The sequence below is a fragment of the Xenopus tropicalis genome, chromosome 2 (genome assembly GCF_000004195.4).
Source record: "Xenopus tropicalis strain Nigerian chromosome 2, UCB_Xtro_10.0, whole genome shotgun sequence".
NCBI lineage: Eukaryota > Metazoa > Chordata > Amphibia > Anura > Pipidae > Xenopus > Xenopus tropicalis.
The window spans coordinates 109702632-109990989 of NC_030678.2; the positions used below are offsets into that span (position 1 = coordinate 109702632).

General features: G+C 37.3%; 2 protein-coding genes across 6 annotated transcripts; one reads left to right on the forward strand and one right to left on the reverse strand.

Moving 5' to 3' along the window:
• The first annotated feature begins 92143 nt into the window (after positions 1–92143).
• On the forward strand, positions 92144–166986 carry st6gal2 (ST6 beta-galactosamide alpha-2,6-sialyltranferase 2). Of its 4 annotated transcripts, XM_012956684.3 has the most exons (8): positions 92380–92614; positions 94733–94877; positions 123101–123158; positions 135199–136177; positions 148448–148545; positions 153656–153757; positions 153844–154018; positions 162134–166986. In XM_012956684.3, exons 4-8 carry the CDS (start codon positions 135259–135261, stop codon positions 162394–162396), a joined length of 1557 nt encoding a protein of 518 aa, XP_012812138.2. In that variant the 5' UTR covers positions 92380–92614; positions 94733–94877; positions 123101–123158; positions 135199–135258; the 3' UTR covers positions 162397–166986.
• Positions 159682–241082, reverse strand: tmtops2. 2 transcript variants are annotated; one of them, XM_018091129.2, is made up of 5 exons: positions 240786–241082; positions 221748–222239; positions 184279–184604; positions 172057–172290; positions 159682–161047 (listed from the first exon to the last, which is right to left on the reverse strand). In XM_018091129.2, exons 2-5 carry the CDS (start codon positions 222109–222111, stop codon positions 160799–160801), a joined length of 1173 nt encoding a protein of 390 aa, XP_017946618.1. In that variant the 5' UTR covers positions 222112–222239; positions 240786–241082; the 3' UTR covers positions 159682–160798.
• Positions 241083–288358: the final 47276 nt, after the last annotated feature.

The following is a 288358-nucleotide window of genomic DNA, read 5'->3' on the forward strand; positions in this document are numbered from 1 at the left end:
TCATCCTTTATATGAAAAGCTTCTATTATGAAGGTGGTATAAAAAGCAATGGAGATATGTGATTTCCAGTGCAACTTTTACACTGCAGTTTAATGTCTAAAACACACAAGAATTGTATGCAGTTTACACAATTTTACTAACTACGCTAGTTTTCATGCAAGTTCTATGCTTAGCTTTGGGTTCCCATTAATTTCAATGGAGTTAACCAAATCTGTTGTAGGTTACAGTTTTGGCATACATTTTCACATTATGCACCTACAGCGTGTTCCAACTATTCCGGGATCACCACATTTCTGCTCATGTGGGAGGGGTTTCCCCCTTTCCATCTTGGCTCTGTCACCAGAGTTTGCTGCAAATATCCATTGGCAATCTGGGGGAGCTTAAAAATAACAAAAACAATATTTATTCTATATAGGTTCCTGCAGGCCTCCGCACTAAAGCCACACCATAAGCACTGGTCATCAATAAGCTACTGTATATAGATAATACAGAGCCAGGCATATGCACTTTTGTAAATTGGTGCACCCAGGCCTTTTATATACCAGATTTATGCAAAACACTGTAACACTGGTGATTTTTAAATATGCAGTTAAATTAAAGGCACATTTTTCTGCTCTCTAAAAAATACCTATTACATAGATAAAAATATCTCTTTAAATGTACATTAGCCAACTTCACCACTGATATGCAATACTCCCTTTTCTAGGGCAAAACAATTTAAACTTTTATTTAGTCCATTTAAAAACAAATGACCTCCAGGACAACATCTTAGTAGGTACAATATAGTGATATTACATGTATGTAGTGAGAATTCTTTAAAATGCTATAGAAACTTAACTGGTTTATTAGTGAAGCTGTAAATAGATGACATTGTAAAGCTGAGTAGAGCATCAGTAAGAAGAATTTTTCCTCTATGCAAAATGTTGTTGTAATGGTTGTTTAGGTAACAATATATACGTAGGGGAGGTAATGGGATATCAGTGATCTGAAATATAATAAATCATGTTTGTACTTGATGTTATCGGTGACATTATTGACCATGAAGTTTGTCTTGTGTTTTAATGTGTATGGGTCACATACTTTACAGTCACAACCAATATTTTTGGATTCACACAACACTTAAAAGGTTTAGGGGGGATGTAATAAAAGTTGTTAATGGAAAAATAGCTTGCATTTTAATATGGATCAGATGCAATTGCACTAACATTTTCTGATGCTGCTATTTCAGCAATTGTCGGGCTGTTTGTCTTTTGTGTCAAAAGAATATGCCACTTTTAAGCAGATCTTTAACATGCCGTAGCCACATTTAACATTTGAAAAGCAATAAGTGTCTAATGAAGATTATTACATTGCAAAATGTGAATATTTTTCTATCAGATTGATGTGAAAAAGAATATCTCATGGGTTATCTTTTGTTGAGATATAAGTAATGGAAAGAAGTTTTCTTTTTCAATGAAATTTAATCTAGCTCAAAGTCTGTTAAATGCACCTCTGTTTCATGGTTTCAAATATACCATAATTATGACTTCAGGGACTTTTCAAGTGAATTAACAGTGTTTTTCTCAAAGTCTACTTTAACCTATGAGGAAAGAATTAAAAGGTTGTTGGAAAATGTAAAAATAAAGAAAGCATCGATTCCCCTTTCCTAAAAATATTTGCTCTTGTTCTTAGGTTGAAGTTGTATGTAGTGATGAATGAATCTGGCCTGCTTTGCTTTGCTGAAAAATTCGCAAAATGCTAGGATAATTTGCAAAGCGGTGAAAAATCTGCCAATGGCGAAATGAGGAATTTCTATACGAATCCTGGTGAAAAAATCACTCATCACTAGTTGTATAGTACCCACAAACCCCACTCAGTTTGCCAACTCATGCCTTTGCAACCAAGTACATATGAAAACCTAGTGAAGCATGTGTGATTAAAAACCAGATGCATTCTGCTGTGCATAACTGCTGATTAGTTAGGTAGCATGGGAATTTTATGTCTGCGGAGCTGGCAACCTAGTCACAATATACACACACTATATATTAGCAGGCATTTAATTCTAGAATAAGCTTCCTTTCTGTTACAAAGGATAGAAAGGTCTATCATTAATAAACATAGAAAATAAATTTCTTATATTCCTGCATATTCTTCATTTTTATCCAGAGCGAATTGTAAAGAATAAAAACACTTATGTCTTTGACCAGACTTTGCAAATCCTAGCAGCTGCTTTTTTTAAGTCAATGGTTCTGGGTTGTTTATAGACCTAAATTTACTGAATGGGAAAAAGGGGTTTCTAAAATGACTTGGAGATCACGGAACATTAGGTTCATTCAGAGTGAATTTCATTAGATGCGATTCACACAGCTGCTTCATTGGCATCGACTAGTGTGAATCCCATTCCTCACATCACTAATCAAAGGAAATGCAGAACTGCAGATATGTTCAAAGCAATTTAGGTTTGAAACTTACTTGCAATGTACAAAGCTTCCACAGGAACCCAGATGTCCTCGGATAAATTATTTAGATATTGTATAGTTAAAGATCTATCAGAAAATAGGTGATTATAAGCCTGGACTTTTGATAACAGCAATGTTATATCCATGAAAGGATACTGAAATGAAACTGAGTTTTTAGAGATGTTATATATTATAAATTTGTCACTGAAAGCATGATTCACATTCACTGCAGTATTATCAATGTACTTAATTCTTCTGATCTAATCTATATAATAAATCATTTTGATAACAATGAGTGTGGGCCATTGTATATGGATACTGCACCCTGGTTAGTTTCAGGATGTATTGTAAGTGCCTGACTCAATACTAATATAATATATAATATAGATTTATTTTTAAAAAACCTATTAAGCATCCGGTGAAAATAAATACAGGTATGATTATCCGGAAACCCGTTATCCAGAAAGCCCTGAATTAAGGAAAGCCTGTCTCCCATGGGCTACATTTTAATCAAATAATTCAGATATAAAAACATTGATTTCCTTTTTCTCTGTAATAATAAAACAGTACCTTGTACTTGATCCCAACTAAGAAATAATTAATCCATATTGGAAGCAAAACAATCCTATTGAGTTTAATTAACGTTTTATTGATTTTTAGTACACTTAAGGTATGGAGATCCAAATTACGGAAAGACACCTTATACAGACTAACCTTGGCATTTTGAATAACAGGTCCTATACCTGTACTATGAGCAATGCTATACTGTATCTGTGAAAAAGTAAGGTTGTAGGGCTTATGTATTACTGCAACTGGAGTGGCGGTCACACAAAAATAGACACAGTCATTGCACAAATTGACCACATTTATTAAATGTACTAACATCCAAAAAGGCATCTTGGACTTCCTTATAGTTGAGCTTAGTGCCAGTGCCAGGGCATCTGTCCAACCTCTACTAAAGCCAGCTTCAAGCTGGAGGTAATCTGAGCAAATGACAAGAGCTCTAGTAGATTGCAAAATGTATATAAATTAAAACATGGCAAATCTCATGTGATGCCATGGGTACAAGTTCCTTATGGTGAAACCCCATACTACTGTATGTCAGAAAAAAATATGTAAACCCAGCTCGCAATATAACATATTTATATAGCATACACACAGTACTGTAAATATCATTTAGCAGTTATAAAAGTGAGGCACAACATTGAATAGTAAAGGGCAACTAATCTTACAACTGAAATGCACCCAAGGTTACATCAAAATAGCATATTTAAACAATATAATGATTTAACAAGGTAAATATTACTAAAAGTATGCTGTGTGCATAATATTTTAGCATTTATCTTAGAACAGAACAGTTATTTGTTTTTTGAAGTTCCACCACTTCTTGGGTTATGTTCCTGGATTTAAGGGTTTTCAGAATTTTAAAATAGATGCTGTTCAATGAACCGTAGAGGTACATGCTTTTCACATTGTTCAAGTGTGTTTTTCTGTTTTTATTGGACCCTGCTAATGTTTAAATCCAAAAATAAATATGCTCAGGCAACATCTGAGCCCCCAGGCTGTAACTAACAATTCAGAAAAAAAATGATTAAAAACAAAAAATAGTTTATATAATAATGTGTAATATGAACATAAGAAACTGAATCTGTCAGATTAAACAGGACTACTAAGAAAAAACACACAACTTAAATCCCTGCTTGATGTTGTTATAAATGTATTGAGAGCTTTTACATTTCGTGTGGTAAACATTATTTTATCAGAGACAACATCAGGGTGACCAAGAAATCAGAAATATCTTCCATGTAAATATGGCTAGCGGAGTAGCAAGCCTACACCAGCCACAATAGGGCAACCAGGAGCTCAGAGAGGGCCCTATCATAATGTTATAATGTTATCCTGTTTACAACACCAATTTTTCTGTTTCAGGTAAACAGAATATTGAGAATAATAGAACTCCCTATATTTAAAGAAAACAGAAGGCATAATTCCTGTTTCGTGTGCTTACATAGGTGCATATTGCCTTTTTAACTGGCAGCTTATGTTATGTGGTTTATTTTATACAATGTAATTACTTATTAACTAAGGAAAAACACTGAATGATTAAAGGACCATATGTGTATCTGTAAAAGTAAAATGAAGTGCTGGAATGTAAAAAATCTGTTTTTAATGTGGCAAACACTTTTTACAGGCCAAACTTAAGGATACAGATACATTCCCATTAACTACAATTCTAAACCCCCATTAGGTCAGAGCTTTGAATAACTGATATCTATAAACATAATGTTTATGGGCACCAATTTGCAGGAAATTGAAACCTGTAAACAATTGCACTGAAAAAAAACGAAGATATTTAGATTTTATAAATTCCAGGGAAGCACCTTCCCTTTGGAACACTGTTCGGTGGAGTCCCCCTCCTTCAATAGAAATCTCTATAAATGCCTCCAAAGCAGACTCAAAAATGATGGCTTCCTTGTTTAATAGCTTATTTTGAATTTAAATGAATAAAAGGGTCATAGTTATAGTGGCAAATGTTCTGCAATGAGAATTAATAGGACTTGACTACCTCAAACAAAGACGCAAGAGGATCTAAATTAGGGTTACCAAATTATGTGAAAAATCGGGTTACGGATCAAGAAAATCCATATGTACGAGTTACACTAATTGCATTTCATTTACTGCATTGACAACTTAACTGATAACTTTTAATAAACAGTTTAAACTTAATTCTAATTTATAAATTTGCCTTTAAAGGAGAAGGAAAGGCAAAGTCACTTGGGGGTGCCAAAATGTTAGGCACCCCCAAGTGACTTCAATAGCCTACCTTTTACCCCGGCTGGTGCCCCTGTTCAGACAGAGCAGCACCAGCCTGGGGTACCTGTAGCGCTTCCTCCTTCCTGTAGCGCTCGCACGCATGTGCAGTAGAGTGAAAAGCCGAACTTTAACAGAGAAGTCGGCTTTTCACTCTACTGCGCATGCGCCTATGTGTAAGTCTTAGCGAAACGCAGACGGAAGGAGGAAGCGCTCGCTATAGCTACCCCGGGCTGGTGCTGTTTTCTCCTAACAGGGGCACCAGCCCAGGGTACGATGTAAACGATTAAAGTCACTTGGGGGTGCTTAACATTTTAGCACCCCCAAGTGACTTAGCCTTTCCTTCTCCTTTAAGGTATATATGAAAATAAGGGACACTAAAACTTAGGATCCCAGAAGCAATTCTGCCACCTATAGGGCCTGTATGAGAATGCTAGGATTGATTATGCAGTTCCTTTGCTATCTCTAGTCAGCCTGCATGTATATTTTCATGTATCCATTTTTGCAACAGTTGGTTAAGACAAACAGATAAATCTTTTTTTGTTGGATACTTAGATCTACTTATTTTCATTCCTATTCTGTATATGTATATACTATGAATGCTTATGGGCACTGGTTTACTTATGCAATCTACTCGTTAATTTTTCTTATGGATGCACCCACAGTGTAAAGCAGTGATCCCCAACCAGTAGCTTGTGAGCAACATGTTGCTCACCAACCCCTTGGATGTTGCTCCCAGTACCCCCAAACCAGGTTCTTATTTTTTAATTCCTGGCTTGGAGGCAAGTTTTGATTGCATAAAAACCAGATGTACTGCCAATCAGAACCTTCTATAGGCTATTAGTCTACATAGGAACTACCAGTAGCCAATTGCAGCCCATATTTTGCACCCCCATAAACTTTTGCATGCTTGTGTTGCTCACCAACTCTTTTTTATATTTGAATGTGGCTCATGAGTAAAAAAGGTTGGGGATCCCTGGTGTAAAGTGTCTGGATAAATACGCACATTTCACCTACAAATGCTATGCCATACTTGTTATACACCCCAAAACAAGGTACTGCACCTATGCACAGCCATTTATAAATAGGATAAACCCTTGCTGATTTCTAGTTAGAAGAAAATTACGACACTTTCAGCTTCATACATTAAGGACCCAATTATTACCACTTGTTATATATTAGCCAGTGTTTGGGAGAGTCCAAAAGTCTGCAAATATGTAGTTGTATAGAGTGTAAGTTTTTAAAAAAAAGACATAGACATTCCCCTCTTGCCCCTACCCATTCCTTAATTTGCACCAATGTTGCACTCTGCCCCTCGTGGAGGATTAGAAATCCACCATGCTCCATCCATGGTCTGCCAATCTTCCTGATGTACCGAGATACAACAACCTCAATATTAGCTGAATTCTTTGCCAATATACTTGTTGTCTATTTGCATGGAGTTTGTATCATATAATATGATAAGATAATTGTATTATTTATTATTATATTACTCTCTTACACATTCACTGAGGTTGAATGGTACGACTGTCCACGGTGTCCAGGTCTCGACTGGAATTCAGAACAGGCCCTGACATTTTACCTGGGCCCAAACAGCCCCCTACCAACCCAATAAATCGTGACTGTCTATGACATCTTACAGCAGCCCCTCTGGCATTTTCAGAATCTACAGATTGCCTGTGTGGGCCTGATGGTGTCCAGGAAAGTCTGCCATATTTTATTTTTTATCATTTTTGCAGCAGCAAGATTTGAAAAAAAGAATTATAGGCGATTCAGTAAAAAAAAAAGCAAATTACATTCTCATTAGCAGTAAAGTTGAATGCTTTCTGATGCAGCCAACAATGGCAATCTTCTTTTGCTCTTTGTTGTAGCTACTTACAGAAAATGACAGCTCATTAAAGTAAAGGAAAATTGGAAGCCATAATTGCACACGGGATCATAATAATTCACAGCAGCTGTGGTCACCACAAAAGGGATTAAGCTCTGAAGCTATAGGAGAACTTAATAACTAAAAATCACTCAATTTGCCAGCAGGATAGAATAAAAAATATTTATTCAAATTTAAATCTTTTCTTGATCTTAACTTCCTGATAAATGCTCCTTTCTGAGGCTCTGAAGCCATGAACATATTTCATTAAGAATATAAAAGCAGCTTGAGTTTTCATAAAGCGGATTTAATTAGAATCCAACATTTGTTAATGGACTTCCTAATCATAACTGTATGAAGTCTGTAATGTGGTGAACGATTATAAATGTACAATGTTCTCATTTTAGTACATTTTCCTTTCCGCAAACCAGCTGCTTTACATTTAATATATTGAACCCTCTCGGATCAAGAATCTAAATTCCCTGCATCTTTTGAGAGCCGCAATAGAGTTTGAATTAACCTGCCCTTGACTTTGTATTTTCACTTATATTCAAAATAGTAGCGATGAGGATTTTCTTTCAGTGCTGCAGTGTTCTTTAAAACCGAAATATGCAGGGCTAATGTAAGTTAGGAGTATAAATGGAAACAAATGCAACCAATTTACAGTTCATCAACACATTGCGCCATAAGAGCAATTCTTTCCTTGGAACTATGGGCCAATTGTTTTGTACCATGAAGGCCGTCCCAGAAGTCTCTGGAATGCATTATGTTGGGCCTGTAGCAAAGCAGTTACAAGTATTTATCTAATCTTTCATCTAATTGCAGGAATCAGTATAATGTATTATGATTTGTTTTTTATACAAAGCAAGCATGTTTCCACATCACACATCTTGAAGACATAACATTGGGAAGTTTGAAAAAAAATATATGGACCCCCTGGAGGTCTGGTGAATTAGCAAGGAAAGCTGACTATTAAATGTTTTATCTTGATTAATAAGATAAGGAAACTATACTAAGCTTCACATTGTCATTATTCAGAACTGCTGTGTACATCTCCCCCCTATACCTGCAAACTATGGAAATGCCTTATGCTGATCAATTTTTCAACGTAAGGCTTATGCCACACGTAGTGTATGGAGCCGAAAAACGATTGCAGAGAATAAGCTCCATATGCTCAAAAATGCCCCTACCTGTTCCTGCACCCGAATGAATGAAATATGCTCTGGTGCAGGCACATGTAGCCGATACCCGCTGAAAATATGAAGTCTCGCGTTTTTTGGCGGATATCAGCTACATGTGCCTGCGCCCGAGCGTATTCCATTCATTCGGGTGCAGGCACAAGGTAAGCTGAATTTACAGTAGTGGGGCGTATTCTCGGCAAGCATTTTTCGGCTTGCCGAAAATACGCCCATGTGGCATTAGCCTAAAACACAAATGTAAAGAAATTCAGGACCTTCAAAATCACAGTCCTAAACTGCAATACAGTATAAGACTTTAGTCATACTTAAAGGGGTTGTTAACCTTTAAATTAACTGATGCAGGCATAATTTGCAAATGGTCTTCATTTTGCTATTGTTATTCAGCTTTTTGTTCTGCAGCTCTTCAGTTTGGTATTTCAGCAGCTCTATGGTTACTAGGGTGTTATATGCCCAGGCAACCAGGCAGTTGTTTAAACGAGAGATGGGAATACGAATAGGAAAGGAAAATAATAAAAAGTACCAATAGAATTGTAGACTCACTGAGCAATAGTGTTTTGGCTGCTGGGGTCAGTGACCCCCATTTGAAAGCTGGAAAGAGCCAGAAGCAGAAGGGAAATAATTTAAAAGCAATAAAAATAAATAAAAATTTAAGACCAGCTGCAAAGTTGCTAGGGATAGGCCATTCTATTATATACTAAAGTGTAAGGTGAACCACCCCTCTAAAGGCACAGGGCACCATAACATGAATAGAATAAATTTTATTTATTAGTTTAAAGGGGTTGTTGCAATAACTTTTTGTATGAAGTAGAGCATTTTGTTCATTAGTTCTCCAGTTTGGAATTTCAGTAGCTATCTGGTTGCTATGGTCCAATTTAACCTAACAACCAGGCAGTGATTCGAAAGAGAGACAGGAATATGTATAGAGGAGGGCGTAAATAAGCAGACAAGTAATGAAAAGGAACAATAACAATAAAATTGTATCCTTACAGAGCAATCGGTTTTTTTTGGCTTCTGGGGTCAGTAACGCCCCTTTGGAAAGCTGGAAAGAGTCAGAAGAAGAAGGCAAATAATTAAAAAAACTATACCAAATAAAAAATGAAGACCAATTAAAAAGTTGCTTAGAATAGGTAATTCTTTAGCATAATAAAAGTTAATCTGAAGGTGAACCACCCCTTTAACTGCAGGGTGTCTGCAATAATTTTTTTTGCTCTTTAGTCAGATTTCATTGGTTGTCTAACCCCATCCCACTGTATTCCTTTATGCCTTATACAAGATAAATGACCTGGCTCCAAAAGGCCTTTAAACACAACATTAAGGTGTTTTAGAAGTTAACATAATGTGCCAATGAATTTAAAGCATTTTTATTTCTGGGCATTTCTGGCCCTGTCATCATAACAGCTTTAGCTGCATTTAATTACCCATGTAACACATCTCTTTTCAGCCCCTGTTGGTCATTGCAATATCATTTTTAAAATGTTTTTATGGTCACTTTATGCAGAATCAATGATTTAAAAAGTAATTGGCAATCATCAATGCAGAGCATCTTGCTTAATGTACATTTGAGCTAGGTGCTGCTGTGTGATAATAATGGACATAACATTCTGAAGCTGATATATTTCTGTGGGTACTTCAGTACGAAAATGGAGCCTCATGTATGGAAGTTTAAGACGGGTTTGCATACCAAGGCGCTGTAAATGCTGGCTCTCATGCTTAATCGGATGAAATTATCACATAATAAACGAGTTTTGAGAGCTGCTGCACATTAAATCATTTTTAAAATGCCATATTTTATGATGAAATCATCATTTGCCTGCTATTTAGTTCACTCTGGGTTGGCCTGTTAAGAGGCAGAGGCAATCGAAGTAACACACTGCTAATAACTGATAAGAGAAGTACAGAAGAAAAGTAACAGGTTTAGAATTAATAAGAAAGCACTGCAAAGGCTCTGCTGGGAGAGAACATTTATTAAAGAAGAAGCTGGTTTTACTTTAATGTTTGTTCGTAATAGGATTCCTTCAGGTCATTTACAGCAGTTACACAGGAAATCCAAATATGTATACTGGAAATCTGCAATGTATTTATCAAATATCTTCATTTTTGTAGCTATTTATATATACTTAGACTAAAGGCCTACTTTGGCTTTATCCTTTTCCTTACATTTCACGTAAATTTAACATAATACAATACAATGAATTATACAGGTTAATACAAATGAATATATTGTGAAATTATATTACCTTATACACTATGTGGTGATATAAGCACAATTTGGAGTTATTAGGGTGAGATGTAAAATAATGACTTTACATAACAAATTTGTGTAGTGTAAACATTTTTATAACATTATATTCTTTATAATGTTGTAAAAAGGATTAAATGACACTAATATGTTGTGTATTAACATATTGTCATTATTTTAAATCTCATCCTAATAATTGAGTAGAAGGGGCAATTTTTTAATCCTTGTCCTTGTGTGTACATCACCACAAATAGGAAGGCCTATTTCAAACACTGAATTACAGGAAGGCCATCTCCCACAGAGTCCACTTTAATAAAATAATCTTAATTTTTACACGTTTTTCTGTTTTTCTGTAATAATAAACCTTACGTTCCTTCATGATAATTAAGTTGCTTGAATCAATATTGGTGGATTAAAAAAATAAACAATCCTATTGGACTTATATGTGATTTTTTTAGAAGACTCAAGGTATGGTGATCCAAATTACAGAAAAATCCCTTATCCAAAACTCCCCAGGTTTCATAGCGTATAATAACTCCCATATCTATAATTTACTAGGTAAAGAAACATATGGGATGCACAGTCACTCAAAGGACTGCTACCAGCAAATCTAAACCCATTACTAATTCTAGACATAGATATATATAAATTAAATTAATAGCACAAGTACATTCTCCTTAACACTGTAAAATAAGCCTGGTTTAAAAGAAGTCCTAGCTATTAAATATTCCAAAGTGTATTTATCCAGATGAGTGTGTGACATGTAATTGCATACATTTTTGGATTTAAGCATATAAAGGTAATCAGACAATAAAAAAAATAGGCAGTCATTTTGAAATCATGAATAAATGGTGGTGAACAATGGCAAGAGATATTTAATTTTAGTCTTATGTTCTATCAAAGACTGGCCAATAGGCTAACATCCAGATTTAAACAGATGGAGACACTGATGGCCATTGGAATAAAGAGAAGGTAGTTACACAGATAATGGTGGGTAAAATAGCATCATGTGCATTCATACGGTTACTTTTCACCTGAAGAGGAAGGAGATGTCAGAACTTAATTCAGTGAAAGCAGCAAATGGAAAAACAAAACAGCTGGTTTATGCACACACTAAAAATAATGTCTGGCATCCCAAAAGATCCTACCTGGTCGTCACTTCTACCAGTCAGTGATTGCAAATACTGGGGTCCACCACTGAATAGAATTGTTATTTTCTTCTAATTTATTTTTGAAGGAGAAGTATATGCAATATAAGTCATACATACAGTTAGGGTATAATTTCATTTTAAACAACCACCATAAAGCTTTATCTGCAGACATGCAGTCACTATATATTGTACATAAACCCCTGAGCAGCATTGTGCTTGCTGTGATTACATTTGCTATTTGTGCATGAAAGATTACTTCTCATAAACCTTGTTTTTATTCCTTTTATTTTCATTGTACCGTGTTTCTTTGTAATTTCTGTTATCTGAAGTTGATCTTACACTGTGATGCTTTTCTGCAGTACACTGTATAATAAAATAATACAAGATTGGCATAATCTAGATCTCATTGCCTACACATTATTGTTAGCTGGATGCTGTGGTAGAGGTACCAAAGAAATGTGTCAAAAAGTGAGTTTTTCCTTTAGGTTCTCCACAGTGTGAGATGTAAGCTTTAAGGGAGATGTTACTAAGTATGTATAACTTTATTTATAAAGTGCCACAAGGGTACGCAGCGCTGTACAATCTTACAAGATACAAAATTACACACAGGAAGGACAAGTGTGTCACGATCATGCCACTCTCAGACGCACATGACACAGGGACGGGGGAAACAAGAGGTTACACTCAGTCACCTTACACACAGGTTAGACTAGTGATCCCCACCAGTGGCTTGTGAGCAACATGTTGCTCGCCAACCCTTTGGTTGTTGCTCCCAGTGGCCTCAAAGTAGGGACTTGTTTTTGACTTCAGACTTGGAGGCAAGTGTTGATTGCATAAAACCCAATGCAAAGCCAAACAGAGCCTTCTGTAGGCTGCCAGTCCACATAGGGGCTACCAAACAGCCAATTATTGCTCTTATTTGCACCCCCAGGAGCCACTTCCATGCTTGTGTTGCTCCCCAACACTTTTCCCATTTGAATGTGGCTCACGGGTATAAAAGGTTGGGGGTCCCTGGATTAGACTAACGTCAGACACCCCCCAAACACACCACCGCCTCAAATAACTATTCGCTGCCACCATCTATCATTAACAGGCGATAGAAACCTAATCTGAATATCTCCCTGCTCTCTACAACAGGTACTATTTCCTAATACACAAATGTATCACACACTCTTTCTTACTGTAGTTAGGGTTGCAGCAATTTAACAAGCACTCTAGCAGCCGAAGGGTTAAATTAGTCAAAATACTCTCCTGCTAGCAGTCAACTAGTTAATTAGCATTTACACAGACAACTTTCCCTCTACACACACAGACAAGCAGTTAATACATTTTAGACCCAAGAGTTCATACAAGCATGTGAGTTTTTGTTAGAGCAACCGGACAAAACTTATTAAATTTTATATTTAATATTACAAAAGTAAACAGTGCATATACAAAGATATTACAAAAAGAGACGTACACATACAAAACAGTAAATAAAAGGGAATAAGACCCAGAGAAACCCTATGTACGTCACCAAGTTAGGAATTTCCTTTGTGTCCTCCTGAGGCTAGAGTTTGAAAACTTGAGCACACACCCCAACAGAATTGGAACCTCAAGTATGATCTGTAGTAAGAGGGTCTTTTGCCCTTTTATCTCCTGCTGGGACCCTTCCACATTACCGTATGCATGAGGAGGGAGTGTCCAGGAACTTGTCCCTTGTGACCCCCTGTAGAGGGCTGCAATTCTCAGGCCAGTTGCTGTCATATAATATTGGCACTTGCCAGCATCCAATATTATAATAAAAATATGGGCTTGCTGTAATCTATATGTGGGCGATCAGAATGATACCAAACATGAGGGGTGTCTCATTTTCCAATCCCCCTGAAACTATCCCTCTTAACTGGTGGGTACAGGCTGTCCGTTTGGTATAATTAGGAAGCATGTGACCTCCTCATAACCAATATGTGATTTATGAGGATGTGAACCCTAAAGCAAAGGAAATATGGATCCATTTTTATAATCCATATTTTCTCATAGCTGTTCCCTCCTGCTGTTCTTAGGTCCACAATTGCCTTTCCTTGATCAATAGATCAAAGAAAGCAATTGCACCAGCTTCCCCCACCCAGTTGGCCTGGCTCCGAATTGTCTTCTAACCCAGATAAATTTGTCACCTTGCCAGAGTCCCTTGTTGCATATTTAATTAATTAAGGGTCTCTTGTGGACACAAAGCCACATTTAACTCTGGACATGCCAGGGGAATACTGTCCTGGCATGACAAAGTGTTATAATAAATACAATAGATAAGTATAAATACACAGGGAGTAAGTGCAATGTGGTAAGAAGGAGGTCCCTGCCCCGTAGAGCTTACAGACTAAGTGGCTGGGTATATACAGGCACAATTTGGAAGGCAAGAGTGCATCAGGTATGGGCATTTGCCCTTAAGCGCAGGACTAGGCAAAATAATGTTTTAGTGCTTCAGAAGGTACAGTCTGAGTTTTATCTTAAAGTGAGTGGGTGAGTGTTCCCTACGGAGGGATTCAGGGATTGAGTTCCAGAGGATACTTTCTCTGTTTAAAGGGTTTTGTCTGTTTGTTTCTGTCTGGTCTGGAAAATTCTAGTGTTCTGGAAGGAACAGGCGGACCAGGTGATCCATTCCAGTGATCCATCTAACATCTTGGTGTTTACTTTCCACGGGAAAGCTGTACTGTGAATTAATTGTATGGAAAATATGTGGAAGGTCTATAAGAGCAGGAAGCATACCTGTCTCTGTCTGGAGAGACTTAGGGTCTGAGAAACTGAGAGGAAAGCTAGAAGACTAGGAAATTCCCCCATAGAAGTACTGTAAATACAGAGGTGACCCCAACCATTTGTATTTTCTTACGGGTAGTCCACAAGGGGCCCAGTTTAGTGAGCGAACTCATCAAATGTGTGACGGTAGCGCCCAGTGAGCATGAGTTATTTTTATGATTTATGTTTTATGTGCTGAAATGGTCACCCTTGTGTTAAATAAAGTGTTGTGAATCCTGCAAGTTTAAAGTGCACATAATATATTTGTATAATACCAGTTTCCATCTATTTAAATCTATATAACATATTAGTCATTAACTCAAGGGGCACAGTATCTGCTAGTATGAAATGTAAACTGAATTCTTTATTCCATACAATATTTTCTTAAGGTCTCTTGGAGCACAGCAAGGGCTTCACTTTTAAAGTATTTTGAAAATATCTTTAAACCTCGGTATGCGTGCAATCTGACATTCTAGAACTAATATTAGATTATAATGACGAGATCATGTAATAGTCACCAACTGCGGGCTATTATATACTATTTGTTTTCAGAAGGTTTAATATTACAGGCATGCAAAAACAGAATTGGATACAGATTTTACTGCAATGTCTGTAGGAAATAGATTCAAAATAAAATATTTCTTTAATCTCATTCAGATTTTAATCGTTGGTCTATAGACATCAAGATTTGAAATCCTGCATTAATGTATATGACTGGGTCATATTAACTCTCTGCTACAAAATAAAACATAGCCCAGCACATTTCAAGGGAATGATGAGGTGGTCATATAATAGTATTTTTCCAAGTATATAAAACCTATGCTATAGGTTGGTTCTAGATACAGTACAAGAACATGCCCTATTTTAGTACCATGGGCCTACTACTACTACTACTAATGGCCTACTACTATCATGAAAATGTTTTTATGTCGTCCTCTACATAACAAGTTAGGGGATTCACCCAACAAGGGCCCAGCTGGTTTAGGAGAGCCAGTCGAGCAGATTCAGTCTGGCATCCACACAACTTTTTTGCAGGCAGGTTCAGGCCAAGCATTACCTTCCACCCCAGCTGAGGCCTTACTATGCCCTGCTTCCACCTCTAAACGTCAATATTTAAAGACTCATGCCTGTGTGCCCTATCCCTTAAGTGATGCCAGAGATGGATGGGTCGGATATGGGTCTATAAGTATTGAGGCTTGGTGGGTTGGAGTTGGTGCGGATCAGAAGCAAGCGGGTAAGGGTCGGGTGCAGGTCAACTGTTTGCTGACCCTTACATCACTAATGGAAAACTCCAAGTCAGTAAACTATGGGGGAATGCACAAAAATGTTGGTAAAGGAAAATGTCATAAAAATGTTGAATTTGTGCCAAATCATTCAGAAACCAATTTTTTGTCATTTTTTAAAAAATTGGCGTTAAAAAGCTAATTTTAAGGATTAGTTGTAACCACTCCATTCATACAGACAATTTTTATGCCAAAATTTCTCTGCTATAACAAAACTGTCAAGGAAAAATGTCATTAGGTAAATTTGTCTTAAGTTCATATAGAGAAAAAATTTTGTTGCATACACAACATTTTCACAGCGCAATAACGACAATTGTGTACAGTGTATATGACAATTTTTCAAATTTGTCAGCATTATGACATAGAAATTCATAAAGCTATAAGATCTTCTTTGAAGTCCTCAATACTTTATGCGGCCCCTTCACCTCTTTTTTTTGGTGTCAGAATACAAGAGTAGCTGGTATACATTTATCACACTGAGGTATCTCACCAGGCAGGTGAAACTGCAGACTGGTTTTACATTCAATGTGAATAATTTTAGTTTGAGTATTGCCTATAGCAAGGAATATTCCTATTTTTGCCTTACTTTGTCTAATCATACTTTCTGTTTCATTGTTTTACCATATTTCAGTCTGTGTGCTCTTTCTGCAACTTTCCATATTAAACCAATTTTAGTTTGAGTATTGCCTATAGCAAGGAATATTCCTATTTTTGCCTTACTTTGTCTAATCATACTTTCTGATTCATTGTTTTACCATATTTCAGTCTGTGTGCTCTTTCTGCAACTTTCCATATTACACCAATTTTAAAAGCAACAGGTATATAAAAAAATTGAATATCATTCATAGTTTTCAGTAAAGCCCTTCTTGATGTCATTCAGTAAAAGAGATGAATCTTGTCAACCACCTACATACCTGTATTTAAAGAAAACTTATAAATACATCTTTCACACATGACCTGAAAAAGCAACCACATTTTAGTCAGACCATTTTATTAACCATGAAAATGGTGTCTAAATGGTGGTTTAAGCCCATTAATGGACCACCAAGCAGAAAAGGCTACAGCAGCCCTGAAGTGACTTTAATATAGGGTAAGGCGCAGTGTACAAAGAAAAGAAAGCTGCCAGTAAAAATGAGACTTTGTTTTTGTTGCTTCAATAAAATTAATTTCACAATCATTTAGATGGTTTCATAAAAAGCACCGTCTGCCAATACAAACATGGCAACGCACTTCTTTGGTGAGGTGAACATCAAAAGTAGTAGTTCTGGCATTAAATGACATATGTTAATGTTTAAGATGTGTATACTCTACCATATCCAATTTCCTGAGTACTCAATGAGTATTCATTTTTCTCAGCTAGCTAAGGTTTCGCTTTAGTCTGGTTTCATTCTCTTTAAATTATATTCTTAATTTTTATGTGCAGGATTAATTTTTACGTATAATGATTACTGCAGCTTTCCTTGCCTTTTTTTCCATATATTTTTTTCTTTTCTCCTTTTGTCAATATTTTGCTTTAATTCCTGTTAATAAAGTCCTAAATAGTCTAAACTTGTGTGGATATCTTGTTACTTGGCACCCACTCAATTGTTGCATCACCAAGAGCCAAGGACAGTTAAATAAAATGGAATTTTGCCTTTATTATGCATTCCACTGCATGCATTTATTTATTCTGTCTGATATTCTATGATATTAGAATTCTGTACAATTAACCCAGCACTTCCAAACACATTGCAGATTATTAAAAGTAGAACTATAGCTACCCATACACTGAAACATCACATTGACAGCATGAACGCCATTGGGGTAAGAACAGTATCAATGAACTGATGTGCTCCTCACCCTGATAGGTTTTTTCAAACTTGCAGATCAACATCTGGCCTATTTTCGATCAGATATCAGTCAGGTAAGCCCATCGGAGTGTCCCATACAGGGGCCTATAAGCTGCCAATGCAGTCTGTCTGCAGCTTTAATTGGTCCACCTTATAAATCCTGCTTTGTACTTACAGCTGCACACATAAGGGTGCGGAGAGCAGTTATATAAACGTGTGCAGAGTGAGTTTGGACTCAAGTGGTTTAAGATGCAAATTGCTTACTGAGTCTATGGATGTAAATGAGCCCTTTAGTCTTGTACTTATGATGTTCCAGCATGAGTCGTAACAGTATTATGGTTTTTTAACATGATATTAAATCTTGCTTGTCTGCATACTTGTACATTGCCAATTCGCTATTGCACTTTGGAATTAAAAAGTGAGTGTAATGATAAGTGTCATTTTCTCAGAGGCCAGTTTGAATAAAACTAGTAGAGGAGGTAGTATTTGCATGACATGAACCATTCTGTCATTGGCTGTATGTTTTCCAATGGAGAACACAGAGCCATAGCTTAATAAGTAGAGTATGTTTATTATTTTAGCAAGTAGAAGTTTATACTGCTTATTCTTTTATTAGGCTCTATAATATTTTGAAGGATTACTATACATTTTATAGGGAGTTGGAAACTTGGGGCCAACAGTTGGAAGGGCTGACCACAGCCACAGTTGGGAAATACAAGCAATGCAACCATAGACATCAGGTTGTACTGCATCAAGATGAATGAATAAAGGTAATTTTTTTTTTTGTGTTTTAGGGATGGGAGGTCCAGACAACCTAGCACAGTAGGGTTCATTCTATATTTCTATGTGGCTATTCATATATACATACAGATATGTCTTAGAATTGACCTGACCTGAATTGTACAACACAATTTCATCAATAGGCCCCATTGAGTCTACAGCACCATGTTTTGGGGCTAAGAAACAGCATAACTCAGACTTTGCATTAAAAAAAACTCTCTCTTGGCAATATATTAGTTTTGGCATACATTCTAGAAAAGTATTTCATCTGAATTTATGAGGTGCTACATTTACATTTCTCAGTAAATATTAAATGTTTAAAAATGATTTTGAGCTATACAGCCTTCTAATACAGTGTGGGTCTTAAAATGCACTTTAGCCACAATTACAGAGAACTGCAGAAAAGGCAAGCATGTGGGAATTATATATGTCAGCATTCAAAAATCATATTCATCATTTATATTAAAAGCACCCACATGTTACACAGTGCTTCACAATATTTTACAAACTTGGTCTACAAAGATGTAGAAACTGATGGTTGCAGAATAAAAATTGGATCAAAGGGCCCTAGTCACAAGTGTTTACAGTCAGTAAGAGCACATGTCATAGTGCAGAGACTGGTGCTAGGAAACCATGAGCAGTATTACTGGAATACAAGGGGAAATAAACAATCTGGCTCTAAACACTCTTTCTCTACTACATTGTTAATAATCTAAAAAGTCCAGCATAGTTTAACATATTATAAGAGATTAAACTAGATTAAACAGGCTTGTACCCATAAAGAAATATCACTTAATACTTTTCTCTCAACATTCTACGGCCAACAACAACATTAAAAAGCCAAAGAATCCTGTGATGATAATCCTGCCTTATCTGACTCTGTTTTCTTTGTTTGAGCAAATGGAAAAACAGCTTAATATTATACAGCCAAAATAACACAATAATCTCAGTATGGTAAAAGCTAGCAAGACTCTCGATTGCCTGATACTCTTGCATCTGTAATTCTGTTTTTAGTCAGCAGCATACTAATTGGTGAATTCTCTTGCATCATTAATTTATGGAAGTTTTTCAGCTTCTTATGAGAACTAGGAAAGTTTTCTAAAAAGTTCAGCTTGCCTTTATCTCCATGATAAAGTTTTCATAAAAGGAACAACATACTATTAGATGCTCTGTTGTCCATGCTTAAAAGGAATCTGTCATCTATTTATGGATAAATACTATAAATCCATAACTTTTGGATGTTTCACTGAATATTAACTTTACATATGCTTCGTACAGTGATATTCTAGAACTTTTCCATCTTGCTGGGATTGTTAGGGTGCCAGGAAATCCAAAGGCTCCTTCTATGGCATCATGTTTTTTGTACTCTGGCAAACATGTTGCATTGAATAAGTTCTAAGTAATAATGCACTGAAATAACGATTCAGTTAAGGATTCGTCTTTTTGTTGGATTCAGATTTACCTTGATCATATTTTAAAACAAAATGTTCTCTGGACTTTTGAGTTTAGCTTAAGGCAATGCCAAGTCATCTGTCTGGGCAGACAGACAGTAATATAATAAGATTGTCTAAACTGCTTACTGTAGTGCCTGTAAATGCACTAGTGGTCTATCAGTACGGGTGCGATAGGCCAAACTACCCAACCATATTAATGAATATAGGATTTTCAGGCAGGCTGCTTAATCATTGTGACTGAATGTTCTTCTGTAGGGATAGCCAGAATTCAAGCTGTAAACCATGGCAAAATTGCTGCTGTTGACTTAAAGCAAGGAGGTCAGCTACAGGAATAGTAGGATATACACTACTCATATCAAGGACAACTGTCACAAAACCCTTTTGCTGGTAAATCAATTTTTCCAATTCTACTTGATCAGCCTGGAATGGCTCTGCCTACAATGTGACCTTTCTACAAAACAAATTTCCCACTGTGAATTTACCACTGTTCCGTACCTTACACTCTGTACACCTTCTGCTCTCAGTCTTTTCATTACAGCTAAAAATAATTAATAACCATATTTTAAAATATGCATTATTTCAGTAAAAATATTAATTGCAAACTGAATTACAAACATTAACAATTATAATTTGCTTATTGCAGGGATAAAATAAACAATAAATATTTGTGCTAAAGCTGGTTACACATAGAAGTACAAGAGGGTAAATCATTTTAAGTCTGTAATTTATCTTTTTGCTTCACTGGGATATTTCTTGCAGTAAGGTATTTACATGCTATTGAATTTCACCCAGACACATTAATAACATTAGCCCAAACCCAATGTACAAATTCAGCAGCCTTTCTGCTCAGAATGTACTAACAATGTTCTTTGGAAAGCAGGTCTAGTGATTTACAAGCACATCTTTGTTTAAACTCTTGTACCATTCTTATTCCCTAAGCAATTACAATACACACTAAGCAGTATTTATACTTATTGTAGTTTGACCAATATAAATGTGTAGTACTCTGCAAGTGCAAAAATGCATCCCACTCTCTTCCCACACGTACATAAAAGCAACACTTACAAAGAAAAAACTTTTTTTGTAAATGTCTCTGTCACCTTTCAGATAAGGTATAAAGTGTTTCTCTGTTACAATAAAACCTGTTTAAGCTTTTATACCTCAAGCAAGATTCAGCACTCAGCTTTTTACCCTCTGAGATTTAGAACTATGCTAAAATGAGATAAAATGGTAGAATTCACATTTATATTATTTATAGCAAGGGTTTACTTTGCCAAAGGTGACTAATTTACTTTTATGCTTTTTTTGCTTCAAATCTTCCATGCCATACAGTTAAGAGATTATTTGTGGTGAATAATATTGTTTATATAATGCATAAAGGAGACTATAACAGTTATGCCGTGCCTGTTAGCTTTCATTTTCTTTTTTATTTATTTTATAATAATTTTTACTATGACTAGAGATGCTATCAGGGCCCATTTGTGATAGGATAACCCTCAAGCATGTGAAAGTCAATATTGTATAGCAAGCAGTGAAATACAGTCTGTGCTCACAGAAGTGACTGGGCTCACTGACATGTTTCCCAGGTGTGCCATCCTGGACCAACAGCAATGGAAGCAGAAAAATTACAAATGTTGATGCCATAAGGAAAAGCAATTATAATAACCCAACTGTAGAGTTCTTCTAGTTGATTAAAATTAGATGTCTGCTGTCTCTGCAGGATTTTTCAGCCAAATGTTATCCTAGATGTAAAGTGTGCTAGTGGGCCGCCTATCCTGGTGGTCCCTGGACAAATGCCCTTTTTGCCCTTTTATAAAAGGGCCCTGGCTGCTATACCATGTTGTTTGTCACATATTTTTAATCTAAAACTAGAGAGCAGCACAGTAAATATATTAGGAGTGATGCTGAATATTGCAATAAGAAATAAGACAGCTGCCTCTCATATATATATATATAGCAGCAAACATATATAAGCCTATAGTTAAATGGAGGTTGCACCATGTTCCAGAAGACTCTCTGCTCACCATACAAATCAATACACATGCAACTTTTGCTCTCTTGGAATAGGCTCTGAGTTAAAGTGAAGAGCCAGTAGTAGTAACTACTTGCTACATCTACAAAAATAGACAATGCTGATCATTTACTGATAATTGTCTCTAGATGTGTTTTAACGGAGTCAATTCTCACTACTGTCTAAGGCAGGGTACTTTCTGGTGTTTAGTAGCTGTGACAAGTAGCTGCTACTAAGTAGCTCCATCTGTCTTCCTGTTAGTGTAGGAATGGTGTTGCTGTACTACAACCCTTAGGTTGATCTAATCAATTAGGTGCTAGTGGTTCTTAAAACAAATGATAACTTTATTCACAGGAATGTTACACAATCATTTGGATGAATCCACAGAAGCATTACCTATCAGGGGGTCAATAATTGAACAGTGGATTTAGTGAACTCGGAATGTGGAACATAGGCAAGCTGCAGGGGTCCCTAAGTCTGTATACTTGTGTCGCTATCCTGAGGTTGCTACACCCAGGACTCCAATCCCTCTTTTACCTTGTGTAATATTGAAGTGATGGATTCTGGGCATAAAGACAAAGATATCAGCATGGGAAATGCTGTAGTTACTAGTATTATAAAAAAAAACAATACCATGGAAAAATGGTGAAAATACAGTATATGGTAATATGGTAATATATATGGTAATGGGGCCCAATGACCCGGAACCTAGTGTAGGGAAGCAGGGCATGACAGGGTTAAGGAGGGCAGCCCACCCCCCTTCCCCCCTCCTCTTTTGGGTTCCTGGTGGCTGGCCATTGAAGGCCCTGGATATTTTCCGGGCTTAGCAAGGGGAGGGGCACCCAAGGCAGTCCTACCTTTCAGCCAGTTCCAGGCAGCGGGAGGATCAGCAGCTCGCGACGTCCCACCCTCCCCCCCTATAAAAAGGGAGTTGTTTTCGTCTCAGTTGGCGGAGGGTACTTTACTCCGTGCCCTCAGGGGGAAGTTTATGTTGTCAAGGAGAGTGTAGCCCGGTAGGCCTGGGGTCCTGATCGGCAGTTAGCCTCGGTTTAGGTCGGGGGGAAAGGAGGCAGGAACCAGGCATTACGTTTGGGCTCAGGGACAGCCCCTTGGAGGCGAGTAAGGATTGTTGTTACTGTAAATGTTGGGTATTGTAAATGTTTGTTATACAAACGGTTTTGTATAAGTTAACAATGTTAAAATGTTAACTGATGTAAGTTTTATTGTTAATAAATAAATAACTGCGGCCTTCTCTTCCCAGCTACAGTGCCCATGTGTGTTGTTTGGGAGAAAGTTTAGGGGCAGGGGGTTAAAACAGGGAAGGGGTAAGGGTTGCAAGCTCGACACTGCACCTGTCATGGTAAATATATTATTTACATACAGAAAGTCTGCATTAATTTGCTACAGTATCTAAAATACTACATAGTATATGTAGATATGGCATTTCTATGGATTCTATATTTTATTTAGTACAAAGTAATCACTGTCGTATTTTACAAAGAACATCATGCATAATATGTATTACAGTGACAATTATACGACTTGCCTAAAAAAGTACATTCCATATATTTAACCTACATAAAGATAGACAAATAACCATGTGCATAAAGCAATACAGTTTTAATAACTGCAGAATCAAGAGGAATAGAAAACTGGTAGATGTAATGTTTCTTTAACAGTATATATTTATAGAAGCAATTTATTCCATGTTTCTGTTGCAATAACTATATTTTGAATCAGCAGTTTGCCCATGTTTGCATGACACAATGATTAATCTACCTCATTATTTATAAATAAGCAATTGCAAGCTCATCTCATTTTAAAGACTTTTAAAATCTCAAAATATTATCTCTTTTTTGCAGCTCTCATGACATTTCTTTCAGGCTTTAGTTACTGGGGACTGGGGAGTTGAAAATAAGGAAGACATTTCTTAAACATTAAAGATTCCCCCCCCCCCCAAGTTTAAATCTTTGATAAGCTTGAGCCATTAGTTATAATGACATGATTCACGACCACTATTATATAGTTTAAAGGGCAGTGTATGCCTATATACCTTTGTTCAGCATGAGTACAATGAATAGAAGCATAAGGTTTAAGCTTATTGTTTTCTTTCAATTAAAAAAAAACATTTTCCTTATTTCAGTAATAAGGAACTAATGAAACACTGTTTTATTTCTACTTCTACTATCCCCCCCCCAACTGTAATCACAATAACTTGTCTAATAAAGATAATAAACACATACACAAACCTCTCCTTGTTCCACTGCAGGGCTTTGAGATGAAGAGGAGTTCATTATTAGGGAGTATTGATTAACTAACTTTTTCCCTAGATGTTTATCGGAACCACAGGAAGTGAAACTACTTTCAGTTTCAGCCTTGTCCTGTTTAGTGCAAGAAATAACAGCAACACCATAAAAAGATATTTCCTTATTAAAACAATAGGCAACACGTATGTTCCACACATGCCCTATTTATTATACTCTTGTAAAACCAAGATGTGTACTGCCCCTTTAATCTGGGTAGAAAAAAGACAAACTAGTCATCAACTTTAGCCCTTTCACATGATCCCCTTAGCATCGCTGACCCACAATAGAAAGGAAAAAGGTTGCCAACATTGTGTCCCTATGTTAAATCTTACACATATATACATAGTAACAAATAACTTATACATACATATAACAGAGTCATTTTTTTCTGCAAATTTCTTTTGAATCTCACATTGATAAATTTGGGGAAGCGTGGCAGTTTAGTATTTAGTGTAAGTAGTAAATGTGACCTAGTTAAATAAGCCATAGCAACTAATAATAATAATTATTATTATTATTTTTAGTAGTAGTATTATTAGTTTTATTATTAACACATATTTATACAGAGCCAACATGTTCTGAAGCACTGTACAATTAATGGGTGTATATATTGAGTGAACATTCAAGATAACATACAAAAATAACCAATAATTGGTACAAGGGTTATGTATCCTATGCACAGTAGACTGATTACAACTAATTGCAGATTGGTTGGTTGCTATGGGTTACTACAGAGCTGCCCAGTATTATTAATGACTCCTATACACTCTTTGAGCAGAGACAATGGGTGCATACACTCCTTGTGAAATATTTTATACTTGAAATAAAATACCAACTGTAATTTAATCTTATTTTCTAGGTGGTCCATGCTGGAAACACAACATTGTTGGCTGGCTAAATTATTTTGCAAATAAACAGAGCATACAAACCAGTCCAATACGTTCTTCCTAACAACTTACAGTTCAAGTCACAGGTCAGTTTTAGAAAAGCTGCTTAGGTTCTTCCAGACTGATATTTTTTTAGCCAAACCTGTAGAACATTGTAAAATAAACAGTAATCTGATTAACTATTTCTTTGGAGAACTGTGTGTTTTCCTGCCAAGTAGAACAGTGGCACTCACTAATTCCCATACACCCTAACTGTTCAAATGTATGCAGGACTGTCTTGAATCTCAGAACCCATAAGGGTTGGGGCTAATATAGAAGTAAGCAGCGTTCTTCTTCATCAGAAAATGTATATGTTAAAACAAAACGAAAACATGAAATCCCCAAATTTATATTATAGTAGAAATGACACAGCAAACACCCAAAGAAGTCACTGAACCTATTACATCCCTTCTAACCACAACAGCACCCTTGGATAGCTGCACACCACCTGTAACTGAAAATGTCTTAAGTTGGCCATACACTGGGTGAGGTTCACAAACAAGTAGATCTTTCCCCAATTTGGCATCTGAAAATCAGGCTTCTTATATTCCCTCCTAAAGCCTCCATTCATCATCACATGTCAACAATATCCCTTTTCCCAAGGCAGGTGTCACATTAGATCCACTGCCCATCTACTGTCAAAACTCTGACCCAGGTCCTAATCTACTCTAGTATACACCACCATAATTTACTACTAATTAATCTTACCCACTTCAATCCAACCATATTGCCGCTGCCTGTGTTATATAAGGAATCTGGCTCCTGGTCATAAAATATAAAATGTTGATTTTTCTCTTCAAAATCTAGATAATTCTCGCCTTCTCTCTGCTCTCAGTTCAGAGTATAATGCCTCCATGTCATTATATTCTGAGGACAGTTTATTGTCCATGTATTGAGTCATGTATAAAACTATTTTTTCCAATTGCCCCACACTGTAAGGCTCTTCCATCTTGTTTCTTCCTGTCTTCTCTTCCTGATAGACTGAAAAAAAGCATTTTTCCACTTTTATTTACTATTTGGTTCTGACATAACTATATGATGATCAGGTGGATGATGAGGTTTTACAGTTTGAATTACAGCATGCACTATTGGGTCTTCCACTCATATAACTGCTGTTGTAGTTTTTGGAAAAACAAAGTTAATGCAAATCTTTGTTATACATCAGCAATATCTTCTCTTTTACTGCAAAAGTAGGTAGAAAAAGATGTTAGTGCCTGTGTGGTTAAAGGACATGTGTGGATTTCTTTTCCTGAGTACATGGAATAACATCAACTTTTATCAACTCATTCAGGTTTCGCTTCCATTAAAACTTGGCAACTGATGCTTATTATTGTCAAATCCATTTTGCCACACACCTTCCAATTTCTGTGGAACATCATTTATCTGCCTTGATGTCCAGTATAAAAAAAAAAACCTCCAAGGCCAAATGCTTATTTTATGCTATGTGATAGTAACATCTATGAGGTGATTATCTGTTTTACAAATAATACACAATTCCTTATAAAGTACATATATGCCTGACCAGTGACCATAACGTAATACATGTCTGACTTTAACTAAACATGACATGGATTATTTCTTTGAATCGTTTTCTAGAATGGAAAGCGTCCAAAACTTCCATCTCCAGCACCCGGCTGCTTGTTTCAAGTTTCACAAAGAGCAATGTTCCATTCGCTAATCTTACATTAGGATACAGTGGTCTTTGTATGCTTTAAATTGCAGAATGAAATTAACCTTTTCCAGCAGTTTTCAATGCAGACATTATTTTTTAAAGTAATTCTTGCTGTCAAATTTGTTTTATTTTTATCCTGGTTGGCTTGCAGATATGAAATCTGATTAGCAGCAAAACATTTTGCTACATTTTCCTGGCAGCTATATGGTTATTTGTATGGAATATTACATTCCAGTCATCTTACACTAAACCTAGATAATTCAGTGCTGAAGCCTCAACAGGCCAATTACAGTTGCTCACCAAGTACAGCTTGTGAACTAGGAGATAAATCAACCACCAGCTGAACAAGAGTTCTTTTGTAGGACTCATCAGATTCGGTCTTCAAGCATGTTCACATTTGTGGTTACAGATTTCACATGAAACTATAGCTAATATCACATCTTCCTAACAATAATAAAATTTAAAAAATAAATAAATATATATATATATATATTCAAGAGGAGTTATACAACATGTGACAAATATTCAGTACACTGGAAAATTATCATTATGGTCAGGTTTTAGTCTTATAGGGATCGTTCACCTTTATGCAACATTCACAATTGTAACAGCTCACATTAATAGAACAATCTTTGCCATATAAATAGTTAACAAACATGTGCAGCTGAAGAGATATTCAGAAGCATCCCTCTACTGATCCTTCTTGTTCTAACCAGTTGCACACAAGCAACCAATGAATTGGTTCAATAGGAAAAAAGTAAGGGCAAAGCCTGGACGAGATAATGTAAGCATATAGGAAGTTCTCAGTGTGTCAGGTTCAAAATAGGCCACTCCCATCCCTTCAGAAAACTGATCAGAGAGACAGAAGAAGGACTGATTTAACAGGTATTAAAAGTAGCTTTTACTGTGACCTTTTTACTTTTTTTATGGGATTTTCTAACACGCTGAGAGCACTGTTGGTGGTTTAATAACATTTGGACATTGAAGGTGAACAACCCCTTTAACACTTCAGTACTTCAGAAACTTTCCTGTTCCCTGATCCTTGTTAAAATTGACACTCCTTTTAAAGAACTATTGTTCATGCATGATTGGAATTGAATATAAATTGAAGTATTTTTGTATTGTAAAAATAGATTAGTGTATAAAATCAAGAAAGCTTAATTATCCTACTGCAGTAGCTAATGGGAACAATGGATACCCCTTAGAAAGCACCTGGGGCAGGGGGCACCAGAGGAGCTAAACGGTTATCAACTAATGATGAGCGAACTTTTTTTGCCAAGCATAGACTTGCGGTGAATTTCCGCGTTTCGCCGTTGGTGGATTTTTTTGAGAAACAGCCACAAAAATTTGCTGCAGAAAAAATTTGGCATGCTTCATTTTCATAAATTGTTTGCCGTTTCGCAATTTTTTTCAGTTTCACTCATCACTATTATCAACCTGTTTTTACATGATACTGTTCGTCATACGTTACCTTACAAATTATTACTGTATAACCTAAAGTCTGTTAATTTGGGGATATGCTCAATAGAACCTTCTAATTTGACTAATTACTGTGCCACAAGGTTTAAGCAGTTGAACAAATGTATTTTCTATGGGATATGACACCTTAGAATGAGCTATTTGCATTGGCGTTAGGCTAATGCCACACGAGGCGTAGGGTGGATATTTTCGGCAAGCGCAAAAGCGCGTGCTGAAAATTCCGCCCTACGCCTCCTACATGTGCCTGCACTCGAATGAATGAGATACACTCAGGTGCAGGCACATTTAGCCGATGTACACATGAAAACGCGAGATAATGCAAAGTCTCGTGTTTTTATGCATATTTTGGCTACATGTGCCTGCAACCGAGCGTATCTCATTCATTTGGGTTTAGGCACAAGTAGCAGGTGTAGGGCTGTATTTTCCCCAAGCGTTTTTCCGCTGGGCGAAAATATCAGCCCTACGCCACGTCTGGCATCAGCCTTAATGATTCAGGCAACTATTTTCAGTGCCAAAACAGTACTAAATGGTACTGCTCATAAAAAAGATAATAGTTGATAAGGCTCTTTTTTTAGGCATCACAATGGAAAATGAGATATAGAGACAGATTTACTAATGTTCTCTAACTTACTCTTGTACGAAAGGTAAGTTAAATCTCTCAGTTTATATTCCCCAGTGAAACAATTCTCCTTAAAGGGATACTGTCATAATTTTTATGGTATACTTTTTATTTCTAAATGACACTGTTTAAATAACAAATAGTTCACTCTAAAATTTTTTAATTTTATTCTTGAACCAACAAATGTATGTATGTATGTATGTATGTATATCTTTATTTATAAAGCGCTACTTATGTACGCAGCGCTGTACAATAGAATTCATTAATACAGACAGGGGGTTAAAGATAATGGATAAATACAAAGTACAACAATAAATACAAATAAATACAAGGTACAGTTGCAATAAGAGTCAGAAACACAAGATGAAGGAGGTCCCTGCCCCGTAGAGCTTACAATCTATATGGGAGGGGTAACTAACAGACACAAATGGGCAAATGTAAGTGCTGTAGGTCACAGTGGGTGACATTACAGTATAAGTTTCCAGATCAGGTGCTGGGTGAGTGCTCCAAAAGGTAGTCTTTAAGTTTAGTTTTAAAAAGACTGAGGGAGGATTCTCTCCGGAGAAAATCAGGGAGGGCATTCCAAATGTAAGGGGCAGCAAGGCAGAAAGGTTTAAGGCGGGAAACAGCAGTAGTAGTTGGAGGCGCAACCAAATGGTTGCTCTGCGAGGAACGAAGGAGTCGGCCACGAACGTACGGAGACACAAGGGAAGAGATGTAGTGAGGAGCAGAGGAATGGAGGGCTTTGAAGGTTAAGAGAAGGAGTTTGTAAACTATTCTTTGTTTAATAGGAAGCCACGATAAGGACTTTAGCAGGGGAAGGGCCTGAAATCTCTTGGATGAGAGGAGGAGAATTCTGGCAGCAGTGTTTAATATAGACTGTAGGGGGGAAAGATGGGAGTTAGGGAGGCCGGTTAGCAGCAGGTTACAGTAGTCAAGTCGGGATAGGATGAGCGCGTGCATGAGCAGCCTAGCTGTTACAGGAGAAAGAAAGGGATGGATTTTGGCAATATTGCGTAAGAAATGTATTGCGTAAGAAATGTATTTGTTTTTAGTTGTAATATTGGTGTGTAGGCAGCCAAGTGCATTGTGCCTGAGTCTAAGGTTTCAGAAAGAGTCAGCGCTACACATTAGAACTGCTTTCAGGTAACCTATTGTTTCTCCTACTCCCATGTAACTGAAGGAGTCCCAAGCCGGACTTGTATTTCTTACTATTAAGTGCTATTCTGAATTCTACTGGCAGCTGCTATCTTGCTACCTTCCCATTGTTCTGCTGATTGGCTGCTGGGAGAGGCTTGACCATTGTATCGGACAGTACTAAGCAAAAGCAAGTAAAGAGAGGTAAAGGACTGATCAAATTATCAAAGGTTAGTAATTAGCGTTGTCCATTATTGATCAAACTGATGCATGAGTACACTCTTTTAGTTGATCTATCATAATTAAAATAATTAAAATGTACTTGTTCTGAACTAAACTAATTCTTAATCGATCAACTGATAATTTAAGGTCTTCTTCTGAGCGTATTGTGTATATTCATGCAGTTACTCATATCTACCAATCAGCAATTTGCTAGTCCAAAGTAAGGTATCCAGTGAAACTGAATTATTGTGTAAAAGCCGTGAGTTACTGCACTGAAGCAATTTACAGTACAGTTATTAAATGAATTCCAGTAGATCTACATACAGATTATGCATCATAGCAAGAAACATATACTTATAGTAAACACTGTTACTTTTTTTAAAAATGCTTTGTTTCTCTATGGGGGACATTTATCAACATTTGGATTTTTGTAGTTTTATAGTTTTTGGAAACCACAACTGATGACACGAATGTCAGTCATTTATCAAAAAATCTAAATTAAAAATGCATGAATAAAAAACATGGAAAAAAAAACCTCAAAACGGAAACCGCTAAAACCATGAATCAAAGAAAGATCTCCCAGTTGTAAAAGGAACATCTGCCATTGACTTCTACATGATCTTGACAGGTTTTAGACTGAGTATTTTTGCTTTCAGATTTGTTGCAGTTTTTTTGCATATGTAATTGCAAAAAAAATGTTTTTTTTTTATGACAAAATTGTATTTTGGCGTCATAGAACTCAAAATGAAAAAAATGGAGTGTTAGTAAATGTCCCTCAAGTGTGTTTAAAGCTAATGGCATCTCTCCACTGGAGAATAAAAGTGAGTAGAGAGAATGCCAGTGCCACCATTATGTAGTGAGAGGAACTGAATAGATCTACCTGTCACTGCACACACAAGGAGAATTGCAGCTGGAAATCCATTGTGTTTGCATTTTTTTGACTAAAATGCACCCCTTGTATGCAGTGACAGGCAGATCTCATTTATTCCTGGCACTAAACACATAGAGGATCTATTGGTGGGATCACCCTTTTCTCCACTGGCATTTTTGCATTGGAGCAGAAAATGCCTTGTCTACTATTAGTCTAATTCTAGAAGTCTAGGAAATAAATTGCAGTATCAAGTAGTCTAGATGGTTGGAAGTGTGACCATTTTATTTTTTAAAATCATGTCTATCTAAAGTCTTCTAGGTGTCCCATCAGTCTGGGCAAAAGTGTCCCCATACAGAGTCCCTATCTGTAGCTGTTGGTTCAAGAATGTCCCAATTTTTTTGTTCACTTGCTTCACAATTCTGCTGTAAAGGAGCTGCTTTTGTGTTGACAGTAACAGCAGTATCACACCAGAAGCAAAGTGGCAGCCACAGATACATACTAACATATTCATTGTCACGCATGGAATCCCAAACCCAGAACAAAAGCCAAGACCCCAGTCTGAGATCACTCTTCTGCATATCAGAGGGGCCTTCAGTGGGTGTTGTTAGGTTTGGGGAAATGGTAAAAAAGTAGGTGTGGCTGGAACAAAAATGTGTGCAACTTTTATAGGTGTCCCTAGAATCCATGTTAAAAATCCAGTTACCTTACTTTAAGTGGAAGATCGGGAGACATCACGGATGTATTGCCATTAGGGTAAAGGCTGCACATAATGTAAATGGGAAAAGGAAAAACTGATCTGATTTATTTTAATAGCATTTAAGAGCTGCTACTGGTCCTGGAACATTTTAATTTTTGCAGCTGAAATGTGTACAGCTAACAAAACACATTAAGAAAATGAAATAAAATGTAGGAAACCAGAAACACACAGTATAGAAACCTCCAAATGTGATAATTCCTTCCATACTGAAGTTTCATTTTTACTTACATGCTCAGGGAATGAAACTTAAATGCAATAAATCTATCTTTATAAGACTAAATATGTAATCTGGTGTTTGTTAAAATCCCTGCAATGAATATGTGTGAATGTTAAAGCTGTTCTTTATCATGCAGTGTGAAAATAAACCCTTACAGTATATTGCTATTTGTCATATGTTGCCATATAAAAATAATCCTTAATACACATCAGAAAGAAATCCAGCTACTAGAACATTCATTCTAAAATACCCTTTCAACTCTGTAAGCCAAAAGCAGTGCCCTTGCACAGCAGAGATGTCATGCCGAGGCAAGCCATTCCAACATGAGTTGAAAGAGCCACTTAGAACTGAGTCATTACAGTCAGACTTCAGATGGTTTCCAGAGGAAGTAATACTATGCCTTCTGGTGATGAGAGGGAGGCTGTAACTGTGTTGCAATGAAAACCCAATAATTGATATTTCAATATACATGTAAAGCTGGGAAGTTGTAATAATGATATCCTTTTATCATTTACAGAGAAAGACAGCTTTAAGGGGTAAGTCAACGTAAAATAAACTTTTAGTATAATATAGACAGTGATATTTCAAAACCATTTGTAACTGGTCTTTGTTTTTTTTTTTATATCCATTGTGTTTGTTTTATTTTTTTTTTCCTTCAGCAGATCTCTGGAATAGCAGCCAATCAATTTAACACAGCATCCAACTTACTGCAGCAGTCAGCCAATGGTTTCCAATGGATATAAAGGTAAGTATTAAAAAAAGTAACAGTATCAATAAAATGTTAGCCTCAGAAACGTGCTGTGTTTTAGTTGTTCTCAGGAATTTTTTTTTAACACTCACGAATGGTCGAGATTTATAAAACTTCATGTGACTTTTTTAGACTAACAAAAGCAGGTTTAAGCTGCTGAGAACCATTTAGTCCTATGGAGGCTTGGAATTGTAGAGAAATAGAATAGTCAGTGACAGACTGTCCTTGATATATTTTCAAGGGGAAATTAAATGCATTATTGTTTTCTATTTCATACACTTTCAAGGGGAAGTGAATCTCATCATTGTTTTCTATTTCAGTTTCATTGTTTTCCAAGAATAAGTGCCAAACCTTCAAAAATGGTCCCTGAAGCACATCCTGCGTAAGAATTCATGGAAATGAATATCCATTTAAATATATTCTTAAAAACTTAGTAAAACTTTCACCAAAATTCTCAAATTTTTTGAGAAACCTTTTCACGAATATTTTGGATAAAAATAAAACAAAACTCGAAACTTTCATACAATCAACTTATTATAAGAAATAATCATGACTATCATGACATCATTGATCAAATATTTTTAATCATAAAACTCTCAGGAGTTTATGTGAGTTTCTAAAAAAAAAATTTGGAGTTAGAGCTAGAGTTCTAGAACAAAAAGGTTTGAGAATCAAAAGATGGTATAATAAATAATGTAAATAATGTACACCATATTGTTTAAGTTTAAATGAAATATTTATATTTGTGTATATTACTATATCATGTGACAGAAATTACATCATTAAACACTGTTTATAAAGATCTGATTTACAGGATATTCATGGCCCTTGTGTATCTTATATTGTTTATTGACATAAAGTTAAATGGATCAACTAGGTCACAACTGGTGTAACTTCTAATTTGGCGTGACATGTTACCACTGTATATATTTTATTGGGGGATTTGTCTTTAAATATCACTTTCACCTGTGATTAGCCTATGATTAAATTGTGAAAGGTAAGGCTTCATTTTTTGGAAAAAACTTCACTTAGTTTACTTTAGGTCTGTGTGAGAGTTTTTTGGCTTGCCTGTCCTTCTCTTCATAGCCCCCCATGACATCAGTCCCCTGCTCGGCTTTTTTAGCCGGCAGAGGTGGCAACCCTACTTGCAGCCATACTGGAACTTAAAATCACATAACCTATACTAGAGCTCCTGAAGCATGCATTTTCAGGGACTGCTGTATACACAGTGCAATACTTTTATTGTGATGAAACACATAAGACTGCAAAGTATAGCACAGGCCTGGACTGGCATTATGGAGGGCTGTTTGGGCCTCAGTGTCCTTGCAATACCAGTACCTCTTCTAAATCTTATTCCAGGCAAAATACAGTGCATGATGCATTTTGTATTTGTATGAACTTCAAAAGTACTCTGATTGTCTGATTGTAATTTGTACGGGATGGACTACATTATTAAGTTTTGGATATATTTACCAGCATCAACTAACTTATTTCCTTGATTTTTTATGTGCCTTAGGGCATGGGCACCCAGAGCAGTTTGTCTATTTCTCTCCAATGCACATGTTGGTCTCGAAAATGCCTGGTTTTGAGTTTTTGGGCTGACTTGTGCTCCACTCCGCTGATTGTACCTGCACTGAGGCAGAGTTTTTAAACTACCCATTTGAGATCAGATTTATTTTTTCATGATGAAACACAATTGCTGATTAAAGTACTAAATGCAGTAAACGCCCACTGGCAACATCCACTGAGTTGAACACTAACTTACTAATTTGTGAAAGGTTAATCAGCTGAAAATTTTGAGTTAAAATCAAACCATACAAAAATCTAACCCATAAGCAAGATGCATTTTAATTATTACCTGAAGGCATGGAAATGTTTAGAATTAGTAGATTTTTTAAAATGGATCTCTGAAATATTACTTTACAGCAGAATATATTTATATAATAAACACTGGGAGGCACATGTATTATATTTCAAATTTGCAATTAAATAGCAATTAATCTCAGTCAAGTTTAGTTTTGGTGGTTACAATTATTTTCTTGATCATACTGAAACTCTAAAAAAAAAAAAACAGTAGTAAATTGCAGAATAGCTTAATTGTTGAAAATACTATTCTATCTATATACAAGCTCACCAGTTGGTATCTGTAGAATTTATTCATTCAAATTTTTTAGATAATTTTTCAATTGATGATTAATGATCTCAAAAATTTTAGTTAAGAAATGTTGAATTTTAAAAAAAAACTGTGAAAAAAAATCAAACTTTAATAAATGGGTCCCAACTGGTCACTTTTTTGAGAAGGCCTGCAGGTCATAATTGCTTTCTATTTCTTATAATTTACTGGCTTTATGTATAAAAATTATATTATATTTAAATTATATACCGTATATACTCGAGTATAAGCCGATCCGAATATAAGCCGAGGTACCTAATTTTACCTGAGAAAACTGGAAAAACTTATTGACTCAAGTATAAGCCTAGGGTGGGAAATGCAACCGCTACTGCTAAGTTTCAATAATTAAATAAATAACAGATAAATAAATAATAGATAACTTTAGGGAAAGAAAAATGCTACAGCAGCAGACAAAAGCAAGTTTGGGAAGGTTAAGCTGCCATACTAATTATCAAGTACCAGTATCAGTTCACATGAGGGGGTGTCCTCAGTGGACCCCAGTGTACCACCACAGTCCCACCACAGTACTACAATAGTAATTACTAGGGCAAAATAATTCTTGATGCTGGACTTAGTATAAATTTAATTTGGATTGGATCAGTGGGGTGAGTGTCCATGAAAAACTGATTTACGTGATAATTTAATGAAGAAATAGTCGTGAAATTTTTTTTTCCCTGGGTGAAGGGAAACGTTGTTGTATTTAACTGTGGTATAAGTCAATTTGTTATACTGACTCCAGTACTGGCTGGTATATTGGCTGTAATACCCTTAAACTTAGCCCCTGGATCACCAATTTAAGCTCTCAATTAGTCCCAGTTTTACCTTTTCTCACCTCTCTCTGCCCAGGACCTGTCTGTTGTGTCTAGGATTGAAACCTACCCGGCCTTATGAAAACTGAGCTGCTGGGGCGAAAACTGCCTATAAGGATTTACACATTTAGAAATCAGGACAGGACTTTGTCTTTCCCCCAACCTTACCCTCACCTAGCATTCCTTCATTATACATTGTATGCCACTGCCACATCTCCACTAGGGTTGCCCCCTGGCTGGTAAAAATGAAGCCTGATGCCAAAGTTATTAATAGGGAAGAAAGATATAACAAATATATAAATCCTGTGTTTTTCCCAGAATAGGTGGCCACCCTACCCTCAGCTCAGTCGGGCTACCAAGCTAGCTGAGAATGCATCTCTGAGTTGACCTTTACCTCCCCCATTGATTTGTTTGCTGCTGAGTCAGCACTACCAGGCTGCTTATAGAAGCAGAATCTCCATGTTATCTGGGATGGCAGTGTAACTGCACTGTACATATTTGTATACACCTACCCGGTGCTCAGTTCTCATGACGTGCGGTCCAGCACTTCCCACAGCTGAATGCCTTTGGAAATAACGCTGACGTCTGCTTGGTCTCCGCCCCTCGTTACCCCGACAACAGTCACCCCCCCGGTGGACGGATACATGTCCGTCCATGGGGGGGGGGTGCGCCAGATAGGAGCCAGAAGGTAACACGTGTAGCTGCCATGCCATATACTCGAGTCCATATACTTGAGTATAAGCCAAGGTTAACTTTTTCAGCATATTTTTAGTGCTTTAAAAACTCGGCTTATAATAGAGTATATACGGTATTAAGAATTTTGTTTGTCATCATGTCAATGACACATTAATAACTCAAGGAATGGATATTTTATGAGTCAGATTTTATGACAATTTTTAAATAGTGTTTTTGAAGAATTAATGACCAGTGAAAAATGTGTATAAAATCAAATCAAATACGTTTTTAAAGATTTGTCATTATCATTTTAGCTTTATGCAAACTGCAAAATTGGTCATTTTTTTAAAGGCCTGCAGGTGATAATGCGTTTTCATGTCATAAAACAACCCATGTGGTCAACTCAGATTCCATAATTAGTGATGGGCAAAAAAATCTGCCAGGCATGGATTTGCGGCGAATTTCCGCATTTCGCCATTGGCAGATTTTTTCGCAAAATTTGCTGTGGAAAAATTTGCAGCACATCCAAAAATTGTTGCCCATGTCAAAAGAATAATTGCATGTGTCAAAAAAGAATTGTCTCGCTCATCAACGTATTGTCACGTATCAAAAGAATTGTCTCTCGCATCGAAAACAATTGTCTCTAACATCAAAAAGAATTGTCTCTAACATCAAAAAGAACTGTCTCGCGCCAAAAAGAATTGTCTCATCAAAAGAATTGTCACACTCAACAATTTTTTTTTGACGCGCAACATTTTCTCTGTTTCTCAATTTTTCTCCATTTCGCAAATCTTTCAAAATTTTTCGGTGAAACGATTCGCACGTCACCATAACCATAGCCTTTACTTAGGTAAGCAGTTCATATTGGTTTTAAAGTCAGAAGAGGTAAGTATCCCTGCTATAGTCTCTTCTAAGTTATGAAATTGTTCCAATCATGTTCAACGAGCCTGAATATCTCAAATGTTTTATTAAACTAGGAAAAAAGTAGCTTGAGACAATTCACATTGACTTCAGTAGAAACCAGGCTGCTTTTACTTGCTTTTTTTTTCTGGAGTTTTCTTTTTCTTCAGCATATTAGTTAGTGTGTGCATTTTTCACAAACAAATTTGAATTTTAATAAATCTGTGCCAGTGAACAGTTAATGACAATTAAAAAGCAAATCAGTAGCTCAAGTAATTGAAATATCATGATTTACATTTTACATTTAAATGCTTAGGAAGTTATCTGTAAATGCATTAAAATACTGAATCATTTAATAAAGTCCATAGTTAGCAACAGAAAACTGTGAAAATGCTTTATTAAGGAAAGATGATAGAATTCCTGGCAACTTTTACACAAGCCGTACAAGATCTGGAAGGGGGTTATCGGCAAATGCAGACCCAAATCCAGCTCCTGTTCCAACCTATGGAACCTCGTCCGGGGACTGCCTCCACTTCTGCTGCCTCTCAAGATTGGGCAACACTGGCACCTAATGTTCAACTGGCCCCTGAGCCTAAGATTGTGTTGCCAGAAAAGTTCTCCGGTGACAGGGAGCTTGTCGTCTCATTTTTACTCTGAATCCACGCACTTATGCTTCAGAATCCGTAAAAGTGGGGTTTGAGATTTCCCTTTTGTCTGGCGAACCCCAGATTTGGGCTCACCGACTGCTTGAACAACGAAGCCCATTACTGAGTGACTTTAATGCTTTTCTTCAAGCCATGGCCGTACATTATGACGACCCCAGAAGAACTGCTACTGGAAGAACTGGAGGCTGCACTCAGGGGACTCCAACAAGGACGGAAGCCCATGGAAGATTACATATCCGAGTTTCGTAATTATGCTGCTGATACTCAATGGAACAAACCCGCCTTTAAGCATCAATTTTGTATCGGTCTCTCAATCATACTTAAGGATGAGCTAGCACATGTAGGGGTGCCAAAATCCCTTAATGAACTAGTCGATCTCGTTATCCAGATTGACCGACATCTCAGTGAACGTTGTCTTGACAGATTGAGACTGCTCCTCTACCTGGGTTCTTCCTAAAGCTCGAATATTTCCAAGGTCTTCTCCAGTTCCACCCACTTCTGTAACTAAACCTGAACCAATGCAAATTGGACTCATGCGTTCCCCCTTGTCTCCTGAAAAATGGGCTAGACGCAAACATCTTAATCTCTGCTTGTATTGTGGCCAGTCTGGACATTTTCTCTGTTTCTGTCCTAACAGACCTTTAAGTAAGTTTTTGATGTCTAAGTTTCCTGGTACCCATGACACTTCCTATGCATTACATTACATTACATTAACATTTATTTATAAAGCGCCAACATATTCCGCAGCGCTGTACAATAAGTGGGTTACATACATTGGACATACAGAGTAACATATAAAGCAATCAGTAACCGATACAAGAGGTGAAGAGGGACCTGCTTTAAATGTGAGGGTCATTAGTTTGAATTTTATCCTGGATGGTAGGGGAACCCAGTGCAGGGATTGGCAGAGTGGCATGGCAGAGGAGGAGCGGTTGGAGAGGTGTATGAGCCTGGCAGCAGTATTCATTATGGACTGGAGAGGAGACAGTCTTTGGAGGGGAAGGCCAATTAATAAGGAGTTACAGTAGTCCAGGCGAGATATTATAAGAGAGTGAATAAGAATTTTGGCAGCATCTTGGGTGATAAATGATCGGATTTTGGAGATATTTCTTAGGTGAAAGTGACATGATTTGATAAGTGATTGGATATGAGGGGTGAAGGACAGGGCAGAATCAAGGAGAACCCCAAGGCACCGGGCCTGGGAAGATGGGGTGATGGTAGAATTGTTAACCGTTATAGATACCTCGGGAACAATGTGGGCGTTGGATGGGGGAAAGAGAACCAGTTCAGTTTTAGAGAGGTTTAATTTAAGGTAACGTTGGGACATCCAAGTGGAGATAGCGGACAGGCAGGAAGAGATGCGAGTTAGAAGCTCTGGGTTGAGATCAGGAGAGGAAAGATAGATCTGAGTATCGTCAGCATAGAGGTGGTACTGAAAGCCAAAAGAACTGATTAGTTTGCCAAGTGAGGAGGTATAGAGAGAAAATAGTAAGGGGCCCAGGACAGAGCCTTGAGGAACCCCGACAGAAAGAGGCAAGGGAGAAGATGATTCCCCATTGTAAGAGACACTGAAGGATCGATCTGAGAGATAAGATGAAAACCTCTGGACCTGTCAAGTTTGAGACTCTGCCTCTGTCAATAAAATTATTTGAGCATACAGAATTTCTCTCCTTTGATGTTGTCTCTTCTCCAATTTCCCAGTTATTTTATGAGTTCCCTGGTTAAAGACTATGAGTCCTGCAATTGATTGGTGGTCAGGCAAGCTCACCTTTCCTAAGGGATGTTTGCAACACCTTTCTTGTCATCTGGTTCCTCACTCTGTCATGGCTAAAGACTTTTCTAAGCTGCCTGAATATTTTTGGGACTTTCGTGATGTTTTTGATGAAAAAGGTGCTAAAGTTTTACCCCCCACCGAATTTATGACTGTCCAATAGATTTACTACCAGGATCTAATATATTGTTTGGTAAAATGTATCCGCTTTCAGAGCCTGTACTTAAAGTACTCAAGAGTTATATTGATGAAAATCTTGAGAAAGGTTTTATTAGATTTTCTACGTCTCTGGCAGGAGCGGGGATCTTTTTTATCAAAAAGAAAGATGGTTCGTTCCATCCATGTATTGATTATAGGGAATTAAATAAAATTACAGTAAAGAGCCGATACCCTCTTCCGTTTGTTCCTGAACTATTTCAGAGACTTTGTTCTGCAAAGGTTTTTTATAAACTAGACCTACAGGGGGTGTACAATTTAAAACGTATTTGCGAAGGTGATGAGTGGAAGACCACTTTCTGTACTCGTTATGGTCATTTTGAGTACTTGGTCATGCCATTTGGACTGTGTAATGCTCGAGCTATCTTCCAACACTTCATAAATTACATTTTCAGGGATTTCCTGGACCTTTTTGTTGTGGTCTACTTAAATGACATCTTGGTATTTTCTTCCTCATTGATGGAACATCGTACTCATCTTAGAAAAGTGTTTGGCTCGACTGGCCAAAAGGGGCGTTGATCTTTTCCAGGTTCAATTTTCATGTAACCTATAGACCTGGTAGTAAGAATGGGAAATACGGTGCTCTTTCCCGTGTGTTTGATTAACTTGAGGAATACTCAGATTGGGATGAGACGATTCTTAAGACTTCAAATTTTTTGTTGTTGCATTCCAGACTTTCGGCGAAAGAACTATAATTCACTGACTCTATGTCTCACCATGAGGGTCTTTTTCTTTAGCAGGATAAGATCGTGGTTCCCCTATCAGTTCTCACGGAGGTACTGAGGTTTGTACACTATCATCCCTTGGCCAGACACTCTGGTATTCACAAGACCATTGACCTTGCTAGACGTTTCTTTTTCTGGCCCGGTATGGTTAATGACTGCACTTCATATGTCAAGTCATGTGAGACTTGTGCCAGGTACAAGGATAGTCACTCTCAGCCAATTGGTCTACTAAGACCACTTCCAATTCCTGATCAGCCCTGGGAATGTAATTCTTTGGATTTTATTGTGGACTTGCCATTCTCGTCAAGGTACGAAACGCGTAAGGCTTCTTAGCATATGTGTGTACATAAAACCACTATGAATTTACTTTATACTTGAGCGGTAATTCAACTTGGAACTTTATTGGAGTGCCTGCCTATCTCTATAGAATTCCTTCTGGGTCTCACCAACACACTGGCGGCTGATGGCGCGCCACGAAAAATACAATAAATTATGTTTTCATTTTATTTCTGTAGTCTTTATCATATTTATTGGATGCTATTCTATGATAAACTATAAGGATCATACAAGCTATTTTATACATCTTATAATAATTCACAAAAATGTTGATTAGGAAAAATTAGGAAACGTATTTGCACCACTTTATGCAAAGGCCAATTTACGGTCATTTTTCCAGCTCTATCGACAATTTCAAATAATTGGACGTAACCATGACATTTTAACAGACATTTTGTAAGTCAAAATTTCTCCAACACTTAATGAATATGTCAGGGGAAAATGGTGACAGGTTAATTTGGCTTAAGTCAGTATAGAGAACATTTTTGGAGCATCACAAAAACAGTTGATTACCATGTATACAACACTTTTTAAAATTTGGCGGCATTACAACAAATCCATGAAACTATAAGATACATTTTGTGAATTTGTCAACATTTTTAAAATTTGGCGACCAACACTTTAAGAACTGCATACTTACCGACATTTTTTGCATTCATAAATAGAGTTATATATGTATAAAACTCATTATTCCTTAGCCTAATGTACTTGATTGAGGCTAAACAACTTGTATGCTGCAATGAATTACTTCAACAGCCACCCATTCTCACTGTAGATACATATACTCATGTAACATACATTAATTCACAAAATAAGCCTGCAGCACTGAACCAGCCTTTATATTGTAGCATGTAGTGTCCCTAGCTATTCTAACGGTCAGGTAACAAATCTATAATTAAACAAGGTCATATTATGACAAAGCCTGCACTCTGCAGGGCAGCACTTTCACAACTGCAGGGGTTATAGGATATAGAAATAGTATATACTGAGATACCAGCCCATAGGGACATTATCTGGGCGAATCATAAAATACAGGCCCTCTGAGAGGCATCATAGTGTTATAACAAACATTACTTTTGTTAAAAAAATCTTTGTAGGAGCCCAGTGCGCTCAGCAGCTTACAAGTAACTGTTGCCCCCACCATCACCACTGCTCATCCACAGTGGAGAAACTATCTATACAGCATACACTGCAGTTGTGGGGGGGGGGCCGGACTGTGGGGTCTGCTGTAGTCTCCCTTCCATGGCCCTCTCCTACCTAGAACATTGCCTGCCCTACCCTGCCTATGTGTGCCATACTCTGCCTGCCCTACTCTGCCTGTGTGTACCTTATTCTGCCTGCCCTACCCTGCCTCTGTGTGCCATACTCTGCCTGCCCTACCCTGCTTCTGTGTGCCATACTCTGCCTGCCCTACCCTGCTTCTGTGTGCCATACTCTGCCTGCCCTACCCTGCCTCTGTGTGCCATACTCTGCCTGCCCTACCCTGCCTCTGTGTGCCATACTCTGCCTGCCCTACCCTGCTTCTGTGTGCCATACTCTGCCTGCCCTACCCTGCCTCTGTGTGCCATACTCTGCCTGCCCTACCCTGCTTCTGTGTGCCATATTCTGCCTGCCCTACCCTGCCTCTGTGTGCCATACTCTGCCTGCCCTACCCTGCCTCTGTGTGCCATACTCTGCCTGCCCTACCCTGCTTCTGTGTGCCATACTCTGCCTGCCCTTCCTGTGTGTGTCATTCTCTGCCTGCCCTACCCTGTCTGTGTGTGCCATACTCTGCCAGCCCTACCCTGCCTGTGTGTGCCATGCTCTGCCCATACACTGCCCACCCCATGCTGTCTGTGGAAGTGAACCCGGTGGGGGTTTCTTAGGAAATAGATGTTAAGAGGTCTCTGAGGTGTGTCATTTTGTGCTGGGGATTGCTGTGCTATCCACAAAGAAGAAGGTGCCTAATGGATTTAAGGGTATGGCTTAATATGACATAATAAACTTATGAAAGAAGGGTGATATTCCTGCAGTGAGCACCAGCCATTTGGGTTTTTGGTGTTTATAAAAAAGTTTGTGTTAATATGGGTGTGGTTTAAAAAAAGTAGTGGCCCTCCACCACGTAGGCCAGGAAAATTCGGACCCTCGGTACCACAGAATTTGGACAGCACTGCTTTTAAGGAACATGATGGAATGGTAAGATATTGATTCAACAGGGTTCCGTATTACAATAATTTGAACACAATACATAATAGAGAAGCCCAAAACAGAGGATTATCTATTACATTGTCTATTACATTTGTATCATAAATGAAGATTCATATATTATATAACTCATCATTGTTGATTAGAAAGCTCTATATATTCATTCGTAGAGTGATAGAATTTGCCTGGACAGTAGTCATTATTTCAGTAAACAGATTATTCTCCTGCTGTCTATGAATGGTATCTGCTTCAATCTATTTTAGTTTATCTTAACAGAGGTTTCTTTATATAATACGTTGAACCTATTGCCAGAATGGTTAAATCAAATCGACTATAAAAAAAACAAAAACACATTTTTTTCCCCTTTTAAGGCAAATAAACTTAGAATATAGAAGACATTTGTCTATGTCTAAGTAGAAAAAAAACTGATATAAATATTTCTGACTAAATGAGCTGCTAGATCAGGGTCTTAGGGATCATAAAGGGCACATAAACACAGGCTGACAATACACCTGTACACTTTACATATGTTAGTCTATATGTTAAAAGTCTGTTCCAAGTTTTCCAAAAGTAATAATGTCCTTAAATAATGATTTACAATACACACATTTTTAATATTTATTAAACGAAGATACAGCAAAAAACTTAAATGGTAGTCAATGGGAGCTGTCCTATGCAACATTTAAACTATTTTGTTTAATAAGTAAGGGTACATTTAAAAATGTCAGGGTTATATAAAGTAGAAAAAAATTTGAAAATTACTCAAATTTTGATAAAGCTATTGGTAAAGCCTTCATGGTTTGTCAAAAAAAAAAAATTCTAAGCAATACATTGTTATGTAGTCTCTACATTCTGAAAACATTGGCATTGCATATTGGGCATCAAACTGTTCAAAACAGGGAGACCCTCGTTGTTCATAATGATTAAGTGTTATCTTTTTAGCTAAATACATGTAGGAGATAAAATGCTGTTCGATGGAAGTTCCGAGTCAATTTTCATGCATTTCTAAATTTTGCAGTTTGGTAGGTTTGACTGGGTCCTGCTTGTACCAGCAAAGATTATTTTCTTACAGTGTGGCATACAAAGATATATTTATAATTTTAAATGTGTAAGAATCTGTATTTAAAAAAGATATTATGCTTTGAAGTCAGTTTACCATTTAGGACCTTTTAAGGTAAAAGTGTACTTATTTTTGTTGCAGTACTTTTCAAATTTAATATTGTAATGTTGTGGGGGTTTGATGTATAAGATATAAGAAATATCTAATTTTTAAAATGTTTTGGATAGTTACCCAAGTAGAATAAAACCCAGGATTGGTTTTGGCCCAGTGCCCTTCCCCCATGAGCGTGCATGCACAGAATATTTAAAACAAATACAGAGTGGCCACACCACAAATCCGGGGGCCTGTTCAAGTGCAGGAAAATGCAGCATGTGGCATATAAAAACACAATAAAATGTGAATGCAATAAATGCACTTCTGAACACTAATGAGTATAACCAGAGAAAATATAAAGGGATCAAGTAGCTGATGCATTTAGCAGTGCTCAAACCTGCATCAAATGCATAAAAACCACCCTTGAGTAAGACCCTTGGAAAAGATTCAGAGGAATAGTTTATTCTGGTTTAAATGAAACACCAGCACATTGCACTCTAAAGAGCCAAACATCCCCTCCAGAAAATGAATGACTTTACACAGAGGAGCTCATTAACTCATTTGTACACTACTTTAATATGTACAGTGTTCAGCAGACTACAGGATCAAGACTGGCAGAACAGCAAGTGTTGGAAAGGATGCTTCTAGGCCTGCTACTCTCTGAGGCAACAGTTCCTAACTCCTAACCCACCCCCAGCCTTGGATTTAATTGCAACCTATGAAAAATAATGATATGTTTGTTTTTAAACAGGTGACTTGTAAATGGTACCTGCACCCAGGCAAATTTAAGGAACACTGCAAGAGGTTGCCAAACAAGCTTTCTACTGGATTGCCAGATTTGGACACTCTTTCACAGACACAATCTATACCAAGGAAACAGACCTTATGGCTGTATGGGGGCCCAGAGGTACAGGAGGGTCTGCTTTCTCAGTAGTCACCCATGATTTTGTGCACAGGGGGGATGGTAGGTTTCTCTCCCATCATGGGCCACCTGCAAATTTGTTTAGAGGGGGTCTGGAAAATTTTCACTGCGGTGGGGACATGGGCCCCAAAAGTTACACTCCTTTTTGTAAATTTTGTAATATTTTGGGTAAACATAACTTTGAACAACTTTGTAACATACATCAATTAAAAATATGCAGCCTTTTAATGATTTTAAATAATAATAATATGGTTTGGAACAGTTCTGTGTTGTATGGGGCTTGGTTTTAAGTCGGAGTTCCCTTTAATAATTTTAACAATGTTTCAGTAAAGCTACGTTACAAAACTCCAGGTAAAACAAACATTCCTGACCAGCAAGAAGCATTTCAGTTTCGCACATTTTGTCATGAAAAGCATGGATTTGCAAATTAAGGGGTTGATGTAAAGATCACTGCACAATTGCACTGCATGGGAGATCAGGAGAGGGGAAATAAGAACAGCAGTATGGAGCTGTCAGCATTCCCAGAACCACACTGTGAAATTAAAACAGCCAAAGCATCTAGAGAAAACTACCACTTGGCACAACAATCTGTGTTTCTTCCAGTGTACTGAAAACCTCTAGATTTGTTCTGATTACAGTACATGCATCTCTTCATGTCTCAGAAATTGTATCCATATTAACCCATAGTTTTATTCCTGACAGTGCTTCATCCTTTCAAACATTTTCATTAAAAAACAATGAATATTTAAAAGACAGTTTTAGCCTTATGTTAAACAGTTATATCCTTGGTCTCTTTATCAGAGGATCAGAGGCAGAGTTCCATATAAAACTGTCAGAAAAAAATGGGCATATATATATATATGCCAATTTTATAATATTTTGGGTTTTGGCCCTGTGTGTATATATATAAATATATATTTAGGCCCCCCCTGCCAAAAAATGTTTGGAAGGGCCCAGCACACCTCTCCATACAGACTGCCCCCGCCTGCCCACTACCCGTCCCCTGCTGGAATCTACCACCCGCTGCATCCCTCTCCCTGGCTGCAAGTAGGAAAGTTGCTGTAGAGGGGTGGTATTATTTCAAGAGTAGATGAACACTCTTAAAAATAGAAAGGAAAAAAAATAAGCATGGGTTGCTCCCATGGGAAAAAATAAAGCCTTATTGTAGTCATATATAAATATGCATGTGGCATGAGCTTTAGTGCACAACACACATCTGTGGGTATTTGGTATTATACTTTATATGTATATACAATGATTCTTACCTGTCGCTTAGATTCTAAATAATCAATCTAATTCCATATAAATAACTTTTATTATTATAACTTTGGCTAAAAGTAGTTTTCATTGTGACAAACAATATAGACTTCAAATCTTCCTCATATATACAAACACCATCTATAAATGCATGTGGCATAGCATTTAAAATAAAAAGACCACCAAAAGATATTTAGCAACTTGATGGCAAATTCTATAAGAAAACATCAGTCCAGAGGTGTAGCTTATATTCAATATGTATGCAAGTGGTGCTCTATTTGGCACCTCCGCTACTTCTAGAAGCAATATGAATATCTATCACAATATGAAATCAAATAAAAATTCACAATAATTGCACATTGCTGCATCGTGTGGGATCTAGGGTTTTAAGTATAAAGGGTTTTATTTGTAAAACCCAATCAAATTGTTTTGCCAGCAATATGAATTCATGCAGCTTAGCTGCAATCAAATACAAGGTACTTTACATTACATAGACTAGGGGATCATTTAAAAAAATGAATTATTTGAATAAAATGGACTCTATGGGAAATTTAGGGATAATGGGATTGTGAATAAGAGATACCATACCCATGTATTATGCCAAATCCAGCAGCAGTACTCAATGCTTTATGGTCTTAAATCAAGATGAGTTCTTCTAGCATACAAGTACAGCATAAAATGGCACAGTGAAATTATGAATTACACTGTATCTGGATTCTTATAGTTTTAAAGAGATACTGACACCAGAAAGTAAATCTTTTTTACATCTATCATAACATTGTCTTTGCAAGAACTTTATAATTTTGCCATAAAAATATTTGCCTGATGCTTTTACATTACCTGTCGGATCCCCTGTGTTCCTCTATGAGGGGGCGGCCATATTTGTCTGTTAGCATTAGAAGCTGTAACTGACAGACTGAGAAGGGACAGTCAGGTTGGCAAAACAGTCAGGTTTAGGAACTTCAAGTAACAATTACTTACAGAAGCAAACCTGTCAGCGAAAAACCGTCAACACGACCTATAGGTAACTTTTTATGTATATTCATATTTTGAAAAGTAGTTTTTTCGTGTCAGTATCACTTTAAGTAAGTATGAATTTTCATATGTTGATTTCAATGATACTAGTGAGTGACTAGGGGAGTAGCTAGGACATTTTCCAAAGGTGAAGCACAGTGGAAAGTGAGGGCGGGAGCAAAGGACAGAGAAAAGGCTGGATTTTAGAAAGGCACGCTGCCATTTTTCTAGTCTTCTGCTGAAAAAATAGAAAAAGGTGTTTTTTTACCACCTTGTGGTTGATCATCGAAAGTATGGTTGTTTGTATAAATGATTGAAAACAATATTTTCTACTGTAATTAGTGCTTTATTCATTTAATATCATATAGGAAAGGATTTAATATACATTTTCTATATACACTTATCCCAAGGTATTCACTCACCAAACCAAAGTAAAAGAAGTTCAAAGCAGCCAGATAAATAGGGTAAGATATTAGGCTAAAAAGCTAATTTTCTGAATAGAGATGTGGGGATGAAAGGATACTTGAGAAAAATGCAGGGAACAAATAATTTACTGTGAGAGAAAGACTTGAGAACATAATGAGAGCTATGTATGAAAAGATCTGATGGCATAGGGAGACACAAGGTATACAGTAACTGCACTATGGTTATGGATGAGAGAAAATTGTTTAGGGGATCTATATAAATTTGTTTTTCCACTGCAACAAATAAAGACCCTACAGCTATCAGTCCATACAGACCTATCTTATTTTGAGGTGGATTAAAACCAGAAATGTTAAAATAAACAATATTAGTGCTGAAAAGCAAACAATATTGACAATTTGTAACTTCTACTGCCAGGAACACTAGCAACTGCCTGTGGTGTCGTGGACCCCATACAGGGGGGATGCATATGTTATGTATAATAATATGTTGTCTTTCTCGTCTTCACTCGCTGCAAGCAGTGCTGTAAGTAAAGATATGCCTCACTTCCATATTCATGTCCCTGCCTCTGGTTCTTCTCATATTGCAGATTATACTAAGTCACCTTTCCTTACAAAAGTAAAACAACAGTGCTTTAGTATAGGGCAGATATATAGTTATAAACCTCATAAAATGAAGGTAAGAATTTGAATATCATCACTAATATCTTCTTAATGTTGTAATACATATAATTAATATATGCATTTGCATACTTTTGTAAGTAAAAATGCTGAAAACAATAATAATATGACCAATAATCAAAATTAGTTTTCTAGAGTTAATAAATATTGTTGTGCTTAAATCAGCACCAGACCAGAATAAACCCATGTTAATAACTGCTTCTTTGTTTTCAAGTATACTGACTAACTTAAAAACATAGTATCTCCTTGTAAAAACCTGCCTAACTGCTAGCTGATCCAGAGGAAGGCAAAAAAAAATGTAAGGCTTCTCTAATTTGCCTTAGGGGGGAAAATCCCTTACTGATTTCAAAATGGCAATAAGACCAGTCCCTGGACCAACTTATTCTATGAGATCTCCCATAACCCTGTATTTCCTCAATTGCTAAAAACCATCCAACCCCTTCTTTAAAATTATCATATACCCCTCTTAAGCATCTTTAAAATCCCAACTTGGCCAGCCTTTCTTCATAACTGAGACTTTTCCTACAATTAACCAGCTAAGCTGCCCTTCTTTGGACTAATTCAGTAATATCCCTTTTAAACACTGTAGACCAAAACTGAACAGCATATTCTAGATGGGGCCTTACCAACACTCTGTAAAGTAGAAGAATAACCTCCTCCTCCTGTGAATCTATACCCCTTTTAATACAGCTCAAAACCTTGTTTGCCCTTGTAGCTGCTACCTGGCATTGCTTGCTACAGGCAAGTTTATTATCCCCAAGGTCCTTCTCCATTATGGGTATAGGTGGCTTGCATATTTTTACAGCTAAACGCATAACCTTACATTTACCAACATTAATTAACATCTACCACTTAAGCTGGCCATACACGCACCAATAATATCATCCAAAACCTCGTTTCGTACAATATTCGGTGTGTGTATGGCAAGTCGGTGATGCGACCGATATCGCAGGATGCTGCTGATATCGGTCGACTCGCCGATCTGGTGGGTTAAAAGATTTTGATCGAGCGCCATAGAAGGTGCCTGAGCAAAACTTCCTTCAGAGCTGAATCGGCAGAAGGAGGTAGAAATCCTATTGTTTCTACCTCCATATCTGCCGTTTCAGCCCTGAACGTTAGTGGCCGATTGGAACGATCTTTCGAAAGATCAAAAATCGCCAAGTGTGCGGCCACCTTTACCCACCCAGAGCTATTTGGTCAAGATCCTGCTGCAAAGATGCCACAAACTGGATGGAATTGATTTGGCTGCAGAGTTTTGTGGCATATGCAAATACTGATACATTACTTACAATACTCTCCCCTAAGTCGTTAATGAACAAGGTAAATAAAATGGTTGCAATACACAACTCCTTGGGACCCCACTAAGAACCCTACTCTAATAAGAAATATACCCTCTGTACATAATCCTTTAGTCAGTTTCCTTTTTATCTACAAACATTACTAAGACCAACAACCCTTCTGGCTAAGATTTAATTTTGCCTGGTCATGCAGTCTGCATAACATTTGCTAAAGTGGATTTTCATGTATTTCCTTTAGAGATTCACTATCCTTGGCTTAAATTTAGTGTCTCGACAGGCCTCAAACTCAAACAGCTAGGTCTTTTTGTTGCGGTAAGAATTGCCTCTATTATCATAAACTATAGAAGCTACAGAATCTGCAGTACTTAGCAATTAGATTCAGCTCAGCTTAAGGTAGGTGGGATTTGCTTAATTGTGCCTGAATGAATAAATATGTGGTAGAACACCAGGAAGAGTTTGAGAGAAGACATTAAATGACATAAAAAGTTTATTATATTTTAATATTCAGATAGATAGATAGGTAGGTAGGTAGATAGATTGAAGTATTGAAGTCAATGGGCATTTTTTCTTATATTCTTTTAAAAAACACTTATTTTCCCAGCAATCGTTGAAAAGGTCTTACCTTGAAAATGAAGTTTCATTTTTGACCCCAGTCCTTAAGTAGGATGTTAATGGAAAGAGTGCAGAGATGTGTAACTAAACTTGTAAACTGAATGGAAGACTGTCAAGGGGTTACCTTTGTTTTTGGAGAAATACCCAAGTACCCAATTTCCAGCTCTTCAACATTAAGACGGCAGTTGGTAATGTTCACACGTGCTCCTGGGCTGCTAGCAAATACTTTTCAATATTCTCTATTCATAAGCAGTAGCCCCTTTATAACCTGACAATGCTTCTGCACAGTGATGATCCAGAATGTACTGAACATTATTGCTCTCTGCTGTCGGACAGCAAAATCCAGAGTGAATAGGTTAATTATCACAGCAAGAGGGAAGATATGTAATGCCATGTAAGCTGTTATTAAAATAAGAATTTCATTTTAAACCTCCTGCACACTACTTAGGTAAAAAAAAATCACAGTCAGACTGTTGCTTTCTGGAATGACATGATTTAGTGAACGGAGTTATTTATATATATTAAGAGAACATCACTGTAAATGTGCCAGATTAAATGCCTACTATTTAACATCTTTCTACACCATAGTGATGATTTCCTGTCCAGCTATGAGACTGTTCCCAAGCACTCTGCTTAGAACTATTAGATGTCTCCCTCCCATCACACGCTGCAGTTAGAATTCCTATAGCTGAAGTAGCCTGCTTTTGAAATCTATTCACTTGAATTCCTTCCAGAGACATGTAGGCTGCATAAATATTCAACAAAGACAAAAGAAGAAACAATATGCAACTTCAGAAGTGCCTATCATTTATTTGAAGTGAAAGAGAGGGTGCTTAGCTAAGTGGTTATTGTCCCATGGGCATTGCTGGATGGATTGGAGTGCACTCATGAATAAAAGATACAGATTGCGTCTGCTCAGTGACTGATTTCCAAGGGGCACACTGCTGTACTGTGGCTGGTACAGTCACCGTTATATAATTTGTTCACTTGAGAAGAGAACTGCAACTTTTTAATAATTGCTTTTCTTGAACATCCTTGTAATTCGTTCATAAATAACACTCCTCGAAGTAAAGCATCTGTTACTCTCAGTTCATTAAATTATATAAGTACATTTGTAATGTTACTGGCCTCGTCTGCTAGGGCACAAAGGATCAATTAAAGTTTAAAAAAAGTTAATTATGCAGAAAAAGTACTCCATAAAACACTAGTGGCATCCTTTTTTGCCATAAACCTTCTACAGGAAGGCAAGAACCTAAGCCATGAATGTAAATTAGAAAAGTTGCTGTTCTTCAGCCAGCTCAGATATTTAAAGTGGTTTTAATATGAACTGAATGTTTGTATGTGTATTAATATTAACTACAAAATTATACTTACTACAATCAATTTTTCTCCTGGTTATTATTCTGATATTTACATATAAATATAAACATAAATTATTACGGGCTTCATTTACTTACAATGGACAAAATGCAGTATGCCAAATGGTCCAATTATGATGTTGTTTTTACCCACAATGCATTGCCTCCCAGCATAACGGCAAAAATCGCAAAATTAAATACCTGCCAGTAAACACAAGCTATGGATCATGCTACTGTTAATCATAAACAAAAAATGAATGGGTGTCAGGCGATAAGCATCCTTTTACATGTCTTATATTTGCAATATGAAACCTTAAATATAATGGGAATTTGAAGGCAAGTATAGAGCCTCCAATGGAAAAAATAGTTATACCAGCACACCCTTACCTCCTCCAACAAGTTACTTGGTGCACGGCCCAGAGAGTCGGCCACATAGAGCCTCCTCAGTCCTCACAACTATGTGGCACTTTGCACCTCATTTGCCAAAGTTGTCACGTAGAAAAGATTTTGATTTGCATATAAAATCAAGTGAAATCTGAGAAATAGCCAGGGATACTCACTTGCCCACTTAAGAATCTACACATCTTGAGAGCATTGATAGGAAGGTAGGTAATATGCCCCTATGCATCAATCAGTAAGAAAAGGTGATAGCTATCCAGTAGAGCAGAAATTCAAACATTAAAATCCTGTAATTCAAAATGGAGCTTAACAGCTTATTTATTACACCAAACTGGGTACATGTCCATTATACGATGCCATAAAAAACAGCCTAACTTACCAAGGTGTGAGATGTAATATGTTCTCTACCCAGAATTAAACTATAGTGACTTCAACAGAATGTACATGTGACTGTGGGCTTACTCACAGGGGAACTCACTGAAAACACAAATATAAACCAATGTCTGAGCTGTTAAACTCTACAACCCTAATGAAAATTTGGAGACTAAAATATTCAGATAAAATATGTTACTTTTTTCACTCTCAAGCTCATGGAATGGAGTCTAGCCCTATTACAAACCAGTGTTCCCCAATCTTATATGAAGAGTTCCAGATGATTTAGCTAAAGGCCCTTTCAGTAATAAAAAATAGATAGGGTTGGGGAAGAAATATCCTGTTACAAGTATAAGCATGCAAAGGGATGCAAAATTGGCAACTTTTCCGCCGCTTTACAAATTTTTCTGTAGTTACGCAAATTTTCCAGCGAAACCGGTCACATTCGATCATCACTTTTTATTACCTCAACCTGTAAACTCATAAAATGTCTATGATGGTAGGTCTACAGTCTCTCTTGGCTTCACTCTGAATGGAAAGAAGTTCCACTAATCTTCGAAAGAAATAAACTCAGCACAGTCAGGGGCAGATTTTTCAAACTACAATTAAAAGCAGGATTGGAAAAAATTCGGACTAACCATGATCATTTCTGAAAATGATCATTTTTGCGCAAATTTGCGTCATGGTCATAAGAAAATATTGTGGTGCAATCCGAAAGTTACAAAATTTTCGTATCCGTATGATTGTAAACGGTGCGAAAACCTTTCTGACTTTGAACCTTCAATGCATGATTTTGGAAGCCTCCCATAGGACTCAATGTCACTCTGCAGCTCCAACCTGGCCAAAAGAAAGTCACGATACCGAAGCTTAAATCAATTCCGAAACTTTCGTAGTCGTTGCAACAAAAAGGATTTTGTCGCACAAATTGACCCAAAGCACAAAAAAGTTGCGTAATTTCATGGAAATATTGTGGATAATACGCTCAGTTCTAAAAGTTAGAAAAAAATACTAACTTTTCCCATTCGAACTCATTCTGACTTTAATAAATGGGCCCCTCAGTGTATAAACTATGGCAAGCACAAAGTTGCTCACCAACCCCTTGTATGTTCCCAGTGGCTTCAAAGCAGGTGCTTATTTTTGAAATCATAACTTGCAGGCAAGTTTTGGCTGATGGAAAACCATGTGCACTACCAAACAGTCCACATAGGGACTACCCAATAGCAAAAAGGAATCACATCCCTTTTTTGGCACCCCCATTAACTTTTTTTACGCTTGTGTTTCTCCCCAATTCTTTTTACATTTTAATGTGGCTCATGGGTAAAAAAAGGTTGGGAGCCCCTGCTCTAGACAGTAAGCCTTTAATCATAACAGTCTAAAAGGAAAATGGTATTAGAATAATTAAAAATAGCTTGCACCCATTTCTAAACAACTTCTATTAAATGGGCAAACAAAGATCACCCCCTTATCCCATTTGGTCATTACACCAAAAGTATTGTATACTACACCATTCCAAGCAGCCATATAGTGTGCACCTTCTAAAGAACAATATCTGAACAATAAGAAAAGAGGTTTTACAGAGGTAATAAAAAGAATCCAATCAAACTAAAGAAGGTTTAATACATTGATCTTATGCAGCTTTTACACTAGGGTTATAGGGTTATAGAGAATAAGAGACACATTGGACAACAAAATCCATATAAAGAAGACATATTATATATATAAAAAATTACTACTAAAGATGACAATAACTAAAGACATGCCTCTAAAGACCTTGCTTAAGGCAAGGTAACACTATGCACTGGTGCCTGGGACTGAATTACAATTACATAGGTGTTCAACGGCAAAAGTACAGTAGCCAATAGCAACAAATCAGCAGTCTGCTACTACATGGTAGAAAATGCAAACAAAGGCCTAATTGGTTTTTACTGCCAACTGCACTTGTTCCGGTTAGCACCCATGTCCAAAATCAGTTCTCTATCGTATTGTCCAATATAGAATACAAGCTATTTTGTGATTACTGGATATTGACACATTGTTCCAAATTATTCGATAACCAACTCCTCCATAATTGGGAAAGAAGTAATACAACTTTAATGAAGTACTTTTTGGGGGTTTATATTAGCAATAAAACATGTGATTTAGCTTTGTCTGCTTGCAGCCAATTTACATTCATGTTTAAATGGAGCTTTTATTTGCTCAAACTAAATATTGTACTAAAAATATATCTCTGCAACAGATGCAACAACAGATAGTCTCATTTGTTCCAACTGTAACAATCAAGATGATCTGGCTGACTGTCAGGAATGCATGATTATGCATTCTGGTAGCCAATAATGGAAACATTTGTATAGGAGGGAACCACTAATAATGTGTAAAAGGGATACATTGATCTGAATCCACATCAGCCACTGTAAAAGCTTTATTAAGGCAAATAGAACACAGGTTTGACTGGATTTAAAGGTCATACCAAGAAAATACACATTGCATTTTATCTCTCATAGGATTCTTCTTCATCTGCAGCTCCAGGGAATGTAATGAAATACTTTTTTCAAAAATCCATAACATAATAACATTATTTGCACAGCCTTATCTCTTTACACTGGGGGCCTAACCTTTAATATATGTACACTAGGCATAGTCAACCTACTATTTAATAACAGGAAAGAGAAGTCTATTAAGCAAAATGTTTTCACATAATACAGGGTAGTGACTATAAGGGGTGCAGAGTTTATGATCACTGCTGGGCTCTGGAATTGGAAGGGGCCCAAATGGGCACACATATTTTTACAAACACATAATTGTCCATTTGTGAGTTACATATGTAGGGGATCAGAGAACTCTTTCCCCTGTTTTTCTGTCTGTGACATCATCCAGCCCGGCTACAGACTGGGGAGAAATCCGATTGGCTGGATGCCCCAGTGCACTGTTAGGAGAGAGAAGGCATGCCTAGGTTTGGAGCCAAAAATCAGGGGCAGGCCCAGCAGTTTAAAAAGGGAGCCCCTGTTGCTTTGCCAGCTTTTAGAAGAGAGATCCAGAGTGAGTAGCCAGTAGCAATTACTGTGTGGTCAGACTACAAAGAGAGTCTGCTGGGCTGCTGGTGATTGGAAATTCCTCTGTGTGAATCTCTGTGTATGTCCCCTGGTGAGAACAGGTATTGCTTGTTTGCCTGCTACGTGGGAGCAGCCACCTTTCCAAAAGGAAAGCTACTCTGGAGTAGGTAGCGCTACCTGGGGGGACTTAAGAGCTCTTGGGGAAGGGACTGAACTAGAAAAAGGGTTTTTGTCTATCCGGATCAAAGTTGGGACTGGGCACAGTCCTGTGCCAGGAGTGGATAGACTGCAAGGGTTCCTTAGGGCAGGATAATCAGGTATCCATAAAGTTGTTTTTATTCTATTTAAACTGTTATATAAAGTTATCCTTGCTGCAAAGAGAGCTAAATCTCCTGCCTAAGCAAGTATACAGCCCAAAGAAGTGAGTGTGCCACATGTAAGCTTACACATATAAACTAAGCTATATATAATTGGAGAGAGTAAGAAGATAACATCAAAGAACATGGTGGAGATGTGGGGACGTGTGAGTTTGGGAAGAAAAATTGCAGGCATGGGCTCACATTTTATATTGCATGACTGACAGACACCCTCACCTTCCTTAGTATCTTTAAATGCTCCTCCTAAAATGTCACAGGTGCTTCTAGGTTTTAAGCATTCAAGTTGACTCAGGAAGGGAATGAGACCCATAATATTTTGTAACACCTCCTTCAAATAAACAAAAACTCTATACCTTCCGCAGAAGCGGTACCTGCCTAGCGACCCCCTCACCGTTGTACCCTAGGCTCGAGCCTCTTCTGCCTACTCCTAGTTCAGGTTTGCTTACCCTCAGAGTTCCAGTACAACTGCAATTCCAGCAACCTCAAAAAACATGGCAAGTTTGCTTGCAGAAGAAGAAGGTATAGAGTTTATATTTATTTGGAGGAGGTGTTACAAAATGTTTTGCATGTAAGCAAGGGAACGCAGGATTTACTGGCAGCCCTGAACTGCTGGTAATTCCAGGTTTCCCTTAGCCTCTTGCATCTATAAACAGAACTGTTTTGTGCCAAGTTAGTCAGATGCTAATGCCATTATTGACACTGCATACTGGAAGTGACACATCCAAAAAATGACTATTGGGGGAATATGTTTAAATTTGTAAATAGAAAAAATTGCACACAAATAAGAATAAAAATGTGTATTTCGCAATGTAATATTTTTCTTTAGACTGTTATTGCATTACAAATTTTAATTCTGCATTGCAAATGTTTAAGATGTGCTTGATAGCGCAAATATAACGACTTTTTCATAAAAAAAGTTTAATTACATATACTCTGCACTAAAAAAATTTACAAACGCTATCCTACTGTTGCATGAGAGGCAAAGGGTTCGCAAAAGTTATATTACATTTGCTCTAAGTCAAGATTGTTCACAAAGTGAATATTTATTTGCATTGCAAACATTGCATTCTGCCATTAGCAACCTTTATTACATTCTCCCTTATGTTAGTAAATAAGGGCAAGGATTTGTCCCAATGCTTATAATTACAAAGAACAAAACATGCTTCCCAAGGGCCATTTGCAACAGCCCACAGAATCTGCATTTCAAAGAATTAGTCATAAACAAAATATGAGTCTTCACAAAGGCAATAATCAATAAAAATCCTTTGCTTTTATTGCTTTTTTCAAATGATTCAGTGTCTGCTCAAAGGTCTCAGTTTACTGTAATCTCTAAGAAGCTTATTGTAAAATCTCTAAAAAGCTTATTGTAATATTAAATCACATCTCACTTACATGTGTATGGATGGTGCAGAATATTAACAGACATTGGTCAGACAAAATTGCTCTAGTCAGTGAAAGAGCATAGGCTATGGCACACGAGCTTGCTTGCCTCAAGAATCAAAACTGTAATAAACTGTTTGGATAGTGGTAGGTTCATGTAAAATAATATGGCAGGTAAGACTAGCCTGCTCCATACTTGCTCCCAACAGGAACAGGAACAGGAACAGGAACAGGATAGGAAATCAGAAGACTAATGGCAAAACAGTAGGAATGCCCTTTAAACCAAAATGTCCACACAAAGTTTACTATAGCAGACACAGCATTTGTTCCCATAGCAAACAAATGTACAGTCAAAAATAAAAATTACATAGGAAATACAAATTGCGAGCATGAAGTAAGCATGTATTTTCTCCTATGGCCCCTTCTATGGCCCTGTGTATGGCCAATTCTTTTATTTAAAAAAATAGCATCACCTTAACCTGAAATGATGTTGTTTGTTATAAAGGTATATTTATTTCAGCACCAAAATTCTAAATTATTTTTTTAAAATGTGACACAGGTTTACTGTATATTACACAAACACACACATTTTTGCAGGGGGTGCAGAAAATATAAGGTGATAATCCATTACTTACATACAGGGTCGGACTGGGCCAGATCCAATCCCTGTTGCGGCTTCCCCGGGCCACCAATGTCCTCCCCTGATGCGTTTCACTTAGGCGACTCAGGGGAGGACATAGGGTGGGGGCCCCTGCAGGGGGTTAGGGGGCACGGTGGGGCCCCTGCAGGAGGTGCGGGTGACGTGGCCAGCCGGGGAAGCTCAGGGGTATAGGCCCCCTGGGGTGGCAGCCCTGCACCCCCCAGTCTGACCGTGCTTATATAGTCAAGTTACATAGAAAAACTGTCTATGGCCATTCGTACACACCAATAAGTATCAAAATCTTGTTTAGCATGAAAGGTTTTTAGAATGCAGAGAACTGCAGAGAATGCTGAATGCAGAAAATTACAATACTGCAACCTCTTGCTACTCTTGCTTCACATACAGAACACAGGCACCTAACATTTACAAACAGAGCATCTATTTTTTATCAGCATGTTTAGAAAGTGGTATCCTAATTTCCCTTTAATGTATAATATTGAGATCTATATGCCTACTTCCATTTCCACAAAGCATCAGTACATCTTGCTAATCAAAGTCATGCAAGGAAGCAGTTCTGAATTCCCTGTGGTCTCCTGTGACCTTACTCAAGCTTCTTTATCTCTATCCGTGCCTCTGGCACAAAAATTAGATTGTAACAGATAAAAAAGCATTCATCAAAAGATAAGCTAGAGAAAAATATCCTTTACATTTCTCTCTTGTGGGAATAGTCACAGTTATGACATTTGTAGCCATTATGATACTCAAAAAATAACTTCTGTAATATCTATGAAACGTAATTTGTAGGTTACATTAGACCTGCAGACTGATTAATTGTAACTTCATTGACACAGTTATACATTACAAATCTATTTCTAATATCCTTTTGTGGTATAGTGGTATTTTTTAAAGAAGGTACATTGCTGTTTAAAAAAAAAACAAATATCCATTTGAAGCAGCATTAAGTTTGGCCTTTTTATCTTATATAATTTTGGATTCACTCCAATAAGCAAGAATATGTTTAGCTTAGATAAATTGCTGCTTTAAGCACATCTAATTTATATATTATTAAAAAGGATTGTTTCTAAGGACCCAAGAGGCACATTTAGTTTTCATTATTAATGCCCATGTACAAGTACTCATTTGTAGGCACAGAGCTGTTTGTAGATTCTGGGACCAAACCAGCTTGTCATGAATATTCACCCATTTTAGTTCATCAGCTCTTTTGCAGCAATTCTTTATCTTATCTAAATTGAAAGCAATTACTTTCTTTTGTGTTAGCACTTCCTTTGTATTAATTATTGCAACTATTCTAATGCTGATAAAGCAATACAAGCCATTTAGGCTTCAACAATTTAGAAAAATACTTAGGCTCCTTGTTTTTGACATCGATTTTGATATGTTTTTCTTAATATCTTCTTTTGAAATATTGCTTTTCATTTTGTTGTAAATAGCCTTGTAGAATTCTACTGTGGATCAGCAGTTTTTGTATACCATATCTAATTTAGTATCTTTTTCAAAGCCAAAAACCTATTGCAATAATCATCCACAATATGACCATACAACAAATAAGATCAAAACATACGTTTAAATACCATTTTGCCTGGTAGGGAATTTTAGAAATATAAATAAAGCAATGTGAGAATGTTTGTTTATTACTATTGTTGCATTTCTCCCAAGTACAACCAGCCATTTGTACCTTTTTCTTTAAAAAAATGTACACTGTTGTCTATATTTTCTGAAGCACCTTTCTAGCACAATAATGATTTCAAAATGTCCACTGCAGATGTGAGCTGTTATTAAATAGGAAAGTCATTGTACACTTACAGGTAGCAGGTAAATGTGGGAGATGCAGTCTTGTTGACTTGTTCTATGGATTCCACTATGGAAATATTGTGAAATAATAATAATAATTATGTGTATACCTGTAACCTTTTTATTTAATAGAGTGGCATGTTGACAAAATGCCAGAAGGCAATAAGTCAATGTAACAATGCATCTATTCACAGAAAAATAATAGTAAATGAGTGGGTTGATAAAGAGGTTATATAAACTGTATGCCACAACAATTCTAGCCATTAAGGGGTATATTTATAAGGGTACAAACTATTCAGCTGTTGTTTTCATTTCATTTCAGCACATTTTTCACCCTTGATATCACATTTATTTTCAAGCTTTTAAGATTTCATGAAAAGTCCAGTGAAATGTTCATTATCCACCACTATGTCTCACTATAACATGTATAAAACATGTATAAAAAATTCCAAAGTAGTAATAGCAACAGACACAATATCTGGGTTGCAACTATCTGGATCAATCAACAGATATATAGGTATGGGATCCGTTACCCAGAAACTCGCTATCCAAAAAGCTTCAAATTATGAGAAGGCCTTCCTCTCTGTAATAATAAAACAGTACCTTGTTCTTCATCCCAACCAAGTTATAATTAAGCCTTGTTGGAGGCAAAACAATCCTATTGGGTTTATTTAACGTTTACATTTTTTTAGTAGACTTAAGGTATGGAGATCTTATGAAAAGACCCTTTATCCAGAAAATCCCAGCTCCAAGCATTCTGGATAACAGGTCCCATACCTGTACCACCTTCTTCAGTGTCTTCTTCTTCAACACTGTATCACCCTGTTACCTACAGCCCTCTAGAAAACAACATACATGTGCTAGTTACATCTAAACTAAAGTATGTACATTACATTTATATTGTACATTTACTATTTTTTTAATGCATCATTTTAGACACAAATAGCATCTCTAGGATACATTGAAAGTTCTTTATATCCATCATCCAAAAGATTTGGGTCATTAAAAATGTATGCTTCTGCCTTTCTTGCACGTTTGTCTGGCAAGAGCCTTGAACTGTAAGAGGTTTGTTAGAGTGGCAAAGAAATGAAAAAGGTTAATTATTCTCCTTGCTTCTAAACTTATAGCTTTTTGCTTAACTACATAGAAATACATTTACCCAAAACAAGTCTTAAGTATACTGTTAAGAATATTTATTCTTTATAGGCTATATCTGTTTTTTTTTCAGCTGATGGTATCACAAAGAATTCAAGACATACTCTTGGATGCTTTTATCAACACATATCTGTGCTAGTAGCAAATTGATACAACTTTCATAAGGTGCTATAATTACTTTATAAGGTCTTTTGGTGTTAGGAACACTGTACAGAACCATCAGAAAGAGCAGGGCTCTTAGTGGTGTAAACAGTGTAATATTTGTTATTTAATCTATTTAATAATTACTTAGTTAATTACAGTTATATATCTGTGGTTTACAAATATGACGGGTACTTGAACCTAGCTGTATCAAGCAATGTCAGGCTGCCAGACTACATGGCCTCAGAGTCTTGGAAATCATAATGTAACTACTTCACAAACTATTTTTTTTTAAAAATAAAGGATTAGGTCAAAACTTAAATTAAATCTTAAATTAAAACTTAAATCATGATAATAAACTTGCAAAGCCACCATATAATTTTATTGTAAACCCATATGGTGGCCATAGCTATTTACCATCCATCATCCAAAAGATTTGGGTCATTTTTGGTTACATTTCTTGGAAAAAGTGTGTTGTGACAAATGGATTCACTTGCTGACCCCCCCCCCCCCCGCCAACACCACCACCACCGCCACCACTACCACTATAGCTTTTATAGGGAATCAATCTCCAAGACCATCTACTAGGTATTAACCATGCAAGCATGCCAATCAAAAAACTATACTATAATTGTCATTTCTTTGCATCTTTTTTTGCAACTTTTCATTTGCTAAAATGAATCATAATCTAGCCAATCTCCCATATCCTTTTTTAAAAACATACTTCATATTTGTGTAATTTTCATTTTTTCTTATTTTGACTAAGCTCTACTTGTAAAAAATGTGAGTTACCCTATTTATTAAAAAAATCTTTATAAAAACATAATGAAAACCGTAAAAAATACTTTGAATTTGTAATTTGTGCGTCATTTGGGTTGCAATGCTGAAAACAATTTTAAAAATGTATTGAGTAAATAGTTCAAATTTTGCCTAGAGCAGCTCCCACTGACTTCTTAATCACCTTACAAGCTTTTAGATGCCAAAGTTTTACATTCAGGTTTTTCATGTTTTTAGGTGTAATGCAGGATGCAACTCACTGTATCAACTACATGACCAGCTTTAATAAATGAACACCAGAAAACCACTAAGGTTAAGTAGTGAATCATTTTTATGTACTAAGTCCACACTCAGTTTAGTTTTCAACATAGTTTATGATTTTACCATCTCTTTCATATAGTTGGCTACAGTGATACTGGGAGGCAATGTATAGGCTGCGCCTTTTTAGCTTTGGCTTTCTTTTTTTGAAGAACCTTAAAAACCCTTTGAAACAAGTTTTGTCCTATTACTCATTAAATCAATATGCCTCACTGTCTGGCAACTGCTATTTTGCTCATTTTGATGCCAGTGACAGCTGATGTCATTATAATTAAGTGTTCCCTTTCAGAGGATATGAATGAGAAATATTATTTTATTGATTGGTGGTTTATTTCTAGCTAGCACAAAATTTTAACAGCTGCAAACAGTAGGAAAAGTTCATATGAGCCACTCCGAATATCTACTGACCTCCCCTGATTTATATATACCATATAGCACTTTCAACAAAACCAGTTGTCAGATTTAGACTCACTTAACCAGGAAAAAAAGATTTTAAGTCCAGGTATTTGTAAAGAAAAGCACCTTTACCCAGTGTTGCATTGTGCTACAGTGAACTTTGCTCCTTTGATATACTATATGACCCATGGCAGGTCGGGTCTACTCACTGGTCAGCACCCCACCAACAAAAAGGGATTTTACACAGGTTAGGCTCTGCACACTTGAGCAGGTATTTGTAAAGAACACAAACCACTTTGACTAGGTTGAAATTCCAGCTTGTTTAAACTGATAAAATTGTACTTATGTGCAAACTTTGATCAAACTGTTTAGTTCCAAAGGACCCTTGCATAACTGCTGAAGGATAAGCATGGGCAGTTTCAATTTTACATTACAGCAGGGTCAAACTGGCCCAATAGAGTACTGGGAAAAATCCTGGTAGGGCTGTCTGTCCAGGGCTCTCCATCTGCATTAGTGCCAATATATGTGTGTGTATTTTAGAAATATGAAAATATATTTCTACGACTTTCTAATACCATGAAAAACTGTTTACATATGAGTCTGCTAGTTTATGTTCCTCTGTTACCCAGTGTTTCTCATTCAGTGATCACAGTGAATACATTTTATGACGAAATATAATGGGATTGAGGGGAATTTGCAACCTACAGTGTATACTGTATATGGAAATGAATGAGTTATGTGACTAACCCACATTCTATAGCGAATTAGCCTAATACAATGTAAACAATGAGCAATGAACAAAGAATTCTAAAGATACGGAATTGATTGGAAAAGGGAAGCGAGGAAGCAAACAATTAAAGACAGTAGATAGAAGGAGTCAGTACATAAATGAATGATGCAATATTGCTTTCTAAAATTTTCTGCATAACAGCCAATATGAACAGTTAAAAATCTTTTTTAATTGACTGAACATTAATGATTGCAGTCGCTATAACTTTAAATGGTAAGATACAGATTTACCAATTTAATTGATGCCATCTAGCCATAGTAGCCTCTGTGGAAGGATTTATATCTCTAATTAGACCATCAGTTGTATGTGTATTATTATAGATACAGGATCTGTTATCTGGAATGAATGATCTGGGGGTAAAACATGTTTTATTCAAAACACATCTGTTAATAAAGCACAAACAGAATTGTTATATTTAATTTTGAAATCTCACATAGCCATAGCCATATTCTTCATTTCCCAGGGTGCCATAGCCATGTCACTTGTGCTCTGATAAACTTCAGTCACACTTTACTGCTGAGCTCCAAGTTGGAGTGATATCACCCCACTCCCAGCAGCCAATCAGCAGAACAATGGGAAGGCAGCAAGCTGCCAGTAGATATCAGAATAGCACTCAATAGTAAGGAATCCAAGTCTTGCTTGGGACTCCTTCAGTTAAATAGGAGTAGGAGAAATAGTTGGTTACCTGAAAGCAGTTCTAATGTGTAGCGCTGCCTCATTCTTAAAGCTCAGACTCAGGCACAATGCAATGAGATGGCTGCCTACACACCAGTATTACAACTCAATAAAAATACATTTGTTGGTTCAAGAATACAATTTTAAACAGTAAAGTGAATTATTTGTTATGTAATTTAGAAATAAATCTACACAGTAAAAATCATGACAGAATCCCTTTAAGTATGCTCAAAATAATTTAAACATTAAATAAACCCAAAAGGATTATCTTGCCACCAATATAAATGTATGCAGCATAGTTACCATCAAGTACAAGGTGCGGTTTTATTATTACAAAAAAGAAGGAAATAACTTTTAAAAATTAGAATTATTTGCTTAAAACAGACTCTATGGGTGATGGCCTTCCTGTAATTCAGTGCTTTCAGCAAAAAGTGTCCCATATTTGTATTGACTTATGTTCTTAAGCCTTGTCAAAGGCTAGAAGATGTTTAGCAACAGCTTTTGTTTCCTTCCCTACATTGATATACATTTTGCAGTATTGCGATGCAGGAACAGCAAAGTATAGGATTGACTATGTAATGGTAATGTACCAATTTGCTTGATGAGACCAAAAAGGTTGCCTTTCAAGATCAGTATCTAATTCCAGAGAAGGGATTTTAGATATAAAAGTAGTGATTGATTTGAGTAAGTTATGTCAAAGTAAATAGCTTTTTCTAATCAAATGAATTTGAAAAATAAACAAATATTAAACATATATATTGTATGGCTCAAAGCCACATTTAAAACAAAAGAAATACTTTTATCTGCCTGTCTATAAGATTAAAATGAAGTTATTTCACCAGCTTAAGTTGTAGTGTTCCTGCAAATTATACACAGAGTGATCAATCTTGCTGCAGCACTATTGTGTTTCTTTCCTGGCATCTCAGGAAAAACGCTTCTTATTCAAACTGACAAAACATTTTCAGAACTCTGAAAGTTAAAAGAAATGATTTTTTTTACAATGCTATCCTTCAATCCTCAAGCCTTTTACTTTGATAATACATTGACTTGTGCCATTAACTTTGAAGGAACGTCACTAGGATCGATGAAGTATTTTGTAAGTAAGAGAACTTGCAGATGGTTTTTCTTACACAGTGAAACATGATTACCTCTATGACTGATAGGTGGTTGTGCAAATGTTACTGAGGGTAAAGACAGGCAAGCATAAGCATTCTGTTTTTCATTGTATTCGGACCACTTAGTACCTTGTTTCTTTGGTGTCTTTTAATTATATTTCATTTTACCTCAGTCACTACCATTAGTATAAATATATAAATATGCAAATAAATGATGATTCAGTGCAGAATATGCTATGCCATATTATATTTCATTTTACCTCAATCACCTTAATTTAGTATAAATATGTAAATAAAGGATGATTCAGTGCAGAATATGCTATCACATTATGTCAATAAAGGTTTATGTGGAAATAAAACCAAAATAATCACAGATTGACTAAAGCTGCCATAATAAAATCTGTAGGTCTTTTGCTGAATTTCTGCTTACTACTGCTAGGCATTTAGTAGTAAGTAAGGAGTAATTGCCCCCTGTGGGATGAAAATTTACTGTACAACATGTTCTGGGTTTCCAGAAACCCATTATTCAGAAAGCTCCAAATTATAGGAAGGTCTCCCATAGAGCTCATTATAGGCAAATAACTCATTTTAAAACACTATTTCCACTTTCTCTGTAATAATAAAACAGTACCTCGTACTTGATCCCAACTAAGATATAACTAAGATATAATCCTATTTAGTGATTTTTATGTGGAAAACCCCAGATCCAGAATTCAAGATAATAGATCCTATACCTCTACAAAGAACTTAGGAGAAACCTTGCACAGGCTGGGGGTCCTAACAATCATTTGGAGATGCATGTATTGTATATCCCAGGCCAATTATTTAGCTTTGCTTGAAAGTCTCTTTAGGGAAGCTGTGAATATTTCATTGCTTTGTTTTACAATCATGATAAATGTAACAAAAAACACAATGTAGCATATCCTGCCCATTTTATTACATTAAATATATTAACATTTTAAATTAACATAGTTTTATTACTATGTTATTATCCTATGCAGTAAGTTTTGTCATTTTTCTTTATTTCTTCCATTTACAAAAAAAACTCCTGGCAGTGCATGAAATGTAAATGATCCGTATGAAGAAGGGAAAAACAGATTATGAGGTTATGCAGTATTATGAGACTTGAGCATAAAGTTGCTGTGTTGCCAATATTAGGAGAGCAGATCCTTGGAAGAACAAAGGTTTCTGTAGCTCATTAAAGCTTCATTTACATTTTACATAGAATAATAGGATAAGAAGTCACTGCAAGTAGTTGAAAATGATTTCTTTTGGGATGCTCGCAAGCTTTGAAATTGGGAAAAAGTTTAATGCGCCCAGTAATGTTAGATGATGAGATTCACTTACTTCTCATAAATTAGCTGCACAGGGTCTCAGCATTAATGACTGTAATTTTTCTTTGCTTTTGGAAAATGTGCCATAAAAATGTGTTGTTTTTATCTTAAAAACAAAGTTTTCTAATACCACTATTATTTTCAGTGTGCTTCTTTATCCACAGATTTTAATATTTATTAATTGTTTTACATTGTGTCAGTAAGTGTAGCATCTAAGGGAGCGTTCTGGGAAAGCTTATGGAGCCTGTCAGTAGTATAGTTCCAGAACAACTGCCCTATGGTTTTTTAATTCTCTAAGAGTAAATTATCCTGCAACTTATAGTATAGTATAGTATCACTGACCTGGTTTGGTTCACAATGCTATGGAGCCTGTAATTGTGGCTGGAGCCAGTGAATGTGCACAAGTTATGTGCTAATGGAGAGGTTACTTTTTTTTAAAGTGAAGAAATAAAGGCATAAACAGAACTCATGGTAGTGCAATGAAGAAAGCTCAATCCAGTGCAGAACAGTGATAACAGACTACTTGTCAGTAGGTGTCTTTCAGAAGCAAGGGGATTTTATAGTTCAACTGTGACTGGGTGGAGATCTATTAAAAAGTCCTGTTGTTTAACAATATCTTTCATGGTTTAGAGCCTTAGGGGTATATTTATAAAAGAGTGAAACTAGTGCTTGTCACAGTATATCACTCTCTATTAATTTCTATTACATATTTAGAGGTGTATTTAGTGAACTCTGACTTTCACCCTTTGATAAATATGTGCCTACAATTATCATGAAAATAAACAGAGAGCTGTGGAATTTTTACTCTGGTGAACTGTTGTGAGCTCTAGTTTCACTCTTTAATAAATATGCCACTTAAGCTACAGGAATGGGTTTGGGAAGGGGTAAACAAAATATGGTGGAAAAAAATAATTACACATACATGCAAGATAGAAACTGCAAGCAATGTCAAAAGCATTGGTACTGGAACAAGGAAAAACTCATCAGAAGAAAAACAACTATATATCTTTCTATCTATGTAAATAAACAAAGAAAACTGCATTTTTAAATAGCATCTGATATAACTTTTTCCCCATAACTTGTAAGAATACCTCACATCTCTGTATATTTGCTGTATATTGGGCAATATAGTTATAAATCACAGTATCATCCTTTATGGCAGTTTCTTTACATTCAAAAATCAATAATCAAAGAACAGTGAATCGGGATTCCTACTGGACTGCAAAAACAGCACTAAAGCAAAACTATCATAACGTCCTTGAAATATGCCTAATGGTGTCTTTTTGTCCAGCAGATATTACTTTGTTATTCAATGAGCGTAATAATGGGAGACAGGAATTTCTGGCCAGGGTGTTTCAGGTACAGAGAACCAGTTTCTTTGCACTGAAACTAGGTTGTTTCCATAGAAACACACAAATGATAGACAGATTTTGAATGTTCTGAGGTGGACTGTTGTAAAAGTGCTTCCAGGATTTCTAATAGCTTTTGTGAAATTTACAGGAATTCACAAACCACACAAATGATTCTATGGAACACTTCCCAGAATCATTATTTTCCCTTTGTAAAATAACATAATTATGGTCCAACCAATTGTTTCAATGCAACCCATGTTTTTATATATTAATGACACTAGGATAAAGCTTACTATTTATTTTCATAAGGTAGCTTTAGAAAAGATAGACTAAATGCATACAATTTCTTCAAAGTTCTTAGAAACTTTTCCGTTAGTCTTCATTATTTGTATGTTTTTTAATGTCTTTGCCTTCCTATTCTGATTTTATCAGCTTTCAAATAGGTGTCACTGACTCTTAAGGCAAAAAACTATTCCTTTGTGAGACAACAATTTATATGTTATTGTTACTTTTTTATTAATGCTCTTTCTATTCAGGCCCTGACATAACATTAATGTACACTAAAATAATATTGATAAGGATGTTCCATTTTAGATGTAAGCAGAGCAAGCAGGGTCCTTATTGGAGGCTACATTTATTCCAAAAAATCAAGGATATGCTGGTTTCTTAAAAGGGACCACTGGACAACTGCACAAAGGGTTTATAAAAGAATGTCACTTTAAAGGGTTTAGTATACAACCTTGTTCAATATGAGCTCAATGAATAGGGCATGAAGATACATTTTGCCTATTGCTTTAATCAGTAAAAATCTATGGCTTTTGTTATTTCCTGAATTAAATAGGGCAAAGGGGGAATCTGAAGCTACTTCATGTTTAGACCTTGTGAGGTAATAAATTACAGATGCAAAAATAACCCTCCCTACATAATGGACTCCTGCTAACAAAATGGTCACAACAAAGGGGGGAAGGGAGGGAAATCTATACTTGAGATCTAATTATCTACCACGTAAGGACCAAACATGGAGTAACTTCAGTTTCCTTGTTTGCCCTGTTTATCTCAAGAAATAACGAAAGCATAGATTTTTGTGTGATGAAAACATTAAAAAAGTATGTTCAGCACAATCCCAGTTCATTACACTAATGTTAAACATGAGGTTATACTACCCCTTTAATTAACCATCCCTCATGTTGCCGCACTATAGCTCTCAGCATGCGTGACACTCTTGCCTAGAGTGTATGCTTGGAGCAACCTGTGGGATAACCTATATTTAAACAGCACTGTTATGGAAGGTTTAAGCCATTTAAACTTAAAACTTTTATTGATAACATTTCATCAAGAAGTATCATGTGTTTTATGAGCTGTCCAGGTCTTTCCTCAAGACAAAAACCAACCTGACTGATCCAACCATATTGTAAGATTTATCGCACATATCCTATTGTTACCTGTAGTAACCTGTGACCAGTGGTGACAGGTGCATACAAGCAATTACTGTTGGTATGTCACATTTTTTGTTGTTGAGCCCAAATTCCAGAAAACAGAATGGTAAACACTTACTGTATCTGCTTTAATAAATGTGTCAATATGTCAGGCCCTTTTTTACAGTCAAGAAAGTTGGACTACTAAAATTACTTTAGAATCGCCTAATTTAAATTCACAAGGTGCATTCTCTCATTTTACTTTCATTAATAAGATACTGACACCGTAAATTACATCTTTTTTACATCTATCAAAAAACGACCAAGTTGACCAAGATGCCAATTGTAATTGTTCTTGATGAAATATTGCTTATATAGGTTGATTTTTTTTTCTCTTTATCAATTTTGTTGCATTTACTTTCTGACATTTTTTTTTGGACTAAAAATTTGTGGAGTTCAAAATTGCCAGGATCCACTAAAAGCAAAGGGCACATCAAAATGCAGAATGTAAACTGCATCTCATCTCAACAAAAGATTTGAAATTATTGTGCAAAGTCAATCATTATAGTTCAGTGATATATTTCACACATACAGTTGTGATGATGTTGCAGTTGCCTAGCTTCTGTAACTGACCCCTAGACTCATTGTGAGATACTTCATGACAAGAAAGTTTAGCAGAAGTGAACCCCAGGTTAACAGTTTTTACAGAAGAGCCTTGAAGTCATTTTGTCCTGGACTGGGATTCAAACTAGGCCCTAGCACTTCAAGTGCGCAGAGATCCAAACAGCCCCCCCAATAGCCCAATAAATAGTGATCTTACAGCAGCCCCTCCAGCATTTGTTGAATCCATAGATTGCCAGTCGGGGCTGATCCCTAATGTATTTAGATTCATGTTTGCGGCTCCGACTGCCAACAACTGGGTATTGTGACAGAATATCCCCATCGGTTGTAAAAAGTGCTTCAGTAAATAGGGTTAAAGCTGACCATGAAACTGATAGAGCGAAAGAGAGTTACACAGCCATTTCTGCCAAGTCTCCAGGTTCCATCATTGTCCTTCTTTCATAACTTCAGCCAAGCACTCTGTTAAAAGTCCCTTCAGGATCAAATATTTGCTTCGCTGATGATCATTGGTCATTGGCCAAAGAAAGTGCACATGGGCCCCAGGGATCAGTTTGTTATGCCAAATGCTAAAAGACTGTGCCTTGATTGCACAATTTAGCTTACTGCACTTGTGGCCAGTTTGGCCTCAGGTCCATTCATTTGGCCATTTTATTAAATTGCTGGATCTGCCCCTCTATGGTCAGCAGTACATTAGTAATTTAATCAATCCTAATGCAGACATTGCTGATTGATGCTGTCTCACTTAATGAAGAGGTTAATGATTCTTGCACATTATAAATTTTGCTAAGCATTTTATTGCTATTCCCAGGATTGATAGAGCTCCATAATGCTAATCTTCCCGCAATCTCATTACTACGCTTATTCTTCTAACAAGGAAAACTCTGCATTAAGGCAGAACTGCCTGAGGCCAAACAAATAAAAGACAAGTTACATAATGCTGCTGTACTCTTCTATAGATTCCATAAAAATGCAAAAATGGAAGAGGCTTATACTTTTCAGAATGTTTTCATTCTGCTCTTAAGATATGTGTCATAAACGATTCGCTAAAAATAAATATCATTCTTAACCTGAACTCTGTGAAATGTATAAAAAAAAGAACACATTTTGTTTTCTTATACGCACACAGATATATTGCAAAGTGCATCTGTTTGTGACTTTAAAGGACAACAAAGAATTTGCTGTTTGACAGTTGAAAATCTACTTGTGTCTTGTGTGTTGTGTATTATACAACAAGCCTAACACTTCTCAAATAACAAGAAGGGTCCTTCACTTTCACCCCTTTTCTCCTTTGTTTTGTTTTATGAACCACTGAAGCAGCAACCTGAACTTGATCAGGATGGAGGAGGCTGTCTTTATATATACTAGGAAAATTTAAACAGAGTTCTGTGCTTGCAAGTTAAGTAGGGAGCTCATAAGTGGTGCTTTAACTAACATTGGCTAATTATTGGTTTAAACACTTTCCAATCAAAAAAAAGGTTTATCCTGATTTTTCTTATTATTAGACAAAATTACATGGAATCTGACTTAATGCAATACTCTTTCATTTATATATAACCATTGTATTTTTTCAGCATAATGCTGTGTCTACATGGTTTAACAAATGCATTTTAAGCTATATTACAATGTCTTCCTAATTAGGAGTATATGTGAAATGAACATTACAATTACATTCTATTCTATTATCTATTATATCATTAGTTTTTAGCATATACACTGCACTATCTGCACCATACACATTCTGTTAAAACAGACTGCAGATCCCATGCCTTAAGTCAGAAGACAGGTAGTAGTAGGTATTTTAAGGAAAGATGTAGATAGTAATATCAAGTAATTCAAGTAAAGCTGATAATAACTTGTAAATTATTGTGATTCATTTCAAATGCAATTCATCGTGTTATTTACTCAGAAAGAATGTTTTTTTTTTCCTACAATTCCAGAATAATTGCAGACAAGAGATGGCGTGACAACTAACTCTGCCCAATACATCAAAATGTGATCACAATTGCTCCTGCCTGCAATTACAATAGAAGTGTGGGGAAAATGCTGCATTCTGAGCTAAAAACATGAAGAGTTACATTTCAACTGCACTGAAGATCACAATGGGATGGTGATCGTAGTCAAAATGATATCTGCTTGTAATCACTACACAACCCTTTGAAAGCGCTTGGACTTTGGTCTTGTACTTAAATATTGAATAAATATTACAATAGAAGGTACATTATTTTGTATATATATTTATTTCTACCATCCAATCTGATACACAGTTCCGCATACACGGTCCCCATACATGGGCCGATAGTAGCTGCCAATATAGGTCCTTTGGATCGGCCCGTGTATGGGCACTTCCAACAGGCCTGCCCGACTGATATCTGGCCTGAAATTGGGCAGATCTCGATCGGGCAGGTTAGAAAATCTAGTCGGATCAGGGACGGCATCTGCTCGTTGATGCGGTCCCCGGACCGACTTTACCTATGCCCATCATTATAATTCAAATTACCCTGGATTCTCCCGATATCGCCCAGCAAGCGGATCTGCCAGTGTATGGGGACCTTTAAAGGGGAAAGGAAAGCTCAGCTCCACACAGAACACTACACTAACTATTTAAGAGGGAAACTCTGCTACTACAACAGAACTAGCACTCCCATAGACATCAAAATAGTTGTAGTAGTAGTTGTAATAGTTGTAATATAGTCAAATATTCTGTTATCCAACAGTAAAACTCACCAACTTCCCAGGTGTAAATACCCCAGGTCCATTACTTCAATAATAGCTAATTCAATAAGCAACTTGGAATGCTCATATTTATTAGAAATATTTAAAGTTGAAAAAGAAACTCACTGGTTCCTTTAGGTGGTTCTGGTGTGTAAGCCCTGAAGCCATAGCTCAAAGTTGTCAGCTCAAAGACAATATTTGTCAAAGCAAATGGGCCCCCCTCAAGGGCCCATTCACTAGAGTCCAAATTTTTGGGGTTTAAAATAATGATATGGAAAAAATTCGGAGTAACCACGATAATTTCTGATGTTCTAAAATGTCACAAAAATGCTTTTATTGGTTGTAAGAAAATATCATAATTGCCTTCCGAAAGTCACAAAATTTTTGGATCCGAATGTTCGTAAATGACACGAAAGCCTTTCTGGCTTTGAAACCTTCAATGTATGATTTTGGAAGCCTTCCTTAGGACTCAATGGCACTCGACAGATCCAACCTGGCGAAAAGATAGTCACGATACCAAAACCTGAATGAATTCCAAAATGTTCATGGTCTTTGCGAAAAGTATGACTTTTTCAACGAAAAAGTTGTGGAATTTTAACGAAATTATTGTGGACATTCCAAAATGTTTGATGAATTAGAAAAAAATACAATTTTATCTCATAAATACTTAATCGAGGTTTTGTAAATGGGCCCCTTAGACTTAGGGGCTGATTTACTTACCCACGAACGGGTCGAAATGAGTCCGATTGCGTTTTTTTCGTAATGATCGGTATTTTGCGATTTTTTCGTATGTTTTGCGATTTTTTCGGATTCTTTACGAATTTTTCGTTACCAATACGATTTTTGCGTAAAAACGCGAGTTTTTCGTATCCATTACGAAAGTTGCGTATTTTTCGTAGCGTTAAAACTTACGCGAAAAGTTGCGCATTTTTCGTAGCGTTAAAACTTACGCGAAACTTTGCACCTTTTAAGTTTTAACGCTACGAAAAAATGCGCAACATTAAAAGATATATCACATTGCCAGATGAAGGACCATAGGCTGATCAGTTCTACTTGATATAATAAATATTAGGATAATGGATCACTTTTAATCCAGAACAAAGTACATAGCACAGTAATGAACCTGCCATAAGTTCAAAGTGAATGAGTATCAAGGGGTGCAAGTATGTTTGCTTCGGCACATGTGGCAGGGGCAAAAGCATATGACCCCTAGTGTGTATCGAAACCTCCACCTAACTTAGAGTAAGGCTATGCATGCCAGTGAGGCAAGTCTATACATAGATCATAAACACCTCTGGATGGGATTATGTGAATGATAAATAATCTCACTGTTGACTTATAAATGAGCTGGCACAATATAAATACAGGTATAGGACCTTTATCCAGAATGCTCGAGACCAAGGGTATTTCGGATAAGGGGTCTTTCTGTAATTTGGATCTTCATACCTTAAGTCTTTTAAAAAATCAATAAAACATTAATTAAACTCAATAGGATTATTTTGCATCAAGTAAGGATTACTTATATCTTAGTTGGGATCAAATACAAAGCACTGTTTTATTTTTACAGAGAAAAAGGAAATCAATTTTAAAAATCTGAATTATTTGATTTAAATGGGGCCTAAGGGAGACAGGCTTTCCGTAATTCGGAGCTTTCTGGATATCAGGTTTCCAGATAATGGATCCCATACCTGTAATGGAAAATAGGTGGCTGGTACAGATCTTGAGGCCAGAAAAGACCTGCATACTAAGACAGGAGGTGCCACGAGTGTCCAAGAGATTGTAACTCCATTAATCTATGAATAAAGTCTCAATGTGATTGATACAAAGTTCATAAACAATAAACTAATAGTTCAGCTGCATTTACCATAATCACCATTAGACCAAATTTTTTTTATTTTTTATTCTCTTTTCAGGACCGGATACGTGAAACTCAGTTGAGGGTATTGGTGCCATGGTTTATGAACTTTGTCTCCTACCTTGCAACTAGAAGAATTGTACACAAGTATGTCACTCAGTGCTTGTTCACTTGCATTTATGATCACTGTATATAACCACCAGTATCTCAAAGTATAAAAATGTTTTGCTTTTTTGTCACCTGTTTTTCTTGCTCTTAAGGTTTATAGTACCTGATGGTATGTTTATTTAATCTTAATCCGACATGTCTAGAGTTCGACAGGGGGTCATTACAATAATAGATCAATAAATACAATGTACAATAATGAATACAGGTAAATAAATTAAAAGCACAGTTGCATTAAAGAGATCCACACAGCTAAGAGACAAGAGTCCTTGTCCCATAGAGTTTGCAATCTAAATGAGAGAACAACTTCCCAGTTCCCAGGCCAGGTGCTATATGAGTGCCCTAACAGGTAGTCTTTGAGTTTAGTTCTGAGGAGACTGTGGGAGGATTCTCTCCTGAGGTAGATGAAAAACAGCAGTAGTAGTGGGGGATACAAGAAAGAGGTTGCTCTGAGAGGAGAGGAGTTGTTGGCCAGGAACATACAGAGACACAAGAGAAGATATGTAGTGAGGTCTCTAATCAACAGAAAATTGGGTAGGCCTGTGGGTCCATACACAGGAAGATAAGCTGCCGAACCTGTGTATGGCCTTCCCAGTTGGTACATTGCAGAGATACCCTTATACTGTCAAAGTCTGCACAGTCACAGTCACAGTCTAAAATGTAGTGTTCTAATTACTCCCTTATAGAGCTGTCTCTGCAACATTATCTCAAAGGAGACCATGTTATGATCACTGTTCCCTAAATGCTCACCCACACTAGATGTGTTAGAGATGAGTTCAGTATTATTAGATATCACCAGGTCCAAAAGAGAATCATGCCTAGTAGGTTCTTGTACTGCCTGAAATAAAAGGTTTTTACTTAGCATATTAACAAACCTACTAGCTTTTTCTGACTTATCCTCTCCATTACCCTAGTCAATGTCATATTGTTAAAGTCCCCCATAATGACAACTAGTTCTGAAGCCTCCTCCATTTGTAATAGTAGCTTTGCTTCATTCTCCTTACTTATACGGGGCAGTTTATGGCATACATCAATAATAATGTTCTTTATAACCTTTAGCCCTGCTACTGCAACAAGTAGCTGCTACAACTAGCCCTGCTACTGCAATAAGTAGCTCAATTTAGTCTTAGCCCTAAGGGTGAAGACATATGGAGCTACTAGTAGTAGATATTATTCATGGCTACTAAAATAGACAATGCTGATAATTTACTGATTAATGTCTCTACATCTGTTTTAGCAGAGGTAATTCACAGTATTGTCTATAGCAGGGGCTATTCTGGCATTTAGTAGCTGTGAAAAAGTAGCTGCTACTAGTGGCTTCACCTTAAATGAGATGAACTCTATCTGTTCTTTCGAGAGGGAGTATCAGCTTTACATACACAAGAATTAGATTTTAGTGATCCATAAACAAGCTGATAATTACTGGAACTCTGGTGGTACCATAACTATGCCACACACTATAGTTATAGACTGAAGAAGTAGTACTATTCCTGGGATACCAGTTAATATTGTAACCAAATATTTGTTATTTATCATTTAGATTGTTATAATAAAAGCCAAATATGCTTATATATGGCTGTACAGTAAACCCATTTACTGACAAATGACAATTGATTCTAATGGTGACCGAGATTTGGTACTTGGTACCCATTAGACGTATCGATATCTCATTCTTGTTAAAAGGGTTTGAAAATTACATTGGAGTAATAATAACATTTAAACTGGTTATATTGTATAAAAGCAGAAACACATCATACAGTATAGGTAGCTTGTCTACAATTTTTCCATAACAAAGATTAGCAATTAAATTCCATTTACAGTTGTTGATGGGATAGATAGTAAATGCTGTCTGGTTTGACAAGATTCACTCACTCAGCTTGGGACACACTGTGGCAGAATATCAGACTATGCTCAGCTTTTTCTGAGATAGGTAATCAGGAACTCTTCCTGAAGCTTAATCCCTTTTTTTTCTCTCATGAAAAGCAGGTATTATATGGAAGTAGATGTGAACATTAAAACATTTGGATTTGTTTTTATATGGCTGTATGGCATAAATCAACACTGCATTTAACAACTTAAAAAGGCAAAATTTAGCAATAGATGACAGAATTCATAGAAACAAAAATAAATGTAACAATGTTTATTTAAGAAAAGAGGGAAAAGAGTTTTTTTTATGATAACCCTGACCCCAGCCCATGGGCACATTGTAGGATGAATCACTTGTCTTGTTACCTGCAGTCCTTTAGGGCAAGAGTGGACTAAAAGACACAATCGTTCCCTAGGTTACCAGGAAGTCCAAGGGAATATTATAGAGATGTACACTCAAGTTAGAAGTCGTTCACCTCTAAAATTATTAAAAATAATTCTAACTAATCTTTAAATCATGAATTTATGAAAATATTAAGTTAAGTTAAGTGGTCAGGAAGATTCAATCTGACTGATCTGTCTTGACTATAGAAAACTGGTTTGATTGATGACCCCCTGGCTTGAAGATACAGATGCCAATATTGATTAACTTGTTTTGAGATAGCCAGTGCAAACTGCACTAAGATCCAGTTGATCTTTTGGTGATTGATTGTGTATCACGTGGGTGGCCAGCATCACTAAGAGAGATATGAATAATGAGGTGAGTACTATTAGCAGAAAAGGGAAAGTCAAATCTTCATTTGCAAATGGTTGTTTTTTGGTACACCAGGCTAGTGTACTTTGTAGTTGTAGGAAGGTTTAACTGGAAGGTCTATATTATTATTAAACATAAATAACTAGATAACTTTGTTAATTAACCAGGCTGTATTTTTACATCTTTTCTAGGAAAATAATGCTGATAAAGATCTTTATAGCGTCAGAACTGGCGCCAGAAAAAGCTATATTATATGTAAATCAGTTTCCAACCACTACAGTTTCCAAACAGTTATTTCTAACCACTGTTTAATGAATAACTTATAATACCTTTGCCCACTGATTAATTCAAAACAGTTTGCTGGTTACTAAAAACAGGAAACAAAGGTACTTTCCTATGACCTGGGGCATGTATATAAACACACAGTTACTCTTAATTAATAGAGAAAACTGTTTCCAGAATTTTGGCAATGTTTTTGGAGCATATTTTGCAACATTTTTTAAGGTCTATTCCCTGTGAAAATTAGCAGCATGCAGGATGCCATAGAAGTGCTGATGATTATGCACCATTTTGAAACAGTTAATGTGCTATAACCATGATTTTATAAATGGAATAGATTATTTTTTAGTTACACCAGGTAGCAACGTGTAAAAATAATTTACATTAACAATTATAGATTTTAGATTCATATAGATATTGTTGTGCAGGATGCAGGCCAAAGATGAATAGTCAAAATGGAACCGAACTTTGCTGTCAGTCTACCACATCTAATTATTGGCTGAACTATGCTCCACACTGTGTCATCCATGAAACAATCAGTGCAATTGGGCCTTCCATGAGTATGGCATTTTACAAGACACTCAGCCAATAGAAGGCTGTGAGCTTTTTAGCTGCATGTTAATTTTCTCCCATCATCCCCAAAAACAAATCATATGTAAAAGGTAAGTGAAAAAGAGATTTCTTAACTGCATCCACTTGTACATATATTAGGATCATTTATAAAGCAAGTGTAAGATTTACATACAATCCACCATGATTTGTATCCATAACGCCATGTTATTCTCCAGAAATCCAGTGTAATTGTGGGCACCCACAACTACATTGGTAAATTGTGCGCAAGTTGCACTCATGTTTTGACATCAGTTGCTGGGACAGTGACATCATGTGGGTGGGACTGTGCCATCACGGGTAGAGGGGCTATGACATTGCGATTGGCTGATTGCCACATCAACCTCAGAGAGTCCTGTTTGTTTTTCAAAATTGGCAGGCAGTGACTGCAAAAGGTGGCGACCCTAGGAGTGAGTTATTGGGAACTTAGAGAGCTGTAGACAGCTCAGGAGAAGCTCATGCACTGTATGCAAAACACGACAGATAATCAGCTTTATGGGAGGCCCCCTCCATGACTACCGGCACTCTGCTACTGCATTTTCCACTTGATAGGGGCATTGGATGCTTTGGAGTGGGAACGGTGTGTGTGTAAGGATGTGAAAGGATCCTGTGGAGAAGCATTGATTTAGTGTAACAGATATTTATACAGTAGGTTTTCTGTGCCCCAGTCTGTACTTTGCCATCCTTGTGAGAAGCTGCTCAATAAAATCTATGCCTTGGTTTATCGCATTACCAGGCAAGATGTCTGCTTCTTACAGCAAAGGCTCACCCAATCCCCATTGTTGTCATGGAAGCCTATCAGTCATGGGTAGCCCTGTTACAAGGTAAGTACTGTCATTTGGGATTGTCATATCTTCATCTGCACAGGGATATAGTTTCATACAGCAGGCCTAAAACAATCTGTGTTATTATTTTTGTTGTTAATATTAATATTATTAATAATTATTACTAAGCTTTTAATAATGTTAACATTTGCCTGCCATTAGTTTATGTCACAATTCATTGTTCCCTATCACTTAGTATAACATGGTCTTGGAATTCTTGTGATCCTGTACCGACTGCGATGGAAATCAATGCTGAATAGTAACATTTTATGGAATAAATGTAAATTCACATATTTATTAACATCTCCAGAAAAATATAATGTTTAATTAACCATTCTTTATTTTTTTGGTTCTCAGATAAAGCTGGCAAAACATGCACAGATAAAAATTTGTTTCGTACAATTATATATATTATATATATATATATATCATTTCTGATTATATGTGCCAGGCTAGATCTTATTGTCAGTTAAAACGGGGCAAAATTGTGAAATCTATAAAGTTATTTTCTGGTATTACACATTTTAAAAATAATTATGGAAAAATAAACTGTAAGTTCTCTATTCACGAGCCGGGGAATGTAATTGTTTATGCAATGGCTCGAGTCTCTGTGTATGCATATTTATCATTAACACTGTAACACTTTTCATTTTTTTTTTTTGCTTGAATAATTGTGATTGTTGCCTCAGGGTTCTATTTCCATTCTTTTCTGATGCAACTTCAAAATAGACATACAGCCCCAATGCTAATGAACTTCTACAACATAAAACAATAGTTTTTATTTCATTGTTAAAACAGTGTACTAAAAGACGCATAAGGGCAAGAGCACATTATGCATAGGATCTGCTCATATACGCCCGTCAAGCTGCACTGACAGCACAGCGCCCAGCTGAGTGCAACTACGTGGAGCAGAGATTGGCCCAAAAACACAAAATCATGCATTTTCAGGCCTAGCGCCACTCCTGTCAGTGCAGCTAGACACAGGAGTGTATAGGAGTGGATCCACTTTGCTCTGCCTTCTTACAAAACATAGGTGGAGAGAAGCAGACCCTTCACTTAGCATGCCCTTGCCCTCAAGGCTCATTTATGACAAAAAGTGCAAGTGCGTCTGAGCTCGGATGGCTGTGAGTTTGACACTATTTATTAAAGATCCTTGGGTCGAAACACCCCCCTACACTTCCCTATTGTTATACTAAGTGCTCATTTGTTCAAAGTGCACCTCTTGAATCAGGGAGCTCTGGAGTTTCTGCCACTCTGAATACATGAATGTGGCATTATGTATCCATAGGCACAACAGATTTTATATTTATAAACTAAAAAAAGTTTTTAAACTTAATATATTGGACATACATCCCATAATGCTGCCATAGCAGAGTCTTCTATCACTTTAAGTTATCATTGACATGTTCTGATGTCACAGAAAGGATATATATTTCAGAATGACCAATATACTGTATATTTCTAAAATTTTCTTTAAGAAACTCAACCCTTCTACCCTTTGTGTAGAACAACAGACTCCCTAGGGTGGCTTGAACTAAAGTGTGTGCCCCCCCCCCTCATGAAGGGGGGCCTAGCTTTCCCCCCACTTTTATTTTTACTATTTAGGCCTCACAGCTACACTATATACAATCTTTTTTTACCCCCGAACCCTATAACCCAAATACCCAACTCCCAAAGGTAATTAGTTCTCTGGAATTTTGTATTGGTGTTTGAAAACAATACAAATGTACCAATAAAAAACAGCAGCAGCAGGATGTCTGTGATGATAAACATTTATAGGATTATATGGTCAGTTCCAGTAATTTTTATTAAAACAACATTATTGTCTATCAGAGTCAGCCTCACATGGGATTCCAACCAAAAAAACACTTCAACTGGTTTTGTTTATATGATCCCCAACCAGTGGCTCAGGGGCAACATGTTGCTCACCAACCTCTTGGATGTTGCTCTCAGTGCCCCCAAACCAGGTAGTTATTTTTGAATTCCTTAACTGATGGCAAGTTTTGGTTGAATAAAAATAAGATTTACTACCAAATAAAGCCTCCTGTAAGCTGATAGTGTGCATAGAGGCTACCTAATAGCCAATCTTACGAGTAAGAAAGGTTGGGGACCCCTGATGTATATCTTTATTTATATTGTGATACTTAGGTATACAGCGCTGTACAGCAGAATAAAAAATTAATACAACAAACAGGGGGTCATTACAATAATAGATAAAGTCAAAGTATGATAATAAATGTGAATAAATACAAAGTAGAGTTGCATTAAGGATTTCACAGAGTCAAGTGCAAAGAGACAAAAGGATGGAGTTCCCTACCCTGTGAAGCCTTCTTAATTTTAACTAATATTTTGCCAGAAATTTAGCCTATGATGCACAGTCCTTACCTTGTTTCAGTATGTTTGTGTCTGCAGTAACACTTAAGTAGCCAAACATACCTACAGATGCCTGCATAATTTATATGAAATGTTTGAGCTTTTGTTTGCCTCTGTGCCTGCAGTTATTTTAAATGTGTCTGTACTCCGTCTGCAACCAGCTATTGATTATTACTTATTCCATTGCCACTAACACAACTAGTCAAGGGCACAGGGTGACAGCTGACATAAAACAGACTCAGTTTTTGGATCCCATCCACATAGCAGCAGAGAGAAATGTACATATATATAATTATATCTGGCCAGCAATATTTTCTGTTGTTAGTTTGTAGTCACCCGGGCATATTTTTTACCATAATGTATTTCCTTTCTGTAACTAGAGGGGGCAGTGGAAACTGTTGTTATAATGGGTAAAATATTTTGAGCCTCTAAACAACTGGATTGAGAGTTAGTTGCATGACTAAAGCTGGTGTTAATATTGGTCAGAGCTGTGATCTAGATTTTCATGGCTTTTTCATAACTGTTTTTCCCATACCCTTATATTGCAATATAAATATGCTAAAATAAAAAAAACACTGTCAAGTGCCAGTGTGTGTCACACAAGGATCTTTTCAATGACATTTCCCATTGGCATGGTATTTTGACCCCCACTGTTTTCTGCCAGATAGCAATGCCCATTCTGCCATTAGCCTTACAGTCTCTAACAGCTACAGCGGTGAAAGAGACTATTATTGATTCAGACAAAACATTACTAATCTTTTCAGAAATCTTTAAGGATATTATTTGATCCAATCAATGTTCCCTCTAAGCTGTGCACTCGTGAGCACACACACAAATTTTGAGGCCAGTGCAAACAACAAATGGTGCTCACAAAGGTTTTTGTAAAGAAAATTTAGCATTTATTCTGGCATGAGCACACAGTTTTTGAAAATGCACACGCAACTTGAAAATGTGCACGTAAAAGAATTTTTTTGTGCACATAGCTGAGACAGAATTAGAGGGAACATTTGATACAATCCCAAACAGTTTAACCACAAAAAAAAAAAGAATATAGTTGAATAGGAAAGCCTCCACTGAAACAAGCACCCTCCTAACCAAGAAACCAATAAAATCAAATGCTAATACTCAACTTAAAATGCCATATGGCAGTAAAAAACGGAAAACTAGCGAGAGTCACCATTATTATTATTTATATAGCGCCATCAATTTACGCAGTGCTTTACAGAATAGAGGGGTACAAAAGACAGAACAGTTAACATATAAACAATTCACAAAAATGGTTTGCAGTTACATTGGATGAGGATCGGAGACACTAGGGGGAGGGCCCTGCTCACAAGAACTTACATTCTAAAAGAATAATTAGTCTGTGTTTGTATGTTTGAACCCCAAAGCACAAATTCACAATGAGCCTTTAAGTGTAGTGTGAATGGGATCACTGACCCTGCCTCATTCAATGGACACTCAGCATCTCACTGACCCTCTTCACAACAAAGCTTCTCGCTATAGGGTTAAAGTGGTGAAGCCAACAAATTGGAAAGTTCCTGAGGCTTTAACATGTGGGATTGAAACTCCTATTTTAGATGTGTGGGGCACTTTCTATCCATGTGTGTTAGTTGTAATGCAGTGACAGCCATCGGAAGAAGCCCCTCGCATCTAAAATAGAAGTATAAATGCCCAATCTCAAAGCCTCAGAAACTTCCCACCCATGTGTGTTGGATGTAATACGGGGATAGCTATCAAATGTTTAAGGAACAGTGTGTCACTGAGCACCCAAATATCCCAGCATGACTAGTATCTCTCAATTGGCCTTGCCACTTTAACCCTTTAGTAGTGCTGTGGAGAGAACCTTTGTTTTGAAATGAGATATTGGGAAACTGAGCATCCATTGAGTGAGGCAGGGTCAGCGATCTCATTCAAACTACACTTAAAGGCTATTTGTGAATTTGAGCTTTGGGGTTTAAAACTACAAAGAAAAACTAATTGCATATTTGATGGTGGAGCAGGTGACTCTTGCTAGTGTTAACCTTTTGTATACTGCCATATAATGCAGTTTAATTGAATATTAAAAGTTAAGTGTTATTTCTTTTGGATTCTTTTCTGGGTTTGTTGAGAGGGTTGAGAGGGTGCATATTCCTCTATAGCTGCTTGTTTGTTACAGTTTGTCCCCCATTTGCACCTTAGTTTCTCATTTTAACAATTTACATGTGGAAGGTGCATAGACATTTCATTACATAAAATATTATTTGATCCAGTCGTATATCTAGAATTATATTGTTAAAGTACAACAGTAAACAAGGGCCACTTTATTATAATGATATACACAACCCCATAAAAGCACTGAAACAGCAACTTAATTCATAAAATTCAAATAGACTTTACACCATATTTTCTTAAGTGTAATTTTAGTCTTTGGATTTTTATGTCAGTATTCCTTTAAAAAGCAGAATACATAATTGATTAGATTTTTCCCTGATAAACAGCCTTGCATGCTAGAAGCAATGACTGCTTTAATATTCCTCCACATGGATGAGAACCATAAATCTTATGAGAGGTAAAGCAGTCTGCTGATAATCAAAATAAAATGTAACTGCTGTAAAACACTTGAGCAAGCAAAGCATTAACTTGAGGCACATCACACAGCTTGCAATCCCTAATAGTTATATGTGGTAAATTGTCTTCTGTTCATACAATATTCTACAAACACTATTACTGGCTTACTGTACTATATATTTATTTCTTTTCCTGGCTGCTACATTTGCAAGTATGTATTGTATAGATATTTTTATTTACATAGAACTTCTTGTACATGTAGCAAAGTACATTAGATCAATACTGTGTGTGGGTATCTCACATATACAAATAGTATTACAATAAGTTCAGTAATTGTGTACTCATGACCAACCTAAGTGCCAAACTAACCACAAAGGAGACAGAATAAGAAGGTTGCCAAGTAATACTTGGGCATATATGTATTTTCTGTTGTTTAAGACTAACGCTGGAGGAAACATTAATTCATCACCATGCCACACTCATGCCATTGATCAAATGGCACACTGAGTAATTCTGCATGTTGTGTTTCCCTCTAGGAGAGTGGGAGTCAAAACACTCAGAAGCCCCATTTGGGTTTTTTTTTTTGGTATTTCCAAATATATTGGCAAAGCGAAACAGGATAGATTCACTAGTAAGCAGGTATGTTATACAATTGTATTAAAGTTTTTGAAAATGTGTTACTTTTAGAGGGCACTCAAATAGTTTTATTAGGCTGCATCTGTGCTATATTAAGACAGTGATTCTGGATGCATTGCTGGGACCATTTGCATGTATCCTCCCATAAGTCCTTAAGTGAGAAATAAGACCTCTTGCTATGTGTGTAGTAAAATGTATGTGAATACCAATATTCAGAAGGCTATCTTTTGCATTTCTTGCATTGTAAGGGCTTCAGCTAACCTAACCTCAAATGGTTGGTTTGCTTTTTTCCCCTGACAGCAGTTCTGTCATACTTTGTGGTGGAAAGTCTCGCCATCTTTATAATACAGCATTCAGACCACTATGGCCATCGGTATTATTGAAACCCCCCATATATTTATTTGTAAAGTGGCTAATATAAAAAAATATTGCTAATTCTTACAAATTTAAGCACATAAAATAAACTTTACTTGGATGCATCTGTTACAATATTGTTCTCACTCATCTCAACAGAAAACCAACTTCTTCCCCTATAAAAATATTAATTATGGCTCCTGTTTAAGCAAAGCATATTTTACAAAATCTTAAGTTTTAAATTCTTTTACTACTTTCATATGTGCTTCCATAAGTTCCTGCTCACATCCTCTGATCCATTCAGATCTACTCTCTTTTCACACCACCCACACTGATTGCCATCTCCTGCTTTAAACCATTCTCTTGAATGGTGATACTACTTACTTCTGGAATTTCATCCCTGAGTTGCTCTGTAAAGAATTCTATATCAACTTCTTCAAAATTAAACTAACATCCTACCTTTTGCAGCAATAATACAGTAGCTGTTTCAGTCATTTCACCAACTGTTATGACTGGCGGAACCAAGGCCTTGAGTGAGGTTCAAAATAGGCCCTGGCATTTCAAGTACAAAGAGGCACAAACAGCCTCCCACCAACCCACTAAATAGTGACTGTCTATGGTATCTTACAGCAGCAACTTTGGCATTTTTTGGCTGCACTCATTTTGGACACGCCTATCTGTTTCTGTAATTTACCTGCCCACTTAGTTTGAAAGCTTTACAGGACAAGAGCAACAGTATTTTATCCTGTGCCTCTTAAAATGTGACACAGAATCATGAATATCCTGTAAAATATATCCCTATAAAACATGCTTAGCAATGTAATTGGTTGTAATCGTACTGTAATTTGTGACAAGACACACAAAAATGTGTGAAGTATAAAGAGATAATGTACCTTGATGTAAAACGAGGATATTAGAAGTCACTTCAAGAGTTCCATGACCTGTATAGTCAGTGATATCCAATACCCTTATATTTTACACTATTCGCTATACACTATTAGTTTGTCTAACTTTGTTCCCACTTCTCTTTACTAGAAATATATAGTTAAAATTTACAGTTCTATATAAAGAATATATATACATAAGATTATAGTCAAGATGTAAGATATGTGGCTTTCCACGGGGTACTTCTATTTCTTCCCTCATTCCAAAGATTTACAGACAGGTTACTTTGCTCCTGATGAAAGTGGCCCTAGTGTGTGTATATTTGATAAAACCTTTATAATGTAATAACTACTGTTGCAGGGACTGATGTGAATGATGCATAATGTTTGTAATGCACTGCAAGAATATGTCGGCACTATATTAATAACAGATAATGAATAATTACAATTTTAGGAAAATGCATATTTTTTAAAGAGAGGTGAACAGATTTTCATAAAACCAAGGCACTCACTATTGCGAAATTTTACATTCTGGTTTGTAAATTGATTCAAATTCATTCCAATATATTCACATCGATTAAGAGGGATTTATGGGTTAATCAGTTCTGATGTTTAAACATAGTTGATTTACACAAACCACAAATCTGCTTTGTATTTAGAAAAATATCAAAACCCAGGAACATTTGTGATATAAAAATGAATGCAAGAATTTTGCAAGATTTAATATGCATTCTTTTTTTGTCATCCATACTTCTTGAAAATGCAAAGCAAAGAAAGCATTAGTTCGGTATGCTGAAAAAGTGCTGTAAATCCCTTTGATGGACATTATATGACGTATCTTTGAAAAGGTTCTGCTCTGCACTTTATTGCGCTTGCAGAATGGTCAGTTATTTATGGCACCCTTACATCAACTACACCTGGTTGAGTTCCTGTTCTGAACAGATAAATTCTCCATCTGTTCAACTTTTGACTTCTCTTGCAAAACAATTGCAGGTCTTTAAACTTAGGCAAATGTTAAATTGCCACCAGCGTCCAAACATGTGTGCTTACAAGCAAGGAAGCATCTGGCTGAAACCACTGATTATACGCCTTGCAGGTAGGTTTTTATTTTTTAAAGGCAGACACATTTCCTTGCATGCATATGTATTTAAGAAATGTTAACTTTGTCAAAGGATGAAGTGCCACCCAGGCAAAATATTAAAGTAACACTACTTAGCTTACAGCTGAAAACATATTAATAAGAAAATTAGCGTTGTATAAACTGATTACCAAAGGTCTCCAGTGGCGGAAACTAAATTTCCTGGGCCCCCCTGCCATAAAATGTTTTGAACACCCTCTACAGTATATTAACATGACCCCTGGCACCTTCAAATACATAGATCATACAGCATGTATGCAGGTAAAAGGGAGGGTGCAAGGGGAATGAGGGTCCTACTGGGTCACCCTGTTATGTCACATTCTGCTGATATGCCACTGAAGAACTTATTTTTGCAAACAAAATGTAGTGAAAATTGCAAACTACATCCATTACAACTCTGACATCTATACTTGCATACTAAAAGCCTGAATTGCAGAGAGTACATTTACACCTCTATGCTAGAGATTCAACACCCTTGACTGGTCTGACAGGAAAAGTAAGAGTTAGGTGGTTTCTGGCAGCAAAAAGGACAGAAGTGCCCCTGACTATATTTTTGCTGTAATTGTAGCACACAATTTGCTCCATGTTTACTATCAGGTACATACAAAGTAAGACGGCAATAGGAAATAGCAGAGTCACAATTTAGAAAATGTCCACACAAGAACATATTTACTAAAGACAATTAATTATTCTGAAAGAAAACAATATTTGTTGTTTCTAAGTAAAAGAGAATTTTGAACCCTTGGTTACTGCACCAATACAGTTCATTAGCCCCAGAATTACATACACTGAGCCATATACGGGTATGTAGTAGGTTCCATGGTATGTGGCTTTCAGGCTTGTCTTGCTGATAAATATGGTAAATACAAGCAAATAGTTAGTACAATGTGTTCTTTGCTTTGTAGAAAAGAAGAATTTCTGGGATTAAGATTTTATGTCAGAGATTTATTCAAGTTGAACCACAATAGAACATTCTAAAATCGAGTTTTGCAACCAACAAGAAACATAGGGAATGCAACAACTTAATTTGGCATTACACTCTCTTTGTGGCATCTGACACTGAAAATCCAATACTGCGCTATGGTAATATGTCCAAATTAGTACAAACTTTGTATGAATTGCCATAATTATACCGAGCTTTTACTTGACAGCCTACATGGACATGTAATGCTATAGGTAGACAGAGCTTTAAATTAACATTCAGTAGTGCTGCCAATTACATGCCCAAAAAATTGCTGTGACTACTTTACGACTATTATTCCCAATTATTTGCTTTCCTGAGACTTTCCTGTAAACACCTATTGTAAGAACATTTATTATAGTGCAAAATTTTGCTACACTTTCATGCCATTAGAGCCTTAGTGCAGAGGAGCCATTACATGTGATTTAGTATACTGCACATTAACTCACTTGAGCAAGTGTAAAAACTGTTTCCCCTAAATGTACCGTATCTACCAGACATTGAACATTTTTAAACAAAGTAGGGTTTGTTGGTAAGACTTTAAAATGATTGCCCTTTTAATTGGACACCACAGGGACAGACAGATGGAGCTACAACAAGGAGCTGGACACAGATCCCATATTAACTAATAGCAAAAGTTAAATTTTGCTGAAATGATAATGTGGAATTGCACTGAGCAATTAGTGCTTAACCCTTTGCATGCCTGCCAAGGCAGCACATTGAATGTACAAGGACCAGTGCTGTAGATTCTATGATATTTGGCATGTAAAGGGTTATGAAAAATGGCCTTTCCTTAGTCATTTTTTGCACTGTCCCACTGCTGTTATATATTCATATAGGGTGAGTGCAGAAGATCTAGGTTATGGTTGGATTGAAATAAATTAAATTGTGACACCTTAACTGCAACTTTCATTTCAAAATGTGCTGAGCACCCATTTCCATTTCATTGCTAGCCTGCTATTGTTTCAGAGCTATATGCCCCCTGTAAAGGTCCCCATACACTATAAGGTCCGCTCGCTTGGCGATGTCGCCAAGCGAGCAGATCTTTACCCGATATCCCCACCTACGGGTGGGCGATATCGGGTAGCAACTTGCCCTGGGGCCAAACGATCGGATTACATTTGCGGCCATGGGCAGTCGGTTCGGGGACCGCATCAACGAGCCGATGAGGTCCCCAATCCGACTGGATTTTCTAACCTGGCCAATCGATATCTGGCCAATTTCAGGCCAGATATCGGTCGGCCAGGCCGCTCGTTTCTTCCCATACACGGGCCGATTAGCTGCCAAATCGGTCCAAGGGACCGATATCGGCAGCTTCTATCGGCCCGTGTATGGGGGCCTTAACTCTAACATCTTGAATTCTCTGCCACAATTATACACTTAGGGGCTGATTTACTAATCCACGAATTCGAATCCGAATGGGAAAAATTCGGATTGGAAACAAACATTTTGCGACTCTTTCGTATTTTTTGCGATTTTTCCATCGCCGTTACGACTTTTTCGTAAATTGTCGCGACTTTTTCGTAGCTGTTACGACTTTTTCGTAAATTGTCTCAACTTTTTCATAGCCGTTACGACTTGTGCGAATTGTCGCAACTTTTTTGTAGCCGTTACGATTTTCTCCTATATTGTCGCGACTTTTTCGTATTGAGCGCTCGTAACAACTTCTATACTCGGCCTCCAAAGATGGAGAACCCCTCACAGAAGAGCATGTATGAATACTTTTACATCCTAAGTATTTAAGAGTGAACAAAGCACCCCCGTCCGCACTTTTGCACAGTATCCGTGTAAGTCAGTGGGAACTGTGAGAGGTAGTTGGGAGGTTCCTTTTTTATGGCAGCAGCGAATTCTCACATTAGTTTTAAATCAGTCTACGTATGGCCCCAAACAAAAAAAGTCACCCTCCGCCTATGTGTCCCTGACTTGCAGCTAAAGTTTTGATTAAAAGAAAACCGTGAAAAATGCTTTGGTACTTTTCAATGTCAAGTTTCAGCATCTTTGAGTGAAGCAAAAAGAGATAATCACCAACAGTTATAGAACAGTTTGGAATTTGTAAAATGCAGCCTTTCTGTTGTAGTTGCACTACAGTTATGGGAATACAGTTATGGGAATTGCTAAGAATGCTTACAGAAAGTAAAACATAAAAATGCAGGGCTGAAATCTGCAGTCCCACAGGTTTGTTACCAATGTTTCCCCTTCAAGAGGGAGCCTAATTTACAATGTTCCCCTGATTCTATGCTACACCGATTTTAGCACAATGCATTTTTTCACTAGCATTCCTGTTTGAAGTGGAACATCAGGAGGAATGATAGCCTGTTGGGAGAGGCACAGTTCTGTCAGCCAACTAGCACTTGTAGGGCATAATGGAAGAGGTATAGCAGTTTTATTAAGGCTAATATCTAACTGACAAGAAAGTGAAGGGAATGGTCATAGATTCCTTCATGTTAGGGTTTGTACCATGTGTGACCTCAGCAGACATTACTAATCACTATAGGTAGCCTGAGAACAATTAACACTTGTACTGAGACATAGTGAGGCTTGTAAAAACCTAACCAGCAAATACAGCTTCAAGCATCAGTGGGTACATACATTTTGGGTTGCACTACAGACAGGCATTTTCCTACAGTTGATTTTTTATGGATTCTACTGAAATAGAAAGCATGAGTTAATACATTCCATTGTTTCTATAGTGCGAGTACACACTGCGCTGCATGAATTCACTATGGATGTGCCGAATCCCAGATTCGGGTAGAATCCAGCCTTTTTTTGATGGATTCAGTTTCGGTCGAATCCATGGTACCGGCCGAACCGAATCCGAATTAGCATAAATTAGCATATGCTAATTATCATTCGGAAAATGTTGCATGCGCATGGCAACTTTTAACCCTTAACAATCCTATTTAGCATATGCCAATTAGGATTCGGTTCAGGATCCACCAGAATCCATCAGGGTGGGTTCGGGGGTTCGGCAGAACCCAAAAAAGTGGGTTTGGTGCATCCCTAGAAACCAAACCTAGATGGAATGAAGCAAGTTGCTTACACATAAAAAGCCACTGCTAAGGATCACAGAACAAAATGCTGACGTGTAAAGGTGGCCATACACATTGAAATTTTAGTCTTCTTCCAACGAACGTTCAGATACGTTGTACGTTTAAATGCATTAAATGCAATGATCCAAATCAGACTGAAATTGTAGCATAAAGCCCTTAAAATACAAATCGGAGGATGTTCTGAACATGAAATAGTTCAGACATAGCAGACGCCAATTGTACGAAAGTGACTTCCAATGTAGGTCCCCAAAGGATATCGTCCGATACACAATACATGCGCAGATTTTTTTCTATAGCTGATCGAAATTTTCTAACCTGGCCGATCGACTAAACGACCGATCGCCATAAAAATTATCGGGACAATAATCCAGAGCCAACACGCAGTCTGAAAATCGTACGAAACTAGGCTTCATACGATTTTGTCGGTACGTATATGACCAGCTTAAGAGCCCTTCAAGACAGACATATTAGATTCATATCCTGCCTGGCTCATTAGCCATTCATTAAGTCGCATGATGTACAAAAATCAGCATAGTCTGCAGCATTCATCTTAATGAATGGCTAATAACCCAGGCAGGATGTGGGTTAAGGTCATGTGAGTGGTGACTATACCCCCCTATAATTAATAGCATATGTGATCAGGCACAATTGTGGTGATGACTGCGCACATGTGTCAGTGCCACACTAGTAATAGTGGCGATTCCCTTGGCAGGAATTGATCTTTGCAGAGATTTCCAAAATGCCACTTGTGCCCATTTAGCTAATCAGTAAAAGTGATTTTAATAGCCCCTGTGGGTCCTGGATTCTGTTTCCCCAAAGCTCAGAGGAGTAGATTAGCAGCTGAAAGTTCTTTACAAGTATCCAGGTGCAAACAAAAGACCACGTTAAAAAAAGTCACCAATAATAAAGAACAAAAGTATAAGGGAGAATGGCACCTGAAATAGGAGGAAAGGCTGCATAGCAGGGTTGTTCAGTCAGTAACCATTCAGCTATCACTGAATTGCAACCCTCGCATTCCCATTTGTGGGAACTAGAACAGCTTATAGGTTGTAGGATGAGTATCTCTAAGCAGAACGTGCGGTGCATGACTGGATTTACACCGGCGCACAGAGCCAGTACACCCCGGCTATAATGGAAGGCAGCCCGGAGGTTGCCATGCCACAGCCTTCATGCAGAACACCTATAGTGTGAGGTGGCGCATGTATGAACGTTTCTAGGCACAAACCTGAGCATGTTACAGGCGAAATCATGTGAGTAGAGCAGACAAAGAATGGGAGGGAAGATGTAACATTCACAGACACACACCAGTCTCTCTCTGCCCCCTCCCTCCTGTGTTTAGTCCCATTAAGGGGAGGGAATGGGAGCGCAGCAGTGAGAGATCAGTAGCTTGAGGATCACTGGTAGCGGCTCCGGGCAAACATGCCCGTCCCACGGCATCAAGCGGAGTCCTTAGTCTCCATCCCAGCAATGCAGGCGGCTCCCCGGCTACTCGCTGCCACTCTCTGCTCCTGAGACAGGAGGAGGATCAGGTAGGGGAGGCCGAATGGTTTGTGGGGGCACCAGCCCAGCAATGCGCGCTTTGTTCTACACGGGCATGGGGAATACTTCCAAGCCACGGACAAAGAACTCATCTGGTGTGCACCTGGGGACGTGCCTCCTCTTTCTAGCAGGGGATTAAGGAAAAATGCTTGTGTGTGTGTGTGTGAATTGTACTTCAGTGTGTGTACTCACGTATACCCCCGCATGGACAGTTATGCACCGAGCATATGCACACAGTATGTCATGTATAGGAATCTATAGCATCACATTTCTACATGTGCACTGGGTTTGTTACATTTCCTCAGCAAATTCTAGGGTATTGCTGAAATGGTTTAGACATGTCCTTCCATGCTTTGTATAGGAATAATTACTAGCATTAAGTAGGCACAGAGTAACTCTTTGCCAGGCTGAGATGGTGTGGTGAGCTTGGCAGACGGTTTGGTTTACTGTGGCAGTGCCCAGGTATCTTGGTCATTGCTCCTATCAGGAGTTCATGTTTTGATAATGTGTGTGGACAGAAGTGCAGTGTGTGGGGAGGCAAGCCAGGCGTTTGGCAGGTTTGCTGTTATTCAGGGATTCCTAGAAAGAAGACTTCTGCTGGGAGGAAGAAGCTAAGCTTCCCTGCCTTCTTTTCCCCTGGGGGATAGTGGTGACTGAATACCTTGTAACACTAACTTTTAGGCTGGACATTGGTAGTGGGAAAATAACGAGTACTTTATTTACAGCGAATCCCACTATTGCAGTGGGAGGAATATCAGGTATAATAATAATGTCACCAAGTTACAACTCTTTCTCTGGAAAAATCAAGGTAATATTTTAAGTTCAATCAGTAATTGAATAATGTTGTGTCTAGGTAATTCGACTGCCATACTGTACTGAGATACCAAAACTTAGACTGTAAGCTCGCTGGAGCATGGTCATTCTGCATGTGAAACATTCTGTGTGTAGCACTGAGTTAAACCGCTAGCACTATGTGATGATGATGGTGAATACTGAGTGTGCACACAGGCTTCCAACTGTTTGTTTGCAAGTGAAATAAAAATACTGCGAAATCCAGTCTAGATTGCAGTGTCATGTTGCTCCTTAATAATGTATTAATACACCACGATTATAAATACCAAACAGCGTTCTAGATAATTAGTAGCTTTACCACTGGGACCTGTTATCCAGAATGCTCAGGACTATGGTAATTAGGATCACCATACTTTAAAAATATGATAAAAAAATTATAAAAATTATTTAAACATTAAATAAACCCAATAAGATTGTATTGCCGTCAGTATGGATCCATGCAGCTTAGAATCAAATACAAGGTTCTGTTTGATTATTACAGAGAAAAAGATCCTTTTTTTTAAAATTATTTGCATAAAATGAGCTCTATAGGAAAACGCTTTCCTGTAATTCAGAGCTTTCTAAATAACTTTCCAGATAACAGATTCCATACCTGTATACTGAATCAGAGGGCTGGAATGCACAAGAGACTTTGCCCAAATAGACTCCATCCCACAAAATCTTGCATGCAGCTGCACAGTAGTTTATGGGTTGCTGCATATCCTGAATCCCAAGCTGTAATGTACAACGTGCTTACATAAAATCAGATGCTTTCTTTAGTTTATGCATGTATATCTGCCTATAAGAAATAATGTGTATCCAAATGTGTCTTGTCAGATTAAAATACAGCATGCAGCGGTTGCTCCAAGCAAACCTTTAATGCACTTTACAGACTAGGATTAATAAATAGCTCTATTTTCTAGGATGCAATCTGTTGTTTTGATAACATCCAAAAAGTCTCTTGCCTAGTCCAGCCTATAGGGCATTGTCCCATGGAAAGGCCTATGCATTGCTTTGGCTCTCCGAGGTCACTCAAAGTTTCTTTTGATGGTAACTTCATGTGACTTTGGTAAATCGAAGTGTTGTGTAGGCCTTTCCACTGCCAATTCCCTTTGCCGTGAATAGGCTTTTCAGGGAGATTAGTTACCTGCGGTAGCAGAGATATATCATGGGCAACAAATCTCCCCTGAGGATATTACCCTTAGCTTGTTTTATAACATGTTACCCCTCACACGAGGCAGTTACATCGCACAATCATTAACAACTTTCTCTCCTAGACATATACCTACTACATCCTTGGATTTGAACCCTGACCCTGTGAAATCATTGTTAAAGCATTTTAAAAAGTCCCATGTGACAGGATATCTTTGCCATAAAGAAGATGTTTATATCCTTCCTGCCTCATAACCACCAGCTGTCAAGGTAATGGCAAAACAACGGTTAAAGTGCCTAAAAAATAAAAATTGGAGGGATGCTATGCCATGTGTGGGGGACACCGTGCCAAATTGATTTAGCCATGCATATATGAACACCAACTTTTAAAGTCATGTGCACCTCTACGGTTGCCTCCTTACCCCTGTAATAGTGACCACATATTGAATCAACATCCTGCATGGCTAATTAGCAATTACTTTAGATGCATGCTGCAGACAACTGATTTTTATGAAGTCACACAGCATGCACCTAAATTAATTGTTAACATGTACAATGTTGATTAAATATGTGGGCAGTATTAAAAGGGTGAGGTGGCAACCCTAAGTACCTCTAAGAGATTAGGAAGTGGTGCTGAAATAAGCATGCTGGTTTAACTTTTTGTGAGGCCACTCCCACTTTTGATGGCCACACCCATTACACTACTGACAACTTTTACTTTTGAAACCATAAAAAAGCATGAGGAATGATCTGTCTATGGAGACAAACTTGGGACAGGGACATGCAACTTTATAAAAACCTAAAGTAAAGGTGCTTGTTTATAGCGGGGAAGAAATGCAAGAATGCCCATGGCACCACAGACAGCCCCCAGCCAAATGTGACACAAAATTTCATGCATGCTTTCTTTTGTTTGCTCTGTAATACAGTGACTCACATAAACTATGAGCAGTTAGCATTGAGGGGGTAAGTGACTCCTGCAACAGGGGCCTCAGTGTTTTTTCAGTGGTATGGTGGCTTCAGTGTTTTTTAGTGGCACAGTGGCCCCAGTGTATTTTTGTAGTTACATGAATATATACATTACTTTTGTGTATTAGAAATTGAAGGCTAAAGAAATGTAATCCTTTTACTTAATTCGTACATAAAATATTACTTTGTGTGGATATTTATTTGTTGATGCCCAAGTTTGAATTGTATTGGTTGGTTTGGGTATATACAGGATGTATAGGGGTGACAGCCATATTAAGCAGGAGATGTTGTAAACCTTTATTTTGTCATGCAGTAAACATAAATGTAAAAAACTTAGGCTTCAGAACCAAAGAGCCCCACACAACACAGAAACCCCAAATATACGTGTAACTGTAATATGTTCCTTCAAACAGTATAAATAAATAACATTTATATAATCTGAAATCCAGCTGCAAAACATTTCTTACAGACAGCCTGCAGTAACTACATAACCCCCAATGCATTGCACTGTGATGTTCCGTTCCTTATCGACATTATGCATGCATGGAATTGTGTGAATTGGAGGATGCAGGCTGAGGACAGTTGACTAAAAGAAAGAGAAAGATTGCCAGCGCTCAGTTTGCCTTTAAAAATAATTTTTACAAAAAATGAGGTGTTAGTACCTCACTTTGGCCAACATATGTAAGCTCACGTGCCACGTCAAGGCCCCTCATTGTATGCGAGTCCTACACTGCCTATTAACATTATAAGTCTGTGACTGAGTGGTAAGACCATGTTGCACCTACCCTTAGCTCAGAGGCTCTAGTCAGAAAGCAGGGAGCTTTTAAGCCTCAGCTCATTAACATACACCTGAAAGTAGTTTCTTAGTTTAAAGGCTACATAGCAGCTGGAAGCAATATTTGTACACGAAAACACAGAAAAAGATCACCAGCACTTGGTCTAACCAATGCTGTAGTGTTGAGCAGCTCCTACAAATGATAAAAGACCATTATTTGTACACAAAAAGAAAGAGAAAGATGACAGTTGACTACTGTTATAGTTGTTTAATTTTTTTGTTTTTTTTTAGTCTAAAAGTAGTCCGCTAGATCAGCAGGAGAACAAGGGTCCAGGATTAGGTATCTGTTCCAAACCATATTTTTACATTAAAAAAACTTATATTTTTTAATTAATGTACATTGCAAAGTTGCTTCAAATTATGTTTACTTTCTAAAAAGCTTCAGTTGTGTTTGGGTGAAGTTCAAGTTTAAGAAAAAGTAACTAAAAGACACTTAATATGGACGTGAATAGTAGTCTATCATAATATAAACATGGGAGAGGTTTGATACCCAAAAGCAGAGAAGCCCACAGTTTGCCTGATATGCCTTTTAGATGATCACAAGCAATACCTTTTATGTGTTATTATGATCTACTCTACTGGAACTCACCATCTTTTTTTCTTATATTAATCTTAATACATTCTTTATGTATTAGTTGTTATGACATTTTGAAACCATTGTCATGCATCTCGACATCACTGGCTCTCTAGGGGTCATTAAAGGCTGAAAAGAATTGCTTAAAGAGAAAATGTAGCTTTCAAAATACATACATATATATATATATATATGTGTGTGTGTGTGTGTGTTTTTATCCAGACATGCCTTCAACTGATTTAAAGGTAACTAGTAGTCTATCTCTGTTCACAGAGTAATGTCAGAAGTTTTTTAGAGAGGTCACTGCTGGCACACAACCCATTAAGTGTTGTACTCATTTGATTATCATTTTAACCAACTGAACTTGGATGTCTGTTCTTTCCTTACTATAAAAGTCTGGTGATATGAGGACATGGGTTGCATGACAATTGCATACAATTTAGACTGTTCACAAATGCTTTTTAAAATAGTGTGACTTTAGTACACAAAAAAGAGTGTTTTGTGTATGTAATAGACAGTTTATAGCTTAATGGTTCAGTACATGAATAAATTGGGGTACCTTCTAGTGATTGACTGCATTACAGGTCTGAACAATGTCATTGTTCCATAACCTGTACCAGTACAGATACCGCTTAAGGCACTTTCTCAAATGTAGACTATATAAAATGTATTTCTCATGAAATATACATTCGTTTTAGCTACCTATTCAACAGTGAATATCAGTTTAAGCTGTTGTCTATACCTTTATCAGCAGCAAAACACAGTGTAAGTCATATGCTATTTCCGTGGATGTGTGCTTTAGAATATTTATGTTTCCTAATCCTGAGATAAATAAACCATTATGTTACCCAAAGAATATCATTGAAACACTGCCATAAAGACTAAGTAAAATTTTACAAAACTGGCAATACACTGAAAACTCCACTCATATGGTAGCATCACTAGATGAGCAGATCTTTAAATTGGTCATTTAAGTGAGAAGAGGTCCCCCCCCCCCCCATGCAGTCCTCATCTGGCAGGATTTTCCAACCTTCCTGATCAATACATGACTCAACCAGGTGCACTGCTGCCATGGAGTGAGTTGGGAAGCTCCCCTTAGGCGGCAGTGCCTGGCAAGTTACCAGGGGTGGCATAAAGCCACTCCTGGTAAAATTTGAGGTGAAATTCTGTTTTAAAACTAGAAACTAGAAAAATGTCGGGGGTGAGAGGGGGCGGCTTCGACTTGGCTGCCTCAGGGTGGCACTAAGTCCAGAGATAATGCTAGTTAGAATTTGATATGAAATACTGGTTAGAGAGGCCATCTGTTAGTCTCCCTGTAACAGGCTAAAGTATGGGACAAAGGGGGGCATTTACTAATGTTTGTATTTAATTTTTTTTGCACAATTTGTTTTTTGCGCTAAACTTCTAATTTTTTTGTGGGAAAAAAGTGTGATTTTTCTGAGATTTATTATGCAAAAAAACTGCTCATATAGAAGTCCATGGAAGATGTCCATTTCACAATTGGTTTTTGGATTTATGACGCTGACTTTTGTGTGTCAGTATTAAAAAGTTGCGAGTATCGTGCAACAAGTCAAAAAAGTTGCAGTTTGTTTAAACTTTTCTGTGACTTTTTCCCACACGTTCGTTTTCAGTTCAGATTATTTGATAGATGTCTGACATTCATGGAAATTAGTTTATTTGTGGTGAAAAAGTGACAAAAATTAAAGTTTTAGTAAATCTGCCTCCATGTCAAGTTTGTCCAAGTTGGCTAGCAATAATGGCCCTTTGAAAATCTTAAGAAAAAAATAATTAAAACCTGTGCAATTTAATGCTTTTAAAAATACAAGTACTTGTTTACCTTCTACATTATATTTCTATTGGGCCTTCCAATTTTTTCTGATACACTAGTTTGAGCAAAGAAAAAAAATGTGCTTGACAAATCTGCCATTTACGTGCAAATCACCAGATCTGCCTGCATATGGCTAGCTAAAGGTTAAGGCCAATGGCACACCAGACTGTTTCTCCGCCTCACACACGGACCGGATTTCAGAGTAAAAATACAGAAGTATACAGTTTCGTGTAAAAAATCCCTCTTGGAGCAGCTTTGGAGCAGTCTGGTGTGCCATTGTCCTTAGGTTCTGTATTTGTATCTTTCCATTCAGTGTGCAAAACTATGTAAATTGTACATGGCAATAAATACAAATTTGTAACAATCCCATAGCACTATAATACATAACTATAAATAATTCATGCAAAAATTTGATTAACATTCTTACTAATCTTTCCAGGTAACCACAAATATTCGCTTTGCCTACTTTGACTCCGTTAATCTGACATGGATATAGTAACATAATCAAATTTAATTTCAAGGTTAAACTGCTTGTGTCCTGTAAATCGCAACTGTAAACCCTTGGCATTGAAACTATTTAGCAACAAAGTAAAAGGACTCAGGCACAAGGACCTTTTACATATTCAGATTATTAGAGTCACAGCTGGAACTCCTGAAGCTGAAGAGCTACAAAAACATATACATTTAGCCATGAAGAGACTTGCTTAGCAAGCAGTTTTTATTTGCTGTTTGCACCAAGGGAAGACTATTTCCATAAAAAATTCTCTTAAAACCCTAAAGTAAAGTTATATAATATCTTATTGCATAAATGGCAATGGCATCCTAATTTGGTTGCATTTTTGTGTTTAAGATGTTTGGGACTGTCCATACTGCATGCTCTGTTGTGGTAAAATTAAATATATGGCCTATAGACGTCATTGAAACAGGACACCCTGGTGGACAGATTTAGGCATTTGATTATTATTTTTGGGAAAAATTCAAATAGTAAATTAATCTTAATTTGAATATTAAAATTTTAAGTCTTGAGGGCTGTGTCACATGGTACCTACAATGCAGAAACCTGATCAAAGGGCATTAAATAATGGTATTTTTCCGTAAAAACACCACATAATGATATGGAACACAATCCTTCTTATTTCAGCAATCATCTTCAAATACGCTATGTTTATATACGTCACATGTTCAGATCAGTTCCTACACATGCTAATGCACATATGTAAAATATGTGTTTAAAAAAAAATACGCTTGGGTTGCTAACTGATCTTTATATTGCTGGTGAACTTCTTTCATTAGAAAGTAAAGCAATAGGGCAACAATTGTTTAATTGTGTGCCTTATATCAATCCGTGTATGAGTTCAATATTTTGTTGATAAACATCAGAATGGATTTACAGCTTTTATGATTGGGTGTTTAGCAGTCAGATCATGCCAGATCCCCCCCCCCCCCCACGCAAAAAAAAACTTCTAAAGGGTCCCGACACATGACAATATAGTTGTGCCTTTGTGCCATATTGTGTTGCGTTTTTGGAGGTAAAGGTGAAATATGCCTTTATTATAATTTTTATAACAATAATCTTAATGCTGCAGATACTCTTAGGAAAAATGCTGTAACAAAATGCAGCATATGCTGTTAACTTTAAATAGACACTGATATGTGACAATATTTCTTTGCTGCTTATTTGTATTTATACTTTTTATGTGGGAGCTGCAATACTGCATCCCTGAAGATAGGCATTGTCATTTGACCACCAGCTGAATTACTTATAGTGAATGTATTTTGGCTGTTATTGTCTAGGTACAATGCCTCAGCTACGCTATTCAGCAGCTGCCATTTATACAGACAAATGCAAATTTGTAGATTAGAAATGTTGTAATGCCTTACATAAAGCTGGCCCTAGATGGACCAGTTAAAGGTATTCCCCCAGACTGAGTTGGCAACTTGTTGGCCTCTGTATTGGGCATTCAGAAATGCATGCTTGACCGATATGTGGCTAAAAATTGGACAGCTTTTTAAATCCCTTTGGCCAAGGACCACACTTGCTTGACAGGTCCCTGTCGTACAGTATCATTCGGGCATTGGCCCCTGGCCCAATTATCGAATCGGCCGAAATTAGCCCATCATGCAGGTGGCCAAATCGAATCTCCACATATATGAGCAGTTTAAGAATATGTTCAATAGGATGCTTGGAAAGTGGGGCTTGGTTAATAAGTGGAGCAACATGACTCAAGCTTACTAATAAAAACCTTATAGGATTGTTTTGCAATTAGTTTGTATTTATGCCAGCTTATTCACAGCAAATATCATGGGTACTGTGGTAGCTATATTTAAATACTGATTCTGTGATTAAATAGCATTAGGCTGGGTCCCTAGAGAGCTTTCTTAGCACTTCAGTTAATGCTGAATCTTGTAATAACACAGTTATGGGAACTAATATCCAGGGCACAGTTGTCTGCCTTGGCCACAGCCACTGCACTTGCAGCCTTGACCTGAATGGATTTGCTAAAAATGTTGCTTAGTAAAGAGCAAGGAATAAAATATCCATGTCTTTACTCAAACTGCAAAATTACATGTACAAGTAAGTAGTAGTATTATATTGCTGCAAAAGGAAACCATATTCTTATAGTATGGCTTATATATTTTTTTTATAAATGTGTTAGGACAACATATTGTTGCAGTTTATTTTGCACATGGAGCTTTATTTATCACTGCTTATAGTAGGTGCTGCCATGTAGGCTGCTCAGAAGTTTAAAGCTAAAATTTCACCCATATATTTCAATGGCCACACTGAATTAAGAGCAGCCAAGCTTTACTAAGCAGTAACTTTTGAACAAAGCATTTCTCGCATGAGCGAAAACAATTATTCTTTTATAAAGCAATAATTGCTTAACACTGAGTTTTTTTCCCATTCAAATGTGTTTTTCATACAAAAGGTGTAGTCAGTCGTATAAACCTAAAGGAAGCAGTGACACATGCAGTATTGTTGTTACTGAAATGGGGAATGTAGCTTTATCCCTAAAATCTCACTATTGCAGAATTTAATGGTTGGCTGGGTATTTTCCTGAAATAGGGAATTAGCTATTGTTATTATAATACAGTTATGATGTGGTTCTTAAAATGTGCTCTGCTCTGTTACTTTGTTTCTTTCAATCCCTTAGAATTCCTTGCATGCACAAGTCATACAGAGAGAATTTCAACATGGGAACCTAAGTTTTATAATTCCTCTTACATTAATTCAGATGAAGGAGAAGGCAGTCTTAACTCCACTCGGAATATCTTAGCCATCTTTAAAAAGTCAATTCTGTGTTTATTTATAATCCATGCATCACAATTACACTTTTATTTATTACTAATTAAACATCCATGAAAAACATGCTTTTGCTATTGCTAAAGGGAATTGCGTTTGAGTTTCATCAAATAAACCTAATAGAAGGAAGACTGATTTATTTTCAAAATGAAATGTGACCTGGAACTGCATGCAATCAACTGGCCACCCCAACTTGGGAAACGTTCCTTTACCAGGGGTGTGGCACTGTTGTGTTAAAGCCAATAAACAGAAGCACTTGTTGTCCATATGCTTTTTTATTTCCAAGGAGAGTGTAAATCACCTTTTCAAGTTGGCAGAATGCAAACACTAATACAGCAAAACCAAAAGAGCACCACCTGTTGTAAGCATACAGAAACTGGGGAAAGGGAAACATTAAGCTTGCAAAAAAATAACAACAGGCTAAACACAAGTTTAGTTTAGAACAGCAGCTATGAGCCATTTGGTTGGATATCCCAAAAAACATTGGTGTGTTGCTGTCGCTACCTTGTCCATTGGGTGGGTTGTTTATACTGTTTTTTTCTAAATGAAAACATACTACAATTGTGATCTGTTTGTGATATTATTCAAGTGATAAGGTTCAAGTTGCCAGCTAAATATACTTTTTATAATAGGATTTTGAATATTGTTCCACCCCCCCCCTAAAAAAAAGCTGCGTCAGAAATTGACCTTATGTAAGTTTTACATAAGTAAAAATGCAACATCAGTCTCTTCTTTAGTAGAACTTACAATCATAGGTACATATAATTTTCATGTAGCTTTGCAAAGGGAAAGAAGCACACCCTTTGCACCTGAGGAAGGGGTCACCCCCGAAAGCTTGTGCTGTTTTGCTCATTTCTGCAAATAAATGATTTAAAGGCATTGCCGACACAACTGGTGAGCTTCTTTCCCTTTGCAAAGCTACATGGAGAAAAGGCTTGGGAGCGGCCGTGGAAGTTAAGCACCCTCTGAGAACATGTATGTAAGTGGTGTGCTGAAGATTTTTCTTTATGTTGACATAATTTTCACACATCACACTAGGGTCAGTTTCGTCAGCAAACAACTTGTATTGTTTTTTTATAGTGGCAAAAACTGTGCAGCCGTTGATATCTAACGACTGTGCTGTCAGTTATATATTGTAAAATTTAACCGCACACAAATATTACAAAATTTTATGGGCATGTGGTAATTTTAACATCAGTTGATCTCCGTGGCATTATATTTTTCCTATATGCTCACTGTTACCATACATGTGAAAATTGGGGCATTCAGTTGCCTACAACCATTTATTTTTGTCGATAAAATGCATCTTACACGTCTGGTCAGCTTCTATCCCCTCAGCCCATTAAAACCTTTACTCTCTGGCAGTACTTAAGAGCCATGGCCACAAGAAGATTAGTTGCCCATGGTTAATTACGTACCGCATATAAACCATTTTATGATCAGTTTCCATCTAATTGACATTCCTTTGGTCAAACAGGCTGCTCTTTTCCATATCAACCAAGACATACTCTTACCAAACTTGCGCTGGCTGCCATGTTTTTGTAAAAAGATCCCTTCATATACTGTTAAAATGTACTTGCATCACAACAGAAAGGATTCTGTGTTTGAAATAAGCACCGATTCTTTACAAAAGTTCTGTTACTGAAAGGGCAGTCCCTTTCCCCTGTGATGAAAAATGGGAAATGGAAATGCTTAATTGGCTGTCCCAGCCAGATTAGGTTATGGTTGCATATATCAGACTCCATGTTATATGTTAGTTGTTAACTAGGTTATCTGGCACATAGAAGGTAAGGTAGTAATTTGTAAGGGTTACGGTCTGTTAGAATTTGTGTTTTGCATTAAGGCCAGAAACTTAAAGCAGTATTAATTGTCCATTTCATATATATTCCTTAAAAAATGGACCACCCTTTTAATGATAGGTATGACTGTACAATGGCTTAGTAAGAAAAAGCACAAGTTTTCATAATTCAAGCCAGTTACACACTATTAACAGCACCCATTAAGTTATCTGGCACCAAGAAGGTAAGGGAGAATGAGAGAATGTACTTTGTAAGGGTTGCTGTCTTTTAGAATCATTAAACCAGTTGCAAACTATTGTATTTAACTGCAACCATTAAATGAAATTAGCTGATGTGACTCGCACCATCGTGACAGACTGTTGCTAAAATTGCCAGTATTCTACCAATTCTCTTAAATAGGAATTGTATGCATTATTTTTTATACTTTCTTGTGCCTGGGCCACAGCCCAATAGGGGCAAATTTGCCATTGATGTGTTTAATTCAGATCAATTAATGGCAAACTTTCACATTAGTAAAAGGGACAACAGTTTACAGCAATTCACAGATAGAAATAAAATGAATGAATGAATGAATTCATGCAAGTCAAGGAAGGAACAAACTATACAACCCTTTTCCAAATCTGTCCAACATCCTAACCTAGTCAGAACTGCCAAGCATGGAAGGATTAGCTTCAGTGCACCCATGCCTCATCAATCTGGTAATTAATCTCTTCCAAGATAAATGTATCAACCTCTCCAATAAGGTCATGCCCCTTAAATTTACATTCCAAGGGACTATACCTAAGCTTCTTTCTTCAGTAATTATGACTAATTTTAAGAGCACAGCAAGGCTCCCTGACCCAGTGTTTCCAATGTTGATAAAACATTTTGCATCCCATCACAAATCCTATGACCAAGACTCAAGAAGCTTGAGTAGTTTTGCTTTGGAACTTTTCATAGTTAATGACCAAGAGCTGGTATCGGCATTGTAATCTGTGAATTTTCATTTTGCACTGGCTCAGAGTGGCAGCTGGGTTCACCAAATGATGGAGATTCTTAGGTTCTGTACTAAATTATAGAAATTGGTTATGTAAATAACTCGGAGGCAAGACATAGCTGACAGCTTTTACGTTTTAATGATGCAGTGCCATAAGGATGTGAGTGATGGTTAGCTAGTTTAGTAAAAATGACTGGTTTTGTTGAATAAAAGGCACAAATTATTCCAGGTGCAATCACACAGAGCAGCCAATCATATTTGCTTTCATTATTCTTCCTTCATGTGATGTATCAAATCTGACTGCAGATTTGAGTAAGTAAATTAGCCCCAGTGTATGGTCACCTTTTAATTGGCAGTCTTACCCCATTTATAAACTATCATGTAACCCCTAAGCTAGGACTGTCCATCTGGCCAACAGGTGTGTGTTGTGGCTTGCTGGTAATTTATAGATTGTTGTGAATCCTTCGCAATATTCAATCCCTGTAATAGTCAAACTAACCTTTTTATTAGATTATTTTCTCCTTTCTAAAAGGAATTGAATTTTGTCAAACAACCGATGATCTTTGCTGAAGATTCAGGTTTTCAGAGTTAAGACAATCCTTGAGTAAATCTGTTGTGTACTGATATTGAATGTTTTCCAAACATTAGTGAGCCAGCAGATAATTAGTTGATAGGACTGCAAATGGGAAGTATACTGCAAAGAAAAAATGAATATAATAGGGAACCAAAGGTTAAAAGGGGTAGATAAATAAAAAGCTGATCTAAAGGGAAGAGTGCAAGGGTCAGAAATAGGTGTAAGGGCTGTGGCACACTGGGAGATTAGTGGCCCATGACAAATCTCCTGTGTCGTGGGCGACTAATCTCCCCGAAATGTCATCCCACCGGCGAGTGAATCACCGGTGGGATGGTGTACGCGGCGCCGCGATTTCCCTTGAAATTTCCTCTCAAGGCGATTTACATTCTCGCTGGTGGGAAGGCATTTCGGGGAGATAAGTCACCTGCAACACAGGAGATTTGTCGTGGGCAAGTAATCTCCCCGTGTGCCACAGCCCTAGAACAGAACAATGACAAATAGAACGAAGAATGCACGTTTTAGGGTCAGAATCAAAAAGTTCAGCATGGAAGCAAAGAGAAAAAGTACCTACAGAACACGAAAAAAAGCCAAAGGAAAGATCTGGACAGAATAGGTATGAGAAGAGAAATGTAGAAAATGTTAAAAAGGAGCAACATGGCAAAATAAGTTAGGGAATAGAACAGGGGAAAAAACCATGATGATTATGATGATGATGGAGAGAATATGGGGGGGTAGAAAAAAAGAGGAGAAATGGAATGGGAAATGAGAAAGGGGGACATCAGAAAGAAGTTGAAAGTGGGGGATTTAAGACAAAATGGTGAGCAAATTCTAAATAAAGTATAAAACAGTTGAATAAAGAGAGCGTATTAGAGAAGATCACAAGATAATAAAACTGTAGTAACGATAATAGAAAAAAAGTAAAAAAAAAAAAAAAAAAGCGAGGATTAAATGAAAATTAGGATCCCAATTGTACCTACACAAATATGCCAGATATACATACGTAGCTGTAGTATTGCCCCTCATCATATGCCTGAACAAAATATGGGGGTCCTAGAATTGGTTAAAAATGTCTGTAAAGAGGGTGTGTAGACTTTCCATGGTTAACCCTTTAAAGAAGTTTGACAGTGCTGCCCTAGGAAGTATAATGTGGGAGAATAACTGTTTAAAGGTCATTTATATTTAAACATGTGCAGTGCAATTTCAGACATAATTCACCATGTTTTTAGCCAGAATACAGCATTTTCCCATTATTCCAGTGTCACAGTGGCTGTGCACAGTGTTGCATTCACGGCAGTTGCGTTTGAGATAGCAAATCAAATGCAAACATGAACTGCTTTCCAGTAGAACAGAGGGATCCAGTGGAAATGCAACTCATACCTTCAAAACAAAAGCACATGGCTAGTAGTGAGGAGGAGTGTGGCATGTAGCTCCAACTTAAGCTGGCCCCATTGTTTTTGCCTCTATTGATGAACCTAACCTTAATATAGTTGTTATGGCTCAGCTCTCTAATAATCTAGTTCTATGGCAACTGCTTCAGTCTCCTTGTCCTTGAACGTCTCCATTTATTTTACACAGATTTTTTGCCAAATTTTATTTTACACAGAATAATAAATAGGCCCCTGGGTATATGTGTTATTGTTGGATGTGCAACAATCAGGCTGCTTTACAACTACTGTCTACATAGTTCACCAATCACTTAAACTGCTGTCCCTAAATCCTTTGAAGCACAGCTGTATATCAGGATTAGCTACCCTAGTGCATACATAATTTCTTCAGCCCTTGCTAGCACATGATTATCTTCTTGTATTATCTGTGCTTAATCAGGGCTCTAAACTTCTAATTTTTGATTAGTACTAGACCATTTTTTTTTTAACCTGTGTAGTGTGCAAACTCGCAATATATACAATCCAACACATAAACTGAATCAATTTCAAAGTTTTATAGCTGTAATGCATTATATTACATTCCTAAACAAGTGGCATAATATATATATATACTTTAGAAAACACATTTATCATCTATATTGTCTATATAGTTTACTTGTGTGCTAATTTAATTAGTATTAAATAGTAACCAGAGATGGGTGAGGTTCGGGGGTCACCTGTATAAGAATCAATAAGAAGATTTGCTCCAGGTTATTCAGGTTAATAGGTTAAGAGAATATTTGTGCACCTCAATTTTCAATTTGTTCTTTGGTTTATTTATTGTACAGGTATGGGATCCCTTATCTGGAACCCCCGTTATCTGAATTCTGAATTACGGAAAGGCCATCTTCCATAGAATGCATTATAAGCAAATAATTCTAATTTTTAAAAATGATTGCCTTTTCTCTGTAATAATAAAACAATACCTTGTACTTGATCCCAGCTAGGATATAATGAATCCTTATTGGAGGCAAAACAAGCCTATTGGATGTATTCAATATTTAATTGATCTTTAGCAGACTTAAGTTATGGAGATCCAAAATATGGAAAGATCTGTTATTCAGAAAACCCCAGGTCTCAAGCATTTTGGATAACAGGTCCCATAACTGTACTGAGATCAGAGCTTTGACTGGGCCAGTTTAGGACATTTTTTGTTCCTGAGCTACAACTTGTGTTGCCATCTGACCAGTTTTCACCTGTCCAGGTGAAAGCTGCCTTTCTGGTTTTTCAAATTAGAAAATTTGGACAAGATTGTCAACAATGTCATCAGTGTAATTTAATTAACATGTGCTTTGTAAAATAAATATGGCAGAGAACTACATGTTAGTGTAGGATTTGTTATTCAGTAAAAAGGGTTAATATTTGTAAATGAGAATACAAATGCAAGCAATTTACAAAAAAAAACTAATTTAAGTGGTCAGGATAGAATAACATCAACTTCCCTGGAGAGGATACTGCTAACCACCACAGGTCTCAGAAAATGCACAGCACATTATGTTTTCTAGGCTGTACCCAAAACACACAATTTGCAAAGCTTAATCGCCTTAAACCATTGAATCAGCACAGTGAAAGCACAATGAATGTTGTTTATACAAAAACAGCACTTTGAACGTTTTCATACTATATCCAAAATAATTGTAACCATGTAAACACAATTTGAAATTTAGAGAACTTTCTAAGCTTATTGTAGCAAATAAAGAAGTTTAGTAATTTTAAGATATCTGTATCTTGTGTGTACACTTTCAAGCAAGCTAAACACAATTCAAAAGACAACATTTGTAAATACTTTTTGAATGAATTGTAAAAGCTTTTCCATCTTGTGGGAATTTTGTATATTTATGTTTATTTATGTTTATTAACAGTAGTTGATCTTTGCAGTCATTTGATTTATTCCTGAGTATTCTGAGCAGAAAGAACAGAAACTTGTGTTTTTGGCACTATTCATAATATAAAAATAAGACAGTTATGTGGTACAATACATGTGGGCAGTCAGCTTGATATTGGAATTTGCATTGGTGCTGTGGTGGAGACTTGGAAAACTGTTTTGCAATATAATTTAGTGCCTGCAGCTTATGAGGGTCATGCACCATGGAAATAGCCAAGAAATAACACATGTACATCTTTACACAGAGAAAGAGGCAAAGCACAAGGAATAAAACAGGTTCTAACTGTGCACTCAGTTTACCCCCCTATAGAAAATATGATCTAATGGTTCCCCTGCCTGCTAACTCATTGATGATTCTCTGATAAATTAATCTTTAGTATTCTAGGGACAGGACTATGATAATGACAATACTCTCCAAGATGGGGAAATCTTCTCAGTCAGGCAGTGGGTATTTCTTTCTAGTCACAAGTGGAGCTCCAGACTTCTTCTTTTCCGTTATCCATCTGGGTGGTCTTCTCTCCAATATGGAGAGGAGACCACTAATTTTGTTGGAAATTAGATTTATCAGCTACTTCTCCAGTTGTCAGAACCAGAAAGTGCCAAATTTAATCTGGTTTCTTTATCAACTTTAGTGCCAGGAATAAAAACCATAGATGGGCAAAATGTATGTTCAGTAGAACACTACTACTACAGTAGAACACCTATTCATTATATTTATGTTGAAATGGGGTGCATACTGTCCCTTGAAGAACAATAAGTTAAATGTCCTGCAATGGCCTATTCTAAATGCTGATCTCAAAGTGTTGCCATCTTTTGACGAAACTTGACAACACTGAGAAAATGTTCCAGGAATATCAGGCCAAAATTACACCAAAAAGCATGCAAGGCTAGTATATACATATCCTGAAAAAATAATTAAAGCTAAAATAAAATAATTTCAGCTGTTATTGCTGTAAACTTTTTTCTAAAAATATTCAAATGTGGGTACTAAATCTTTTTCCAATATATAGGTTATTTATAAAGAAATGCCATATTAAAAATACTAGTATATGAGTTTCTATGCTTTGAGATAAAAACACAATTTCAGTGTATGATTTATATTTTAGTACAATAAAAGGGGAGGGGCAAGGGGATGAATTATTTTTCAAGACACTGTATATGAAGGTTTACTTGAGAAAACTGGTGGTTAATATAACATAACAAATATTCTTATGTTATTAAATATTATAATGCATAGCAATTGCTTTACATAAGCTTCAAACATGGCCAAAGAGTTGTACTGTGTGAAAATGCAAACACAGTTCTAATGGAATATTTTAGTTGCTTTTTTGCAATATAGATCATGATTTTCAAGGGCATGCCCTTCTCCCTTTAGTTCATAATTACAAAATTGAAAATACCAGATTAATCAGCTAAAGCCATTCTATATTTATCATCCATTTGGTAATCCAAATGAATGGAAAGAATGATATTGAAAGCAATTCTCTATTCATGCTTTGACTTTTTTTTTTTTATTTGATACGCAATAGCTCCTGATCTGCTGGAGCCCAGACTAAAAAAAAGTCAGAGTGAGGGGGACCCACACACATAGATTACAAAATCAATGAACCGAGGGAATAAAATCCATACACCCAGGCTCCCATTAATCTTATCTCATGGAGAGCTGTATTCTAGTTCATTGTTAGGGATGGTGGGTTGATGTTTTGATTGCTGATGTGTTAAATCTGAGAGTAATTTAGAATCGAAGCACCTTCCTGCTGTTCTTTATTCCCAGTTGCAGTTAAATGTAATTTTGTTTGTTCTTCCATAATTTCACTTAAAAATTACAATTTATGTCATGCTTAGTCATGTGCAGCCACCATTATAGTGCATTATTATAGAGAAAATCTGCCCTGCAAACCAGAGAAATAATAAAAAAATGTGATACCAAGTCTGCAGTTCCAGTGGACCGCACTGCAGCTTTCCTGGTTATGATGTTAACTGTGAGCCTAAAACAGGAAAACAGTTGATGACCTGCAGGAGTTTTCCTCATCTGGCAGTAAAGAGTCAATATGTGTTCCTCCACAAATTTAGCTTGTGAAAACATATGTAGTTTTAAGAAATTCAGTCATAAATATACAGAGGAAGGGCAAGACAGACACATTATGCAAAAAAAACCCAAAACTATTGCATTGCTTCTTCCCTAGTACTAGATTCCTTACAGCCAGAGAACCTTTTATTCTCCATCAGAGGCAGAACTACCAGCATTTCGATACTATATTTGCTCAGAGAAATCAGTCTTTTAATACACATTGTTTTAGTGCAGATTATCTGCACATTTATGAAATATTTTGAGGTATTTCTTTATACCATTTTTCCCATACATAAGTTGTAGAGGACTTGGCAACTGATTAAAATGTACAGCCTGCTATTTTATACATAATTCAGACATTTTGCAGTTGCAAGTTAGAACTAATAGCTGTGTCACTTGCTATACCCCATGCTCACAAGATTTGCTGGATGGCAGATTTTTCTGTAGACTTTTTCTGTAGAAGACCAACACCAATGGCTATCATATTTGTAGCTTTAAGCTTCAGACAAAAAGAATGTGCATCACAAATCCAAAATCATTGCAAAAGTTCTGCCCTTTGTCTGTCTGAGCTGCATCAAACTAGTCATCCAATGTGTTCTTAACTCCAACAAATTATTCAAAACTATAAAATTCTGCAATTTCTCAGTTGCACTTAAATCAATTTTGTACTTCCTTTGCTATCAAATCACTTCATCCTTCCAATGTGTTGTGATGCTGCACAATATGAGGTTCTTTGGGTCTTTATTTTATTAAAAACATCCTAGATTTTATACCTCTAATTGTAACACGGACCCTTTTATAAACACATGTTTTGCTACATTTAAAACCCTTTAAACACAGGGCGATCTTCTGGATCAGTTTTATAGTTTTATTCAATCGAAGTGGTCAGTTTATGATTTTTCAAAGAGCTTTATTTGTTGGTGTTAATGTGTAAATTACATGTAAATGCTTACACTGCTGAAATCCTATTACATTTGCCACTTAGAAGCTCTTCACCATCTTATGGTAGATTTGAACAGATATGGAGAAAATAATTTTTCATAAACAGGGAAAAATAGTGTGTTTAATGTTTTGGAAACAAAACATTTTAACCTAGATATACATACATAAAAAAATCTAGTTTATACATGGGGTTGTTGGTTACTTGCCTGATATTGCTCAAGAGACCTGAACCCCAAATCATTTCTACAAAGGATAAAAAAGGTCCTTACAAACCAAGCCATGCTTTTTTGTCTTGCATACACTCATGAGTAACATTGCACTCATGGCTTAGTAATAGCAATAGTAATAACTTAGTAATAGCTATTTCAGCTGTGGTTACTCATTTAGGCATTAAATATTTGCAGATGTATATACATTCATACAGTTATGTGGGGCCTAGGCTGGACAGTAGTGCACATTTCTATTCTATTAGATTATTTTTTTGGCTTTGAAAATCCATTGTACTTAGGTTGAGTACAATATACTCTAACTAGTGTCCACTATTAAGAAGCACAAACTTGCAGATCTAAAACAGCTACAGTAACATAGTCGTCTTGTGTTATACAGAATGCAGCTGTTCTTGGGTCTATGTGTGAATAGGTCCAGAATATAGCAGTGAGCCCATTGATATATTTTATAACACTCATTGGAATACTTTAATGGAAGGGTAATTCTTAAAGTGTTTGAAGCAGTTTGAGTATTTAAGCTGTGACCTGTGCTGAAGGGAATAAACATATCCATCTGTCTTAAACACCAGGGTTATATAAAGGGATTTATGGAAAAAAAAAGAATAAACAGCTACTTCGCACATTATTTTCACCCTTTGTGTCATACAACAGACAAAAATTGCAGGAAAGGCACAGTTCTCTTAGCACAAATAAAACATTTGGCTGTTTTGTAAGTATGTGTAGTCAGAGAAGCAATCAGGGAGGTACAGACTCTTGCCTGCCCTTCCTGTCAGAAGCACATTTTAGTCAGTTGTAAAAAGTCACAGTGGGCTCTGCATGCAGCACAACTTCTAATGGCAATATCAAACAATATACACGGTACTGATGCCCAAAGCAAAAATGACTTGTAGTCAGGATTATGATTTAATTTCCGTTTGTTTTCCAATATGAAATCATATTTGAAGAATTACAAATGTGTATTATTATGCTGTATTTATATAGCACCAGCATGTTGGTCAGAGCTTTACAGAGATTATTTACCAGGACTGACCCTATTGCACCGACAGCTTCAAATAATTTGCTTTCAATTGTAATTGTGTTTCAAAAAAGTTTGAAATTGGAATTGTTTAATGTAACTAGGAAAGTAATCTTTTTCAATGGAGTTTCCTTTCAGTGGTGTGTTTGTTCTTAGTCAGAGCTCTTACATTTTTATAGCTAAATTAGATAAAAGGGGTCATTTACATAAAGCAAGGCTTTGTTCAAAGTACAACAGTTGGGCCAATCGGCTGTTTTTTGCACAATGCCTTACTCTCTCCACAAAGACCTACAATTGCCCTGATGAATACTGCACAAATAGAATTACAAATTGTGACTTTTGAGAAGTAAAGTGCATTTTATTCTATACATATTAAAACTTGCCTTCTCATTTTCCCCTATAACTGACATATTTTGACTGATGTAATGACCTTATTTAATGTTCTTATTTATTGAAACTAGTGGAATTTCTATTTAATTGCCTTTTCTGTTGTAGCTGACCTGAGTGGAAAATATTATATATTGTATCCAGTGTAGTTTGAGAATAATTTTCCTCCCCTCTGACTTTGTCTTATTTTAAACTTCATGGCTTATGACTTTAATTTATTCTAACTTTTGAGGTTTGCCGCTCTATAGTGGTCAGCAGTTTTAATAAATCATTTAGAAGATATAAAGTATGTCAAAAGTAATACTTAATGAGGATGATAGGCATAATGTACTGTATAATTCATCTTAATATAAGTGATCACCACAGTTTTTGATATCTGTGTGCTTGTGTCCTTGCTAAACTCTTTAAATGGAGTTTGAATGCACTTTTGTGATATGTTTACTGGATTAACTTAAGTTATGATCATCTTAAGGTATTGGATGTGTAAGCAGGGCTAAGGTATTGGTACCCACAACTTAAATCAAGGCCTTAGGCTATATCAGTGATCCCCAACCAGTGGCTCGTGAGCAACATGTTGCTCACCACCTCATTTAATGTTGCTCTGAGTGGCCTCAAAGCAGGTCTTCATTCTTGAGTTTCTAACTTAGAGGCAAGTTTTGGAGGCATTAAGGCCATGGGTACAGAGCCTGTCTTCCAGCTGTGTACCAATGCTCTGTGTGCCCTAATGTTATGGCACAGGGGATTTTTGTCCACTGTTCCACTGTGTTCAGTCCGAAAATAGCAGTAGATAATACTCCTCCTTTCAGCACTCAGTAATGCAGCATGAAACAAACCCTGTGCCGTGTATCAGATTTGTGGCCCTCCAAATCATTTTCATAGACTTCATATGATATATACAGGTCCTTTTCAAAAAATTAGCATATTGTGATAAAGTTCATTATTTTCTGTAATGTACTGATAAACATTAGACTTTCATATATTTTAGATTCATTACACACAACTGAAGTAGTTCAAGCCTTTTCTTGTTTTAATATTGATGATTGTGGCATACAGCTCATGAAAACCCAAAATTCCTATCTCAAAAAATTAGCATATTTCATCCGCCCAATAAAAGAAAAGTGTTTTTAATACAAAAAAAGTCAACCTTCAAATAATTATGTTCAGTTATGCACTCAATACTTGGTCGGGAATCCTTTTGCAGAAATGACTGCTTCAATGTGGCGTGGCATGGAGGCAATCAGCCTGTGGCACTGCTGAGCTGTTATGGAGGCCCAGGATGCTTCAATAGCGGCCTTAAGCTCATCCAGAGTGTTGGGTCTTGTGTCTCTCAACTTCCTCTTCACAATATCCCACAGATTCTCTATGGGGTTCAGGTCAGGAGAGTTGGCAGGCCAATTGAGCACAGTAATACCATGGTCAGTAAACCATTTACCAGTGGTTTTGGCACTGTGAGCAGGTGCCAGGTCGTGCTGAAAAATGAAATCTTCATCTCCATAAAGCTTTTCAGCAGATGGAAGCATGAAGTGCTCCAAAATCTCCTGATAGCTAGCTGCATTGACCCTGCCCTTGATAAAACACAGTGGACCAACACCAGCAGCTGACATGGCACCCCAGACCATCACTGACTGTGGGTACTTGACACTAGACTTCAGGCATTTTGGCATTTCCCTCTCCCCAGTCTTCCTCCAGACTCTGGCACCTTGATTTCCGAATGACATACTTTGGACCACTGAGCAACAGTCCAGTGCTGCTTCTCTGTAGCCCAGGTCAGGCGCTTCTGCCGCTGTTTCTGGTTCAAAAGTGGCTTGACCTGGGGAATGCAGCACCTGTAGCCCATTTCCTGCACGCGCCTGTACACGGTGGCTCTGGATGTTTCTACTCCAGACTCAGTCCACTGCTTCCGCAGGTCCCCCAAGGTCAGGAATCGGTCCTTCTCCACAATCTTCCTCAGGGCCCAGTCACCTCTTCTCGTTGTGCAGCGTTTTCTGCCACACTTTTTCCTTCCCACAGACTTCCCACTGAGGTGCCTTGATACAGCACTCTGGGAACAGCCTATTTGTTCAGAAATTTCTTTCTGTGTCTTACCCTCTTGCTTGAGGGTGTCAATGATGGCCTTCTGGTCAGGTCGGCAGTCTTACCCATGATTGCGGTTTTGAGTAATGAACCAGGCTGGGAGTTTTTAAAAGCCTCAGGAATCTTTTGCAGGTTTTTAGAGTTAATTTGTTGATTCAGATGATTAGGTTAATAGCTCGTTTAGAGAACCTTTTCATGATATGCTAATTTTTTGAGATAGGAATTTTGGGTTTTCATGAGCTGTATGCCACAATCATCAATATTAAAACAAGAAAAGGCTTGAACTACTTCAGTTGTGTGTAATGAATCTAAAATATATGAAAGTCTAATGTTTATCAGTACATTACAGAAAATAATGAACTTTATCACAATATGCTAATTTTTTGAAAAGGACCTGTACAGTGATACAACAGAGAAGTGATACTGTTAATTTTCTGTTATGCATCAGCTGTACATTATGCCCTAAAGCTAGGACCTTAATTGTGTTTAAACTAATGTATTTACTATATTAGCACAGCAACATATTAAACTATAGCTTGTTAGACCATGTTGTTTTTTTTTTTAAACTACTTGTTAAAATATATAGATTTTAATACAAAAGTGACAATTTTTATAAATACATCTTGATTGTGAAACAGTGTCTTTCTTTGTTTATACACAAGACCATTGCTACTTACAGTTTCCTACAACAGCATATACAATTTCATGTTAAAGAGATACATACTATGGTAACAGTTGTATGTGGTTTCTCAAGGGTAAGCAATACTGATGTTAGTGTAAGTATATAATACATCGGAATCGATCGAAGAATTTATGAATACTGGGTGTAATACAATATGATCATCCTTTAGAGCCTGAGGGCAGTTACAGAAGCAGCTGTAATGATTTTAAAAGAACATGTAAACCCTACATTTGCCTACGATGTATATCAGTTGGGCAGGTCTCCCCCACCCAAATGGCATTATTTGTACTGCATATATCCCCTCCACTTGCCAGCACCATCACGTTTTCCTAAACCAAATAGCAGCTTTCACCCAGTGGCCATTTTTCCTCTGATACATAATTGGATACATTTAAATCTGCAAACAGCATACACACACACACACAGCCTTATTCAGCATTCATTTCATCAAGAATACAGGCTTACACAGGCAGAACTGTCTCTGATAAAAGTTCTGCATTGTTTGAGCTGAGCTCAGGATAGTTGGTTGGGAGAAAAAATTTGAAGCAGACAGCTAGAGCTGAGTATCTATGGGAATCAGCAATGCTATCTCTTCACTGGCTGCTAGACTGGGGGGCGTGTTTAGTAATCTGAGTTTACAACAACTGAGCATGCCCACAAGCCAACAGCCAAAGCAAATTCCCGAGGGTGGGGGCTGAGTGGGTTACAGGAGGAGAAGGAAATCTAAGTGATTAAGGAGATGCTGCAGCCTTACTATTAACCTCTGGACAACCAGTGTGGCAGGTATTGAAAGATTTCAAAGAGGCTGTTCACTGATTTAATTTTTGTGTGTGGGGTTTTACATGTGCTATAAGGGAACTGTCCATCCAGTCCATTAATTAAATTTATCTTTTATTGTCACCTTGTTTTTTTGGCACAATGCTGTACAGTTTTTTTGTTTTGCAGCAAACAGAAATTCCTTTCTTGTATAACTTACTATCTGCTTGAGGCTCAGAAAATAAAAGCAGCCTGTGATGCTGGAATTTAGATCTCTATTTCCTGAAAAGGTCCTGGCTCACTCAAGTAATCCAGAGATGCACAGTATTAAGGGGGAACTATTTGGGTAAAAACTATTGCAATATAGTAAATTCCTTTCCACTATTTTTTTTTAATATTGTTGTTTAACAATTTGTGAGTTTCATTTTAGCTTGAAGCAAAATACACTTTCTGAGTGTCATTGACAGAAGTCATCAGCTGTAACAGCATGGTTGAGTTGAGTTTGCAGTAGTATAGAAAATGTTAGATTACATGTATTCATTTTATTACAAAGGTTCCACTTTAATTTTACTTTGTCCACCCCTGTTTTTGGTACTGAGATTGGAATGATATAACTAAACTAACACTGCTTAATGGCATTGTTGTTATTTTTCTTTCCCTTATTACTGCCTCCCTTGCTGTCCTACACTCCAAGCTTACTTCTGTCTGGGGTGGACTAGGTGCAATGCAGAGTGCTTAATGGTTGGGTACCCTTCAAGGAAACCAAGACTATACAGGGCCACCTCAAGAATCTTAAAGGACAAAGAAAGGTGAATTTGAGGTGGTGCCAATTCTGTAGGCACTGTCAAGTGAATTTAATTGCTACATTTTTTTAATCCTATATTTTTTTCTTTTTAGGAAAAAAATGCATGAGCCCGAGGAAAAAACTAACACTGCTGTATGTTGCCATCTTACCTTTCGCAGGTATCCCTGGCCCAAATTTAAGCTTGCATATTTACAGTAGATTTACAGTAGAGTAAAATCCTAGTTCTGATGTCTGGGAGAGGTAAGCACTATGATGCTTTGTTAGTTTTTTCCCAGGCCAATGTGGAAAATGATGGGCTGCACTCTGCACCATGTCCCACATAATCTGACATAAGATACAGAGTTCTGCACTTTCAAATGCAAGGGAACTTGGGGCTCCCCAGCACCTTGCTTCCCCCTAGTTTGTTTGTCATTCACCTGTTCCAGGTGAGGGCCTCACACCACCCACTGCTACTTGTTAGGGTGTACGACATCCCTTTTGTTTTCTTTGCAGGGACCATGGGGACATTGGCAGTGGTCTAAATGCCATTTCCTGCCTGTAGCTTTCTCCTGTTTATATGAGATTGAATAAATATGCCTATGGCAGATGTTGTGCTATCAGGAGAGAATTGCTCAGGAGTGCTGACACAAATGTTCCCTAGCCATTGCAACCTGACTGTGACATTTCAATTGTAGGTGGCTGCAGGCAGAAAATAGCATTTTAGTGGAATGTCCTCAGTGGTGAAAATACCAAACGGTCCATGAAGCTGTGGGACAGCTATGATTCTTTGATGAAATAGACTGACACAGCATGACCAATGCAATGCGGGGATCTCCCCTACATTTATTCAGTCAAATACAAAGTTTTGGGGGAGTGCCCCTTCATCGGGTATGATAATTTTGTCAGTATGTCTTCAGTAGGTTGATTAAACATTGTACATTGCATTATGCCTGAAGGGGAGATATACAAGAGAATCAAATCACTGAACACATTAAGGGCTCAGTCCCTTGTTCTACTAAAGGGGAAAAACCATATGTAACAAACATTTGTAAAATAGTACACAGAAAACTAAACTGAGAATTTGTTTTTTAATAATATAAATTTTACTGTAAATATTTGTTTTTGTTATTCTAGGACTGCCTTTGGTTAAAAAAAAAATCAGCATTTGAACTGTTAAATGTTCAGTATTTGTCCTTCTTTACCTCCATTTGCTAAACCCTGAAGATTATTATTTCATAGCTTAAAAATTCACTATATAAAGGACCACACCATGGAAACCAGAAAATATTGGTTAGAAAAATAAAATTTTGCAAAAATAATAAAACAATAAAAAATCTCCCCTAAACTCGTCCACCATTAATACACTACATAAAAGTTTTAATCCACCAAAGTGTTTGGTCCAGACACAAACCATTATGTTGCATATTGGTGAATGAAATGTTATAAGTCAAATTAAACTGCATATGATTTGTTCTATCATGCTGGGAGGGTAGGGTCTGCTACAAATACAGTTGCTTGCTAGAAATAGGTTTTATGGGCTCTTAAGATGATATAACCTATATTTTCAATACAAATAATGAAAACTATTCAACTGAAAGCAAATACTTATTCTGTTTTGTGACCCCTAAGGAATGGGCCATAGAGTCAGATGGCAACTGAAAATGATTAACCAAATGTCTTTCTTCATTAGTATAAGTATTTCTTATAGTAACATTCTTGCTCTTTTAGTGAACAGCGTTGCTTTTTTAGCTTCCTCCTCACTTTTATTTATTTTTTTATTCTATTCTCCTGAGCCTTCATGACATTGAATGTCCACCGCAATTTTATTTTAGACATCTCTACATAACTCATTCAATAAGCACCTTCAACCAGGACATGTATCACCACTTGACCTTATCTGGTAGAGTCACATAATTCTTCTGATATCCCGTCTCTGGTCGATATGAACCTGGACCTTATTGCATTTTTATGTTCTAATGGCACTGGCTGTGCTCATGGACCCAGGTCACATCCACTTTCAGTTCCCAGTTATGTTGATACTGGATAGCTGATGCACCACATTATTTTTCTCTATGCACTATCCTCCAGCAAGCAGGCACTAAGGATATTTTCAAAAATCCTTATTTTTTTTTTTTTTTGCATATGGTTATAAATGATACTTCATAAATTATATCTTAAGACTAGTTATTCACAGAAATATATTTTTCCCTAAAAATAATCTTTTAACAAAAGCTTCCTTTCAACAAAGCTGAAGCATTTTCAGAAAGTAGATTAGGAAGTCTAACACTGAGCACCATAAAATGTATTGAATACTCTTTCAGCACATGCTCTTAATGGAAGCAATTATACAGTGGGAAATTGTGACTTAAAGTTACAATCACGCTAACAATGTGTTCCTAGTGGCCAATTCAGACATCACTGGTCCATTTCCAATCATGACATTTCTGTTCAGATTCTGAAAGTTGCCCGCTGTCAGTTACAATGACTTTCATATTCACAGCCTCTTACAACCCCTACTTGAAATGATATGAATATACAATATGGATCACGTGTTCTCTTTAGCATCTTACATCCTGCATTTAGAACACAACTGCAGTTTCCTCCCTTCCATCTTTTTTTTTAAAATTCCTGCACTATTAACCAGCATGAGTAGCTAACAGAAAGAAAAACAAAAAAACAATTTATTATGAATGTGATATCTATAACCCTGAGTGCTAGAAACTAGTATTATTCTTCTAGCTTTATATATGCAATTGCGTGGTATTTCACTTAAGGAGCGTTTAGTATAATTTTATATTAAGCATCTATTTTTGTACTGTTTTGGAATTTTTATTTTGTACTCTAGAAACTGTTCTCCATCCTGTAAGAATTAATAGTAACATTATTATGCCATATTAATCAAATCTTGCAAAAATTGCAAATCTTGGTACTTCTTGATAGATGAATACATTTCCTTTTGGGGTGAAAGTTACCATTTCCTGGCGGGAAAAAACAGTAACTTATGCTATGGTATGTCAAGGCATAAAAATACTTTATCAAAACTGATTTCTTTTAATAACGAGAGAAATATATGGATGCAAAAAAAAAATGCTAATACATTTGGTAATACGTTTGCAAAAAGCCTCTCCTGATTACGTCAAAATGCATTTATTTTTTATTGGAATTTTGGCTTTCCTAGTGCAGAAAACGCTATATCACTCTCTGCACTAGCAATGCAGCCCCCTCTGGTCCAAAAACCCTATGCACGGAAGATCAATGGGGCAGAATACCTTAGTGCTGCCCTGTGGCAGTCTAGAGGGATTACAAAACGCCCCTTCATGGTGGCCTATGATCCCCCTAAAGCAGTGGTTGTCGGACTGCATCAGTCGCCCTTGGAGTTCCAGTCTTTATAGACCCCTTTTATATAGAAAGATTCTAGATATTGGACAGCTTTGGTGTATTGGACATTGAGCCATAGTCTCAAGAAAACATCTCTGAGAAACTCCAGGCACCCCCAGGGGTCCAGTCTACAGTTTAGAAATCCTAGTACACATAACATTTCTTTGCTCCTAACGCTCCCTGTACAATGGGTTTGAAGCGCCTTGTATCATCACTTTTGTAATCAGTGCTTGGCTGCATTATTTTTATTGGACATTAATACAAGGTAGTATAGTTTAAATACAAAAAAAACTTTGAATACAGTTCTTTTATGCAGTTGGCAAAATGAATATATCTGAGATAAGGTCACTGCAGTCCTTATTTCTACACTCATAGCCTTTGATTAAATTCACCTTTTAAAAAGTATTTAGTCATCATTTCTCCTTGTTCTCTTTTGACATTTGACTTTCCTCTTTTGACTATTATTTCCCACACTTTCCCATCTGATCTCTGTTCTCCTGTAAGTCAGTGTGTGTACAGTTCATGTGGTCTGTTCATTTTCTTTTAATGAAAGCGCTCTATTCTTCTTTGTCCTTCTCTCTTATCTATTCATAATACTGTGTGTTCTCGCCTTTGTTCTGCATTCAGATGCTATTATGCAAAAGTATGTATTAAAGATGTAATGAGTATATCTGTAGAGTGTCCATTTATTGATAGATTGGAATTTCTCTGCTGATTTTCCATAAGAGGATAAACAGTGTTCCTCACCTCGCTGCCAAAAGGTTGTGAGTCAGATTGTCAAGAAACATTGGAGAATCATGTAATTTGCTATATAGGGCTGAAAACTACTGTGAGTTGATGGTCTTACAAGTCAGCATAAAGTCAAATGGAAAAGACCTAAATAGGGTTTCGCAGAAAAGTCTTCCCTATCAGTCAATCAAGAGCAAGCTTCAGCAGTTACAGTCCAACTTTGATTTTACTTTTCTGCATTTTAAAGGAGAAGGAAAGTCATTTTGGCCTTCTACTCCAATTTGATTAGCCACATTAGGGCAAGCCAGAATGCTGCTATATTTAATATGCAGAATGCTTTACCTAAGCAGCCCTAGAAGCTCCCTCCATTTGTTTAAGATAGCAGCTGCCATTTTAGCTAGGTCTCTGTAGTTTCCTGCTGCAGCTCTAGCAGTTGGTAGCTCTGATCACACATTCTGATGGGAGGGGGACTGAATTCTTCTTAATTCTTATGGGAGGGGGAAACAGGAGAAGGGGAGAGGAGAGAGCTATGCAGACTCCAGCTCAGGGAATGAAGGATTTTTCTGTGAGAGAAAGTCAGAGGAACACATGCTGCATTCCACCTGTGCCTGTGTTAGTACAGACCGATACAAAAGAATGAGATGTGTTTCTTCCTGTGCTCCCCTGCAGCAGAAGAACGCAGGGGAGTGCAGGAAGAAATGCATGTGAGTACAAACTCTTATGTATTAGGGCTTCTAAATTCTGTAAAAATGAAGTAAAAGACATATATAACAAAATATGAAAAAAATACATTTCTGAGGGATTGCCGTTTATTAATATTGTTACACACTTCTGCAATATGGCTGTTAGTGCACAGTTAGACAGATGCTATGCTCCAAGGGATAATCATATGTATGCTCTACCAACCTAGTTAAGCTGTGATGTGCAATCTATGGCCCTCCAGTTTTCAGCTTTAAGTGGAATGCTGAGTTGTATTAGTTCAAAATAATCTGGAGGACCACAGGTTATCCATGCCTGCCCAGGTGTTTGGCTGCCATTGCAGTAAAAGCAAAGGATTTGTCTTCACTGAGTAGTGAGTTCTTGCTGTGTGGGGCACTTTAGGATCATTCAGGGCTGTCAATTAAGAGGATACAAATACACATTTAAATCAGGGACATTTGTAATAGATTAAGAAATCTTTGGCATTGCAAACTTTTTTGTGCAATGAACAAACAAGAGACATTAGAACTAATGTATTCGGTATTCCCAGACAAGCTTTATATATGCTGCTGTTTCCACTTGCAGCTGTAGTTGAACATGCTATATGTCTGCTGATATGAAGGTTTGAACTCACAGGAGACCGGTAAGTGGTTATTTTATTACTTAATAAGGAAGATAAATTCAGCTAAGAACTGACTGAAGCTCAATAACACATACAAAGAATGCGATAAAAGCATACACAGTATTTTAAACATTCCATACAATGAAGGAAATGCTTTAGATTTGCAATTTGATATCTTTGCCTGATGTTCCAATACATTAAAGAGGCGATTGCCAGATTTAGATAAGGATCTGATTCATTCCTAAAGAGTATACGGACGTATGCAAGCTTTGAATTATTGCTAGCAGGATGTGTCTGAAAAGAAGCACAGCTGTTTTCATTTCCCTTTTTTTCAGATGATTTAGATTGAGCGTCATCCAACCGTGTATGGGTACCAGCTTTAAACTATGTAGTATTGTGCTTATATGTTAAAGGAGACATATTGGATAAATGGGAAAAAAGGTAATTTTGTAGGCAATTATGAATAATATCCGGTGCTGGTTTCCCTTTGGGCTAAACATTAATCCTATCTGTAACAATGGCCCCTTTATTGGAGCTCCCTATAGATCCTATCACTTCTCTGTCCGAGTTTGAAATGAAGAGTGGGCGTGTCCTAACGGTCCCTGCCAGAAGCACAGTAGGAGGGGGAGAGCCAATCACAGCCCTGCACTCACACAAGCACAGCCAGGCTTCAGTTCCCTATCAGGTCAGCCTAGATGCTGATTGGTTCCTATCCTGCAGTGCAGGGTACGGAGGGCCGCCGGCTCCCAAGCTCATCCAGAGAATTCAGCCAGCAGGAAGTGGCACAGATGGGCAGGGCTAGTGGGGGAATTTCTCAATAAATCAGTCAGAAACACAACTTTTTTAGCACAATCCTTCTATATCTAGAGGAGTATAATTCCCTGGTACATTCTTAATTTTTATAGGATATGTCTCCTTTAAGTGGTGGTACCCATCTACAGAAAAGATATGCATGTATAAGAGAGGGGAGGACACTTTATATTTATTTAGGGACTTAGTATTCAACCAGAAGAATTTTCTTCATATATTATACAATAATTACAGATATATCTTTTGTGCCAGTGTTTATACACACACATACACTACAGTGCATTTGTGTTGACATATGTATTTGTTTGGTTTGTTTGATCTGTCTCATTTCAACATGGTTTGCTTATAGCTATCTTTCTTGTCTATTTTTCTGATTTTCTTACTGTACATGTGTAACACAAGTTTTCTTGCTGGTACCACTTTGTGTGACTATTGATTTAGTTTTAGAATCTTAATGGTCTTTATATACTGTTGGGCCAATCTGAATGCCAAATGAGTACAACTTACTGTCTTAATTCTTACAATTAAGAATTGTTTCTTTAAAGATGTCTCTCTAGTAGGTGTTGTTCTTGCATTTTAGAGTTTTTGCATATAACAGACCCCAAGTCTGTGTTATTATTGTAAAGCTTCAATTAGTTGGCACTATATAAAGAATTTCTGCAGATATGATTATTTCAAGCAATGAAAATGTATATTTTATAATATCATGTGTAAATATCCCCTAAAGATAGCCCTGTTCAGTAATCTACATCAGTCAATCTAGCTTTTACTAGTCTTTTGCATTCATAGGAAGAAACATGAAGAAACCTATGAGTTGAGGGATAACCCACTGGAAGTAGACGAACTTATAAGTTAATTAGGGTGAGGTGTGATTCAATGGTTCCAGGCTGTAGAGTATTTGATGTGCTGTACATAGCAAATCTTCAATTTCCTAAATACATCAGTTGTTAATGCAGTAGTATAAAGATTTTTTCATGAGGAGACCACATTTAACAGGTGTTACTTAGGATGAGAGCCCATGGGGAAAATTCAGGCAGTTTTGAATGCCATATCTTATGTAACCCTAACAATTGATTAAAAAATAAAATCCCAAATCCTCCTTCTCTGACTTCTGTGTGATATGCCTTTAGCACTTGTCCTGTGATTCACACAGAAGTCAGTTAGTTTTGGGTTGTTGGGCTCCAGGTATTTGGTTGCTCAGAATTGCACAATGTGCCCTTGACCTTTGGGGTGGTAGGTTTATTAAAAATCTCCATTCTTTAAACAAGTTTTTTTATACTATTTCTGTATAATTACCAAGGAAATTGAGGGGGTCACCCTGTTCTATTTTTTTAACCAGCAGGGTGTGGGTTTTACTGAAAAATGAGTGTATACTATTCACAATCTCTTACTTGAAAAGGGGAATTGTGTGTAAAGAGTTTAAATGTAAGTTCAAACATGTTTGCATTTAGTAATGGACAGTTTAAAATATCCTGTTCAGATTTCATAATCATGAATGTGAAGAAACTGGCAGATTTATTTCTTTACATCCTGTAACTATAATATATTAACAACCTGGGATTTTGTCATTAATCAGATCCATGCCAATTGTTCTAATAATCCTGTATCCTAATGAAAATTAGAGGTGGGGACATTGCATTGTAGCTGTGGGGGTCATATTTGGACCCTTGGTCGGAACAAATCCATTTTTGCCCCCTAAAACTCATGTAGCTGCTTACAATTTAAATGTGAGGATAGAATAGTATAAATTGAACTTTTACCAAGTTTTGGAGGCAGTTATTTTATTTATCCTCTAGGATTGCCTTTGGCAGTTACAGCTCAATTCTGTGTATGAGCAGTTTTTCATAGGGAAAAGTTCCACTGTATATATACTTATAGATAGAACAGCTCTCTCATACTATTAAAATAAATATTCCTGAGAACATTTGGAGTGTTAATTTCAAATATAAATGTTTTAATATTGAAAGCAAATGTTACTCTAAGCCTCATTCTATTGTATATATCAGTTTCAGTGATTTTGAATTATAAATGTAAGTGCTTTTGAAAGCTGTTGTGTTTGCTATTGTCTGCCCTGTTGGTCTTGACTACATGTACAATTTGATCAGTGTTGCAATTGCCAGCCTTCTTAAGTTCCCATAATGCTTTGCACATTTCTGTCATTCTCTCTTTACAGGTTTATTTCACAGAACATGCAAAGCATTTTGGGAGTCAAAATGGCAAACTGCTGAAGTTCTGATAAATTAGGTGTGGACAAATCAATTTGCTCATCTCTGTAAAACAGCAATTTTATGAGAATGTGACTTTGACATTGCAAAGATGGAAAAACCCTGGCTCCAGTTTGTGGGGGAAAATGCCTATGAATCAGTTCTTGTTGTGTCTCCTTGTCTTGGGAATATCAGTTTGTGTACAAATGCTAAGTGGATTTACATTCTTCTCTCAAGGATTTACATATTTGATTATGTCCAAAGCCAAGATCTTGTTTCAACGACATTAGCGTCTTTTGTCAGTTTAACCTAACATCTTGTTCTCGGTTCATTTGCTGATGATTTTCTGTGTAACACTTCATTCACAGTTTGCAATAATAGACTTGACTCAACTAGAAAATTTTAAATGTTATGAAAATGAAGAAAACACAAGAACAAAGACCACAAATCGAACTTACCCAGTTCATGGGAACAAATTGTTTTTTTTCTAGTATGATCAGTTAAGTAATTTCCACTTTATATTGTTGGGTTATATCTATGGGACTGATTTATAAACATTACATTTTTTGCTGCCATTTGAATTTTTTTTGTGCTAAAATTCACAACATGGAATTCGGGGTTTCCAAAATTGGAATTTTTAAATTTATTATGCACAATAGCTGCAAAAAACTTTAAATGTATAAGTTTGGCATGTAAAAGTTTGCACGTTCATACCGAGGTCAAGGGGAGTCATCTAGCAAAATATAAGTGATTTATTTTTTTTTAATTCGAGTTTTTCAAGAGAGCTTGTAGAATTATTGGAAATGAGGAGTAGAATACAAATTTGCTGCATTTGTATTTTTTCTTAGGGTTTCATTTGATTTTTTTAATAAATAAACACACATTCAAGTCTTGCAAGTTTGAGTTTATTCAAATTGGGAAAAAAAAATTCTAAAAATTTACAAATTTTAATTTTACAAATTGTGAACTATAAATAAAAGAAAAAAAAAACAAATTTTTAAATGTAGGCTTGTTTATTTAGTTTTGCAGCTTTGTAGCAGCCAGCATCATATGCCGCTTTAGCTAAATTTAGAACACGCACACAACATATTAATAACTGCAGGAGCGGCCATGGTGGATCAGGCTGTGTATGGACAGCTTAATTCAACCCAACAATTAAAAAAATGTTACCATTAGAATCCTGAGACTCATTAACCTGAGACTCATTAATCCTGAGAGTCATTAAAATGGCAATTCACCTTCATAAATCTTATTATATTCAAACAATGCAGCTTTGTATTTGTTTTTTTTTTTTAAATTTATTATAAAAATGAATTCCCTGTTCCCCTTAGAATGTCTCTCAATAGTTCTGTAAGCCTACTAGTTGATTATACCTGTAGTTTTGGACCATTTAAAATAATGTTTCATGTCCCCCTTTTAGGGCTAGATTACAGATTCTGCCCTTTATTTACATGGCTGTATAATAAGTGTATCACGTTGCTGCTCTGGACCAGAATTTAATTAACTTCAAGCCAGTGAGTATGCTCAGCAGGGCTGAATCTGCTACAAGTTTAGAGAGATGGCAATAAGTTTTTGGGAAACATGAGAGTTTCCCACAAATTTATTTTTTTGGGAAATACATTTTTGAAACAGCAAAAAAAAAACCTAAATTACCGATTTGAAGAGGTTGTTCACATTTAAATGAACTTTTAGTATGACAGGATATATTCTGACACAATTTGCAATTGGGTTTCATTCTTTTTATTTTTTGTGCTTTTATAGTTACTTAGCTTTTTGTTCAGCAGCTCTCTAGTTTGGAATTTTAGCAGCTATCTGGTTGCTAGGATCTTGATACTTTAGCAACCAGGCAGTGGTCTGAATGAGAGACTGGAAAATTAATACAAGAGGAACGGAATAGAAATAATAAAATTGTAACACCACAGAGCAATAGATTTTTGCCTGCTGGGTCAGTGACCCCCATTTGAAAGTTGGAAAGATGTAGCAAATAATTAAAAAAAAAAAACTATAACTATCTTTTTAAGGTGCTGTTGCACTACTCTTGAATTGCTCCTACTTACTAACACATCAGAAATTATAGGAGCCTTTCTAATTGTATTCTGAAGGTTGAGTTTCCCTTCTTTTGTAACATGGTGACAGAACTGTCCTTTGAATACCTGTCACCTTCCCTGAACATGGGGATGGGAATGTACACAACTGAGCGTAGGGGTCTGAGGTCACCCACTGCAGCCTTTAGACTTATAGATAGCATATGGCAGTTGACAGGTCTGAACAATGGCAGTTGTCAAGCCATGTGAAAGGGCTTCTTAACAATCAGTGTGCAGGCATGCCGCTGTAACTCGAGCATCGCTTCTCTTGTACAGCCATTGTTGTTTTTGTAATGTTAGCTGTAACCACACTCAAAAAAAAACGTTTCAGGTATCCAGATGCTCAGCAAGTGATTAAACCAAACAGCATCTTTCCTCCCATGCAGTATTTATTTTTACTTGGGTGTTCCAACAAACTCCAACACTTTTTTTTTTTTTTAAATTAGCGAATGCTGTGACATCTTTTATGAATGCATTCATTAAAGTATCTAGTGTCCCTGAATATATTTTTATACAGTGTAGCTTTAGAATTTTTGGTAAATTAATTTCTACATCTCCCTACTCAACTCAGTGTGCCAGTTTGTCAAGTGTTAACGTTGTTGGCTTCTAGTATTTTCTTTTCTAAAGTTACGTTTTGGTCCACACTAAATCTTCCTTTAAAATGCCATGAGTCAGAAGGGCTAGTTAGTCGTATTACACATTGCTTAGAGGATTGTTGGAAGGGATCCGTGTGCAAGACAAAGAAACCTTTTATCCAATGACAGACACATAAAATGGAAGCTGTAACGCTGGTCAAAATGCAGAACACATTGCAGACTTTATCTTTTACATGCAAATAGAACATGCTTTTATGTGAGAGAAGATCTGCAACAGAAATTGAGAATGTTTCTTTTTGCAATGTAAAAACAAGAAAGGTTCCACTTTTTAAAGAAAACAAACACTTTGCCTTTGGTATCAGTTATGTCAGTGCCTGCACCCTAGGAAAATATAAAAGGTAACTTTATTTGCAGATTTAAGGCTCTGCAAGTAGCTCAGCACTTGTCAACGCAGACTATACTGTGCTGTGTTTGTGGGCAACAATATCTTGGCTTGAGCTGTTTGCAGTACTTCTCATTCTCAGTCATAACAGGCAGTTTGTATCCTCTGTAAAATCACTGCAGTGCTTAAAGCAGCTAGCAAAACTGCCATATCTCCAAGTACAGAACCACACGAATGTTAAATACATGACTACCACTGACTTACTTTTAAGGTAATTCTAATTTTTTTGGCCGAAAGAAGAGGTGTGATATGGAAAGGGGGCTTGTCTCCACACTAGTATGTGTAAAAGATACGCAGCGGCGCGATTTCAGTGAAATCGCTGAAGTTGCCTTGAGAGGAAACTTCCATGATTTCACTGAAATCATGCCGCCGTGTATGCCATCCCACCGGCGATTTACATTTTCGCCGGTGGGATGGCATTTCGGGGAGATTAGTCGCCCACGAACAGGGAGATTTGTCGTGGGCAACTAATCTCCCCGTGTGCCAGAGCCCTTAAATGGATACTGTCATGATTGTTATGGTATGCATTTTATTTCTAAATTACATTTTTTACATAGCAAATAATTTAACATTTAAAATTTTATTCTTGAACCAACAAATTTATTTTAGTTGTAATATTGGGTGTAGGCAGCCATCTCAGTGCATTGAGCCTGATTCTGAGCTTTCAAAAAGAGCCAACGCTACACATTAGAACTACTTTCAGATAACCTATTGTTTCTCCTGCTCCCATGTAACTGGAGGAGTTGCAAGCCGCCCTTTGATTTCTTACTATTGAGTGCTATTCTGATATCTACTTGGAGCTGCTCTCTTGCTGCCTTCCCATTGTTCTGATGATCGGCTGCTGGAAGGGGGGTAACTCCGTACAGCTCAGCAGTAAAGTGTGACTGAGGTTTATTAGGGCTCTGGCACACGGGGAGATTAGTCGCCCGCGACGAATCTCCTGTGTCTCGGGCGAATAATCTCCCCGAAATGCCATCCCATCAGCAAAAATGTAAATCGCCGGTGGGATGGCATGCGCCGCCGCGTATGCCATCCCACCGACGATTTATATTTTCGCCGGTGGGATGGCAATCTGGGGAGATTAGTCGCCCGCGAACAGGGAGTTTTGTCGCGGGCGACTAATCTCCCCGTGTACCAGAGCCCTTAGAGCACAGGTCACATGGCTGTAGCACCCTGGGAACTAAAGAATATGGCTAGTCCTATGTGGAATTTTAAAATTAAATATAAAAAAATCTGTGTTTTTGAAAAATGGATTTCAATGCAGGATTCTACTGGAGAAGCTCTATTAACTGATACCTTTTGTAAAAAACATGTTTTCCCATGACAGTATTCCTTTAAAGATTCCATAGAGCTAAGTGATAAAGAAAAGAGGATAGCCCCATAACGCTTACAACTAAATAAGATACCTACTGTTGAGTGGGCATAGTGGGCCTCCCATTGCTTTCTACCACTTCCCATTGATTATTTATGTGTGAAAGCATCTGCGTATTGGTCACAAGCATAGCTATATACTGCATGTTTTTGGCCAAACTGCCATCAATAAGTGAGGGGGCCTTTATGGTTTAAAGAATAAGTAAACTTTTTTTGTTTTTTAAATACCTAAAATTACTCTGTACAGCCCCCCGAATAACATGCATTCTGCATTCAGATGTATTTGGTTTTTATATTACAGCCAGTTCAGCTGCAGCTCTTTTAGTTTCTTCCTTATCTAGCATGAAGCTCTGCATCTTTTGCTCCCTAAGGACTCCTCCTATCTCTGAATATGATGACCTCAAAGAGGTGCTTACGGTGCATGCCTGATTGATTTTAATTGGAGCAGACAGTGAGCATGCCCAGTAGGCACCTCTTAGGTGTTTATAGTCAGAGAGAAGAGCTCAGAAAGCAAAAGGTGTGGAGCTTAATGCTGGACAAGGAAGTAACTGAGAGAACAGCTGTTCAGCTGCTTGTAATAGAGAAACATAATATATCTGCATGTAGGGAGAAAGGAATGTTATTCTGGGGGCTGTTTAGATTTTAAAATAAAGGGGTTACTTATCATTTGAGTATCACCAGAGCACCACAAGCAATTTGGTCTGCTAATGCCACTAAACAGTAGAAGGCATGTCATACACCAGCCTACTTCCTACTTTTATTGAAATCCTTTATTTATTTATTTATTCATTATTATTAAATGGATTAGTGCAGTCTGGCCATGCACCGTTGTGTAATAAGAAGTTGCTTGGCACCAGGAACTGTTTGTCAGCCTGTGTGGTCAACTTAAGTCTAGCTTTGTCAGCCAGTAATTATGAGTTACTCCTTGTCTACCCTTTACAATGAAAAATGATATCTGAAATCTTTATAATATAAGAGTGTGTGTGTGTTTCAGAGATGCATATTAGGTTCCTTCCTTGTTCCTTGAGCATTTATGGCTTACTGCATATTCAGCCGCTCTATCATCTGCCACAGAGTGAGAATCCATGGTTTTAAATGAGCTTTCACATCTGATGAGGGCTTAAGGAGAAATCAAAGCCGTAATAATAGTATGGGTGGTAGCAGAGAGGGTCAAAGTACTCCACAGCTGTTTGCCTTGAGTTTAGAAGCTCTAATCTGTTTTGTCATCAGGTTTTATGGAATGGAAACAGTTCCAGTAATTGCAGTAAAATCAACAGGTGGTCAGGGTTCTATTAGGGATAAACAAAGATAAGATACTTTAATGTGGCCATGCCAGCAGTAAATGGTGCTAAACAAACAAAGTATAAAAACATAAAGGGAATCAATGTAGAAAGCCATTTATACATTTACCTTAAACACTTAACTTTTTAGGATAATAGCTTAGTTAAGTGTTTTCCTTATAAAATCTGAAATTTCCCTGTCCGTTGCTATGTACTGATTTTTAGATATTTTTAATTTGTAACACTTGTTTGGCTATGATATGGCAAAACCCAGGCTAGTGATAGGTATAGAGCATGTGTTACATGCGACACTTAATACAAAGGAGTGGGCCTCCGCTATATGGGAGGTACTAATGGAGCTGAGGGTGTAGTTGAACTACAACTAGATAGAGCTTGTGTGGTGCAGATAGAATAATGGACGCCAGAAAGGTTCTTGCTCATGAACTATAGTACAGTTTATTGGACAAGGCACAACTTAATAGTGCAGCAGGGTTATACTCACAGACACAGCAGTATAAACTTGTTATCACCGTGGAAGAAGCAAAGGTGACACTTAGGCACAAATACCCCACTTGGAGGATGCACAGAGGATTAGTTGACACCTGAGATATAGACCTTTCAGAAGGGAGTGTTCCGGCCGACTGTGGTCCAGGGTAGAGCTCCTAACACTGGTACCTGGCGTCTAATAAAACCGGTCCCTAAAGAACGACTACAGAGCCGGGGTGGACTAAACCCTTTTACAACTCCTGGTTGGGGCTATTAACTGCCCTTGCTAGATAAGCTGACTACAATCACCACTCCTAGAGGGTGCTATTAATAAATCTGACTGTGCTGGCTTTACCTTGTTCACGGGGCCCTGTCCCCGACTTAGCACTAGGGTATGAGGTCCCCTAGGGTACAAATGGCTTCTGGGCCTATGTTCTGGTCCAGGCTCAGTTGGGATCTGTCCAGAACACAGCATGCAGCCAAAAGAGGAAGACACTTCCTTGTGCAAGACACTATATAGTCTGCCAAGGGGAGTGGTCAACCTGGCTAAACCTATAGGGGGTAGCCTACTAACTGTAATCTGAGTGTAGAGGGCTCTGCCCTATAACAGCACAGATAAGATAAGGATAGGGGATAACACCATAGGGAGCTTAACCCTATCCTACAAATTTTTATATCACTTTTCATTTGCTTTGTTTCTGAATTTATGACAATGTAATATCAATAAAATGTTGGGTATTACACAAGTGGTTCCTCCACGTTACTAACAGCCTAAAGTTCATGCATTATGCTTGGCAAATGCATTGTTAATTCTTTACCATTGAACACATCTAGTATTGAGAAAGACAGAAATACCTTCCAATCGAAGTATGGCAAAAGATTATATAGTGGTTTGATATAACATATGTGATTAAAAATTAAGGAATAAATTCAAATTAATGAGAAAATGTTATATTTTATCATGTGAATGTTTACTTCGTGAGCTTCAATTCAAGGAAAAAAAATCTTTTCTCCTGATTCATTTCAAGAGTTTCCCATAGACTATTATAAACAGTGACATTGGTTTTTCTCATTGAAATGCATCTAGTTCTATAATACAATCTGAAACTGAATAAGAAGGTAATTCTTTTTTATCTTATTGAATCTGTCCCAGCGTGTTTTTAAAAGAAAAACATGGCTTTGAATCATTGCAGCAAAGAAAATGTGCTTTTTTTTTACTGTGGTAATAAAAAGGGGGCATTAGGACACATTATTTTGGACACATTATAGCAGGTTTGGTTTAAAACGACTAGTATTTTGCTATAGAAAATAGTAACTATAAATTCGGCACTGCAAAATCCATTAGTCAACCTGTAGCTTCTCCAGCAATTTGTATAGCCAAATTGTGGTAATCTGGGTTGGCAGGTCATTGCATATTGGTGCCAGTGGGAGTCATCAGTTGGCCTAGTTTTTTGCATAACATCCCCACTCTACTTCCCTTAAGAGCAGTTCAATTCAGCCATGCTGTACATATTTGTGACAAGACCATGTAATATTGAGCTCATAAGACTATTCGTTGCTGCCTTTAGAATGTAATGAAAAAATCATGTACCGCTGCTGCTGAATTTAGTAAGCATAAGTTCATCAGTAAATTCTTGACAAAAGATTGACCAAATACTGTACCTAGTCCCAACACTAGTTTGCTTATTCAGATTTGAGATAAATTCAATATTTCACCACCACCAACAAAAAAACAAATTTGTTGCAGTTAGTTGTTGGGCATTTTAAAGTCATTTGACTTTAAGGCCATGGATTTATATCGACTAAGTATTTGGGATTCAGCAAAACCTGTTCATGAGTTTAGTGCATTTCTAATTATTACCTAAAGTTGGTTAAGATTCCGTTTAAAAAAAAAAAATGAAATATTTGCAAGATATGTGTTTCTCATTTAAACATGTATCTTGTTTTATATTCAACTACATATTCTGCCTAATTTTTGACAAAATTTTAGTTGCTTTCGATTGTTTGAAAGCTCAAGTGTACTTTTTAGATGTTTTAACCCTGCTAATGTTTCAGTATGGAAGTAAAGTTAAAACCCAGGTGCAGATCCTTTGTTCACCTTTCAGCGCTAAGCAGTATGAGCAATATGCTAAGCAATATCTCCTGATATCCTGATGGCCATCATTTTTGGAGATCATTGTGTGCTGGCAGTGACTATTTGCAAGTAATAAAAGAGAAAGTCTTACCTGCACACCCTGGCACTCTGGTGAAGAGAAGCTTGGTGCACAAATGCTGGAGGGATCGGCACCCTCCTGGGCAATCATAGACAAGAATAAGCACTAGCACTCAAAGCAGGTACAAGCAGGGCAAACCCTTGCAGTTTATTGCGAGCATGCACGTTTGCAATAAATTGCAAGGGCTTGCCCTGCTTTGAGTGTCAGTGCTTATTCTTGTGTAGTGACTTCTTCTAAGTGGCATAGACATTTTCATACATCTGCAGCAACTTTACACAATCTGGTGTGCTGAGAAAAGCCTCTGTAACTGCACTCATTATTGTATATTATCCCAATAATAATCTGATTATTTGCAGGTGGCTTCATGTTAAAAAAGGTGTATGCTTATGGACACTCATAATATGTATTATAGTGCCTTATACTCCTGTCAAATGTGTCTAAGCTCTACATGCAGCATCTAGGTTTGAAACATTAAAACAAAAACATTTTCATGTAAATTCCTCTCAAATTTACTTGTGAATAAATAAATGACATTGAACTGTTTGTACCTGACAGTGTCATGCTACTTTCTGCAGGTATCGTGTTCCCTGAATCATCATCAGTAAGTGCCAGAAGAACCAGAGCAAAACTGAGCCATGAAACCAAACTTGAAGCAATGGAAACAATTCATGCTATTTGGTATCTGTGCATGGGGTCTCCTGTTCCTCGTAATCTTTGTCTACTTTACGGACAGCAATTCTGTAGAACCAGTACCAAGCGCTTTCTCTTATGTCGAGTCTAAAAAACATTTTCCGCTACAGGGTAAACAGCGGGCCATAATGGGAGCACATCAAGATCAGTTATTCTCTTATGCAATTGATGACCAAGATTTACTTAAAGAAGGCATTTTAGATTCCTTTATTGTGGGCCCAGGTAGTATGAAAAAGATGGCTGGTGCAGACAATTATTTTGAAAGTGAACAAGAATTTATTATGTCAAAAAAACACAAAAGTCCACTTCGTAATAATCGTGAAGATGATGATGATGATGAAATCTATTTGCATAAAAATATTGATTCAGTTTCTGGAAAAAAGGCCCCGGCATATGGTAAAAGATATTATCATGACACACAAAGACAGCACAAAAAAATCAGAAGGAATATGCAACGCAAGAAACAGCATATGATTGAAGACTCTTATGACTGGAATGGATTTTCTTCGTCAATGTCCAAATCTTTTCTGCAGAAACTGTGGAAGGGCAATGTCTCATCGAAAATGTTGACTCCACGTCTACAGAAAGCCAGACGAGAGTATCTCAGAGCTAATAAACTTGGCGTTAACTTCAATGGTAAACAAAACTCCAGGAAACTGAATCCGCAAGAACTTCTTTGTGTTCTCAAGGATCGTGCCCAAGTTAAAACTTTAGATGGAAAGGATGCTCCATTCTCCAGTCTTGGATGGGAAAAGTATTTCCCCAAGATAGCTTTGAATAAATTATATCCACATGGCTTCTCAACCTGTGCTGTAGTTTCATCAGCTGGAGCAATATTGAACTCCTCCCTTGGGGCAGAGATTGGTGAGTTTTATGCTCTACTTTTTTTTTCTTAGAGCTTGATGGTGAGAGCTTTATAATATGAGCTTTGTTTGGCTGTGTGGTTAAAGATAACTGTAACGATAACATCCTTTTTATGTAGATACACACATCTTAGCATTATTTGGCACTACATAATTATATATTTCTGAGACATAAATGGGCTAATTCTCAAATTATTCTTAAACAGGTTCATTTTGTTTGTCATTTTCTTATAATTGTGTGATATCATGTCCTCAGGGCCATGGGCAGCCAAACAGTGGTGGAAGTAGTATGCAGTACAGAGCAATGCCATTATACCATGTCAGCATCGGTACTCTTTTTAGTTAGAGCAGTTTTGCAGAAAAATATATGTTCTTACTTTTTAAAGGGGTAGGTTACCTTTAAATTATCTTTTAGTATTTTATAGAGTGGCCAATTCTAAGCAACTTTTCAATTTGTCTTCATTTCCAGGTATCAAATGGGGGTCACTGACCCCAGCAGCCAAGAAACAATTTCTCTGTGAGGCTACAATGTTATTGTTGTCACTTTTTATTACTTTTCTTTGTATTCAGCCCACCTCTATTCATGTATCAGTTTCTAATTTAAACCACTGCCTGGTTGCTAAGCTAGTTTGGACTCTAGCAACCAGATAGCTGCTAAAACTCCAAAGTAAATAGCTGCTGAACAAAAGTGAAATAATTAAAGAACCATCAATAATATAAAATAAAGACCAATTACAAATTTTCCCAGAATAGCACTCTCTCCATCTTACTAAAAGTTAACTTAAAGGTGAACCACCCCTTTAACAAACTGTCATTGGCATATTTATAGAGGAGTTAAAAAAGGCCCCTGCACAGCTGAGCTTATTTCTTATATTGTAAAGTAAATCTGATGCTTCTAATATTTTTGTACTAGTATATCTTTGCCGGCAGGAGAAATAAGCACATTTTTGGAAGGGATAGTGGGAATGGATATGGAAAGTCAAAAAGTAACATGCAAACAGCAATGAAAGTATATAAGTACAAAAAAAATTGTGTGTGTATATATATATATATATATATATATATATCCAAAAAAGACCAGCAACACCGAGTTATATTCCAAAAACAATCAATTGTGTATTAAAAACGCATGAACAGCCAACGTTACGTTTCGGTCCCCATCGGGACCTTTCTCAAGGCATATATATATATGGCATGAAACATGGATGGAACTGATTAAATTGTAAGTATTTGACGGTGCTAGTACCAGTAATTTGCTACAGAATTTTGTAATAGAAACACGAAGCCCAATATTTCTTTGGTAGAGAAACATAACTGTTGAAACTGTAGTTAGCGTATATTCCTTGGACAATAGTCCACGTATTTGCTGCTAGGTATAAATGTCCTCTGAAGAGGAGCATCGTCTGTAAATATAGAAGATAAGAAGAAAAAGATAATATTTATCGACTTGTTCCACTGGGAATATGAAAACCATGAAAAGTAAATATCAGTTGCTTGACCTATTTAGTGCTTTTGAGAAACTAACAAGATGGGAGAGTAATAAAAGAAACTGCTTGCACAGCCACAGACAGTCCCTCATATGAAATTAGTTTCTGCAAATATAGCTCCAGGGGTTGCTCTTTGGGGACATGTTTTTTTAACTATAGTACTATGTTTAATATACTTTTTTATGGAAAATAAGAATTTGCTATTTTTTTATGGGAAAAAAAATCACATTATTTTTGTTCACTGAAAGCCTTTACTTTCTTGCTAAAGACACGGGAGGGACTATGAACTAGGATATCTTCAGGAAGAATGTCCATTTGACAATTAAGGAAAGAAATTGCTCCTTGGGGTCAATGTCCTTTTTACATAAAATGATTGGTACAAAATAGTCTTCATTTATTAATATTAGTTTATTCACAGAGCCTATTGACCCTGCAATAAATAGCTAAAACTGCTGCCATCTGTAACTTACATCTGGCACTACTGATGAGCGAAATTGTTTGCGAAGCATGGATTTTCGCCGAATTGCAGTATTTCGCCATTGGTGGATTTTTTTGCCAAAAAATGTCACCTGCATGAAAAAAGTTGTGTTCCGATAATTTTTTGCCATTTCGAGAATTTTTTCACAGTTTCGTGCATCTTTTGGCGAAGCAGAACTGGACATATTTGCTCATCACTATCTGGCACTAGTTGTAGGCCTCCCCACATGTTGTTTTATAGAGCAACAAGGCAAATGTGTGGCCAAATGCTAAGGGGATATTACCAACTTATTCAGTCAACAGTATCACTGAACAGAATCACTAACTGTACTGAACTGATTTCTTATGGGTATTAAAGCCATTCCTATGAAGGCAGTATCCATATGTTTTAGTGTTGGAGTTTCGTACTGACACCTTAACAAATGTAGTTTCAGGAGACTTTTCAGCCGCGGGTAGCACAGATTTCTGGCAGACAACTAATCTCCCAGTGTGCCATTATCCTAAAGGCGGGCTGCTATCTCTCAGAGCTGACTTGTACAACTTGCATACCACCATAAACTACCTGGCTTATAATAAGCACAGAAGGATACAAAACTGAGATTGTAGTTTTCATTAAATCGATTTAAATAGTGGTAAAATATAGCTGGCCTTCAGGCTGCCACTTCTGTACACCCCATAGGAGGGCTGGCCCAAAGTTAGGGAAGCGCTGCCTTAGAGGGTAGTAAAACTTTTAAACTAAAAAAATCAAAATCAGCAAGATCAGTCATCTATTGATTCCTTAAAATAAGGTTTATATTAGTAAATGTCATTAAAAGGATCTAAGTACCGTATGTTTTTTTACATTAGATTTAGAACTCTTTATGAAAGTGGTTTAGTATTGATTTTGTGCCTCACTCGTTTGGTCTCATTTAATATTAAAGAGCACCTGTCCATCTGCCTATAAGCTGCCTTAAGTGGTTTAAGTCCATCTTGTTGCTTAAGCCTTAGGCAACAAAAGACCTAATCCAACACAAACCAGGTGAAAGTCTCTCCTTGACCCTGTCACATTACTATGCCTACCTTTCTGTTCCCTCTTTCACATGATTGCTATTGCATGCTTAGGTATGCTTACCATTTTTACTTTACATTAAATTCTTTTAGAAAAAAAAAAGAATTATGGGCTGTTTACAAAAGCATGATCATTTTCAAGCTGGGCAACAGTTAGTTTACAGGAAGGCAATTCTCTTTTTGATGTTACATCTTTAATATAATAGGAATGGAATATAATGGAATGCCACAATGTCATGGTGCAATCAGATTTGTAAAATGGATAAATAATTTTGGGTAAACAGATCAATATTGTGCTCTGAGCTATGGAATGGTGCAATCTTGTATTAGGTAATTCCTTATCCTTATGCATAAAGAACAGCCAAAAAAAGGCAAATGGACAAAGAAAATTTACACTTCACTAAATAGGCAAGTTTGTTTTCTAAAACTTTTCTGGCAGAAATCCCACTTTAGTAAAAAGACCCAGTAGACATTGTGCGCACAACCTGATCTGATTTAATGGAACTGAGTGATACCTCACTGCATTCATGCCTAAATCTCAGCTTGTTAAGAAAGAGAGAGAGTGTTGCTTTGTGTTTTTGTCAAAGTACTTGCAGCATTTACAACTTTTGTCTTACGCTTCTGAACTTTTTGAGCAAGTGCTATCAGTGTTTAAAACTGAATCAGATCACAATCACAGACAAAATGCTAGTTTATATTAAGGTTTATGTTAAGAATTTAAGTTCAGTGGGTAAAGGAATTCCATTTAGGGTCCATTAACACACAGGATTACATCTTTCACTATAGAAAGTCCAAATAAACTGTAGTGGAGGGTTTTTAATGAACTATTTAAGCTTTAAGATGATAAATGTTCATGTTATTATTATGTTACACAGAAGGAAAAGGGAGAGAATCACTTAGGTTAACACTAATTCATAAACTGAGACAATACAGTGCCAAGGCAAAACAGGTTGTAACAACTCAATAAGAGGTGCCGAAAGTAATCTACTAGTCATGGTGTCAAGCTAACTAAAGTTCTAGTCATGGTGTCAAGCCTTACTAAAATTAGCAGAGGTCAATCTAGCTATAGGTAATGATTAAAATAAAAAATACCCTATGGCACCAACACAGCAAAACACAAAAGATGTCAGAAGAGTTAAATGCAGCTGCAAATAATTTTCACTGTACCATAAAGCGTGATTAGTGTTGGCTGCCTGTCTGCATGAAACTAGTCTGGTCAAGGTCCTTGGTCACCCCCTATTGATTCTTTCACTAAATGGTTTCATAGCATCACTTTATAGTAATAAGCTGGGACTATATGATTCATTTATGTATGCTTTTTATTCTAGCATTTTCTTGGAAGCTGAAAGTAATGTCACATTCTCTTTGCTGCTGTAACTGTGTCTATTCTTCTGATAAGGTTTTTTACTAGATGTCGAAATGTTGCCAGGACTTGCTCCCAGTTGAGCTGGGCAATGTGGGCAATCAGATCTGGCTCACAGTATTCGGTCGGGTTATGGTGAGGGATCTGAGCAGGCCAGACAACTTTTTCCACTTCCATTGTAGAAAAAAATGTGGTTTCGGGTTTTCCTGAATCTGCTGCCACAAAGCAATTAAAAATGCTACACAAGACAGTTTTTTGTTTATTAATGACATAAATGTGGGCATTCAAGTACTGTCTCTATTTTATCTGGTGGTATTAAATTGTGTAAAACTATAAGTTCCATGTAGCATGCTGCCACTTTGTAGAGTGTTCTGACTAAATTGGAGAACTGGGCAGCAAAATGGAAAATGAGGTTCAGGTGCAAGGTTATGCACTGTGGTAGAAATAATATACATGTGAGTTGTATGCTAAATAGTATAGTAAATAATGGAATACATCTAGGCATTGTCACTCAGTGACTACTAAAGGAAATAAAGTGCTGTCTTGCATAAAATGTGCATTAACTGGGCCGATGAAAACATAATTTTGCCTATTTATAGGTCCCTGGTAAGGCCTCACCTTGAGTATGCAGTGCAGTTTTGGGCTCCAGTCCATAAGAAGGACATAAATGTGCTAAAGAGAGTGCAGAGACGTGCAACTAAACTGGCAAAAGAAACAGATCAATTAAGCTTTAAAGAAATACTGTCACAGTTTTTTTGTGGAGAAAAGGCACTTGCAAGGGGACATGATTGCAAGTAAATCAGAGGACATTTATATTCAGATAGCGGGGGATCTTTTACCTATAGAAAAGATCAGCTAACCAGAGGCCACCCATTTTGTAGTTGAGGAACTAAACTTTAATTTGAACAGGAAAGCTAGTTCTTCACAGTGAGGGCAGTGAAGCTGTGGAATGCCCTGCTTGTTGATGTTGCAATGGTTAGTTAATGTAGTATATATAGTTTATATGTGTATATGTGAGTCTATAGATAGGTCTGTATAGATACAGTATGTGCCCTGGGGTTTGTTTGAGGGGATTTCTTAAATTCCATCAACTTTGCAATTCACATTTTGTATTTTGGCAGACAGAGTTTTTATGGTATGTGATAAACCCAGACTTGTCTTTCAGAATTCCATATTCCACATCCAAGAAGTTTTTTGCTACTTTATGCTATATTGTTCATATATTTTGATGTTGCAGCCTGCCACTGAGGATATAAATACTATACAACACATTCAAAATCTGATAACTCATGTGAAACTTGTTACATGAAAGCACTGATTCAATGCCTTTTTCTTTCCAAAGGTCAAGTATATTTTCTTAAATTGGTTAAAAGATTGATGCTTAAATTTTGTAATTTTTAGGTTTCTTCAAATGAAAAAGTCAAAACGGTAGAGCCAATGAATCTTTTGGAGTAAATATGTCATCTGAAAAGTTTAACTGAAATGTTTGTTCATGCTGTTTGGAAAGACTTCAGAAAGAAGCAGAAATTAAGGAAAATATAAAACCTAAAATGACTAGCTTTGTTATAGCTATCTCAAAGGGCACTATCCACAAACATTCTTTCTTTAATGGGAAGGAGTTGAGTGACTAAAGAGAAACTACACAGAAATTAACCAATTAATTGTAATTGTCTGTCTGTGTAGTTATTTTTCTACAAGCTATTTTCAGACTGTTCTTTTTCTGAGGTCAGACTTGCAGACTTTTGAAGCAGTCGCCCTACAAATAACTTAACGGCCCAATATCTTGAGCCTTTTTCTGGTCACAAATATATGGACACTCTGTCTGAAATGGCATCTCCTCAATTGGAAAATATACTGCTAAGTTCCAAACTGTCTGTGGAAGCAATGTCAGCACAAGAAATTTCATGGGAGCATGGTATTTTAATGGTCAACCTGAAGCAAACAAACCTTGCATTTCCATGCACAATGTCATGTGTTGGATGGGGTTGTGTAAGGGTTACTGCCATTGCACTCTAAAAACAGTGGAAATATGCCCTCTATATCAGTAAATGGCATTTTACTGTCTGGTAGTGCAATAGAAAAAATAGGTATAACAGATGCAACGGGAACATTACCTACCTGAATGAATAATGATGACAGTAAAGTTTGGTGGAAGAGGAATCATTGTCTAGGGCTGTTTTCCATTGTTTTGGCTAGTGCCCCTTGCGTTAGTGGAAAGGAGGTTTTAAAGTGTACAATGAGATTCTTGACAATTGCTTGCATCCTTTGTGGAAAAGGCTATTTCCTATTTCACCATAATAAAGCCACCATGCACGAAGCAAGGTCTGTACAAAATGGTTATGCTGAGCTGGGTATGGACGAATTTGACTTGCCTACACAATTAAAATGATTCCAACACTCTCCCTGCCAACATCTCATTCCAAAGGTATTAATCTAAACTCAATCAAACACCTTTGGGATAAATTTAAATGCTGACAGTGAGCCAGGCCTGATCCCCCAATATCAGTACCTAGTAATGTTCTATACCCAGCAACGCTCATGTGGCTAAATGGATGCAAATTTACCCAGAACAGGGAGCAGCAGCAAAGGGACACCAACTTCATATTAATACCTTTGGTGTTTGAATGAGATGTTGGCAGGGTGGGTGTTAGAATCATTTTCACCATATAGTGTATATGACTTAAAGGAGAAGGAAAGTATAAAAAAAATCCATAGTTATGTTTTTAATTGTATGTTCAGTCTTAGTCAGAACACTCCTCTGTGTTGCTTAGCCTGCCTGCATTTAGCCAGCTTCTCCCTTTAGCAGTTGATTGACTTTGCCTCACTTCCTTTAGATACCTCAACCCATGGACCCTGAGCTGTTGCTTGTGCACATCATTCAGCTTAATCCAATTTTCCTGTATATTTTTTTTAATGGATAAATAATAAATGAATGACACGCTGATGCATGTGCATAGAATCTTAGCATATGGGGGAAATGATTTGCAAGAGGATAAAAATGATGTCTGCAGTCTCTTTCAAATAGCCAGCGTTTCATCTTAGAATATAAAGTAAGAATGGAATTCTGATAAACAAATATGGTGGTTCCCTTGGGGACTTTAGGATAAATATATATAGGCTTTCTTGCATTAACACCTTTGCTTCTCCTTAAACGGTATCCTACAGACACACAGAAAAGTTTTTTTTTCAATATGATATATTGAAATGGCTTTGTGCTAGTATATGGCACATAATTCCCCTATATATGTGTATGTTTTGTATGTGGCTACTATAAACCAAGTTTATCTGATGTTTTGTAAATTTTCCCAAGAGAAAAAATACATAATAAGAGGAATTGTTTCAGAAAAAACATTTGGTAATTGTTTTGTTCATAGAGCATACAGGTGATCATTGTCTTAAAACACATTATTTAATTGTATGCAAGTACAATTACAAAAGTAATTTCTCAAGACAGTTAACTAGCATTACAGGGACTAAATGTCATAAAATACTTTTTGTGCCTACGTGTTAAGATTAGTTCTTCCTTTTGGATACGCCTTTTACATTAAATTTGAGGCTGAATTCTATCTATGCGCCAGACTGCTTGCTTATGGTGAGCTTGAGGCATTTTAATTGACTGTTAAAGCACTAGGTCCATCTGTTTTTTTATTACCACTAGTTTTGTTGTCATTGTGTACCTCCCAGAAATCCAAATTGAAGATTGTAATAGTTAAGGAAATGCCAATACTGATACAGCCAACACCCAGGTACATTAATTATAATAATACTCCAAAATCCACCCAAGTCCTCCTATATATATTGTCATTTAGTACTGCCACAAATATAGTGATAGGTGATATGTAATAGATTATGAAGAGTTTTCAAGGCCATGTTTGTAAATAAAATTATACACAGCAGGAATGAACACTTTTAAGTAAATTTATAGAGCAAAATGTAGCAATATTTTCCGACAGTCTGACACATTAATTTATTTTTAAATTGTATTACTATTTATTTTGCTTATTAGTTACCGGTGTAAAAATGTATTTGTGCTTATTACTGTTACTTATATAGTGGCAACATATTTTCAGTACTTTACATTGTTCACATCCAGTTCAGTATCCAGAGGAAACCCACACAAGAACAGGGAAGCCATATAGCTCCTTGTACATAGTGCCACAGCTGGAATAGATCCTAGGACCTCAGCCCTGCAGGATAACAATGCTAACCATGGATTTTGTTCTATCGCAAAGCATAAGCATTAAATTAATTTCATTTATGAATAAGAATACAACTGAAAAATGTTTCATTTTGCATAGCAGGAAAAGTTAAAAGATCAATAAGTTTCTGGGCAGGTTGTTCTTAGGTCTCACACACTGTTGAGATATACAACTGGTCTGAAACTTTTCAATAGGGCTTTACCCTGGATGTTTTTGACTGAACTTGTCAAAACTATGATAGTTTCCAAATGCAAACAGTGAAAAACAGATCCCCTTTCGTATTGAAGCTTTCAATAAGATTCTATAATAACCATTTTAGTTAAATGGTATAATTCATAATACATGTTATACTGTATTTAAAAACAATAATCTTTTAATGTAATTTCCTTATTAGTCATTAAGCTGCTATACAATTAATCCTTATCTCATTGCTGCCATCATAGAGCAGGCGGTTCTGGCACTTTAAATCCAAGTGTTAAAGCAATGCCAGGAAGCTCTGTCCTATTATCTGCAGGTCTTGTGGCTAAATCAATGTGACTGCTGTATTTATGGGTCTGTCCTGAATGCTTGGCAGCCCCTACTTTTCTACATTAGCACTTCTTCACTTAAAGATGCTGTCATTTAGCCTGAGTGAAACCGCATTCAGAGAGGAGGTAATTTCTTTGCCATTTGATTGTCTCCAATTCTTTCTTTTTTTTTGGAGCACCTTAACTCCTTCACTGGGCGAGCCGCAAGTAATCATCAAATCACTGCAGCTCCTCTGGATGTGCATTTTCCTATCTATTTTTCTTCACTTTGACACAAATGAGTCACTCTTAACCGTCTGTGATAGATTAGAGCTGCCATCATTATCAAGCCACCGAAAGCGGTTTTCTGGAGCAAGTCATGCTTCTAAGAGTGGGTAGCTTCTCAGTTTTCAGCACAGAAGAAATACATTTAATATATTCTACTGTTCACAGTTGAATTAGAGAAATCATCTTTGCATGATATGGAGGATTTAGAACATTACCAAAGCTCTTCACATTATTACTAATTAAAAGGTTGCAAAGTAAGCCAGGTCTCTTAAGCTAAAGTGTTGTATACATCCCAAATGCATCATTTCTGGTATTTCCAACCCAGCTCTAATCAAAATCAGCCAGCTTGATCATTATAATTATACCCTTCACAACAAGAAGCAGCAGAGTGATGTTTCCAGATGTGCAGGGCCATTACATGAAGATGTTGCAAAATGCATTGCTGGAAAATATGCAGAATACAAGCAGATATTTAGGTTCATTATGTGTGCCTCAGTGATGCCTTAAGCCAATGGGGATGGTAGCTCTGCGGCTTTATTGTATGCCATATTTTATTTAAAGAAAATACAATATAGCTCTCATGTTGTATCCTTTAGTTAACATACCAAGTACATGAATATCTATATATGTCTGATTTGTGTGTTTAACATCATTTTGGAGAAAGCAGTGATTGTTTCTATGTTTGTTATCCTGAAAGCAGCCTATATCACTATGTGATTTTCTCCCAAGGCTAATCGTGTTAGATCTATCTGCCCTCCTATACTGGCTCTGTGGATTGGCCTTAATAGCCTAATGGAAATGGTAGTCATTAAAGTCATTTGTGCGTGAATTCAATTAATCAGGCAATTTAATTAGTTATATTACAGAGGAAAAATCCTCGATACAGCAGTACTGATCTGCAATAATACTGAGAAGAAATAAAGGTTCTTTTTCCTTCTAGCTGCAAAGCTATACACTGCGCATTATAATGTTAAAGCCATTATTATAAAAGAGGCATATTCCATCACACACAGCTCAGTTTATTATCAACTGCCTGTGCAGAACAAATTAGGTTACTTAATAAATTGACAATAAAATTGATCTTCCGGATCTATGTTCTTTAACTTCCAACAAGAAGTAATTGCAGACACATATTTACTAGAGTAGGGTTTTCTAATATGCTATTGCATGTATGTATAACTTCATTTACATAGTCCTACTAGCATACACTGTGCTGTACAATTCTAGTTTAATTAGCACACATTGAACAAGCCTAAAATTTATCTCTAGTTCAATATAACAAGGCAGGAAACCTATCTACATTCATTTTTAAATGCTCTCAAGCTTCTGTTAATCACAACATGTCTCTCTTGGAATGAAGCATTGCCACGAAGGTGCAAATAATATCTTTCCTTATCCTGTCAGTAGATGTTAGTGTCAAAATGATTCCCGTTGACAATATTTTAACTGGTTATTTCCTCAGAATTCTGTATCTTGGGGGAAAATGCCAAGAAATGCAGGTATTATAAAAAGCCATTATTAATGGAATGGACCAATTGCTGACCTGATTGCCAGTGACAATTTGCCTACAATTTCTTGTAAATGTGTCTTGTGAATACCTATGGGGGAAAGTACCAACCTCAATTTAGTGTTAGATTTGTTTTATTTAGAAGCACTCAATATGAATTCTAAAAAGTGAATCCAGACTGGTACATTTCTATATTAATACTGTATAAGTATTTCTATTTCTTGGAAGACTTTCTACCTGAAAGAATGTGAAATGTGAATTGTATAACATATCCTCTCCTGTCGAAGCACCATATATTTTAGCTATATGATGATTTTTTAATGTACTGTACCCTTTTATGTGTTTGAAAGTTTGCTTCAAGGTAGCTTGGGAAAACACAGCTTCAGAATGCAGATCCAATGGTTTGGGGGTACTGAAAGAGTGATGAAAGAATAGATCATGCTATGTTTTAAATCCAAATTAATGTAAAAAAATGCTAAAAATGGCTAAGATTTATTTCATGTTGGGTTAAACGTATAAGACTTTCAGTGTAGGTTCTACTTGGTATTTGCCAGAAGCCATTAGCCTAAGAATAAAGCAAAGGACAACCGCAGCCGCACATAACTTTTGTAGCCAATTTCTCAAGTCAGACACATTTTGCCTAGAGCAAATTCTGCTGACAGATGATCAAAACTGCAGTTGCGGAAGGGCAATCATTTATTTAAATATTACATTTAATAACTAATTATGGACTATTAAGATATGTTGAAGGGGTCATTTTTTATCATTGGCTAGGAAGGTGCTACTAGAAGCATAGTGGGAATCATACAGTTCAAGTAATTTCATACTGTACCATAACACCAGGACCTCCTTTGATAATAGAGCTCTAGTATCATATTATAATGTAATATCTAGGGTGTAAGGTCATGCCTTGAGCCCCACATTGGAGTGTTAGGTCATTTTGGAAAGCCCTGCAAACTTAACTGGTGCAATCCGAAACACTAGGGTTTTTTAGAGGTACAGGTATGAGATCTATTATCTGTAGAGCTTGGGACATTGGCTGTTTCTGTCATTTGTATCTTTTTTTATTTTTTACCAGTATTTAACTGTTAAAAAATAGACCCCTATAACTTAGCTCTACTAATAAATGTTTAAACATGAAATAAACCCCATAGGATTGTTTTCCCACCAATATGGATTCATGCGGCTTAGTGCAGTAATTACGGTTTTATTATTATAAAAAAAACAAAAGATATTTTAAAAAGTTGAAATTATTTGCTTATAATGGGCTTTATGGGAGATGGCCTTCCAGTAATTCTGAGCATTCAGGATATTAGGTTTCCAGCTAAGATAATCCCATACCTGTGTATCTAACTGCTCCCATGGGCTTTTAATACTATATTTATGTCATTTCACAGATTCGCATGATGCAGTGCTGAGATTTAATTCTGCACCAACACGGAACTATGAAAAAGATGTTGGAAACAAGACAACGTTGCGAATTATAAACTCTCAGGTAACTTTGCATTCCGATTCACACAAGTCTTTTTTAGCGAAGTAACAAATATTAGAAGGTTGCTCAGATTACAAATCATATTAATAGGTGTCAAATATTCTTTTAAAATATTAACTGTACATGACATGTAATTTGTCATATGCAAGATTTGCCATACTCTTAATATCTACATGATGCATTTTGAGTGTCCTGTTGATCAATTTAATGTTTAGCTTTTCAGGGAATGTGAACAGAATCACAGAGTTTATGAGTAAATAGAATAAGTGTCAGGTTCAAACTGAGAAACATTACAGATATAAGAAATGTAGTTAGCTTTGGAAACCCTGTGATATATAAATATCCTTAAATCTTGATTTGGGGTAAAAATCATTTAACTAAATGTAACAGGCTACTCCCTGCAACTCCCAGCGAACAAAGCATGGCACACAACTCTGTCTTAGGTGACAATACAGCCACTGCTCATTGATAGTTTGATTAGAGAGTGAGTGAAAATATCAGGCGTTCCCTATAAAATTCATATTGTGTTCATTAAAAACATTTTACTGTGAGTAGATTTTTTAAAACTTGACTGCCTTAACCTTTCAGAAATAAAGACAACATCAAAAAATCAGTTCCCACTATATATACTGTTACAAAGCACCTAAATTATGTATGGGCATCTATGGCCAATCAGTTGTCAAACCCTATCCTATGCCTAAATGCTGTGCTACACCCAAATGTATAATGGCTGAGACTTTGAGGCAGATTAATGAATACTTGAGGCTCAGGTTGATACAAAATGCCTTAAGGGTTCATAAATCTGCCGCAGGTTATATCATGGACCTTTTAGGTTCAGTTTCCAATCATAGTCTGCACAATATGCCCTTGACAGTGCTTTGCACAGCTTCCTTGTATAACGTTACTAAGTCATGAAAAGTATAACTCTTAATTTTAAAATACTGCCTGCCCTTTCCCTTTTACATTTTAAGATCTCATGAGCAGGAACCTCTCCATTATTCTTTATGCTCTGTAATTTTAATAAGAGTCTGTTGGGGATAATAGTGAAAAATGAATTGCTATTAGTATTTTAAAAATGGCAGTTGCCCTTTATCAATTTTAAAATATGCCTGCTAATCTTTCTGGTGTAAATTGTTACCTTTCAAGCCTGCTGTTGGTGCTCACTGTTTTTTGTGGTTACAATTTATGGGTACAGTTTTATTTCTGTCGGTTACATTCCTAACCTCATCCTCCTGTGGCTACAGGAAAATTCTATTGATAGAACTAGAGTGCCACCCAGTGGGTTGTTGTACAAACAACTAGTTCTAATAGCCTGGTCTACAGAATATTCAGCTAATTAAACAATATGCTAGATGCCTTTTTTTTAAGTGTTAATTACAGATACACATCAGATAAATGTGGTCCTTAGGTAAAGCTTGACTGAAAATGTGATTGCTCCCTGTTGCATAAAAGATGTCCGTGATAATGGCTGAACTAGACAACTGTATAGAATAGAAGTCCTAGGGGGAGATTTATTAAGACACGAACGCTTGCAGCGTTCAATCGAATGCTCCGAGCGTATTTTCACCATTTTTTCCGTGACTTTTTCGTACGCTTGCGCGTTCTGCCGCTGTTTACAGTCGTTCAGGACGAAAATTTCTGGACTTTCGGATCGCCAATACGACATTATCCTGACGAATGCGATTTTTTCGTAAGCATTTTTGTGATATTTGCGATCTTCAGAAATTATCGTATCCAATCTGAATTTTCTCGTGTTTTAATGAATCGGCCCCCTGGTGTGGGGGATCACACTGATAGAAATGCTAAAATACCAATTGCCCCTTTCTGCACTTATTTTAAGCACCTTTTATTTCCCCAGAAAAAGAATGATATTATAATTTTTAACATATTGGTTTAAAAATATTGCAGGCTTTACAGGTTTCATTCAGGTTCAGCCTCTGCCCTACTAGAGCTTACAATCTAAAATCCCTTTCTTAATCACTCAAGCAAGAAAACACACAAGGGAAAATGGGTTTTTTTAAGAAGCAAATTTTTCTTTTGTGTTTCTGGACTGTGAAAGGAGATGGAACCACCCGGGAGAATATGTAAAGGAACCCAGCACTAAAGGGCAGAAATTAAACCTCCATACTTGCACCTGCTATTCTCTGCTTTGATTTTGCCACATGCTTACAGCTTGTACTAAATATGTACTGTCAATTTTTTAATGAATACATAATTAACAGGGTCCTGCTTTGTTTACCCCTTACTTTGTCCTTTTCCCACCCCCTAGAATGAGCAGATTCCATGCATCCCCTTTGATGCTGGCCATAGTTGGAACAATGCAGTGCTATTTAAGGAGTTTAACCAACAACTTAATGTTTAGTATATTATAAAATGGCCTGTGTTATTCATTGGTCTTCCTAGAGTTTCAATTATTTACCTTGCTTTTTGCCTCTTTCCTGCTTTCAAATGGGAGTTTAAATCCCGACATCTAAAAAACTGTTGCTCTGTGAGGCTACAATGTTAGTGTTATTATTATCAGGCACTTTCTTATTCATCTTCCAGTCTTAAACAAACCAGCAGATACCTGCTGAACAAAATGAGAAATAATTTTAAAAACTACAAAAACTTGAAGACAATTTAAAAACTGTCTTAGTATAACACTGTTAGAGGAGCAACTCCTTTAACAGGTTTGGAAACTCTACAGTGCATGGCACTCAGGTCCTTCTCAGCCAACAGAGTAGATTCTCTTTACTGTGGCAGGTGAGAGGTTGAAGGATCAACAAAATAGCACCTAGACTCTAATGCTTTAGAATCAGAGAAATGGTTTAATTGTGCTCATTGCTTAAAGGGCAGCTGTGGTTGCATATGGGGAGTTCTGTTGTGCCAATGATGCTCATCTATGAGCTGCAAAATAAGGATCTTTTTGATTCTAACAGCAACACAGTCATGCAGAGTTGTATTGACCTTTTATTCTCACAGAACATTGCTTTGTGACATCAACCTTCACATTCTGTCTGACAAACTTATCTGCAAAACTCTGCCACAAAAAAATCAATCTGTACTTATACTGGAACAAGACAAGAAAGCATTTTAGCAGAGCCATGACACACAGATGGGTGCAAGTTAATGAAATATAATAGGACATTTTATACAACTAAAACTATATTTATATTTAGGCAGTATCTATAGTGTAAAGCTTTATAACTGCAACACTTACTTGTCTCTCCTCTGTCATGTCCTGTACTCACCACATTGTACAATTCTAAAGCAGGGGTGTAACCAGGTTGCATTCAAAATACTTGGTGGGGAATTTATTTTTGTTGTTGGTAGTTTCTTAAAGGGCCAAATTTTGTTTTATTGTATTTACAGGAATAGGATCAGTTATCCAGAAACTTGTTATCCATTAGTACAGGAAGGCTAGCTCCCATAGACTCCCTTTTAATCAAATAATTTAAATTTTTAGGAATGATTTCTTTTTTTCCCCTCTTACAATAAAACAGTAGCTTATACTTGATCCCAACTAAGATAAAAATAATCTTTATTGAAGGCCACAAATCTTATTGGGTTTGTTTGAAGTTTAAACAAATTTTTGTACAATTACAGTATGGTGATCCGATTTACAGAAATGACAGAGGTGAGTACAGAAGCAAACAGAACCTGACTTACTGCTTGTCTTTGCCCCTTTCTCCCATCCTCATTTTTATCCCTGTGTTGCTCCCTTTGCATATTCCTTTCCCAACACTCACGCCATAGAAGCAGTCACACCACTGCCCTCACACTGGGAAAAACAAATTGCAGTTTCCCATCAGATTCACTGAGCTGCTGGCCAGCTGCCCACATTGGCTAGTATCCTACAGTTCTGAGTGCTGCAGACCCACCTAAGCAGTCTGGGAAAGAAGCCAGTTGAAGCTGAAGTGGTTGAGTGGTGCTGGTAAAGTTTTGGGGAAAAAAAAAAGCATTCTTATTCAATGACTTTTCCAATTTTTTTTTTTTACAGTTAACACATTTTAGAAAAAGGAGAGTGAGATTGAAATATTCTAGTGTTAAAGTCACCATTAAATTCTTAATAAAGAGCATATTTTTCATTACTCTAAATCCATAATATACTCTAACACAGGGGTCCTCAAGCTTTTTAAACATGGAGCCAGTTTTTGGTCCCTCAGACTGTAGTCCTCAAATTATGCCCCCCCCCACGTCCTCAAACTACGGCCCGCTTCCTGCTGTGTCCTCTCGCTCCCTGCTCCCCCGCTGCAACCTTTGGCTCCCTGTTTCCCCTCTCCCTGCTGCATCCTCCCGCTCCTTGTTGTATCCTCCCGCTTCCTGCTCCCCCGCTGCAACCTTTGGCTCCTTGTTTCCCGCTCCCCGCTGCATCCTCTGGCTCCACGCTGTGGCGTGTGCCCTCCAGCTACCTTGCCCCCACTCCCCGCTGCATCTGCAGACAGGTTATAGCCAGGGGTGAAGACACACAGTGGGAGCTGGGTAAATGCCCTCAGGCTGTAGTTTGAGGATCCCTGCTCTAACATTTAAAGCATTATAAAATATGAATGTTTGTTTATTAGAAGATTAGGGCTTATACTAAATATTATTAAAGAACCCCCTGGCCTAGGGAGATACATGAAACCCAAGGTATATGCAGTACGGTTACCATATGCAGTCCTTTCCCAGACATAACTATTATTCTTTATAAGGTTCATTTTACCTAGGTAGAATGGAATGAATGAAGTGGATAGGCCTATGTGTCCCATGCTATATGCAATCAAGTGCCCATAACATTTTCTTAAATCAATTTGTAAACAAATAATCTTTCTATATAATGTATTCCTGTAACACTTTAGGCCTGATGTATTATTCAGCTCTTTATAGAAGATGTCCAGTTATTCTAAGATAAGCATATAGATTTCTGCATCGGTCTTTGTGTTCTGAATTGTTCCTGCTAATTTGCCACAGCACCGTCATATTGGTTCTTTGTCTCACTTGATAATAAAAATTATTATAATTTACTTTTTATAAAAATATGAAACAGTAGATAAGTAAAGAATATTTATTGTGTGTTACTGAGCTGAAGGAATAGAACATGGAATAGAGAAGTGAAACTATTGTGCACTCACAAGGAGATTGTCTTTCATTGCAGATTCTTACCAATCCGAACCACCATTTTACCGACAGCTCATTGTATAAAGATGTCACTTTAATCGCTTGGGACCCATCTCCGTATTATGCAGATCTTCACATGGTGAGCTAAATTCACTTGATAATATCAAGATTGTAGATAACACATTCTTATACCAATTTCTCATAAGCTAAGTGTTCTTTTTATAGTGGTACCACAAACCAGACTACAACCTATTCCCGCCATATGAGAAACATCGTAAAAGGAACCCAGACCAGCCCTTTTATATTCTTCACCCAAAATTCACATGGGAGCTGTGGAAGATAATTCAGGAGAACAGCAATGAGAAAATACAGCCCAACCCTCCCTCATCTGGATTCATTGGTACGTTAGTTCAGCTCATTGATTGAGAACAACTTGTGCTTTTATAATTGCATTTCACAGCTTTTAGCTTTAACCTCAAGAGTGAAGTTTAATGGCCCCTATTGATTAAAATATAATTCTATTAAAGAAAATTAAAGCTCTCCACCACACAAGCAGGTGCTGAAATATTTTGTTAGCGAGACAGTTTACTCCAGTGTAGACAATAATTAACATTTAACAAGGTTATTGTTCCCAAGGGTACATTAAGAATGCAACGAACCTTACAAAGCAGGAATTATAGATCAGATTTTAGAAAACAAGTGCAACTCAAATTTTTATTATCACTCGTGAGTCACATAAAATTAATATATTATGGTAAGCAGCATTTATTTCCCAGAATGATGTGGTACTTTTTTGGAGTTCTTGGCTGAAAAAAGTCATTTTTTGCAGCCCTGTGGGGGTCCTGTAACTGTGAGCTTATAGCAGTGGGCTAGCTTTACATATTGTGTTCCAGATATATTAGGACAGAAAATAATAAATTCAAGAAACATAATGTGAGCTAATTTCATAACAAAGTTCACCGCAAAGTATTTATAGACATACAATCTAACATGTTTTGGTATTATTTTATTAAATCTGCTGTTAAATATATTGGGTACAAGGAACATTTTACGTAAAAATGCTATGTGTATTGCATATACATTTCAACCAACTATTTTACATTCCATTTAGCCACATATACTGAATTTTTTTGCCATGCATTGAAAGCCAAAATCACACATCTCAAATGATCGGATCCGCCCGATATTGCCACCTTAGGCTGGCACATTGGGGCATAGATCTCTTGTCTGGCAAACAAAGGAGCAGATCTTACAATATATGGCCAGCCTAAGTGTGAGTAGCCATGATGGGATATACCTAAAGAAATGTCACCTTTACAGATAAAGTAATGAATATCAAGTGGAATAGCTGATACATGTCAAAAGAACAAAATGGCCATGAATAAAATGAAAGTTGTGCCAAAGCCATCAAATTGCTTTTTGGCAACCTGCAATTTAAAGAATGTACAATCCTGTTGTGAAGGACTGCTGCCATTTGGTTGCTAGTAAACATCCAGCCTCAGTGATAACTTAAGCGATTCAATGTATTCGATAAGCTGTAGAAGTGAGCAGTTCAAAGACTCATCCCACTCCATCATCCAGAGGCTAGTGATCTTTAAAAATAGTAGCTTTCCCTTAAAGGAACAGTAACAACAGGAAAAATGAATGTGTTTTCAAATATTTAGAATATAATGAATGTACTTTTGCCCTGCACTGGTAAAAAGTTGTGTGTTTGCTTCAGAAACACTACTATAGTAAATATATATATATATTCTACAGAGCTTATCTGTCAATTAACCTGTGCCACTAAAGGAACAATAACACCGGAATATGTTAATTGAGGTATGAAATCTATTATGTGGTAAAACCCGTTATCCAGAAAGTTCTGATTTACAGAAAGGCCAACACCCATAGACTCCATTAGAAGCAAATAATTTGAAATTTTAAAAATGATTTCCTTTTTCTCTGTTACAATAAAACAGTACCTTGTACTCTATTCTAATTAAGATATTTATCCTTATTGGTGGCAAAATAATCCTACTGAGTTTAATTAATCTTTAAATAACTTTTGGAGTAGACATAAATATGGAGATCCAAATTACCAAAAGGTCTCTTATCCAGAAAACCCCAGGGCCCGAGCATTCTGAATAACAGATCCCGGATCTGTACTTAACTCACCCCAAAACTGCCATAATAATAGGCAAAGCTTATTTCCCCTTGGATTTTTTTAATTGACATATTTTGGTGTTACTGGTACTTTAAGGCTAAAGTCACACCAGAGCTCCTGCACTCCAATCAGCCGCCTTCTATGACTGCTTCCAGAACCACTGGGTGCAGGCACATGAAGAATATTTCAGTGCCAAAATCTGTTTGTTTAAGATTGCAGCTGCCATTTTATGTAGCTTCCTGATTCAGCTCTAGCCATTATAGCTCAGATCACACATTCCTAAGGGTGGGGGGAGTGAGTTTTATGAATTCTTATGGGAGGGGGGAGCAGGAGAAGGGAGAGAGGAGAGAACTGCACAGACTTTGGTCCCAGGAATAAATGATTTTTCTGAGAGAGGAAGTCAGATATGGAAGAACATGTTTGCAAAAAAGGAAACAAGAAATCCTGTATTTCTTTTGATAGAGAACTCAGTGCAGCGTTTCTGTGAGTGCTTATGGCTGTATTTACATAGACCTTTCTGATAAAGCTTACTTAATTGTTACCTTTCGTTCTCCTTTAATAGCTAAGTGATGTAATTTGCTATGAACTACAGTTAAGTACCAATAAATAACTCTGTTGTGAAGGTATGTGCAGAGAAGGGTTTCTCGACTTGTAATTACATAATTATCAATCTCTAAGATGTAGTGCAAATTTGAAAGGAAACAAGGATTTTGATACCTTCTCTTTTTGGCAAATTAATGGGACTGAGAAAACAGGTAAAAAAGAACAGGATAAAATGTCAAGGTCAGCCTTTGATTGTCCCTTGTCCCTCTTGAATAAGTAGGAAATTGGATTTTAATCTGTTGTTCTCTGTAGAACCAAATAATAGTGTACTTTTGTGTCCATGACACTAATGCATTTGGTTAATTTTACTTAAATGTAAATAAAGATCATATCCCAGTCCCTCATAATTTTCCTGATTTAGGAGATTACAAAATCCCTAAAATTAATTTGCATTAAAGAACATTGGAATCCCTGCCAAGGGATTGTGTTATGTGTGAAAATGCAAAAGGGAGCACTGTCACTTGATAATGCAGTTACACTGACAAGGATATGGCAATTTTAACAATCTTTATTGCAAAATATTTTGGGGAGTTTTGCCACCTGACTGAAACAGACAATTTCACAGAGGACAAATGCTCTATGTGCCATTACTTTAAACATTAGGGGCAACAGCACATAAGGATTTTGTTTTTTAGATCATCAAATGGCATTGTAATCACAGTATCCCTGCTGGTGCACTAACCTAAAATTCTTGCTGCAGCATTTTTGAGTAACAAGGTAAGTGCACCAGCTATAGCAATTACAACGCAAAACATAAAAGGCTTTTGTGGTTTAAAGTAAGTGCAGGTGTTGCCTGTTAACTTTTCTGGGCTCTCTGCCAAAAGCTACCTATTTAATTAAGTTTGAGAAACATTGTATCTTTTTTAGCATTCAATGCAGGAGATCAAAGTGAAATGAGGGACTTTTCAGTAAGAATCCAGGACTGCGGGCTGAGCTGTTAAAATTGGGACAGTTGGGAGGTATATATACACATACATATACACCAAAAATAGGTGCCAACAGTTCTTGAAAGTTCTTGAAACTATTGTATTTTGTTTTTCAATAAATCACGTATTTGCACTAGTTTCCTAATGAGTGTAGTACCAGCATCCTGAACAGGCGTTGACTGGCAATTTGTGAAATATGGCAAATGCCAGAGGGGCTGCTGTAAGATGCCATCAACAGTTACTATTTAGTGGGTTGGTGGGGGCTGTTTGGGCCTCTGTGTACTTGAAATGCCAGGGCCTATTTTGAATCCCAGTCCAGACCTGCCCAGTACAGCTGACCTATGTAGTAAAGGGTAGTGCTCCTCTTTGTCCTAATATATATTTGTATATATATATACATATATGGAAAATGCCCTTCCTATAATATGACCTTTTACAGATTTTTGGATAAGGGATCCCATATCTGTATAATCTATTGCTCAGTAAAGCTCTTTATTTATTTTATTGATGACAATTTCCCATCTTAAAAAAAATATCAATGAATTTTTCACCTAAAATTTGTTTTCTAAGCCATTTTTCATAAAGGCATTTTTTATTTTAAAAATGCACAACAAAAATAGGAAGAAAATGTGTGCCATATTAGGTGAGCTGTTTTAAAGCTTGGTGATGTATGAATTATTTTTCTGTAGTATTTTTTAAATATCTTTGTCATCTACTTTATTATATCAAGTATGGATATATGCAGTTGAAGTCAAGCCAAAACTAAAAATGATAATGACTCATGATTTAAAGGTGGAGACATTCACCAGGTACGAACCCTACCATACTTAAGTTTGCTTTCTTCCCTTTAAACATTAAGGTGACACGATACGATACACTCAATGAAGTATTGGTTATCCAGTGAAGTGATTAATATTTCATGTGAGTCATAGGCCACAGTCTGCAAAATAGTATTATATCTAAATAATATAATAATCACTGTCACTATTACAATACATACAGGTACAGTAATATCTCCATTATGTGTGACAACACAATACATAGGCTTTATACACTACATTAAATTCTTTGTGAGAAATCACAAAACAAAAGTCATACTTTCTAAATTGTTGGATAAATTAACAACAGTAAATCAATTGATAATAAAAATGCAGAAAACTGTTGAGGGGATTTGTGTAATAAGGCAAAACGACAGTAGGTGTAGTGCCTTGCAAAAGTATTTAGATACTTGACCAGTCCTCCTTCTCCAACATTGTTTTATGATATCACATAATCTTTAAAAAAAAATAGCATGCTGTTTTCATAAATATTCTATACCAACATTTTTAGATTTTGTAAAACCATCTTTGCAGCACCAACAGAATGGCTAACAAGGTACAGCTCTGCCTAGCTCTGCTCCCTCTATTATAGTGATTTGGAACATTCCTCCAGGCAGGATTCACATTAGTTAGATGGTGCTTGCACAACTCAGTTTTCCAGTAGTGGCAGCAATTCTGTATACAGAAGGGCTTTGACTGGGCTTTTGGGCAACTACAGTGTTCCTTTTTGTTGGTCTTTGGGTCATTGTCCTACTTAAAGATGAACATTTTTTACAAGTTTCAGTTTTTTAGATACAAGATCTTTTGGTGTATTTCCCTGCATTTTGTACCATCCGTTATTCATTCTGGCTGATACAAAGCAGTTCCAACCCTGAAGCCACCATACTTCTCTGTAGGCAGTGTTAATTTGTGACCATACATTCCTTTTCAAGGTACAGAAGTACCAAAAATGGAAAGGATTTTATATATGTAAAAAAAATTCTACCATTAACCTTTTCTTGCAAAGCGTGAGTTTTCTTCAGAAATGTGATCTGAAGCAAAAAGCACAAAATATTAGTGTAGAATTATTTAGTAACATAAGGGAACTGCTGAAGCTACTGAATACTTTTGCAAGGCAATGTGTATGTGTGCACGCATAAAATCAGAAGAGGATTATTGCTTCTACTGTATAATGCCTGGGTATGCCAATTCACAGTAAATATGACATATATATAAATAGATCACTATGATGATTACAGTGAGAAGCCCTGTGTTAAAAATAGTATAGTTATTCAGTGATAGATATTGTCAGTACTTGGGTCTGTGCAGTCCAGTGTATTGGTCTATTGTACGGGTATAGGACCCATTATCTGGTTATCATAGATGGCCCTTGTCATATAAATCAGACAGAATAAAAGACTAGTTGTATGATTGTCTTAGGAGAGGTTATGATGTCGGATAGAACTGTTCTAATATACCTGTAATGGGATACCTTAAACCAATACCTTAAACCAAGTAAAATAAAATAAATTTAAGTGGGATACCTTAAACCAAGTAAAATAAAATAAGTAGAACAAAGTTCAGTTGACTATAAGGTTGTGTAACAGTTCTTCTGCATTTTATCTTGGGAAAGAAAGCCTGAGAATTGTCACATTTACCATAAGTGTAATACCCCAACAAGTTTAACACGTGGGTTGGATCATTAACCAAACACATGGTGGGAGCATTTTCAAGCACTCTGCGTCGGTTATGTACGGCTACACCTAGCTGTTACTTTTGTACATTTGGCTCCAGACGTTTAGTGTTAGTTCAGTTACTGTCGTGTGTATGGAATTTGAAGATAAAGTCCTCAAAGCAAGCATTGCTTCATCTTTATCAGTTGTGTTTCCTATTCATTTTGCCACAGGCAAGTGGGATTATCTTGATATAATTAGTATATTATATTGTAGATATCTGTTTAGGTTAGAAAGTCCACTGCTCCTGTAATTTTTAAGCATGTGTTATTTTCTAGTTCAGACCAACACACACATCAGGAAAGTTTAGGGCCTTTCATGTCTCTCATATTTCTGTTCTGTTACTTTACATAAATCCAGTGCCTTAATGTTGTCTTCTACATAGTTAGAAAACTATAATACTGTGCAATTCATTGCTTCTTTAGACACTCCAGATAAAAAGAGGTGAGATTTTGCAAAACAGATACAGGGGTTTATACAGCTTACAAGGAGATTATCATTAGAAAGCTAGTGTTCCTCAGAAAGTGTCCTGAGATATCAGTGCACTGTTTGAAATACAGATCTTTCTTTATACACCACCAAATGGAAAAGCCTTGAATTACAACTGCTTTCTACATCTAAATGCAAACTATCTCTGATTGTGATATTATGTTTGTGCCTGAAATAAAAGAACCAGTCAACACAAAGTGTTGCACCTTGTACATTTTCTCCTTTGTAAACTCCAGGCATATGTCAATCAGGGTGCCTATAGGAACACGTCTCATCTGATTTCATTTATCAAAGGGTAGGGAATGTGTGTTTAGTGCTGGTCTCTTCAGATACCTGTGAAGGCTAGAAGATTTGTGAAAGATTTCTGGTGATACATTCCCTGTGCGTTTTGTTGGTTTGAACTGCGTGAGGAACACTCCCGCCTCCTCTTGTTTTCTTATACTCATAAACTGCTGTGAAGGCAGAACAAATAATTCCAATAATATATTAAGTTCCTGAAATTAAATGTTCTGTTGTAGATTGTGGCATTTGATCAGATGGTGACTCGTTGTTTTGTCTATGAATGCAAGGCATCTTGTCCACACTTTCAGGTATCTGAGTCTGTCCAGGGATTGCCACTATATTGTTAAGTTTTTGGTTCAGTTGGATGACTGTATAATTCGACTGACATATAGATTTCCCATCAGCTGATGATGTAGGATGACAGTGAAAAAGTATAAGAAAGCATTTGTAGAACTAGAAGGAAAAAACAAAAGAAAATAAGCTGCATTATTGATGTAATACATTTTATCAGTCAAAATCTACATTTGTGCCTACTTCTGTAGGTTTTACATGGAAAGCAGAATACTTTCTAACATGTTTTTTTGTGTGTTATTTTAATTGTGATCTTGTCACATATGCACATTTAGGGACACTTGGATGGGGGCTTCAATATAAATGTAGAAATACATCTACTGCAATGTTATTCTGCAGTTCACACCAACCTGCAGATAAATAACACTTGGTCACCTGCTTAGTAGCAAGCATTTCATTGGTTGTTATGGGTTACTAGAACTGAGGCAAGTTTTGGGACTTTTATTAGATAACACGTTTACATACTGTACAAACAAATAACTAGTTTACAAACTGCTGGCAAAGGCAATGCATGTAGACAATTTTAATTACACTATAAGGGAATTATAATCCCATTTATAATCCCATTTAAAGGGGATCTAAACCCAAGCAAATACATTGGTGTAAATGTTCTCATTGTGGCTCCCTGAGCCCTTTTGCAAATATGTAATAATACAAAAATGTAACTTTTTTTGATTCTTAGTGGTTTCTGAGATATTAGCAGTTTTAGACTGCTAATAGAAGGCTTTACTTCAACAGATCTCATTAAAGGTCAGTTTCCCCAACTGTCTATGCATGGTCTCAGTTGACCCAAAAGACTGGTATTAAAAGTCTATGCCTAGTAATAAGCTGTTCATGATGTTCATGAATGTAAATAGAGAAAGTGTTCAGAGGGCCACTCTAAGTAAGGTTACTTCGATTCAGTTTTTAGGTTTGGGTTCCCTTTAAAGAGATCATGAGTATGTTACAGATACATAATGAATACATCAATCTTAAATGCTATGCAGCTGTATACTTTATACTATATGTTGTATTTCAGTATAAATAAAATGAGTTTTTATTTTTGAGACATTTGTTTTTTTGTTTTTAGACATTTTCCACATTTCACACATGTAACACAGTTTCTAAAGTTCCCATACAAACTGGGATATAGCTTTGAACCATAAGGAATATGCTAGTATTTAATTTCATCTTATTGTGTTTCCTTAGGTATCCTCATCATGATGTCAATGTGCCGGACGGTGCACGTGTACGAATATATTCCTTCCTATAGGCAAACAGACCTGTGTCACTATCATGAACAATATTATGATGCAGCATGTACACTGGGAGCCTACCACCCTTTACTGTATGAAAAAATGCTCATCCAAAGGATTAATCAAGGGACAGAAGACAATCTTCTAAGAAAAGGGAAAGTAATCTTGCCAGGATTCAGCTCTATACATTGCCCAATAAAGGATCACATTACATAAGAAAGGGAGGTGAATTGTTTTTGAGAAAAAAAATCATGTGCAATAATTTGCTACTGTTGAAATGTCAACTAAAATACTTGAAAAAAAAGAATTACTGAGACCAAAAGTAATTGGTCCTTAAACTGAGTGGTGGATATATAAATGTCTAACCGAGCCATGGACGTATATATATAAACGCTTTGCAGTGAGTAAAGCAAGCTTTGCTGATGGGTGGTGCAAATCGGTGTTATTTAGGCAGAAGTCAATATTCTGTTGTGGATCAGAAAGGAATGCTTTGATTGATTTATAATGTGCCATTTTGTTAAACTATTATTAGGAAACAGTTCTTGTTTGTATTGCCAGTATAAGATAAAGCAAACATAGAGTAACTCAGCTGATGTCCACGTGACCTACTGTAGTTATTAAACAGATGACCACCTGACCAAGCTTTTTTTTATTACAGTGCTAGTTATATGTACATATATTTTATGTAACTTTGGTAGGTAGATCAGGTTTGTTAATCGCTGTAGACAAAGTGGCACAAAGAGGTGCATTTTAAAAGATCCTAGTTTCATCACCTTTTCTCCATCCAGAAATACTTATTTATTTACTAAGAATGAGCACAGAAGCACTATGCTCTGGCTATATGAGATGCAGAAGTACTTAAATATGTGGAAGTCCCATTCAAGAACCTGCAGTAAACATTTATACCAAACAATAGTTGTAATGCAGTATGTAGCCCTTTGCCCAGCTAATCTAGGAAGCCTCCTGTGAACCTAAGTTTCATACTTTTCTAATACTCAGGAGATCCTTCTTTATTTTTAGATTTCTTTTTTTAATTTATTAGCACTATGCCTCTCACTTCACACTGGAGATCTTTCTTCCTTGCTGAGCCAGTTCTCTACAAGGACTTTCCTTCTGCTTTAATTGCTGGTGTCTGCAGACATGGTTTATCCATAGTTTAAACAAAAGTGGCAACTGGTCTACTGTGTTTAAGGAGAATTAAACCCTAAAAACAAATATGGAGACAAATGCTATATTCTATATACTGAACTTACTGCACCAGCCTAATGTATCAGAATCTCTATAACTGATGACCCAGGCCTTCAAAGTTGTCACATGAGCTCCCCATATGGGATTTTATCAGAAGTGTCAGTGACATTCACATGCTCAGTGTGCTCTGGGCAGCTGTTGAGAAGCTCTAGGGGCCATTGAAAATCATCAAGCAGAAAATGAGGTTATACTTGTCATATAAGCTGATGTTTTAGGGCTGATGCTAACTGTGCTGGTTTAAAGCTGTCATATAATGAGAAAATCCTTTACTAATCAGCCTTGTATTGGGATTTATATATATATATATACAGTATATTGTGTATTGGTCCCTTAGCTCAGTACCTGACAGCAGCACAGAGCATGTGCAGGGAATCAGGAGAAAAGAAGATGGGGAGTTACTGGGGGGCATCTTTGAATTCACAAATCTTCTCTGCTAAATGGCTGTGATTGCCTGTGATGGAAGAGAATCTCCAAACATAATGTACAACATTTCTAGCCTACTTTTATTGTTAAACTTTAGTTTTCCTTTAACATACATATTCAGGACCTGGCTATAAAAAACCAAGGTGGAGCCAAGGTGCAGTATTTATAAACACAAATATCACAGTTGCTTGGAATTGTCACTTTACTGCAGTAAGAGGCCTGTATTGCCATCATTCTCCTCTTCTGTAAATTAGGACCCTGACCCTGAGTAATTTTTTTACCCCAAGCTCTGACCTTCATACACAACTCATTGTCTTATGTTAGTTTTTCCAGCAAACCTCAGTGTTATAGTCTCCATTATATAACCAAACTAATTTACAGATTTAAATACATTTCTGTCATTTTAGCAATCTGTTATATCAGCTCTGCTCTCGCACCCTGCATTCCCTTAGCAAATGCTCCCTCTGTTCATAAACAGTTTATATAGTTTCTTTATTAACACTCAGTAAGGCTATACCTTCGCAATCATGTCCAAAATACTGTCTAAAGGGCACATTTATCAAAATGTGAGTTTAGTGCTCACCACAGAAAAGGCACCCACTTTCTATTCATTCCTGTGGCAATTTTAGAAGCGTATATATCAGCGGGTGAAATTTGGTAATGGATGAAATTAGGAATGGATAAAAAGTGGGTGAGTTCTAAACTCACATTTTGATTAATCTGCCCAAAAGTGTTAAACCATGCAAGGAAAGGATGTGAAATCTACCAATGGCCATTATAAAATACGGTGTGCTACTGAGTGCACCTACATTCAGGTAGAGGCAGTTTAAGAATGGGAAAAATGATGAATGGCAGGAACATACACACAACCCACAGAATTGGAAATAATGTGCCTACAAACTCATAGGCACTCAGTGGCAATAATGACCCATGGTTGTTCTAGTAGTTACCATGCAGCATGCGTAGCTTAGCCTACACATGGCATGGGAAGTTATTTTATTTAGGATTGAGCCAGGAAAACATTCTATTGATGGAGGCATCTCCCCTACATCTGACTGTTCCCAAGCTTTGCTCTTACTAGTAGCTGTCACTGTAGGGTTGGGGAACAAGCAAGGCTTGAATTTCGCCTTTTCCAGATCCTTGCTTCTACTGGCTAGAAGGGAACCGGAAAATATGATTTTCTGCCATTCCAGCTTGGGTGTAGTAGGGCAGGTTTGAAAGCATGGAAAGTTAATTGCATGACACTTAGCAGCATTTCTCCTGTACCTCCAGGCTGGTACAAGATTCAAAAACATTGTAAAGTCTTCCATTTGCCCATTCTTTATGTACCAATTTATGGTTTTCTTTGTAACAGGCAAATTAGTCTATAAGTTTTTGGGGGGTCCTGATTACTGATTCTGTGGAGCACCACTATACTCGGTAAATCCATCCAAATGCAGAATAAGGTTTAATTGATCTGGTTTAGAATTAGTAACATTTAAATTTAAATAATAATAGTGCTTGTCTTGTAAAGACATATCGCTAAACTGGTGTTTTAAAAGACAAACTGTATCTGTGAAAGTGCAAAATGCAGTTGGTGATGTTAAAAAGATATATATTAGGCCAATATTTTTGGTCTCAACCTTCCAGTATATGTGCGTTATCTGAAATTTTACCATAAACTCACCTTGCCTTATGGAAGGGGCAGCCCTGGTTGTGCAGCATTTGGGCTTTCATCAAATTGCTATGAGCATAGTAATGCCTTGAGCAATGGCTGTTGCCCCCCCCCAAAGTACCCTTTTGTATCTGGCTTAGTGTGAAAGGTTTCCTGCATTACACTGGTTCAGATTCATGGTACCTGTTCCAATGAACTGATTTACACAAGTGCCAGAATGACTATATTTTATGACATGTTCTAGTTCACTAGGCATCCTGGCATTCATTGGATTGAATGAGAGCAAAGTAGTTTGTCAGTAAATGTTGTATAAATTGGCTAATTAAGAACATAGCATCACATACTTAGGCATTTTTCACAGATTTACTAACTAAGCTGGTTTTTACACAAGTCATGCAGCTTTTTATGCTATCTTTAAAGGAGAACTAAAACCCATAAAAGATTATTTGTGTAGGTACGTTTCAGAGGTATAGACCTTCACTGCTAAAGGGCTGTGGTGTCATTTGGTTGGTAAATAAGCCCAAAATATATGGTTTAACAAATCTACACTAAGGGGAGCATTTACTAACGGTCAGATTTTTTTTTTCTGATTTGGATTTTTTAGTGCTAAAAAGTCGCAGAAAAAAGTTGCAACTTTTTTAAGATTTACTGTGCGATAAAATGGCTTAAAATCCAAATCTGACAATTCGAAAGCTGAAACTTAAAATCATGTAAAAGTCAATGGCAGATGTCCCTTTCGCCTTCCTTGAAGATTGCTTCAAAATGCTGTTTTTTGTGGGACCATCTGAAAGAGTAGAGATTTCAATGCAACGATTTTAAAAAGTAGTAGTTTTGCGACTTTTCTGCAACTTTTTCCAGCACTTTTTCTCTTCAGACTTTTTAAGTAAATGTCTGACAATTGTCAGAAATTCCAATTTTTTGAAAAAGAAAAAAATGAGAAAAGTTAGAGTTATAGTAAATTGGCATCTATTTCTTTGGTGGGCTTTAGTTCTCCATTAAGTTGTGGCTTCTCTGTATGATAAATATTCTGTGTTTCACATGGCGGTGCGCTGCTTTTACACAGCTTTATAAAAATGCACCTTGTTCAATGAGGCAAAACAGGAAAAATTAAGAACTACATTTGCTCTTGGAGCTGCTCTGGACATAACATTTTTGTATAAAGATTTCCATAGTTATACAGTATTGACTTATATCCTGCCAGGCCACGATGTACATTACAGCTAGCCATTCCAATGGACTCTTGAAATGTTTTATTGCAATCTGAAGCCAGACTATTTCCTTTTCTACTATGGTTATAATTTTTTGGACTTTTTTTATTTTACTTCCACGCCTAATGTCCATCTGATAAAATCTTACATTTTGACTAGACCGCCATTTTTGAACAGTGTTTGTACACAAATATTAACACTTTTCTATTTTGATTTTGTACATTTTTACTTATGCTCTGTATTTCATGTAAATAAAATAATTGTCCATTTGTACTGAGTGTGCTGGGAATTTATTTGGTACTTTTGTCTAAAATGTCTACAAAATGTCTGTAAGAAAGAAGTATCCCCCCGAAAATGGCATTATTTTAAACTACCTAAATCTATCCATGTCTGTGATAAACAGGCTATAATGCAGGTACAGAAAGTTTAAAGGAGACATATACAAAAATTTTTTACTTTATCTTAAAAAGCAGCTAACACAGAAAAATTGAATACAATAAAGTTTATTTTCTACTTACTCTTCAAGAAGGCTGTTAAATCCCTGCTGAAACGCTGCAGCCCCTCCCATCCACAGGGCTTCCTGCCAGAACAAAGTTTCTGTCTTCAGCTAGGGCCGCCGGCCCCAGCTTCTTTCCTATTGACACGCTGCAGCCAGTGAGAGAGGAGTGGGCGTGAGATGTGGGCGGGGACTTTGGTGATGTCATTTCCCCGCCCACATCAGTCACGCTGGGGTCCTGCCCACTGTGCTGCTCCCAGCCCCGCCCAGCCCTCCTGAAAAGCTGTTCACTTGGCTGGCAGCGTCTGTGACTCGATCCTTGTAAGTAAGCCTCTTCACTCTCTTTATTGAAAAATAATATTTTGCCAAAAAACGTTTTTTATACTAAAGGAGTCTATTCTATAGACTGTACCTAATGAAAAGAAATGTTTGTTTTTACATGCAACTCCCTGCAACTTGTACTTTGACACCTAAACTGGGGTTTTTTTTTGTATTTTCCCCTGCAACAACTCCCTGCAACTTGTACTTTGACACCTAAACTGGCTGTTTTTTGGTATTTTCCCCTGCAACAACTCCCTGCAACTTGTACTTTGATACCTAAACTGGCTGTTTTTTGGTATTTTCCCCTGCAACAACTCCCTGCAACTTGTACTTTGATACCTAAACTGGCCGTTTTTTGGTATTTTCCCCTGCAACAACTCCCTGCAACTTGTACTTTGACACCTAAACTGGCCGTTTTTTGGTATTTTCCCCTGCAACAACTCCCTGCAACTTGTACTTTGACACCTAAACTGGGTTTTTTTTTTTGTATTTTCCCCTGCAACAACTCCCTGCAACTTGTACTTTGACACCTAAACTGGCCGTTTTTTGGTATTTTCCCCTGCAACAACTCCCTGCAACTTGTACTTTGATACCTAAGCTGGGGTTTTTTTGCATTTTCTCCTGCAACAACTCCCTGCAACTTGTAAAGATCAGGCAGCAGCACAGGACAGCTATGTGCAGACTGGTAACAGATACACAGGCAGGGAGGTGGGAGGGGTTTCCTTGCTACAGCAGAGTTCAGCCTGTCAGTCAGTGCTGTGACCATTTCCTGTGGGAGAATGAAGAGACACTCCCATCTCTCATTTCAGTTTAGCTTCAGAGGAGTGAAGATCTCTCTGCAGCTCTGATATAAAAACGATTTTAGCAGGTAAAATGCATTCAAATCGTTTTTTTTCTGCAAGATTACATAGATTGAAGAAAGATGAATTATATAACTGAATATGAAGGTGATATGAAATGTCTCCTTTAAAAGTCTTGGATGTAGTTGCTAGTGATGAGTGAAATTTTTCGCCAGGCGTGGGTTCATGGCAAATTGTTTGGTGAAACGGCATATATTCACTCATCACTAGCAGTTGCAATAACAGGGCTTCTTTCGTGAAAGGCAAATAGGGCATATAACCCCTGTAAAAAAGCAAAAGAAGACATTTTCTAGGCTAACATCTGCTCTACTCTGTGCACCAACACTCAGGTGATTACTGTAGTTTTTAGTGTGGGAACACGGTGCAGCAAGCAGATTTGCTTCTCTCAGCCTGACAGAAAAACGGAGGCAGGGGCGCTTCTGCCATTAGGCGAGTTGAGAAACTCGCCTCAGGCGGCAGAAGCGCCCCAGTTACCAGGGGCGGCAAAAAGCCGCTCCTGGTAACTTTTTTTTAAATCGGAAATTCGGCTCTTCTAGTGCAGAGAGTGCAATTGCGCTCTCTGCACTAGCGATCTCACCACCCCCGGACCCGCTCCTGCGCTCAGAAGGTAAGTGCTGGGGAGTGGGGGGGCGGCATCCAGAAGCCGCCTCAGGCGGCGATATGTCTAGAATCGCCCCTGAACGGAGGGCTGAGAGAAGCAAAACAGAAGCACTGGGTGCCCTTGCCTTTAAAAGGGCTTTTCTTAATTTGTCTCCCTTAATTAAATACACGAGGGATTAATACATATGTAAGCCAACATTCCTGAGTATCACAGCAATGTAAAATACTGTGTGCCTTTGTAATAAACCAGCTAATGGTATCGCAGTCAAGGCAGGATAACTGGGCGGAAGATAACAAAAAGGGAAAGGAAGCAGAGATTACATGAAGAAGTGGAACCACAGCACTTGCCCTTGCCACTTATACTGGATGAAACAATCCCACGTAATCTGGTGTAAAATGTGCTTTATTAACACAAAAGTAAAGTGTATAGCCGGCTTACTTTATATATAGGAGGTAACAAAGTTGTCATTATGGCAACAAAGGTTTTCCCCCTGACTGATTTTAAAAGCTTTTTAAAAATATATGGGCATATCATACCTTATAATGCCTGCTTATTAGCTTCTGTGGCTGTACCCACACATACTGTTCACTCACTGCATTATACAGATAGACCTCTATGTACATGCATAGTAACACATTAAAAAAGCAGTTCAGTGTAAATATGAAACTGGGTAAAAAAGATAGACTGCGCAAAATACAAATGTTTTCAATATAGTTAGTTAGGCAAAAATGTAATCTATAAGGGCTGGAGTGGGCAGATGTCTAACATAGTGGCCATAACACTATTTTCTCCTTTATAGCTCTCTAAACTGTTAGCAGTCAATACCCAATCAGTGACTAGAGGTGGGGCCATATTGTTCAGTTAGTTTGCATTCGAATCTGACCTACTTGCTCACAAACTAAGTTATGTCCCACGTGGACCCCCTAAAGACAGTGATTAAGAGGTTAGAAAACGGAAAGCAGGAAGTAGTGTTCTGACTATCATGTTAGACATCTGCTCACTCCAACCCTTATAGATTACATTTTTGCCTACATATTTTGAGCAGTCTATCTATTTTACCCATGTACTAGTCACCTGTTTAAAAACAAGAATTGTATTGGTGGCTATGTGCTACTGCATCTAGGCAAACTTATCAAAGGTTTGGTCTTATGGCGCACAGTGATTTGCAGTCACTGCTATTATCCCTAAAATAAATGCCAGAGCATGACACGTGCTCATGTTTTGATATATCAGGGTCACTCTGTCCCTTACTATAATCTCTTTATAATAGGGATCATTTTTTTTGCAGCTACCCCATTGCCAAGACTAATCTTTAAATTCAGTTCTTTTATCCAGACTTGAAAAGGCTCAATCGTGTTGTTGCAGTAGCAGATTACGTTTGTACACATAAAACTCTGCAAAAGCATTGCATTAATCACGACAACATAGGAGAATTGTGTTTTTCATTCCATGTATTCCTTTTGGTAAAGCACGTGAGTTCATACTACCATGGTACCTACAGATCTCAGTGTTCCTTTGTGTTTTTGCTATTTACCATCCAAATAGCAAAATTATCAAATTAACCTAAAAATTTAATTGGGCTTTGAATAGATGTATCAGTAATAACTTTAAAAACCACATTGCAGTTCACTTGGGAGTTTCCATTCTGTTTGGATTAAGGTTCAATTAAAGCAGCAATACTAACTGTAACATGCTGGCACTCTTACCTTTTTTATCTAAATGATATTACCAAATAAGTACCAAGTATCAAGCTGGGAGCTCAATTCTAGCAGCAGTCAAAATTGACACTTTAACTAGGCTGACATTCTACTCTCACTGACACTATCATTTTAAAGCACGACTACTCAGCTGAATTAATATATCAATTTTGATTTTAGAAACATTTTAAAGGGCAAGTCAAAACACAAGGTTGCCAAAATTACTAATCTTTCACCCCAGGCTGGTCCCTTTTGGTGGCCTGGGCTAAGTACATGTACAGCTACCAAGCATTACTGCACAACATATGGTCACTGAACTTCCTAACACAACCCTCCCCCCATAACTTTCCTTTTCCCCAGCTAATATATGCCCACATTTTAATATTTTGTAGCAATAGCAACTTTAAGAACTTTGTCTATATATGTACCAGCTTTGCAAACTGACAGTTGCTTTGACTAATTCTCCTAAGCAGATTTGCCTTAGGCCAGATTTCATTTTTTAACTAGTAGTTCATGATCAAAACTAATTGCTAACTGGTTAATATACCCAAGCATCAGTTTTTAGGGCAGGGGTACACGGGGAGATTAGTCGCGCTGTGACAAATCTCCATTGTCGCGGGCGACTTATCTCCCCGCAATGCCATCCCACTGGCTAGAATGTAAATAACCAGTGGGATGGCATACGCCACGATTTGCCAAAGTTGCCTTGAGAGGAAACTTTGGGTGACTTAGGCAAATTGTGGCGCCGTGCATTCCAGCGGGGAGATTATTCGCCCGTGACCACAAAGATTTGTTGCGACGACTAATCTTCCTGTGTATCACTGCCCTTAGCAGCCCAAAGAGATTTTGTAGAAGCATTTCCTTCTATCTGGTACGATCAATTTTTCTTTGTGAATTAACAAGATGCCCTATTCCTGCCTACCCTAGCAACCAGGCAGAGGTTTGAATAAGGGACTGGAATATGAACAGGAAAGGGTCTGAATAGAAAGATATGTAATAAGTAACACTAACAATGAAATTGGATCCTCACAGAAGAATAGTTTTTTGGCTGCTGGGGTGAATGATGAAAGCAAATAATTAAAAAATTATAAAAAGTAAATAATGAAGAACAATTGAAACGTTGCTAAGAACTAGCCATTCCATAACATACTAGAAGTTAACTTAAAGGTGAACCAACCCTTAGTCATAACAACTAAGTCATAATAAGTAATAATAACGGAGTGTCCGTATATTTCAAAAGGCCAAAAAATGTGGCAGAATTTTCCTCTTGTGGACTGCGGCAAGCATTATTTCACCTTTTGCTAAAGACACCCCAAGAAACATATTTTCTGTTTTGTCTTTTGGGAAAAAGTGGTTATCACTACTCACCTGCTTATTCATAAGTATATAAATAATGGGGTTGAAAACAGTACTGCTCTTGGCCAAAATTGATGGGACAACACTTGCAACAGGAGATATCACCCCTGGCCTTCCGAATGTAGCAAGCAAGGCCACCACTCCATATGGCAACCAGCAAAGTAAGTAGCAGATAACTGTTGTGATCACCATGAACAGGACATGGTATTCTCTTTTACGGGCAGCAATCTTTCTGATCTTTCCAACCTGACAAAGGATAAAAAAAGAATATTAAGGATTTAATTAAGATTGTATCTGTGATAGACAAGCAGAAGCATAGCTAGTTCCAATAATCCTCCTTTCATACCACATATGCACTGCTGATACAGAATCATTAGAATCAAGTATCAAAACCCATACTAATATATTTTTTTATAAGATCAGCATGATGGTTATTTTAGAAATTGCCAGCTCACTTGACCTTACATGTATGTAATGAAATGTGGAATCTGATGTTTTCTTCTCTGCAGTTCCTCTCTTATATCATCCCACCCGTAACGCTAACCCGCAAAACCTTAACACACAACCGTATCCTATGGGAGAAAAAGATTAGTCTAACCCACACCCAACCCAAACCCACCATGGTCACCCAAATTTCAACCCTAACCCACTTGACATGGGGGTTAACCTGCTGGTCAGCCCACACATCACTACATCTCATACACATCAAAATGATTTTTCAATTTTTCTTTCCACTTGTTTTGCTTGTAAATGTACCTATATTTAGTGTTAAGTCTTATTTTCCACCAGTAGGTGGTGCAATCTGCCAAACATTAGAATGCTAAAACCACAAATTAACTGCAAGTGATATATTTGTGTATGATGGTGACTTTGGATAACATTAAAATATTGTAAAGCTTTGCCATTTGATCCAATTAAATAATGTATACATTACCTTTTATTCAGTGCATTCTGTTTGACACCCCTACCACAACAGCACCATGAAGGTTTGTTTGGTAATATCAATAATTACATAGACAAAAGCCTGTCAGAGCCGTATATAGATATTCTGAAATAAGGTTTGAGACACCTGTTATCAAGCTGAATATGCTGCATTCCTATCGTTCCATGTTCTTTCATTTTCATAACCTCACATATCTACTAGCAACTTGAACAGATTTCTTGTCTCCCATTTCTATTAGATTCCTAATGAAGCTGTCATTTGGTCGGGTTTGCATGCATGTTGTTGTCAGCTGCTTTCAAGCCCACATCTGTCTGTAAGGCTAAATATACAGTGTGACAGGAATAGACCTCTTCTTGTTTTTAACTTCTAGGTTTTAATTTTATTTTCTGGAAGATGCAAAACGAAATTAGCTTGCAGCTGTCACTTAACCCAATAATCTGCAAATTAGCAAACTAAATACAATTTTCACTGGCATTAAAGTAGGATAAAAGGCAAAAATAAATCATGAAAAATTGTATATGAATATACAAAACTCAAGTTATAAATCTCTTTCAAGATCAGCCCTAAAGGGGACCAGGGTTTATATCTAATTAACTGTATATTGTAAATTATATTTCCAATTTACCATCTGTTTGAATGGATTTTATACATATTGACTACATATGGGTGTCTCCTTGGCATTTGAAGATTTGTGAACAGTTCCAAAGGCAGGCAGGCTTTATTGGTGACACTTGACTTACAGCCTTCAGCATAACAACTGATTTAGGTACAAAGTGTATGTATTCTCCACTGATGTAGATACACTGGGGGACAAAGTGTTGATTGGTTGCTGCCCACCCTAAATATAGTGTGCACTGACTGGCACAGCATCCATCTTTCAGTACACACAAAGGGCAGATTTCAGCATGAAAATGCATAATTCTGAGGTCTCACAGTGAAATGTACCCTGTGTATGCACAGGTGAATGCTGTGCCTGTCAGTGCACACTAAAGACAGCCAGTCAGTCTTTTCTAACCCTGTGAATTTACAATGGCAGAGAAAACATTTATTGCTACACAAGACTAAAAGTGGGCATACACAACCAGATCCATTTGTTTGGTCAAACTAGTGGATCCGTGCCCCATTTGGAAAACCAGTCAATGGGCTATATTGAGTTGAGTCAATCATTGGGCCAAAGGCTAACAATTGGATCATCCACTGGAGCCAACAGAGACCCATGAGATGAGAACCAAATCAATGTGCCAATTAACTTTTCCTCTTTCAGTTTTCACCTAGATATCAATTGGGCGGGCCCCATACATGTGAGATAAGCTGCCATCTTGGTCTGAATGGAGACCATCGGGGAGACAACCATATCAATGAGCCAATGTGGTCCTGTCTTGACAGGATTTTGACAACCTGCCCCATTTTTATCCAGATGTCAGTTGGGCAGGCCAGTCTACTTTGTCAACTTTGCAGGCGCCTATAGTCAGTTCCATAATACTGTGCAACGCTAGGCAACATGCTATCTCATATTATAAAAAGCTGCCATAAAATGACAGGACCCATATGTAATAAACCAGTCGATAATACACACATACTTTATTTTTACTACAATACTACAATGCCATTTATGTAAATGTGTAAATATTATCAAAATAAATATATTATAAATGTAATGTCAATCATTCGCAATTCAAAGTGTGCCATGAAGCCTTATAGGAGCTGGAACAGAGTTTCCTTCCAAAAAGATACAAGAACTTGCAATATCTTCTAAAGTGCTGTAGATTGTTTTTATGTTGCTGGCTTTTTTTAAGTTAATTTGCTAATTAAAAAGATACTAGTGTTTCAGTCACTTATCTCTCTTTAGAACCTCTTTGAAATTAATTTGTATGTGTAGTTCTGAATGTAATTTCAGATTAACATAAAACTACTTATGTAAGGTAATGTATTGTTTGTGTAACCCATAGCAACTAACCAGATGTTTGCTTTCAACCAGCTAATCAGCAATTGCTACCTGTTGATTTGTTGCTATGGGTTACATGTGCTGGATCAAACTTTGCATCTGTTATTACACTGCTCTTCTTTAACATTATTTGGCTTTTTTATTAATTTTCGAGTTTATGAATTTGAGCTTTTCTTCTGTATTTTTCTAAATGGAATAAACTCACATATCAAATGCTAACTTATTTATTAATAAGGAAAACTCATGCAAATAAAAAACTTGAATCCTTCAAATTTTACCTCAAATTTAACTCAAGTAAGTAAATATGGCTTAATTTTGCCTAGGACAACTCCCACTGACTTCAATAGAAACTGGCAAGCTTTTAGTTTTTCAAATTTTTACATTAGAGTTTTAGGGTATTTTTCACTTAATAAATACCAGATATTTGAATTTTTGAAACATTATTCGAATTTGAGTTTGCTATCACAAAAAAAACATGAATTGTGAAAAAAATCAAACTCGAACGTTGATAAATCTCACCCTAAGCATTACATAGATTATGTTCATTTCTGTCATTCAGCCACATATAGCTCAGCACTAGAATCCAAGCTATTTCTATACAGTATTTTAGATGATATGATTATCATACTACTGTTAAATTACATAATTACAAAGATATTTACAACCCAAATTTCACAAATATTAGGATACTGTGTAAAATATAGATAAAACGAGAATAGGATAGGTTATCATTTATAACCACTATATGTAATTGCAAATAGTACAAAGACAACATATCAAATGTTGAAACTGTATAATTTTATTGTTTTCTGAAAAATATATGGCAACAATACATAGAAAAAAAGTTGTGAGAGGGCAACAAAAGACTGGAAAAGCTGTGTAATGCCAAAACAAACACCCAGGGGAATATCACCAATTGGCATAAAAAGAAACAAGCAGATCCCAGAGAGGCAGTGTCTCTTACAATATGTAAAGGTGGGTAGGGGTATACCTAGGGTGCCACCTTTTTTCTTTTTGTAATACCGGCCTTTGGTTGGGTGCTGGCCGTGACATCATTTGGGGGGTCTATTGCGTGAGGGGTGGGAAAATGGGCAGGGAAAAAGTAACATGGGACTGTGACTATAAAGGCTAATTGACAGCGGAGAGGGTGTGGAAAGGGAGGAATTTATAAAGTATTACAAAAGTACATTGCCAGTAAATTTGTAATACTGGTGCTGGCCCTAGTTGGTGATCTATGGGCTAGGCCAGTTAAATATTGCCCAGGTGGCAACACTTGGTACACCTCTCTGTAAAACACTGCACAGGCAAACATTGCAACAATTTAAGAGTAACATTTTTGTAACATAAAATTGCAAAGAATTTGGGGATTTAATCCTTTTCAGTACATAATATTATAGAATCCAATACTGGATTACCGGGATCTTTGGGCCCTTTACTCAAGCACCTCCCTGCCTTAATTTCGGTACATGGTCTATCACCTGGAAATATAACTGAGGTACACCATGGCCCTGTTCTACAAAATGTCCTGCCACCGCCTGTAATACTTTTTTTTAATCTCTGATTTATACTCCATTAGCATCTCCCTCACAGGTCAGGTAGTTTGTCCAATATATAAAAGCCCAAAAGGGCACTCAATGGCATAAATTGCAAAAGAAGTCAAATGTGTAAAATATCCACATGGAAGATATCCAACTCATAAAAATATGTTGCTGGCATTAAATTCAAAATGAGCAGTTATTTTTCAGGAACATTCTCAATTTGATATGTTGCCTTTGTACTGTTTGTAATTAATGTAAGGTTTGCATTTGCAAATCATCCCATTCTCTTTTTATTTTATACAGTGTCCCACTGGGATTGTATTTAATATTGTCAGTTATTACAGGTAATCACTGCAGAAAGCAAAAGCAGGATTTCTAAAAAGCTCTTTTGGGCAGGGCTCTCTTCACCTCTTGTATTGGTTATTGATTGCTTTATATGTTACTCTGTATGTCCAATGTACGAAACCCACTTATTGTACAGCGCTGCAGAATATGTTTGCGCTTTAAAAATAAATGTTAATAATAATAATAAACTGAAAGCCACAACTAAGACTTTAATGATCAGACTGAAAACATACATGTGAAGATTGCTTGCATTCTGGTTGAGAGTCTCTAAAAGATCTTGGGATCAATTAAACTAGGTCCAAAGCGTGGTCAAAATGTGAGGTGTGTTTATTTATGTATTCAATAAAAAAGAGTACAAGGAGTGATAGTGCCTTGCGCGAGAAAGGCTAAAAAAACTATTCTATTTAGTGCCCATATGCTAAATCTGTGGGTTGCAGATAAGCAGCACATATAACCTATTCTATTAGTATTCTTGAGATAATATTCAAATATTTTTTACAGGTTAAACCATGTGAATTTGTTAAAGGTGCTTTACAGTAGGGGCATGTGTGCTATATATGTATGCATTGTTAAAAAGAAAACAAGATAAACAGCTGCTATATTTAATAAACATAGAAATTTGAAAGAGAACTCTTGTATATAAACTGATTATCACACACTTCCCCTGACATGCTGACAAATGGAAGGCAACTGACATTTTCTAAACAATGGATATTCATTAATGTAAGCAACAAGCTGATCTGATAAATGTTTCTCAAAGCTAGAGGAATTAACCTCTCACATACATAATACAAAGTACTTATAGCCAAGAATATGGTGAGGGAAAAAGATTTGTAGCAGGATAAACTTGTCTATATGTGGTTTCAATGTTGCATTATGTGGCTGGCTTACCCAGAGACAAAATGATTGGATACTGTCTGATTTGACCATTCAAAAAAACATCCTCCCTGCTCCTCTATTAATAGTTCTACAAAGGTATATACTGCTAAAAGCTTATATTAACATAAGATAAATATTAGCATTCCAGAAATTATTTTCCATTATTGAGTAAAAGGTTAGGAAAGGGGGTGGGTGCATAGAACAGGTGGCAGAAATTGCAAATAGAAAGGTAGGAAAATGATAGATGGAATATGTAAAATAAACATTTCCAAAGAATGAAGAAATCCAATAATATTTTTCTCAAATTGTACCAGGTTCCAACTGACTTCTATGGTAACACAACTTGAGAATTCTCTAGAATACCTGCAAATTTTTGGAATGATGGAAACATTTCAATTCACCCCTATACTGACTTTAATTAATCTTGGGACGTCTAAGTTGACAAATTGATTTGATAAGAAAACTTTAGCAAAAAGACACAAGTAAATCTGATAAATTTCTAAGAATCTTGATCTGGAGGAAAAATGCTTGCACTAATGTGATCTTGTCAGTTGGTAAACGCCCTTCAGTGTCAATGTTGTGAATGATATACAATTATAACTGAAGGATAAGTTGGTTTTCCTGTCACATTGCTGAGATGACAAAAGAGCAAAGTGTACATCGCAACACTGAGTAAAGGCACTTTAAAAATGCTTTATTGGCTCCATGTGTAGATACAAACAAAACAAAGCAACGTTTTCAGCCGGAAACATTGCCTTGTTATTCTCATGTCTACCACTAGGTTGCAAGTTAGCATATTTAGCAATACAAATAATTCTTAAATCTTTTCCAGCCCTCAGAAAACCTGCTTTTTGGAAAGGTCTGGGGTGTGAGAAATCATTGCCTTTCATTGTATGTAATGTATTTGAGGCAGAAGTTCCCACCAGTGGCTGAACTTCCCACTGCTTCTTACTGTATTAAATGTATTTTTGGTGCCGCTGTATTTAATATATTTTGGGTGCTACTACTTCTGCCCCTCACTGTATTTAGGATCTCAAATTATTTTTCATAGAAGTCAATGTACCAGTATTTAATAGTGCATACTGTGTGTATATATTGTACGAGCTAATTGTGTAAAAAGTGACCCATGTGCCATTAGCGTCAATGTGTTTTAGCTGGGAGAGAAATGCCTGAAGCCACCCTAAATTATTGTGGAGCAGTATAAGCAATTTTGCCTGTTTACCCACTACAATTCAGGACAGTACCAGTGCTATTAGCCCATGGAGGCACTATCAGTTCAGGCAGCTGAATCCTTTAGCAGAGGTGTCAGGGAGCTGCTATCTTGTAGCCTGTTGTTCTGCTGATCGGCTGCCTGGGGGGGTGGGGGTGACATCACTCAAATGTGCAGCACAGCAGTAAAGAGTGCTTGAAGTTTATCCCATGGCTGGGGGCACCTGGGAAAGTAAGGAAATGGCTAGCCCAATGTGAAATTTCATAATTAAATATAAGAAAAAAAATCTGTTTGCACTTTTAAAAATGGATTTAAATGCAGGATTCTGCTGGTGAAGCTCTATTAACTGATGTGTTTAAAAAAACATGTTTTCCCATGACAGTATTCCTTTAGGCATAAAGAATTATCATGCTGATGGGAAAATGGAAAAGAACCACTTTACTCAGCAGAGGTAGAATGGTGTTGAGAGGGAAATTAATGGTAGCAGTGTTTGCATTGCAGATGAATACACTAAAGACTTGCATTAATAGTAAAGGTTGTGTAATACCAGGGCAACAGAGACCAATAGAACAAAGCCTTCCTGTCAACTTAGCTCTTTCTAAATGCCAGCCTTTTGATCAAATTGTCCATGTGCCGGAGCTTCGAATAGTACACAACAATGCTTTGTGCTCTCTTCTGACCCTGATAGAATAATTGTGACAATGGGTGCAGTTTGTGTCATCAACTGCAGGTCACAAACAAAGGAACATGCGCTAAGGCAATAAGCAGCAAGGAGAATGTAAAAACAGTATTTTATATTTATGTATGTTGATATACTCTATTTTTTCAGGATGTTGTAGAACTGTACTTAGGATAAAATTCACTTGTAAATTAGAGGTTTTTTTCAAAGATAATTTCATTTTTATATTTATCAATAATACGTCCATGTACAAAGAAAGGTTCATACAGAATTCATTTGCAAAGATGGAAATGAAATAGCTTCACTGACCTGCACAGAACCCTGACTTCAACCCAAGTAAAACCCCTGTAGCATGAATTCAGGTCCAATTGCTCAACATCAGCCCCCAACCTGTTACATTTAAATAGAAGCAAATCCCTCTAACAATGTTCCCACATCAAATGTAGAGGGTAAAGGCTATTTTAAAAGAAAAGAGAAAACCAGCTACATATTAATACCCTTGGTTTTGGAAAGAAATACATATAAACCATTAAAACCATTTTCAAAATTGAATTAACGTTTTGGAACTTTCTTAGAATAAGAAAGCCTATGACCTTGGGGAGGGGATGTGTTCCCATAGGCCTAGGAGTAAAGTGACTAGTGCTTGCCCAGAGTTTATTTAAGGGGAGGGTACACATGGCCCTGCCCCCTTTGGACAACCTGGTGTCACGTTTGGATATTTTGGGGAGTGTGGAACATAAGACCCCAGTAAAAAGATTAGTTCCTTAAGTGAAGAAACAGTTAAGTTGGGGAAAGGGACCCTGTGAAAAAGATATAAATAGTGGATAGGTGATCCAACGATAACACACTTCAGGAGAGTTACTGTAGATCAGTGATCCCCAACCTTTCTTTCTCGTGAGCCAATCAAATGTAAAAAGACTTGGAGAGCAACACAAGCACCATAAAATTTCATGGAGGTGCCAAATAAGGGCTAAGATTGGATATTAGGTAGCCTCTATGCACACTATCAGCTTACAGGGGGCTTTATTTGGTAGTAAATCTTGTTTTTATTCAACCAAAACTTGCCCCAAGTCAGGAATTCAAAAATAACTACCTGGTTTGGGGGCACTGAGAGCAACATCCAAGGGGTTGGGGGGCAACACGTTGCTCATGAGCCACTGGTTGGGGATCACTGTTGTAGATAGACAGGGTATCTAGAAAAAGAGGTAATTTATTGTAGGGTAATTTCCCAGGTGGTACTCAGCATGTTTAAAGACTCAAGTCAGCAGGCATTCTTAAAGCACCATGAAACACAGGGAGACAATACCAGTGATGTGTAGGTAAGCATAGTTAAAAGTGTATGCGAGCCGCTGTACCTGACATATTGAATATACAGAGAAGTATCTGCTGTTATTTGTTAAATAGATTGTTATTTGGTTCAAGATCCTCAAGCACCCATCACTGTGTTAAATACAGTGTTTTTGTGTAAGTTATTGAGACCCCTTTTCTCCTCCAGTGCGAGGGGGTTATCTGAGAGGGAGGGTCATTTAACATGTTCTGCCAAGGAGCAGCTGGATGTAGGCCATTACAGTCAATAAAGGGTTACATTTAAATAAAATAAATTCTTTTGATACCGCTGAATGCATATATCCTGACATAACAAGCTAATTAGTCAGAAAGCAGGTTGGGGGGATGTACCCTGCATCTAAAAGCTGCATTAAAAAATAAAAACCAATCAGCCTTTGGCCTGAATACATAACCAAGTGTTCATTTTGCATCTGCATCATAATCAGTCATGATGGACAGGCACACCTCCTCTCAGTACGGATGTTGTGTTTGTGGCGTCAGCTCATGGGTTACATAACTATCTTGGGTGGGCTGTCACGATAATGCAATGAAATAGCCTCCTACAGCAATACAGTATATTTATTAGTAAATATAGTAATTGAAAAGATATCTGTAATGATCGCAAATGAAATACTGAGTGACAATGCTGACTTAATGGTAGTCACATTCAAAAAGAAAACAGTGGCGTAAGTTTTGTGTTATAACTGCCACAATACAGAGGGAGTACAATGGTGATGCAAGTTAATTTTAACATTCAGTATAAACGTGCTCCATCCACATGTAACTATGAATAAAGGTAGGATAAAGCTGTAGTAGAATTAATAGGCTACATGTGTATTTGGCTTTTCAGCTATGTATAAGAAAGTATACCTGCCTATTCAGGTGGAATCTCTCTGAAAAAGACATAGGGCATATGTGGCTCCAACTTTTGCACAGTGACACCCTCGGCCAGTCTCTGAACAGTGAGGGTATACTGTAACCTAGTGACAGGAACTTAGGTCCCATCTACAATAAAGAACCCCCCTTAGCCGTCTAAGATCTAGGGAACTGCCTGAGAAAAGGGGTAGCTATTTTATCAGTCCCCTACATTTATATGAGGTACTGGAAGATCTTATCATGGCTCCTCTCTTAGACCACTTTGCAGACTTGACATAACTGCTATAGTATGTACAAAGGTTACTTTTACCAAAACATTCAGATGCCTTCAGAATTATTGTACTTTTCCAGTGCAGCCTCAGTAAATAAAACTTAAACTTAAAGTAGATTCTCTTAAAACCCACAAGATAATGAAGCATTCTTTTCTTCTCATCATAACTATTAACAAAGGTAAATAAACCTTTGCCTCCCCTTAAACTACATCACTGACAAATTTTGAGAGACATGGATAAAACATTGGGAAAAAAAATTGGAATTTAATTTGTTCTATTGATTTTCACTTCCTTAATTTAAGGGAAAATAATACCCTTTGTTAAATAAGTTTTTCTTATGTAGAAAATGTGCATAAACACTATTTGAGCTTCCACAAATTAGTACATGTATATTTTTATTTTACACATTTTCCACAGTTTGAAAGGAAACCATAATAGTCTATCATTGACTCTTGTGAACCATTTCCCTTTCCCTCCCCTCCCTTACCTTCCATTGTGAAGTGCTGGATTCTGGGTCTTGAAGTCCCTTTGCTTTCCATAGAATCTAAGCCCCTTCCATTATGTAAAGTTCAGATAGTGTTTATTCACCCTTTTTACAAAAGCCCAAATAAGTAAGTTCATGTCATAAAGGGCACTCCCCTTTTTTTCCTTTAATAAAAAATGGAATGGAGCCACAATCACAAAAGTAGATTAAAGAAATGTTTGTTACTAGTACAAAAATATGTAGAAAAGGCTGCAAAATAGGATCACTTCAAAATTCTTTTCTTTTCGAATTCAAGTTTCTTTCTTTATTTGTCTTTCTTTATTTAATCTTTATTTATCTGAATTTTTCAGCACACAATTATATATTTTATATACATTATTCCTGCAGATCAAAGACCAAATATTTCAGTTTTTATATTGCAGCAATGTGAGCCCTTAATGGAATTCTATAATGGCTTAACCTATTACTAGCAAATATGGGCACTATATGAATAGCATTTTACCCAGGAAAGTGCATTTATGAAACAGAAACCATCACAGCAATATTTAACCCTGTTAAAAGCTAGCTGGCATTTAACATAAAAAGAAAATATTGTAGTTTCTGTTCAAGTTTAAATGCATTGGATTACAGAAATGTGTAATAGCTTTGAGATAAAGGTCTGTATTGCCAGTGTATTATTCCTACTTTTGCTTCTATTTGCCTTTTAGAAATCATGTACTGAATGTGTTCCTCAAAAAAATGCTTTGATAAATAGAATTATTTTCAAAGAACTTCATTGTTCAGTTTTTTCCCCCCAAAGGGAAATTTACAGGCACTTTAAATGGACACCTCTAGATACAGTTTGCTTGTACACAAGGCTGCATTACATTATTTTGATCTAAAAGAAAAGAGCTAACACTCAGCCTACCTCTATAGATAGTAGAAGATAAGTCATTTGTAGCTAAGTAAAAACACCTGGTGAATTTATAAAGCAGAGAATAAAAATGATTGTAGTAATTCAGTAGGAGTGAGCTTTCAGAGGCGTGAAGGGTTAGAATACAATAATAGCACAGGGATAATTATATTCTGAATTGATATGCTCTATTCTTTATTGTCAAATTGTCAGCTCTATCTGTAGGCAACAGTCTAAAGTCATCCAAACAGGGGCCTTGTTTGTACTTTCGCATTTTGGTTCATGGTATCCTCAAAACCCAGAAGTGATTCTGCATTTACATAAAAATAAAAAATGTTTTATTTTGCTGTAACAATTATTAATAAACTTCAAACTTTCGAGGAAACAAAATGCTGAAAATGCATGTAATCAGGACTGAGCCTTCCTAAAGCATCTATTTGTGCCTTGGGCTTCCATGGATACCTGTTCTTATCACAAACAGCACAAACAGGCCCAAATGCACTTGCCTTTTGTGGAGAGAACATTTTTGCCAGCCTACTCTTTTGAATTGGAATTTTCCTATGTTATTCAAGACACTTCCCTGAAGCTTTCAAAAGCAGGTTAGAAATAAATCTAATTATCTAGGCATATGGTTACATTTAATTTTATCATGGTTTTACAGAAATATTACTGAGTGCTCATTATGTCGGTGATGGTAGAAAGGACAGCTTTTATGTCATCTGATGAAACAGTTGCATATGCAGGATTTTTTAAAAATGCGTCTGAACATTTGCTTAAGTTGTCTATGTAGTTTTTTTCTATTTCGTTTCTAGGTTTGGTATTTAAAAAGCATAAGACAGGCTTACCTGCTTTACAGCATACAGAAGTCTTCCATAGCAGTATAACATTACAAACACAGGCAATGCCAGGCAGAAAATGAAAAGACAAATGATGTAGGAAACGGACTCAACAGATTCTGAGGTCCAGCGTACTGAACAGCTTGTTCCAGCTCCTTCCCTTCCATAACTGCTCCATCCAAGAAGGGGTGGCACTGTCCAGACTAAGGAATATAGCCAGGAACTAGCCACAGCAAGCAGTGCTTTCTTAAAATTAGGACCACCTTTGTTGTACAAGGTTAGGGTGCTGTAACGCTCATAGGAGAGGATAGCCAGTGAGATAAGTGAAACAATTCCTGAAAGAAAACAAACATTTCATTAAAAAACTGTGTTGATATATTAACTTGGTAAGCATCATTAAAGGAAAACTATACCCCCAGAATGAATACTTAACCAACAGATAGTTTTATATTATGTTAAGTGACCTATAATAGAATCACGCCAAACTGATATATATATAAATCAGTAACTATTGCCCTTTAACATCCTTTCCCTTGAGCCACCATTTTGTGATGGGCTGTGTACTCCCTCAGAGCTCACATGACCAGAAATAATGCAGCTCTTACTGTAACAGGAAGTAGTGTGGGAGTAAAAGGCAGAACTCTGTCCATTAATTTGCTGATGGGGCCTAGCATGTATGTGTGCCTTGGCTTGTTTGTGTGCACTGTGAATCCTATGATCCCAGGAGGAGGCCCTTGATTCTTAAAATGGCAATTTTCTATTTAGAAGTACCCAATAGCACATACTATTGAAAAAGTATATTTTTATGAAAATGGTTTATTTAGATGAAGCAGGGGTTTACATATGAACTTGTTTATGTAATATATATTTATAGATGCCTACATTGTTTGGGGTGTAAAGTTGTCCTTTAAAATTAAGTTACAGAATATGTTTGTATATGAATATGTCATTTATATGTTTGGTATATAACTTCTGTTTTACAGAACCATATAATACTGTGGATTAGTTTGAAGCCAGAATATGTATTATAATAGTAAGTAAAATAAAGTTATGCCTTTGATTTAAATGAAAACAGATTTTAAAAAATATATACAACTATATACACTCTAAGGCCAAAACATTGGCATTTATGGAATTCTTTCCAATCCTATTTTCCCCACTTTTCAGCAGTTTTGGGAAGCCCCAGTGCATAAGACAAGGTGCATAAAGGAAGGGTATGCAGGGATCTATGTAGAAAAACATGACTACCCTGACCTCAATCCAAATGACCACCTGTGAGACAAATTCAAAACTGTGCGCCAGGCCTGATCCCCAACAGCATTGCCCAACCTTTCCATAGGAGTAGGGGTTCTAACATGCAGCAAAATGAGAACCAACTTCATAACGAGCGTTCGGAACCGAAAATTTCGTGAATTTGGGAACGCAAACATCATATTTTTGTACGACCGAGAAAAAGCTTTTTCTCGAACATCAGAAATTATCATGGTTACTCTGAATTTTTTCCAATCGTGCTTTTAACCACCCAAAAATTGTGGTTTAATGAATGGGCCCCTATGTGTTAAGTACTAAAATTACTAATATTAAGTACTATATAAAGGGGTTGTTCACCCTCAATGTTCAAATAATTTTAAACCACCAACAATGCTCTCAGCGTGTTAAAAAAAAATCTATTTTACATAAAAAAGTAAAAAGGCAACTGCAAAAGCTACATGTTAAAATCAGTCCTCCTCCTGCTCACAGTTTTCTGAAGGTATAGAAGTGGCCTATTTTGAACCTGACACTCGCTGTGCCAGTAATTTTTTTGCTATTTTGAACCAGACACACTGGGAACTTCATATATGCTTACATCCTATTGGACCAATTATTGGTTGCTATAGGAGCCAGTAATATGCTTGATATCATATAAGGAAGTAAAAAGGCAACTGTGGTGTTTATAGGGGTCACTGATCCCCTTCCCCCCAGCACAGGGTCTGTGTAAAAGTGAAGGATCAGCAGAGGGATGATTCTGAGGGGAATATCTCTTCAGCTGCATTTTTGTGTTAACTATGTATATGGCAAAGATTGTTCTATTAATGTGAACTGTTAGATTTGTAAATGTTGTACAAAGGTGAACAACTCCTTTAATATAATCTGTAATATTTGCAGTATGTTGTCATTGCAAGAGTCACCTTGTACTATCTCTTTAAAACCAGGCATAATTATAAATTATATGGCGATTAATTTTCAGAACAGTGACTTTTATGTCAGCAGAACTCTTTATTGATATAAAAATTGCGATAAACTTTGTTTTTAGATAAGGAAAATTTGATTCTTTTAAGTTTATGATCAATTTTTGAATACGGTTTAATATGTGTTTCAAGGTTTGCATATTGGCCACAAAAAAATGACATTATTTCTTTCCTGCTGAGAAATTATCATATTAATTATAAAAGTGCTGAAAGATATCTAGTGTATTTTTAATAGAATTGAAATAGAATAGAATTTCCAGAAATAATTATTCTTACAATGTAGTTGGTGATTCACCCACGGGATTCTGGATTCTGTTCTCAAGCTAGCCTTAGTTACGTTAGATATAGCCTTGAAGACAAAGACAGCGGAAGTGACGGCAACTGTAAGTGCGCCCCTGGCGATGGTGATGTCACGCACATGCGCTAAAAGCCAGCTGAAGCCAAAAATATGCTACCCGCACATGTGCAATTCCTTAGGATGACCTGACTGCACATGCCTAGAAATTGCACAGAACTTCAGGAAAAATCGTGGCCACAAACCCTGATAAAATGCCATTCAGCAGGAGACAAGTTCTGTTGAGAGTGCCAACCCAAAGTAATTGTCTTTGATATCCATCACACAGACTTCTTTGAGGACCACAGTAAGAAAGTCAATATTGTGATGACAATATAGGGCTTGTCACATAATCCTTTATGTCATTATATACTAGTGGGGAAAGTACTGCCTGGAGTATTATTGTTATAGGGATAGGGTGCAGCACAGGAAATATGTTAATGGGTGTATAAATCTTTCCCTTCACTCATATTTTGAAATGCTTGTCACTGTGGGGTGACAAGCCCTCCCGCTCTCTCCAAAGAGGGAACCTCTTCAGCCTCACTAGCATGATTGCTAAGCTCTCTAGCATGATTAGAAGATCACCAAATTTGAGAGATAAATTGGTATCCAGCCATTTCCAACCATCCCCACATTCCTGTAGCAGAAAACTTAGTGGAACCTATGCCTGCGGACGATGCAAGGCATGTAAATATATATCTAATTTACAGTCGATTACTGATAGGTTTAATAATAAACATGCCTTGAAGGAATATTTTAACTGCCACACGGAGGGCATGATTTATCTAGTCACATGTCCATGTAACAAACGATACGTGGGAAAAACTATCAGGATGCTCAAAGATCGACTCCTTGAACATGTTCGAAACATCAATCAGTCGAAAACTGATGCTCTTATGGACAATAAGATGACTTCCATTGCTAAACATTTTTTGGAAGCCCATGATGGGAACAGTAAGGGCCTAAAGGTGTCAGGCTTAACCAAAATGAATTTGGGATTACGAGGTGGCAATTTAGACAAAGCACTAATCCGTAAAGAAAGCGAATGGATATTTTTGCTGAATTCACTTTCTCCCAATGGCCTAAACAAGAGTATAACTCTCAATGTATTTTTGGAGTAATATTTTTTGAAAGAAATGAGATGTCTCACAATACTCGTAATTATATATTTATTTATTTATGAGTAGGAATCCAAATATCATAAAATAATTCTTTCCATTGGTAAAAATATGGATAAGAACAATAGGATCGGAATCTTTTATTTCCAGATGAATCTTTTTGCATATATATATAACTTCTATCATTGCAACACTGCCCCCTTCTGGTTACTTTGTAAATAGGTCTTTCTCATATATGTGACAGATCTTCAGCATCCGTGCCCCCTTAACTGATGTCATGTGGGCGGAGCTATGCAGGAAGATCTGACCAATCAGTGAGTACCAGTCATTTAAAAACCGGCACATTCAGGGGGCGCGTTAGCCCTTGAGAAAGCTCCATGAAAGGGAGCGAAACGCGCGTCGGGCGGGCACAGTGGTTTCTGGGGGGAGGTGGCTGTTGATGCGGGGTAGTAATCGCGTAATGGGGTATAACTGATAAGGTGCATTATGGTCGTATAATTTTAGGTGCAGGGTGGTTTACTCCAGGGACGGGGAGGTGACAATATGCTCTATGGTGGGGTGAATTATACAGGCTACGGCGTTGTGACAGATATCCCTTTTTTATAGAGGGGAGCGCTGGGAACATTATGGAAGTGCTGTAGTAAAAGCACCCTGGAACTCCCACGTATCCCATACTTTATAGGATGATGGGACAATTGATATATGCTACAATACTTGTTTAGATATTATTACTTTGTTAAAGGGAGCGTTACAAATATTACAGGAGTGTTGTAGTAAAAGCACTCCAAAACTCCCGTTTTTTCTAGCAAGCATTAATAGATTTTCTTTCTCTGTCTGCTGTGAAGGTAGTTACATTTGTAACTAATTTGGTGAGGGACTTTCCCTACTACTTTCCAGTTGCAATTTGAAGTGGAGAGAAATTGATACAACTCTGTTTGCTTTTGAAACTGGTAACATTGTTTTGAGGCTCATGTTAGCCTCAGTGAAATAGCAACTAACAATTGATGCTCCCTGGAGAACTGATAAGATCTCTGATATACCCCCTGCTATTTTTAATGGGATTTTCTTTTTTCTTTTCTATTTATTACTTATGTAAGTTTTATTATAAATTAATAAAGGTTAAATTTTAATTTCACGATCTACTAAAACTCTGTGTTAATTAAGTGAGTCCAATTAGGCAACTAAATAACGGTGCAGTTAATTGAAGTCTGTTGTGGAACACCCGTTAGGGAGTTTCTTAAGTTGGTTTTTTCTCTCTAGCATGATTGCCTGTTAAGCAAAGGATAGCTTAAAAAATCCTTCTGCTAACATTCAAAGCCCTTCACTCCTCTGCTCCTCACTACATTTCTTCACTGGTCTCCCTGCATGTTCCTGGTCATCTCCTCCGCTCCTCTTAGAGCCTCCGTCTTTTTACACCATTCACACCCACTGCGCTCTCTCGTCTTACACCTTTCTATCTCGCTGCTCCTTAACTCTGGAACTCTATCCCTGAATCCCTCCGTAGGGAACACTCACTAACTCTCTTTAAGAAAAGGCTCAGCTGTTACCTGCTGGAGCACTAAAACACTATTTTGCCTAGCCCTGCACTTAAAGAGCAAGGAAAGGCTTCTACCAAAGCCCTTAATATATTATAGAGCCCCCTTGCCTGTAGGAGATTGGCATTTTTTTTAAAAAAAATCACCCTCCCTTGTCCCAAAATGTGCCTTCAAACTTACCTCTGTTTTCACCCTGCGGTGGGCGCCATGTTGGAATTTCACCCCTGGCTCCCCCAGCATCGTCCCTGCACAACCAAAATATACCCCACTCACCCCCCCCCGCACGCGCGACCAAGCACCCCCAACACGCAGCGCCACACTCTCAAACCCCCCCCCCCCCCAGCCTTCGCTTTGATCGCTCCTCATTCTGTGTAGGGGAGGGGGGAGTGCACCTGCTTGTTACACTGAAAACTGCAAAGCGCATGCGCCACCTACAGTGTCCTACAGTCAAGGGAGCAGCGATGCATTATGGGAATCCTCTTTACACAGCTCAGCGTTTTTTCTTCCTGTTTGGCTTCAGATCTTCTGAAAAGGTAAAATATGGGGAGACTTAAGGGCTCTATTGAGACAACTGAAGGTATGCCTGCAGTTTGAGATTAACTCTTTACTAGCCTTTCCTTCTACTTTAAGGCCAAATGCCCATACCTGGTGCACTCTTACCTTCTAATTTGTGCCTGTATGTTACCCAACCACTTAGATTGTAAGCACTACGGGGCAGGGAACTCCTTCCTACTGTGTCTCATACCACATGGCACTTAGTCCCTGTGCATTTATATATATTTATTGTATTTATTTATTATAACACTTGTCCTCCCTGTGTGTAATTTTGTAAGATTGTACACGCTACGTACCCTTGTGGCGCTTTATAAATAAAGTTATACATACATATAATTATAGTATATACATTATGGGGGGCATTTAGTAACATCCATTTTTTTCTGTTCAAGTTTTTTATGCCAAAATACAATTTAGTTGTAGAAAAAAACGCGATTTTGACAAAATTTATTATGCAACAAATCCATGACAAGATCAAATGCAAAAATACCATGCCATCATGTAGAAGTCAGTGGCAGATGTCCCTTTTACAACTGGAAGATCTTTCTTTACTTTATGGTTTCTTTTGACGCTGGCTTTTATACAACAATACGAAAAAGTTGCTGTTATCAAGTGACATTATTTAATTCTTTTTAATTTCGGATCTTTTGAAAAATGACTGACACTCATGGAAATAAGTTTAGTTGTGGTTCCAATAAACTATTAAACCACAAAAATCCAAATGTATCTATTTTTTTAAATCAAGATCTTACTGCGACTGGATATAAATAGAGTTTTTGCTGTATTTAAATCCACTTATGGTTGCAAAACAGGATATTATATAATATTGTTGTAAGGATGCAAAACTATGAAATAAATAAGATGTATGTCTTGTTATCGCTCATCATACTGTGGTTGTGATATATGTATATGTCTACTGCAAATAATCATTTTCCTTAAGCTTCTTCACAGAATGAATTTCTAAAGCCACAGCACCTAGAAAAGAAATTAATTTGAGCTTACTTTGGAAAAGTACATATTATTGGGTTAGAAAAAGATTTACTGAAAAATAATCTCTGCAATTCGTGACTCTCTAAATCCCCTTTAATATAACCCTGTTCACACATCTTCATTCTTTCTACTGTGTAAGATGAATGTACATGGATAAAACTATATTACATTCCCCTGTTTTTGTACTGAATTCTATCAGAAATAACATCTTTATGTCCAGGTAAATGACAGTAGAGGAACTGATGATTTTAGTTCAGCTGAGATATTTCTAGGTTCCATCAACTGAGTGTATTGTAGGAAGCAACCAGTGATGGCTTTGATCACTCTGTCTTAAATTGTGGTACCTTTGTAGTTTTGTATTTGATGGCCCAGTTAACAAAACCCAAATATTACAGTCGAACACTGATTTTAAGTCCCCTGATTTTATGTTTATTGCCAGAATTGACACCAATTTGTCATGGTCCCAATCAGGCAACCTGTGTTTTTTCTTTCCTGAATTTAACATTTGCCCAGAATTTACGCCAGTCTGCAGCCCCCTGGGAAACATAAAATCAGGGTTCTACTACTGTGTTACAGCTTTCAGTGGATGATTTAAATCACAGAGCGACAAATGACATCCATTTGTCTTTTGAGTTGCCAGCACTTCAGCACTTACAAGAAATACTCTTTTAATGAACCTGAGGCTCATTTAATTAGGGGAACCAGGCCACCTTAAGGCTGTGTTATCTTTTAGAGCTTTGTGGGCAATTACTTGGCAGGTGTTTTAATTACTGTTTTTGTATTAATGACATGGATAATGATGTGGACAGTAAAGGTGTGCATATCAGCACAGAATTTGATATTTGCAAGTAGAAATAAAGACTGCAACAGTATGACAGAATGGGCAGCAAAATGACAGATGGTATTTAGTGTAGATAAATGGCAAGCCATACAAGCACAGTAAGAGAAAAGCTAATAGTGGCACATATCTACATATGATAAAAACAATCTGTCTTTTTTAGACAGTGTGATAATTCAAAGGTGGTGGAAACCTTATTATCAAATAAACAGGAAACTTGCACCTTCTGGCAGCCATTTGCCACTGCTAGACAGGAACTGCTTTGTTTAGTGGCTCTGAATATTGTGTCTGACAATCTCAGTGCCTGCCATATTTTATTGAGAAATGTGATTTTTTATTTTGGTGAATTTTTATTCTGTTTTAACATATACCAGACAAAATGCAGGGCTGGGAACTAGAGGTAGGCAGAAGAGGCACCTGTCTGGTGCCCCCCACCATTTAGGCAGGTGCCTCTTCTTTCACCTAACTCTAGCTGGCCAGATTGCCTAGGGCACCCTGCTGGCTTGGCTCAGTGCTACTATATTGCAAAGGATCTATTTTTCAGTCTTAATATAAACATATACAAATAAATATATAAAAACACAATAAAATGATTTCATTAGAGAGGAATCCTGTGGATAATCTTCATACAGAGTTCTTTAGACACTTCTATAGAACACTTCTAATAGTATAGAATCTGTATTTGTGACTTTTAAGAACTATTCCTTTGGTAGGAAATCAGGGCTAAAGTCTTCCTCTCTGCTTCCACTTGGCTGAGCTAAAGCAGGTACAATGTTTAATAAGTACAAAAACAGCTCAAAAGTGGGAGAATCTGGATTTGGTTCAGGATTCGGGCAAGATTTAGCCTTTTCAGCAGGATTTGGACTGAGCCAAATCCATGCCTCTGGCTAAACCGAATCTGAATCCTTAAAATCATGTGACTTTTTGTCACACAGAAGTTAAAGGGAACACACAGCTCATGGTTCCCTTTATCCCTTCCTTATCCTGATTTGCATATGAAAATTAGGATTCAGATTCGGTTCAGTATTCTTGTTCGGCTTTCTTGAAGGATTTGGGGTTCGGCCGAATCCCAAAATAGTGGATTTGGTGCATCCCTAATTCTAATATGCCAAAAAAACAGATTTTGTACTTCTTTTTGTTATGTTATGTTGTTGTACCTGCTTCAGTACAGCCAAGTGAAAGCCAGGAGGAAAACCCTAGCCCTGCTCTCCTACCAAAGAAACAATTCTCAAACAAAAGCCTTATTTTGAAATTTTATTTTCAGCTGAGAACTTTCCCTTTTCACTGGCATTCATCTTAAAGCAACGACATCTCTGCATTACCGTTAACCTATATCCCATGGATCATGCTGTTTAAATTCTGCATATTGTGTTTATTGATTAAAGATAACATATTTCACATTTAGTTCCAGGTTCTAAATAATTGACCATTTTTTCTAAGCCAGGTATTATTTAAAGGTCATGTTATTTAAATTTGATAGAAACTGACATTCTCGACAGCCTGTATATTCTGTGAGATGTACATGTTATAGCACGTTAACTGCAAACGCTTGTTCTGTTCATGCTTTATAAATAAATAAGGAAACCATAAGGAAAATTGAAACAGATTGCAATGGAGTCCATAGGTAAATATTTCATAGAAGAGGGAAAATAAGTTTATAGATAAATAATATATAGCCAAACACAAGTTTTTCTTATTGGGCCTGTCGAATCCTTAAAGGTAGGTGGCATGTACCACTCTGTAAGAAAATTGGTCTTCTGGATTCTGAATAGACAAAAAAATCAGCCTGTACAAAGACTTTTTTTAACTCTTAAAGTCCTAATATAAAAATGAAATTGCTTTGGTTTTCCTAATCAATGTATATTTAACCCAGTGACAGTAGTATGCCTAGAGCATAAGGCTACAGATTGCTTACAGTAAATGAAAACAAAAATAGTACATGACTAGGATAGAGCATTAACAAATGCATCAACTGTGCTACTTCATCTAAAAAACTCTTATCTAAACATGTTAATATAAGAGCAGTGCAGATATTAGACGCAAGAGAAAAAGCCAATTTTGTGACACCCCCCCCCTAATGCTATTCTACATATGCACCACCCAGAGGTGACTTTTGTGATGCAACCACCCTATGCTTACCTTTTCAGTTCTAGAGGGGTCCCGGTGGGCCACATCACTAGCTCTCTGCACTAGAAGAGACAAATTGCCAGTTTAATAACCAGAAATTTGGCTTTTAAAGTTACCAGGAGAAACTTTTTTGCAGAAACAAGAGGGTTTTTTTTTAATGCAACCTATGAGCCCTAGGTGGCTGGAACGGGAGGGATCTCCTCATGTGCGTATCTGTTTACTGGCTCCCATGAGCACAACGAGTGAAAGTTGGCACCCCCACAAGAAGCTCACTCCCAGTGCAGGAGGCCTACCAGCCTACCACTTGGGGGAAATTTAAAAAAAACAACCAGAATTTCACATTGGAGAGATGTAAAACTTAAAGACAAATAAAAGTGGCCATACACGTTAAGATCTGCTCGCCTAGCGAGGTCGTCAAGCGAGCGGATCTTCTCCCGATATCCCCCACCTACGGATGGCCGATATCGGGTGAATTCAGGCTAATTAGGTCATTTGGCCCTGGGGCTAAATGATCAAATTAGAACGCTGGTAGTAGGCGCAATCTGGCTGATTTCAGGCAGGCCTGTCGTTTGTGCCCCTACATGGGCCAATAAGCTGCCAAATCGGTCTAAGGGACCAATATCGGCAGCTACAATCAGCCTGTGTATTGCCACCTTTAGTCAACAAACACACACAAAACCCCAAACGCAAGAGGCAATAGAGCTTTCATAACATTCCTATTTGGTTTAATAAAATATCATTTAAAAGTACACTTTCCTTTCATTGAAAGCAGTCAAATGATTAATTGGTTAATAGCATAACATTAGGATAATTAGCAATTTTAAGACATGAATGTACATACAGTACATATAAATAATCAACGTTTTAATTCAATCCAAATTACCTTACAAAATGTCATATTAAACAATAGGTTTAAGAGACTTTAAAGGCTCAAAAGCCTGTAATAAATTAGATTAAATTGCACACTTTTCTGATATCTCTGTAACATAAGCGCCTTTGTCAGTACACAATAAATCATGTGCAAGCTGCAAATCCATGCACCAAATTAAAATCAGATTTCAGCTTTTAAAACCGAGCCAGAGAATTCCAATTGCAACAAGTCTGTTCTTTTGTATCACTGGGATAAAATGACGCTGCTCTAATGTCATGCTCTAATTGTGATGCAGATACACTTTAATCAGTGCCTTTGTTCGTTTAATTAAATAAAATCCAACTACTACAAAAATGGCAAAGAAAATATTAACAAGTTCTGCTTAATATATCAATTTGTAATTTCTGGTTACTGCCAACAAAAATCAGTGATTTTATATCATATAAAGGGTAAATTAGTCTGGTCATATGAGCAAATTATTTTAGCACACTTAACAAAATGCATATTTAAGGTCACAATGGTTGTATAGGGAAGATTATTTAGAGCTAATAGCCATATTTCTATATTGTAAGCTCTTTTGGGCAGGGCTCTCTTCACCTCTTGTATCGGTTACTGATTGCTTTATATGTTGCTCTGTATGTCCAATGTATGAACCCCACTTATTGTACAGCGCTGCGGAATATGTATATGTTGTCGCTTTATAAATAAATGTTAATAATAATAATAATAATAATAATATATCATAGTGACAGAGGTGAATTTATGTCCTTTTAATCCTTCATTTTAAAAAACTTCATTGCTGTTCACTTTTGTATGCTCGGGTTCGAACTGGGGAGTGCAGGGACATCGAGGCTGCTGGTCCAGGGGCCCCGCACCCCCCAGGGTGCCTTGGCTGTGTTCCCCACAGGGTCCCTCGCCATCCAACCAACGTCCTCCCCTGAGCATGCGTAAGTGACGTGTCAGGAGAGGGACAGCAGCAGCCGGGGGTGCGCCGACAGGGGTCGGGTCTGGGCCACTACCTGTTGTGCTGCTTCTCCTTCCTTCTACTCATTATCAAGTAGAATTCCTCACACACTGTGGGGAATAACCTTTTTTAACCTTGGTTTCTTTTCTTTACCTTGGTTTCCTTTCTTTAAACTTCCCTAATGTTGGTAGTAACAGAGATACCATAAAACGTTTAACCCTTCACTGAAATAAATACATAGTAATAAATAAATATTCTATTATAGTCAATACATAGTGCAGGTATGGAACCTGTTATCCAGAATGCTCAGGACCTGGGGTTTTCTGAATAAGGGTTCTTTCTGTAATTTGGATCACTATCCCTTAAGCCTACCAAAAATATAATTTCACTATTAAATAAACTCAATAGGATTGTTTTAGCCTTTTCTTGGTTGAAACATTATCCTAAGTGGGGGCCTCCAAGTATCATTATTGGAAATTAGCAATGAGCAAATCTGTTCTGTTTTGCTGCACTGGAAAAATTTGGCAAATGCGGCTACTGCACAAATGTCTTGATGCTCTCGACTTTTTTTTTACATGAATGCAAACTTTTTCTCACCTGGAGAATTTTTATTGCCGCCTATGTTTGTGCCAGTTTCGTGGAAAAATTTGCCAATGGCAAAATGCAGAATTTTGTTTTGAATCCATGTCTGGTGACAAAAATTTGCTCATCACTATTGGAAAGCATTCTTTGTAAATGAATATTTGGCATTTATGTGCAATGGCTGTCAGATAATACCGGGGTTAGGTTGGCGACTTAACTGCTGAATGGTTTCAGCTGCAATAGTAAGTGCCTTTGAAGATAGTCTCATAGATAGGGGCACATTTATCAAAGTATGATTAATTCCGAATACAAAAAAATTGTATTTTCTATAATTTATAGAACTGTGCGTATTTTCTGGGGACCTTCTTGCCCACAATTCTTTAGTGAGACAACCCTAACAATGTTTTCTGAATATATGTATGTCTATATTTTATTCATCTTTGACATGGATTTTATAAAGGAAACATAAAAGATTCTATATGAACTGATGAATGTTAAAAACATTGTTGACTAGGAATATTTGAAATATGTATTTTATTAAATAATAGTGAAGCTATGTAAAGATGGATACACAGTATATGTGCACTTAATAAAACATTCAAACACGATAGCCTCAAGGTCAGCTCACTGTATTGGTTTTCATTAAAGACCTAGACCCAGCATCTATATTTCCTCAGCTGTGTCTTACTTTGTAACAATCAGAGGCCCCCTGCTATTCTCAATCTTTACATTCTGCCTTGTCAACATAATAATTTCTTTCCTGTCTTACCTTTCTCTGAAGTTTCAATCTATATTACAGCGGCTACAGCTTTATTCAAGCTAATTCTCCATGCTCCCACCCTAGAAAGGCATTTTATTTAAGGGCTGGTATCAAATTATTTACTTGTAAAAAGATAAAGGACCATTTCTTTATTCAGTTATTCAGTTTCAGGCTTTAATGTCGTAAATGCAGAATATTCAATTGTTGCAAACAGTTCTCTTGCTATTTACTAAACAAAACTGTTTATTAGCTAAAATTGTTGAGAACTAATAATCAATGTCATAAGTCAACATTATCATCATCATCATCAACATCTGAGATAAGGCTCACCCCTTGTTTTAGAGGAGAACAAAGAACTGTAAGATAAGGGAAATACTATTAAATATGAACTTTGGTGTTTAACGTAAATTTTGGGGATAATTTAATAAATTATTAATAGATTATTGAACAGTAACACCAAAAAATGAAAGTGTACCAAATGAATTAAAATATAGTGTACTGTTGCCCTGCACTAGTTAAACTAGAGTGTTGGCTTCAGAAACACTACTATAGTTTATATAAACAAAGTTGCTGTGTAGCCATGGGGATAGTCATTCAAGCTGAAATAGGGCTAAATGGCACAGGTTACATAGCAGATGTAACAACTTCTCCACAGCTTACAAACAACATGCAGGAACTACATAACCCACAATGCATTGCACTCTTGTTCCTTTCCTTACTGACATCATGGGGCCCATTTATCAAAGTATGATTGATTCCGAATACAAAAAAATTGTATTTTTCCGAAATTATGGAACTGTGCGTATTTTTAGGGAAAATTTTTTCGTTAATTTGCGGCAAAATCGTATTTGTTGCAACGAGTATGAAAGTTTCGGATTCATTAAAGCTTCGTTATCGTGACTTTCCTTTGATCAGGTTGGAGTTGCAGAGTGCCATTGTGTCCTAGGGGAGGCTTCCAAAAACATGCACTGAAGGATTGGAAGGGTTCATAAGCATTTTAGTGACATTTCCGATCATCAGAAATTATTGTATCTAACCTGAATTTTACCCATTTTGGGATTCAAACTCGTACTATGATGAATCTGCCCCCATGTGTACAGGGAATTGTAGGATTTGGAGTGATGAACCTGATGGGAGTCTCATAGTAGTCAGCCAGATCAGCAGGAGAACAGGGTTCTAGGTTTAAGTAACTATTCCAAACTATATTCTTACATTAAAAATCATCCTTAAAATTATCTTGAATTTTCAAAAAGCGTAAGTTGTGTTTGGGTGGAGTTTCCCTAATTTTACAATTTACCAGATTTTACACCATACGGTCCCCTGAAAAACCATAACATTGAGGTTCTACTGTATAAACCCAAATTTTCATGACCTTCCACATGTATAAAACTAAAGGTCTGGAACACTTTTGTGTTTAGAAAAACCTTATTTGCAGTAGCACAATCACTTGGATATCAGGCCTTAGGGTGATATTATGTAATGGGGAGCCAGAGAATTAGTGATGGTTAAGACCACTTTGTGTGAATCAGGGACAAGTCTTACTACACACAGACAGTGATATTTGTAAGGTTCCCATCACATCTTATTGCAAAAATGCATTCCATGAACCCTGACCACTAAAATTAATTAATGAATTTTGTACCACTTCCACATTCTTAGTTATATCATCCTAATGATGTTTGTTGCTTTTTGCACAATCATTTACAAGGTGCACAAAATGCAGGTTAAAATGGATTTTTAATGCAATGCAGTGTATCTTAAAAATGATCTGTCATTTTTTTGCTCTATAAAAAAAAAAAAACATTTTCGTATATGTGTTTCCATAGCAACTTGACACATCTGATTCTGAGAATGAATAGCTGGAGCAAAAGTCACAGTAACCAAATGTTTAAAATGGGTCAAGGGAAGTGATGGTAAAATCAATCTTCCCCAAATGAAGAAAAACTGTATCAAGATTAATACTCAAAGCTGACCAATAGGCATGCACAGATAGGGAAGCTGCTAAGAAACCACAAAAGAAGGGCAGCATCATTAACATCTACACTTACATGACCCCTTGTCAACAAAAATTTTACCTGACCATATTGACCTCCCATTGGTCTGCCCAACTGAAATTTGGCTGAAAATCAGCCAGATATCTATTGGGCTTTAATAATCCTGTCATGTGAGGACCGCATTGGTGGTTTGACCTTGCCAAAGAAGCAATATTGACCTCAAGTGCAATGATCAACGTGCAATTTAAGAGCAATCGCCATGTTTTCCCCACATTTGCAGTGCTGTTCCCAGAATTCCAGTGTTCTTACAGTCACAAGGCACGATCGCAATAAGCCTACCCCAATTGTACCCAATTAGCCAAAATTACCACGAATGTGCATGCATTTTGTCAAAAATCGAACACAGTAATTTCCAGCGTTCGGCATGTGAGAGACAACTGTGCCTAATTTTTCAGGTGCAAGTGTGCTGAACTTATTGACGCTGAATATATAGGAAAGCCTGGAGCTTTTAACTTTTAAATGTTATTACATTCATTACAACAGTTCATTAAACAGCAAAATCCCTTAAGAAATTGTGTTTCATATACCTCTTTACACAATGTTTTGTTCTCCTCTACAAACCAGAATGTGCCCTTTGCATGGAATGTTCTGTATCCAACAGATTCTCATCTCAATCCTAGCAGATATTACTCTATTGGTCCATCCTTCACATAGGCAAACACATGCATAACAGCAGATATGCACTATATGAACCACTGCCATTTCAAATCTAATCTCTAAATCCTAGCACTATCATTTGGAGGACAACCCTGATGTACATGCAACACTATTAAAATGCATAACAGTACTTGTTTGTAACCTACAATGCGCTATAAGAAGGGTGATACAGCCCATTAAATGGAACATCAAGGAGAGGTTTGTAAAAAAATATAACCCCATTTGTAACTAACTGGGTGAAATGAAAACTGGAGCAGGAATAAATTTGCTGTTATTGTATAGGGAACATAAAGGATAACTTCTACAATACACGGAAAAATGGTTTCCCTTTCTAGATGTGTTTTGCTGGCTTCTTGCTTTATACCCCTCTTTATATTATTTATGACATTTAACAGAACATCATCTTGGCATTAGAGAACATTGATAATGGTGCTTTCTCCTGTTTGCTGTTCATTGACATTTATGTGACTAGATGCTTGTAATAGTGTATTCACTTATAAAGGTTGCTTAAATTACATAACAACCTTTACATTTAAATAATACATTCTAATAGCCCCAATCCCAGTAGACCAATATGCTTCTGTATTTTAATCTAACCTACCCTATTAATTTAAGGGGTTTGAAAAACTAGGTCAAGGATGTTCTCACTCTGTGCTTGGGATGAAATACAAACTTGAAAACAAAATGTCTAAAATGTGTCAAGCATGCAAAAATCATGGAAGCCAAACACAAGAATTAAAACTGCATCAGGATGAAGACGCTGATATTGCAATTCAAGCTGACCAACACGCATGCACAGGTGGGGAAAACACTATGAAACCACAAAAGAAGTACAGCATCATTAACTAAAATGAATCTACATTAACACGACCCATTCTCAACAAAAACTTTAGCTGACTATACCAGGACTGTAGGCTCTGCCCCTCCAGCTAGAGACCAGCTGGTGCCTGCAACAGACTGCTGCATAAATAAGATAACAAGATAATTTATTGAGTGCCGGATGTAGAGGCAGTGTATATTGATTTCACACAAATATGGTATGTGGATATTGGTGTTTTAGATGTATGCTATAAACACTTTTATATTAGTTATTATCAAAGAACAAAGATTTAGAACAGGACAAAGGCACAGAATAACTGCAACTGTAGGATGATGTTAGACATCAAGACCAGAGGTCATTCTATTTGGTTGGGTCTTAGAATGTTTACACCAAACAAGGAATGCATCAGTTGTCTCCTGTCACAAGTATTCATAGTGCAAGGCTAAGAAAGTCACAGATAGCCTCAGAAACACCAACTGCACAAATACCATGTGCTGTGCTATTGTGCTGAGACAATGAGACACTTAAGCCGTTCCTTATGATGGACGGAGAGACACAGTTATGCTAAAACAAGGATGATGATTGGATGCCATAGGGTCAGCCTCATGAAGGAAGAAATGGTTAAATGACAACATTTTGAACATTTTGTTCCCTCACACCCTCACAAGCTTTCAGGACGTATGAGCTATTATTTAATACTCTGTATTGTAATACTCTGTATTAATGTATACCTCAAATAAAGCTGGTTAATATCCTAAATGAATCTGAATAATTCTGATCAGGCCCAGGGGGGACTTCGGGACCAGGCTCGATTTGAGTAAGTATTTATTGAAATCCTGACATTTGGAGCGTGAATACAACATTTCAGAACATCTGAATGCGACATAGTGTACTAGCTACACATTATTTTATAGATACTGAAAGTCAGTGGGAGGAGCAGTATAAAGACTCTCACAAATTTATTAGAATTATAATACATCATTTTTTCATTCTAAACAACAAATTGCATTTACAAGTACAGGGGACTTGCCCCCATTTAGGTCAATATACAGTATGTATGGGTTGATATGAAGAGAATAAACATTTTAGGCGACATGACTCTTTACAATTGCTCTGTTGTCCTTTGGTTTTTGTCACCTTGCTGAGCTGTTCTTTCTATAGATTGACCCTAAGAAGTTATTAGTTGAGTTTATAGATAAGCTCAATAACAACCATTCAGCATTAGCCTGATGAATGCTTTAACATTTCTATAGCCACCCATCAGTAAGCAGTGACAAAGGCAATACCAGTGGTTGAATTCCTACATTTTCACTCTGATCTCACCACATATAAACTAAGAGCTATCGATTAAGAGAGCGTGGGTATGGTAAAAGATTATTGTGTACAGGAAGGCACACTGCTCAATGAGAAATGCTATAGACAACTCAATAAATCATCCAGTAATTCTAACAATGTCCGATTTATTTGCACTTTCTTTAGCCAGTGATCTAATGTAAAAGCCATATTAAAAAAAACAATTGGTCAGTTCCAAGAACAGGTTATGTTTTGGTGCATTTCATAGGAGCAAATACAAAAATTTGCTGAAGGAGAGCTATCAATTTATGTGACTAATTAGTGAGGAGTCATTTCAGAAGTAGTAGCAAATGTGGCAAATGTAAAATATTCCATTTGTGTATAATTTGTGTAATATTAAAGTTTATTTTAATACAATTCACAATATCAAGCAGCGTTCTATTGGAGATGCTGCTAGCAATGGCTGTTTTTGTCCCATAAGCACATTTTATTTGCAGTCTGTGACTGTATTTCCCTTAAGGGTTTTAATGCCAGGGAATACCACTCAGTTGAACTGAACTTGGATGAGTGGTGAAAGGTTTAAGAAAACTCAAAAAGTCCAGTTGCTTTAGACCTAATTCTACTAGATACTGTATATCATGACCTGGATACATGAAAATATTAAGATAAAACATAATTCACAAACGATCCATGCTTGCACTTTGTGACACCAATATACTCATTTTAAGGAGTGAGCATTAATTATCTTATCTAAAATGATTGAATTTGTTCTCCTCTGATAATATGTATTTGCATCTGCATTCGTGGATGTATGGAATACAAATACATATTGGATATTTTAACATCATTTCGTAAAATCAGTAGTTGCATCATGTTAAATATTTATGTGTTCCAAGAATTGTGCTGAAGTATGTTGTTTGTTTATGCATGCAATATTGATACATCAGCAATGTTTGTATTTCTGGAAGGAACCATCTCTACCATCTCATCATTAAAATTCAAATAATCTCAAGAGAATTGTTTTAAGACATATGTTACCCTTTTTAATATATACAATTAAAAGATATATTTTAATTTTAACATTGTAAATTAGAATACTACTTTCTTTACCGCATCTTAAGGTTATTTTTAGATGAGTTGCCCCTTTAAAGATATATCTGTTAAACAAGAACATTTTTTAAATGTCAATATTTTAAGTAAACAGATGCAACATTTAACATTTCTGATACTGAACATAAACCCTGGGTGTAAATGTCTGTGAATAACATATTGATTAGGTATTAGAAAATTCCTTGTTGTTACCTAAAATGAATTTAAGATAAGTCACATAGCATACTAAGCCAACACCATATTTGAAATACTAAATATTTCAGGTGTTCAATCTGGGAACATAATTCACAAATGGCTATGATCCATGTGTGCACTGTGTGACACCAACAGATTTAATGTAAGGAGTGAGTAATAGTTATCACAATAAAATGGATCTGAAATTATTGGATTTGTTCTCCTCTGATAAATTATATTTGCTACTGCATTTGTGGATGTATGTACAGTATAACAATACACATTGGATAGTTTGCAAAATCAGTGACTGCATCAGGCAAAATAATTATGTTTCAACAATATTTGTTAGGACAGTTATTGGAAGATTTACCAACAATGGATTGAATGGATCAGGATTGAATTCAACAAGACAGGCAGAAGGGGTTATATACATTGCAGAACGCAATCACCATGATTTGCACAGCACTCTATGCAAAAAGGGTGGGCGGACCTATGTAGGCATCCCCTCTCCCACCCCTGGCTGTCCCACCTACCTGTCCCCACAAGTGTACCTCAAGTTATTGAGTGGCAGGAGGTGCAGCCCTTAACAGAGCCCTGTCCTTACTGCTTTTCCTATTGCAGCAGGCAGAGCAGAGTGCAGTTTTCCATGGGGTGCAAGTGCTTGTTAGGTGAGAACTAATGGACACTCTCTTGTGCCTCTTGTGCACCCCACAAGTTAAGGCTAATGACAGACGTGGCGTTTGGAGTATATTTTTGGCAGGTGCAGGCACATGTAGCCGATATCCGCAGAAGATATAAAGTCTTGCATTTTTTTGGCGGATATTGGCAAGATGTGCCTGCACCATTCATTCGGGTGCAGGCACAGGTACGAGGCGTATGGCAATATTTTCGGGCTTGCCGAAAATATACGCCAAATGCCATGTCTGGCATTAGCCTTAGGAGCAGTAGAAGGCACAAATCATAAGAGAGCCCTGTCCTTACTGCCTGCCCTATGACATGTCCATGCCTTCTCATACTGCGCTCTGCTCCTCTTGCTGGTTTTTAAATCTGGAGAGAGAAGCTGAGTACATTTAATTACCTCATTAGAGACAGTGACTCACTGCAAACTTTTATTGCTCGTAGTCCATTTTTAAGGCCTTAAATGTATTTTTTTAGTTTTACTGCATACACTGTGCATTGGTGAAAGCTTTTTTGACAGATGGCGTTGCAAAAGCTATAGTAAATTCACTCAAGGGAAAAATCCTTTGCACAAAGGATTGACTTTTCACATTTTGTTTGTTTTTTTCTTTTTGACAGCTGGATTTAAGTGAACATTTTATGGTCTTTTTTCCCCTTCAGACCTTAACAATTTTGTCCATAATCAAAGTTAAAATAAGTTATGTTAAGTTTATGAGGAATAAATAGTAGCATAGTCAGAATTAAACACAGTTCATTAAATGCTTCAATTAAAATTACAATGCAGGGTGATAGGCTAATGTCTGAAGTGTATTAAGGCCACCTAGCCTTAGGGGCACATTTACTAAGACACGAATTCGAATCCGATTGGAAAACGAACATTTTGCGACTTTTTCATATTTGTTGCGATTTTTTCGGGGCCTTTACGACTTTTTCGGAAATTGTCGCGACTTTTTCGTTACCAATACGAATTGCGCGACAAAACGCGAGTTTTTCGTAGCCATTACGATGCGCTCGTATCTTGTCGCGACTTTTTCGTATTGAGCGCTCGTAAGCGGCGGCCGAAACTTTCAGACTTAGCATGATTTTGGAAGCCTCCCATAGGACTCAATGGCACTCTGCAGCTCCAACCTGGCCCAAGTAAAGTCACCATACTGAAGCTTGAATGAATCCGAATCTTTCGTACTCGGCACGAAGGCTACGAAAAAGTTGCGACAAAATACGAGCGCATCGTAACGGCTACGAAAAACTTGCGTTTTTTTCGCGCAAATCGTATTGGTAACGAAAAAGTTGCGACAATTTCCGAAAAAGTTGTAAAGGTGCCGAAAAAATCGCAAAATACCGATCATTACGAAAAAAACACAATCGGACGCATTCGGCCGGATCGTGAGTAAGTAAATGGGCCCCTTAGTCTGTTTCACAACTTTTCACCTTATCCACTAATATTAATTTGGGTCCGTAAGAACAGTAGCAATAGTTTTTGCCTGTTTTAAACTGATGATAAAGAAAATTGGCAGAAGTTTTGATAAATGAGACTTTATTACATGTGCCTAGAGCCTGTATGGGCAGGTCATGTTGAGGCAGGGCAGTGATGTCGCTACTTTGGTCTGAATACTAAAAGTAAAAGTGGGAGAGGGGACTTCCTTTTACTACCTGTGGCAATGGGAAGCAGAAGCAGGACCTCTTTCCCTCCTCTCAGGGGTTACTGGAGGGGTAGAAAACGTCAGGTTTACTAGGGAACATGAAGGTGTTACCATGTTAAGAAAGTTCAGATGTTGCAACACTTGTCAGTGGACCTGGGAAACAGCGAGTGAAGAGTGAAACTCTAATGGGCTTAGGATAGGAGAATGGACAGTGTGTAACATGCCAACTCGGGTGTGGGGTCCCCTTGTGGCAGAAGGGCGATTGTCATTGAGTTGGTGTACTGGGTAAAGAAAAGTCATAACGGTTAAAATGGTATTGAAAGAAGGTGCAGTGTACAGGGTTGCAATCCCAGGGTTGCTTGGGGGAATAAGGATAGGGTTAGCAATGGGTAGGTTTAAAAACAGGGTTAACATGTTATGAATGTTAAGATGCTGCCTTGTGTTGAAAAATGATAATACTAATGTTATTCATGTTGGGCTAATGTTAGAGCATGTAATTAATTAAATATGCTGCAGCCATTATAATGCAACATAGTTTGGTGTTGTTTGTTTTTACTGCCAGGAAAGGTTTTTTAGGATTTGGGATTGCAGCACTGAGGTATCCTGAAGGAAGAATAATTTTACCAGCAGCCTTTCCCCCCTGTGGACATTCTCAGTCATGTTTACCATGCTATTTTAACTGCTTAGGAACACTTGCACTTAAGTATTTTGACTGCTGTTGGGTTATTTATTAGGAAGATCCTTATGGTGTGGTTTAGTTATGACATTCCTATAGTGTGCTTTTTTAATATTACACATTGTTTTTAAGGACGGCCATTAGCAATGGAGTAGTTTTACATGGACTTTTCTACAGACAACAGACAAAAAGGGCACACGGCTTAAAGCCTTCAATCATGAAGACATTCAACTGTGTGCCAAACTGACCATATGCCTGGTGGGAAATGTACTAAGCGAGTCAGACACATCTACCAGTCTATAGAAGTCTGGTGCTTAACATGATCTTCAATGTGAATTATTAAAAATGAATTGCATCTTCCTTAATCTTGCCCTCTGTGTAGGAGTCCAGAGTCAAAAGCAGTTAAAATATAAGGAAGCACACAACATAAAATAATATAGTGTAATACTAGTGAAAATGGCTAAACACACACCTTCAAGCTAGATCTGTATGTGAGAAGCCATGACTAATAAAATCAATTTTAAGTGACAGTGCATATATGCATCATATACATGGAATGTGAATAAAAAATGTCTTCCACCAGACAAGCTAGCAAGCCAGCCTGCTCACCAGATACAGAATAGAGTTAAGCAGTGTAAAGTAACTCAGTAGGGGTCATTTATAAAGACTGGGCAAATTTGTACCTGGGCAGTAACCCATGGCAACCAATCTGGTATTTGCTTTCATTGCTTTACCTGCAGCTGGATGAAAAAGGTTAATCACCGATTGGTTGCTATAGGTTACTGCCCAGGTGCAAAACTGCCCAGTCTTTATGAATGACCCTCAAAGACACATGTGGCGTTGCATTGCTTCATTAGATGTCTCATATGTAGGCTCTAATGCTCCAATCAGAAGTCATATATAGAATATATAAATCTAAATATAGTGTAGTAAATTTTATTCAAAGGTTATAAAACACCAAAATGGCTACTTACAAACTCCAGTAAGTATGCAGCATATAAGACATGAGCGTTAAGGTGTTTTGTATGGGAATGCACCATGCTTTCTCAGGAACCAAATCAGACAGCAGTGGAGCTTCTCCCTATATATGGGGCATCTGATGAAGCGATACAGTGCCACATGTGTAGGCTGGCTCATTGGCGGAAGAAGTTTTTTTTATTCACTTTCTATGTACAGTACATGATGGATATATGCACCAACACTTTAAATTGGTAAGTAGTCATGGCTTCTCATGGCTTGAAGGTGTGCATTCAGCCACTACACTATATTCTTTTACATCTTGTGCTTCCTTGTAGATCAACTACAGCTACTTTAGGCAGATCATATCCACCAATTATTCAAAATCATACTACATATATTTTCTAAATAGCATTTTGATTTAACACAAATTCATAAGAAAATTCATGGTCTAAATGTATCAAAATCTACCTCTGAAATGAACTGCAGATGAATATTGTTTGTTATAGCTTCACGCAGATCCTCATAGGACAATGCCTCCATCTGTGACATAGTAAATACTGAGTCTTCAAGGGCCTCTCCCATGGGCCATGAGAAAACGCATTTGTTGTCACTTAAAGCAATCATTATCTTGCAGAGAAATATGTTGCAGATGGTATCTTGTGTCTTAGAGGAATACATCTAAACATCTCAATCTGAGCAGATAATTCCCAACCATTTGTTAATTAATTTTACATTTCTGTACATAATACTCAATTACGTATGCCCGTTGAGATAAGCATGACAAATGCCTGCTCTTCTGCAGCCAGAATGAGCATCAATACTTAGGGGTTGATTTACTTACCCACGAACGGGTCGAATGGAGTCCGATTGCGTTTTTTTCGTAATGATCGGTACTTTGCGATTTTTTCGTATGTTTTGCGATGTTTTCGGATTCTTTACGAATTTTTCGTTACCAATACGATTTTTGCGTAAAAACGCAAGTTTTTCTATCCATTACGAAAGTTGCGTAAAAAGTTGCGCATTTTGCGTAGCGTTAAAACTTACGCGAAAAGTTGCGCATTTTTCGTAGCGTTAAGTTTTTTAAGATTTTTCTCCCACAGAATAAGTTCCTAGGAGACTGCTGCAAGCACTCTTTTGGTGACTTCCACAAGGCAGACAAAAATAGTACTGAGGTATAAAGTGCCACTTGAAAGGAAGTACACAGAAAACTCAAAATCAGTTAAAAATAACAAAAAATATATTTCAGCACTTTGTGAATGGTTTTTTTTTGGCAAGTGCATTGTTCTGGCATATCAACATTTAAACAGGAACGCATCTCTCCTTAATAAAGATATAGGGTACTAATTACATACAGTAATGAGAGATACTTCCACGTAATAATATGCAAGAAAAGATTTCACCATATGCATTTCTATTTTAGGACCTAGTGACACATTGGTATATATAATTAAATGTCATACCTGTACTAGACAGTAAGGTATTTATGGCTTAATTTGTTGCCCCCCCCCGAGCCAAGTAGGGGCACTGCTTGAACCTGCTGCCGAGCGTTGACTCATGTACGCCGCGCACCCCCCCCCATCGCCCGAGACTGGCGTGCGGCGTGTGCGCTCAGGTGACGCAGGGGGGGGGGGCGCTCGGGTGACGCGGGGGGCGGGGGCTTCCATGCGTCCATGCTCGGCAACGGATTCGCCGGACAGGACAGGTAATCCATCCTACTTGACTCGAGTATAAGCCGAGGATTCCTTTTTTAGCACATTTTGAGTGCTGGAAAACTCGGCTTATACTCAAGTATATACGGTATATAATATATATAAGGCTAGCCTATATAAGGCTTAGGCAGAAGAGGCACATGTCTAGGGAGCACAGGTCAGGGGGCGCCAGGTACTTACATATTTTGCCTATGCCTAATTTGGCCTGTATCCCCTCACTTCCTGTAGTTCCCCCCACCCACATGCATGCCCGCATTAGCTCCCTCCCCAAATGTTCAGTGCAGTCACACTGATTACATAGCAGATTGTATTCTAGACAGTTTATCTGTTATTTGCAGACACTGGGGGTCTGGGAGACAGGGGGCCCCAAACCATGGGGTCTGCTATCTCTATAGCCACTCGAGTCATGGAACTATTAGCAGCAGGCATGCAAATGAAAGTGGGCCAGGAGGGTGCAGCTAGGTACCTGTGCACACCGGGCCTCCCTGAAGATTTTTTTTTTTTGAGGGGCCAGCGCATTCTTATTATGCTGCTGTCTTTTTGTCTTTATTCATTTATATTCATAATTTATATTTAGCAAACACAAAGGTGGGTTGTTAAGGGCTGATTGCTAAAATGTTTGCAAAGTAAGAAGAGAATTTAAGCTGCCATATTACCAGTAATCATAAAGGTCACTGATAAAACCAAACAAAGTAGGGGTGTAATAATAGAGACAAAAGACAAGTAACTTCTGTGGTGGGACAGGAGTATAAAAGGGAAAGGGCTCCTGACTGATGCTCATGTTCTGTGTTCCGTGTATGTAGGCAAAATGATTTTTGTCAGTTTAAAAAATAGTGGGGGCATAGTGTATTTATTAATATTGCTTCTTTTTAGGGTTCCTTAAGAAAAGCAAAATGAATCATTTTAACCGTGAAATCCATATTTAAGGAATCTTAAAGTTTTTTTTTATTAATTACATCTACAGCGGTTTCCTGATGGTCTATTTCCCTGCATTGCAGGAAAGAATAGTTTTTGCTTGGTAACCAAAGTAAACCAATTAGCCTTAATCCTCTCTCGAGCTCAACAGATAATGCCCACATTAATATTGCATTTTCCTGAGGTTTACTAATCCCATGAAAAAAATCAACAATGCCCTTATTTTCTTGTTCTTGCAGACTGATATTAAGATATTTGATAAATACTGTACATTTCAAAGATAAATGGTACAAAATGTGACAACAAAACTTCAGCTGTATGCGATTCTAACCTACTACTACCCTGTGGTTGCTAAGATACTGTGCCCAAGCCAACAGAGAAATCTGTAGTCCTTGTCAAGATATATATATATATATATATATATATTGTCAGGTGAACAGTGGTGGGGATGCTTGACATTCAGTATTCCCAATAGAGGGTGTAAGAATTCTATATTTGCCTTGTATTAGGGAATGCAGGACAGCAATATTAAAAGCAAATGGTAGACATACAAATATGGGATCTTTGATGTGCTTGGTATCTGAAGTTTTTAAGATTAATGGTCTTTCTGTGATTTGGACCACCTGTAGGCTAGTAACAGTACATTTAAACAGTTAATCAAAATCAAAAATGTCTTATTATTACAAAGATTAATAAAATTATTTAAAAAAAGTAAGATGTGTTTATTTTAAAAGAAATCTTTAGAAAATCATTCCTATAGTTTGCAGCTGCCTGGATGATGGGTTTCTAGATAATACTGTAGATCCCATTCCTGAACAGTAGATAAAGCTCAGATATTGGTACAATATACTAAGGGGCAGATTTATTGAGCGGTGTAAAAATCAGCAACAAAATTTGCTACATATCCCCAGGGGGGAGATTTATCAATCCACGAACTGCCTGATTGGTCAATTGGACCGTTCATGTTTTCTGCGACTTTTTCGTACCTTGCGTATTTTCGCCGATTTTGTCGTTATTTGACGTGACTTTTTCATACTGTGCGTAAAAAAACGTGACAAAATCGTATTGTCGCAACGAGTACAAAAGTTTCGGATTCATTCAAGCTTCGGTATCGTGACTTTCCTTTGTCCAGGTTGGAGCTGCAGAGTGCCATTGAGTCCTATGGGAGGCTTCCAAAATCATGCACAGAAGGATCAAAGTCGGAAAGGTTTTCCTGCATTTTACGATCGTTCGGATACGAAAATTTTGTGACTTTCAGATCGGCAATACGATATTATCGTGACTAATATTTTTTCGTAAGCATATTCATGATATTTGCGATCATCAGAAATTATCGGATCCAATCCGAATTTTTGCCATTCGGGATTCGAACTCGCGTTTTGATAAATTTGATAAATCTGCCCCCAGCTGTTGCTACGTAATAAAACAGCATAATTTTTAATGCATTTTTTTTCTTGGAGCAACTTCCACCGTAACTTACTTACACAAGGTCTGAAGCTACATACAGCATCAAATCTGGCATTCAGACAGCATAAAACACATATTGATAAATTTGCTATTTATTTTACACAACTTTTTTTATGCTGTTTTTTTCAGCAAATTTTGTTTTAGACAGCATAATAAATAAGCCCCAAATGTGTTTTATTGTTACGCCTCACTAATGGGCTTGGAAAGTGCTTCATATTCTGTTACATAAACTGTAATGTTGGATTAATGCTACCATGCAGCTTGTTGGAATATATACAGTATGTCCAATCATGTTTAATGACGTTGTGAGATTTAGAGCATAAAAGACGCATTATACTATTTTTGGCATGTGAATTTTTCCCACAATTCATATTTTATACTGTTTACTACTCCTAATACTGTTTACACATTAGTGGCATAAATTAACAAACATGTTATTTAAGTTCTATTAACCCATACTCTAACCTTACTGAATAAAATTTCTCAAGACATTTAAATCTCCTTCCCATAATTATTTTCTTTTTTTAGATATCTTATCTGTCATATTCATTCTTTGCATGGTGTTCACACTCCTACATATGGGATTATTTTTCCATAAAAGGGTGTTTTTTGAATAAGACATTTTCTGAGATGTATATTTTACTATTGCAGGAAAAATAGGCCATGTGTAACCCAATACATACGAAGCATAAATCAGCCAGCACAGATGTCATGGGAGACAGAAATCCCTGACATTGCATTGGCTCAGAGCCATTCTAGATTAGTAAGAAGAACAAATTATTTAATGAATGCCAAATGGTCAGACTTTGTAAGCTTGGTCGCTTTAACCCATTCTCCTTTCCCCAAAAAAGAATGTAAAATAGTGGGGGGAATATGTATTACCGTTACCAAGTTACACAATTAGGGGCAGATTTATCAAAATGTGAGTTTAGAGCTTAATACATAAAAACTCATCCACGTTCTGTTCATTCCTATGGGATTTTTAGAAGCTTATTTATCAATGGGTGAGTTAGAACTCTCCAATTAATAAATACACTTCTAAATATCCCATAGGAATGAACAGAACGTGGATGAGTTTTTATGTATTAAGCTCTAAACTCACATTTGGTAAATCTGCCCCTTAAGGTGGCCATACACGGGCCGACTATAGCTGCCGATATCGGTCCCTTGGACCGATTCGGCAGCTAATCGGCCCGTGTATGGGGAGAGCAGAGCGGCCTGGCCGACCGATATCTGGCCTGAAATTGGCCAGATCTCGATCGGCCAGGTTAGAAAATCTGGTCGGATCGGGGACCGCAACGGCTCGTTGATGCGGTCCCCGATCCGACTGCCCCATTGCCGCCCACATAATCCGATCGTCTGGCCCCAGGGCCAAACGATCGGATTATTATTTTTTTTACCTAAATGGTCCCCGATATCGCCCACCCGTAGGTGGGGATATCGGGGGAAGATCCGCTCGCTTGGCGACATCGCCAAGCGAGCGGATCTGCTCGTGTATGGCCACCTTTAGTCTCTTGAATCAACAACAGATATTTGCTTTAACCAATAAACAAATTAAACAAAAAGTGAACAAATGTGACCACTGACTGGTTGCAATGAGCAGCTGCACCAGGGGGGATTTTTTGACTCTTGCTCCACTGACTTGCAAGGCAGCTTGAATGGTTTACACTGCTGCATGAACTGAAAAATCTTTCAAACAGGGATCTTTCTGTAATTTGGATCACCATACATAAAGTCAGCTAAAAATAATTTGAATGTTAAATAAACCCAACAGGATTGTTGTGCCACCGCTATGGATTCAGCTTAGTTACCATGAAGTACAAGGTACTGTTTACAATTACAGAGAAAAGTATCATTTTTAAAAAACAGAATTATTTTCTTAAAGTGGTCTATGCAAGACGGACTTCCTGTAATTCAGATATTTCTGTATAAGGGGTTTCTGGACAAGGGATCCCATACCTGTACTAAATCAGTACCCCTGTAATCCTCTTATAGTTGCCCTGGGAGTGATTCAATATCATAGGTGGTGATGGTGGTCAGGGAAACAACTCTTTTTATTGGCTTTAAAGTAAGATACCATACAGTTGTGTATTTTAGTTTTCCTAAGATTACCTTACTAGATAAACAATAATAAATAAATTTACAATTAAAGAGCTAATTTTCCCAAAAAGTTTTCGTTAGGGATATGACACCTGGAGCTACTTGTAGCCATCTACAAAATGCCAGAAAATACCCTGCCATAGTCAATATTGAGAACTGTTTCTGCTAAAAAACATGTAGAGACAACTGTCTTTTTTTTAGCCACAACAAGTAGTTCCAGGTGTCATTGCCCTTAGGTGGTATAATTTGCAGCAAATAATTTAAAAATGTTGAAAATATAACCATTTCTCTGTAATAATAAACAGATCCCAACTAAGATTTAATAATTCTTAATGTTACCGTATATACTCGAGTATAAGCCGAGTTTTTCAGCACTAAAAATGTGCTGAAAAATTAGCTTGGCTTATACTCGAGTCAGGAGAAATACAGTATATGCTGTTTTTAAAAAAAATCTGACCTGCACAAGCCCTTTCGAGTGATTGCGGTTACCATTGCCGCTTGCGCCAGCTTCAACAGCACTGCCAGGCCCCCCCAGGCTACCTCCCAGTGCGGTCTTCTATGTACCTGGGCGGGAGTGGGTGGAAGTGATGTCACTCGCCCGCTTCTCTTGATGATGTAACTAAGGGATTGTCGATTGTCCTTCCCAGCTTGGTAAATGTCTTCACTTGTAGTTTGTTTGCGGGCAGAGTGATTTGGGCAGGGACCTTATGCATTAATTGGCCTGTGCAGAAGGGGTAGGGTGGAATGTAGGCCTTTTTTGGCAGACAATGTGGCCAAAAGAAAGAATAGAATTCCTTTTATGTGAGGGGGGGCTGTTGTGTGTTATAATTGGGGAAAGAGGGGAAAAAGTAGAGAAAGGCAGCTGTATAGTTCAGTCTGGAAAGTAATTCTTAACCCACAACCGCGCTATTGCTTGGACGAAGATACTAAAACTAAAATTAATGTACTTATGCAGTGTGATCACTGTGCCTGTCGCCATCATACAGATGTTATTCTCCATCGGGGATAGAAATCTCAACAACCCTCATTTATGTTTGCCAGGGATCTTCAACAAGTTGCTGACTGCCCATTAGCCCTGGCCCTAGGCCAATTGGACCTATTGGGCACCCATGGGGGCCCCGCACCTGAGAAATAAGCACATAAAGCTGTCCTGCCCGCCCGAACAATGATTGCCCACTGCTATGTGTTCTGGGTCCTTAAACACAAAGTTGGCACTGCATTCATACTGCTACCCCAGGGGACACACTGTCTGTCACTGTGTATAGTGTGCTTAAGGGGCCAATAATCATGCCTCACACTGTATATGGTATGCTTGGTATGTCAGTTCCCAGTGCTTGGGGGCCACATTGTGCTATGAAATGTTGGGGGCCAATGGAACAAGAGAAAGAGAGGTGGAAAGGCAGGGTTACACCATCAGTCACACAGTGAGAGGCAGGGACTATTTGCCCACCCAGCCCTGGAAACCTGTGCCAGCTGGCAACACCTTGTATAGGGGGCCCGCCAAAATGGTCCCAATTGTTCCCCTGCTGCCCATAGCTAAAATAAAGAATTACAGTAATTTAAAGTTAAACGTATACAGTACAGTACTGGTATATATCTATGAAGGAGCCTCAGCTGTCCACATACAAACATCAGATTGTAGCCCATCAGGAGCCCTCAGGGTCCTGTCAGATGACTTTAATTGAATATCTGTCAGGTATAGGTACCATAAATACTTTTAGGTACTGTAATTACTGGTACAATACTTTTATGTGTATCTAAACCTATCATGACTTTTCCTTTTGTTTCTAGGTGCTCTTTTTTATCCAGTTAGAAATGGATACTGGACCAAAACAAAAACCCAGGTCATACGAAGCTGGTTTCAAACTCAAGGTTGTGTCAAGAGCAGAAGAGAGCAATAACAGTATTGCAAGTAGGGACTTTTGTGTTGATGAGAAACAAGTGAGGGAGTGGAGGAGAATGAATTCTGGCTTGGAAAAGATTCCAAAGGCTAAATAAACGTGGTTTAATGACTTCTTATGGGGTTCTAAAAACTGAATTGCATGGGTCATGGCATGTCGTCAAAATGGTTACTACATAACACGCATGTAAATTCGCTTACGTGCCCTTCAAATGGCTAAGGATGACAAATATAAAGCACCAGGCATTGAAAAACTTGCTGCGTCAGCAGGATGGTGTAGCGGTTTCATGAATAAATTCGGCCTATGTTTGTGACAGAGAACAAAGATTTCACAGAAGTTGCCGCAAGACCTTTTAGAAAAAGTGATGTCATTCCAATCATTCATCATATAAAAAAGAAGTATTCATAATTATGACCTGGTTGGTATTGGAAATATGGATGAAACCCCTATGACTTTTGATCTTCCAAGCAACAGAACTATGGCGAGTTTGGGAGACAAAACTATTTTCCTCAGAACCACACTAAATGAATAAAACCATTTCACAGTTGTTCTGTCATGTTTTTGGAACTAAGCTGCGGCCTGTCATTATTTTTAAAAGAAAGACCTTGCCTAAAAAGGTCAAATTCCCACCACCACAGTGCGCCCACATGTTAAAGGCTGGATGGATAAAGATGGAACAAAAAAATGGCAGGAAGAAATCTGGAACGGATGACCAGGAGCAGCCTTTAAGAGGAAACCATCATTGCTAGTTTGGGATATGTTCAGAGCCTACAGATGTGATGACATAAAAAAATTGGCAAAGTCTTCTCAAGTTACTTTTGGTTGTTTTCCAGGTGGGCTTACATCTGTATTGCAGCCCCTGGATGTGTCTTTAAATAAACCCTTCGACCGTGTGCGAAAGAAGACTGTCCATGTGTGACTGAATTTTGTCTTCTGAAAAAAATAGCGGAATGGATCAGTATTGTAGCTATAAATATCTATTTATCTGTTTAGCAGACAGCTTTCTATAAGGGAAGGTTCTGACAAAAAGGGATGTTTCGTATATAAGAGAATTTAATCATTCTGCATGCAGTGCATTATGCCAATATATACTATGGGGCAGATTTATTAAAGTACGACCGGTCCTAATCCGACTTTTTTGTACCTTGCGTATTTTCACTGATTTTTTCGCTAATTTGCACAACTTTTTCGTACTGTGCATCAAAAATTACGCAACAAAATTGTATTGCTACGCTGAGTATGAAAGTTTCAGATTCATTCAAGCTTCGGTATCGTGACTTTCCTTGGGCCAGGTTGAAGCTGCAGAGTGCCATTGATTCCTATGGGAGGCTTCCAAAATCATGCACAGAAGGATCAAAGTCGTAAAGGTTTCCCGTCATTTGGTACAAAAATTTTGTGACTTTCACATCGCCAATACGATATTATCGTGACTATTTAGATTTTTTCGTAAGCATTTTCGTGGTATTTGCGATTATCAGAAATTATCGTATCTAATCCGAATTTTTCCCATTTCGGGCTTCGAACTCGTACTTTGATGAATTTGCCCCTATATCTGCAGCAGCATACATTCAGTATTGAAATCTTTATTTAAATGCAAGTTAAGCATACATTTTTTTTACAGATAAAGTATAATCAGTACACTGATCAACAGCTATCTAAATAACTTAAATAACATGGGTAATCTTATCAGGAATGAGTCTTTAATCCCTATATGATGCACACACTAGGCTACTGTAATCCTCTTAGAAAGTATGACAATCATTTTATGTTCAGTATCTAAGATCAGCATCAAAACAGTTTGAAACTGTAGCCCTTGATAACACTCCCGTCTGACCAGTCATCTGTTCATTCAAACAACAATAAATTCAAAAGCAAGAGAAAACAATTTAAGGCTTTGAATTCTACTTAGGCTTTCTGAAAAGAATACATAAATACTGATATGTGGCCTGGGGAAAAATAAAATATATACAATAAATTAGCAGCCTGAAATATAGAGCAGGTAATTGTGCCTCCGTGTATTTACCAGAATTTTATTCCCCAGAAGGGAAGGAATGACTGGAAGACTGTTTTAATTTGTATTTCAGAAAAATACTGTTATGGTTAACTTATGAAAATTGAAAATTCTGTTGCAAGAAAAAGGGCTTGAAGTCATCCACATTGTTCCTCCAGCAATTCCATATTTGTTTTTCCTTGGTTAGTGCATCTTGGCCATTTGTCCTCAACATCAGCGCTATACAATGGAAAATATGATTGCTTATGTTGTTGATTGCTGCTTATTGCCCCATGCCCTCGTCGTTTTCATTGCCTGCAGTATACTTTTTCCACTTAAGTTGTCTCTACCCATGATTGACAGATCTTCACATAATGTGCATGACTTTGAATTTTTTTTACTGACCCCATGGCAACATCTTTGTATTCATAATCACAGCCTTTGGCTTTGTAGATCTAACATTTTCACATTTTATACATTCCACTTTTTATTGCTTTCTTGTGCCCCTATTTTTGTCCACCATAATAGGTTGGGAGTATGAAAAAGAACACATAGGAGTCAATAAGGACCTCATCCTATCTTTCACTGAAAGCATAGTGAACTTTGTTAAATTGCAAGAGATTAAAGCTGGCCATACAAATACCGATAAAATCATATGAAACCTAGTTTTGTATGATTTTCGGATTATGTGTGGGCTCCGAATTATTGTTCTGATAATTTCCGTCGGTGATCGGTTGTTTAGTTAATCAGCCAGGTTAGAAATTTTTGGTTGGCTAACAAAAAAATCTGTGCATGTATCGTGTTTCTGACTATATCCTTGGGGAACCTACAATCTGACTGCATGACTGAAATGATTGCATGTTATTCATCTAAATAATACCCACACCAAAACCTTCATGTACAACTGGTATGATAGTAAGTCCCCTACTTACTGGAATATAGTTCAAGGGGAGGGAGTCACAAGTGCTCAATAAAACAAATCTATAAATGGAAGACTATACAATAATATCTTCAAATAATAGATTATTATGGACTTCCTGTCTAGTTCTAATTGGTAGATCTAAAGACAAAGCAGGGCTTATGCATGTGGATAAATGGTTGGGTGCTAGAGCTGAGTTAAGATATAACTGTTAGGAAAAACCTTCTGTTATTTTGAATATAGATAATGTAAATATTGTCAGACAGATTTCACTTGAAGGCTTTCCCACATTTGTGTATTTTTTTTTGTCTCTGCTATTGCATTCCCTAATTTTCCCATAATGTTCTCATTTTCTCCCAAAAGACCTATTTTGGATCAATATTAATTTAGGATACGTGTTTGAAAATTCCCTATGTGTCCTGTTTAAATCATGGATGCAACCTACTGTATCTGAATAGCAATTACTGTATCTTTATGGTAGAAAAGAAACAATATGCCACTAACTTGTTTAGCACAAACTCTTTGCGGTTCTCACTTGGCTCAGTACCGGTGCCTAATGCTGACATCAAACGTCGAGTGGGAACTGCAGAGTTAGCGGTATACGGGAGACTTAATTTTAAGTAAGTTCCCAGCCGGGAAAAAGCTTTTAGCATAAATGAATATATTAAAGTAATATTGGGGCCAACAGATTTTTAAGGTTATGTATGTGGCAGTGTAATATACACTATATACTCAACATGCTTCACATTAAAACAAAAGGTTATTGGTGGTATATTGCAGTCTAATATAATGTAGCTACTCAACATATGTAAATTATACCAGGTAGAATAAGGTTCCAATTGTGATCTCCTTATGCACATTTGGTAAAATAATCAATGTGTCCTCTATGTGTATCTTTATACCTGTAATGTAAATTGTATCTCTATACCTGTAATGTGAATTTGGGGTCCTATATGTGAACCCAATTGAATGTTTATTGGGTTGGATTGGGTTTGGGAAAAGCTGCTGATAAAAACACAATTGGCATTGTGAAAAAAATGAACAAATCTTAAAATTGGTGGCATGGCTTTGGTACTTTTGCATTTTGAAACTTGCAGGTGAAGTTAAACTAAAGCATAGGTTTTGGCCCTTTATAAATATGTATATTATTATTAATTAAGTGTTTTCATAATAATAATTATATGGGTTTCTCCATGACAGTTATTTTGGGCTTCCACTAAAAGAAAGCACACACTGGAACTATTCTGGTTTCTCAGGTACTTATTCAAAGCAAGGCAGGCTGTATGAGTTGGCTTATTGGAGTTTTACATTAGCAGAACAAATGACAAACCCAACAAGTCTCAGTAAAGGAGACATGGAAATTATTGCTGGTGCTCAGTTTTCCTGCTAATAAAGGGAGCTGATTCAGAGCCTGGCTGGCTTTAAAAATGCCACAGGCCTCCAAAATAATAAATATGCCTACAATAATCCCTCACACACAGACAATTGTGTTCATTTAAATGCATTATATTCATCACTGAGGTGTTCTTTAGGAGAAATTCCTTTCCCGCCTATTGTCTGGTGAGTGAGAGATAGCACAAATATATGATGCACAGACTCCAATTAAACATGACAAAATGATTAGGAACATATTATATGTATATGTATGCCCAGTTAAACCAAGCTATAGAATTTGAACACAATATCCCCAAAACAAGGGAATACTCTTATCAAGGAAATGTATCTTGTTTCATATTTCCCTTTTGTGTATCTGCTTGAAAGGGCACTGCTCAATGAATGTAATAAACGTGTCTCTGTTTTATATACACATAGGAAACTCAGCAGCAGGGTTGAAAGGGAAACTAGCCTCTATAATAAACTGTTGGAAAAAAAGGATATGTCCAAGTCATTTCTAGTCAGACAGAGTATTAAAAGCAATTGGTTTTTATCCTGTGCCAAAGGACAACAGGAAACCAATTACTCTCAGCATCTTGAAAGGGTTAGGTTGCCATCCTTCTGAAATTCCTTATGACAATTTCTAGGAAATGCATTGTACTAAACATTTTTTCTAATGACAGTCCTTTAAGCATTTCAATAAAAGGTGTTATTTTCTCAAAGTTAGCCAAGGTTAGGAAGCATGGGCAACCACTGTAGAGTCTGTTAGTGTTTTTGTGTATTTCTAAAAGCATTGCAACAAGGCTGATAGATTATGTTAGTTACTTTGGGTAAATACTGAGATCTTTTCATCTAAACATAGGGTAGGTCATTATAAATGAACCCATGCTGTAGCTAGAATTATAGGCAGTTGGGGGATGTTCTTTTTTCCCATAAAAACAATCTGCACACCAGAGGCCACCCCTTTAGATTAGAGGAACAGAACTTTCATTTGAAGCAGCGTAGGTGGTTTTTCACGGTGAGGGCAGTGAGGTTGGGGAATGCCCTTCCTAGTGATGTGGTAATGGCAGACTCTGTTAAGAGGGGCCTGGATGAGTTCTTGAACAAGCATAGTATCCAAGGCTATTGTGATACTAAAATCTTTAATTAGTATTGATGTTGGTATATATAGTTAATGTATGTGAGTGTATAGATCGGTAAGTATAGGTTGTGTGTGCTGGGTTTACTTGTAAGGGTTGAACTTGATGGACTATGGTCTTTTTTAAACCCTATGTAACTATGTCACTGCAGCAGTGCACACTGGAAGAGCTCATGAACTCCAACAATTAGACTTTCAAAAGATCAATCTTTATTGCTCTGTTAAAATAACACCCAAGACCAGGCATTAAGATTTGAAAAATTGAAATGCTGGGAAAGGGATTTTTAGGGCTCCATCTCATAACACTGAGCTTTGCAAAATGTAGCTTCAAAATAATAATGGTTATAATGGGCAACCTTGATAATTTTCCCCTGTTTGCCACAGGCAACATGCTACCCGCAGACTATTATAATGAAAAGCAGCTAGCAGTGGTTCAGAGAGTTATCATTGGTATCTACGTCACAGAATTATGGGGATAAAAATGCACAGAGTATCATTGCCATAGACTAACTGCACAAATAAGCGATAGAGAAGGCAAGCTTTTAACTTTAATAAAAGTCAAAAAGCAAGGTTGTAACTACAATACAATCAATCTCCCACTTACATTTAAAATTGTAAATCTATTATATTTTATTATATATTGTTTTTTTAAACATAAAACAATTATGTTATAGATACACAGTGCAAAAAAGTCACCATAAATTTTGCAGTATGCACCCTGCCATTAGCATCCACAGATGCAGGTCCTTGCATTCCAAAATGGATATGTATTTACAAGGGACAGGCTAAGGAAGAAGTTACACTTCTGTCAATTTCTTTTATCCAGAGTGAGGTGCAGAGCACAACGAGGCCCTGGACACAAGTGCTTATTGAATGAACCAAGTAGAGCAATTTTGAAGATTTAACTTACACTTTGACCCAAATATGAATTGTGAAATATACAAAAATAGAAATACAAATGACATAATTTGCAAACAGTACATGCATGTCAACTATCTTACCAAAGCAGGAGTTGACAAAGCCATACCACTGGCAGCCATATTCTCCACCGATCCATTTGCCTTTAATACTGGATGTAAAACTGAGAGTTGTACCAGACACACAGACCAGCATGTCACTAGCACTTATGTTCAAAAGCATCATATTAACTGGCGTCCTCAGAGTTTTGAACTTGCAGAAAAGTATAAGCACTACAAAATTATTGAGAAAACCAAATATAAGTATGAATCCAAGGAATATTGCCACGACTGTGTGTCCAGTCCTAGACAGCACAGCTTCCGTTGGTAGCGACAAATCATTTTCTATGTAAGACATAGAGTTTTCCACAGATATATTGGTTGTCCAGTTTTTTATGGTAGACATCATGACAGATGATTCAATCCATGAATGTTCCACCAACCATGTTAACAAAAATGTGTGTATCCAGTCATAATGCTGTGCTGTTCTGTATAAGCATTGGTTTGTTGGTTGCCATATTCTGTGATTGAATTGATCTAAAACAAAAAACAATAAAATATATTTTAGAGAAAAATAAGCTAATGCAGTCAGAGGTTAATTTTTCTGCGCAGTTCTTCTGAAAAAAAGAGGCAATAGCAATTTTTGCGTTTTTTAGCATTCTGACCATAAGAATGACTTTTAAAGGACTCTGAGAGGAACATGTTTTACATTAGATTAAATTAGATTGGATTCAACTTTATTGTCATTACACAGGTATAAATACGGGGTAAAGAAATGAGATTTAGCATTTAATTAGAAATGCAAGGGACAGCAGTGCAATATATACCATTTAGCACAATGTTCACTGAAGTTAAAATAAGTACAGTGAAGTTGAAGTAAGTATAGTAAATTGAAGTAAATACAGTGAAATTGAGTACTTGTGCAGTTTAGTACAGAGAAATCAAAATAAATACGGTGATGTTGAAATACTTGTACAGTGTAGTACAGTGAAAAGGTACATAACAAAAGATAATCACTTTTCTAAATGCATTGTAATACATTTATAAATATATATTTAAAAAATAATTGGTCAACTATGTAGAAATAAAAAATGTAGCAGTATTTGCACTTCTCTCCCCCTGATGCTGTGTAATGTTCAGTCCATTACAAAGAGTGGTTCTAGCTCTCATTATCTAAACGTGAGGCCCCACGAGGCAGATTGTCAGCCTGTGTAAAAGCGTGGGCTGACAATCCACCTATATGCTTGAAAAATCTTCCAATTGTACATGCAGTTGTGCCTGGGTGCAGGCACACGTAGCCAATATCTGCAAACTAACACAAGACTTGGTGTTTGTTGACGTAAAAGAAAAGAGTCTTTCCTTGCACCCGGGCAGATTTAGTGATTCCGGGTACAGGCACAATTAGAAGATTTTTAAAGTGTACAGGTGGACTGACAACCTTCACTTATCCGCAGGCTGACAATCAGCCTCATGGGCCTTACCCTAAACCAGTGATTTAAGTGCGACCTGCAAATGTGTATGTTCTTCCCTTATCTGTGTGGGTTTCCTCCAGGTACTTCTTTCCTCTTAAGGACCTGATAAAACTGACTGTATTGTGTGTGTTTGAATATTATAGCGATAGGGTTTTGCCTCCTTGCTGATTTAGGCCAGGGATGGAACAGGTATGGGACCTGTTATCCAGAATGCTCAGGACCTGGGGTTTTCTGGATAAGGGATCTTTCCGTAATTTGGATCTCCATAACATAAGTCTGCTAAAAATCATTTAAATGTTGAATAAACCCAATAGGCTTGTTTTACCTCCAATAAGGATTAATTATATCTTAGTTGGGATCAAGTACAATGTACTGTTTTATTATTACAGAGCAAAGGGAAATCATTTTTAAAAACTGGAATTATTTTTTTATAATGGAGTCTATGGGAGATGGCATTTCCGTAATTCAGAACTTTCTGGATAATGGGTTTCTGGATAAGGGATCCCATACCTGTATTACAAATTATCAGCAGTGTAATTGCCTGCCACCTGTCTGCACAGTTATACACTTGTCCTGCTCTTTAAATCCTCCAGCAATCCAGACCCACCTTTAATCTGCCCACCCTTCCATATTACTGCCCCTCCCAATTATGTCTTTGCCATGCCCAATAATATCATAGCCAGTCCTCTTTACATCCCAATCCCATCCCTACATAGTGTTGGCTGGCAAAAATGGTAACCCTAAATAGAGAACACAGATTGTAAACCCCCTAGGTCAGGGATTTATGTCGGTAATGAACAATCTTTAATGTACTGCATAAACATATTAGTTCTAAACAACAAAGGCATACTTTTAATACTAATAGTATTAATCATATGAAACCAGCATGCACATAATCTGAGTGACATTTAATTCAGATGAAGTCCATTTAGGCTGTCAGTTCCTTTTGTATGCCTTGTACTTTATCTGTTTTTAGCATTGCAATATGTCTATGCAAAATATGACTTTGCTTATGCAGGGTTACTGCTTTTACTGGCAGTTTTTCCAGTTGTATCTTACAACCTTCTATATAAAGTAATACTCATATGTACTGCACTTACACCATAATCTTTTTAATCTTTTAATTATGTTATCCTGATGGCACTCGGTGTGGCATCTTGGGTTGAGTCATGAATGTTCTTGTGATGCCTCATGCTGATTCCCCCAATGGGTTCTATGAATATAATATCAACAGCGCAATTTATTGATTTTGCTTCCTCAGGCAACAGCTCATATGCATTTGGTCAATAAATACTACAGGTAGGATTAGCATTCCAGTATATATTACATTAAAGTATAATCATTTGAAATGTAAAGGGGAACTATATGGAAATGAAAAATATTTTGACTGAAATCTGTGATTCTAAACTATGTGATATGTGAGGCTATGCTTGTGTGGGGAATCCAAAGGGATTTGTATATTTTCTGAGTTATAAACACACTCCTAACTGTCAGGAAGATTCTGAGCCAGAAGAAAAAGAAAAATAATAATGCAGCCCAGGTATTTCTGTTAAACCAGCATAGCAAAATAATATAGTCAACTCTCTCAATACCTAAGGTTACCAGTCGCTGCCTTTAGATTTGACAGCATATAACATACTTATCATGCTTCACTGAGTTATAATGTGTTAATTTTCTGAGAGATTTGCTGCAGTCCAAACTGATTTCTATGCAACCAAACATATGTGTCTGAGCTGACAGTCTAGGTGCCTAAAATATGCCAATCAAATACACTACACATCATCATCTGACCTTCAGACACCCCCATAAAATATGGAGTATATATTAAGTTGTATAGTGATTTTAGATAATTGTTTAGCCCAGTGTAAAAGTCTAGCATAAAAATCAGTCGCCATAAGAGGAAATACATACCCTTATAAATATTGCAAATACACATTTACCTGACATTAGGTTGCCAAGCTACCTTCAGTGGTTTTAATTAGCTTTCAAGACCTTTAGTGCATATCTGTCTGAAAATAAATTATAAGAAATTATAAGAAATGCTGCTACTTTCATTTAGCATAGCTCTTTATCAGTACAAGTGTATTGCATGGCTTTACAATCAGTTCCCCAGTTCTTGACCCCTCTTATGTCCATTTGAAGCCAATCATTCCCTAAAGTTTAGGACTAGGAGAAGGTACATTTGCTGAAGAAGAAATCATAGAGTATGTTCTATATGCCAAGATGGTTGAAATGTAGAGAAAATGTCTTATTTGTGAAGAAATAAAAAATAAAGTGCAGGCAAGTTTGGGATAGTATGATTCATATGTATAATTCATCAGTCACCTTACTGTAGTATCAGACTCTTATGTGTGGTAAAAGTAGTGAAACATTTGTACCCTAGCTATGCTACATTATGTACATGATTAGCAGAACAGCAAATGCCAGGGCTTAGAGATTGCATAAAGTTGAATTCGATCTTGAAACCATGCTGATAATATAGTTATGAGCATGACCAATGGTATTCATAGACCAAACAGTATAGTAAAATAGTTCTTATCAGGAATGGACTTAGGGACAGCTACCCATTTCCAACCATACCAATGATAATTTTCTTGTGCTTCTTAACAAACCTTGCAATAATCCATACCAGCTCTAATCAGCTACTTAAGTATGAAATTTATTTCCAATTTTTCATTAATGTTACTTTTTTTTATTCATATAAATAGCCTGAAGAATAATCCTATATAAATGTCTTTATTATATGTATTTTTATAAAGGGAATTTTGAGGAACACTCTTCAATTCATATAAACATTCTGAAGTATATTGCTTTATCCTTATAAGCATTAAGATAAATATGTAACTATATCAATGGCAAAATAATTGCATTTGGGTTTTTGAATGTTAAAATGTGTTCTAGCAGAATTTAGGAATGATGCTCTAAATATGGCCCGCAGCCCCCCTCTGTGTGCCCCCAATCTATCTGGCTGCTGTGACTGCTTACCTTTGTGTAAGATTTAAATGGCATCAGTACTGAGATTAACTGGGCAGCCCCTACATTATTCACACCTCAGATTCAGAGTGTAAGCCCCTGTATTGTTCACACCTGTTAGCCCCTGCATTAGTCTTAATTATTTATTTTGTATAGTTTTTTTTCAATTATTAACATTTCTCTTCAGCTTTCATACTCTCCTATTCACATTCCAGTCTCTCATTCAAGCCACTGCCTGGTTACTAGGGCAAATAAAACCCTAGCAACCAGAAAGCTGCTGAAATGACAAAATGGTGACCTGCTGAACAAAATGTTAAATAACTAAAAAACCACAGAAAATAAAAAAAATGAAGACTAATTGCAAACTGTTTTGGAATATCAACATCTACATCATACTAAAAGTTAATTTAAAGGTGAACTACCCCTTTAAAAATAATTATGTTTTCTGGTTGAGTTGTAGAAAATGCGGAGGGTTAACAAGTCAAAATAACAACACAGTACTAAAGTGTACCTATTTTATGCCAATTTTACATAAGACTATATATATATATATATATATATATATAAATTAATAAAAGTGAAAAATAAAATGCTTCTGAGATTGATTGATTTGCTATATGTATTTATCCATTGGTAAATATAAAATGAGTCTGTCTCACCACCAAGGACATAGCTAGGGCAGGGAATCTCCCAGATTTATATACTTGGCTTGGGTAGAGCAATGAGGCATGACTGAGACATAACAGAATGTAGAGCTGGGCAGGGTTAGGGCATAGTTATAAAATCACCCAGAAATGACCCCAGAAAATAGACTCTCTCTGTCTCTCTGTCAGTGCCCTCCCCAAAATTTGGCCAGGGACTCTTTTTTTATTGCCCACAACTATATTCCCATTTAATATTAGTATCTGAATCACAGCCCATCTACCGACCCATATACTTTAGCAAAAGCATCTAGGACTGAGAACTGGACCTTTTAAAATACAATATATTAAAATATATTATATTGCCAAAGGTTGCTTTTAGCTCCCAGGGCCCTATTTCAGTACAATACACACAATTCCTGTTGTTTGATTGAAGTTTAGCAGTTTTACATTTTAAAATAAAATCAGACCTGATCCAAAATAGAAATGTAGTTTTATTAATACAAAGATGTGTGCAGTATTATACAGTTATATAAATGCATGAAAAACATAGCTCTGAGCACAAAAAGTAAGCGCTATTATTATTATGCATGTAAAGCTCCTAAAGGCACCTGTACTTGAAAATGTATATATTAATATTGAATTTACATGAGCTGGTGCAATCTATTCTTCATTCAATTTAGCCAAAGCTACAGAATAGAACATACATTCCTATGGTTTCACTTGCAGAAATTAAAACAAAATATAATCACTGATCAGCAGGTCTAAAATAAACAATGTGCACCTAAACAAAGGGTAAATTTTGTGAGCTCTTATCCAGAATAGTTTGTGAGCAACATTCTGTAAATGGGTCACTTTGGTGATTCATTAAAGGGGTCAAATGGCCCTTACAAAGTAGGCTTCTGATATTGATATACTTTTAAAACAAAACACTTTGGGGCTGATTTACTTACCCACGAACGGGTCGAAATGAGTCCGATTGCGTTTTTTTCGTAATGATCGGTATTTTGCGATTTTTTCGTATGTTTTGCGATTTTTTCGGATTCTTTACGAATTTTTCGTTACCAATACGATTTTTGCGTAAAAACGCGAGTTTTTCGTATCCATTACGAAAGTTGCGCATTTTTCGTAGCGTTAAAACGTACGTGAAAAGTTGCGCATTTTTCGCGTAAGTTTTAACGCTACGAAAAATGCGCAACTTTTTACGCAACTTTCGTAATGGATACGAAAAACTCGCGTTTTTACGCAAAAATCGTATTGGTAACGAAAAATTCGTAAAGAATCCGAAAAAATCGCAAAACATACGAAAAAGTCGCAAAATGTTCGTTTTCAAGTCGGAACTTTTCCAATTCGGGTCGGATTCGTGGGTTAGTAAATCAGCCCCTTTGTATTATACATTTATTTTTAATAATTTATTTTTTGTTTTCCATTCCCATCATAAACATTGAAAAAATCATGGGGCTCATTTACATCCACAGACACAGTGAGCCAAGTGCAATTGCCATGCTTTTTTCCCCACAATGCAGTGTTTTTTCCCAGAAAGTGTCACAAGCAAGTGTTACGCCTGATGTAGTTATGCTTCATCTGGTTACACTGTATCTGATTCTGCAAAATTAACACAACTACGTGCATTTTGGCACAAATCAGATGCAATTGGGAGGAGGTCCATTTGGCATAATTTTCGGTGTACAACATGCATGTGACATCCAATTCTTTAGGTGCAAGTGCGCCTAAGAAAGGACCAAGCGGCATCAAACACAACATTACAGAAGTGCAAACAGAGCCTTTTTTTGAAACAAGTACCTTTAATAAAAGTGGTTTATGAACAACTCTCTGTGGGAAAAGGTACTGCACTGCTTCTGACGGCTTAAATGAGCCATAATGTATTTTATAAATGCTTTGTAATAAAGTATGTTAACTCAAGCAACAAACATTGCATAAGCCTTAATATTCTCTTTAAATGATTTTTAAGTAGAAATAGACAATCATACACACCAGTGTACAAAAGATAATAAGTTAAGAGTTTTTGACCAGAACATCACTATTTCATATTGATGTTTCATATTTCTCCATAAAACAATGTTGATCCATTGCATAAAGGATCAGTATGTAATTATGGAGGGTGGTGAGAGGCTTGTTCAGAAGAACGTTAACATTGCAGCGAGTTGTGGAAGTGGCCCATGGTCAGACGTTCTGCACCAACCTAATTTGTTATCTGATGATTCACTTAAGAAATGTTTACATTTAGCACAGTCCAGGTCAACTAGAATTGATTTGCCAGGTTATTTTATAACCTTATTTTAACTTCAAATTGTTCAACAATAATTTTTTTCATGTTTAATTTCATCTAATGCTATAGACACTTTACAATATTTGTTGCTGTCTTTATTTCTAATAACTGTCAGTTCAGTCTAACTTTCAAACAAGTACAACATATTGTCCTTTCGTAGAGCTCAGTGGCCGAAACCTAACACCCCAAATAGAATGTTGTTTGACTCCTCAAAGTAATCAAGCTCACTCTACAAAACTGACACACCAATTTGTTAAACGCTTTCCTAATGGTCAGTAAAATTATCCTGCCCTCACTAAAGTGTTTATTGAATGTGATGAAATTGAACTACCAGGAGCCATTTAGTATTCCCCATGTTGAATCTTAAAGGGATACTGTCATTTATAAATTAAACGGTTTACATAGCAAATAATTTACTCTATCATTTAAAATGTTATATTTGAAACAGCAAATGTATTTTTTTTTAGTTGTAATATTGGTGAGTAGGCAGCCATCTCAGTGCATTGTGCCTGAGTCTGAGTTTTCAGAAGGAGCCAGAGCTACACATTAGAATTGCTTTCAGATAACCTGATAACCTAATAAGGATTGTTTCTCCTACTCCCATGTAAAGGTCCCCATACACCTTAAGATCTGCTCGCTTGGCGATGTCGCCAAGCGAGCGGATCTTCTCTCGATATCCCCCACCTACGGCTGGGCGATATTGGCCCTGGGGCCAAACAATCGAATTATAACGATGGGCATAGGCAAAGTCGGTTCAGGGACCGCATCAACGAGCCGATGCGGTCCTTGATCCGACTAGATTTTTAAACCTGCCTGATCGAGATCTGGCCTATTTCAGGCCAGATATCGGTTGGGCAGTCCCGTCGGTAGTGCCCATACATGGGCCGATTAGCTGCCAAATCGGTCTAAATCTGGCCATACACACACCGATAATATCGTACGAATCCTGCTGGAGAAGCTCTATTAATTGATGTGTTTATAAAAAAACATGTTTTCCCATGACAGTATTCCTTTAATATCCACTCTATATGCTGTAACCATGAACCACTTGTAACTTATATGGAACTATCACATGCAGGATCTTTTTGAAATCTGTAGCTTCTAATACCTGTGATATGAACTGCTCACGTTTATTGACTTTCCTTCACTGTATGCATCGGCAGTACAATTTCATTACTCCGTATCTGGGTACCGTATTTTTCACCGTATAAGACGCACTTTTTCTTCCCCAAAACTGGGGGGGAAAAGTTGGTGCATCTTATACGGCGAACTGTCTTCCTCTATGTGCCGCGGCTCTCTGCCGCATCCTCACTTTTATAAGGTTGCGCCTGTGCGTACTGACGTCACACGCACAGGGCGCAACCTTATAAAAGCACAGAAGCAGCTGGGAGCCGCGGCACAGAGAGGAAGACATCACGGGAGCCGGGGGTAGGTTTGGGGGGAAATGGAAGGTGCTTGGGGGCCCTGGGGAAAGATGAAGAATGCTGGGGGTGCCGTGGGGGAGCTGGAGGATGCTTGGAGGCCCTGGGGAATGCTGAAGGATACTTGGGGGGGGCCCCTGGGGGAAGCTGAAGGATACTTTGGGGGGCCCTGGGGGAAGCTGAAGGATACTTGGGGGGGCCCTGGGGGAAGCTGAAGGATACATGGGGGGGCCCTGGGGGAAGCTGAAGGATACTTGGGGGGGCCCTGGGGGAAGCTGAAGGATACTTGGGGGGGGGCTGGGGGAAGCTGAAGGATACTTGGGGGGCCCTGGGGGAAGCTGAAGGATACTTTGGGGGGCCCTGGGGGAAGCTGAAGGATACTTGGGGGGGCCCTGGGGGAAGCTGAAGGATACTTGGGGGGGCCCTGGGGGAAGCTGAAGGATACTTGGGGGGGCCCTGGGGGAAGCTGAAGGATACTTGGGGGGGCCCTGGGGGAAGCTGAAGGATACTTGGGGGGGGCCTGGGGGAAGCTGAAGGATACTTGGGGGGGGGCCTGGGGGAAGCTGAAGGATGCTTGGGGGGGGGCCCTGGGGGAAGCTGAAGGATGCTTGGGGGGGGGCCCTGGGGGAAGCTGAAGGATGCTTGGGGGGGGGGCCCTGGGGGAAGCCTCATTATGTGCGAGCCCAGAGACAATTAACTTTATACAGTTGATATAAAATATTTTACTACAGTATTTGGTTCAGAATCTTTTTTTTCTAGATTTTCCTCCTTTAAAATTGGGTGCGTATTATATTCCGGAGCATCTTATAGGGCGAAAAATACAGTAATTTAACATAAAATGGCCTTTTAAAGATACTGGGCACTTTAAATCGTTAGTCCAATATCCTAATTTTGTACATTCATTATTAAGCACAGGTTGGTTATTTGTGCTTAATCCCTTCCCCAAAAGGTATTCTGCTCCCATTTTCCTAACGTTTCCATTTGAAACTATTTCATTCCCCATTGTTGCTTTCAGTTGCTCACGTCACTAAAAATTTAAATTGACAGATTATTAAAAATGTCTATGTACAAATAACATTAAATATATACACTCACACACACACGTGTATATATGTATAGTAAGGGATTAAACTACAGAATCTTCATATTTCATTTGCCCCCCACCAACCTAACAGATGCTTTTTTTTAATCCTGTTTTCTCAGTTAGAAGAATAAATCCTACATTGAAAGGCACAGCAGGAAGCTAAAAATAGAGGAAAACTATGCAAAACTATGTCAAATGCAAGGTACATGATTACAGTAAATTTCTATACAATGTCCATTAAATTGTAGCCACTCTAACGATCTTTCACCAAGCTGGGGTAGATGTTTTCTAGATCAAAAAATATGTTCATGAAAGGAATCATTTCTTTTATTTTATTTTCATATATTTTAAATAGGTAATAAAATATAGGGACAAAAATGCAATATAGCAGCCTATGCCTGTGTTATGGAACATCCCTAAGGGGAAACTATACCACTGAACACTGTATGTATTGTATAAAACAGCCCATTTGTTAAACTCTGCTTTATCTAAATAAACCAATTTTATAAAAATATACTTTTCTAGTAGTATGTATTGGATACTCCTAAACAGAAAATTGCCATTTTAAGTATTATAGGCTGCCCCCTGGCTTGTACAATTCACTGTGTTCATGCATACATGCTAAGTTATATCAGCCATTAAATGGACAGAGCTGTCTTTTACTTCCTGTTACAATGAGAGGCTGCATTATTTCCTAGCAGTAAAAGATGTCAAAAAAGGGCAATATTTACTTATACATATATTCCAATTTGGTAATATTCTTTAATAAGTCATGTCTTATGATTTAAATTAAGTTATTAAATTATCTGTTTATTATCTGTTGATTAAGTATTCATTCTGATGGTACAGTTTTTCTTTAAGTTAGTAGAAGCAATGTAGATGGCTGTTCAAACTACTATGGAATGAATACAAATATAAAGAAAATTGATAATAATTGTAATAATTTATCTATGTGCCAGAACACCAAACACAAAGCCCATACATTTTCAGATTTTACTTTAAATAAGTGTGCTGGAATGGATTTTTTTTGTATAGCCCTACCTGGGTGCTCAGTGCTAAACACTTTTACAAAGCATATTGACAGAGAATATGTGATTTGCCCCAAAGAGCTACAGGGGCTTGCTTAGCTTACAATAAGATTGTTTTCAGCACAAAATGGATTAACTAGTGTTTTGCAGCAGATTAAACACAAAAGCCTTGTCCACCTCAACAATTTAACAGTGTTAATCTTCTCTTCAACCTTTTGCAAACAGATGAAATAATCCCAATTTGTCAGTAGGGAATACACAAGAAAGTCTAGTTGGATCAAGAATAAATGGTTTATGCAAAATTTGTGTCTAGGGTTATTTCTTTTGTAATTATATCCATGTTTTCTGATGTTTTGGATAATTGCAGCTGTATCTGGAGGAAGGGGAAGGGACAGGAACCTCCACTAGTGTATGGTTTGCTATAAAGACATGCAGCAAGATAAGATGGCTACCAGAAGCTGTTTAGAAAGAATTAGATATTCTACCTGTAGTAACGAAATAGTAAGAGCAGTCAGTGGTGTAACCACTATTTAGCAGATCCTGCGGAAGTGTGTGTGTGGGGGGGGGGGGGAGGAGTGAACCATGGAGTCTTCATGGAGTTCCCCTACCTAGAATGTTCTTACTTCCTACCATAAACAATTTACACCACTGGAAGCTAGGCTTTTTCCACCAGGTACTCATAGCTAGTCTTGTCTCTACCAGGTACTCATAGCTAGTCTTGTCTCTACCAGGTACTCATAGCTAGTCTTGTCTATACCAGGTACTCATAGCTAGGCTTGTCTCTACCAGGTACTCATAGCTAGGCTTGTCTCTACCAGGTACTCATAGCTAGTCTTGTCTCTACCAGGTACTCATAGCTAGGCTTGTCTCTACCAGGTACTCATAGCTAGGCTTGTCTCTACCAGGTACTCATAGCTAGTCTTGTCTCTACCAGGTACTCATAGCTAGGCTTTTCTCTACCAGGTACTCATAGCTAGTCTTGTCTCTACCAGGTACTCATAGCTAGTCTTGTCTCTACCAGGTACTCATAGCTAGTCTTGTCTCTACCAGGTACTCATAGCTAGGCTTGTCTCAACCAGGTACTCATAGCTAGGCTTGTCTATACCAGGTACTCATAGCTAGTCTTGTCTCTACCAGGTACTCATAGCTAGTCTTGTCTCTACCAGGTACTCATAGCTAGGCTTGTCTCTACCAGGTACTCATAGCTAGGCTTTTCTCTACCAGGTACTCATAGCTAGTCTTGTCTCTACCAGGTACTCATAGCTAGGCTTGTCTCTACCAGGTACTCATAGCTAGTCTTGTCTCTACCAGGTACTCATAGCTAGGCTTGTCTCTACCAGGTACTCATAGCTAGGCTTGTCTCTACCAGGTACTCATAGCTAGTCTTGTCTCTGCCAGGTACTCATAGCTAGGCTTGTCTCCGCCAAGTATGTATGGCTAGGCTAATCTATACCAGGTAATCATAGATAGGCTTGTCTGCCAACATGCAGTCATGGCTAGTCTTGACTTCACCAGGTATTATTATTAGCTAGGCTTGTTTCCACCAGGTATTTATAGCTCTGTTTATTTCCACCAAGAACTTATAGCTAGGCTAGTCCATATCAGGTACTCATAGCTATGCTTATCTCTACCAGGTTGAGACAATTTCAACCCCCCCCCCCCTGGTTTTGGAAGTTGTGGTTAAACTGCCACCAGGTAGTGGTGGGTGGGAGAAGGACAGCGTGGGTGGGTTTCAAGGAGGCTCTCTGGGCCAAAAATCCACCCAGGGAACCAACAGAGCTCTTGTATTAATAAGATAGAAACATTATGTAACAAATCTGTTAGCAGAAAAAAGGTTAATACAGTACTTCCCCTTTAAATAGCAGATAATGATTTATCCAGGGGAAAAAAAAGATCGTTAAATGTATAGATTTGGGCACAAATTAGCAAAATGGTATTTTTGAACCATTTAAAGTGTTGCAAATATTTTCTTTTATATTATACACTATTGTATTTACTGTTTGTACAAAAACATCACATAATTAGAAATGTGTTTACATGCTTGCTGACATTTATAGGAGGACATGTAATTGCTTATGGCTATGACACATACTGGCCCCTGCAGCAACCACATTGTAAGCAATAATATTCTGCTTTGGCCCTTTTGTTATTTTAACTGCAGCAATTTCTTTTATTCTTATGTTCCTTTTCATCTGTTATCCCTCTATTGTCAGTTTGAGATGTGCAAAACAAATCACCCAAGATTTAAACGGCAGCTGGTATTTATTAAATAATGAGTATCGTTCCTGATGAGTGCAAAAGCAAACCCACTCAGGGGCACTGAAGCCTACGGAGATACAGTGGCTTACATCTGACATCATGTAATTGAAGCCATAGAGGTTATTCTCTCTTCATGGTTATTCATATCATACAAAGGTAAAGGACAGCTATCTAAGTCAAAAGATGTTGAAAGCAGCACAGGTAGTTGTATTCTATAGCTACAAGTTCTATTCTAAACACACATTTAATGAAGGGTTTGAAAAAGACTATTTTCACATGTCACGTGGATAATAAAAATAGACCATTTCTGCAGTAAATGACTTGAAAGCCTCTTATGTAAAATATGAATTATTCAAAAGATTACCTGGTATGTCAGACAGGTTTCTCAGAAGTCATTATTTAGAACTGGATCTGTTTACACACAACCCTACCAAATATATTGTGGGTCTTCTAGTTAGGCTATAATGCATAGACTGAGAGCAGAAGTTGTGAGAGGTTAGCCCTTAATCTATTGAAACCAGCCATCTTTTGAAACCTGATATATATATATATATATATATCCAAAAAAGACCAGCAACACCGAGTTATATTCCAAAAACAATCAATTGTGTATTAAAAACGCATGAACAGCCAACGTTACGTTTCGGTCCCCATCGGGACCTTTCTCAAGGCAACCATGCTAACCAACCCCATGTTCTATTTATCCATAGTGAACCAGCAAATAGGAAGTGACATCAGTGCACACATGCCATAAAGTGACTATTGCAGTAAAGCATGTAACCAATGCTGCAAAGTGATCCGTGCCATAGATTATCATTAGATAATTAGTGCTAACATAAAGTGTCTATTGCACACATGCCATAAAGTGACTATTGCAGTAAAGCATGTAGCTAGTGCTGCAAAGTGATCCGTGCCATAAATTATCATTAAAACATGACATGCCATAAAGTGACCATTGCAGTAAAATGTGCAGCGAATGCTATAAAGTGATCAGTGCCATAAATTATCATTAAAATATCCCAAGTGCAAATCTGGTGCTATTTAAATTAATACCCCTTTAAAACAATCATTAAAGTACAGTGAAGTGATTCGGCAAAGCAATCATTAAAAATCCGTGAAACCGTACAATACATCATGTTAAAAATATACACATTACAGTGTCATGATTTTATAGTGTTTACACAAAAAAGTGTACACACTATAAAAGTCACTTTTTTGTGTACACACTATAAAATCATGACACTGTAATGTGTATATTTTTAACATGATGTATTGTACTTTATAGCATTCGCTGCACATTTTACTGCAATGGTCACTTTATGGCATGTCATGTTTTAATGATAATTTATGGCACGGATCACTTTGCAGCACTAGCTACATGCTTTACTGCAATAGTCACTTTATGGCATGTGTGCAATAGACACTTTATGTGAGCACTAATTATCTAATGATAATCTATGGCATGGATCACTTTGCAGCATTGGTTACATGCTTTACTGCAATAGTCACTTTATGGCATGTGTGCACTGATGTCACTTCCTATTTGCTGGTTCACTATGGATAAATAGAACATGGGGTTGGTTAGCATGGTTGCCTTGAGAAAGGTCCCGATGGGGACCGAAACGTAACGTTGGCTGTTCATGCGTTTTTAATACACAATTGATTGTTTTTGGAATATAACTCGGTGTTGCTGGTCGTTTTTGGATATTTAAATCATTTACCTTGCACCCGAGCTAAGAGCTGAAGCAGAGTGCCACCCTGGGTTCGCTATATATATATATATATATCATTTATGGAATGGATAATGGCAAAGATATGCACTTGTTTAGATTCAGTTTCTCTTGCACAATCTTATGCTGCAGCATAGCAAATACCTTAGAAAGCCAAATACATACCCAATCTTGCTTGTTTTATCATCTAAGACTCAAAAAATGCCTGCTGACCTCCCCCATCACAGAGTCTCCCAAAGCACACTATATAGATAAAAAAAAACTGGCAGGCTTCAGGGCTTGTGTGCAGCTGCTCACCCATAAAAACACATGCTCCCAATGAACTGCCTTAACCTTATGTTGCTTTCAGAGACTAAAAACCCTTGCTCCCAAGTGATACTGTATAAAGCACAGGTTTATGGCTGATATTAAAATATCTTACTATAGTGGAACAACCTAGATGCTGTTAATCTAAAAAAGGCAGATTTTCGTCAGAGAAATCATTGCATTTCTTGCAGTATAATTATATATGACCTTATACATTTTCAGTAAGGCTCCTTTATTATAGCACAGTTAAGGCTGATGCCACACGTGGCGTTTTTACGCTGCGTAATTTCTAATTCTCTCGGCGGCTGAAAAACGCACGATATCATCATCCATAGAAATAACTTGAAAAGACTCGAAGCAAACCACACAATGCGTAAATACGCTAGAAAACGCCTTACCACGGATTTTTCAAGCATTTGTCGAAATACACCAGTATTTGCACAGCAAGCTATTCCTATGTATACACAAAGGCAGCTGCCAGACCTAGCGGAAATACGCTGCGTTTTTTACTATTTCGCACTATTAGCACCATAGAAACGGGATTTGCTACGTCACCAGTACTAGGCAGAAAAACGCCATAGTCAGGGGCTGTGTGGCTTGTACGGCGTTTTTAGGCTGAGAAAATACACAGCGTAAAAACGCCACGTGTGGCATCAGCCTAAAGAGGAAGACACTATTATAACTGGTCACATCCATACCCCATGGAGGCTGTTCAAGAAACTTTCAGCCCTAGTAAGTAAACTTGCTGAAATGATAAATGCATCTAAAAGCTGGAAAAGTGCCAAAAGGGCCTCTCTTGCTACAATCTATAAATTTTAACATTTAATAAAAGGGATCGCATATGCTTCTCATTATTCCATTTATCGACTTTCAAATTTTTTTTCTTACAATGTAATAAAAATGTAATCTCTTTTGTAGCTGTTGGTGGAAGCAGTTGGATAATACATGTACTTGTATTAATAATATTTTCACCACTGAAATATGTTTGAGACACAGACCATGAAAAAAAGTACAGTAATGGAAGGTAGACATTTTGGGAATCTCTGAGCAGTTGCAGCATCAAGATCAACCTGGATAAGCTTAATGCTACTACTTTGTACAGGTTTCATTAACCAGAAACCCATTACCCAGAAAGTTCTGCATTTCAGGAATACCTTTTCCCACAGTACTGTTTAAGCAAATAATAAATAAATATTTTTGACTGACTTGCTTTTTCTCTTTAAGAGACAGTGCTTTCTACTTTATATACCTAACCTAGCATTCATTTGATGTTGATCCCCCATGTTCCTCTATGAGGGGGCTGCCATATTTGTGCAACAGGAGCCTGTTAGCATTAGAAGTTATTACTGACAGGCTGAAAAGGGACAGTCACATTGGCAAAGTATCAATTACATACAAAAGCAGTGCAATCAGCAAAAAACATGACCTATAGGTACATAGGTACATTTAATGTACATTAATATTTTGCAGAGTAGTTTTTTAGAGTTCACCATTTGATAAATACACCTCTAAACATCCCAGAGGTATGTATGGGGGCAGGGGGGGTTTTACTGTATTTCACACTTTGATTAATCTGCCCCTATATGGGAAGATACCAAATCAGCTGAGTTTCGAGTTCCATGACCTCTACAAAATCCCTCAACGTTGGGCTTTGAGCCTTTATATGGCCACGGAACTAACCTGTGACTTACAATATGCTAATATTTTACATAGGGAATAATGTGTCACATATTGTAAAATATTAGGATATTATACGTCACAAAGGAGTCCCATAACCATATAAAGGTACAAGACTAAATGTCAAGTCATCCACAAGCTTAAAAAAATTATAGACCTGCCTCTTGGAGCATCTTGAGTAATTAGAGGCACTGGAAACTCCCCAAAGGATTCTTGGGAGTCACAAACCTGACCTATGCCACTTTATTGTAGATTTCGAGCTATTATGTGACAACGTCTTTCAGTCTAATTATGTACCAAGAGGTTAATATTCTCCATTAAAGGCTCCAAGCCTCTGAATGTTGCCAGTCATGAGGCAGGACATTTACCAACACCTAGATAACCAAATACAAATACACTTCAGCCATTTGTAAGATTTGAACTATATATAATAATCCTACACATTTCACATACATATTTACATATCTAGCAATACTCAGTCAATACCTAAATATTACCATGCAGTGGGAAGCTCCTGCTAATGATGAAGAACATTTTTTTCTCCTAAGAGAACCAGGATGATAAAAAAACACCAGTGGGTCATATCCCATAGTGACTGAGATTCAATCTGAGTAGCTGCCTGGTGGTAAATGTTTTTATTATTTTCTCAACCACAGCTCCAACTCTAGATAGAGCAGAAGCTAGTTGTCATGGACAAGAGAAGTGCCCCTTGTGGCAACAGGATTCAGTTTTGATCCTTTACTTTTTGTTAAATGGCAAGTGGGGATACCTTCTCTTCTCACAGGGAATAGCCCTGTGTCTACACACAGGTTTAATACCCACCATCACAGCCCATTTTCCCCTGTTCTACTGGGGAGGAACACAAAATGCACCTCAGGATACTAGATAAAAGTTAGGGAATAAAAAAAGGGTGGAGGGGGGATAAAACAGGGGCAGACAGATACTGCTTCCAGCTGAGATTACATTTACAAATGTTATTTTATTATACAAAAAACTGTTTTTTATGGTTATCCGTTTTAAAAATCTATTGCATGTGACTTATGTGAAACATATTTTTTTTTTAGCTTCCACGCTCCAAACTCTCCTTCAGAAACTCTCTTGCTAGAATCCTCCTGTTCTCACACTGAAAAGCCCATGCTATTCCTCAGTTAATACAGTGAATAATGCACCCCCTATTGTTAAATATAAGGCTATTATAAATCACTGAGGAGCTTCACAACCATATAAAAGCACAAGTAAAAAGGCCAAGTTCTTTTATACAGGGCATAAAATACCAAGGTGACTTCTAATATCCTCATGTTTAAAAGTGGAGGGTACATTATTTATTATATAATACACAAGTTTCAGTGAGCCATGTGACAGATATACTAAGCACCCTTGATTAGTATTTAATTTACAGGATATTCATGGTTTCTGTGTATTAACTTAATCATAGCTCTCTGTAATGCGAATTATGACTTAAAAGTCAATGGGTGTTTTTAGTATTAGTGATATTTTTGTCTTGGCAACTTTTTTGTTGCTGCAAATTTTTGCTGCAGTTTCACGAAAAAATTTGCAGATGGCGAAATGCAGAATTGCGCTGCAAATTCATGCATGCCAAAAAATATTCGCTCATCACTAGTCTTTTCACGACACCCTCATCCACTGCCTTGTCCCTTCCTAAATACGTCTCTCTTGCTGCTACTTATTTCTGGAATTACATAATTGAATTCCTCCATAAGGAACTCACTGTCAGTCTCAAATCTCAAATCATATCTCTTGGAGCACTAGCACAGTATCAACTTCAATCTTGGTCCTAACAGCATTTATTACCCACCTGTTTGTGCCTGTAAGTTACCTGCCCACTTAGATTGTAAGCTCAGGGTCATGTTATCTTTCTTATTCTGTATAAATATTTTTTTCGAGTGCAATGCTTGTTCCTGTCTGTGTTTTCCTTTGAATAAAGACCTACTGTACATACAGCAGCAGGTTCTTTCTCTAAACCTCCAGTAAAGCACTGCCATAATAACCATCTTCCCAGCTACAAGGCATAGCAGAATGGGTTCAGCTGGGTGCAATCCTGTACTATATAGTAACCTATTTACTGCTTACTTTACCGCAAGGAAAGCCTTACTGCTGACATTTTAGGAACAATAAACATTAAATATGACTGTAACTGATTGTAGTGTAATAAAAGTCCATGCAATGAATATTTCCACTTACCAGGCAACAAGGCAGAAATAGAGAAAATGCTTTTTGTGAGTCACTTTGTACGTTGAAAGTTCTCCCCAGTCAGTCATGCAATAAAAGTGTGGCGAGAAGAGCTCCTGCTTTTATCCACACTTAATGGCAGTTTTATGGATGTCAGGACCTTAGAGAATGAATTCAGCCTTGCGCAAAGTCACTTCTATTTAGCCTCATTAATGCATGTGTGCAATCTCGCACAAACAGCTGGAATTACATGAGTGGAACTTGTACCTAGGCTCCAACAACACTCTGATAAACGTGTGTGGGACTGGGCTTCCCACTATGCTATGTTTCAAGCCTGAATGGGCAACAGAGTGTTTTTTCTTCATGTGCTGATTGGAAGGAAAAGCGTGACTGATAGCTAAAGCTAATACACTCCCTCCTCCTCTTCTCCTCCTCCTCCTCCTCCTTCTGCTGCTGCCCGTGCTGGGGGCTTAGGTCCTGCTCTGGGCTTAGCTGCTGCTGCTGCCTTGGGATTCAGGAACACCAAGTCCTGCTGATTGCAAATCACCTGCATCCCTGGTAGAAATGAAAATACAGCAAAGGGGACTTTGTTTCTTGTTTTTTAAATTAAAAAAATCCTCTTGCTTGATGTATTCTTTGAAATTCCAGTGCCCATGGAGTTGAATTTTCTAGGATGTAATTTATGTATGTATGTATGTATAACTTTATTTATAAAGGGCCACAAGGGTACTCAGAGCTGTACAGTCTTACAGAATACAAAATTACACACAGGGAGGACGAGTGATATAATAAATAAATACAATAAATACATATATGTATATATATATATATATAAGTGCCATGTGGTATGAGACATAGTAGGAAGGAGGTCCCTGCCCAGTAGAGCTTACAATCTGAGTGGTTGGGTAACATACAGGCACAAACTGGAAGGTAAGAGTGCATCAGGTATGGGCATTTGCCCTTAAGTGCAGGACTGGGCAAAATAATGTCTTAGTGCTCCAGAAGGTAACAGCTGAGTTTTTTCTTAAAGAGAGTGGGTGAGTTTTCCCTATGGAGGGATTCAGGGATAGAGTTCCAGAAGTAAGGAGCAGCGAGATAGAAAGGTTTAAGAAGAGAGCGCAGTGGGTGTGGATGGTGTAAAGAGATGGAGGCTCTGAGAGGAGCAGAGGAGACGACCAGGAACATGTAGGGAGACCAGTGAAGAAATGTAGTGAGGAGCAGAGGAGTGAAGGGCTTTGAATGTCAGCAGAAGGATTTTGTAAGCTATTTATTTATAAGAGCTTCAATATTTCTTATACAGAAACCCAAGAGTTAATTTATGTCTGCAACTGCAGTGAGTAAAGTGCAATTTCAAGTGCAATTGCCATATTTTTTCCCACAATGCTGCATTTTTCCAAGAATCACAGCATAATTGCAATCTCAAGGAGCATTGCACATGACACAATTGTGCTGCACCTTAGAATGCATTTCATAGCAATTCGAACACAATTACGTAGAAGACTATCTGGCGTCATGTACAGTGTTTATCTGTGTGACCCCTGCACAATTCTTTTGGTGCAAATGTGTTGTACCAGGCCATATAGCGAAGCATGAAGCTACTGCTGGGTCAGGAGGTAGTAGCAGCTCTAGTTTTTCCCATGTCAATAGACACTGCAGTGCTTAATTCGGAATATGGTGCAGAGACCTATACAGCAGTGCAAAGAGCTCATTTTGACACAAATACCATTTATGAGTGGGGTTTTAATGTACAACTGACTGCGGTGAACATTGTGGGAGTACAACTGTGCTTGCGGTCATAAATGTCCCCTCCAGAAAGCTCTGAATTACAGGAAGGGTTCTCCAATAAAGTATTGGTTAACTAAATAATTAAAAACTGTTTAAACTATTTCCTTTTTCTGTAATAATAAAACAGGACCTGATCCTGTACTTGATGCTAACTAAGCTGCATGAATCCAAATTGGTGGGAAAGCATTCCTATTGGGTTTATTTAATGTTTAAATAATTTTTAGAAGATTTAGGTTTAAGTTTGTCCAGCACAGTAACCCGTAGCAACCAACCAACCAATGTTTACCTGTTTAAAAACCAAAATCTTATTGGTTGCTATGGGCTGCTGCTCCTGGACAAACTTACTGCATTACATATGGGGGTTTAGGTCCACATTACGGAAAGATCCCTTATCTGAAAAACCCCAATTCCTCAGCATTCCGAATCATAGGTTATATAGTATTGGGCCTAGTACCTATTTTTTATTAGTTTATACTTACAGTTTATGAACACTTTAGTTCGGTATTAGGCTGAATACCTGAATCCCTGGGTATAGATTAGGCCAAATACCAAATGCGAACATGTGAGCTGGATGGAAATAGTGGCATTTTTCTGCACAATTGGTTGCACAAATTGACACAAACAATGCAAATGTTTGACAATACATAGGGCTCGAATTGAGTGCAGCCAGGCTCTTGGATTCAGCCGAATTGAAATCCTGCTCATGTAACAAGCAGTTGCACCTCAGAGAATTCTGCACTCTGCTCCTCAAGATGAATTTAAAATGCAGTTCAAAGAGTAGACTGCAGCACAAGGAGGTGTCCTTACTGGCTGCCAAAGGGTAAGCAGTAAGGACAAGGCCTTGTTGCGAACTGCATCTCCTGCTATTCCCTAATGTGCAACTTAGGGGCTAGTTGGGAGGGGGGCTGCCTAAGTGCCTCCACCCTCTCGCCCCTCACGTATATAGCATTTGCTAGCGCACCTACAGCAATTCTGCAAGTCAGGGAGGCAGTGTGCATTGCATCTAGATTTTTCTTAGCACTTTGTACATTGCATGGAGATCATAAATGACCCCTATAGGTTCTGGACACAGGGATGTCTGCCACAGTGGGAAAAATATACCAGTCCTTAGTTGCTCATTGTTATAGCAATGAGAAGGATGAGATTGACAGGACTGTGCAGTCATGTCAATCTCATCCTTCTCATTGCTATAACAATGATATTGGGCTAAATTATGTCATAGACAGCAAAACAGGTCTTAAACACAAAGAGGCTCGTTTATAAATATTGGGCAAATTAGCACCTATGCAGTAACCCATAGCAACCAATCAGTGATCAGAGTTTTGATTAGAGCAATAAAAGCAAATTTATAAAATGGAGAGTGATGCATCATATAGGCAAGGATTGTCCTTTTGCCTTATCATTTTAAACATATATATACGATTCCATAATAGGTTTCTTAATATAACTTGATATTAGAGAAGTGATTACAAAAAAGAATTTTATGTGTGAGACAGCTCTAGAAGAAGATGGGTTAAACAACAGATTTCCCCAAGCATAATGTTAGGGCTAACTGTATTTTTCAAGCAGATGTTGCTTTCCCTTTCCTTGTGAATTCTGTTTAACCCTTGGCCACACCAAACAAAGCAGTCATTTTTTTCTGATGCCCCTGCTACATGGGTTCTAATATCACTGCTATTTAGAATTTAGACAATTGTTTATTTTCCCTGTGCTCAAAATATATATTTACCAGCTAAAATACATGAATTCTAGACCTAATTAGTATAAGCTATCAATTAACAGATGTATATTGCAATTAAATTACATTATTGCAATTAAGCATTACTCATCCATCCAATCTCCATTATTGTGTTTGTCACCTGTATTTCATTCAAGATTGGAACAGTCACTAATGGCATTAGTAAAGTTAATATAAACAGTTATTAAATTTTGTGTGGAATTTTAAAACACACTTTAACCTAAAGTTCACCTTTACTAAAAGGAGAAGGAAAGGTCTAGTTATTGGGGGATGCCAAAATGTTAGAATCCCATACCTATGCTTACAGATACTCCTTACAATCTGTAGGTGTGTTAATAAGTGGGCTAGAAATGTTACACATTAGGATTAGTTTACTAATAGAAGTGCTCCTGAGCTACAATGCGCTGAGTGTCAGTACACTTGTCTGGTCCCTTGTAAAGAATTGCTCGAGTGCACCTACTGATGATCTTGGAGCTACTTCCACCCTAAGCATGGTATTAGCTCCATGATTTTCAGACTTGCACTCGTAATGACACACTAACACCACTGCCGCAAGCTGGGAGTGAGGTAATGCACACTACAAACATTTAAGCCAAAAACCCTAATTTACAAATCAACTGTGGTAAATTCAAATGGACCAAACTGAGTTGGCGCTCGTTCGTTCGATCGAACGAACGCCAACTCAGTTTGGTTAATTGGTGGTGGATAGAGGGATTAGGTGGAGGAAGGTAGCTCATTAATCCACATTAGTGGACCTAAAGGTAGAGAACACTTAAAAAGGTGGTGGGATCATATCACCCTTTTTTTTATATATATTGTTATAGTTTTTTTATAAGTGACACATAAGTTTATATAATATAAGAAATTTCGAGCGCGGGCACAACTAAAGTGGGTCAGTTGCAATTGTGACAAACAAAACATTGCAATTGGCAGCACTGACACTGGAGTTGTGGGAAAAGCACTGCAGTATGGGTAAACAACATGGCAACTCGTATCTAAAATTGCACTTTGCACGCTGCACTTGTTGTAAATGCGTAACCCTTTGAAGCAGTAAAGTTTCAGAAAATGTCCCCAGTAGGTCCTCATCTTCATTTATTGTGCCCATAATCTTTGCTACATTCAGTTGCCTTAGCTTAGAGACCATCTAACAGTATAACAGTATATATAATAAAAATGTCAACATACAAGGCTAATTGGTTATCAGTTAAGATGGTGCTCAGAAACCAGAGCATATTTAGCTCCTGTATCGGTTGTTGTATTATGTGTGTAATCCGTATATTTAATGTATACACCCAATTATTGGATAATGGTGTTGAATATGTTGGCCCTTTATAATTATGTGTTAATAATACTGCATTAGAATATAAATTAATTTGCCTAGTATTATGAAAATTGGTGGCACATATAACTTCATGTTTACCGGATGCGCTCCAAGTTTAGTTCTTGGCTTCCCAGGGCATAACGTGCAGTGTTCCTAAAATTCAAAAGATGGCCTAACAAGATAAAAAGGTGTTTATCTCCCTTTAATAACTTACCGTTATAGGGTTGCCAAATCTCTGTTTGCTACAGTAAGTTTAGCATATAAAATAATGAATTCCCATTTTGGGGCTTTAGTTCTCCTTTATCGGTACCAGCCTGTACTATTACATATACAGGTATAGGACCCATTATCCAGAATGCTCGGGACCAAGGGTATTCTGGATAAGGGGTCCTTCTGTAATTTGGACCACCATACCATAAGTCTAATAAAAAATCATTAAAACATTAATTAAACTCAATAGGATTGTTTTGGCCAATAAGGATTATTTATATCTTAGTTGGGTTCAAGTACAAGGTACTGTTTTATTACTACAGAGAAAAAGGAAATCAATTTTAAAATTCTGTATTATTTGATTAAATGGGGTCTATGGGAGATGGGCTTTCCGTAATTCGGAGCTTTCTGAATAATGGGTTTCCTGGTAAGGGATTCCATACTTGTATTTCTTTTGTTTTAAGCAAAGATACCACTTTCAAAGGTTACTATTTACCTGTTTTTAATAATGTTACTTATAAGAACCCTGTGGAGAATGTATGCTTTGTTTTGTATGTATGAATTGTTTTACTGAGCATTTGCAGAGGCATGGATTCAGAATCTTACTTTTAAAAACAGTATACACTTTAAAGCCTCTTTATAAATCTTGAGCTTATTGTGTGCCAAGAACTCGTGTAGTGCTGAAAACCAGCATTATGGGTAAATTAGTATGCAGGCATCAACAGCAAGTTAGGGGAAGAGCATCTCGGCATGGGCTTTACAGCAAATCTTCAGCAAAAAATCTAGGTCCCATCCAGGAAAGGTAAAATAATGTTGCACTATGAGCACAAATATAGAATAATGTTGTTTTTGCATTAATGAATGATGACTAAGCTGTTTCTTTTAAATAACCAAGTTCTTTTTGCATTGGCTCACTGAATTATGTCCTGGGTATGCTTACTAAGAAGCTGAGCTGATTTAAAGGAGCACAGCCTTTGTGTCTTAATTTCCTAGCAGAAGATTTCCCAGGAAACCAAAGTAAAAATGTAACTCACTTGAAGAAAAAGAAAAACTTATATACTTCCAAAAAGCAGACCAAACACCATTCCTAAAAAAGTGCATTAAAGTTTATCAGTATTCAGTGTGCTCTTCTGTATACAGATGCAATAAAACTCCTTGCAGCGAGTGTCTTGGTCATACAACCACAGCACCATGAGGCAGTGATGTAACCACTGTAACTGGGATGTGGGGAGAGGAATGGCCCACTAACACCAACAAATTCATTTTAAATCAGATACCAGTTATATTTGGCACATAGTAAAATTGTTATTACACCCATATATTATAAAAGGCATACTGAAATACACTGAAGTGTTATTTAAAGAATTTTTTAAATAAATGTATGACTATGGTTAATAGGTTAACTATTAATGACAATAGCATTCTTTAACTGAAAGTACAGAAAAAACACTAACTCAAAATGTTCTTAGTTTTCAATTGCCCAGAGCATCATTCTGAGTCAACAATTCAGGGCTGAATTTGTGGATTGTGGGAATTATGTGGGCACTGGAACTAATTAATTGTAAATTAATGGATGCCTTCAAGATAAAGCAGAAATAGACCCAGGTCTGAGCCCTCTTACACTGCACACTGATAAAAAAAAAAAAAAAACACTAAAACATGTGCAGGAAGCATGGAACAATGAATTATTAATAGAAATGTAGTATAAAATAGTCACCCTCCTCTAGTGTCTGTTCAGTGGTAGCTGTTAGTACTGACTTATTCAGCCCATAACAAAAAAAAAATTAGCGAATCTTTGAAAAGATTTGCAAAATGGCAAAAAATTTGCAAAACGCCAAATTTTTTTGATGTGTGCAACAATTTTTTGTTGCGTAGCAAATTTTTCCACCCATTTCACAAAACAATCCTCCAATGGGCGAAACACAGAAATTCACAGGGAATCCAAGCCTGTCAAATAATTTCGCTCATCACTAATTGGTATTAGTATTTTCTCCATTGCAATACCTCATATTGGTCAATCTAGAATTTCGTCATTTATACTAACTGTTTTATTGGAAATACTACACATACACCTTCATAAATATGCAGTCTTGCAGCGTGTTATTTTTAATACAAAGTGTAAATTCCTCAGACAAATAGGATTTTTTTTTTTTACACATAGCATTTACACGCAGCATTTTTCACACAATTCCATTGTAAAAGCATGTGTTATACAGATTATAAAATACACACTTTATTGAACAACATTAATTTAGAATACACTTCATGTAAAATAGATACATACACAATGGCCAGACAGGGTAAAAATTAAAGTGCATTGTACTCAGGTACACAGGGAACTCCAAGTTCTTCTATTTCAATGTATCAATGTTAATAGCATCTAATCCGTAAACATTTCCACTATCTCTTGCATAGTCCTTTTTTCTCCAATTTTGTCACATGGGAGAGCTCTCACTGTATTTGTAGTAATATTTGAATACTGTGGATAATTATTTAGTGCATATCCCCACATTTGTGGGTTATATTTCACTTGTTCAGTGTGTTGTGTCTTAATCTTGAGAGTGGCAATACACATAAGTGTGTACACACAAGTGTGCATGTTTCACAAATCTAGTTGAGACAAACATTTTCAGAGTCAGGATGCCATTATTTATGGCGTGCCAATGTCGATAGTAACGGCAGTAGCATTTGTTTTGCTAGGAACAAGTTAATAGTGCCTATTGAGACAAACTGCTAGAGGAAACCTGAAACAACTGCCACCAGCCAAGGCTGGTGTCAATTTTAGTGATCCTTTGTGCCCGGGCATGCAGTTGCTCACTATTCATCAAAGCACTCTAAACTGCTGCTGTGATGCTCCTGGTAAAAACCCACAAGTGAGTGCAACTATCTTTATAAATGGCATCAATTCACACTCAATTAAGTGTCTATATTACACCTTTGCACTTGTGAAATAAGCCTTAATACGTTATGTTTAGTAAAGCGGAAAATGTTGGAAAATTTAATTAAACTAACATTTTGATATTGCTTTTTGCATTTTGATTTTGATATTAAGTCCTCATCTTTCCTATGAAAAAGTATCAGTTTTATTATGCTTTATATTTAGGGTCTCTGGTACTACCACACAAGCAGTGTGCAAAGAGACATTACAAGTGTTTTACCCACAATGTATAATTTTCCCCATAATTGCTGCATAATTGAGGCCATGTGCCTGGCTGATGCATAGTCACACGAGCTTTGATGTGAATCAGACACAATTGTGTTGAAAAGTTCAGTGTCAGGATGTCGTCATTTTCAGCTCTGCACTGCATCTCATAAGGCCACCATGGGAATCTATAGTGCCTTATGCCTCTACTGAGTAACTGCCAAACTTCTTGTGTAAGCAGATTATAGCAACACTTTTGTATTAAACATTAAAATTCAAGATCACTATTTTTTCAAAAACTGGAAAAATCTCAGCAAAAAAGCATGAGTTATTCCAATTTAACTTTACTCAGTATAGCACATGGAGGGCACTTACTAAAGCCAATACTATTTACATTTTTTTTAGATGTATCTAAAAAGTTTGAATAAAAACAATTTGACAGCTAAAACCTGTCATGTTCTATAGAGGTCAACAGGAGGTTATCAACATTCATTTAAGTTTCCATGCATTTATTTATAGTTTTTTTCAAGCATTAAAATAAATTTAAAAAAAATGAAAAAATTAATGGAACAATTTTATTTTTGTTGCAACAAAGTTGTTACTTTTTTTTTTCTTTCCACTTTAAATAGTATTATTGGTTCATGAAAGCTAAGTGGGTGTTGTTGCTGTTAATGCTGACTGTGGGGACGTTTCAGGCTTACCTATACTACTTCATGTTTGGTTCTTGTGAATTTAATAATTAGATTACATACACAAATATTGGACTCCTATTTATCTGTGCACCAATAATTCTGCATGAATAACCCAAAGCAATGCAATGTCTTCAGATTTATTCTGTGTCTAGAACCTGGCATGTAAACATGGCACATATGTATATACAGCACACAAAAATGCTAAACATACACAACCTCTTGTGGATTTGGACAAGGACATGGAAGCAGATGAAGGTGACTGATGTACAACTGAGCAATAAATGAGAGCTGCTATTTCTGGAGCTGCACCATTACAGTTCAGCGGATAAACATCTGTCTTGTTGAGGAAAATATTTCCCAAAACTAAAGTAGCAGTGGAGCAGATGAGCACATACTTGAATTTAAAAAGAAGCAACTATAAGGGTATAATGAGGAAGACAGTGTGAAAAACACAAAAAAAGGTGCAATTTCACCATTTTTATGCACATTGCTCATTGCATTCCCCCTATCAGTATGCTTACATTTTGCATCGAGTTTATGATGGCCATAGACAGGAAGATTTGCTTGTTTGGCGAGGTCACCAAATGAGCGGATCTTCTCCCGATATTGGGCTAATTAGATCATTTGACATTAGGGCATTATTTTATCTTACGGCTTCATTAATACTTTAGTTATCTACTAGACTGGCCAGTGTGCTATTCACATCAATAAGACTGTGATAGCTGCAAAAACATATTTAAAACGTTTATTGGTTCTGTTCAAACACAGCACAATCTGAGTGTAAGTAGCAGAGTTAGAGGAAAGATATCAACTTGTAAATGTGCATTGGGTCAACAGGTCAGAAAGATGCATAAACATATACAAGATCATTACCACTTTGGGCATATATTCAACTTTCATTTGTAATGATCTCTATCTTGTTCCAGATATGTTATAGTTTCTACATTAATAGCTTTACTCAGTATAGCACATGGAGGGCACTTACAAAAGCCAATACTATTTGCAAAGTGCTCAAATGGTAATTATTTACAAAGGTACTTGTATCCATACATGTTCCTTAGCAACTGGCGTTAAATGCCAATGTACTTGCACAGCCAGCTCTGATGGTTTGCTTTCAAGGCCAGTGAGAGTAAGTATGGCCATTTGATCTGCTAGATACACCTGAAAGCCCAGCATGTAAGTCAGTTTTGGTAAGATCTTAGTGGTCATTTAGGTCTGCAAGTGCAGATGTGCTTGACTTTTCCCCATAGTAAGCTTTCCCCATAGTAAGCTGTGCATCAACCCCCATTCATTAAAGGTCAAAATGCGATCTTTGCCCTTTCAGATAGTTACAAATAGTTGCATTTTCCATTGCTCGGTCCTTCCTGCCTTATGTTCTGAATCTTGATGCTGCTACACTTATTGATTTACATAAAGGGGAAAGGGGGTCCAGACCAAAGGCTGGCCTTTTAAGAGAAGCCTGCCCTTTCACCAAGCGAATTAAATAATACACATTATCTTTGTTTGTATAAGTGCATTTCAAGCAAGCTGTAGCAGGGCAGCTGCAACATGCCAACTTACTTTAGAATTTTGCAGTAGTGAATGAGCTCTTGTATGTTATTTCATGATACCCACTCTAGTGAGTATTTCTTAACTATGCTATAGAGATGTCCCATTTCCTTGTTTAATATTTTTACCACAAATTATGGAACCTTGTTTTGTATGTACACTAAACTGAGAAACAGATTTAAGGTGGCCATACATGGGCCGATTTTAGCTGCCGATATCGGTCCCTTAGACCTATTCGGCAGCTTATCAGCCCATGTAGGGGCACAACGACGTGCCTGTCCAACCGACATCTGGTCTGAAATGGTCCAGATATTGATCGGGCAGGTTAAAAAATTCAGTTGGATCAGGGGCCGCATCGGCTCGTTGATGCGGTCCCCGAACAAACTATGCACATTACCCTTGTTATAATTTGATTGTTTGGCCCTAAAAAGTAGCATAAAGATACTTACACAATATGGCAGCACTACCATACCGGTAGGGTAAAATATATTTAATGGTTTTTATTAAATGGTCACCAAAAATAAAACTGTATTTGAATTCAGCTCATTGAATTAAAACTGAAATAAAAATCAGTTTGGTATATTGGTGTCACACTACTACATCAAACTGCCCATCTGGAGTTCTGCAACAGTTAATGCTCCACAGGTTGCCTCTACCTGAGTCTGATGAATAAGAGAAAATATTGTTTTCTTAATGGTTGAAATAGTCATCTATGTAGAAGATCCGGTACATCTGGACATAAGAGGCTTTTAGGATTTATTTGGTGAACAAATCTTTAAGAAAATATAGAAGGAAGCTGAAGATTATCCATTTGTCTGATTACTTTCCCACAGCTGCTTTAAGTGCAAAGGATCAGACCTTTATATATCACTTTCGTCAGTCACTTCTCTCACTCACTGTCATTCTGCAACTACAATGGAAAACAATTTACAGTTTAAAAGGATAAAGCTAATTAGCAACACCCTTAGTGCTTAGGATAACACATTCAACGAACAAACCTATAAATTGAGGTCATGCTCATTATAAGAATACTTATTTAATTAGCAGTGCATATCATTGAAATGAGCCCAGACCTTCTGGTTTACCACTAGTCATTCAGAGCATGTATCCTATGGAAACATTGAATTAATTGAAAGATATTCTTAAATAGTGTAAAACAATGCAACACTAATTATCTTTATTGACTACAGTACTGTAAACCCATACAAAATGTAATTAGGGACATTAGTGAGCGCATTATGTGATATGCATGTTCAAAATGTCTTTGTATCAAGGATTCTTAAAGGTTAGAGTTTCCTTATCTTGACGTCAGATTGTGGTTTTCTTTTATTCCTTCAGGTCACTATTAAACTAATGTCAAACTGACATAAATGTATGGAAAACAGCATGGAATTATGGGTAAGAACACTAGGGGCATTTTCACCTTCTTGGAACCTTGTCTATTTCATATTATAGTTTCTTGCCAAGGCTCATTACATCTGCAGTACCACTCAACTCAAAGCCACTTGATCCTTTACTCTCTCAGGATGACTATGGTAACAATCAATAAAACAGTGCAAGGAAAAACATCTTGTTTTGTATACTTTATTACTGCAGTAATAATTATAGTTCCTTTATTGTTTGAATAACCAACAGCAAAATCTTGCTACCTGTAGGATGTAGAATATTTAATGTAGGCTTAGTTATATGTCATTATCTATCCAATACAAGAAAATCATCAGTGCAGAAAGATGGAATAACAAAGACAACCACATTAGGTTTTGTATAGGCTTATGTTAGTGGGAAGGAGGTTTATGCTTTTTCATCTGTACTTTGAACCAGTCAGTCATGTGTACGATGGGGCTGTTCTCCTTTGGGGTCTATGTGGATATAGTTAGGCACTTGTTTGTATTTTAAAACATAATACATAGTAACATAATAAGTTAGGTAAGTTCAACCTTAATGCCTATATATAACCTGCTTAACTTCTAGTTGATCCAGAGGAAGGCAAAAAACCCCATCTGAAGCCTCTCTCATTTGCCGCAAAGGGGGGAAAAAAATTCCTTCCTGACTCCAAGGTGGCAATCGGACCAGTCCCTGGATCAACTTGTACTAAGAGCTATCTCCCATAACCCTGTATTCCCTCACTTGTACTAAGAGCTATCTCCCATAACCTTGTATTCCCTCACTTGTACTGAGAGCTATCTCCCATAACCCTGTATTCCCTCACTTGTACTGAGAGCTATCTCCCATAACCCTGTATTCCCTCACTTGTACTGAGAGCTATCTCCCCTACCCCTGTATTCCCTCACTTGTACTAAGAGCTATCCCCCCTACCCCTGTATTCCCTCACTTGTACTGAGAGCTATTCCCCTACCCCTGTATTCCCTCACTTGTACTGAGAGCTATCTCCCATAACCCTGTATTCCCTCACTTGTACTAAGAGCTATCCCCCCTACCCCTGTATTCCCTCACTTGTACTAAGAGCTATTCCCCCTACCCCTGTATTCCCTCACTTGCTAGAAAGCCATCCAACCCCTTCTTGAGGGGTTTATGCACCTATATTTGTATGTCCTTCAATATGTGCGTATTTGAAACCATTTAACTCTACTTTCCCTTCTTTTCCTGTAATCTTTTATATACACAAATATACCCAACAAATTCTGTTCCATTAGCATTGCTGCCTTGCAATGCAAACAAAACCCAAACACCTTGAATTGTAATTCTTGCATCATTTTTAATGGGTTGAAAAGCTTGAAAAAATTTAGAAAAACTCAAATTTTGCTTAGGACAGCAGCTCCCATTGACTTCTACATGACCTTGCAAGCTTTCAGATGATGACATTTTTAATTTGTTGAAAATTTGCATTTTGAATCCATAATTCAAATTCATGGTTACTAGTGCAAAAAAAACACGCAAATCACAAAACATATGAGTATTGCTATATAACCCCCTTAATGTAAAACTGACTAGTGTTATTATAGGAACTTTAAAAAATGGATATTATATTTTTTTAGATTTCATGATATTAGCAGTATTTACACTGCTGAATGTGAAACCTGAGCCCCTCCCCCTGTTCAGCCCTGCAAGTAAAAGGCTGTACAGCAAAAGCTTCATTTACCAAAGCAGAAAGCTACCTTGATGATTTTCTGCTTAGTTCTGTCACAACTGTAAAAGTTCTCAAAAGAGCACTATGAGCAGTTTTCCTTTGTTATAGTAGGAGATAATTATTAAATGCTTTAATTGTGATGTTAGTCTAATGTAAAAGGAAAACACATACACCTAAATAATTAGTGCTATTAGTTCTTTTCTTGGATCACTTCTGTGACTTTAATACAGGGCCTTAATTCACACATAAGAACAACAACAGAATGTTATAAATGGGCTATTTTTATTGCATAAATCAGTTTCCATACCTTGGAAAACAAGCAATATTTTTGACATAAATAGGTTAAATCTGTTACATTAATTTTTTACTTTTTAGAGCCTATACCATAGAACATTCTAGATAAGTTTAATTAACAAATAACCCCTAAAGGGTGAGCAAGTGACATTTATTAACATTGACAGCAAAGCTCTAATTTTGTCAATTTTCATTCTCATTACTGCTCACTGTAATTGCCCAAAAGACATACTCAAAATTAAACCTATTGCCAAAGCCTACCAGTTAATTTAGTATCTTGACTTTTGATCTCTGGTATTTTGGAATACAAAGATTTTGCGCTGATACAAAAGTTCCCAAACTGGAGGGCACCAAAGTAGGGAATGGAGGGGCCCAACCTGATCAAGGTGAGGTTTGGGGCAAACACTCATTTTTTGATTTAGGAAGGCCAGCATTAGCATCAACTAAGGTGAAATTTGTGATGAACACAGTTTTTAACCCATCACCTTCTTTCCTTCCAGACCACACTGTCTAGGCCCCCTGTACCACCAAGGTCACCTCACACTACTTACTACGTATATAGAAATCTTCAAACAGCAGACCCAACACCAATTCTCAGCATGAAAGCATGTCTAGCACCTTTTTCTTGTTTACACTCCTGTCTCAATACGGTGTCTTCCCTCCACGACAAATCCCTCTCAACCCAACTGCAAAGATGTTCTTTCCAAGAGTGGTATAAATACGATACCTTTATTTAGCCTTTTACAGCTAACTATAAATAATATTACAAAGCAAGCTTTCTGGCCACTGAAGTCCCTTCTTCAAGCTTATTTTACAAAATTAGGCTTGTAGTCATGTGTAAAAGTGCAGAAACCAATACAGTTATACCATTGTATAAAAATAGCATAAAAGGCCAATAGGGCTATACATTCACAGAGATCTTGTATGCCCCTACTTATAATTCACTGGTGGCTACCAATATATTAGGCATTGCCAGTGAATAGACTGTATAGTAAATTAATAATTTTGTAATCTACTGTGGATTTACAAGTCTAAATAGATGTAGAAGATTGCTGGGAAATCAGTAATAGGACAGGTTCATTTTATTTCCAAAAAAGAGCACCATTTTTTTTTTGTCCTTTAAGGATCAAGCAATACTAAACACATTATACAAGAAGCCAGTAGCCTTCCCAGCTTCCATCGAAGACATATCAGAGAGTAGGACAGTCTGTTGAAATAAAGATTGCCAGATATTCCACTCTTCTCCTACAGGCAAGCCAAAAACTTAAAAAAAAAATGTTATCACTAGTGATGAGCGAACTCCACATGTCGCCATTTGTGATTTTTTTCCAAAACAGTTTTGAGAATTCGCTGCAACAAAAATGTGTGTCAGAAAAGTTTTTTTTCACTTTTTTTCAGTGAATCGAAATGGGGCATCCCATAAAAATAAATAGTAAGGGAATTTGACCCTGGTGAGCTCTAATTTCACACTTAAGTGGTCCAGACCGTTGATCTGGAAATCAGTCACAATTAGTTTAGATGTTTGCATGTTACACGATTGATCAGAAGACACAATTTCAGTTACATTCTGCCTTTAGATTACTTAATTTTTATATATATACCGAAAATCTAGTGCCATTTCTCATGCAGTATTGTTTTACATCTAAGCATCAAATGTGTCAACAGAACATTTCCTGTTTTGATTCTGCCATATGTTCTGGGAGTATTAAACATCAAGTTGGCAGTGCAATTAGGTATGGATGAATTGCTTTAATTAGTTTCCCAATACACAAAAATAACGCTGTGCCTAAGACTTGCATAATGCTTATATCGAGCATGGTTAAGTCAAGCGTGTGTACAGAAAACATGGTTAAAAAATAATTTCTAACACATTTTGTGTAACACAGACGCATAGCTGCCTATGACTAGAGAGCAGTGTTGCATGAAACATGCATTTTTTTAATGTGTTTTGGAATCATGTTTTACATAAATTCAGAGTTCCTTTCTGTTTCTGTCTTATGGTTGGAGCTGGTTTATGTGTAATCCATAATTGCACTACACTGAAATGTAGTTTTCAATAAAAAGAAAACTGAAATATACTGCTTTAAATGGTATAGTGCAGTGCTGTCCAACTTTTGTGGTACCAAGGGTCAGAATTATTCTGGCCTACATGGTGGAGGGCCCATAACACCATACCCACATTAATGGTGGTAGAGCAGCAAAAACCCAAATGGTTGGTGCTCACTGCAGGGATATCATTCTTCATATGTGAAAAAATTATATTAAGAGTCATATTAAGACACACCCTTAAATCCATATGCCTCCTCCTCCCCCTCATAGATAGCATAGCAACCCCCAGCATATAATTACACATAGACAGCATAGAACAGGCAGAATATGGCACACACAGGCAGGGTAGGGCAGGTAGAGTATGGCACATACAGGTAGCATAGTGCAGGCAGAATACTGCATGTGTGCCATACTCTCCCTGCTCTATCCTGCCTGTATGTGCCATACTCTCTCTGCCTACCCTGCCTATGTGTGCCATATTCTGCCTGCCCTACGCTGCCTGTGTGCCACACTCTACCTGCCCTACCTTGCCTATGTGTTCCATACTCTGCCTGCCCTATGCTGCCTGTGTGTACCATACTCTGCCTGCCCTATGCTGCCTATGTGCCTTACTCTGCCTGCCCTATGCTGCCTGTATGTGCCATACTCTGCCTGTCCTATGCTGCCTGTGTGTGCCATACTCTGCCTGCCCTATGCTGCCTATGTGCCTTACTCTGCCTGACCTATGCTGCCTCTGTGTGCCATACTCTGCCTGCACTACTTTGCCTGTGTGTGCCTCATGGCAATTTACCAACATGGGCAGTAATTTCACCCAGGACAAAATGTACTGCTCCCCATTATATGGACACTGGTGGTTTTACTGAAATTCTAGGACAAACACTGCATTTAGGGGTGTGACTTGAGATGCATGGGGGCTAGTGGGCCCCAAGTGGATTTGTGGGACGTGTGCAGTCCTGGGAGCCAGTTCTTTGCACTCCCCCTCTAGTTACACCAATGGTTGCACTGGGGATCCAGCAGTCTCTCTGTCTTTTTCTCTCTTTTGCCAGCTATATGTCTTTCTCTCTCACTTTGTGTAGCAGTCTCTCTCTCTGTGGACACCTGGTTACCATCCCAGGTTGGTACTTGGCACAGGGCAGTGCAAACTGTCATGCACTTGTTCCTTCCTCAGTGGGCGCCCATGTCACATGCTACTAGGCCAGGGCATCCCCATATCTGTCATGTGTTTAACCCACTCACTTTCAGTGCTCACTGCTGCAGGTGATAAACAAAAAGAAAACCTAGAGGCCTTTGGTTTTCAGGGGATTCTGGGAGTTGCAGTTCAGAGAACAACACAGTCAGTATGAAAAATACTACCCAGGGTACGTAGTATAAATGCTGTCTTCTGACCAGGGGGCCCTTGGGAGACTGAGGTTCCTCTGCTGACCCCCCACTGCTATAACCTTAAACCAAACCATAAAAGAACAGTAACAGATTTATGCTGGCCATACACGCACTGATATTTTTGTGCAAAACGAGGTGTCATACAATATTCGGTGCGTGTATAGTATCGCAAAAATATATTTTTATTATCATTGGATGAAAGCCTGAAAATTCAAATGACCATTTAATCCAAAGATTGATTTATATGTGTCTAATTTAAAAATCCAGGATGTTTCCAACTGTAATAGTTTTTTATCCAAATCTCCTCCTCTAAGGTCACCATGTAAATGATTGATACCTTGAAAATAAGAATCAGAGAATTGGCTATTTTGAGTTAGATGTTAGATTTCAAATTGCAATTTTGTATATCCAACATGTGTTCATAAATTCTCCTTTTAAGAGGACATTGTTTTCCCAACAAATAACTGGCCACAGTGGCACGTAAATAAATAAATAACACATGTGGTTTTACAATTGACATAATGGATCATATCATACAGATTTCCAGCATTGCCAAAGGTGACAGATGATTTCATTAAGTCCCACTGTTCACAACCCCCACATCTGAAACTTCCTGGATTTTTGCAGCAATCTCTAACCGATTTATTCCTAAAATGGTTCTGCATAAGTAGGTCTTTAATACTGGTATTTCTCCTAGAAGTAAATCAAGGATAAGGATCAACAAAATGTCTGATTTGGGGATCATTGGACAGTATATCCCAGTGTGTCCTTATAATTGAACATATTTAATGACAATTCGCATTAAATGTCATAAAAATCTATCACCAGTTTTATTTTCATTTTTTCTTGGTGTTTTTTATTGTAATAACCTGAAGTATATAAGAGGTATTCTCTGGACTGAGCAAGAGCCCATTGATAAACTCTATGTAAGGTCCTACTTATGTACCCACATGCTTTAATTCTTTTATAAAGCCCATAGGCCTGATTTTTAAATTCTACATCAGTAGAGCATATTCACCTTAGTAAGCTTTTGTAAGCAGGGCCCTCTGATCCCATTGTCACTCTGAATACCCTTATTTGTTAAACTTTTTAAGATCCCTGTTTGTTTAAATTTATTGTGAATCGCTGCATAATTTGCTGGCGGTTTATAAATAAATGATGCTGATGATGATGAAATATTGACCCTTAGGAAAACCCTCAATACATTTAGATGGAGGCATTGTTGATGCATGTAGTAGCCCGTTGCTAGCCATTGATTTTCTAAACAAAGTATTGGTCAATATTCCAGCCTCATTTTTGTCAAAACAAACATCCAAAAATTCCAGATGTTCAGTATTGCATGTCATAGTAAAGGACAGATTAAAATGATTGTTATTAAGATGACTGATAAATTCATCCAATAAATCATGAAATCCCTGCCAAATCATCATAATATCGTCAGTGTACCCATGCCAAAGTAAAATGTGGTACATGTACCTGTCAAATTCCTCTGTTCAGAAAACATATTGATCCCATACTTCCAAATAAATATTTGCGTAACTAGGGGCACATTTGGCACCCATAGCTACTCCCTGTGTTTGTAAATAATGGACCCCATTGAACAAAAATATGTTATGATGAAGAATAAAGTCCAAGGCCAGTAAAATAAAACTGTGTTGATCTGAAATGGGATTCTGAATGCACTTGAATATATATCTGATAGATTTCAAGCCCAGATCATGTGCAATATAGAACCTCCACATCTAAGCCCACCAATAAACAGTCAGTATCCAAAATGAGCCCATCCACTTCCCTTAGTAACTGAGTGGTGCCAGCCACCAATAGGCACAGAGCACAAATAGGTTCGGTGAGTGATCCATACCCAGATACTATAGGTCACCAACTTGCGCACCTTCAGAAGAGCACAGAAAGTCGGGATTCTGAGTTTTTGTACTTTTTTGTACTCGTTTTTTCGTCTACTACTTTTAAATATGTGCACATGTCGCAATTAATTAAACTAGACCTAAAAGCCTGGTATATTATTGTAAATTGATTATTTCTAAATTGTGATAAAGGAGGCAAAAGCATGGGCTGGTACCACTTTGTGTTATGTATCATTTTCAAACACATCCGAACATAGTAGTCAGTATACGTTAGTACTATATTTGAGCCCTTATCAGGTTTCACTATTCAGAATATCCAACTCACGCCATTCTGCTCTAGTGATATTAAAATGTTTTTCTTTTTTTAGAGATATTACAGATGTAATGATTAACTCTACAAACAAATAGTTCAATAGTATTATTCTCACTTTCATTCGGATATCTTGAAGACCTCTTTTTGCAAGAGGGTAAACTCATATGATCACAGAGTTTTCGGCCCATAAATCATAAATGCCCTGCATGATTTGAGTGTCCTCCTCAACCCTGGGATTAAATAATATTTTTGTCAAAAAAATTTGTGTTTACAGTTTTGGGATAGTGTTCCCCCCATATGTAATAAAAGGCACTAAGTTTGCCAAGTAGCAGTAACCTATAGAAACCAATAAGATGTTTAATTTTAAACAGGTGACAGGTAAATCCTACCTGCTGATTGGTTGGTATGGATAACTGCTCCTGGGCAAATTTAGTGACCTTTATTACATAACCCCAATTATTTATAAAGTAGGAGAGCATTTTCTCAAAATCCCAAGTCTGCATTCTTTCCATTTGTTTAAGAACTGTACAAAAATATTGTCATAATTTCTCTTTCTGATGTTAGAAAATATAGTTATATTATAGTTGTAACATCACATATGCATTGTAAGAAAGAATGTAACTCTGAATGTACTAAGTATAATAGTTGGATATCTTTAGCACCCAAGCTTTTGCTTAGCTAATATTTAGTTTCTACTCCTGTTTTAATACAATGTATGCTTTTATTCATTTACTGTAAACATTTGTGCTTGTTTGCAATTTTAGACCAAGAGCTGGTCAAACACTAGAAGTTACACTAGTTTTGGAAGGCCAATACATAAGTTGATATTTGCCTGATTTGGCTACCCAGCTTGTTGGTCAAATTGATTACTGGGCCAAAGTATCACATGGAGTGTCTGTGTAGACCTGTCAGGAGAGGCCCATATTCTCACCCCAATGCAATGGGACAACAAGGTACTGTCTTGGTCAAGGGCTATCTTGAGTTCTGATAACACGATACATTTAGATCTGAAGGAATCTTACACCAAGAACAAATAGAAACTGTTAGCATGATGTGTGTACTTCTCTTGATAATGGCAAGAGTCAAACTAATTCTGAAGATGGAGTCAGTTTCAGCGCTAAATATAAAAACCAGTGTGGTCTGAAAAAAAAGCAAATTCAAACTTGCCAGTGCTAGGAGCCACGGCACCTAATGGACCTTGTAACTAAGGCATTAGTATGTCATGTGTAAGTATTATTTTTATATAGGGAAAACACTGGTTCCTATCTGTTGCCAATCCAGCTACAGCGCAGATGACAACTACATACATTATACAGGGGCATATTTATTACAATGTGTAAGTCAACATCACCAGTGATGTTGCAGTGCCAGTGCCAGATTTGTCATTGGGGCAGCACAACGCCACCCCCCTTTCGCAAACCCCACGCCAAAAACTCAAATTCATTAAAATGATTGGATTATGTATAATGCTATAGTCAAGCTAGCTGACTTATTTAGGGATGCACATGATTTCTGTCTTGAGTGCTAAGTTCAGCCAAACCCAAATCAGGCAGCAAAGAATTTCTAGGGTGACAACTGGTGTATAATGCTGGATTGCCATCTATCTATAAAGCAGCTATACACTCCTGGGGCGAAATTGGGATTTATTAACATAGGAGTAGTTGTTAAAATGGAGATAGCATAAACGTATATTTTTCTGGTTGCCTGGTGGGTTAAAGATGTATTTTGCTATGGGATTATTTAATATCTTATAGCTGTAAGTAATACCTGATGAAATACACAAATAAATTCAATCTGACAGTTTTTGTTTTGAAGCCAAATCTGACATTTGTTTTACAAGTATTGCTTAAAATAGTATTAAATAGATTATACCACATGCACACATCTATTACTGCTCATCTAAGTTTTAATGCTAGATAAGTGACACTTTTTATTTTTATATGTATTATTTTTTACTTTAACTATGTCATTTATTACCTTCACTCATAACTAATTAGTTGTACTTTAGATTTAGATTTTTATGAAACAAAGTAGCCTCACTGAAGAACTAGAAGAACTAGGTCAACAATAAGATAGGCCAGTATAGGTTTGTGTGTGCTGGGTTTACTTGGAAGGGTTGAACCTAATTGACTCTGGTCTTTTTTTATCCCTAAATAACTATGTAATAAGTGAACTTGACAACCTGTTTTTTTTTTTTTTTTTTTACAATATTTTAGACTTTATGTTCTGCTTTATTTTCCTACTAAAGATATATCTACTTTTTAATGAATACCCAACAAACAGAGCAATGACAAATCTACAAATGCATGGGGTTATGTAATAAAAGACACTAAGGGGCTGATTTACTAACCCACGAACGGGTCGAAATGAGTCCGATTGCGTTTTTTTCGTAAAGATCGGTATTTTGCGATTTTTTCGTATTTTTTGCGATTTTTTCGGCGTCTTTACGAATTTTTCGTTACCAATACGATTTTTGCGTAAAAACGCGAGTTTTTCGTAGCCTTTACGAAAGTTGCGTAAAATCTTGCGATTTTTCCGTAGCGTTAAAACTTACGCGAAAAGTTGCGCCTTTTTCGTAGCGTTAAAACTTAAAAGGTGCGAAGTTTCGCGTAAGTTTTAACGCTACGAAAAAAGCGCAACTTTTTGCGCAAGTTTTAACGCTACGGAAAAATCGCAAGATTTTACGCAACTTTCGTAAAGGCTACGAAAAACTCGCGTTTTTACGCAAAAATCGTATTGGTAACGAAAAATTCGTAAAGACGCCGAAAAAATCGCAAAACATACGAAAAAGTCGCAAAATGTTCGTTTTCAAGTCGGAACTTTTCCAATTCGGGTCGGATTCGTGGGTTAGTAAATCAGCCCCTAAAGGTCAGATTTATTATAAGTCGACATTGTACACATTAAGAAAACACAAATGATCATGGAAGCTGTTGAAATTCCTTTCACAAACCTGAAGCCTGAATGATAAGATGATCAAAAAGTGAGTCACCATGGACTCATGATTATTGATAAGAATGTGCCACTTAGCAGGATTAGCCATTGGTGCTTTAATAAGAAGAGGCTTAAAGCAATTAGAGAGAATGTTATTTAAAACACCTTGTGGCCAGCTGCAGACTAGCCCAAGAGTGGATTTGAATATACAGTATGGCCATTCTGTAGTCATCTGATAATCTGGGTAAAACCCCTCAATGAGAGATTTGACAGGTCAAAGTTGAATAGTCAGAAAGGAAGACAAGGCATAGCTTTAAGAAAGTTAACCTACTTAATCTGCATTGGTCCACGTTTTTATTTATGCAGTTAACTTGTCCATTGGACAAACTGGTCATTTACTTGTGCCCGGACTGGAAAGTATCCATGGGATTAAAAAAATGTATTGTTAACTTAAATATCATTAATATGACATTAAAATAATTGTTAATATTTTATAAAACTCTCTACTAAGGTGTGACTGCATTACTGTCCATAATCAATTTGTGGTCTGAGGCCTTCATTTTTTCATACAATGTGAACAGATAGCTGTGATTGGTTTGAGATGGTTGTTATTTTCCAGGAAATTATAGTATTTGACTCCTTAGGCAAATTCATTGTATACACACTGTTGGTTTCTATGGCAATGGGGTTTAAGGCCAGTGTGTGTAACACGTGAACTCAGCTTGCAAAACTAAACAATAATTTATGTTAAATCTATATTTTAACAGACATCATTACATTAACATTACATTAACATTTATTTATAAAGCGCCAACATATTCCGCAGCGCTGTACAATAAGTGATCATATGTTTATAGTAAAAATATCTTAAAGCTGATACAGATGTCCAGAATACTTGGGATACTTTGGATCTCAGGTGTTCCAGATAAAGGTTCTTTCCATAATTTGGATCTCTATACTTTGTACACTAAAAAATAAATGTAACATTAAATAAACCCAGTAGGATTGTTTTGCATCCAAAAACATTAATTATATCTTAGTTGGAATCAAGTACCAGCACAATTCTAGCAACATTTCTGTAATTGTGCTGGAATTGACTCTAAGTGGTTCATCAATGGAGATCCTTTTCATACGTACAGTATAACTCTTTTAGGTATAAAATGCAGATACTTCTGACTGAAGTAAAAACTATTATGCTCTGTAGTACTTTGTAAGGAAATTGATATCCCATTTTAACAAACAGCAGTGTTAATTCTTAACACTGCTATTGCTTCCCTCTTGCTCCCTATTCATACTTTGTTTTTACTTTGGGCAATTAGTCCTGTTCCACGCCATGCTAGTTACCTTATGTCTCAGCCCTCCCTTTTAGAATGTAAGCTCTTGCGAGCAGGGCCCTCCTCCTAGTGTCTCCGATTCTCATCCAATGTAACTGTAAACCATTTTTGTGAATTGTTTATATGTACATATTAACTGTTCTGTATTTTGTACCCCTCTATTCTGTAAAGCACTGCGTACATTGATGGTGCTATATAAATAATAATAATAATCCTTGGGAAAATGTCTGATACCCTTACTAGTTTTCTTCAAATGCAGGAGATTTAATTTCAAAGTGAAAGGGCTTCCCAAATGTGAAAAAAATACAATGAGGTGGGAAGTTGCCACGCCACTACAAAGTGACTGGTTCCATTTAATAGTACAAACAGATAAAAAAAACTAGCTCTTTAAACACATTATGGCTGGTAATGGTGTTCAGTGACATAGTCATTGTAGAACTGTCACATACAGTATGTGAATACAGTTAAGCAACCCCAGGATTAGAGAATCTGCAAAAGTTTAAACTTTGAACTGAGTTAAGACCTTTATGAAGGGCTGCATTGAAGCTGTGACCACACAATTCATATATACAGGTATGGGATCTGTTATCCATTTGACTCCATTATAAGCAAATAATTCTAATTTTTAAAAATTATTTCCTTTTTCTCTGTAATAATAAAACAGTTACTTGTACTTGATCCCAGCTAAGATATAATTAATCCTTATTGCGAACAAAACAAGCCTATTGGGTTTATTTAATGTTTTAATAATCTTTTAGTAGACTTAAGGTATGGAGATCCAAATTATGGAAAGATCCCTTATCCGGAAAACCCCAGATCCCAAACATTCTGGATAATGGGCCCCATACCTGTACAGACAAAAGAGATCCTCTACACTTACCTATAATCAATATGTATATATGAAGACATTCTGTGCATTACACTGCTTATTTAAAATGTAGTGATGAGCACAACTTTCCCTTTGTTGCTATAGTTTATACAAGAACAGTGGCAAATTGCACATAGAAGCTACATTTGGTTTTGCATTTGCATTTCTGTTAAATGTGGCATTATAAATGACTGTCACAATTTTCTGTTTGAAGAATATTGGGAATGCCACATATGTCATTTTAACAGTATATGCTGTCATTAAATTAAGACCTCCTGCAGGGTTCTAGATTATGTAAGCAGAGTTTCAAAGGAAATTCACAGGATCCTTGATATTTTCATTCTAAAAATATCTCCAGTTCAGCTCAAGAATTATAATTGCTTAAAAGTTAATTCTATCTGTTTCAAACAGTCAAATCCTTCGTATGGTATGATTTTGATTAAGATCTTATTCTTGTGTTTGAAGGCAAATGGTGATAAAAGAGGAATTAACAAAAGCCATAAATGTTGCTATGTATGCTAGAATGGCAGAATATGTGAGGGGTCATTTACAAAGACAAAAAATCCAGCATGAGGTGCAGAGCCCAGTGTCGGTAGGCTCAGGCCAGCCCTGTGCATAGTATGAATACAGCTCTGTTGATAGCACACAGTACTGTATTTATGAGGCCATAGGTGGCCATAGGTCTGTCTGTCACAAAACAGAGACCTGAAGCATTTCACCTAGACCGGATGGCAGGGTGCAAAATAACAAACATGGACTGTTTTAGCTTTTTGCACTTTGCAGCCTGCCTTTCTTATCACAAATGACCCCTATGATTCATCTCATATATCTATAAAAAGAAAATACAGGATTTTGTTATATTGTTTATTATCTCTTTTAATATATTTAAAAAATATCCGATAAATTCAAACTTACTTCTCTTTATTCAGCATTTTTATATTGTTAGTAGTGTCTGAGTAGGGATGGTGAAGTGCAGTGGTCCTTTTAGTGTATGCATGCCAAGTTAAAAACCTGAACAGTAAATCAAGGAACCTCCAGTGTCCTCTTTTTGCCACAATTTTTGAAAAGCAAAAATGAATAGATCTGCTGTTAAATTGTTATTATTTTTGCACACTGTTTGTTACTAATTTCAGCTTTTAGACACTGCCAGAGATTCTCAGTTGGATTGAGACTGACAGTTTTATTGGTCCATTGTAGGGCATTTGCTGATTTGTTCTTGACCTTCTGCAATATTACTTAGGTCCTATGTTTGAGATGATTGCGCTACTTTTCCACAAGCTTCAGTTTTCTAGTAGAATAAAACTGGCTCTCCTGCCATATATTCCTGCATTTTGCATCATCCATTCTTCCTTCATGTGATGCCCAGTCCGTGCTGATTATGCTCAGACCAACTGAATGATGTTACCACCACCATATCTCACTGTACGCATAGGTCAACTATACCAACACTTCAGTATGACCTGTAGAGGAGGGTTGTGCCAAGGAATCATTACTTAGAAAGAATCATGAAGAAGCAAGTTTGCCAAAAAAACATGAGGGTTTGTGTGAAAACAGCTTTGTGCACAAATGATACCAACACAGAGCTTCCTGTTCAAAACAATATGTGGGGGCACAATATAATACCCTCAACAAAAACACTTTATGATCTATGTCCCATGCACTTATGCCTAGCAGGGTGAAGTCTTCTCCCAAAATCCCACTGACTGTGGGGGCTCTTGGAGTTGTAACTCCACAACAACAGGAGGGAACAACAGTTTTATTCCTGATTTAAAGTGTTGTCCCAACCAAAAGTCAGTCATGTATGATGAGCAAGAGGCAGGCATTTATGTAGGCTTAACCAATAAGACTTTGGGAGAAAGAACTAGGTGTGTGCCAGATGCAGATATTCCTTGTACATGAAACCAAGAGACAGTGAGTGCCGGTGTAACTCAGGCTATTGCGTTGACCGGCTGCAATTTTTTTTAGTGCCCATCACTTACTCAATGTCGGGCTCTGGATGTGGGGAAGGTAGGGAAGTTTTTACACAATGATGGTGCCATCGTGGAAAGACAGCTGCAACATTTGGGTGAAGGTGTTAGTGATTAACATGCAAAGGAGGACCGGCGGAATATGCGCAATCTGTCCTGTAGCTTCTAATGCAAGGAGCGTGGTTGAGACGGAGTGCATCACTGCTCCAGGTAGCCTCTGATTGGTGAGAAAGGCATTCTGTAGAAAAACTTCTGTACACTGCCATATTTAGCATTTCAAGCTCCAACGCCCCACCTGACAATGAGATTAGCCCAGTAGCACAGAGAATCAGTGCTCTGTACCTGGGTAAGTATGGGGGGGGGGGGAGATTGGATTTACTTACCCAGGAGAGGTTCTTGTCTGACCATGGGAAAGAAAACAGCCCAAAGAGTGCCTGGGTAAGTGTTGGGGAGATTAAATTGATAACCAGTTCTGAATTGAGTTGGAAGCTGGGAGTTGGAGACAGAGTGCCACTTATGTGGGGCCCATATAGTATAGGGTTCTGAGCCTTCGGTACAAGTGCTGGTCCGACAATTCCATATCTCCTTATAGGGCCCCTTTTTGCACCTCTCCATCATGATTGCGGCCTACCTGGGCAGGATGTGCACCACCGTCTCTGGGGATTATGAGGTGCATAGAGCAAAATATTATATATCATCTCATTCAGGGTCAGACTGGGGGTGCAGGGCCCACTGGCGCTTCTGCCTCAGGGGCCCCTGCACCCCAGAGTGTCCCCCGCTGGCGTATCGCGGGAGTGCCCTGGGGATCGGATTTGGCCGCTGGGGCTTACTAGGGTCGGTACCCTGGTAGCCCAGTGCGACGCTGATCTCATACCTGTTGTTCACTGATTTGCCTGTTCCTGTGGACCGCCCATGTTGCGTTCTTTCAGAATAAGAGCAAAGAGCATGAGATGCTGAGGCAGCAGCAGCACTAATGCCACACAGGGCAGATTCGAACCGTTTTGGGCTGGAATACATTGCAGGTGCCTGTACCTGGGAAAAAGCAATGCTTCTGGGTGCAGCCCAGTTTTCAGGTCGTTACACCAAAAGTCCAAAGATTCAATGTTTCCAATAAGCAGAGTGGATTTTACAGTAAAAGGTAAGTATTTATTATTAAATAGCACTGATACCATGTGTATTAGTCTATGGACAGATAAAATGGAAATAAGTACAGCATTCAGGGTATTAGAGATGGTCCCATCACATAATCTCCTTAGAATTACAGGCATAGGGAGGAGTCCTTATTACACTCTATCATTCCCAATAAGAATTGTCTTTTCTACAATATATATTTTTTTCATATTGTTATTGAGGAAGCATGATCTAATACTCAGTATAACAAATATTCATCTTTGTTTCTCATGTGTACTTGTGAGCCCACCAAAACCCCAATCTCTGGACTCATCAGTTCCACCTCCTTCTGAAGATATGAAAGATAAATTTAAAGATAACCAGTTGACCTAAATCACAGTGATATGTGCTACTGTTATCTCCTTGGCGATTATTGCATCAGTAATGACTTGCATATGGTAAGTGTGCTTTAATTAACATTGGGAATTAAAAACTGAGGCACATGGAGTGATTCTCAAGCATTCTCCATGGATATTAAGAAGAGCAAGCCGGACACTAGAGAAGAGGCAACTCAAACAGATGCCTGAGGGCAACAGATATTCCGTTCCTCTATGGCTGTACCACAAGGTCATTCTGTTACGTGTACATGTATCGGCGCATGTTAAATTCCATAAACACCTTAATTGATCTTATTTTGCCCTGAATACAGCGCTCCCTCTTTATACCTCCTTATTAACAGCTACTGTTATAGAGGCTGATGTTATTTAAAGGGCATTTGTCAAAATAATGAATAAGTTAGTGAGGAACGGCAATAGAGGGATGGTGGGTGGGCTGGGGGTATAAAGAGGGAGCAGACGCTGCTGTTGTGTATTCAGAGCTGACAGATCACAAGATCTATAGATTGAAAGATGTTATTAGAAAATTAGCCTGTCCTACCGTTCATGGACAAGGAGCCAATGGGGCAGAACCGTTACTTGTGTTGTGAACATCGCAAAGGAGTGTAAAAAAACTTTATTTTGGTCTATAAAAATACAACAAATTACATTTTTAGTCTCTATTGTATTTATTGGATGCTATACTCTGCCTGCCCTGCCTGTGTGTGCCACTCTCTGCCTGCCCTACCCTGCCTGTGTGTGCCATACTCTGCCAGACATACCCTGCCTGTGTGTGCCATACTCTGCCAGCCATATCCTGCCTGTGTGTGCCATACTCTGCCTGCCCTACCCTGCCTGTGTGTGCCATGCTCTGCCCATACTCTGCCCACCCCATGCTGTCTGTGGGAAGTGAACCTGGTGGGGGTGTGTTAGAAAATAGTTGTTAAGGGGTCTCTGAGGTGTGTCATTTTGTGCTGGGGGTTGCTGTGCTATCCACAGAGGAGAAGGAGCCCAATGGATTTAAGGGTATGGTTTAATATCACATAATAAACTTATGAATGAAGGGTGATATTCCTGCAGTGAGGGTTTTTGGTGTTCTATGGTCAAAAAAAAGTTTGTGTTAATATGTGTGTGGTTTAAAAAAGGGAGTGGCCAAAACTGACTACCATTATCAGCCCTCCACCACGTAGGCCAGGAAAATTCGTGCCCTCGGTACCACAGAAGTTGGACAGCACTGCTCTAGAATATGCAATGACTTCAGATATATCACATTATTATTATTATTATTAACATTTATTTATAAAGCGCCAACATATTCCGCAGCGCTGTACAATAAGTGGGTTTCATACATTGGACATACAGAGTAACATATAAAGCAATCAATAACCGATACAAGAGGTGAAGAGAGCCCTGCCCAAAAGAGCTAACAATCTACAAGGAGAAAGGGTTGAGACACAAGGTGTGGGAATGGGCGTGACAGAGTTGTGAGAGGTGTGGCACAGGGCATTGCTAAACTAGATTAGGGTAAGCTTCTCTAAATAAATGTGTTTTTAGAGATCTCTTGAAGGCAGAGAGATTGGGAGAAAGTCTGATAGTTTGTGGGAGCGAATTCCAGAGAAGGGGGGCAGCCCTTGCAAAGTCTTGAATGCGTGTGTGAGGAGGGAATGAGAGAGGAGTTGAGGAGCAGGAGCATGTTCATTAAAGCAATATATACTTATCAGAATATCTCTCAGTAATCCCCTTTAGGATGGAAGTTCTTTGCCTTAAATTCAGTATCAGTAAAATCTTGATAATCTCTCCTGAGAAAGACACATTTTGTCTCGTTATGGGTAAGAAATGATTCATCCTACTCCCAAGCACAGCATTACATTTAAATATCTCCTGTTATATTCATGCCCTTTGCTAATCCCAGTAAAGGTGGCCATACACGAGCCAATTTCACTGATTCGTTTGACGATCGGTTTGCCATATGATATGCCATCCATGGACAAGAATTAGTAGAAAAGATGTCCTCTATCATTAACGTAAAATACAGAAAGATCACATCAGACAGACTGTAGCCACACCCCTGTCTGCCCTATGCTCTGTGTGTGCCAAAATCCTGCCTTCCCCATGCCCCTGTGTGCGCCATACCCTACTCTACCAGTAGTTCTGGGGAGTTTTGCCAGCATTTTGGAAATTGTTGCAACTTGCTGCACTATCCAAAAAACATTAAAGGTTATATAATATGTAGCGTTCACATACCAGGGAACCCTGCAATAAGCATATTAAGATTCCTCAAAGAATGTTCGTGTACATCATGACATGCGCAGGGAACAATTGTTCAACGACAAATGTCTGGCACTCACATCAACTGGCAGATTTTATTTCTGAATGACCAACATTTTTAAACCCATCCGATCAATTTTTTGGCCAATAATGTAGGGCGGATTATTAGCCCAACATTCGTTCGCACACCATCAACTATAAATAAGTTAACAATATTATTGGATTGTTATACTCACTGTGTTTTCATGTCTCCTTTAAAGAAATAGTAATGCTTAAAGCCAAAATAAATGGGCACTGGATTCTTTTCTTTGAAAACAGTTACATGCTTTATGGAAATAATTGGTGCACAAAATACATGAAGATCAGATTTTGAACAAAATGCTGTTGCTTGGTGCTGCGTGATGTTGCGTGCTGTTGCAAGACAAGTTCAGATAAAAACTGACCCACAAAACATTAACATAAACTCCTGCATTCCCCTGCAATAGAAATGCAAAAACCACAGCAGGGGAAAAAAAATGCCTGTGCAATCCAAAACTCAGATTCCTAATCCAGATACCACCATGTGCCATGCATTCTGGATAACTAATCCTATAACTCAGTGCTGTCCAACTGGCGGCCCGCGACCTCCTCTGTGTGGCCCCCCCACCTGTCTGGCTGCTTTGATAACTTACCTTTGTGTAAGCTTTAAATGGTATCAGTACTGGCCCCCTGCATGGTTCGCATCTCAGATTCAGGCTGTAAATCCCCTGTATTGTTTAAAAGTGTAATCCCCTCTGTTGTTCACACCTTTTAATCCCTGTATTGTTCACACCTCAGGCTAAGACTGTAATCACCCACATTGTTCACCTGTTCATACCTCAGACAGCAGTAGAAACCCACAAATAAACCTTGCATACTATAAAAAGAACATATACTGTACTGAGGTGGTACTACAATTAAAAAGTTTATTTTAATATATAGTTGTTGTGCAAACTGTAGAAGCAGTGCCAGCATTGTGTCACTGTATGCTACCTGTGTGTGACATACTCTGCCTGCCCTATGCTGCCTGTGTGTGCCATACACACAGGCAGCATAGGGCAGGCAGAGTATGGCACACACAGGCAGGGTAGGAAGTGCAGTGTAATTATACCAGTATTGCTTCCACTAGTTTTTTTAGCCAATTCACAGGGAATATATCACAGGGATGTATATACAGTGAAACCTCAATTTTAAGCATTCTGATTTTAAGTTTTTCCGCATTTTACATGGTATTTATAATGAATTTCAGTGCATAGTTTTCACTGATTTTACATAAAAATGTTCTCAAAAATAGCTGTTTGTCCTCTTCGAATATAATTCTATAATGCTTAGCAGATAACTACTATACCATGGCTCTGTCTTTAAATATTCACAAATCACTTATTACTTTTGATTGTGCATCTGACTGTGAGCAAGGCCTTTCCCATACACCCCCCCACCCAGGGTGTAACATTAACACTGCATTGCTTACCCCTTGTCATTAATGCATTTAATCTTATATTTTAAAGTAAAACTGACTTTTATGCTTATATACTTTAAATCATACTTTCCTGGTCCCCTGAAAAACGTAAAATGGGGGTTCTACCATAGTATTACATGTGAATGCTGAAATAATACATATCTACAAGCACCTTAACACGGTTAAAGAGAATTAATATCTAAACATGTTTATATGCATTAACTACATAATAATGTTATATACTGTATATTTTGAAATGATCAGTAATTTCCATATGATGTGTATACAGTATACAGTCCATGGGTACATACTGCATTTAAAGGGAAATATAGTCTGTTTAGAAGAATAGTTGTAAATTACTTTATATAAATGTTCAGTAAAATACGCTGTTTCTATTATTTGGCATTAACTATTTGTATCAGCAACCATTTCAATGTAATCTATAGACACCTGTGATATGGTGGTTACTAGTGTGCACTTTATCATATGTAAAATGAATATTTTGCTTTAAGACTTTTAAATACAATATTTTTTAGATATTATAGAACTCCTTTGGGAACACAATTTTTATTGTCCGACAATTGTATAATTAATTTTTAAACTGTGCTTTCAACCCTTTTAGTCTGATGGATCATAAAATCTATGGCGCTGCTATAAAAGAACTCTAGTGTCAGCACTAGGGGTATACAGTAGATTTTAGGGGTCAGTCAGTGGCTGCATTTGGCAGCACTGTATTTGTGATGGTGGGCAGAGGGTGGCACAATTGTGTGCCCTCTCCCATCTCCTTCTTTTCCCCTACTATTTGCATCATTCTTGCCTAAAGGCTGGCAATAAGACCAGAGATACCTTGCATTCAATAGTGTTTTGCTCTGATCCCTGGTACAGAGGGCAGCATGACCCTGGGCATAAGTGGATGAGCACTAAGCGGCACAATTTTGTACCCCTAAGTGTTCTAACACTTGCATCCTTGGTAATTGACCTGTCTCTTACAGTTCCAGCAAGTTCTTTTATCTATGTAACATGCAAAGGGTTAAAGGATTTTCAGCTGAATAATATAACCCTGGGGCAGTTATTATTTTTACCACAGGGTAAAACCATTAAAGAGAGCCATTATTATTTCTCTAAGAAAAATACCTTTAGACATGTGTGTTTACATTTCACCCAGTACTTTATTTAAAAAGGATCTATGTCCATTCTGCTAAGAGTATTGCATTATTCTATGAAGATGATGAAATGTGTCTTCATTACCCAAAAACAGTAAAACCTCTCTATTTCATAAGCTAAAATATAATCAACTTTCAGCTTAAGACAGATTTAATTAATTGATCTCTAGAGAAAGTCTTTGCCTTGTTATGTTCCATTTGTGCAAGATATTAAATGCCAGAGAAATCTGTGCAGAAATATTATTTCAAGAGGCCAAGCCAAAAAGATTATATGGTATTGCTGAAAGCTTATTAAGTAGATAATTTTGAGAGGAAAACATTTGTACCATTGGGAGAAATAGATTTATCATAGTAAACAAAGAGTACTGTTTAATTTGTATCTTTATGTTATATAACTCCTTATTTTTCTACTACCCATGCTGCTGTGTAATGGGAATATGTGTTTCTACTCAGTCCGATCCAATTTTAAAGGTAAATATACAAAACACTGTTCTTTTCATTAATAAATGATGGTGCCTGACCTACAACTTGAGCACCACTGCATTATATACAGTTGTCAGTGGGTTGCTTTTAACAATGCCCAAGAGACACATCTGTGTTCTTATTTTTTTTTACCTTTTCGTTTCATTTAACACTGTGGACCACTCAAGGAAAATTCACATTTTCATTTTTTCTCATCCCTTTCTAGACTTCCATCTTATCTCTCAAACTACTCATGAAGGCCCTTCATTATTCACACAGGCCCTTAGCAATTTGCCTCATGGGTTAAGTCCTTGACCTTCTTCTGTTTTCCATTTGCACCTGTTGAGAATACATAACACAGTGCTATGATGTTCAGCATTACCCACATACCTGTAATAAACAATTTCCTTTCCTTTATTTTGTTCCTTTACTTTCCTTTATGTCATCTTATGTCTTTGTGCCTACAAATTCCCCTACTCTAAAGCTAAGGACCCACGGAGCGGTTAAGTCGCCCATGATAGATCTCTGCTATTGCAGGAAACTAACCATTCTGAAATGCCTTTCTACCAGCAACAATAGGAGTTGCCAGTGGAAGGGTAATCACATTGCTTCGTTATTCTGAAGTCGCACAAAGTTGCCTGCAGGTGAAAACTTTGTGTGACTTCAGAAAACTGAAGGGATGCAAAGGGCTTTCCACCGCTGACTCCTATTGTTGCCAGTGGAAAGCCATATCAGTGTAATTAGTTGCCTGCGATAGCTCAGTGGGTCCTTAGCCTAAAGCACTAAGCTAAGCTCTTAAATCAGAACATTACATACAACCATTGTGGTACTGATAACTGATACATACACACATCTTGGTAATTAAAACTTTTCTTCGCCAACTGACATACCTCTGAAAGGGCTCTCTTTTTCGAATCCTATTTTAAATGCTGCTACTCATACTGCTAGTGTCATTCATGTCTTAAAGCACTACTCCTCTTCTTCTGCAGAAATACTTCCACTGGATGTTTCAACATTGTTTTAAAAACATAATTAAAGAGGATCATACATATAAGTATGGTATATACTTGCTTCATTAATTTCCTTTGAACATAAAAATCATGGTGCATGGGTACTGGCATAGCCAACAAGGTCATTTAATCTAGGAGATTTTATGGGTTTCTATCTCTATTTAGTATACAATTTTGTTTAACTTAAGCCCCATATATTATTTAAACCACTGGTAAGTTTTAAATAAGCTACTAAAAATCAAAGAAAATTAAATCAGTTCAAAATAATTTTTGCGTTGTTAGAAAGGGAAATCAGAAATACATTTTGTAGAATAAGCAACATTCACTACTAAAATTAGTCCACTGCAATTTTACTTACTTTTACTTTGCTTTTGAGCCTACCTTAAAGTTGGATTCTGCAACACTTTCCAAACACACATATAATACATTAGAGCGATGCTGACCATACACAGACTGATAGGGGAAAGTTATATTTTGGACGAATTTATTATCATTATTATTTACATTGATTTATAAAGCGCCAACATATTCCACGGTGCTGTACAATAAGTGGGTTTCATACATTGGACATACAGAGTAACATATAAAGCAATCAATAACCTATACAAGAGGTGAAGAGGGCCCTGCCCAAAGGAGCTTACAATCTACAAGGAGAAAGGGTTGAGACACAAGGTGTGGGAATTTCAGCAAAAATGTGCATTCACCACAATATCAGAAATGTACTATTTTTACTATATTGACTAAAACACATTTTGGCAGAATCATTTTACATTGGTGAACATTGTCTTCCCATTGGTAAACATTCACATCTTTTTGCCAGGTAAAATTTCTCCAGTGAATATTCAAGATATTTCAAAAGAAAAGTGTCCACATTCAGATGTGCAAACTGCCATAATAAAGACAGAGCAGCCACTTTTGCATCTCATAATCCACATCACCTCCTCCGTGCTAATATTTCATATACATCATCTCTTTTTGGCATAAGAAAACTCACCACATTTCATTTTTTTTTTTTTAAAGTGCAAATTATTATTTTATTTGTAACATAAAACATAATACAACACATCAAAAAAATAGTAGAATAAAATTAAGTAGTTTGGTTTCAGGTCAAGATAAACAACTGTGAAAAGTATTTATGAAACATATTATGAGTAATGGATTTGTTAGTACAATACTGAAAATTCGTTTTAGCAGATTAAATTAGCGGTTAGGGCCATACTTATAACTTTTAGTAAATATGAGATGTGTTGTGAAAATATACCTGATGAAATAATGTGAACATTGGCTGAGTTAGACTAGAAGAAAAATCACACTGCTACTCTAAATATACAGGTATGGGACCTGTTATCCAGAATGCTTGGGACCTGGGGTTTTCCAGATAAGGGATCTTTCTGTAATTTGAATCTCCATAACTGAAGTCTCCTAAAAAATAATTTAAAGATTAAATAAACCCAATAGGATATTGTGTTTATTATATCTTAGTTGGGATTAAGTATTGTTTGATTATTAAAGAGAAATAGAAAATATTTTTTAAAAATGTGAATTATTTGATTAAAATGGAGTCTATGGAAGATGGCCTTTCCATAATTCTGAACTTTTGGGATAACAGTTTTCTAGATAACGGGTCCCATACCTGTACCTTCAATTTAGATGCTTAATAGCCTGTGACTCCTTCAGTCAAGGACTACATTACCTGTTTTTGCAGTCTTCTCTGGATGTGCTGCAATAAGGATAAGTGGCCTAAAGGGGGATGTGACCATACCAACCTGATTTGATCCAGCACATCAACTAGATCAACTAATTTGCCAACCTCAACATATTAACACTTTATGTGTAACTCTAGCTTATTCATTTGTTAGTGTTTCTGCTCAATCAGTTACCTCTCCACCACATCCAATTTGATTATTAGTTGCTTGGTCTTGATACACATTGAGGTTTCCCCAGTAACATGTTAATTGCTCTGGACCTTTATCAGTGCAATTACTTATAGTTAATTGTGTTTTTTAATCCCATGCTTCAATTAGTCTACTGCAAAGAATAAGCATTGGTGTTGCACACACATTCTATAATCCCGACCTGCATAGTGTCTTTGTGAAAAGGAATTTAGAATTCATTTATATGATAAAAGGAGACAAAATCAAAGGCAAACACTACAATGGCATACACTAATAAGTTTAAACACTACATACTGTATAAATACAACAAAGACTTCATGTTAGACTAAATCTAACCATACAAATGGAAAGAGACAGTGGTCCATCAGAAGCTGTTCCTATAGTATAGTGTATCTTACCTGCTTCTTTTCACCAACAATCTCAAAGAATAATACATAAAAGGAAAAAAAGGCTGCTACTTGGGATTTCCACAGGAACCCACAACATTTCATAACTGAATTAAATCTTTCTGGAAGCTACACTTTTTTCAAATATTAGAATCATCTTTCCTCCTGAGCAGTATTACACCAGAGTAGAGAGAATAAAAGAAGATAAAGAAATAACCATCTGACTAAAACTAACATACTTATGGGCTTAGAGAAAAGGGTAACAGGCAACCCCATAGACGTAGGAAGTCTAGAATTCAACAGTAGAAACTCTGGGCTTGGGTGCTGAGCCCTAAACCTAAAGCCAGAGGGAGCGGATTTCAACGTGTGCAGGCACGCAACTAATTCTGTTTTTGTGGAAAACTACATGTCCATAAAAGCTTTACGCATTTGTACCTCTCCGCACTTAATCATAGGCTACAAGCACAGTAAAAGGGAACAGAATTTAAAGAAACAATAAGAATACATAAAAAGAAAAAAAATTATACAAAAAGACAAAAAGAATTCCATCATAATACAGGTATGAGACCCATTGTCCAGAATGCTCGGGACCTGGGGTTTTCCAGATAAGGGGATCCCCTACCTTAATTCTACAAAAAAATATTTAAACAGTGATTAAACCCAATAGGATTGTTTTGCCTCCAATAAGGATTAATTATATTTTAGTTAGGATCAAGTACAAGGTACTGTTTTATTATTACAGAGAAAAAGGAAACCATTTTTAAAAATGCGAATTATTTGTTTAAAATGCAGTCTACAGGAGATTGCCTTTCTGTAATTTGGAACGTTCTGGATAATGAGTTTCTGGATAAGGGGTCCGATACCTGTACATGAGGTCCCAGTAAGTCAAATAAAGTTATATTCCTAAATGTATGAGAATACAAAGTACAAGCAAATGAATAAACCTCTAGTAGATGTTTAATAATCTTCACATGAATGTGTGTAGTTAACATATACACAACAAAGCGTTATTTTAATATCATACAGAAGAACTGAAAGAATCACCAGTGAGGGAATTAATAAAAACATGTCATATCAAATTGGGATTTCATACCCCTAGGTAACTTAGTATCTAGAAGAAAAATTCACCTTGTTTCTTTCTGTGTCAGTATACGCATAAGGGCTCTGGTACACGGGGAGATTAGTCGCCCGCGGCAAAACTCCCTGCCCGCGGGCGATTAATCTCCCCGTGTACCAGAGCCCTAACATCACAGAAAAAATCACGCTGCAGCACATTCTTGTTGCAGTAAGTGTAAAGTGATTTTTTACTTACCGTAACAAGTTTTTTCTGTTATGTACGTCTAAACCCTTGCCAACGGGTTGCCTGACTGCGTAGCACCTACCTGAAAAGTTCATTACAAGGTGGTAGAAACACACACCAGTTGAGTAAGTATATGCACAACATCACCTCCCCTTGGTCCTGAGTATGGGTACTTAATTAGGCCTTTGTATAAGGTAATACTGTCACTAAGGGACAAGGTATACTTTACTTCATAATTACCCTGTTTATAATACAGTTTTTCTACAGAAACTTTAAAAGTGTTCTGTAATTGTATTTATATAAGAGGAATGGTCCTCATACTATGTGGCAACAAAGGGTTGAGAACAATGTACAATGTAAGCGGCTACAGTCTTGTCTATGTGCTTACATTACATTTTCTACACTTCTATAACTACTGCACTGCTACTAGAAGGAAGAAGTAGAAAGAGTTTGTACTGGAACATCTAACATTCCCATAAAAGGGGAAGAACTAATATGAGAAGAATACAGAGCTAAGCACGTTGCATCATCTTTTCGGAAATCCTTTAGCAATCTGAGAAAGTGAAAAGATTACATTGTAGTTTTTAACAAGATTCGTGACTTTTTCTTAATAAGATCTTCACAAGCATCATAAAATAAACTAGAAAGGGAGGTTTGGGAATAAAGTTCATGTTCGTTTAAAAAACGTGGTCACTGAATGAAAGCTGATTGGCTGTTGTTGGCTTCACCCAGTTTTAACCTTAGACCACAGTTATATAGTAAAAACCACTGTGCAAAGTTTGGGGACCCTGGTTTTAATAGTGTCTGAATGGCAGCAATTTAAATCTCCCCACTGAAAATCAATGAGTGACATCTGATTGGAAGTTGGTGGCTCCTCCCACTTTTTCTAACCCGGAGTGTAGCTTCAAAGTTGTAAGAGTGGCAGCAGTTTTGCAATTAAATCTATCTATCTATCTATCATCTATCTATCTGTGTGTGCCTGTCTGTTCAATTAGTTATACAGTTCTGAACAATTCTGTATAGTATACATTCTCAAGCAGTTAAATTTCTCCAAATACTAATCTTGCTTGTATATGTTTTATTTGTATATCCTTTTTTACTGAGCTATTAAACTAAATATGAACTGACAGAAGTTGTTTCTTTGTCATTTATCTCCAAGGCACACAGCTGTTCCAAGTTACCACTCCTTTAAAGTGTAGAATCTGACTATAATTACTGAAAAAGTGTTGTCTACTGCCCTACTCACATACAGAAAATAAAGAAGTTTTTGGCACCTATTTAATTCTGTTTGGCGGTCATATCTGGCAGGCATCGTTTTCAGGTCAGTCTGGTGCAAATGGCTTTTTATTTGGGGACGTGAGCGCAGGAATAACTAGGCTGTTGTGTCAACAAAGGCAGATAAAATGGTTTTACTCATAGGTCTTTGCCACTTTGCTTCTCTTGAATTATTTTTTCTTAAATCTAATATTAAGCCTTGAAGATTTTACCAATCACCGTTAGGAAAAAGCTGAAATTCTTTTTTTATTTAATGTGGATGCAATAAAATTCTCCTAATTGAAAACAAAATTGTATTAATTTGTATAAATCTATATAAATATATACATTTTCACATATCTAGACAAAAGTCACCAAAATGTGTGGGCAGAATTTGGGAGACATAGAGATGAAATCAGTAAATTGTGCTTTTGGGTTTTCCTGTCTCCAACATCTTATTTACTTACGCAAAATATAGAAAAAAAAATCAATCAAAAAAGAAAGACAAACCTTTGCTTTAGCCATTGTTGATATAAACATATAAATTACTCCTTATAAATATTAACTATACATCCGCAACTGCAGATTTAATAGCAGACATTCAACTATAAATTATACGTTCTAATTTACAATTGTGGCAAAATAGAGGTTCTTGCTCATGACAGTTTATAATCTATAAGGTCATAGGGCCTTGCTTACAATATTAGACTTCAGGAAATGTCAGAGGCAAGTAAATCACTACTTATAGATAGAGCTATAAATCATATAAAGTAATTTACATGGATTGTTTTAATCTTCTCTGGGCAACACAGAGGACAAGCTTCTAAACTACAGGACAGAGACAATGGGCTAAAGATTAAGGTATACAGTACACATTTAATATTCATTTGCAGACTAAACATCTGCTTATTCTACCCATACTTGCTAACATCTAAATTATCATTTATTAACCCTGTCAGCATTTAAAAGCATCATCTGCAATTCACTTCTGTGCCCCAAAAGACTTTTCTTCATTTTTGAAGCTTTTATAGTTTGTTTGTACTACAGCTCTAAAACTCTTTTTTATCTTGTGTTTTCAAGCAATACATTTTGCCATAATTGCATATGAAACATACCCTATAGCGACCTGACCCCCTAATGGCAACCACTCTGCTGTTTAATAACTGGTGATAGGACAGTGATCCTATAATATGTAGGCTGAGCTCAAGTTAGGGCTGTCAAAATGCCAGCATGTCAAAAAACAGCATTAGTGGAGCCAAGAGGAATGACAAGTAAAAGTCCATAACTAAGGCAATAAGCATGCTTCTGCTGTTTGTTGTATCAATTAGCCCACACTTGTAGGTAAAAGCTGGACATTTGTAATCTTATCTTACAATGTGTTAGAAGAAAAGTTAAGGAGCCCAGACAGAAAGGACAGGGCTGGTCTGCACCCACTGGGATTGTGCTGAACACCATGCACCCAATTTTTTATCCAGTACAAGGTGCAGCATGCTGCCATTGCTGCTGGCAGATTTGCTACACAAATTAACCCTTTTGCACCACTTAGTGCCCTTGCGCTTCTGCCTGGGGGGAATGTAAATGACCTCTCATTTCTTTTTCTGTTAGCAGTAATATGAATAAGCAGACTACATTTTTAACATTTGTTCATTTCATTTTGCTCATGTTGAGCAAAGATGCATATATGTGTTTATTAACCTTTTAAAGAGGGTAGTTATTTGAAGGCTTGTTAAGGGATCACATACAAAATTATGTACTAGAGAATGGCATTATAAGCAGTAATCAGCATGACTTTATGAAGGACAGGTCATGTCAGACAAATTTATTGCTTTTTATGATGAGGTAAGTAAGAAGCTGGACAGTGGGGATGCAGTAGATATAATCTATTTGGATTTTGCCAAAGCATTTGATACCGTTCCCCATAAACGACTGCTTTCTAAGCTAAGGTCTATTGGTCTTAGTGAAGTCGTTTGCACATGGAGAGAAAACTGGCTACAGGATCGGGTACAGAGGGTGGTTGTTAATGGTACATTCTCTACTTGGAGTACGGTTCTCAGTGGGGTCCCTCAGAGTTCTGTACTGGGTCCACTTTTTGTTTCTTGTTCATAAATGACTTAGGGGAGGGTATTATAAGCAATGTATCAGTGTTTGCAGATGACACAAAACTCTGCAGACCAGTCAATTCTATCAGGATGTGGCATCCTTGCAGCAGGATCTTGACCAACTGGCAATCTGGGTGGCTAAGTGGCAGATGAGATTTAATATGGATAAATGTAAGGTCATGCACCTGGCATGTAAAAATATGCAAGCCACTAAATTGGACTGCACTAGGCAAATCCATAATGGAGAAGGACCTTGGAGTCCTTGTAGATAAAAAACTTGGCTGTAGCAAGCAATGCCAGGCAGCATCTGCAAGGACAAACAAGGTATTGAGTTGTATTAAAAGGGGCATAGATTCACAGGAGGAGGGTGTTATTCTTCCCCTTTACAGAGTGCTCGTAAGGCCCCATCTAGAATATGCTGTTCAGTTCTGGTCTCCAGTGCTAAAACGGGACATTATTGAATTAGAGAGGGTCCAGAGAAGGGCAAATAAGCTGGTAAAGGGTATGGAAAGTCTCAGTTATGAAGAAAGACTGGCCAAGTTGGGTCTGTTTACACTGGACAAGAGGCGCTTAAGAGGTGACATGATAACTATGTAAAAATATATAAGGGGATCATATAATAACCTCTCTAATGCTTTATTCACCAGTAGGTCCTTCCAACATGAGGGCACCCACTCCGTTCAGAAGAAGGGAGGTTCCGTTTAAATATTTGGAAAGGATTTTTTACAGTGAGAGCTGTGAAGTTCTGGAATTCCCTCCCCGAATCAGTCATGCTGGCTGATACATTATATAGCTTTAAGAAGGGGCTGGATGGCTTCTTAGCAAGTGAGGGAATACAGGGTTATGGGAGATAGCTCTTAGTACAAGTGAGGGAATACAGGGTTATGGGAGATAGCTCTTAGTACAAGTGAGGGAATACAGGGGTAGGGGAGATAGCTCTCAGTACAAGTGAGGGAATACAGGGGTAGGGGAGATAGCTCTCAGTACAAGTGAGGGAATACAGGGGTAGGGGAGATAGCTCTTAGTACAAGTGAGGGAATACAGGGGTAGGGGAGATAGCTCTCAGTACAAGTGAGGGAATACAGGGGTAGGGGAGATAGCTCTCAGTACAAGTGAGGGAATACAGGGGTATGGGAGATAGCTCTCAGTACAAGTGAGGGAATACAGGGGTAGGGGAGATAGCTCTCAGTACAAGTGAGGGAATACAGGGTTATGGGAGATAGCTCTTAGTACTAGTTGATCCAGGGACTGGTCTGATTACCATCTTGAAGTCAGGAAGAAAATTTTTCCCCTCTGTGGGAAATTAGAGAGGCTTCAGATGGGGTTTTTGCCTTCCTCTGGATCAACTAGCAGTTAGGCAGGTTATATATAGGCATTATGGTTAAACGTGATGGACGTATGTCTTTTTTCAACCTAACTTACTATTTTACCATGTAAGAAAAAAATTAGCAGTAAATATCCATTGGGGTCATTTTAATGATACATTTCATGACATGATTCCTGTACTTTGCAAATAAAAAATAGTTTCTCAAGTTCTTAGACTGTAATGTCAACAGAAAGACAAATCATATTCACAGTATGGATAAATGACTTTTCAAAGCAGAAAAATTGTTTTGTAATTGTGAATTCCAAGGAAATTTAATTTGTACATTTTATTTTTGATGATAAAATCAACTTTTGTAAGACTCATATACGTCTAAATATATAAATATATATATAGAAGTCCAGGTTTGGAAGCACTCCTTAAGTCTTTTGACGATACCTGGGTGCCAGAGCAGTAAGTAAAATGCAAAGACCAAAACGACAGCACTCACGGGCTTTTCCAAAATAAGTCAAAATAATAAAGATGTAGAAATACAGTTAGGAGAGGTTTTTATTGATCCTACGTTTCGGTTTCTTACTGAAACCTTCGTCAGGGATGACTGTACAGCGTTTAAAGCAAGGTTTAAATAGCTCTTTTGGCACCAAGTACAACGTTGCTAGGATACAATATGCAAAAGGCTATCATGCAGGTAGTGCAAATACAGTGAGGGAAAAAACAAGGAGAGAGAATAAGGAAACGAAAATAAAGTACCAAACATGTGTGTGGCGTCAATACTGGGGTTCCCCGTGCATGTCCTAACCCAGCGCTGAGTGCGGCCGTCATTACAGCGCAATAGTCACTTAAATGAAGGAAGACGCCCTGGACCGTGTATAACCCGCATTGCCCACTGTGGGGCAGTGGCGGACCCGTTACCATGTGTGAGGCAGCCTTTAAAGGTAACCCTTCTACCCAGACGGATTGGCTCTCGGCACACAGGAAACTGGGCTGCTATAAATGCCCAGATTGTGTAACCTGCAGATACTTACTCACAGGACCCGACTTTCCCCATACAGGCAAACGTTTTAAAATCAACCACAGATTGACTTGCATATATATATTATCACCTGCCCATGTGGCAAGTACTACGTGGGTAAGACTATCACCACCCTTCGTGAACGCATCGGAAATCACCGTTCTGCTGTTAGCAAAGCAATAAAAGAAGACAAAGCAGACCAACCAGTGGCTAGGCATTTCCTAAGTATGAAACATCCCCTGCCCACGTTCAGATGTATGGCTATAGACTTCCAACCCCCCCCCCCCTCTCACAAGGAGGGAATAGAGAACAAGCCCTTCTTCAAAGAGAATCTAGATGGATCTACAAGTTGGACTGTGTAAATCCCAGGGGTCTGAATGAAACCCTACCTCTGGGATGCTTCATCTAACTCATATGTCATACTTTACACCATTTCACAGTTAGCTACATAGTGTTCTGTATGTGTATACTTTAGACCGATACAATTGTTATATTGCTACACTTAATGGCTACATTTGCTACAGAACTATTGGTTCTGCTGTATATATTTTTTCCCCTTTTACTTGTCTTTATTTCCCTTCCTTTCCATACATGTGGACCTTGGCGGTCATCGTTCCTCGGGGTGCATATACCCACAATTGTGCTTTGAAACTTGGGTAGCAGGCGCACCCTTCTACTGTTTAAACACAGAGGCGGCGCTCAAATCAAATAAATGTGATAAATTAAACCAATGATTATTTATTAATTAATTGGAATAAAAAACATTCATATATAGGAATACATTTTGACATTAAAAATAAAGTACATCAATACATAAAAAATATAATCAGAGATATATTATACAGTTTAAGACCCTAGAGTGGATATGGGTCTAAAAATTCATAAAAGGATAAATATAGATAATCGAGGGATATAGTCCTTATTGGAATACAAATAGTAAGTTCAATATAATTGGGTGACTGTACCAATATCCTAATCTGTAATAGAAGAGTAAAAACTGACTGCACCCTTCTACTGTATACGCTTTGCCTTATGCGTTTAAGGACAGGACCGAGTAGAATCCCGTAACCAGACAGGCCCCGCGTGGGGCTTAATCCTACCATGGGCACTAGCATACACTGACCCGGTATCCCCGGCCCACCTCTATATATACCCAATCTAATCCTGGACCTCGAAGGCAAGGTATGGCCTTCTGGCTTAAACCGGCAGAGCCGTACCTCACAATGGCCCACAATAATAGCGCACGCTGCACATGGGTACTGTGACATATTAGGTGACGGACGGCCAGATATGGGGATTCGCGGCGATGGAATAGAGCGACGTTGCTACGGCTGCCTTACACATGGTAACGGGTCCACCACTGCCCCACAGTGGGCAATGCGGGTTATACACGGTCCAGGGCGTCTTCCTTCATTTAAGTGACTATTGCGCTGTAATGAGCTATTTAAACCTTGCTTTAAGGGCTCTGGCACACGGGGGAGATTAGTCGCCCGCGATTAACTCCTTGTTCGCGGGCGACTAATCTCCCCGAGTTGCCTACCCCTGCCATCCCACCGGCGAACATGTAAGTCGCCGGCGGGATGGCAGACGCGGCGGCGCGATTTTGCGCAAATCGCCGAAAAAGACTCGCGAGTCTTTTTTGGCGATTCCATGAAATTGCCCCGCCGCGTCTGCCATCCCGCCGGCGACTTACATGTTCGCCGTTGGGATGGCAGGGGTAGGCAACTCGGGGAGATTAGTCGCCCGCGAACAAGGAGTTAATCGCGGGCGACTAATCTCCCCCGTGTGCCAGAGCCCTAAACGTTGTACAGTCATCCCTGACGAAGGTTTCAGTAAGAAACCGAAAACCGAAACCGAAATCCTCACCGTATTTCTACATCTTTATTATTTTGACTTATTTTGGAAACCATCAGTTTTTGGCTTGCATTCTAAAATATCTTTATTTTTGGAATGACCCTGTAAAAATGCTCTTTATTTCTGTATTTCTGTCAGGAATCTGAATAAATATATATCATGGGGATGTGGGGTTTTCAAAATGAGTGCATATAAAATAATATACAGTATTTTTCCATATTAGGCTCATTATATTTTTTCATTTGAACATCTAAAGGGCCAATATTGGCAGTTAAAATTGACCCATGTATGGCCACCTTTAGAAAATAATGATAAATAATATAATCCTCTTTTCTTTATATAGGTAATTGCTCAAACAGTGACCAGTTTGTGGACTGATGCATAATAAGGCACACCAGATGCCAGAGATATCAGAGACATAAGCTTTAGAGAGGTTGATGCTAAAACAGGGAATATTAGAAAATAGTTTGGTTGGGTCCTGGAAACTAGTGTTCCAAAGGAATGGGTGGGCGAGACAGATTCCAATGGTCATGTACACATATTGAAGGTTACTTTCATAAGAAAGGTATCTTTTTGGCAATGTTCTGAGAAGCTAGTTTTCTCTCAGTAAACATAGAGTAGAAATGCTACCTGCCTGTGTGGTCACAATTATGCTGTAAGTAGAAGATTGGAAGCAAAATATTTTCAGAGAAGCCTGGAAGCTGAACAATTCCCAGAAGAATAATTAAATCCGGGTAATGGGGTGACCATAAACAACTATGAATTTGATTTTCCTGTTACTATACAAGTGAGGGAATTTACAAAATGAATATGTAGGTAGGATTCAGAGGGCAGCAGTTATTGTTATGATATACTGTATGCTTTGTATGTTGAGATGGGCACCCCTGTAATTTAATAAACTGCCTTTAAATGGAAGAAATTGCCTGTTGTAATCATTGTAAGCCTATACTATTTGAAAAACATTTTTTGAGCTGACTCCTTTAAAGAAACCTCAAATCACCACAGAAAATGGAACACAGCATGACATATGGAATCCTACATGGAAAGGCATACAAATGAGAGCTGACAGGGACAGTCGCACAAGAGCGCAGCATGTTGTAACTCTAAAATGTACTTGTTTGGAATATGATTTACAAGTACAGGTTTACAAGTTAACAACTCAGTTACAAGCTTACAGCTCAGCTTTTGGGTTGTAGCCCATTTAGAAAATAATTTTTAATTTTTTCTTTTAAAAATTCTTGCTGCTTTAAGCCCAGAGGGAACCAAAAGTGTGCCCCAAGTAATGTAACCATAGGAGAAGGAAGATGTTTGAAGTTGAAGTTGTTTACTACAGAGGTTTCTTCCTTGTTTTTCGGGTTCAATACATGTATAATCCCCCAGAGCAATTTTCAGGATAAATGTGTTCTCAGTTTCAGATATAATACCCCAGAACACAAGACAAGATAAATACAGTGCCTACTTCATACATCTCAGAATACATGGTAGGATTATTACAGTATAATTACCCACAGAACACATGGGAGAATAAATGCAGTGCCAATTTCATGAACACATGACCTTTAAATGCAGTGCCAGGTTCACATATAATACATTCAGAATCCACGGCAAGGTACAGAAAAGATTTTATGTTTTTTCTACTTCCATTCAGTATTGGTGTTAGTTCGGTGAGCCTTATCTCTTCTAAGGCTTCATAAAAAACCACCCATGAATGAAATACTCCATTGAAATATTAATGCTAAATATGGGTATTGCCTAATTTTGTTGAAAGAATACATTTTACATCCTCCAAATAATACCACTGATCAAAGAAAAGTTTAAAAAATTCCTTTATTGATATAAAAAGTAAAAGCAACATTCTGAAAATACAATACAGTAAAGTGGGCCTGTATAGTACATATTTATGAGTCTATATCTTTAAATGTGTAAAAAAAACCATGTTGAAATCCTAATTATTGCTGTGCCAATAGTCAGTCTTGACAGACAACATATTTGAACTTCTCAGTACTGTATATCAGTATAATTTGACACCCATGGTCAGACATAGAAACATACCAGCTGAAGGTCAGAAAATAAAA

Bases quoted from the DNA above. Each gene is read 5' to 3' on its own strand.
- st6gal2 (XM_012956685.3), top strand. From the start codon at position 135,259: ATGAAACCAAACTTGAAGCAATGGAAACAATTCATGCTATTTGGTATC. The intron at 136,178-148,447 runs GTGAGTTTTATG...GTCATTTCACAG, and splicing joins CTCCCTTGGGGCAGAGATTG to ATTCGCATGATGCAGTGCTG. The intron at 154,019-162,133 runs GTACGTTAGTTC...GTGTTTCCTTAG, and splicing joins TCCCTCATCTGGATTCATTG to GTATCCTCATCATGATGTCA.
- tmtops2 (XM_018091129.2), bottom strand. From the start codon at position 222,111: ATGATGTCTACCATAAAAAACTGGACAACCAATATATCTGTGGAAAAC. The intron at 184,605-221,747 runs GTAAGATAGTTG...GTTTTCTTTCAG, and splicing joins CTTTGTCAACTCCTGCTTTG to GAATTGTTTCACTTATCTCA. The intron at 161,048-172,056 runs GTGAGTAGTGAT...TTTTCCTTCTAG, and splicing joins ATATACTTATGAATAAGCAG to TTCTACAAATGCTTTCTTAT.